The 288,358-nt window shown below is 38.9% G+C and overlaps 1 protein-coding gene across 2 annotated transcripts; it reads right to left on the reverse strand.

The window, feature by feature from the left end:
* Positions 1–12,264: 12,264 nt before the first annotated feature.
* Positions 12,265–224,111, reverse strand: LOC118235160 (CUB and sushi domain-containing protein 3-like). 2 transcript variants are annotated; one of them, XM_035432226.1, is made up of 67 exons: positions 223,988–224,111; positions 205,432–205,544; positions 200,068–200,145; positions 189,018–189,105; positions 188,190–188,314; positions 186,634–186,755; positions 172,172–172,275; positions 171,953–172,065; positions 165,872–166,054; positions 164,452–164,778; positions 162,885–163,079; positions 162,260–162,398; positions 161,465–161,652; positions 161,139–161,327; positions 148,607–148,723; positions 147,724–147,939; positions 144,727–144,915; positions 139,740–139,909; positions 139,231–139,390; positions 134,250–134,441; positions 126,509–126,635; positions 123,736–123,938; positions 122,714–122,905; positions 120,621–120,759; positions 116,612–116,799; positions 115,558–115,752; positions 114,282–114,398; positions 97,301–97,414; positions 94,832–94,927; positions 94,455–94,658; positions 93,347–93,418; positions 89,612–89,736; positions 89,306–89,402; positions 88,741–88,845; positions 88,029–88,141; positions 86,631–86,700; positions 84,660–84,776; positions 82,248–82,457; positions 81,619–81,807; positions 77,669–77,846; positions 74,249–74,394; positions 73,344–73,424; positions 71,473–71,586; positions 69,839–70,027; positions 69,235–69,393; positions 66,411–66,599; positions 65,070–65,255; positions 63,927–64,121; positions 62,929–63,102; positions 62,449–62,622; positions 60,332–60,505; positions 59,269–59,454; positions 58,425–58,598; positions 47,447–47,629; positions 43,761–43,937; positions 37,872–38,051; positions 35,369–35,542; positions 33,869–34,042; positions 32,183–32,256; positions 25,985–26,096; positions 21,568–21,747; positions 19,146–19,211; positions 18,639–18,797; positions 16,913–17,025; positions 15,977–16,064; positions 15,267–15,402; positions 12,265–14,497 (listed from the first exon to the last, which is right to left on the reverse strand). In XM_035432226.1, the coding sequence occupies exons 2-67, from the start codon at positions 205,532–205,534 to the stop codon at positions 14,338–14,340; spliced, it is 9,966 nt and encodes a 3,321-aa protein (XP_035288117.1). In that variant the 5' UTR covers positions 205,535–205,544; positions 223,988–224,111; the 3' UTR covers positions 12,265–14,337. The 2 variants fall into 2 exon arrangements, with proteins under 2 accessions (XP_035288117.1, XP_035288126.1); XM_035432235.1 differs by having other exon boundaries at positions 69,247–69,393; positions 88,029–88,147.
* Between the last annotated feature and the right edge of the window lie 64,247 nt (positions 224,112–288,358).

Genomic DNA, 288,358 nt, shown 5'->3' on the forward strand with positions numbered 1-288,358 from the left:
AATATGCACCCCTACCTGGGGCTAGAAGCTCCCGGGGGCAACTTGCTCCAATTGGCATTCAATTTTTTATAGTCTTTATCATTTATATTTATTTTATCATTTATAGTATTTTCTAATCAGCCACATCAGGTGATGTTTTTTTACAATTACAACAATACCTGTCCTGTTTCTATTTCAAATTGAGTTATTCAGTCATTCTTAATTATACTAAGCAATGGTGAATGAGAAATCACAGCAAAAGAGAAACATCTGAAATGTTTCTTTTTTTACTCATTGAATGATTAATGCTATGTAAATTGAATGCTTTGGCATAGATTCTACAAGTCTCTGGAACTGTACTGGAGGAATGGAACATCATTCTTACAAAAGGAGACAAGCATTCAGGCCTGTACCGTTCTCTTGGTGTACATTACACATGCACTTGACCACTAGTCGAGAATAGGAATCATCTGATCATCTCACTTTATATATATATATATATATATATATATATATAAATGACAAAACCCCTGCTGTACTGCATTTGTCCTAATAATTAAATTAAAATATTTCATTTTTCACACATAGTAGTGTTTGATGACATGTCAGCAATCAATCTAATGAGGTGCTAAAGTGGACCTGCTGTAACAATTTGGAGAGGTACTTTTTTTCAGGAAGCAGCGTGGGAGGAGTACATGGTCTGGGGAAATGGTGGGTTAAAGTTCAGTATCTGGCCAGTATGTTCTTGTGCATGAATATTTTAAAGATGCATAAGGGATAGTTTTGGAAATAATGGATAGTTTAGAAAAAGGATAGATGTATAATGAATAGCTTCGGAAGAAGGTAATTTTCTTTTTGTTGCCTTGGGGCGACGTCGTGCAGCAAGGGGTACCTTTCAGGGCAATATAATGCTCCATGCAGGTTATACAATTTGATGTAAAATGATAGCCTGATAGTCAGTGTTTCTTTTGGCAAAATATCAACTGCTATTCACAGAAATAGAAATGGACCAAAAAAGGAAAAAAATGGAGCCAAATCAGATTTTTTTGAACCGTTCCTTCAGATAGTGATGACAGTGAACGAGAGCAGTGGATGGCAGAAACAGGTTTTAGTGGTAGTGAAGTGTTAGAATTAAGGGCATAAAATGAGCTTTGGTTAAAAATGCCCACGTACAGCTTGCTTGAAAAAAAGAACAAAACACACACACACATGCACGCACGCACGCACACACACACACACACACTTCACAGTATTTGGTTATGACTCCACCCTTCAAGCCCTCACAAAGGAAGTAACACTGGCATCAAGTTAAGGCTAGGGGGCAGAGTCCTTGCCATTCCTCTATACGCACACTCACACACACACACACACGTACATACACACACACACACTCTCCATGCATGCACAGACCTACCTTCAATTCCACCTCATCCCAAATTGTATCTATTATATTGAGCTCTGGGGACTGTGCAGGATATTTGACCAAACTGACATGTCACTGACATGTTCAGGGAACCATCTGCAGATGATGTGTGCTTTGTGACATGGCACATTATCCTGCAGGAAGTATCCATTTGGAAAAAGGGAAGACTGTGGCCATAAATGGATGCACATGATCAGCAACAATGCTTAGGTATGCTGTGGCATGCAAATGATGCTCAGCCTGCACCATGCACGCAAGGCAGGATAAATGTCTTTGCCAAAATCTGACTCTGACCATCTGCATGTCATAGCAGAAAACGAGATTTGTCAAACTAGGTGACATTTTTACATTACAGGCATTTACAATCTTCAGTCATCCAGTTTTGGTGACCATGTGCCCGCTGTAACCTCATCTTCCTGTTCTTAACTGACAAGACTGTGACCCATCTTGGTCTTTTGCTGCTGTAGCCCGTCTGCTTCAAGGTTTGATGCATTGTGTGTTCAGAGACGCTCTGAAAATTGATGTTTTTGGAGCATTTGTGGCCTTTCTGTAAGCTTGAATGAGTCGGCTCATTCTCCTCTGACCTCTCCGTAACAAGGTGTTTTCACCCACAGAACTGCCGCTCAGATCCCATATCTTGCCCATTCTAACTTTTGGTTGAACAACAAATAAATGTCTTCACCATGTCTGTATACTTCTTATATTGTGTCATAATCACATGATTAGCTGTTTGGAGGAGAAGGCTATTTGCATTAACAAACAGGAGTACCTGATAAAATGGCCACTGAGTGTACATTCAATATATCAGGTTGAACAATAGCTGTGTCATTCTAGTTCTTGCTACACATTGCAAATATGTTTAGAATGGATAGTAATAACTCCTTATTACAACCATTTTTCACGCAATGCATGTCCAGGAAATTCATGACATTCCTTGGTGCTTTAGTACCCTAATGGTACAGCATTGCCCTGAGGCAAGAACATTTTTTGGGGAGGCGGGGGAGTGAAAGAAAAATACATTATCAGATGTCCTAAATAATCCAATAAATGGGATAGAATCAGTTTTTTAAATAATTTTTTTTTTTTAAGTAAAACCAAAATGTGTGCAGTAGAGCCCCCACCTCCCTCCCCTTCCAAAATGTAACTGCCAAGTTTCCTTCGCAATAAATCCATCGCCGCTAAGACTCTAGGTGGCAGTGCAACATTGCTGATCTCGTTACGATTTAGAAAGCCAGGAAAATGTGTAGAATACTACATCGCCGATAAAGAGACGTAGACGGACGAAATTTGATTCCAGGTAACGTTTTAACAACAATAAGGTAGATGTGCAGCATACGTGATGTTAATCTGGATTACGTAAGAGGCGAATACATCCAACACATTTCAAAATGACAGTTACTTGTGTCTCATGCAGATGGTAATGTACATCGACTTCAAATATGTCACAGATATAGACCAAAACAAAGCAGCGCTGTTGCATGTCACCAATGACAACCATTGGTCGTGCGCACCAATTTGAGAAACAAAGAAATACATGCGTCAGGGAAATGCCCAAACGGAATATAAACTTTGACAAAGGACAGATTCTTTTTGTGCTGCGTCACCAAAAAGGGAAAGTTCATATGTGGCGCGACGGCTTTCCACAGACCAGAAAGTGTTAGAACATGGGCCGTGCGCCTAGATATATCTGCACTTCAAAAGAAGGCGTTCCATGTGTAATCCGCCCCCCATCAAAGGGAAGCAGATTTATATTCAGCATTTTGAGGTGCATCTTCTGACGGCCTAGATCCAGAACTTTTAACCCAAAAAAGAAATGAAGCTGACGACTGCTTCAGACACTTCAAAGGAGCTGCGCTTAGCACTCTACGCTTCCTGTAGTACTGTGACCAAATGATTCGCAAATATTACTTGCCAAAACACAACATTTCGTTATAATCTTATGTCTCACAGGATTTTTTAAAATGACAAAATCCTTGAAAACCGAAAGTCGAAAGCCGTTGTCCAAACTGAGACTGGCACTACTAATAAACTTAATGCAGTCAAAAGTTGATCCTGCATTGTTTACATACTATCCATATTTTTTCTGGTATACGTAGACCCATTTTGATTTTCATTCCATCTCTTATTTTTTCCCTGAAGTCAGCGTTTCCTCCAGCGAAGCATGCATTTATCTGGATGTAAAGTAAGCTCTTGCCTTCAGAATGTCTAACTCAGCTGAAGCATTATAAGCGTTAAGCTTGCATATTATCCTATAACATGGTCCGACAGACATGTCAGATTTGAATTCATTTCACCTACCGCCTATTTCCCTAACCCAAACACACCAGTTTAGGTTACGAATATGAGATTTTTTTTTGTTGAAATGTGGTTGTGATATTGATAAATTGACGCGGTAGAGTTGTAAACACGTGGTTTGCTCGTTGTAACCTTGATAATTAGACGAGGAAATACGGAATTGTTCAAATAAGTGTTTTGGATGGAGATTTGTCTGACCGGCATCATTTTTATACATTGTACGCAATTTCGAGCCTCAAGCTATATAAACGCGTTGGTTTTGAATGAAACAAGTCAAGTACAACCTCATGAGAAATTCGCATTGCACTAGAAAGAATTGCATTCACAAATAAGAAACAAACCTAAACGGCGCCCCATAATATGCCCCCCTCACCTCTGCAGCGGTTAACTTATTTCACTTCAGTAGGCTACATATTTCACTTTGCAAGCTAGCTCAGTTTTGTTAGCCAAAGCAGCCTACAGACTGTTATGCCGACATTAAATTAAGAACACTTAGGCTCCATCGACATGTTTTTTTTTGGCAGAATACTGATTTCCTATCTGTTCATGAATCCTTTCAGTGGATCACGACTTGCTGAAAGCCAACACAATTTAGCCATCAACATTGATATATTCACACGTTACTTTTTCTGTAAGGGTTTTTATTTTTCAGACTGAACTGAATACAATGTAGTAAATGGCCAGCATGTTTGTTTAAGATGGAGTATTTCGCTCTGTTTATAGAGTGCAGTTTGAAATGTTCATGGTTCATAACTTCATGCATATTTTATACACAAATCCAGTTTTATAGGGAAGAAACACTGAGCGGAGTATTAGCGTTTCCCCCCCCAAAATGCATTCATATCCAGGGCATGTAATGATCATCTGCACACCACTCTGTCAGACACAGTATAAAGCTACTTTGAGTAGTATTAAACAGACAATTGTTCCTCTTCTTCCACGATCTCAGACATCAGCTTTCCTCCTATCTTGTGTCTTCCTTATTTTCTCTTCAGCTACCTTTATTGCAATGTAATGGAACTTAGAGTCAGTCTTTTCAAGAAATGATACCCCCGAGTTGTTGTCATTTCTTTCTGTTTCATGGCTTTAATATACAAGTCATTGTCACCTGTCCTCTCATTCTTTCTCATTATCTCTCACAATCCATTTGTTCATTGCATTTATGTTTTGTGTGTGCTTCTGTCCGGACAGAGTTGTGAAACTGTCTCTGTCATACCTTGCTGTTTCTTATCAATAATGCATGATGTCATGGTTCGAGTCATTTCTGAAACTGTACGTAACTGCAAGTTTCTCCCATGTACCTGTCCCACAGCTTGTTTGATCCTAAAATTTAATCTTTCATCTCTCATCTGAAGCCAGATAATGCATCAGTATTCTCCAGCCTTCTTGCTCTCAGAAATATATGCCCCTGCCTGTCTATATCTTTCTTTGTCTTGTCTGCGCAGGGAATGAATGGGCACATACCCTTCGCCCAGTTTTTCTTTTTAATTGGGAGAGTAATTCTAAAAAATGCCAAAAGACTGAATTATTCAACGGCCCGTCGGTCTTATAATTAATAGATCAGCGCAGTGCTGTCAGTCTGCTGTATTAAAGGGATGTTTCTCCCTGTTTGGTGGATGAAGTGTGTCATGACCGACGGTGACGGCTGGAACAGCTCCAGGTTTGTTCCGCGGGGCAAACGGGGATATGGCTGAGGTTCTGTGGGCCTCGCAATGAAATGGTGAGGTCAGGGCTCTTGCGGGCAAGGACAAAGTGTGGCCTTCGCTCAGCGGAGGCTGAGCCAATCGCATTTCCACGCAGCTGTGTGGTATTGCTCACCCAAGTCTATTGCCAGATCTTGACTCGCAGGTCGACTGGGTGCATTTCTACATCGCCGCTCCCCACACACAGCCAAATGTGATCCCGTTCACCTCAGAAAACCTTTTCTCTCACAGGGGCTGAATCCTGCTGTAACTGCCATTTCATTGACGTATTTACTGGAAGTGCTGTCTTTTGTATGCCATTCCACCTGTTGTAAAATTCTTTCGTTCTCATTTATATTGTGAATAATGACAAATAATTATTCTTCAAAACAGGATACACTTGGTATGCACACACAAAAGATACAAAATGCCCTAAATGCATTAAGAATTATCTGTGCAGTTGTTCAAAAGAAACTGATTTTGAAAGGCACTGTGGTCTTTCTATGAAGAGCAGTAAGTCCATTTCACGCATATAGTCAGCACCGCAGATAACACTGTACATCATCTTATGATTACACTGGAAAATGAATTCAGGGAGCTAATAAATGTCCAACTTAAATGAAGTGTGTGAATACTTTTGGAGGAGGAGATAAATGTGATATTCTAAACTGTTTGTGGAGCTCTTCAGACTGGTAATATGGTATGCACTTTATTTTGGAGGGGTATATAAACCTTGTGTGATCACTGTGGTCCATTAATTCTGTTTGAAGAAAAGACTGCTTGTAATGACAAACATTACGTTACATTCATCTAGCAGATGCCCCAGCTAGACCTCAGTGAAAGAAAATAGAGGTTCATCGACCTGTGTTACAGTATGTGAGCACCAGTGCTAGACCTGGCTTACAGCATTTCCAGACCAGCAAGTGTTAGTGCATTGTCAATAAAGCAGCAAATGCAAGGTATCTTAGACCAACGTAGAACCATTAAAACAAATAGCAATTCATACTCATGCAGCTATCATCCATATTAAACCATGCTATAACAACCCTAAAGAGAATACAAAAAGGTTTACCCACTTTACACAAGCATATTCATTAACTTTCCTAACTTTATTTTATTTAAATTTATTTGTAAGGAGACCATGTATAGTTAAACCTACATTTTTGAAAGAGTCTCTACATTAGTTAAACTATTAGACTGATTCATATAAGAACATGTAATATTAAGTAAATATTTAGGGAATTAATTCATGTAAAATACTCTTGTTTTAATGAATCACTTGATTCTTTCAGGGAACAGACATTTCCGTGTACATAGTGTGAAAAGAATGGCTTTATAGAGCTGCTGTTTAAACATTTTCATTACAACATCACACCACTGCTAATCAATCTCCATGCTTCCTTATATCCGCCACGCATTATAGTAAGCTCGAAACAAACAAAGTTTGTTTCCAGTTAACATCAGTGGCAGACCAGTGCAGAGTGCAGACTGATGCACCGTTTGTGATCACATTGAAATAGGAAAACCATTCAGATTAATCATCATTAAGCTGGCAATGTTTGACAGTAATTATGTATCCCTCTTGTTCATCAGGTTAAAACCTCTTTCACATTCAGCTGTGCTATCAGGGAAGGAATTCAGGTGGTTTAAGCAATTGTTCTGTGAAGAACATATTTTAGCTAATTTTAGCACTTGCTAATTTATCTCGGAACAAGCCCTCCAGGTCCTGTCTATTAGAAATAATTTGTGTTCCAGTAAAATATAGTAAACTTATGTCAAAGCCAACTGTATCCTTAAATACTAAATTAGATGGCGAGTATTGGATTGAATGCACCGTTTCTTCATAAGTGATTTCTAGGTTGAGAACTTGATAGCAGTCATTGCTGGGGGCCATATACTCTTGTGGTGAACTTTCGGCCCAGTTCCAATGCTAAATTAAAGGAGTTATCCTTAAAGTTGGTTGCTATAATAGAGTTGTCCTGAAGACTCCCATTTATTTATTTATTTTAAAGAAAGCTGGCAGCATGCCCTCCTTTTGTATTTAACCTTTATTCAGATAGAGGGAAAAGCAGAGAGGGTTGCAGAGAGAGATGGGATCACAGCACAGGGAGTATTATGGCCAGGAAGTGAACCCCAGGCACATTGGTGGATTCCCACATGAGTTTGAGAGCCAGATGCCCTATGCATTGCACCACAGTCTTGCCCTAAGACGTCCATTTATCTTTAGTTGCAGTTCTTCTGTCAGTATATCCCTTTTTAATTAGTGTAGCGACATTTTACCCATAAGCTTACTGTTGCCCTTAGCCTCATTAATGTTGCTCAGAAAGAAATTGGCTTTAGCTTTCCTTTTTTTGTGATCAATTGGTTTTATTATACTTTGAAAAAAAGCATTTATGCTTTAGGCTTTCCAAAATGTGTTGTCACTTTATTTTTCAATACTCTCTGAACAAATCAATCAACAGACTTAGAATATTTTCTGGACCAGATTGTAAGGATTTCTTCAAAGCAGTATTTCTTCCTCACCAAGTGCCACATTTAACCAGGCCAGGAATTTTTGTTTGTTTAATATGGCATCTGTTTAGTAAATGCACAAAATAATTTTTGAACTCTTTATTTCATAATTATTGCTGCACACCAGTTATTATCAGTTTCTTCCTGAACGCTCTTTGGAACGGGGTAAATAGTTGCATGTTTCCCCTCTGGGTATTCTGGTATCTGAATATCTGCATCCTGAGTTTTCTTGAAACCAAAGTAAGATAATAGTCAGTTAAATCTGTGTCTGTTATATAACATTGGGATCTGTGAGCATGTACAGCTATTGGACATCACCAGCAAGAAGTTTCTAGTAGCCCAATGGGAGGGATGTGCCATCTTGGGTTAAGGTGAACATGGCTGGACAGGAGAATATTGGCACAGGTTTTTACAATTTTCTTCCTGAAACGCAGGTGTTTTCATTGATTGCATGAAGTGATGTACGCACATACTGTATGTGTATGTTTGAGCAGGATATCCATTCAGCATTTGGTGCTGCTGTCTTAGCCTTTGTAAGAAAGGCTAAGACAGCAGTACCTTCCTGACTCCGAATCCACTTTGATGCCGGTAATTAGGTGTAGTAATTAAAATAATTAATTGCAACTTGTTGTTACCGGGTTTGCTAATTTGTGTATTATTGATTTTATTCTCTTACATTTTTTAATTAAACTGCTAGATGAGTAATGTGCTTTACAGCCAAACAAAACAAACATAGTTTTACATTTCTTAATCTGAAGAGGTGAATCTCTGTCTATTCCTCCTCATTTTTCAGAAAATCAAAAAATCACCCATTCTATGTCTATGAGTTTTACTTAGATTGCACAATGTTTATTTTACTAAGCTGTAAGATGTTTTTATATTCATCCAACTCATTGTGGGAACAGTGTCATGACCTATTTTCATGCATGTTTGACTAGCCTCCTTTAAAGCCTGTTACAGGGCTACCCATCAGAATAATGGCATTGGTGGTTGGTTCCCATTGGACATCCTTCAGACAGCCACATATTGACAGAGTACTAGAAGACACGAGAAGTTTGTATGCAGAGGGAGCTTTTGTAATTACAAGTAGGTAGAGTCATTGTAAACAAGCACAAATTCAGAGCCATTCATATGTCTAGTTTTTAGATTATAGCATATGAGAGAGGGAATATGCTTTAATATAGGTACCTTGCTCAGGGTCCATACATTATTGCATTGTTAGAAAATGGCTTGTTCTGTTTGACCTGACTGGCCTATGCCTGTTTCTCTCTCTCCTCTCCATAAACATCAAAGGGAATTAATTTGGCAATTAAAGGATACTCTGAGACCCTCACAGATGAACAAATAAGTTGAGTATAGTGGTTATTACCATGACCTGAAGGTTTTATCACCTTCCTGAAGAAGCAGCTGTACACAATCTATTCAGATAAGGAGGGCCCAGTTTGGCTATACAACATCACAGGATTACTATAATAAGTTGCAGTTAAAGTTGAAAAACTCCAATAAATAAATAAATAAATAAATAAATAGTCTGTGTCATTCAATAGAAAACATCAATTGAATGCCTTAAATCCTATGTAAGTTGTTGAGGTTTTCCAGTTTGGAATGAACATTTTCTAGACAAACCCAGATAAAAGCATATGACATTTAGCAGTCTTCTATTGCTTGTTCCCTTGAGCTATCTTTCAGAGAGGTAACCTGTTAAAAGGGGATAATTAACTGTAGACGCAGCTGGATTCAGCACTGCCACATCCAAGATAGTGACAAATCCTGCTTTCCTGCCAGCACATGCAAACACCCACGCACACGCATTCGTACAAAAATAGTTGAAACTACTTAAATAAAATATAAAATATGTAAATTGTCTGTTTAAGCAGCATTAGCTTTATTCTTTACTCTACAATCTTAATTATGAAGAAAACATCAAACTAACTTGAGAATTTTTCCAGATGCTTTGACATCCATCCATGCTGCTTGTCCTGTATACAAACAGAGTAACAATAATGAAAACTAGCTAGCAATTCCAAAAATTATTTACATGGAGAACACACAGTTTGCCCGTAATTACCCATAACTCTGCATAAACAAAACTGCCGCAGCTTGTGTCTTTGGCTTCCTGCCAAAGTTCAGCATTCATTTTGAAGAGAAGGAAGAAAAAGAAAAAAAAACTGAATAATGTATTTATGTCAGGTCAAATGGTCCTGAGAGTGAAATATAGTATTTCAGTCAGTTTCTCCTTTAAGTTCTGGCACACTTGTAAAATATAGATATTGTATTGATTTAGCAAACAAAAGAGGAACTCTCCAACTCTCAGTTGATCTACCTTAAGCTGAAACTGTTGATACTTGATAATGATAATGATGGATTGTATTTATATAACACTTTTCATAATCTCAAAGGAGTTTACATTGAAGGGAGAAACTCACCTCAATCAGCATTAATGCGCAGCATCCACCAGGCTGATGCACGGCAGCCATTTTGCACCAGAACATTCACCACACAAAAGCTGATGTGGAAAAGGAGGGAATTCCAGAGCAAATTCAACTGGAAGGCCAGGTTGAGAAAGCAAGTTTGGGGGCCGTCTGGGTAGTATAGAGGGTGGGAAAGCCGGTGAGGGTATGAGTCCTGATCATTAGCAACTCCTACTGGTTGGTCGGGGCGCCTGTCCAGCAGGGAGGGGATCAGGGGGAGATAGCGTGAACCTCCGCATGCGTTACGCTCTCCCAGTGAAACTCCTCGCTGTCAGGTGAAAAGAAGCGGCTGGCGACTCCACATGTATCGGAGGAGGCATGTGGTGGTCTACACCCTCCCCAGACCAACAGAAGGATAGCGCATCGGCCAGGACCGTGATACACACAGGGAATTTGTATAACGACTAAACTGGGGAGAAACTGGGAGAAAAATGGCAAAAAAAAGAAAGCAAGTTTTGGAATTTTGCCAGGACAATTTTGCTGAGAAACTGCCTACTCTTTGCTCTTTACATACCAGAGCATCTTCAATGACCACAATGATTCAGTTCCTTGTTTTAACATTTCATCTGATAGACAGTATCTCCTGCAGCACAGTTTCCCTGTCATTCCAATGGAAAGTGAAGACCACCCCTACTGGGCCACCAAAAACACTGCACCTGCATCACGCCCAGATCTGCTAGGCTTCAGTCATTACACAGAAGCTAGGCACATTGTTGTATGTCTGCAGGTCTCTCTCGTCCTCTATAGACCCCATCATGCATAGCCAGTTCTGGATGGCTCTACTAAAAACATGACAGTAACATTCACCTACTGGGCAGGGATGGTTAGAAACACTGCAAGATGTACCTTGCCAACAATATGAGATAATGCTATGATGAGAATGCATCCCCGGAAGCCTTGGATGCAACTTTTTTCCCCAAACAAGTAAAAATGTATCATTTAGTCATGGAAAAAAAAAACATAATCAATTAAATGGCATACAACATCTTAAGGCTGTTTTGAATAACCATCCACAATTCAAGTTCTTTTTCAAATGCTGGAGTAGCACAACTGAATAAAATTCAGATACTGTTTTGACAATGCTTGTCACAAAAATAACAAAACAAAACCAAAAAAAATTCAGAAGTGTACAAATTTCAAAATTTGAAATCTTTATCCTTTAATTACAGGAATTTTCAGTGCCTTAAAACTGTTAGCTGGGTGGGTTGCTACAAATAAAATGTGGCCGCATGTTTTATCTACCTACTAAGGAGCCCTTTGCAAACCTTTTATTTAAGTGGGGAACTGTGGGTAGGGAACAACTATTTTAATCAGTAGTAGGGGCTGCGGTCATTGATTCCATCATCCAGTATTTTATATCTAATTTAAAATATGATATAGAAATATGAAAACATTAGAAAGCCTCTAAATAACAACTTACAAGTTGGCTATCATCAGGAGTTTGAGCCTCCAAATTTGTGCAGATTGATATACATAATTTTAAATTTCCAACATCCTTGTCACCATGACTACTAGACTGGGACTTGGGTGAGTCAAGAATCATAGGCCAGTGTTCGAAATAAGGGAGAGCCCCCCTCCCCCGATTGAAATCTCTGGCGCTGCATCTTCGAGATTACTGATCTAAATGCCTTCAGCAAGTAAGTGCTCAACTGCATAAATAGTTGATTTGTAAAATGTAAGCTGTGTCACCTACGATAAAGGTTCTTTCATTGGAAGTAAATGTAAGCAATAATGTCCTTTCACACTCTTGCACGGCAAACACCAAAAAAGTTTTGACTTTAAACAATATGGTGTCCATGCACACCAGTTACACGCAAGGAGCCAGATGTGTACATGTGGTACCAGCAGGGGTTCTGTATGATACAGCATGTACTGTATGAAATAACGACCAGGGAAGAACAAATTACAAAAGCAATAGTTATTTCTTTTAATATTTTTTTTTAAATTTACACAACAGATTCATAATTTTACAAATGATTTTGTAGTAAAAATATATTTTTTTTTACAAAAAAGAGCTTGTTTAAATATCTTTTGTTTCGTTTATTTTCTTTCAAATGCATTCACATACGAGGAGTACCCAGCTGTACGGCAGACAATTCTAATTGTGAGTGAAAGTGTCCATGGGTGTTTGCATTTATTGCAGTCATTAACAGGAAAGCAATGCAACAAAAAAACAATGGAAAAACAGCTTTCAGGGTGAACTCAAAGAAATTGCATAACACAACTATATATTCAAACCTTTAATTCAGAAACAGAAATAAATAAATACACGGAAATGGAGGAAGTAGCAGCATTGGGTTTGGGAATTTTTTGGTAGATGTTAAAGAATTTAGACTACTTAAACACTGAAAAATTGGATAATAATTATAAATTTGCATGTGATCATATAGGCCCAATATGAAGGGTTTTCCACTTGTATAAAAAGTTCATTGATTCAGATAAATAAACAATGATTCACTGATCACACCATTTCGATGCATAACCAAATTTAAAGTCCACAACCATCAGTCTGAAATAATTTAAATACATATCCCAGTTCTGTTGTCTCTTACTGAATGAGATGCATCTGCTAAGGGTTAATGTACAAGGCACTGTAATGAATTATATTTTTTTGAATCTTCTACTAAACCCTTTCCTACTTCACCTATGAATGTTGGTGCAAACCTCATCTTTGATTCATTGAAAAAAATGAGGGATGGAATTTACTAAACTAAGTACGACTATATAGTGACTGAATCATGTATAATATATATATAATAATAATAATAATAATAATAATAATAATAATAATAAATACCACTTCCACAAGTACAGAAGAATGGTAAATAGGTACAACTTAGGCTATATGTGAATAATGAATGAACAAATACATCGACTTACAAACAAATGTGAACAATTAGTCTAGTGCAGTGATTTTAAAGGACAAACTAAATCAAAGCATCTCTGTCTTTAGACCCAACAGACAATGCTCAGCTGTAATAGGTGCCTGGTATAGTTTCCCTGTAAGCTGAATAAATAAATTATAAATAATGAAATGAGCAGTATGGACTGAATCAGTCACAGGTCACAAACACATTCAGTGTATTTCTGGTTGAGTAAATGTCAAGCTGTCATGACAAAACAATGATTATGTTAGCATATGGCATAAATAGAGACATCTCTGTAGTCCATGGTAAGATGTACTAATATCTGAAAAAAACAGCCCTACAAAACACTGCTTTGCGACTCATGTACAGCATAATATAATAATTTTAGACATGAAAAATGCAGGGTAAAATACTGAGTCAGTCCATTAGAGCTGATGGGATAATTTACTCAAAGGCAAGAGACAAAAATAGCAACTAACAAAGAAAACTATGGACAGCATATATGCAGCAATGGGAATTTAGGGTGCGACCATATTTCTTTATTCTATCTGCTCCATATTCAGGCATTCATAAGGGGTACCACAGTCTATCACCACTGTCTCATCTCTTTTTAAGAAAACTGAAGCAAGGAAGTGTATGAAACTAAGAGGCTTGTGAAGAGACTCACTGAAACAGGATTCTGCCATTTCTGTGAAGTGAAAGGCATATCTGAATCGGCGTTATCAACTCACGTCCACCCCAATGCTTTATATTTATATATATATATATATTTATGTTTTATATATAGCACAAAAATATAGGTGGTGAATGCTCCTCATATATATGCAAGTAGATTTACAGATAGGTTAAATTTAAAAAAGCACTCTCAGAGTGCATATAAGGTAAGGAAAGATAACTCCACTCGTAGTTGTGAAGATGGGTTTTCATCAGTCGATATCAATATCAGTTGATATAGGACTCCGATGTCTTTCCGATGCACATCGTTCATTGGTTCCTGAAAAGTGTGCTTTAAAATATACGTGGACGTGCATCTTCTGGACTCAGAAGCGTGACGACATTTATCTTGGCAAAGCATTAGAACAAAAAAGACGTCCACTTTGCCAACTTTGTTAAACCATTGTGCAGACAGTGTTGAGGTTGGGGTCAAATCGAACAGCTTTTCCTTCTATGGATTTTGCGTTGGTGTTGTACATGGGGTTTTCAAAGGCTGCCTGGCCGTTGTTGTTCTCATGCGGTGAACAGCCTGAATACTGCATCTTAGGTGTGGTCCTGCAAAGAATCCATACAGTTCACATTGGTGAAAGGAGGCCATTTTCAAACTTGGAAACCAAAATAAACCCAATGATGATTTTGACACATACTCTGAATGCCTGGGCAAGTGTGATGCTGCTTGGGAACAGTACAATCTACAATCTCAGGAATGTGAAGCGTATGCATATAAATATGCAAATGCCGTTTCTTATTATTTCTTGAACACCAAAAAATCCATAATAGATTACAAAATATTCTACCAAGAAGCTTCTTGCTGTAATTTTTGTAACTATATACAGTGAATATTGACAAAACAGCCAGGGTCACTTAAACCACAGACCGTGGTTGTTAGGCAGACCCAGCTTCCTTTATGAGTTTTAGAGGAAATCTACAGACTACATGCACGGACATGCCCATATGACACTTGCTGTTGAATTCATATGCAGTTCCACCTCCTTGGGAGCGGGCTTATAATCATACAGCTCCAGATCTCTCAGGTTTCATATTAGCCCCAGTATTCATATTCTGAGTGCAGGTGGAGGTGGAGGTGCGTTATATTACTGTAGGTGCATATGGAGTGCCCTTGGAGTCCATACAATCATAGATTCCATACATGTTGAATTTGTTCCTCAGAATATGTTTGAAGATCACGTTTGCATGGAATTATGAAGAAATGGCAATTTTCCCATAAATAATAGCAGAGGCACTTGCCTAAATACGACTAAATCAATCGGTAAAAAGGCACCATAACACATAGCGAGAGATACGGAAGGAGCAGCACACATACCGCTGTTTATAGAGGTAAAACCCAAAGCCTGCAGATATCAGGGCGAGAAAAGGCACGAGGATTGCTATGGCAACAGAGGCACTGCTGGTACCAGAGGGAGTACTGGAGGAGTTATCGCTCTGTGACACGTTCAGACCTGGGAGGAAAAAGCACATGCTTCAATACATATACATCATTACAGCAAAGTGGAACATGCTAATTATCACTGTTAAGAGGGCTCTGGTCAAATCAATTGTAACACACGTTCGGAATTATAAGTGTAATCATATTGTCAATAGCATAATTTTCATCATCGTCATCACACCACAGTCATTACCCTCCATCAATCAATTTGAATTAATATAGTACCATTTGCAATTTGATTGTCAAAGAGCACTTCATCATTGCCGTTAGCTGAACTGTTGATTATAGTGAGGATTTGAAAAATAATTCTGTCTCTTTCTATGCCCGGCTTTTTATCAGACTAACATTGCTTTCTGTAAGTTTTCTAGCTTACCCAAAAGAGATTACTTCAGTTCTGCTCTGACGTCTATTACCCTGCTACAAAATCCAGAAGTGCTCCCTGCGTTGTTTCTTTGCAGGCAAGAATTCATGATTTTAGAGAGAAATTTATGCAAACTTGGTGCATGGGGTTAAGCTAAGCAGTGACACAGTGGATCACAGACCGATCTTGGATAATCATGACATTTTTAAATAATGATCAGAGGTACCTATTCTCTGCAGTCCGAACTGGCCGTAGTCTTTACCCTGTATGAAGCCTTGGAACACATAGGTGGCACCATCGGGTTCTGCTGAAACCTGGATCAAAAGGAGATACAGAGTTAATCCAGCTAGCCCCGACCGCACGTGTCAAGACTGCAGGCCTCTGATATAAAAAAGCAATGGATAAGACGGGCTACCATTACAGACTGATATCAGATACCATCAGTGTTGCACAAAACATTCTCGGGTAGACTTTCACTCCAAAGAATATGGAATTCTCAGAAACAGCAAAAAAACAAAAATAATAAATAAATAAATTAGCCTATTATGTCCCCTTAAAAACAACATTATGGTTGATTATTTAATACATTGAATTACCAGCTTTAAAAGCAGATCATAGTGCATTTCAAAATTTTTCTGCATATATTTTTTAATTTTACGTTAATATGGTGACATTCAAAAGCACAGTAAAATCACTATTAACAGTACATTATTATAATTTTTATACAGTTATTTCAGATAATTGCAATCATCATAAAGTCTGCAATATAAGCCACATTTAACTGCACAATGCTTTTCTCTCTCATTTCAGTATACTTTCCACCTGCATAAGACTGGCCATGACAATTTAGAAGTAACACCATAACAACGTTTATAAATTCCTTTTATAATCACTGTTCACAGTAATGGCATACAATTCAGGGAAAATTATCATTTTGGTCAGTGGTTCAGTTCTGGCCTATTTAATAGCAGTACACACTTTTTCTTTAACAACAGTATGTGCATGCATTTCATCACAGTAAGCATCATGATTGACTTTCATGAATGCACCACCCTCCTATGGAAAAAAGGCATTTCTGCACATAGCTTAAATCGCGCAGAGCAGAAAACATTACATCGGTCAGCGGGGGACAGCGGTTACTCGCAGGTTACCGTGTACTTACAAAACCGTCCATGGACCAGGTCTGGTCTTTAATCCTGCTCAGCACCACGTGAGATGCTGCTGTCGCGTGGTACACAAAGAGCATTAGCCTCGCCTCCTGGCTTTTATAAACTCCTGCATTTCAGGGGAGAGGAACAGCACAATAAAGAAGTTATCAGCATGCAGCACAAAGACTTCCATGTCCTCTCCTGAATTTGATGGGGTCTGTCACCTATTACGGCTGTAAATTCACTGGTGCCTTTTTGAATGGGGAAAAAAAGAGATGGAATTTGAATTATTTTTGAACTGGACCACTTTTCTATATATAGCTGCGTTCTGAAGCAGAGCATTAAAAATGAGATTATTTAAAAAATTTTGAAATTGGCAGCAGTATTGTGCTCTTGCGCCACTGCTACACCACTGATTTGTTTCCATACTACAAGACACACAGTGTACTACAGGAAAACTAGCACCAATCAGAAGAGGTACGCATCTCTCACTGATGAAAACTGGTAATCTATAAGCACCCAGTAAGTATTGAGGTTTGTGGTAACCCCAGTTGAGCCAAAAGCCACTCTTTTCTGGTAAGATGAAATCAATTATGTTTTGCTAAAGCAGACTCCCAGTCAAAGCCAGCTAATGACAAAACCCTGGCTTTTATAATGAAGATGCTTGCTACATGCATGATTTAATATGATTACTCCTATAGGCTGCATGTCTACTCTCAAGAAAAGATTAATGATCTAGCCTAAAGTCCTGCATCAGCTCAGAGGACGTATTGATGGGGAACAGCGTATGAGTACAATTATGTTTTCACGCACTGATGAAATGATATGCTGTATTACATTACTTTATGCACTTTAATTATGTGGGGCTTTAATTACAGATTTTTCCTCTGTTTCTTTTTAAATAAGATTGTGTGTATTCTGTTCTTACATCATTACTGTGAAACAGTCCTGTGACACTATGTTTGTTTTCAGGTACTTACTCACCTTGCTAAAGGAACAAGAAAAATAACTAAATCACAAATTAGCACACATAAAAGGTCTGCCAAGGATCTGCCATCACAGCCTGCACATGCTTCACAGTAGTAAAACCAAGGTCTGTTCTGCAGACCTACTGGGCCATTCTCACAAAGCCAAATTATTTTAAAAGCTTTCACATTTACCCCCCTAAAAATACTCTGCTGTTTCTTGCGCACTGAAACACTAGATTGATTCAAACGCAGGTTCCCTTTTCAGCAGGAAATGGAAAGCTGGACTCTTCCTTCATATTCATAGTAATTATATACGCTCACTTTTGCATGAAACATTTCTGCCAATCTGATGGCCAGATATCCAGAATTACGTACCAGATGGCATACAATGAGGCAGAGCTGGCAATTACCAAGAATGTGCAAATGGAAAGAGGAGGAATTCTTTGAGAACCCTGAAAAAGTGTTATACAAATGCATTTCTCATTTTAACTTTGCAGGTAAACAGAAGGCTGCGATAATCTCTACCCATATTTAACTGACATTAAAGCTGGATTTCATTTCAAGCAACATTTTAAAACCATTGTTACTTTCCTCCCTCGCTCAACATTTCCTGTCAATTTCAGTTGAATCATCACACTCACAACACTGTATAAGACGACAGAATCCCTAGCAGCTAGACCACACCTAAATGCTGTTCTGTTGTAAGCACAACTGTTCCGGAAAATAAAACTGCTGTGTCTGAGGGTGGCTGAAGGCGGTGACTGACCCTTACCTGACAGCAGCAGCTCCATATGACTGTTGGTCAGTGTAACGTTGACCCTCCCCGTGGTCATATTAAAGCTTGTGACAGTCAATGTCATTGGGTGCTTCCGGCCTCTGTATTCATATGAGCCTTTCCAGATGTAGTCAGGAGTGAAGACATCATCAGGCACTGCAATAGGGAACATGGCAATTTACAGTGAAAAGGGCCCTGTTACTGTACATCCTCAAATAATAATGGCCACGCTTGCAGACTGCTTAATGGTTTAAATAATTAAATATTTATGTCATTTAAAAAATGTGTAACCACTGCAGACTTTGTTTAAAGGTTTAAATAATTGAATATTCCTGTAATTTAAAAAATTGCAATGTGACCATAGAGGTGATATAATAGAAAGGATACCAACTTGAGACTGCATGAGCCTCTGTGAAAATGACACATTTACTGATAATGCAAAACAATAAAGAACAAGGGAACAAGAGGAGGAATTAACACTTAATTAAGAGTCATGTTGCTTACCAGTTATTTTGGGACTTGGTGTTCCTGGTACAGGTTTAATTGTTTTCTCAGACAATTTTGAGCCAGCTAAAGTAAAAGAGTAAAAAAAAACCATCCTTAGCATATTCCTTCTCAGTATGTACTCTCTCACTATATCGACTCCTGAAAGTGAACTTCATTTCTCACGAGGCTGAAGATGCATACCTTCCAGGCTGTTGCTAAAACTGGGACTGGCGCTCTACAATTGACACGCATAGTGACAGAACAGCAGTGAACAGAAGAGATCAAAAAGCTTAAAACGGAGAGTGATGCAATGTTGCTACATGCTGCCAAACCTGGAATTCATATGCTAGCAAGAATACAATTATCAATGAAGAGATTCGTCAAAGCCTAATGTCAACCATGAAACAAAAGCAATGATAATAATTGTTGCATTTGTGATTCTGTTAATACTGATGTTTTAATAAAGCAAGCATTTCTTAAAAATTAATAGGTGAAGAGAGCTACAATTAGAATGCAGAAAAACGAACATTATGGAACATACTCAACAAACTATCATGCCTGATGGTTAGTTGTTGCCTTAAATCATTTGTGTAAAATCACAAACTAAATTCAAGTGGCTTTTGCAGTTACACAACTGTATTGTTAATTATTATTCAAAAATACTTTTAATAAGCTTTGCCAGTTATTTTAGGTTTTGCATGACATTATTAATCTTAAGTCATAATAGTTTGTTTAGTGTAAAATGCACATAGAATGCGGCCTGATCTATACATGCTTTACTCTGCTCACCAACTCTATGCACAGGGACAGTTACACGGATAATGGGATTTACTCAAGAAGGACATGTTCCTGGATCAACAGCCACTGTTGTTCCTGGAACAACACTCCTATTGACCAATCATTTCCCTCTGATGTCATCAGTGCTGTGCCGAACAACCCCAAACCCCTGAGCCATTTCAAAATTCCGTCCAAATTGCCCCAGTTTCCAGAGAGATAAGCACATTTTGTGCACCATAGCTCTGCATTTCTGTTTGCGAAATTTTACAAAATCACAGATTTATTGAAAATATTAGTGGCACCTTATTTCCATCATTTGTACTGTATATATGAGCACTATTAGTGGCTTGCATTTGTAGCTGAGGAAGTGCAGTGACTAACTGAGCTAAGATTACTAGCCTGTTGCTAAGTAACACCTTACAGTTCTCAAATAAGCAATAACGAATCATAACAAAAACATGATAGGCTAATAAACTTGCAAGTACTTATTAATGAAATAATTAATTACAGTACTAAATAATATTTAGATTAATTATTTGGTAACATTTTAGTCGCTAGAAAATATTGCCCATATTCAGGATTGAATTCAGGAGTGTTGATCCCGGATATACTGTATGTGCTAAGGTTGATCCAGGATCATCATCGGATCATCTATGCTGAAATAGATTTGCAGATGTTGATCCTTGATATATTTCTCAATGTTTATCGAGGATGATCATCACTGTGTTGATCCTGGACATATTTGCAAGTGTTTATCCAGGACGATCATCACCATGGTAATGCTGAATAGATTTTCTCATTCTGGATATTTGCCGACGTTGATCTAGGATGATCCCCACCATGTTGATCTCATATACTGGCAAATTATTATCTGGGGTGATCATGACAGTGTTGTTTCTACATTTTCAAATGTTGATCCTGGACAGACTTGCTAATGTTGATACAGGATTTTCATTACCATTTTCATGGATAACAATACATTTAAAAAACAAAGAAAACCAATCCACATTTTGAAAACATTATTTTCTCTAAAACAACTGAAGGTGGCCCTTATATTACTTATTGTGAATAATTTGGAATTAAAAAACAAATGTGACATGACAGAAAAGCAGGGCCATCTGGAGAATTTTGAAATGGCTCAGGGGGAGGCTGTTCAGCACAGACTGATGACATCAGAGAACAATTATTGGTTAACTGGAATGTTGTTCCAGGAAAAATAGTGTTGAACCGGGAGCATATCCCACTTGCCTAAATCACATTGTGCCAGTATACACATCTGTGTTACACCACACTTCTACCAGTTAGGGTGCACTCGGCTGCACGAGTTCTGTTGGTTAGTCATAGCGGGGAATTAGATCTAGACTTGTAGCCAGAGGGTTACAAGCTTTCATGTCTGGTGGGAAAGGCCTTGTGCTCCTCACCACGGCTTTTAACCTGAGCTAACTGCTTTAGTACATATCCAGCTGTATAGGGAGATGACATATAAAATCCTACTTCCAACAATCCAAATCCAATTCAACTGTATGTTTCCCTGGATAAGGATTACAAGCAGACAAAGTAATAACCTATGACAGGTGCTGCAGTTATCTTTTAAGAACACAAGGCCCTGTATCCACACTGACGGACCAGAACACATTAAGCACAGCGTGTTTCAGCAGCTCACCTCGGCACACTGGCATTTTCCCAGTCCACATCCCGTCGGACCTGCACACCCGATGCTCAGATCCCCCAGAAAGGAAGAAGCCATCCTGGCAGCTGTAGACAAGGGTGTACCCAAAGCCAGGCAGGTCCATTCCCACCACGTTCACATGAGAGGGGCTGTCTGGCTGCTTGCAGGAGTGGGCTGAACGGAGGGAACACAGGCTCTTATGAAACCAACACAAAGTCATTCTTTCTCCATTAAACCCCATTACAGGCAGGTTGGTCAGCACAGGCCTGCTGGTTTGCTTGTTCCATATCTTCAATGAAAGGCGCAGCTGTCTGGAATAATGCCTTAAATCGCCTGAAATCCAGCAACCAGGAGCTGGACTGGCCTCCTTCAAAATGGACAAACTTCAGAAACTTCTGTCAGTTGACAGAAAATATGCTTCTAACACTGTATCATTGAGATTTGACAGACATAAGGTGGAAAGGCTGAATAATGCTTCCAAGTGATGTACTGAATTTCTCATTTTCTGTTTGTGTGCGGTGCACATCAGATGTCTGGAAACATATCACACAAAGAACATCTGAAGGTCAACAGCTGCCCCAAGGAGGATGTAGGCACTTCACTGTATGCTCTATTCTCACATGTGTGGCTCATTCACAATGGACTGGATGAATTAAATCTAAAGAAAATAGAAAATGTGATTATTACTGTCACACCTTCAGAACATTGACTATTCATGTAAAATTACATGTCCTTGTGAGCTACCTTTGCTTTACATTCTGATGATACGAAATATCAGTGCCAGCTAATTATTAACAAGTGAATAATGTAGCAGGTTTTCAATATTTTGAACAAGAAAAGCATCATTACAACTTACAAAAATAAAGCACAAATATATACAATGAATAAGAATGGCAAAAAGTTAACAATTATTGTATTTTTTAAACACAACAATTGAACTTCTGCATAAAACATATAGCTTAGTATATAATATACAGTAACACAGAAACCTATCAGCCTTTATAAAATTATTAGTCCATGCCCACTTTTATACTAAATTATACAAACCAGATATTTTTTATGGTATTTTTAAAATAATATTTTATGATTGCTGTGCATATTGACAGACTGAGCATCAACAGTAAAAATAAAAAGGATGATAAATGAACTCATGATGCATCATCTTAACTGTAGTATCATGCCAAAAAAGAAAATGCCAAGAAAATGTTGTCATTTCCATAGCCAGCACTAGAGACAAGCTTGGCATGTAGTGGGATGAACTGGCATCCATAATTTTCCATTGGGGCCATTTCCGAAGTCTAAGAAATAAAAAAAAAGAATGCCCTTTTCATCGTGTTGATGCTGACAGACCGTGCACTCTGCACTAGGCCTTGTTCTACGCATCCGAGCGCTAGCGAGAAAATGTCATTTTAGGAAGTTAGGCATTACTGTCAAACTTGCGTAAGTGACAGCTTAATTTTTATACCTAAAAAAATTGTCATTTTAGGCTTTTTGATAACCCTCTGAAGAGGTGGCTACTGGGAGAAAAGCATTCCTCTGTCATTCCCAAAAATAAAAAAATAAATACTGAGGTCTGTGCTATAAATCAACATATTTTTTAGGTCTTTGGAAGATTCTCTAGACATAGAAATCCACGGAAATCCATGTATGAGCTCCAATACCATGCATAGTTACATCTGGATGAGTGATGTGAGTGCCCTTATAAAATTATCCATCATTATCCATCATCATTATTATCCATATAATTGTCCTTTTCATTTATATTTTCTTTTCTTTTTTTAATCAAGGAATGACGTTTTTTTTTTTTTTTTAATGTCAAATCAAACTCACTGACTTTATCATTGCTGATCATACTTTATTATATTTATGTACTATTTTTGTCAGTAGCAATAATGACGATGAAAATGAAAGACAGAAGAACAATTTTCAGACAGCTGAAAGCACAGAAGTACAAAAAAAACATACACTTGAGTATGTCAAGCATACTGGGCTCTTCACAATGGGATGCCCAGATTCGGCCTGACCTTTGCTGCACGGAGGTTTCACAAGAAAACACATACATAATGTGCTGACCTTCTCCTCAAAAAAGTGTTTTCCCCAGATTTTAGCCATAGTTGTACAAAAAGTTCCATTTAGCTCATTATACCATCAAGGAGGTAAAGAAGAATACATTTATAGGATCTGTAGAATACTTAACAGTCTAAGGCTTAAAGTATCAAAATGTGATTTTGGTGATTCAAACAATTATACACACAGCACGACACAATTATAATTGGATGAATAAATTCCAATCTGTCTTCCGAAATCAAGAGGCAGCTGTTAATGCATCATGTCAGCAAAGTTTCTCCTGATGCATTTTTCATGACTTCTTACTTTGAATGCCACAATGACAGGGAGAGTGTGTATAATCTCCATATTCCAAAAATACAGGAATGCAAGGTGACACAGGGACAAGCCATCTTAAAAGTTTTTGTTTCCCAGAACAATCCCTTTACGTTGGCAAACATTCTCAAATTTATCAGATTATCTGGATATCAGTGCACATAATTTTTAAGACAAATAAAGCACTGGAGGAACATTCTTATTCCATTTAAGTTTATCCAGTTTGGATGGGCATTTGTGTTAACTTTACCAAAGAATGTATATAGTGCCATGTAGAGATCCTCCTTATCGAAGTAAGCAACAGGAACTGGGGCAAATTATCACAACAGCCAAAAACCTGGAAAATGAGAGTTATTGTGTAGCTGTTGAACATGACTGCCTACATGCTATCAGTGCTAAGCAATGCAAAAACCTCAGATGCTACAACTTTAACTAGCAAGTTAACAACACTGTGTGCTAACTGTTCATTAGCATTCAGTTACATTATGGTTATGGGACAATCACATCTTTTTGATGAGAAGGTTTTTGATGTTACATCCAGTATATGTTATTTTCACGGTCTATATTATGTCTGGCATCATTTAAAAAGAAAAATGTTTGTGCGTGTGTGTACCTGTATGAAATAAAGCAAAAAGCTAGGAGTAAGGATATAGCGATTTTCAGTGTATGACCCTTGTTTGACAACCTATTTTGGTATTGTGACCTTTTGCCTGTGTGGATATCCAGCAGTATGCTTGCAGGCAGACCACTCTTTTACACTGCCTGCGTTGTCTGTAACAGCTATATTTTCAGACCCTCTGTGTGTCTTAGTTAGACTCTATGAAAGAGCTGGAATTTTTTCTCTTCTGTTCGTTTTCAAATTCAAGGCCTGGTGAACTCGCTGAGGGAAACACATTCACTGTTGTTCAGCGCATATATTGTGCATGTTTCCTCCCCCCCAGGGGCCTGGCTCTCACTGGGCTACAGCATGTATAACTAAAAAACCGTAGTCCTCTTCTCACCGCCATAGCCTCTTTGACTTGCCGACAGCGTACTGTATGGCTGCAAGCGTTAAGTGAGAGAGCCTACAGTAAATCACCCTGTGTGGTACCTTCTCACTGTAAGCCCTACCAATGAGCTTTGGCTTGACTGGTAAGTGTGAGAGTAGCCCATGGGTTCTGAGGACAGAAGGCAATTTTTGACAAAAGTCAAATCTTCTTATTTATAATTCTGTACATAGGGTGGTCTGTGTTTATTTATTGATTTATTATTATTATTATTACATCACAAGCCTCATGTATTATTGATATACATATATATTTAGATTGGAATACAAATTAAATGCATTTTTAAATTAATCTATAGAAAAAGAGAGAGGCTAGAAAGAAAAAGGAGAGATAGACAGTGAGCACTTTAGCTGAGGATTCACATCAGTGAAATATGGCCAACAAAATATTTTTATAATTATTTCATGATAAATATTGTTAAATTTAGAAATATGTGGTAGAAAGTGTTTGTTATTTTTGTCTGGGCATGCAGCCACTCTTCATTTGGAAGCCGGAGAGCCCTGTGGCAGAACGCTCTCCTTTCTATGCAGAGCACGGCACATCTGGGGAAATCATGCGCCATTATGGAAATCATTTTTAAAATCAAGTTTTCTTTGAGTTTTTCCTCACGACATTAATTTAGGAGCCACTTATTGCACCTGCCGGGCAGGCATTGTGAAATGAGCGCTCTCCGCTGCCACAGGTGCAACAATACACAGCCTCATATCGCCGAATTGAACAGTGCTCTGTGTGAGCCACGTCGGGTGTGATTACATGTACATTTATCAGTTCGGAGGCATGGCTATTCTGAAGGCTTTCACAGCCGCAGAGAGCGCAGCAGCAGACACTGGGCGTGGAGTTCTGCAGGACTACTGATTGCAGAAACTCGGAAAAGGTCTCGGGGCACACTCGTGCAGTAAGGCCGGGGCACAGGAAATGCAAAAACAATGAAACACACCGAGAGGTTAATAACAAAGTTACTCCGGAGAGTGCTGCGGACTCACGGATGCATTCAGGCTGGGAACCGCTCCAGGTGAAGTCGGGCTGACACAGTCGGGTGGTTGAGCCCTGTAGAAGGTAAGAGGGCTGGCACTGGAAATGTATCACACTGCCCACCTGCGATGGAGGGACAAATGCATTACTAACCACACACAATTACGCTTGATTTATTTAACCTTTAATTCACATTGAGACTGCAAGAGTGAGCTGAAAAGGTACGCTGTCGACCATGCATATTCAAAGGAACAGGTACTAGCATTATAAGACCTGGCACACACAGCAATACCTGTTCTTCTTCATCACAAAAGAACAGAAATTCTTCTTGGAATATACATTCATAGAGGCTCTATGAAGCTTTTACCTCACATTAATTTCCGCAACAAAATAACTTTATAAATCTTACAAAAGCACTTGCTCAGGAGATTTTGTTAGATGGCTGACCGTAAGTCAAGGCACATCATGACTCATACCTGAGAGTAATATTTAATATATCATACGTTATGTCATCTTTCATAAAGCACTGAATTTACTTTCCAGTAATTTAGATTTTCATGACATGTCAATACGGATGGTTTAATGCAGTATATTCTCAGGACAATATGTGACAATATTTTTCTGTCCCCCTCTTGTGAAGTCGCCTGTGCATCACAGACCTGAGTGCTGGTGAAACAGATACCTCTGTGCTTAACAATGCTTTCTGGCTTAATTATTGTGAGCCAGAAAGCATTATTAAACATGCAGTCTATGAATGCATCATTATTACAGTGGTCATTATGATAAATACTGGAGACATGGGTTATCTAAATGACAAGATGATAATATCTTCCTCACTTCATTAGAACGTCATTATAATTTGGTGAATACATTCCTGTTCTGTTCAGTGCAGGGCTAGACAAATGATTTATGACAGCAGTATGTGATATTTCAGTGTTTCTGTGAAACTTGGTCATTATGTATGGTTTGAGGTTTTACTGGAAACAAGCTTTGCAAAGTGGCTGACAAAATTATTACTGTGAGTACAACTTCCCGACGATCTGGAAAAACCTTGTTCAAAGTTATGCATGTGGCAAATCTGTTATTATCTCTCCTCAGAAAATCAAATTAAAACTGTGCCAAAGGCTGCTCTCTTGTTTCCAGGAGAGGTTTGTGTGTGAGCATAAGGACATAAATGATCATGTTCGTGTGGATCATGATAAAAGCGCTGTTTTTCTTCCCATCGAGCAGATGCACTGGGAGATGGCAGTGTGTATCTGCAGGTCCTGCTGTGATGGAAGCTCGTGCACAGGCAGCCCCAGTGAGACTCCATAAGGACACGGCCAAGGAAGCAGACAAACAAATGCCTGTCTGCCGCTCTCCTTCCCCGAGTCCTTATCTACTGTCAGTTGGCAACGCTCACTTGCTGTCGATGTGCTGATTTTCAGGCAAAAAAATAGTTATCTTGCTGTTCAGAACCTAATGAAGAACAGCCTTTCCTCCGGCCGGCTTTTCTAGAAGAGTAAAGTGTGTGAATGTGGTATATGTATGATGTATGGCACATACATGCATGCTAGGAGCGTGGACTTGTTGACTGTATGACTGATAATAAGGGTGATAATAAGAACCTCTCTTTTAACATTGGTAGGTGACATTTCTTTGGTTATTATCATCAACATACAGTACATAACATAAGTGTACATATAAAATCTAGGATAAATAATCCCTCTGTAATGTCACGTGAAAAGTTAAATGCAATTAATCACAAATGGTACAATTATCCAAAAGACAAAAAGCTGGAAAACATATTTTAATGACAGTATAATATTAATATCTGGACTAGCCATGAATCATGAACAATATTGTGCAAAACTGCATCAACATATCTACAGGTTCCTAACTGATCAAAGTTATAAAGCAGGAAATTACCTCATCACAAATCAGAAATAGCTAATCCCCCCATGTTTTTTTATCTTTACAAATGTTGCAACAGAAGTATATTGCATTCATTTACAGAGCCCCAACCACAAATTTGCCCAGGGAGCCATTGCTTCCTAAACCAAAATACACTTTTTGGGTACCAAAATGCCAAATGAGGAATAAAAGAAAACTATTATAAACGAAACCCACAACTCTCTACCGTCCCCCTTTCTACATGTAAGGCTGTTTGCTTTCTGCTTCGTCTTTCTCACTAGCCTTCAGGTTGTGAAAGTGAATATACTAGCCTTGCCTGTCTTTATGTCACTTTAAACTGAACATCCACAAAAAATAATTGGGGATGGTATTAACATGTCATGTCTTTCACCCGTTATTCAGATTCAGAACCAACCCTACTTATCAATTCACTACAACACCTACAGAATGTGCCTACAGTATGCAATTATGTTATATCTCCCAGATAACCACTGTACCACAGTCCTTTATTACTGAAATGTAATTTGCATTTTTATAAAGCAAGCTTTGATAGCTGGAAGTGAAAAATGAAAACAAACCATGGACACCATGTGTATTCACTGGATTGTTCATGTTTTGACCATCATTATCAGACGTCCACATTATTTAAGAAACAGAGAGGTGGAAAAGTACTGGTACTAGTAAAAGTACTAGTTTGGCTCTGTCCTCCAACACATTGGATTTGAAATAAAATAATGCATATGAGATTAAAGTGCTGACTGTCAGCTTTAATTTTGAGGGTATTTACATCAATATCGGGGTAATCCATGTAGGAAGTACAACCCTTTTTTACACAGTCCTTTCATTTTAGGGGAGCAAAAGTAAAGGGACAACAGGCTGCTCAACTGTTTCTTGCCAATTTGAGTGTCTTTGCATCATTAATTCATGCACAAAAAAGATAACAAAAGGACTAGAGTTTCTAGGTGTGAAATTTGAATTTAGTCTGTTGCTGTTATCTTTCAACATGAAGACCAAATTAATGCCAGTAAAGCAGGCTATAAGAAAAATCCATATAAATCGATCAGAGACATAGCCAAAACATTTGTCGGGTCCAAATGAACTGTTTGATACGTTGCTAGAAAGCAAGAACGCACTGATCGACTCAGAAGCTGCAAACAACTTGGTAGATCATGGAAGACCACTAATGTGGATGACTGAAGAATACTTTAAATTGTGAGGAAAACCCCCTTTTCAACAGTTGAACAGATCAGGAACACTTTCCAGGATGGAGGCACAGGTGTGTGAAAGACTACCATAAAGAGAAGACTACATTAGCATAACCTCAGGGGGTTTTCTGCAAGATGCACACAGAATATATTGCAAAGAATAAGCTATTTTGAGTTCCTGTCTCCACTAATGATCAACGCAAATATTTTTGGCCAAATTTGCAGCCAGTTACATTGCAATATGGAGCTCTAATTTAACTTTCTATGGTAAAGGTACATACTGTGTAATATTATTTCAATGGCAATACTATATCTCTGTGTTGATGCCCCTCTAGCATAATCAATAGTTTTTGTTTTATTACTGACTGCAAAATATTCTGGTACATTGTGACAAGGTTACCCTTGCATTAAAACCACATTTTCCTGGCAGATTGAAAACCTTTTTTAAAATACCACTGTGGGATAGTAATCACATCCTTAAGGACTTGATCCCCTTTACACTCAGTCAGCTCAAATTTTAAGAAAATGCCAAAGGGGCGAAAACATAGCTGACTGTCATAGCAAGCCATCTGCACTGCTCCAAATATATACAAATATTTAGCTTGTTTACAGGACTTAAGCATCCCTGAAGCTTTTTTCTAAGAATAAAAGACAGCTTGGACCCTGCGATGCACAGTAAGAGGTGCTTAAGCCTGCGAACTAGGAAAAGTGTTTCCATTTACACAGTGATGGGAGAATGGGGCTATGCACCCCAGAATCTGTGTGATCTACCATATGCTGTCAATCTCAAACACAGCACAGGGATTGCTCTGAAAAAGCAGAGATGACGCAACACTACGATGTGTTCCAATCGGCGAATCAGTGATAGAGTAATAGTAAGTTCTATTTTGTAAGAGTCAGTAGAATTTTAAGCATCCTCGCATGTTTTGTTTCATAACAGCACAAGAACCAAACTCCACAGTGAGAACTTGATTTAAGCAGTCAGATTTAAGTATGTGGATGATTATGCTAATAATGCAAAACACTCAAATCTGAGTCTCCATGAGAACTGAGAATGAGGATCAAATTGCATATGTAAACAGGACAAATTATAATTTATATATTTAAACCATAAGCTGTTTAAGATTCAAAGACTGTTAAAGGATATTACATTCAGAAACATACAACCAGGCAGTTTCAAGAACACTGGAGAAAAAAAAAACCCTTAAACGACCTTGAGGTTCTCGTATTCACAATTAACCAGTTTCAAGGTCTTCAAGGACATGTGGAAACACTGTATTGCACTATTTTTATGTTATATAATAATAATTATGCTATTTTTTACTTACACCTTTTTACTTTTCTAATTTTCGTGTTTTAGTTTTCATTTTATTTTTCATTATGTGGAAAGGGTGTGATTTCTTAGAATTGTCAATATTACAAGAATGGCAAGTTACAACTGAATTTTCACAACTATGTTTCACAGAAATTAAACAAGCCATGTTTCAAAGCAGAGCACTCAGCATTTTCCTACATTCATTAAAATAACTTGGTACTGTTTTTTAATCTTGCCAAGAGCGTGCAGTCTTTATGTGTGTGAACACAAGTTTTAATATTGGCCAAACTAGTAATACAGAAGCCAGCTAGTGGGCGGGCTTAGCAGCAAAGTGTCTGATAACATGGTACTATAGGATTTTCAGTTGCCAAAAGCCTTCTGCTTTTTATTCACAGACTAGTTGTATAACTACTTTGGTAGTGAGTGTCTATTCATGCAAGCTCTTGCATTACCAGTTTTTTTTATCCAGGCTTTGTGGTGTATTTGCTAGCTAGTTAGCTACTTAGTACTTACTAACTTAGTTACACGTTCTATGTTTGTTTTCCCAGGACATTACAGTCAAGACTGTGCTGGCTGCCAGACTCATTGAATCATTGAGAATGCATTTGCAATTTGTGCACAAAATGTTAAAAGAGCTCTGCATTTTACAGACTAAATTCAAATATGATTTAACATTTTGTGAATGAAATACAAAGCACTTTTTATGTCGTGCACAAAATGCAGTAAGTTGTTTCTTTATTTTGCTACATGAAAAACATCTTGTGGCACAAAATGCATGAAATTTAAAATACATTTGGCACCCAATACTGTTTAAGTTTTCTAGCTGTTTTAAGTTATACAATGCAATGCTATTTTTAAGGTCACAAGTCATACTCTATAAATGTACTGTTTACTTGATGCCTGCTGAGATTTTTTTTTTTTTTTTTGCTGTATCAGCAATACTCTATTTGTCAGGAACCTATCTTGGTTTAACTCACAGGGAAAATGGGGATAATTTAGTTATTTCAGTCTCTCCTCTGGGTTCAAATAGAACTGCATGGAAATAAATCACTCTGATAGGCCATTTAAATGGTTCAAAATGAAGCCAGTTTTGGTGAAGTAATGTTTACATAAGGAATTAATGGGCTCAATTCATTTTTAGAGGCATTTTTTTTGCATTTTGTTTTCATACTGTCAGTTCAGGAAAATGTAGACATCCCCTGTTCTCTTCCAAAATTTCATATGGAGGAGATGTTGATACAATTGTGGATTAGGCCGGGGGGGTTAATACAGTTCTGCTATATTATCATAGATGCAGCACGTCCCCCCCCGCCCCGTTTGCCCCCTCCCCAGACAGTCGACGCCTCTCTCCAGACGGATGGCACCCTTGGCAATCACATATGCTGGCTAGAACCAGCCATGGACTGGGCTTATGAAAAAGTTTGATGACCAATTTGTACAAGCCTCTGCCTGAAATTGAGAAATGAGGTGCATCAGTTACACCTGATTTATGACTGTAATGTTTCTTTTTATGCCTTTGTTTCCATTCTCACGTCAAGGTTCTCAAGGCGGGAAATAAAGCATCTATATAAAAAGTGATTCCTATTCTCATCACATCATTGTTGTCGTTGTGTGAACATTGATTATTAATGCTAGCCGACAGTCTCAAATCCCACACATAACACTGGTAATGGGGTGGACTGTTTAAAAAAAAAAAAAAAAAATTCCTTATCCTTTCTTTTAGGCCATAGTCTCTAGCACATTTAAAAATAGCATACAGAACAGAACAGAGCTGAAAGCTATTCCACATCACTCACCTTGAAGCCCGAGGTTCTGTTCAGAGAGCCGTGCCGAGGTGTTCCAGGGTTCTCACATGTAGTGCGGGTTGGTTCTAGGGAAGAAGAGAACAGAACTCAGGTCTGATATTGACACATTTCTACAATTTACAATATACAGTAAATGTCTTCAAGACTTTAGAGGTCATGCCCAGTGAAATGTCTGAACGCTCAAACCCTCTGTTGGCCTGCATGTTGATGATATAAATGCATTCAGTCTGTTTTTGCCTCCCATACAAAATTTCTGTTTTCACAGTGGGTACCTAATGGAGAGATTTGATTTCAGTTGGCCTTCATTTTCCCAATAATCCTAACAATACGGACTTTGTTCCTCAGACATTCTGACTGCTTGGGTGATCTATCAACATAAGCTCCGGGGCACTTTCATCAACTGGAATTAAATCACAAGTATTCTGCAAGACAGAAGACAGTGGCTAATCAACACTTCTCTGAATATACTGCAGAATTTGAGATGCAATGAAAAAAGACAGAGGAAACATTGGAGCAAGTGAACAGATAACAAAAGCACTTAGTAAAGCACTTTATCCAACTGGTGTCACTTAAATTGATTTATAAAACTTCTGTAAATCATGGCTGTCCTCTAGCATCCAAGAGAGTCCACCTCACAAGAGCATAGCTTTTACACTAAGGAGTGCGTTAAACAGAATGTACTTAAATACAAAGCATGTATACAACTCCCCTGGAGCAGAGGGTGGGGGTGACACAGAATAGGAAACATCCTTGTCAGCATTTTTGACTGTTGCAGTTCTACCTCAAAAACATTGTAAGTTTATACTTGCAAAGAAACACTTTTGAAGTTTCATTCAGTTTTATCCTGTCACAGCTATGACACCTGACTAATGTCATAGAATTTCAAAAGCCTTCTAGAGATTAAACCCTTTTCCCAGCAGTTTACCTAAGAGACATGTCTAATTTGAGCCTGAATCTTTAAAAAAAGGCACATGGAAAATGGCTTACCTAGCGTAATGAGAATGAGGCATCAAAAAGCACAAAATGGATGACACTATCATCTCCACTATTTGATTCAATGAGTTAAAGAGATAATATTGTTTAGTTGGAGTGCAAAGTCTTTTGATTGGTTTGTACAATTAATAAAAGGCTCAAATGTACCTGTCCCATCACTAGGTGCAGAGAACACAGATCACTTGGCCATCTCAAGGTTTTTAGGTTTTTATACCAAACATTGTAATGGGGTTTTAGAACAATACTCAATTTTTACTATTATTATTATGTCAATGAGAATGTATTTTGCGGATAGTGAAGCAAAAATGAGTTGCCCCTGGCAGTTGATATTTTCATCATGCACGGTCTTGAGTGCTGAGACTACCCACCCCCCTCTTTACAGATTAAAGCCGTGCATGGTAACAGTTCAAAATCATCACACGCTTTTATCTTATCAAAGAGCATTGTTGCGTAGGCAAGCCTACGCCGGAAAAACTCCTCTGCAAAGCATTTAAGCAGGTCTGCTGAAAAATGGCCTTTAGGCAGCAAAAAAGTACTCGAGTAAACGCAAGGACAAATCAGCTTACAATCATTCAGGGAAAAGCGTAAAGTGTCCCCACCCCTCCTCCACACGGAATCACGCTCAATCCTGTTTCCTCCCCTGGCTGTTATCTATGTAAGCGCTCCCCTGACGCGTTACGGTACCTATGCATCGCGGCTGGGCCCCGCTCCAGGTGCCGTCGGCTTGGCAGATGCGCGTTGTGGAGCCCACGGGGATGTAGGGGGCGCTGCAGCTGAAGGACACCTCCGACTGGTAGATGAAACTGCGTCCTTCCCTCGTACCCTGCACCGGAATGCCGGGGTCCCCACAGAATCTGGCTGCAAAGATGACGGTACTGAATGTTTAATGTCTGAAATGTGCCAGGATGCTGCAATGCGGCCACATGGATTATACCATGTTATATGGCACTATGTATATAAAAGGCCCTAAATCACAATAAATCCACAGGTTGTTTGATTCTTATTTGCCCCATTTCAGGTAATGACGGCTCGGGAACTTGCTTTACTTACTGTCCTCGGTGCCATTCAGGCGTGCTTTGGGTTAATATGCACCCGGATAAATAAATCAAAAGTGTTGGAATTCGGAATTACGCATACACATCAAATGTCAAGCAACTCTGAATTGCATTAGTGAGACCCACAGGAATGTGGATGCCCAGAGCTAGGAGGCACCAATTATGACAGAGATAAAAAGGAAAGGATAAAAAGGCGGCATCAGACAGAATGTGGCTTCGCTTGTTTTTCTTATGGAGTGCTAAAATATTTATGCCTAGCACTTATAATTATTATATTGAGTTTTTCTTTTTCATTTTCTGACTAGACCATAGCCTCAAATGATGTTATTACTACATGATTAGGTCAGCTGAAATCATCTGTTTAGAGTCCTGAAGCCAGCAGAGTGCTGATGAACAGATGCAATTCCACAACTGAGACTTCGGAATGGACAGAATTGTTGATCTATTCGGTGTATTATGTACCTTTGCTATTCTGAGTTTCTTTGCCATTAGCTATAAATGCTTGCGTAATTCACATACAGCTCTTCTTTTTTTGGGTGTCTAGCCAAACTTCAATTGTTATTTTTTTGCCTGCATGACTTACCAACAAGCACACTTTTCACTGCCAAAAAAAACAAAAAAAACAAAGAAACACAACGAGGATGTGACTTGAATCTAAATATGAGGAATTTAGCTAAATTTACGTTTTGCCACACACACACACACACACACACACACACACACACACACACACATACATACATACATACATACAAACACACACACACACATACATACATACAAACACATAAACACACACACACACACACACATACATACATACAACCTCTGGAGGCATAACGGAGTCAATGCTTTACACTATGAACCTGTGAATGCACTTATACTTACCGTAAAGCTGATGTGTAAAGTGTTAGAAATACCTAAGTAAGTACATAAGATATTACATATTGCAAGCAAAAACTAGGTCAGTTGAAAACACACAGTGAAACTGAAATAATTTCACAATACTGAAATAACCCCTTAAAGACAAGAAGCAGTAAGGCTGAATCACAAAATGATGGGAGGTGTAAAAGAAGAGTACAGCACAGGAACAGTAATCAATTGCAAAAAGGAAGAGGAAGTGACTCACGCAGGCACTGAGGCAGATCACCACTCCAGGAACCACTACCCACGCAGGTGAGGACTGCAGGAAAGGACAGCTCATACCCTGCTGAGCAGCTGTAACTCACACTGGAACCCCACTGAAAATCTGCACCCTCCACTAACCCATTAGAGATTGTAGGGGGTGAGTCACAGGTCACAGCTGAGGGCATAAGAGGACAGGAGGGAGAACAATTACGCTTACACCTGCCATGGAACAATGTTTGGAGCTGGAGTTGGACTTGGAGTTGAAAGAGATAAGGTGAGTTTACTGAGAATATACTTCAACAATGCAACTACTGTGCTGCTGAGCGTGTATTGTCTTTGTGGTATATGATGATGTACACAGTACAGTGAAATATAATGAAATCACTTTGATTCACCCAGTATGCATAGCTATTGAGTGAATCAAAGGTAGAGGTGCCTTGGATCATATTACTTTAGCCATTACATTTGGAGATACATCAAGAAAACCATGAAAAGTAAGCTTCGTCTCTCGAACACCTACCCTCAAATACATTTTCATAAAAGGGATTAAAAAAGTGAATTACAAGAGATTCTTCAGGTTGAGTTTTATCAGTAGAATGTGGGGACATTATCAAAAGGAGCAGTAGGAAATTAGCAAAAGGTAAATTCTCACAAAGAGAGAAGTGGCTGTGCGGTATAGCTTGCAAGGTCATGTAGTAGGCAGAAACTCGATTTTCAAGCTTTATACGGTGCTAGATACTGTTCTCGTCATTATTCCATGTTACATAAAATATTTCTTTTGAGTCAAAATGCTCTACTTAATTATTATTTATACATTTTTCCCATGGCGCGCAGGCAGGACTGCCGCCGTGGGCTATGCATGGCAAATTGTGGTCACTCACTCACGGACGTTTAGTCGGACGCATGCGCAGGTGGTGCCAGCTAAAACGTGTCTGCGGAAGTGAGTTGCGCCGTGGGTCTGGACGGTTCCGTGCTTGTTAAACAATTTCATCAAAATGATCATCCTAATCAGTACTGTCCAGCTGGGTCGGTAGGCCCGTCTCACTGCTGAGTCCTCCCTCACTCTTCACTCTGCAGGCCACTCGAGTGGGCACCACATCACAGGAGCGCCTGATTGACAGGAGGAGCCCCACAGAATGAAACCCTCCCTGGGGCTCAACACATAGCCAGTGCCTCAGTGCCCCAGTGCCTTAGCAGGAGGAGTCAGCGGGCGGCCCCCGGCACAGAATTCTCATGAACAAATAATTCAAATTCTGTTCTGACGTGGAACACAAGACTTTGAACACGGATGGACGTTTCTGACAGCTAGTGCCTTTCGTAAAATGCGTCCTTTCAGATTTCTTTGATGTTTTATGATCAAAGAAAGGGGCACCTGGCTTCTCATGAGAAAATGATGAGAAGAAGGAAATTTGACACGGGTCCTCTGTACATATAGAGGTAGAGACGGCTAGAGCTGATTGGCTCCTGAGTCAGTCTGCTGATCTCCTTGCACCTCAGAGATGGTGTGATGGAGCTGCGGGCCTCTGTTTTCAGCAGAAGGGTTTGCCAGTGCAACTGAGGTTACGGACGTCACATTGACATTTTTATTGGTGTTACCTGTCACCTGACATGAATCCCAGACTTGGTGCACCTTGACCTTATTTACCACAGAACATACATGAAAGCTAAAATACACATTTAAAACAGTGTACATGCACAGTTTGTTGACAAAGATGCCATACATTATGAGATTTGTGTATTTAGGTGATCTGAGCCACACTTACAGTTTTGGGCTATATTTCAACGATCTAAGCGCACGGTCTAAAGCGCATGGCGCAAGTGCATTTAGGGCGTGTCCAAATCCACTTTTGCTAGTTTAACAGCGGATAATCTGAGCGCAAAGTAAGGCGCATGGTTCAAAGGGGTTGTACTTAGACTCTTAATTAATCATAGGTGTGTTTTGGGCGTAACATGAAATAAACCAATCAGAGTGTCATCTCCCATTCCCTTTAAAATCCAGGTATACTTGCACCTTGGTGGATTGCTATTATAATGGCGGATTTGCCAAGTAGTAGGAAAGAACGCTTCTCTGCAGAGGAAATGGCATGTATTTTAAAAAAATATTGCACGTTGTGCACCCGCCTATATAGGCGCATATTACTATCTAAATAATGTGCCCTTAAAATAACAGTAAAATACTGCGCCATTGACTTAAGACCAGGTTTTTGTTGGTCAATCGCGCAATCGCTTTCCGCTGCCTCAAGATAGCAATGCACCAACATTGCGCCTGACCACGCCTCATTTTAAGACCAACACGCCCATGGGCGCTCAGATGGGCGCAATTTACATTTGCTATTTAAACAACGTGGGCGCTGGACGGGAAAATGACAACTGCGTCGGTCTGAAACTAGCAAAGACACTTTGCGTTGCGCTTGGCGCCGCTTTGCGCCGGGTGTAAGACTGAGCCCTCTGTGTTAATATGAAGCAGTGCGTCAGAGAATGCCCGAATGGCGAGGAGGATGTACCTGTACAGGTGGGCGTGACTCCACTCCAGGTGCCATTGAGAGTGCAGGAGCGGGTAGCAGAATCGGCAGGATCCATGATGAACCCAGGGTGGCACAGGAATGTGACATTCTGCCCGACTGAAAAGTCGTCTCCATACCTCAGACCCTTGGCTGGTGTCCCTGGGTCACCACAGGTTATCACTGCGGAAACCACACAAACGCTTCTTAACACAGAGAACAGAATGTAACCGGAACATGGTGATCACGGTCTGCTTAATATTTAAGGCTATAATTGTTTTACATTTTGAAGAAAAACATTACAACAAAAGTAAAAATATAAACAGGAAATCCTTTGGTGTAATTGTTTTTGTGAATGCAAATAATCTTAATTTTAAGGTTTTTTTATTCACTCTTTATTCAGCACTATACAGTTGGGTTTGTTCTTCATTTAATCTCTTATTTACACTATTAGGGTGACCACATATTAGATTTAAAAGAAGAGGATGGGGCTGACAGCTGTTATGAATATGATACAGTCTAAGGAATACAATATAGTCAGTTTGTTTGTTCAAATACAGTCTATGGAATGAGAAAAACATAACAGTACATTTTTAGGAATGAAAAATCTAGCCTGGATATATATTTTTGGTCCAAAAAAGAAGAAATATCAGGGCAAAAGAGGACATCATGTCACCAGTAGTGAGTGCCATATACTGTCTCTGCTGAAAGTCAATTGACACAATATTCAAATATACACCTTTACGGGGGATGTGTTTTAAAATTAAACAAGAACAAAACGTGCATACAGTGGCATTCTGGACCTTGACACCTCCTACACTGAACAGACAATTAAAACTTAAAATTTCAAGTGAGAAATAATTGTGTAAGACATCAACTTTATGCAGTTTTGGCGGAATTATTGAAACCCAATAAGAAGTTAATTAGCAGTGAACTTTGTGCTTGCTGTTACAGCAGAAATTTGGGTTTTGTTTTGCTTCCTTTATTCCTATGAGATTTGTATGACAATGCAGTTATTGATTACAACACTTCACAACTATTTCTAGTAGCATTGTTTCATACAGTGAAACTTAGTTTTGAGTCTGTGCCCCAAAATTCCTATTGCTATAATTCTGTGAGTTATATGCCGTGTTACATTTTCTCATCTGTAAGTGCATATACTTTACAATTTTTTTTAACCTTCTTTCATCATTCTTTTACTTGTATTACACGATTAGATTTCTCCATTTGGTTTATGTTCTGTGAAGCCCCTTGAGATGCATTCTTTGTTGTTATTATTATTATTAGTAGTTAGTTTATATTTCTCATTAATTCTTGTGAATTCTTACAGGTTCTTGTAAATCTTCATAGGAATGTCTACTGTATAAATCACTGTAAACATTACAGTTCAGGTACATAACAGTACTTTATGAAAGTAAAGACTAGATGTTAAAGATATAATTTTCAAAAGAGCATACGCAGTTACACAAGTGTAACCTGCTTTTTTTATCAACTCACATTCAGGTCTCAGTTTTCAAGCTTGCTGAAATGATACTTTTCTGCATCAAACTGAAAATGAGCATGTCATGGGAATTGCATATGTAAAGTCTGTTTTCAAAACAACGTTATTATTGCTCCTTTATATTCTTGTGCCAGGGTCATTGGTGTACATCTTAATCATGTAAACAAAGGTATGTAATTCAGCTTCCAGTACCCGGTTACTAAAAGGCACAACACAGCAATCAAAGGTAACTATGGTAATCACACCACCTAATATTTCTGCACATTCTGCACTGCTTCGTGTCCTACAGTACATTGGTGCCTATATGTTTGCTTCTGGGTTGCCGGTGCTGCATGTTTTTGCTTTTTTAATTTTGTTGCTGCTCTGAACTTCTCTCTAAGATCATCAGTACTGTCTCTGACGCTAAGGCAATGATAGCATCCCATGCTCTGTACATGATTATATAGCTGAAGCTAATTTTTGATGTTATATCCTTTGCACACATAAAAACATTTTTAACCCGGAAAACTATAGTATCTCTTGAAATCTTGACACTGACTCCAGAAGGAAAATGGAATATGTCTAGTGCATGAACATGGAATACGTTTATGGAATATGTTTTCAAGTTTCCTAGCATTTGTTTCCCCCGTTTTCCCTTGCTGCAGGCACAGTGTATAATCTATTCAACAAATGTACAAATTGAAAATGATCAGGTCCAAAAAAATATACTGAAATTGTACATTTCTGAAACCAAACGAGTCTTGTAATACACAAAATAAAAAGCAATGTCACTGTCAAATTATATTATGACCTTTCAAAACTGTTCCAGTGGGCAAAACAGATGACGCTGTTTATGTTGTCAGTGATACTCTCAAGAGTAAAATGCATTAAAAAAATAGTTTTTCATTTATTTGCTCAAAAATACTGCTTGGGCACTTGCATTTCTTCTGTTAAATGGTTTTTCATCTAAAACAATCAACAGTATGACTACAGTTAGAGCAAACTGTCGGCACATCACTATTTCATCCTTTCTAATTGTCTTTGTATACTCGTTATGCCAAACCTTTCATATTCATACATTTACACTCTCAATGCAGGACGAGCTGCAGCACAAAGATATCAGCAATTCATGTATTCCACATAGCTATAAAGTGACTGTAGCAGCTAACATAAACTGCAGGAATCACAAATCACATTAAAACAACCAATTTATGCAGACACAAAGATATCCCCCAGGCAGTATTCCTTTTATTCTGAATGATAGATCTCACTGTTACCGTAACATGTAAAAATCAATGTTAGAAAACCTCTTTTCCCATAAGTCTCAAAAGCTCTCACATCAATAATCAATGCTGCAGATCTTACCGATGTCTCCAGCGGCTGCACATGTCCTCATATCACAGCATATCACTCAAGCAATTTTAGATATATGAGACATTGAATAAGTAAGACTTCAAGTCATGCATCTGCTGCTCACTTTGCATATAGTGTAAAGGCTTGCAGATTGATATTTAAAAACTGATTAATTCAGTATTAGAATTTTGAACAAAATTGTCATTACATAATGCAATGAATACATTTCTTTAGATTTGAAAAACAGGACACTATCAGAAAATGTGTTTTTAAATCCATTCTTGTTAATGTGCATTTCAGTTATCTATTTAGATAGTGGAAAGATAAAACTGAGTGCATGTTTGATATAGGACTCCTTTTGATTGTAGAGCGCTCTCCTTCTCCTGACGAAACCATGCATATAATATTTTACCTTCTGAAAGGATATGCACTCTTATCTCAAATTGATCTCCTGTTCTCACCATTATCAGTACATGCATTTGGAAAGCTAAAATTCCCTCTTAATGTCTCAATTCACTCAAACCCTACTTCATTCATATTGGATAACTGCTTGATTCAGCTATCTACAGAAAATGGAAAATGTATTTTACTACCTTTCTTTACATCTAACAAATGCTGAAAGATTTTTTTCTCCCATTGGAATTAAGACACTTAGAATTAAGTTCACAGACCCATAACTTACATATATAGAGAGGTTTCAGAATTAATTTCAAGGTACCTATTGCATCCTAACTAAAACCAAGATATACAACCAATTAAAATAGTCAATAACATAATCTATTCTGAATTTTAAAATTTATTATTCTAAAATTTAAAGCTAATATAAAAATAGTATAAAATTGTCCAAGTAACCTATCCTATCTCAAAAACACAGATTTCTTGATCTTTTTCACCCTCGAAGAAATATTTTAATAAAAATAATATAATAAATGATTTGTGTGTACAAAACAACAGAGATTGAATTAAGTTGTGTAACTTCCATATATTTAACATAAAATTCAAGGGAAATGAAGAAGGTAGCTTTGGCCCAATATGACATACAGTGCCGTTGTTTCCTCTATTATTACATATTTGTCACACTGAATGGTTTCAGATCTGCATACAGAATTTAATATTAGACAATGGGAACCTGAGTAAAGACAAAAAACATCAATTAAAATAATTAAAATTATTCAATCAACCAATTAACCAAATTGTATTGATAATTAGATTCAGTTGATTGAACTCAGCCAGGCTTGATTGCAGCCAGCCTTTTAAAAGTTAAACCTCACTCACAGTGAACTTTACCATCAGAGAGTAGTCACCACAAGTTTCTACAAGCACTCTATGCCATGATCAAAGGAAATTCCAGAAGAGACAAGAAAAGAGGTTATTGAAATATATCAGTCTAGAAATGGTTACAAAGCCATTTCTAAGGCTCTGGGACTCCACTGAACCACAGTGAGAGCCATTATCTCCAAATGAAGAACACTTGGAACACTGACCAATCTTCCTGCCAAAAGTTCTCCAATGGTACAGCAACAACTCATCCAAGAAGTAAAAAAACACGACCAGGTTAAAACCTAATATATGGCTGGCCCTAACACGTGATCCGGCCGACCAGTGGTGTAACTGCATAACTTGGCCAACCAATGGTGTAACTTCATCACTCAGTCAGTCAGTACCTCACAGACATTTGCGTTTGTAGGGCTGGCCCCGCTGTTGCGGTCCAGCCAAAAAAAGATCTCAGAAAAACATCCACTGCCAGCCTCTCTAGCCTCACCTAAGGTCAGTGTTCGTGACTCCACAATAAGGAAGAGACCGAGACAAAATGGGATTCATGGGAGAATAGCAAGGTAGAAACTACTGCAAACCAAAAGAAACAATGTTCAGCTCACATTTAAAAAAAGCACCTGGATCGGAAAAAGTTTTGGAGTGGCCAAGTCACTCGAGTCATGGGTTGAACTTGGTTCAAGTCTGACTTGAACCCGATAGAGATTCTGAAATGAGCAGTTCATGTTTGAAAACCTACCAATTTGTCTGAATTAAAGAAGTTCTGCAAAGAAGGGTGGGCAAAAATTCCACCATGGCAATGTGATATTGTATTATAGGAAGTGTTTGGTCGCAGTTATTGCTAATAAAGGTGGTGCATCCAGTTATTAAATTTAAAGGGGCAATTCTTTTTTCACATAGGTGATATGGGTGTTTGGTAACTTTTTTCATTAAATAAATTAAATAATAATTTAAAAAATGTGTTTTGTGTTTACTCAGGTTCCCTTTGTCTAATATTACATTTTGTCTGAAAACCATTCAGTGTGTTTAGATGTTCAAAATATCAACTACAAACCAGTGGATCCAGTGTAATTTATTTTTCTTGTACAGCTCATGGTCTTGCATAACATACCAGGAGAACCCCACAATCCTTTGCACAGACAACAATGAGATTACCATGGCTGAAATCAAACTGTATGCCACTATTTGAACAAAAGCTCTTGCCAAGCTTTCTCTTTCAAGTTAACACCAGTTGCTGTTCATGTTTGCCACACAAAGAGGAGAGGCCAATTAAAATTATTATCCTTTTTCATTTTTTATCATGTTTAAGTCATGGTAAGGTACCCTCCTCCCCATTTTTTGCCTCTACCTCCAAAAGTGTAGATGTATGCCTTTTCTACAGAGGAAGTCAGACCTTAAGCTTTCCTCATTCAGTCTTACCCAGAGGCATCCCCAGAATGCCTTCCTCTCCAGTTCACCTTCAGATTCTGTTCCTATTCTAGGAATACCTTGAAGGGACACTTTTCATCATTCATACCTTTGATGCCTGGCTTACAGTTTAAGAAATGAGAACACTGCTGGAACACATATTTTATATGGATAAAAGAGACAAATTGACAGGATTAATTACATTAGCATTCATTACTGGAAGTTACAGAATTAATCTTTGAAGGATTAATTTGTGTTTAATCATAGCCTATGTTTACCATTCTGGCATGTCTTTATATCAACATGATGAACAATATTTCAAATGCACATTTCCTAATAAACAGTTGTCTGTAAAGTTCCTTGCTAATAATTACACTTACTGGTGCAGTTTGGTGGGTTGCCAGACCATGTGCCATTGGCCAGGCACTGCCGCACAGGTGACCCTGAAAGCAGGTACCGGTCCATGCAAGTGTAAACAATGGAGTGGGAGTAGCTAGTTCCCTCCATGTGGAACACACGGCTGTTAGCGGGGGTGCCAGGATTCCCACAGTGCACCGCTAGAGAGGGGAACAGAAAGCCAGTTAGTGACAGCCCAAAAACAAGACATAAATTTAACACTGATAATAATCCAATGATGGAATAATTGTGCTTTTGTAAACGTTTCATTAAATAAGATAATACTTGAGAATAATAATCATAACAGATCAGTGATCAGTTCTGAACTTCAACCAGTTTTTTCTATTGTCAACTAAAATAATTTCATGAGAAGTTAACAAAGGAAATGCACTCATTACATTTCAGCACTTAGCAGATGGTGGTATCCATAGTGACTAACACAGATTACATTTTTACATACAATCTGGATATACAGCTGGCTATTTTTACTGGAGCAATTCAGGTTAAGTACCTTGCTCAAGGGTCCAACAGTAGCACTCCAATTGGGAATCAAACTCACAACCTTTGTGTTAGAAGCCAAGTTCCCAAACCATTATACAACACTGCCACCCTTACATTAGCTGCTATGTAGAACAGAAATCACTTGCTAATAGGGCTGTAATATCTATTTGAAAAGGAGTGATTCTTAACCAGAAAGAATTCAGGTTATTTAAAAAGTAAAGGTTAAATTAGCTCACTAGCCTTTATTGAATTGCACATTCAAATATGCAAAGATCCTGAATGCCCTCCAACATTTGATAAACACGCAATTCTTTGATGAAGTAAGGCAATTGACCTGATTTAATTGAATACTGAAACCTTTCTGTATAAACTACAAAATATACCTCTTTGCATTTTTGCTGGATATTCTGAAAAGGGATAATGAATGTAAATACTATTCTCACACATCCATATACTATATAAAGAACACGAATAAGATGGATAATGTGAAAGACAAATACAAAAGGGAAGGACAAATATTCAAGTAATTATTTCACCCCCTGCTGAACTGCATGATTCTAAAGCAACAATTTATTTCACACTATTTTATCTCATTTTTAGACCAATCATGGCCAATATTCTCTGTTAATATTCATATGTTGTCGTTTTAATGTCGTTTTGCTGGCGCTTTATGTATTGTATTTTTGTTGTGCTTTCCCAGTCCATTTCATACTTTGTATGGTTACAACTGTGCATTATCTTTCTGAAATACTCTCTCTAACAGCTCTGTGGCCTATTTTGTTTCGCAAAACGCATAGCTTTATTCAACAGAGTGAACAGCAATTCTTGCAATACAAAGGATTTTAAAATGAGTCATAGCATACAAATCATGTGATTCCTTCTACTAATACAAACATAATGTGAGCAAACAGGTTTTATAGAATGCTACGATTACATTCAAAGATTTCCAATGAAAAGAATCAAGCTGGTGATTTACCATAAATATTTTTGTTTAACAAATACAGCATATCTCTATAATATATTAACAATAATTGAGCGACACGTTAGTTCAGACACGCCACGGCAGTCAAGCCTGGCTCTGGCTGAATCAGCTGATGGCTTAGCTGATTAGTGATGTTCACCTATCGCCGTCTATTCACATAACAGGGCAGTCTATTTAAACTCCCTTCCCCTACCCATTTAGTTGCTTCCTCCTGCATACTGCCTGTCTGAACCTGTTCCCTCCTGCATGCATGCTTGCTGCAGACAGCCTGTCTAAACCTGGTGTCTCCTGCATGCATGCATGCTTGCTGCAGATTTTCTGTCTAAACCTGCTGCCTCCTGCATGCATGCTTGCTGCAGACAGCCTGTCTAAACCTGTTCCCTCCTGTATGCATGCTTGCTGCAGACTGCCTGTCTAAACCTGCTGCCTCCTGCATGCATGCTTGCTGCAGACAGCCTGTACAAACCTGCTGCCTCCTGCATGCATGCTTGCTGCAGACAGCCTGTACAAACCTGCTGCCTCCTGCATGCATGCATGCTTGCTCCATATTTTCTGTCTAAACCTGCTGCCTCCTGCATGCATGCTTGCTGCAGACAGCCTGTCTAAACCTGTTCCCTCCTGCATGCATGCTTGCTGCAGACTGCCTGTCTGAACCTGTTCCCTCCTGTATGCATGCTTGCTGCAGACTGCCTGTACAAACCTGTTCCCTCCTGCTGTATTTACTGTATGCTTGCTGCAGACTGCTACTCTAAAAGCCCACCACCACCCCAGCCCCTCCCTCCTCCTTTATGGGTGGCACGGTGGTGCAGTGGATGGTACTGTTGCCAAAGATATGCTATCATCCTATCCTGTATAATTAAAGGTTAATAATGGTCCTCGTTGCTGCTGGATCTGTACAGTGTGTACCCCTCTAGGAGGGTTTGCTGCTTCCCTCCCTGCCTCACCCACGCTTGCTTGTGTGAATGGCCGGGAGGGCTTCCAGAACAGAGCCATATGCCACCAAACATAACTGTATTGCCTTTTAGGATTATTAATGAAGATTCTAACCTTGACGACAGTGGTCCTGACTGAAATATAGAAATTATATTATATCACTGGTGTGTATGATAAATAGGTAGTGGACGTTAGAAGCACATGACCAGGTGAAGGTTTTAAACTGAGCCATCGAAAATGAAATTGGATTTTTGGCAAGAGACGATGTGCGGTCACATTTCTTCGTACTAAAATGAGCCCAAGCTGATAGTGAGCAAGCCAAACATATTTGAAATGTATTTGCAGATAAAAATGTATTGTATAAACTGTGTGGACGATTTGGTCAAAGGAGGCCAAACGGAGAGCTAGGCAGCATCAAATGGCTGGCTCCGATTACATCGGCCAGCAGTGACATTTACAGTGTAGTGATTGGTCGACAGAGGGACAATCTAAGGAAAGCATCAGTGCTGACTTAGAAGGTGGGAATGGAACAGGGGTTTAATGCAACACAAGCGTTCAGAGCTGAAAGGGAGAGACGCTCAGCTTTCCCAGGGTGTGGGGAGTCAACCGACTGTAAATCTGTTTGGTTTCGAAGCTGTACCACAGCTGCTAAGACCGGGGCGGCGAAGTGAAACGGCACCTCACTGAAATTGATTTAAACCACGCTCTCCCGCCTGAGGACCATATCACTATAAAGACAGTGAAGGCAGCCAGTAAGACTTCTTCACCTTCCGCCGACATTTGGGACTTCCATGTGTCTTAAAAACGTCCGAGTCCATTTTCAACATTCTGAACAACTGAAAGAATCATTTTTGTGTCCTCCAAAACCAGGATGTGGTGATATTTTATTCTGATGGAATTTTGAAACATGATTCACTGTGCTGTGGCAGAGAGAGAGCTTCTGTTAAGATCAGGAGTGTATTAGCTTACAGAGGTCCTAGATTGTGAAATGCAATGTAAGCCAGAAGGAATGTGCACGTCTGTGTGTGTGTATTGAATTTTGGCCACAGATTCTGTCTTTGCGCCCTGGTTGTGGATCATTTTTATGAAATAAATTTTCTAAAAATGTATTGGGGCTGGGCTCAATATAGTTTTGCCAATCCTTGGTACAGAAAGTAGAGAAAGTGGTTGGCTGGGTAGGGAGCCGAGGGTAGACACATTGCAGGGTAGCTTAAGATAGCACGCCCAACAGTTTGACCCGAGTGTGAAACTCACGTTTACAGGTGGGCTGCTTCCCGGACCAGGTGCCATTAGGGAAGCACATCCGCTCAGCTGAACCGTACAGTGTGGAGCCCGTGGAGCAAGTGAAGCGCACTTTACCACCAACCCTAAAACTGCTCTCCTCTCTGCTTCCATGAGCAGGAGTGCCTGGGTCTCCACAAGAACCAGCAGTGTCACCTGGAGAGAGAGAGAGAGAGGTGGGAGAGAGAAAGAGAGAGAAATCAAACAACAGTATACAGGAAAAATGAAATAGGACACCCTTTACAAGTGTGAGAAAACAATCAAAACATTTAAACTGGCAAGATTAAAAAGTAAAAGGTATAATAACATTGTGGCAATTGGAAAGCACTCCCATAGCACCCCATAACAAAGTTATTTGTCATTTTATTCAATACAAAATTTAATTAAGTGTTTCATTTGTTTCTATGAAACAAGATAGCTAAGTCATTGTCTAGGGTTGAGCTTTGGAACGGTGCCATTTTAGACATGGCATAGGAAGACTGGCCAGATATCCCATTTGTATGTTTAGAAGCTATCAAAAGAAAAATGACAAAAAACCTATTTCAACACAATGGGAACCCCTTAAGTTTCCAAGAGAACATATATAACTGAGTGGGAGCAGTGTCAATATTTTTACTGCATCTGCTTTTTACGGCAGATCATAAAACCTCATACTCAAAAGACAGCTTTGCCAGGTTTGGCTGTGCTTTAGTTTGACCTGGTGTTTACATTTAAGATATGGTCTATAAAGACTTTCACTCTGAATCTACGTCTTCCAGTCCTCTAAGGGCTATTCAGTGACTCAGCTAGGAAAGGACGTGAGCTCAGGCAGGGCCCTATAGCTAAGACATCGCAGGCCCTAGCCTCAACAATATTTCCACAGTGGCAGAATACAATTAACAGTAACATTTTGCTCTTGGGAGGTTACGCAGGCATTCCAAAACAAATTACCGAGGGTTGCAGAAACAGTCATCTAAGCTATCATAAAACATTTATTCAACACAAATGACAATTGTGATATACATGCAGAGTAAAATGTCACATTACAGGATATAAAATGTTAAATGTAAAGTCCAAAACACCCATTTTCAGCGATGGGCATTTCTGAAATTACCATGAAGGTCTTGTGAATGCTTAATGCACAGTGTTAACAAGGCCTATGTAGACTCCCCTTAGGTTATGTCCCACTCAATTAAATTCAGTTATATCTGAATAGCCCTTACAAAGGGCATTGTCACAAAGCAGCTTTACAGAGATCCAGACCAGGACTTGTGTTATTAAAGGGGATGTCTAAGAATTCCATAGTTCCACAAGACTATCTAAGGTCTTATGAGTGCTTTATGTAAGGTGCAGTGAATTCTTTCAGGAGCCCCCTTATGCCAACTTTATCACTTAGGGTCTATGAAGTTGGAATCCATTTTAGCTGATGCCAGAAGTAGAATGGTTTTATACGAGCTCAGAGGTTACTGTTGCATTTGTTCCCCTTAACCAGTTCCCATACAGCTCTATTTTCATATGGCATGATGCAAGCAGTCGGATTTCGATGCATCGCAGCCCTTTGGTAATTTTGTGACTCACCCTGCGCTGAAGTGGGAGGGGAGCAGCTGCGGAGGGTTGTGCAGCGGATTGCTCATTTTGAGGCTTTCCCGTACAATGCACGTTTCGCAGCCTATTCAAAAGGCAGCGTTTGAAGATTATATATATGTCCATATATTGCATTTATTGCTCATTGTTTTTCTTTCTTTATATGTGATTTTAATTCCTGTATTTATTTCTATTTTTAATTGTTTAAGGTTGTTCTGGTTCAAAAGATAATACTGTGCATGGATCATGTTTAAACGTACAACCAATTAGGAAGGTCACGTGTTTTTTGTTGCCAAAAGCGGTACAAGAGGGATTCGATGAGTTGCAGTTTGCTCATGTTACAGTATATATACACTTATTTTATCTATGTAGTCAGTAGGGAAGAGTAAAGAAAGCTTTCTCAGCCAGTCTTGGTTTTCTGTAGGCTTTTTAATTCATTTGTTGGCCAGTTACTTTCTAATCACGTTTTTACCTCTTCTATATGTATGTCCAATTTCAATTCTATATGCAGATGTGACAGCTATGCCGCATGGAGATAGACTTGCTGTTTTGTTGCTTAGCAATGTCTATGAGTAATTATATACCACAACTTATGCAAGCCCACTCAGTTCAGTTATAATTTTTCCTTCTTTCATTTGAGAAACATCGAGTCATTTTATATTGTATGATTTTCCCTAATTTTACTTTGTCTAATAAAACTTCAAGATACTGTTGTCATTATTTCTTAGTTATAGTATAGCATATTTAAGCTATTTAACTACAGGTTTAATGGGAAATTAAATCTGGCCTATAATACATTTTTAGGAAACCTTTTAATTTTGATGGAAGAAAATTTGAACAAATGTAAAATGTCCCTTATTTAAGAGAATCTTTTGGACACAATTGTTTGAAAAAAAATGACAAAAGTATGTTTTCTGAGAAACATCTGATTATGATATCATTATCCTTGTCTTCCAAATTGACAGTATGCCCTGTGCAATGGATATGGCTCTTGAAGGGAATAAAAGACGTCATTTGATTGGCTATTAATAAATCCAGCTACGCCACACCCACTGATAATATATTCAGTGTAACCCAGCCCTGTTTCCACGTGCACCATGCCTTTTGCGCAGTGCTCTCCTCGCCTCTGGTCTATGTCTCTCCACTGATCAGTAATTGCTTTCCTGCAGTGCTATGTAGCCTGAGCAGTCTGTGAATTTCACATACTGAAATTCTCTTGTGTGATACATGCGAAGGCAAGTGAATAGCACTGGGTGATTATGAAAGCTAAATATTCCAACGTGACGCTCTGTGAAGGAGTATTGAGGCTGTTATGCTTCTGACGATCAGAGCTTTTATTCTGTGTGACCCAGGGGAACAGCTAGTTCTGTGCTCTTTGACCAGTTTACCAGAGAAGCTGAATGCTCTTAAAGACAATCAATACAAAGCACAATCTTTCATTTACAGCAGTCTGCAGTAACCACAATACTAAGGGCTCCTGTAATTTCTTGAAGCTATTGTGACTCATTTTGACTAGCTATTGTTACATACATAACATAGCAGGCTTCAAGTCCTCCAGTTGTGTCAAATCAAAAAATCATCCCACAATGTTTAACACAATTCCACAGGTAAACTACTTACACCTGGGTTTTTTCTTTGTTTAAACTGTTTTAAGTACGAGTGAGGTCACTCAGAGCATAGTTCCCTAGCGGGTCACCTGCTTGTCCTCAGGGACCTGTGGAAGACAACCACTGAACTAAATCTGCTCCACTCATCCACAAGCCTCACCGCAGGAAGTAGTGCAGTACCTTAGTACCTCATGCCTGCTGTTAGCAGAGACCGGAATGTTCTGCCCAACGGCAGAGTGTAGGCAGTGAATTACTTTGCTCCGGCCTTGCTTTCTCTCCAGTCCATAAAAGCACTTGTGCAATTCTTGTACAATAGTGCGTGCCGGGCTAGACATCTAGAATCTATAAGATTCCCTTGAGCTTTGTTGATCTTTAGGACTGAAAATGCATTTTTTTTCTTTACATTTAGTGCATCAATCAGTCCCTGATTTAGAGGAGATGCAAGAGAGCACATATCTGTGAATACATGTGTCAATATTCCACCAATGTCTTGGTGAGGAGATGCATATATTTTTTAATCATCACTGTTGTCAGAAATAAATGAAACATCGTAAAAAGGGGGCATGGGTTAAAAGGGTTATAAATCAATGATAACCCATGGCTTTAAAAATGATGGATGTGATCTCTGTACACAGTCAAACTACAGTACGAACACATAGCCCTCGGGGACAGCAAAACAAGTCTATAACAATAGGCATTATGAATTACATCTACAGAAGTAAGTCTATAAAGAAAGGTCACGTCTGGCCAATGAAAAGTATTGTCCCTAATCTGTAACTGTGAGTGCTGCATACACTACAAAACTTTATCAGCAATACTTCTGATAGGTTGGCTGAGCTCGCCATAACATTTTTAGATTGCGAAAATTATTTTTGATCTCCGGTCAGGCCCCTCAGCCATTAATTACAGACCTGACAGAATCACTCCCCCAACCTCCCCGACAATACATGTTCCTAAGAGCTGAGACTTTCACTTGTGATGCAAGTGAGACTCTGCTAACTTCAGTGCTTCCTGCTGATTTGCACTGGGTACACTGCTCTCTCCCACCCTTCCTCAGATGCACATGCAGCAGGTGGGGGAGATTCACACTTGGGGGGGGGGGGGGATTTTTCAGACAAAATGTCCCAAACTTCCACACTTCAGGCACTTCATGAATTTCTGTACACATACAATGTGCTTAAAGTTTGCATTACATCAGAGTACAAAAGTCATATACACCTGCCTGCAAAATGCAAAAAATAAAAAATAAAAAAATAAATAAAAAAACATGTTTGAGCTGCGGAAATTGACACCCAACGGGATTCATTTTTATTCTCGGCACCAATTTGCCATCTTAAAGCCTGCACCACTACACCGTGGAGAAAATTTGAAAGTAGTATTTTTCAGAGGATTCACAAGTGGGAAAAAACTTGCATGAAAAAATCCTTTGTGGTAATGCTCCTTTCAACTACTCCATTAACCATCTCAGCAGAAGAAAACCAGGAAAACAACAACCATGGAGCAAACTTAACCCCGCCTTTTCATGAGTTTCTCAAAATATGTAGCTCCTACGGGAACCATCAAAGCCACTATATGCATACATGCTCAGCCTATTAATGCTGGCTGAAGCCTTTTGATGACTATGATAAATGAAATGCACTTTAGTATAAAACCCAGTGGATGTGATGCACCATTACATTAAAAACACATTTTTTCTTAAAATTCATTGTTTTGGAAGCAAAGCATGATTTTGGAAATGGTTGGAAACATCCTGAATAACAGAACCTATTGTGCCAGAGATAACAGTTTGTTTCAAGACAATTAATACTTCCGTGCACTGTGGTGTAATTTCAAAACAGCTAGCTAGCAATTATGATGGTTTGCTAGGCTACTTGCTCTACTTAGCTCTTCGTAGACATGATCGGTTTCTGAGTGCACCACTCTATAAGTAAAGACTGCATTGCATCTCATGGTTTGTGTAATTGCAAATCTGTAGCCTTACCTTGCAAGCTAGCGAGATTTGATAGCATTAAAGAGTGAAAATGCAATAAATTGTACAGAATACTGAAACGTAAGTCTTGTTTGTTATCTTGCACATTTTATAACTGTTAATTTTGAGCCATCCTTCAATAAAATATAACTCACTGAATCACTTACTCAGAAACTCCACCCACATACTGTAAGCATACACTCTACAGAGAGAGAGAGAAGACAGAGAGAGAACAAAGTAGAGGGAGAACTAACCTGAGATAGATTTTGTTTCCTGAATTCACTCTTCACCTTCAATTTCAATTAATCAAACGTGTATCAATGCAGCATACCTGACTGCATGAATATAGAAGCTATGAGGATTTAGAGTGATATATATCATCCAAGACTCAATGATGGTCCAGACAGCATATTTTGATGATGTTCTGATGAAGACCAATGTGGTCAAAATGTTACCGGTTCTCATGGCTAAATAAGTACAATTTTTTTGGAGCATCAAACAAGTGTGTCTTTTCATTTTCGATTCTCATGTTCCTGTGACCCAGTTTTTTGGTGTGCATTTGTTTTTCTAACACCAGACAGCATATAAACTCTCAGATAAACTGCTGCATGTTTATCTGAGAAATCCATACAATATACTAATTATAACAAATAAAGAAAGCTTTACTTTTCATTAATAATCTTCAAGAATGGCTTATGATTATGCAGTTGGTAAACAAAGGGTCATATAAAATTTTAAATACAGTGCTTTCCCTTTCTGTGGAATAATGTTAACACGTTAAATTCATTAAATATAGTTATGCTAAGGAATTTTGTTCCTAATAACAGTATCAGACAGTGAAAACTCCCAGGAACTACTGAAGAAAATGAATGATCTCAGTTAAGGCTCTATTACAAGTTAGCCATGAAGGCGTCATCTGACCAACGTCAAACAAATCCCCTTCAGCATTGTGTATACGTGCACTGTATGATACAGTGATCCCCTCAGGCTCCAGGGAAGGACCCAAGGGTAGAACAAATCATGTGAAATTCAATCTACAACGCTCTTCATTGTTGCAATTTAAGCTATTTGCATTAGCTTGCTGAACAAAGTAATAAACAGTGCTAGCAGTTAACTAAATACATTTTGGCAAACGAGGAACTGTATTTCATGGCAAACTTACAGATACCAAAATATATAATTTTACATCAAAACTTAAAAAAATTAATTTGTATTTAATTTATTTGAGATATTTTCTGGAGAGGGAACCACACTTGTATCTGTCCTTTTGCTGCATTTCTGCTGTGGGTATGCACACAAGCCCAGAGACCACCACATAGCTTGTCATGGTTTATTCCGTATACTCTCAGAGTAACAGGATGAGAGCTGATTCTCATTCCCAAGAGGAACTGTGAGTGCAAAGCTGCAGGACTCTGAAGAATCAGACTATTTTCTAGAGGATAAGTCCCTTCCATCTCCGGCAAGACCCACTGGGCTTCTACATTATAATATTTATCCATCCCACTGAAGGAGCTTTACTATATAGGTACTGTTGGTCTGTCTGAATAGCAGCTTTGATTTGAGTCGTTATGGCCCACATTCTGACAATCCACTTCACTTCAGTTACACTGCAGGATGGTAAAGGGGCAACTTCAATGGCAAGAGAAGGAGGGGAAAAGGGGTGATTCCCTGACAAGCTAATTTAACAGTCAAGGTGTGGAGAAAATTAAGTCTCCTGACTGAGTATTGATAACCAGCAACAGACATGGTATCAACTGTGTAATTAAAAAGAAGGCTTGCAATGCCCATTTGCGAAAATTCAATAATGCCACTGAAATGTATAAAACATAGCAAGAACACATAACGTAGCCACACTTTCTCAGTTTCTCAATCTGGAGTCCTATTAATGTTTTATGAAGCAATCATAAGTCATTATATTGATAATCAAAGCCAGGGAAATGTCTGCACATTTTCAGCCACAGATTCACTGCTGACTCCGGAATGTTCCCGTTTCTGTATGGATGAGGCCGAGGGCAGAATTATTAACCACCAAAACAGCCTCTTGAACGGGGATGACTTTATATACGGTCGTGCTCTCGAAATCATATAAATGTACTTTGACACAAGCACACTCAGCTTTCTGTACGGCGGCACTGCTCCTGAATATATGGATTTATTGCCCTGTTTTCTGGCAATGCCCACCATCACTTTGGCAATAATCTCACGCTACACAAAAGGACAGAACATTCTCAAGGGGAAAAGCAGAACGATTCTTCAGTTTCTCTGAAACAGACGGCGCCTAATAAAGGAAGAAAAACACTAAATGCCATCCGGATTTCACTGATCAATTACTGCCACTAAACCTCCGGACTCCCACAAGGAAACACATCCGAGTGCCTGATCGCAGAGAGAATGGCATCCCTCGAAACAGGAGACAACTTCCGCAATTTACTTTCAGTCCCTGCAGGGTCAGCGTGATCTTTGATTAAAGACTGCCTGGTAACAATTTAATTCATAATGGCGTGGTATATTCTACTAATTTTGCCATTTCAATTTCTCAGTGGGGGGAAAATATTGTCTCTTGGTCGGAAATGAAAGAAAACTGCGAGAACTGTGAGAAAGGCAAATTATGGGGAAAATGGCATGAGTTCTAAGGTGTTTTAACCTTGCTGTATACATTGATGACAGGATGTGACACCAGATTCACAGATGGTAGAAAGACATCACATGAGACAATATTTGCATATTACATCCAGCGTCATGTTCTGTCAGAAATCTTGCAGTAGGTGTATTTACTTATTTTATCTGAGGTTCAGTTTTACCATGGTAACCTGAGGAATCAGAGGGGATAGGAATGCTGTGCAGCCAGGGTGAGTAGCTGTAGAGAGTGAATAGCTGTTCAAATGTAGAGAGCCAGTTTCATGAGAACTTGATCAGGGACATTCTTCACTGTGCTGGGACAACAATTTTTTTCTACTTTCGGTCCTGAGGGAAGAGCGCCCCCTTGTGACTCACCAACAACTCACCTAGCAGCAACTTCATTTTACCAGGAAGTCTCTCCTCCACATACTAACTAGTCCCACACCTGCGTAGCTTCAAGGCTTTTACACCAGAAGGGTACAGGGTGATATGGCAGCTGGCTACCACTTATTAGAGCGTTTTTCTACTTGGTTCGTTTCAGCCTCTCAAGTGGACTCAGAACGATGACTCAGCATTTTTGTGCCTATGTGAACACGCCAATGGGACACAGACCCCTCTGAAATGGACTGAACTGAGACTACCTTAGGAGGTGGTCTCAGCACGGTTCGCTTGTGGTTCTTTCTGAGGTCCACTTATTTTGTGTGCATTGGGAACACAAAGTGGCCTCAGTCGCATTTTGCTGTGTATTTTGATGTACACGAATACCTCGAGCCTTGCCATACGCTGATTCCATGCAGCTGCAGTGACTTCTGAGCGTGCGGGGCTAAAAAGAAATAGCAGAATGCCTGCTGGTGGTGTTTGGGGGATTGTGTGTTCAGAAGAAACTGTGCTCTTTTTCTACAAAATGTAGCACAGCCAAATCATAAACACATCTACAGAGGCCATCTTGAAGAAAATGACCCATAATCAGGGCTTGGCATAAGTAGTACACAAGCATTAACAGCAAAAAGATTAAAATGCACATCAATTTTAAGTCATAATGGTGCAAATGCCCACCTATTGTTAGGTATGCATTCCGTTAGGACATAAAATAGTCTTGGATTTCAATCTTTTTTTGCCATAAATGTGTACTTGTGTACCACTGATGTCAACCCCTAATCCAATGTTACAGCAATGGGGTCCAAGTTCTAAAGGAGTTATTGTCTGAAGAACTAGTCGGATATCTCATCAATGCACAGTAGTGTCCAATCTTATTCGAAAAGTGCCATCATATTTTGCTTAAAAAAGAAGTCCATTCAATCAGTAATCAATAGACCTATTTTGTTATTGACATTACTGTGATTTCTTATCTTTATTACTATGCAAAGCCAATGAACTATACGAAAATGATGCAATACAGTGGTGATCTGAATTCCATGATTTATTACCGTTAGCTACCTTTGTAAGCTTTGTAATCAAATGTTGAATATTCATTTAAAAGATTAACGGGTCAGCACATTCATTTTTGCAAGTTGTACACAATGTTCCGCAATGTGAAAATGTGATTCTGCCTCCAGAGGAATGATTAGTGATACTGGTCAGTGTTACACCAGTACAGCCTTTAATAGCAGCCAATATTACTTACCCCTAGCAGCATTTAGTACCAGCCAGTATCACTTACCTTCTGGGCAGCATTTAAAACACTTGCTATCATCTACCTTCTAAACTGCATTACCTAGTAAGAGGGTATTATCTAGCTTCAGGGAAGGAGCAGTAGCAGACAGCTACTGTTACAAATCTTGTCCTGAAGGATCATTAATATAGTGCTTCAAAAGCTACCCTGAGGAAACAAGATAACAACAACGTCCCAAATGTAGCCTTGGGAGCAGGACTGACCCTCTGTTGCAAAATGCTGTTCTGAAAATAGATGATATACACTGTAATTAAAAACTATGCTGAATACATCTCACCCCTAAAAATCAGTCAAAAGCACTTGGCCATTTTAAGGGCATATGCAATTCTCCAGTTCTTTTCTTATATTCAGTCTGCCTTATTCTTTCCAATTCAGATTTTTCATTCAATTTTACTTCATCCTCAAAGCAAAATTCTTCACATTTGTCAGTCCACATCCATTCTATTCAGCACATGTCTCGTGCCTAAGAATAAAAGATTCAACTGTATTTACACCCATACCGGGTAAACCGTGTTAATTTTATAATATAATTCTATGTGTACATTTGCCCTACCCTGTTGGATTTGTCTCTCTCTCAAATTCAAATTCAAATGAGCTTTATTGGCATGACATATATCGATGCATATTGGCAAAGCATGGGTACAACTAACATCGAAACATTGAATGCGCATGGGTGTGTGTGGTATTTGTGTATGTTATCTTGTGTAATGTCATGTCGTGCAAAATCAGGAAAACAGTGAAACAGTGAATATTTAACAATAGTTAAGAAAAGTATACAAAAAGTATCTCTCTCTCTCTCTTTCAACCTCTCCTGCTGCTCAGCACCATGGACAGCAGCCGCAACCTAGAGAGGCTCAGCAGTATATGCACTGCAGCAATTGTCAAAATCACTCAATTATTGGGAGCCAGCTTTCTAAAAACAGGCGTCTGCCCTACAGACGAAGCACAGAAACTCCAGCTCCTGTCACACTGAGACTTCATGTTTACGGACAGAAATCGAGGAGGCAAACTCCTGGCTACCCTGACCCCAAACTCCATCCTATTGGCCGTTTCCCCCACAGCTGCTGTCTTGTTTCCTACAACCCATGACTGAGTTCGGACTCTTCTCAAAACCTCCCCATGGTAGTTGTTTGTAAGTTATAAATAACATGCACGCACACCTGCGCACGCACAGGAACACACACACATTTTTTATTTATTACACTACCAGGACAGCTGGTGATCACTTTCCTCCCTGCGTGATATCTCTTTCTCACTGTGTAATATCTTCATTACACTGTGCTGCTAAGATGTAAACACTGAGATACATTCAGATTTCTACAAACACGTGGCGTGATATTGAAGACACGGTCTACAACATGTTGTTCTGGAGACACAGTTGAGACCAGTAGTCAGGCTTAGCGCATGCAAAGCTGAACCTTCACAGGGTTTAAGAGCCTCATTCTGCCTGCGCTAGCTGCAAGTGAAACCCAGTGAATCCAGGTGCGGCATTCCCATGTGTGATGGTGCCGCTCACTCTACCTGAACAGTGCGGCATGGAGGCGTTCCAGTGGCCATTGGGCTGGCAGGTGCGGGACGCAGGACCCTTCAGCTCCCGACCGTCTGAGCACGAGTAATACACAGTCGATCCGACCGTGAACTTATCCCCCGTCAGAACTCCACTGGGTGGGGAGCCCGGATGACCACAGTTGATGACTACAAAAGCACAAGAAAATGCATTAACCATGACGAGCATGCATGAGTGTCATTTCTGCTCGGGGAACAAATTCTGCTCCACTTTCCCTAGTAAAACACCAATAAAACACAAAAAGTCTTCTGACACATTTCCAGAAAATAAATCTTTCCACTTGATATGTTTTTCTCAGCTTGTTTTATTCTCAAATCTATATGTAGATAAGTTCCATGCCTCTGTCAGTTTTATAAATGACCAGAATACTAAAATTAAACTAAAACGAATGATTCTTCCCTTTAGGTTCTGCTACAGTCAGCAGTTCTCACAAAGGGGACAGAAGGGGAATGCTTCTGAAAATGTCTGCCTCTGGGCTTACCTTCAAAACCTTCACAACATCTTGAATCTCAAACACTTATACAAATACAGCAGCATTTTTAAAACAAACCTCATTCTGTTTGACTGACCCAACTACAGTATTTATCACATTAATGTCCCCTTGCTATACAATATCGCACTACATTTTTAAATGTGTCTATCAATTATTCAGTTCCGACAAATTGAAAGTAACAAAGTGAAAAGTCAGTTTCACTTGAAACAATTCAAGGTCTAGGTCAATTGATCCCCAGCAGCATGACTCAAAAGAGTGACTACAGGTCACTGAAGTCAAAATAGGCAGCAAAAACTGTTATGTACCTATGCATTCAGGTAAGGGCCTGTCCCACTGTCCAGTCGGCTGGCAGGTAAGCACGGATGAGCCAAACAGGAAATGACCCGGACTGCAGACATAGAACACCACCGTCCCGTAGGTGAAGTTCCCTTGTCCGATCTTACTCTCCCTGACAGCATTGGCTGGGACACCAGGATCTGAGCAATTCACCACTAAGTGAAAAAAAGAATAAATAAGCACTGCAAATCGTGCAAAACCACAATGTTTATATACTTCAAGGTTAAAACCTTTATTAAACATTTATATCAAACCAGGCATGACCTCAGTACTTTCACAGTTAAATGCACTTCATGTTTCAGTCCTTCTAGAGGAACACAGGTTTCTGCATAGATAATGCAATCTTAACTTATGTCAAATGATACAATTTTGTACGATTAAGTTGGCAGGGTCAATAAAGACATAAAGCTTTGTTTCTAATGAAGTATTGAGTGACGTTTCCCCTCATATTCCATTAAAAGCAGGTATGGACAGTTCCAGCCGTGGAGTATCATGGAAGCTTGTTGATATTCATTCTGCTTTTTTCAAGACTTTTTTTGAGCGTGATTAAAATTGTCATTTGGACCAGAAGTGACCTCATCTGGTACAGCAGATGGTAATCAGTGAAAAGCTAAAATGAAAACCTGCATCCATCTGCATTTGTAGATCATATCTTCATCATGTGTGATCTTGACTTGCATATGTAAGTGAATATATTGTTGCTAATTAACATATTGAATGCTGAAAATAGCCTTATGCATATCTGACTACATTCCATAAAATAACCATTAATGAAAGAATAACAATGAGAATAACAATGAAATACAGGCTGTTGACTGACTAATTTCTCTCATTCTTGGAGTTAACACAATAAACACCTTATTAAATTACATTTCTCTTAATACTGTTTTTCCTCCACCACAACTCTCAAGAGTTGCTTGCAAATTTCATGGAAACATAGCCACTGACATTCAAGACCATTCTGGCTTCCCTTCCCTGCAGCAGTTCTTGAGTTTTAGGGGTCAGCAGCTGATCAGAAGACCAATCACCCACCTCGGCAGACTGGCGGGGGCTGGCTCCACTGCCGGTTGGCTTGGCACTGAGTTCGCGACGGCCCCTCCAGGGTGTAGCCCGTGTTGCAGGAGAAGGTCACCACGTCGTTGAGGTTGAAGTCATTGCCGATGGTGCGCCCATAGATGGGGCTACCCGGGTGGCCACAGCTGATGGCTGTCAGGAAAAAAAAAAAAAGATGGAGTGCTCAATCTGCCTTGCTTCGCTTAAGAAGATAACGAGCGCGCTTTCATATTACAAGCGGAGGAGTCCACAGGGCCAGACTTAACAGGGAGAAAAGAAGCAGAAACCAACTTTTTTTGCAGCTGAAAAGTAGGTGAAAGCCCTGAGGCATGAAGAGGAGGAAAACACTGAACTCCTCCGGAAGATCTGCAGCATCCAATAAAAGAAGATTACGCCTGCAGGGACACTTCCAGGAGCTCCTCCAATCTGTGTGAGGCAGTGTGGTTTTCTTGAAGACAAATCCCCTCCCCCCCCCCCCCCAAAAAAAAAATCCAAGGGATAAAATGAGAATCCTACACAGAAAGTACAACTTCACTACAGATTAATGTTCCTAAATCAAATACCAGGTATTTCACAGAAGTTCAAAGCTTCTAACAGAGTGGTGGTGCCAAAACACAGCACTTGACTGCACAGCTCAGCATACCACATTATTGCCTACAAGACCGCCAGCAGCAGCCATGGGCACAACCAACCAGAGGGTTTCACACAATGAAATACTGCATCTTCCTGAGCGCCACCATGTCCACTGCCTGGCACAACCAGTCAGGAAAGAGTGAGGAAAAAAAACCCACTTAGGGTACATAGGCAAATATGTTTGTGCATGTTGTGTGTGTGTAAGGACTAGGACAGTCACACAATTTTTGTTGTTTGGCTCTGTACTACTCGTAAGAAAATAATGAGTATGAAGATAAAAGGTTGACTGACAGTTTTAATTTGAGGGTATTTGCATCCATATTAGGTGATCCGTGTAGGAAACAGCTCTTTTCATACACAGACTCCCCATTTCAGAGGAACAAAAATAAAACGGACACTTGGCTGCGCAGTCGTTTCTTGGTCAGCTGGTCCTTTGCATCATTTGGTCACGCACAAGAAAGATTAAACTCTAGGCCTTTGTGTGAAACTTACATTTGCTCTTAAGTATGCAATTGTGATATTGCTTGGTGTGGCAATAAAAGAGCACATACCCTCCTCCTCCCTATCATCTGGTAGGAAGGAGGATGTACATGCTGCCAAAGGGAAAACTGCCTTTCAATCCATGGTGTACATAAGCTCTCATTGACCAAAATGGGGACAGTATTGTTTGGTAGGTGGGGAGGGGCTGAGGTTCAATGGTTATGTAAATCTAAAGTGAAATGGAATAAAGTTGTTCCCATAAAGGTTGAGGGAAAGAGGGGGACTTGCCAGCCTGTACAATAAACCAATAAACCAATGTTTGTTTTCCAACAAAATCAAATTGATATTTTCCTAAAGTGCCCAGTATGAAAATTATTGTTCAAGTCGTGAATCCATAGACAAATGTGTGAAAATATTCACAAATTGCATTTATAAATAGGCTATATGACATACAGCCATTACGTTTTCAGCTAGCTTATACATTAGCATTGCAATTTTAAAGGAACCGAGAAATCTAATGGTAAATTTAGGATTTTTTAACTTATCTTGTTTATTTTCTCTGTTCGTGTTGGTGTTTGACAAAGAGAGAGGAGAGGAAAATAAATTTTGGGGACTGCTTGTTTATCTCGTTCAGGGAGAAACACTCCTGTTGCACCCTGTGAAATTAAATCTGAATGAACAATTTGCTGTCGCTTGAGCACTGGGTTTTTTAGATGGAAAAAGACAGATGATGAGTTCAGCCAACTCCCTTTACCACCGCCCTGTGTCACGACTTCACACACACGGTGAAGACTGGAAAATAGAATTTCTGCACATCGTAGTTCTATGACCAACAACAGTGACAAAACAGAGCGCCATATGTTAATAAACATAGATCATGATTTATTTTGTCCACATTACATTACATGTAACAGGACTTTGTAAGTGAAGAAGCACATCTGAAATGTAAACAGAGAAAACAGCAGAGGGAAGCGGATACTCACGCACACACGCTGGGAGCTGCCCGGACCAGCTGTGGTCCTGCTGGCAGATACGGACCGAGGAGCCAATGAGGCGGAAGCCGGGGATGCACTGGTACACCACTGTGTCCCGGTAGCCAAAATTCTCCCCTATCACCTGACCGTTCACAATTTGCTCCGGGATACCACAGTGACCCGCTTTGGGTAGAGGGAGGTGGCAAGCAAGGAAAGGGAGAGAGAAGAAGAAAGTGAGTGAGATAGACAGTTATCAGCCTGCACGCTCTCCATGCACACGCCATCTCAGCAGCATACTGTATCACCTTTTGTGGGCAGCAGCGCAAACCACCTCTGCCTGTATCCACAAGGCAGGGTTACTGGGTTAAAATAACTGAATGGAATTCTCATTTCCTATCATTTTCAAGTCTATCCACTGACCAGTTGGTCATTCCAGACAGTATCATGAACACTGAAGAATGTGCACTACTTGGTATTCGGTGTTAGTACCGAGGCACTGGGTCTCTGTCCCACTCCAAAGTCCAGAGGACAGGCACTCCCGCACGGTAGAGCCCAGCAGCACATATCCCTGCTCGCATGTGAATATAGCCGTGGCTCCGAAGGTATTCTGCGTCCCAATCTTCCTCCCGTGTGGGGGTGTGCGGAGCTCGCCGCAGGAAACAACTGGAACAAGACGACGTGTCCACAGAAAAAGCACAGTTAAAAAAGAAGAGAACAGACCACAGCGTGCTTCAACACAGAGGCTGAAGGCAGGAGCACCGCGGGACCTGTAAAGCAGAGTTTGTACTTTTCAGTCCCACTCAAACAACGCCATTAAAAGCTACTGACTCACAACCCAACTCTGTCTTCTGCTGCTGCTCGTACATTCATATTTCACAGGCAATAAAATCTATCATATCTACTCCGGACCTGGATGAGTTTCACAGCTGATTGAAAGTGAAATTCACTACTTCTCTAGTTGTCCTTGTTGTGTGATACGGTGCCATGCTTTTGTTCCTGATTTCAGTTTTTTCATTAATCTTTAAACACAGAATCTAATATTAATGGTCACTTAAAATATAGATGACTTCCTCACATCTGTGTTGCACTGACAGCACTGTACTCAGATTTCCTGAAAAAGGACAGTAGGCCATATTTGATTCAGTGGCCGTATGGTTTGAGCATCTGCCCTCTCCCTGGAACATTAGGAATACAACTCCCCAGAGAAGACATGTCAAAGAATGGTACCCACAGGCTCCCTGCTTAGCACACATTAACAGGGACTGATTGTGGGCAAATGTCCAGTCCAGGGGGTGTGCTTGCACATGAAGCCATCGTACATCACAGCGACTCCCCGCGCCTGGACATTGCTTCACAATGAGCAATAAATGTGTCAATTCATATTTAAAATATCAATATTTCATCCAGCACATCTGTGTGGCCCATATTTGGTCTGTATGACAAAGTTAGGTTTAGAAGTTGATCGCTGGGTAAGGAAGGGAGCTTACTCTGGCAGTGCGGCCTCTCGTTACGCCAGCTCCACACTCCATTGGCCAAACACTGCACGTGGGCGGGGCCCTGGCGGAAGTACCCCGGGTCACAGGTGAAGATGACCTTGGTCCTGTACTCGTAATTTGACCCGTTGACGATTCTCCACCTCCCGTGGTCCAGCGTGAAAGAGCCGATGCTGGGACAGGTCACCACTGTGGATTGCAGCATACAGAAGCGCCCTGGGTCATTTGCATAGAATCTACTGTGCCCAGCCTGGTATAAAACCCAGACAGTGTAACACAGCTACGCACCGAAGCATAAAAAGCTGGTTTTTCAATTATGCCATTTGCTGGAAATGACGGCAACAGCAGCAGCAGCAGCACCTGCATGTTGTTGAATGGGTGCATTATAGGACATAACCCAACACCGCCGTGGAACTGGCATGTAATTGTGTAATCTGTGAAAAGCTGATTGTCTGGTACATTTAATTGCGGAACGCGTGTCCCCTGACTGCAAGCTTTCAAAATGCCTTTGAAATAACAGCTCATGAAAATGATAATAAATAAAGTATTTAATGATGACATTTCTGTGTATTTTCATGATGATGGATAATATTGTCTTTACAGCCTGGAGGCAAGAGCACCTGTGTGTCTTCTTACAGCAGTTTAAGCTTCCTTTGACTCTGCTGTTGCAATCTGGGTATTGTGAGCTCTGTTATTTATGAAAATATACATTTAAATGAAATAGAAAATGAATAACAATAGTTTGAATAATATGTAGAAACAATCATACTTGTGAATCATAGTTTATCTGAATGAGCTGCTCACGATCAAACAGCGGAAGGTGATGAAATACATTTCTCTCTGACTGCCTTTTCGCCTTCTGTGCTGCACCCAGGCTGGAATGAAATAGGCAGTAACTTAATGTTTTGGGTAAAATGTTCATCTGCTCATGAATACCTCAGTGCAGCTAAATTTAAAGTCCTTCTGGTTCGTTAAGTTCGCTGACTTTGTTTCCACTGATACCTTCTGGCACTCAGCTGCTCTGGAAAGCCTCCCTATAATTTGGTTTAGCTCACCTCTCTCTCACCAACGCCTCTCTCGCACCTGTCCCAGCATCCCCCTCTCTCTCACTTGCCCCAGCACGAGTGTCTTTCTCACCTGAGCAGCGGGGGGTTTTATTGTGGTTGCTCCAGGTGCCGTCGGGCTGGCACACGGCGGTCGTTAGCTCCTTGGAGGAGAGCCTGTAGCCGTCGTGGCAAAAGTATGTGACGTGCGTGCCCACGGAGTAATCTGCACTCAGCACACCCCCGCTCGCTGGGGCTTTGGGTATTCCACAGGACACAGCTGGAAGGGAACAGGAGGACGAACACATGCTACTCAGACGGGGAAGGGAAAGCAAACACACGCCACTCACCGAGAAAGCGGAGCAGGCACCTGGAGTTCACGCAGGGCTGCTTCAGCAGGCGCAAGGAGAGTGTGGAGGAAAGCAGCAAACACCTGCTGCTCTTGTAGGTAATACACCTCATTGACTTATTCATCTCTTAATTTGGTACTGTCAGTTTCATACAGCACACGGACATATGGGTGTGCATCTATGCCTGTGGATGTGTGGGGTGTGTATGTACGCGCTTATGATAGAGAAAGAGAGCCATTGAATTTGTAAGGCTCTGTTAATTACAGAGCGATTCAACAAAAAATATTCGGCTTCTTAGTAATTAATCTGGGCATGAATAGAGAGAAATGACATTTCCATAAACAAGGATAAACACGATCATCGAATGTTTCCTTTCCAAGAATGTAAGCATTCACAGAATTAAGTGACACTAAGGCAATAATTCAACCATTTGATTAGTACAGTGTCTCAAATAAGCAGCATTACCATAGATACAGAAAGAACAAAATGGATAACTGAAACAATGTCACATGAGTGCATTGCACACATGTTCCAAGCACACACATTATGATGCAAAGAGAACATTCACATAAAACAGCACAAAAAAATGCCCAGCATATGTCCACATCAAGCCAAACAAATCAATTCAATGCTCATTGGCCCTTACTGTGACAGATTTAAGCACACATGTTTTATTTCTGTTTCTTGCACATGATGAGCTCATTGAAACTGGGGGCAGAATGTTACATTAGGAAGGGGAAACATTAACACCTCCACCCAAAAAAAACTGAGCATTCAAAGCCCTAGACAAAGAAACCTCCATTCAGATCTATACCATAGTGCTTCTGAAATTACATTATTCATTTGCACAGCAGACTTCAGAGAATTCTGCTCAGGAAGACACTGCGCTGCATCTAATTATGCAGCTAGATATTTACAGAAGCAATTTAGGTTAAGTACATAGCTCAAGGGTTCGACAGCAGAGGCCGACCCACGAATGTTTAGATACAAGTCCAATGCCCTTAATCACAATGCAATTTGCACACAAACACCCGTGCACACAAAGGAACCCGCGGCGGAAGTGGCTCTGTGACACCTGCACGCACCTTGGCAGGCCGGGACAGGCGAGTCCCAGGTGTAGTAGCCGTACGGCGTCTTCCTGCAGACGGCCGAGCTCTTGCCGATGAGCCGGTAGCCGCGGTCGCAGGCCCAGCGCACCACGCTGTTCAGATAGCCTCCCGTCTGGCTGAGGACTGACCCGTGGGGCGGTGAGTCAGGGGTGCTGCAGTACAGAGCTGCGAACAACAGTAGGCGTGAGCTCATCCTCCACTTCCTCAGAACAGGAACATCCCCATATGTCCGGCAGCACAGAAGGCAGCAGAGCGGATTGAAGTGAAACCAGGGGAGGAGGGCCGTGCGTCTGCTCCATATGCTGCAAGCTCTCAGCAACATAAAAAAAGCAGCACTCCTGCATTTGCATTCCTTCAAAACACAAATGCCGTGCCGCATATAGCCGAGATAAAAGAACTACTGCGCTAACTTAATTTATCCTGAAGGCCTCTCGTGCTTAGCTTGAATCATCCCCAGAGACGTAAGTCCTATCTCTCCTCATAAAAAAAGGTTACAATTTATATATTTAAATGATTGACTTTTTAATATAATTTTAATTTGAATGACATCAAAACCATTGTTATCAATGACATTCTATTTTTATACCGCAGATGCACAGGAAAAAATAGCATGCAGCTAGTGGTGTATGTTTCAGTAATTCAGCTTGAGATAGTCATGATCACAAAAAAAAATAAAAAAAGCCCCGGACAAAAGAAACACACAACTGGGACTGTTATATAATGTTACATACTGGCAACGGTTCTGTTGGAATTAAAGTCGGGCTCACAGAAATAATTTCACACACAGCAATTAATAGCATTTACTGAATTAACATAGGACCACAGCTGAGACTGATCCTTACACAATATGCTAAGCTGTGGCGCCACACAGCTCCAGGAAGCAGAGAGCTTTAATGGAGGAGGGCGATCAGAAAATCTCCCCAGCAGCCCACACTTCAGAGGAACTCGACCTGTATCGCAGCCAACCCGTGCAGCAGCGTGGCGCAGTGCTTCGAGAAGCTCGTCATTTAACCAGAACGTTGCAGGACTGATTCCGCAAGACCTTTTGTGCAATTGCTTCTGTACATGTCCTGTATTGATTACTTTTTATCTAAGGAGCTTGACCTTGGTAAAGGTTTCTGCTAGGACAAGCTAATAATAATATAATGACCAGACCCAATGGCGTGGCTGTTATTTGCTAAGGTTTCATCCAGTCAGGCAAGAAGATGGTTGATCGAGAGACTGCTTTAACAGCAGCTGCACTCAGACAGTAGTTTGTGAGGCAAGACTCATTTAAACTCAATGAAACTGATGACAAGATTCCAAAAAGGCATGAACAGTCTGTTATTGGGGGACACGGTAGTTTTAGGAAAGCTTGCCAGATGTTCCATTGAAGTGTTTCAGAACTGATGGGATTTGCCTCGAATCATTCGATAGTTTTCCTTAAATTTAAATTTAACTTACAATGATATTCAAGCATTTGGTCTTTTTCATCACATCACAGTTTGGTGGGTTTAGTTATCACCCAAAATTCACTAGCCAAACTGTGATCTTTAAGGAACAAAAGTTACACTTGCATTTATTTGTAAAAGGTAAAGACAAATTTTGAAAAACCTAGTGCATTACAAAACACACTGAAAATCCCGAACAAGTAGTATTATATTTCATGTTATGTTATGTACAATTCAGTGCCAACATTTTATTTCCACATGATATTATATATATAGTATGTTTCACCTTTTAACACGTATTGTATTAACGTAACTGGATTTGTGAAGTATACTCAAAGGCATCACAGGCAAGTTCAAGTCACAGATTTAATAAAAGATTAATACACTTCACAGCAATCCATTTTGCAAAGTTGTAGGTCACAGGTCAATGTGTCATTTTAAAGTTTCCAGAGGGATTTACCGTGTCACTTTAAATCTGTGACCAATGCAGCCATTGGTAAGTTGGCCAACATTCATCTTTTCAGACTGAGGCCCTCGACGCATTAATATAAAAAGGCAGGCTATGGAACACTGGCTTAGAAGAACAGGGTCAAACTTCAGCTTCAAACATTACTTTATCTGGACTGACAGAGATAAATAGCTCCCACTGGGAGTGGTGTCCTTTTTTGCAGTCTCTTTCTGTCTAAAACTGCATATATGGACACCGTGACTTTGGCTGTCCAAATATCCTCTTGTGAATTATGCAATAAAATACCCTTTAAATTATTTGAATGCCATGATGTTCAATGCTTCAACAGTTAAGACAATGCATTCAGCAAAACATTACTGTAGCTATTTAGCAGTGATAGGCATTTCTCCTCTCCACCATTTATACCTGTGATGGAGCACATACATATTGGCAGCAGAACAACATCACATTGATGAAGGCAGTATGTTGAAATATTTGGATCTTCAAGCCTAATCTATTTCCCTTATATACAAATATGTAATCTATATGCATTCCAGTATAAATGCATCATTTCTTTCATTGCAATCGATTTTCACTGAGATTTACACAGCCATTCATATTGCTGGATATTTACTGAAATAATTAATACAGCTTGCTCAAAGACACAAAGGCAGAATACCGCCTGAATGGAACTTGAAACCTGCAGCCCGCAACCATCTGTTTCTCTCCAACAACGCCACACTGCTGCACCAAAATACCCAGTCTCTCAAAAGAGCCCCATGCATGCTGTCAAAGGGAAGAAAGAGGGCTCTTTCTGGGCACAGCGCCTCAGTCATCTGCTCAAGCCATCTCCACATGCCAGCTGAAACATGCAGAGGTATAAACGTGCAGGAGAAAGGTATTGATCTAAAAGGATACATACTTTGATACTCACCGACATATCTGAGGTTGAAGCCCTTCTTGTTGGTGCCATGGTCAGAGGACCAGCGCAGGAAAAGCTGGTGGCCAGTGGTGGAGATGTTGAAGGGTGTAGGGTGGTCACCGCTTAGGGCAGCCAGACTCTGACTGTGAATGGTAGGACCTTTACACACATACACACAAACACAGATGCAAACAGACACACAGACATACACACAACACACAGGATAAAACAGGACAGCACACAAGACATGTCAAAATCCATATCCTTAAAAACAAAACAGAAATTCATTCTTTATTCTGAGGTTTAACCACTAAGTGATGTTTAAATCTGTAAAAAGTCTGTAAAAAGGTCTTTACAACTTTGAGTAACTTGGATTTTTTAAAATGAGTCTTTGCCTTTGGTATTGCCACATTATATTTACTTACATCATAAATACAGTTGGAAAGTTCAGCATTCACCAAAATTAACCGATGAAAAACTGTTTCACAATTTGTTTGTCAACTGAACGAAATACTGATTGAACCGAGGCATCAGTTTCAAACAATGGAACAGAGTCAACGTGTAAAATATAAAGGACAGATAAATGACATGTGAGATGAGCTACCATCAAAGATTTCCAAGATATCAAATTCCTTCTCAGTCTGGAACAGCTCAAAGTACAGGGTGATGTTGTAGCCCTTCTCCACACTGATGGTCCAGGAGCAGGTCTGCAGGTTGGGGTAGCTGTCTGGGTAGCCGGGGCTGAGGATTACCCCCGTCGAGTCGAAGCGCACCTCACTGGCTGGGCACTGAGCTGCAAGAACACATCGGAACGCAGGATTACGTTCCTCACCACGGCCACCACCTCGTTACACGATGCACCTGCCACGTTCAGGGACGGCGGCAAGTGGCTACATCTATGAATAATGTTTTGTACCGTTTTATGTCACTGTTCTCTTTCCACCAGTGTTGCTCGTAATATGCTTGGTACAGGTACACAGTGTACTTTGGAGCTGCCTCTACTTTAAACTGCTCGCTGTCCGAACTGCAGTAAAATGATGTAGGAGAAGGGATTAAATTGGGAATATGCATGTAATACCTTCTGAAGTACTTGCTTTATAGAGAGCAATATATCAGCTTGAAGGAGAGGAGGTTAAAACATACTTTTACAGTTTGAAGGTAAGTTTTAACCACCCCATTCGAGCTTATGAGTCACCACTGGCCAGGCATGAGCGTGCACTACAACTGACCACTCTAAAAAAGCACATTAGTTCAGGGCTGTCCAGCCCTGTTACAAGGACATCTACCATCCTGGACATTTTCATTTCAAAAACTTAATTTGGAACACCTGATTCCACTCATTTGGAGCGCAGCCAGATTTCTAGCTTTCTGAATATACGGTGTGCTCTATAATGTTTGGGGAAAAGCCCCCCATTTCAGGGCAACATAATGTTTGGGACACATAATGCTAAGTAAATTAAAGTATGTTTTGAATGTTTAGTACTTTGTCAAATATCCTTTGCATGCAAGGATCGCTTGAAGTCTGTGACCCATAGATATCACAAGATGCTGAGTATCTTCATCGGTGATGCTCTGCCAGACCTATACTGCAGCCATTTTCTCTTTAGCACATGTTCAATTGATTTCAGATCGGGTGAATGACTTAACCAGTGAAAACAAATTTCAGTTTTTGGATTTGAAAAGCTCCGTTAAGAGTATGTTTGGGATCATTAATGCAGGATGAAGTGCCATCTAATGAATTTGGAGGCATTTTGGTTGAACTTGAGGATATATATATATATTGCAGTTGAAGTCAGAAGGAAAAACATCAACATGTTAAAACATCTACATCTACTCTACATCTACTCATTTTCTTCCATCTTCGTCTTCTGGTTCAGCATTTCACACACAAAATGAGTTTAGTGTTTCCTATTGTGCATTCTTGTGCCTGAGGCACAGGCAAAATTCAGATAAAGTAAATGACTCTCAAGGGGGAAGAGGGGGAAAATGTGGCTTCATGAAAGATTAACTACAACAGATGTTCAGGCCAAAAAAAAAAAAAAAAAAAAAGGCAGGACACTGATGCATTCAAAAAAAAACCAAAATGAATAATTAAACCAAGCCAAAAAGTGGAAGAAATACAGGGAACATGGATAGAAGAAAACACCACTGCTGGGAAAGGTAATGGGTAGAAAACTCTTACTGGAGAAGCCACATGTGTGAGTGAAGCAATGATTAAATCACATGTACAAACTGAACCTTGGCATGTGGGTGGAGACCCGTCCATCTGTAGCCTCTCCCCCAGCCTGCAGGTCAAGATCTCATTTCCCACCAGCGTGAACCCAGGATGGCACTGGTACCTGATGATGTCACCTGGAGGACATTTCCAGACAGCCAACATTATGTGATTAAAACATTAAACTGATTAAGAAGGACACCGGTCTTGTAGTGGTGGGATAGAGAGGTTTATGAGCCCACAAATCAGTGAAGCATTTTACAAGACACTTTAAGCATCAGTGACTTAAAAACATTGATTTAGCATGGTATGCGCACAACACTAGAGCTAGTGATAGGAAAAGTTACAGTTAAATAATGTAAATGCCATCAGTGATTCACTGATTTTGAAGCAATCATAGTGCTTTGGTGTGGAGTGCAAATAGGTTTTATTGGTTGATTTGAGTTCATGATTCACAGGACATGGTGGCTGCACCCATTATTGTGTTCATGAATCCTCATTCTCCAGGACTAATGTCTCATACTATTTTGAAGACCTGCAGAACTGTAGGGGATATAACCTGAATGATCAACCACTGTAGAGCCATCTGGAGAAATGGCAAGAAAGAGATAGTAATGATACTTTGAATCCAGGTGGTAAATCCAGACACACTGTACTGCAATGCCGGTTCAACAATGGTTCAAGATGGAGAGGCTAAAAATGATCCTGCACCAGTTTTTAACTGAATAACAAACATGGCAATATAATACCCATTCATTAGCAGATAAATCCTTTTTTGATAGCATATAATTTTTTAGTACCATTACCACCATGCACTTCCCAAAAATGTAAGTGTTATAACTGTAAAATAAAATGTTTTATTTTTTTTATTTTAAATCATTCTTTGGTCAATTTGTTATAATCCAAATTATCAAATGTGGCCTAATACCATGGTTATATCTTAATATGAAGTTCATGAAAGCAATGTAAAGCAACAAGATTAGATAAAGTTAAGCAACTCACTTCCTACTGTACTATCATCCTTTGTTTTGATATAGAACTCACAGTAGCATTTGATTATTATCATATGGCAAGCCACACAAAGAATTATCAAGGAAGGCATACACTCTTACCTGAAGTTTTAAAGTAAAATGAATAAAATGCAATGGCCTTGTACTATAAATGCAAGTGTTGATGTATTCTTTTTTTTCTTTTTTTTACTGAAACAGTTTACAAAGTCACGGCTGCCAAAAGCGAAAAAAAACTGATGAAAAAAATGCTTGCATTGAACAAAGGACTGTATTTAACCAAATGTCAAATTTAAGGACAGCTATTGATTTCATCTAAGGCAATGCCTCATGCAGAGAGATAGAAAGCTGTTTTCCGTTAGCTGAATTAAGCCTGCACAAAGCTGTGGTGTGACTCCCTCGTACGTGCTAAACTCTGCAGGATTACACGAGGACCATGGAGACGGCACAGCTCCTCTGAGTGTCCGTACTCCTCGTGTAACCTAGTAGATTAGGTATAAAGCTCACGAAAGCACGGCATGGCAGCCGAGCATGGCAGAAAATGAACACATTGTTAATTTATGATCCCAAACACATGCAATGCATCAGACAGTTTGAAAGCACTTGCCGGTTTTCTTATATTTTGGCATATTTTACAGCTTGTGCCAGGGGAAGCGGATCACATATAATGAGACAGACTACTGCTCTGATCACGTTAAGGAGGATATTTCATCCAGTTTCAACACAGAGGGGAACAAAAACAACATTTCATAAAGAAAAATCTTTCAATTACTACACAGAGCAAAGCAGGACAGTAAATATACAAAAGGACAAAACATGTTCATAAGTTTCCAATTACGAGCTCGACAATATCAAACAAAAAACGCAGAAGGCGGAATGAATTTTACCGATTTCAAATTCATCATCGTCTGTCAGGATATCTGCATTAGCGACAGCTGAGGGAGGCTGGCAGACTCTAAGCTGGTAAGCTGAAATGAAAAATACATGTATAGATCAACCAAAGGGCCTGTGCTGGTGGCTTAAGAGTGAGGCTTTGAGAACCCCCCAAAATGGATGGTGCTTTAAACCACTCACAGATTTTAACCAACTGCTATATTTTTTGTTCTGGATCACGAAGCCATTTGATTACTTCATAGAAGTCATTTTTTGACAGTGCACGGTAGCCCCGCCCATTTTGGTTCATGCGGATCATGGAGCCTCATTTATACCACTGGTAACTAAATGCAATGTGCTGTAAATACCCATGTTCATATTAACAACTGACTACTTCATTTCTGACATATGGTTTGAGAGATGAAAGTAACTCCAATAAAACGTATAAGACATCTGTCAAATTTTAAAGTTCTCCACATTTAGAAGCATTTCAAACATGTTAATTTTGCTGTTATTTTGCAGCACCCAAAAAAGTCACCTTAAAAATGGCAGGCTATGAAAGGCCAGTGGATAAGCTTTCAAACAAAACTAATACACTATTCCCGAACTGAACAAGGTAAGACAGACTAGAGTTTATCAGGTATTGTGTCCAAACCAGAATTAAGTACTGCATATTCATTTATTTACATTTAAACATCGTGTACACAGATATGTGAATATATTGCAGTCTTCATTAAGCTTATTTATTAATTTAGTTTATTTATTCATTGCTTGATTGACACAAACTATGACAGTTGCTCTGGACAAAGGCTTTTGTTTGCCAAGTAATCAAACAACACAAATGAGTGGGAAGCGATAAATATACATGAATAAGAGACTGAACTTCCTTATCTTGCCTTTCTCTCGGCCATGCACTCACCATGGTAACGGAGGACAAAGAAGCCGCTGCCACTGAAGTCGCTGTGGAACTTGATGAGCACCTGGTTGGAGGTGCTTTGTACGGCTTCCAGCGCAGTGGTACCGCTGAACTGTCCAATCTGTGGTGAGTTCTGATCGGGTCCATCCCTGCACAGACAACGGAACCCATCAGCTGAGGTTCATCATTGCAAATGATCCCATAAAAGTGTAAACATTATTATGTTTTTAACTCACCCCAAAAACATGCTGAATATTTTCAATAACATGAAAATACAGCTAGTTAATCAGCAAATTTGAAATGAGAAAAATGCATGTAATTAAGCAGTGTGTAGATGGGAAATTAAAACAACATCTTTGCATACTTTAAACACATTATTTTTTGCTGAAGTCAAGTAAACCCAAAGTGCATTTACTTACAGACAGCTCAGAATAGCTATACTATGTTTTTAGTTTAGAAGCAACAAATTATCATATTTGTAAGTATCTTGTTAAAATGCAGTAGTAAGCAACTTTAGTGGCTAGGAAAAACTGCAAATGGGTCAACAAATAAATTCCATACACTGGTTTTATACTTTTGGGTATGTTCCCTCCAGAAGCAGTGTGAGCTATCACAATCAATGAATTAATAACACGAAGATGCGACTATTCGTTGTGTTTGACATTCACCTGAACATGCATGTCTGAATAAACTACACAGAACATTACAGTTAATGAACATAATCTAACAACCAACCCAAATATACCACTGCAGGTTTGCTGCAGGCTGAAAAACTGGAGCACATTACACATGAATATATAAAAGCACTATCTTCATGAAATATTGTTGAAGCCTGTTACACTATTTATTAGACCATTAGCTCCCATTGCTTAACTGTCTCATAATTCAAACGTGTAAGAATTCTCTAAAAACAACCTTTAAACAACAATTCCCTGTTTTTTCACAGAGGTACCAAAGGAGCTGAATGTTATCAAAACTAATTATCTCATCAAAGCAAAATGAAAAAAGAATACAACAGGGCTTGCTTCAGATTGAAATAATACAAAATATAAAAATAAGGCAGGAAATTGACTTTAAGCAAAAGCGGCTAGTTTTACAACAAAGGCTCACTCAACAAGACTAATCATGGAGAAGAGATGGACTCCATGTAAACTCGCTTTTTAGTACAGTCAAGCTGGGCTAATGAACAGCAGGCGACAGCTGATTAAACTGGGTCATCCATTACTTTCTAATAGTTGAAAGGCACACCATATGGTTGTTTTAGTACACAGAGAATGTGGAAAATTGCAGCATAGAGAGGTGACTCGGCATGTTCCTTTTCTGATGACAGTTTACCGACACCCACCCCTACCCCCACCTCCAACAGATGGTTCCAGACACTTTGGAAATGCTGAGGGACATGTGAATGGTGATGAGTTATGGGAGTTAGGGATTCCTATTGTGATGCATTGAGGTTATTGTAAAACAGAATTTTGGGCCTGTTCATTATTTTGTAATCAAGAGATAATCATCTCAGTATTTGCTCAATTATCTCAAGATCATAAGAAATAAATATTCTAATTATTCCATAGGCTTAACTCTACATGGATAAAAAAAACAGTCCTTATACAGTTCCTCTGACTGGCTATATCTGGTAGGATATTTATTCTTCAATTTCTACGGGAAAATAGCTCTAAGCACTCTGTATTACTGTGGGAGAAATATCACTAAAATACTCTCCATTGAGGAGTCATTTTGGACTAATAAAATCAAAGACTTTCAAATAGAAATGACTGTGTCCAAGGTGCACACAGAAAAATAAAATAAATCTGTACCATGCTTCACCATTGTAATATGAAGCAAAAAACATTACATGGAAAAGCATGACCAAAATGGTTGACCTTGGAAGATAATTATATTTATCATAATTTGCAGTGTAGCTAATCATACTGTTGGTGGCAACAGGCCAAAAGCCACTCATGGCAAAACTACTGATATACATAATAAACACAATAACTTACAATAAGACTCATTATATAATATTGTATTCATGAAAACTATAACAGGATTATAGCGTGATGGGTGAGAAGACATACAATGTCACAATTGAGTGCCTCCCTATGATTTGAAAGGAATGGAACTAATTATTGATTACATCTACAAAAAGAAAAACAAAGAAAACAAGGATTATCTGTCTTTTTTCTGAAGCAGACAAATATTTATCTTCCTTGACAACTGAGCGGATATCTTATCACTCCAAGATCTCTGAGTCTACAATCTAAATTAGCATTTTATGATTTGATATTTGCTGTGTGTGGGGTAGTTGCACTAGTGCATTGGCTAGTCCAATGCGTTAAATAAAAATGTGAAGTTATCCATCTATTGAGCACTTTCATTCCTCAGATCTGCTAGGTTATTCATCTTTCCTGCGCTACCATCACTCAGCCACAAGCAAATGTCTCTCTGAAGAGACTGGAATGTGTGTGCCAGTAAGAATGTTCTCATAAAGCTATTGTTTCTGATAAATGGGATATTATGAATAAAAATGATGCCATGTCAGTTCAGGATGTATTTTGTTCGTACGCAAGGCTGATAAATGAGACCCTCAGGTCTGAGATTATCAGAGATCTCCAAAGATATTCTCAAATGCTTATAGACTACGCATCACTGGTGAAAGTGATGTATATTTTAAATTCATCTAATATATTACTCCACTCCCCTTGTTTTTCCCTGTTTCTTAATGGCAGGTTTTCTCCAGATGTTAGACACTTCTACAATGCACTGAGGAGAAATGAATGATGAAAAGATAGTGAGACTGCAAACTGTGCAAATACAATAATGTAGTTTCTTTTGAAACTCATTTTTTAGACTGGAGAGGGTGGCAGGTATGCGGGCAGTGTTCATAAATAAATGCACCCAGAGGAGTTTAAAGTACAGAACAGCATGAGGGATCATAGAGTGGAACAGAACTATTCTCCTCACTCTTATAAGCACACCCCATAGTTCCACTAGTGGGGCCAAGGTGGATCAGATCCCACTTGTTTAAAAAGAGGGGTATGCTTTGAAACAAGAAACAGGAGGCAGGGGAAATCACGACTGTGGTGTCATACTTCATCATTTAAGAGTGCGTAATTCTAGGTGTTTCAAGTTCGATCAGATTATTAAAACTAACAGATGATGTCAGAACAATCTTGTACTTCTGACAATAATTCCACGGATGGGTTCTTATCTCTTAGCATGGTATCCAAGATGGATTTGCATCAGTTAGGATCAAGTCAAGGCGGCATTCCTACCACTTTGGGGTGCCATCATAGATCACACTGTCCAATCAGTAAAGATGCCATGGATAGGTTGGCATAGTCTTATGTTACAGTTTACAATAATTGCTGTGGTGTTTTTCGATTATTGTTCTAGTGGTGATGTCATAGCTAATATGATTCTTACCACACAGTGATATAGTCATAGATAGGTTCAGTGCTCAGGAGAGTGAAGTTGATGTAAATTCCATTTCCAGGTGGTACCCTGATGTTCCAAAAACAGTCCTGAAAGTTGGGGTACTCTGCAGGATGCCCAGGGGAGTAGATGGTCCCATTCACCAAAGTGATGTTACCCCCGCAGAGAGCTGTGGGACAGACACAAAAGAAATAACCATGGTTTCACATACATGTACCTATTAGAGCTTGATGCTCAGTCGCTCTTACTGACTTCTTGTATCTTTGCTCATATTGTTCGTCTTGCACAATTAATTTACTGTACCTTACCATAATTCCCATATTAGTTGCTAAGGATAAAAGTTTTAGTGCACAAATAGCTCATATGAAATTATTTTAGCTAGTAGCAACATTGAAATACCTTATATGGTGTGACCATGAAGAAAGTAGGGATCAAGTTTCAGAGTTTTGAATATCAAAGTTGGAATGAAAATAGCATACTCTTTGGTTCAGGCTAAAGAAATACTAGAAGCCACATATATGTGTTTCCCTACTGTGTGTCAAATTAATTTCAAATGAAGGTCACAATATGTATTCTGCCTTCTTCCTCCAGTGAGCAGCTAATTCAAGCTGACATCCGAAGGGTTTTTTTAATTAAGAGTGAGGGAGCGAGGTGCATGAATCCACTGTAATATTCATGCTCTTTTTGGCAAGCTGATGTTATACCCTGGGGTCAGCAGAGAGAACATGTTCTGGCAGTGGGTCAGAAATCTCCACAGAGGGCATAATATGTTTAATTTAAGGATAGGATCAAGGGAACGGATGAGTTCCACGTCGACTCATGCGTTTTATCCATAAACAAACAATTTAAACCAACCATTTAATTAAAAAAATTCAATGCTGCCATGAGTAGGAGAGAAAATAACTTCCATTACCTCAGAGATATGATCTTCAGTGTTACTGACCACCCTCAGTGAACTGTCACTGAGCCCCAAAGGGCACAAATCAAAGAGCTGTAAATGCAATCGCACCTTCTTATTATAATAAAATACACAGATTCTCTGCGTTATTATTCTCAATTCCAAAAAGAAAGGGTATAAAAGAAAGAAAAAGCAAATGTAAAAAATAAAAAAACAAAAAAGGAATAATGAAAAAAGCCTGGGAACTCTCTTTAACTGTGTGTCAGGAGCGTTTGCAATTTTTTGAGTTAAGCAAGTTTCTGAGGGAGCGGTATAACAAAAACAATGATATGCACTAGGGGTGTCCACAAATACAAATATCTTATTTGAAAATGCGCAAACAAAGACATTGTAACAAATAATACGTATGTCTGAATATTAATACAATTATTCTGTTTTTTTTTTGTTAAACAAAGGCAAAGTAATAGTGCAAGTCTGTATGTTGCTGCTGTCTTGATTACATTTTCAGAACTGCCGCATAAGTTCAGGAGGAAGTGGGAGTGGGCCAAAGTTCTTGGACGTGTGTGTCCGTGTGGGAGAAATTTTATCTGTGTGGGCTATCCATGTATGGTTGGGCTGCCACTACATCAAGTGTTTACTGTTAGTCTATATAGCCTTGTTTCTCAGATGCTTGTTATATGACTCCTGGTTAACAAGAACCAGTAAAAACAAGCAGGGTGCGTTTTCATTCAAAAACAGAAGTCATGCATTTCTTTATCAAGAGTAGAGTTGGCAAGCCAGCATCAAAGCTTCAAGCAGCCCTCCCCCAGCTACCCCTCGCCTACATGGCCTGTACTGTAGGTGACTCAGAGGCAGTGTAGGCTTGCAGATGTAGCGTTCACACACATCACCACTTTGTCCCCAAAATCTAAATGAGTAGCATGAAGCGAACCAATGGGCTTCATTCACAAAACTTTTCTTAAATTCTTACTTTTGTTCTTAAAAATGTTCCAACGAAAAACCAATAAGGGATTCATGACACATGTGCAGACCTTTGTTTTTGTGCATATCCCAGGTGTATGAGATGATGAATGCAGACTGTTTGTAAATTTTATGTGCAATCCTGTGCATGTGATTAACATAAGGAAACAGCCAAACACAGATAAGAAAAAAATGATGAATGTCGAAATGTTTGTAGAAACGTTCTTACACACAGTTTACAATCAAATGTGATTGTACACATATTTCATGAATGAGGCCCAATATGTCTATGTAATATATCTTGAAAGTCCATTATATGTCCTTCATATACTGTGCTTGTTTTCTATTGAGTAATAGCCGACTTGTTACATAATCACTATATTAACTCCTCATTAGCACATGAGCTACCCATAATTGACATAGTTCATTGCAAGAAGATATATTCAATTTATTAGTATTTGATGGATATCAATGATAGTGGATCTAAACACAGAACTATTCTGTGGGTATAAAGCCAGAATTGCATTCCTCTTTGGTGTAACTTCTGGTTTAAACTACGCCCACTTCCAGTTTCTATCCAAATACAAACCCAAATAAAAATACAGTTGAACCAATTCAGATACAGATACAAATAGTGGTACCCCTGCATACCCTACTCAAGTACAATATAAATGGTCTACACATTTATTTATTCATTTCCAGTCTTAGATGCAGTTCCCCTTCCAATGTTCCCTCACTGATTCTACATCTTCCATGGCAGGATCCATCCCTGTGAAGTCAGTATATCCAGTGTATCTAGCTCTTTTCTTGGTCAATAGCTCACAAGTTCTCTGTAATCGACACACATACATTATTTATGACATTTCCTCTTGCTGTTAGCAATGTAGATTTTTTTGAGAAAGCCAAGTGGCCAGTATTCTTACAGCTGTCGGCTGCAGACAGGTTATAATGCTGTATGTCCATATTAATTATGTCATGCTCATTCTTGAATATTGACATTTCACAGGAAATCCAGGGCCATCTGCCCAAGTGTAAATGATCTGAATCTGTGAGTTCTTAGGAGGTGAATAATGCAAGGGGAAATGTACTATAATAATTAGAGAAGGGTCACGTCCTTGCACTATTGCTAAAAAATACCACATTTGAAATAAAGAAGGGCCAGAAAAAAATCAGTTTGCAAAAGAGAATGATCCTGGGTCACCAAAGAAAAGCCAATGCAGAAAAAATGCAGTAAAGAGATTCTGCTTAACACTTGTTTGTTATAGGTTATGACAAACTTGAAACCTGGATAAATATAGTATTAATAACGGATTTAAATTAAAGTTGCTATTTTAACATCACTTTAGTTATGAACACTGCATTACACACAACCTCTAATCCTGAAGTGTTCATATATTAGAGCTTGTACTGCATTCATACATACATATATAATTCACAGATTCTGAAATCTGTTGAGTTGCAGGAGAAGAATTTCTCCTACGGACTCCTGCATATAAATATGTGTCTTACTCCTGGCCTGGATTCAGCCAATAAAATCATTCTTTTCTTGACAAACACAATATGAGTCACCAAAATTAAAAAGCACCACTAACTATTTTATTTATAAGTTAATAAGGTCACATTTTGACTAAATCCTTGTTCATTGTCCTCAGTGCCAAAATGAGTCCCAAGCCTTGCCAAGAACAGGCCATATATTCAGCATTCCCTGTAATTTAATTTTGCTCAACCACTTTGTAACAGTTGTATAACTGTAAACATCACTGTTGGCTTAAGGTTCTAAAGACCTGATGCTCTAACATAAAAAAATCTATTTTTGCACTTTTACTCTGTAGTTAATTCAATTTATGGCCTTCTCGTATCTTTGCAATTGTGTCAGGACTGTCAACATTAGTACAGAAATGGCCCATATTTTAATCATTTAATGATATTAAATGATTAAAAAAACAGACACAGGAAGCACTGATGCTGCCCTTCACTGTCAGAGTGCAGATTGACTGGACTGACAGACAGGAAGTGAAGATAACTCATCCCACCCTCACTGCATAATGATACACAGGCAGAAATGGAAGACCCCGCCCCTCACCTTCGCAGCGTGGCACAGGGTGGTTCCAGGTCCGGCTGACTCCATGGAGACAGGTGAGCGAGGCCTCTCCAATCAGGGAGTACCCAGGCAGGCACTCAAAAGATACAGTCAGGCCAACACCAAAATCATCCCCAATCACTATGCCATTGCGAAATGGCCGCGGGTCAGGACAACTCTGCAGCTCATATGCTGAACACAGAAAACAAGCAGAAAAATAAGTACAGGTATTCACTGCAAATCCTTAAATGGTTGACAAAGGCCTTTCTGAAACCAGTACCTTCACAATGTTTACTTTTATAATATTCTTGAGTCTATTCACAATATATGTTTCATTATTAGTCCCTGAGAAGGCAAAACAGTACACAAAAGAAAAGAAAACAAACACAAAAAAGAACTCATATTCATGTATATGGGATACAATTATAATGTTAAAACATGTGCTGCTATGACAATCCAACAAGATGCATGGAAATAGTCAATATGCCAATCAGAACACTTTTACCAACACGGACGTCTTATTTGTGTCCGTGACAATCCGAAACGTTTCTGGGTGACGTATTTTTAAAATCTCTGACAATCTCAGTGAGTGGCAATGAAGGCAGTGGGTCCCGAGATAAGGATGACCTTACCCTGGTAAATTATGTGGAAGCCAGGCTTGTTCTGTGAGTAGTCACTGTGAAAGAAAAAGCTGGTCTCATGGGTGGTGCTGAAGAGCGGCTCTGGAACCACAGGGCCACTGAACCTGTCAATCACAGAACCCATCTCCTGTGAACCGCTGCGGATCTCCAGGTAGTCATGGATGGCCTCGGTGGAGAAGTTCAGGAACTGAATGTGGATTCCTTAAATGGAACAGAACAACATTAAAGATTAAAAAAACATACAAAAACAGCAACAATAACATGAAACATAAGACATAACTGGATCTTATTTTTCTTATTTGAACCAGGAAGTCAATTTGAGGGAAATTTTCTTAATTTCTTTTGTCTAAATTTTGCTGCCCATTGCATAACTGCTAATCTTTCATAAATTCATCAAATTAAATCTTTCCTGCCCAAGACTGATCTATTGCAGCAAACACCTGTTCTTTTGAACTCTACTTCTAAGTGTCCAACCCATAGCCATGGGGCACTATTCATGCCAGTATACAATATTTAATATAAAATAAAATTGAAATATTAACAAACTTGAAGGCTGTTATCTTCCTTGTGTGTGGTAGCGCACTCTAACTGCGGCATTTCACAGTACGTTCTGCCAATACACGTATACTATCGCTGAAAGAAATCTATTATTACTTGAAAAACCTACAGTTGAAAAGGGATTATTTCTGTGAGTTAACTTACTTCTATTCTGAGTGATACTGAATCAGGGTTACTGTTCTACCGTAACCTACCACTTTAGTCACATATCTCGTCACATTCCCTTAGACATCCAAAGTCTCCAACAGGCACAACTGCACTGATCTCTGGAACTTACATTTCTCTAGACAGGTCTCCACACAGTAAAATGTTAAGTCAACACTTACAGAGTACACATGGTCCCTATTGGACTCATACGGACTCTGTTAACAGTAGTATTGACACTCGACATTTAACTGTGCAGAATGATCAATTTTAATTAGTGGAGGTGCTATGTTATACCTGTGTCTGCTGACATGGACAGTCTAACACCATCCTAGTCCTGATAAAATGTCCAGAATTTATGCAGTCTACAATAATTAACAGACCCAAAATGATCCCAACAATGGCATAACTCCAGTTAGTTTCATTACAGACATACACATACAAGCAACTAGTCTAACCCCTAATGCACACAATGAAAAGAGCATATTGTAAACCAGCATTTCCCAACCTTTTTCATCCCATCCACAACACACAAGTTCTCAAAAGGCAAAAACGAATAAATAAAAAAATAATTTACAGTGCAGACTGTCCCCTGGATGTGATTCCTCAGCCAGTGCTTTCAATATCAGCAGGCACTATTGCTGAATATTGTATTGTTTGTACTTTTTGACAGGACAAACTTGCTATTTCCTTTGCTGCTTGCAGAACTAACAATGAGCTCATAATGGCTTTGCACACTGGTAATATCACTGATTCAGTGATCGTGCATGAATTTTTGTCTTAGCCACAATCTCAGAAACTCAACAGCTTCAATGCTTTCTCCGTTGCAGCAATGGTTCTCAACGCTTTTTTCACCCCCTTATCATTTGCACCTGTTTATGAGTTTGGTCTCTCAAACAAATGAAGTAATTTCAGTCTTTGTTAGCTAGGGATGATTGGTAATGTGTTGAAACCTACATTTGCTTGGAACCAGGGCGTGCTTTGAGAATTTCTCCACACATGTAAGGCATAATGGAATAGGCCAATATGTATCCCAGGTGTATATAAACCCAAAGGATAGCTGTAATTGCAGAGGCTGTTGCTCACCAGCCTAGCTTTCTTCCTGCACTCGAGTAAGTGTTTACTGCTGCTGCAGAAGAGCGATGGCGAAGGAGGAGGAGGTGGGGTCCTTTGTTTCGGGAACTAATCCCTTTCCGTTTTGGAGGCTGGTCCACTTTTTCACAACTAATCCACTCACATTATAGGGACATGATCAAGAAAGACCAAAATTTAAAAATAGCCCTTGAGGGTTTTAATTAAGTGATCTAGATTTTAATGACGATAATTTGGGATTTTGTGAATAAGATTCATTACTTTTTATTATTAAATTAATTTTAACCTTTTTGTTACATGCCACACCTGATTGGCACACCACTGTTCTTTAAATTGCGGTTGAGAAACTACACTGTTGATCACAATTAAATACCACATTCTCTTGAACAGCACAGCTCATAATTTTCATTTTATCCAATATAACACTTGATTATTCATAGAAGTAAATCAGCTTGATAACATTAGGCTACTCAAGGACAGACTACGGTATACAAGCTGAAATAAAACCTGGGATACACACAGTCTATTAGCATCAGACCTGATACTGGATCAACAACACAATTTCACCTGCAGTGTCACTATGTCATACCACTAAACATTTAAACGCACCAAAACCAACGGGAAGTTCAACGGTCCAGCTGCAGTCCAGGCCACTGGGGTAATTCCCGGGAAAACCTGGACTCAGGATCACGCCAGCGAAATCAGTCCTCGATCCACCGCACTGAGCTGTAAAGATTCACCCACAGCCATGTCAACAACACATCAACTCTCATATCAGTACAGTTCACTAACACATTAACACTCACTTCAACACATTCCATGACATATCTAGGCTAAACTCAAGCATGTCACTAAAACACACACCACAAACATATAAATTTGTGTAAACACAGAAAGTCAGAGAGAAAATAAAGACAGAGATGAGGTCTGCTTTACAAAAGCATTGAGATAGCTGATTCACTCAACAATTACCTCACTGAAAGTCTCTCTAGTGAAAAGTATACAGATGAAAATATGATGCAAGTCAAGAGACTTAGAATTGATTCTATTCAAGGCTTATTAAAGTAATTGGCTAGGCCATCTACAATCTCATGAGAAAATGTTGCAATAAAGCAATCCATAAAAGCTGGAAAATTCCTGAAGACAGGACACAAATTAAATATACTACCAATAAACAAGAACGGGGTTTGTGCTGATGCAGAAAACGACAAAGCTGTAGGCAAGTTTTCTACAACTTGTGAAAAACATTGGAATTGATTATTAGGGATAAATTAAGTCTTTTTTCTCAATAAAAATACAATTGCAGGGGATATTCAACAACGATTTCAAAAGGTATCACTCGACATATAACTGCTTTTTTAAGATAGTTATAATATCTTCTGACACCAATCAAATATATAGTTGTAACATACAGTAACAGACAATTCAATGCCACATGAGTGACTAATAATAAAACAAAAATCTCTTGGAATTAAAGGAGCCAGCTCAAAGTGGACTCAATATTGACTTCAGCATAGCATACAAAGAATAAGAATAACAGACCTATTACATACATAGAAACACATTTCTAAAGTGGGAAACATGTATGATATAATATCACACACATTGATCTAGTACTAGTTTTTGTCCTCTAATTCTATAGAGCACATTTGACAGCTAGTACTCCAGTTGTGGAGCAGTACCATGAATCTACCTCTCCTTATAGACACCCCATCACCTGATTTCTCGACAGCCTGACAACTGAAATTTCAACACATTTTCATCAACTAAAAGAGACATAATCCTCTCTGCCATTAAGGCCCATGTACCTTAATGATGATCTAATGCATTTGTACAGCCACATGACGAAAAGAAAAAAGAAAGAGAACCACCCCCTGGATCTTTTCGGCACACTGGCTTGACAGAAGAGTTCTGCTCATAGTTTGAAAAATAGCAAGCATTGTTTCTCTATATAGATTCAAGTGTCTGTGAAATCTAAGGGACAAAAAAATTTCAAGGAGAATTAATGGCATTTTCCAGCTGAAATGCTATCAAGATTGAAAGTTATGGATACTTTGTTCTTCATTGCGTCTAGGAATGTGTAACAGCCAAGCAAGCTCAGTTTAACTTCAAGGAAGGTGACAAGCAGGAGATGAGTGTGACAAGGAAATGGGAGGGAGAGAATGAGCCCTAGCCTAGATACAGATAGCACTGAGCCACTCAATATGCAGTTGTGCAGAAACTTAAAAAATAAAATCAGTAAATGTGTATTCCAGTGGAAGTCCTTCAAACAAAGCAACATTTTTACCAGTGGGAAAAAGCTGAACACTCAATTTCCTTTTCTGAAAAAAAGGAGAAAAGGAAATGAAATCTTGTTCAGTCAGATACGGTCAGATGGACTTTACTGACCCACACTAATAAAGTTTCTCCTATTAAGTCTCATTACTGACTGCACATTGGTCCTGTCCCTCTCTTGAATGAAAGTGTTGGGTTAAGCTCCAGATCCCAAATAATTTAGTGGATATAGCCCTCAGTAACTTCTACCTACATCATCATTCCATACCAATTTAAATTAACAACAAACATTCTTTGAGGCCGTACCAAGACACAATGGTACCGGAAAATTCCATCTTCTGACAGGTCCAGGCATACATGTTATATATGTGTTACCCTGTGGATGGAGAAATGAACATTAAAAACTCACCTGTTCATTAGTAAACTAGTCCATACACAACTTAAATTCTTAAATTAGAATTCCATATTATATCATAGTAAGAAAATATAAAAACACTTTGGGGCCAATGGCACCAAAAAAACTATAATTATGTTCATGGTGATGGTACAAACTCTTAAACGCATTGGCTCTCATTGGGCTCAGGGTTAAACCACTTACACAGTCACTACAAGCTACACTTAAGGACAAAGAAAGCAAGCTAAGACCAATAAATGCACAATAACTTTCATATTCTGTAAGAAGATATTTATCATTTAAAGTTTATGTTACAGTAATTCCATAGTTAGTCTCACGGGTACTCTCCAATTATAAGATAAAATTTAGGTCTCACTTTTTAAAACAAAAAGATATCTGGTTCTTTCAAAAGATAAGCAATTGTTATAAATCTCTTTTCACAGACAAACAAAGAAAAAACATATCCCAATACACAAACAAGTTTTCTTGAAGATGTATCGGAGCCACATAAGGAAGCATTTTATAATAACGACACAGTGAAGAAAAATTAGTTGAAAACTTAAGATAATCTGGAAATAATTAAGGATGTGCATGAGTAGCTCTTCATGCTCTCAATGCTAGCCAAGGGCACTGTACTTTAGCTGAATCACCTCATACCTTCTTTTGATACCCTGCGCCCTGGCTCCTCTCTAAAGACTGAAGCTAAGAGGGCCAGACAGATTGGAGCACAGGGAAAAACTGGTTGCTACTAAAAGCAATGACCCAGGACAGGGAGGTTTTCCTTCTTGTGAGACAAATGTAAAAAGGCTCTGAAAGGTCCTCTGTACTGAAAGAGATGGTATCTTCAAATGAAGTGGTAGACCTAGGTCCTGACTGTGGTCAGTACTGATCCAGCAGTGCCTATGGCAAAAGGTAGAGGTTTCCCTCATTTTCATGGACGCTGCGGCCATATGCTAAATGTGTAGTTTCTTTTCTACTACATATGATAGGTGGTGACTGTGCTATTGCAGAATGGATGTGGGCAGAACCCAAGTGGGAGCTAGCCATTAGTGGAGGCTGAGATGAATCATTCCTCCTACCCACTCCCACTGCAACACTTCATATGTGAAATATGCAATACAAGTAAAATACCATATTGTTATTTTTAATAACAACAATACTACTACTACTACAACCGCTACACATACTATTGCTACTACTACTACTACTACTACTGCTGCTACTACTACTACTACTACTACTACTACTACTACTACTACTATTATTATTAATAATAATAATAATAATAATAATAATAATAATAGACCTACCTGCAGAGAGTAACCTGGGTCACACTGAAAGGAGACCACGTCGCCTACCAGAAAGCGCTCGCCCACTCTCACTCCATTGTTGGGACTCTGGGGTTCTGGGCAGGAATCCAAACCTATTGCTTGGGACAGAGAGAATTGGGGGTCTGTACAAATATGGAGACTTTGCTGATAGAGGAATAATAAGACAATTTAGAATGAGATCAGTTGAAAACATTTTCAAGCTTGGATAATTTTTCAGTGTTCGAGTAATTGGAGCGCACATATCTGATGATAACAAAACGGAGCGAAAATAAATAAAGAAATAAAAATCTTTTGCACTCATTTTCCCTGTCTATATAGTATCACATTGCAGCTTGAAAATGTTGTCAGAATACAAAGTTAAAATATTTAAACGAGGTGATCAGCAGCTCAGAATGAGCACAGGTTCAAATCCAGATTGTCCAAATCTCGCACCTGTGCACCCAGAACACCCATCGCATGGGTTTATTCCTGGCATAACCTGCTAACTGCACAATTCCTGTACAATCCAGAGGTAACTCTCCCAAAAAAACACTCATCATACAGCACCTGTGTGCTCCAGGGGGGACTCTCCCCTCTACACACCCCCTGCACAATATCTGTACTTCAGGTGGACCACGCCCACTACACACCAACCATACAGTAGTTGTGTGCCTCAGACGGACCCTGTCCACCCGCAACGCGCCCAGGGTACCTGTGTACTCCAGGTGGAATCCCGCTGCTGATACACTGATGTCCGATTGGAAGGTCAGGTACAAGTTGTTTGAAGTGCTGTTCAGAAGCTGAGGGATTGTTGTCCCTGAAATGTTTGACCAGAAGGCTGCTGTTGTTTGTATGGTATGTACAAAATATCTGAGTGATTCAGCTATACTGGTGTCCAGAAATACAGCAGTCAACAGCCTCGCAATTTCATCAATTTTTCACTTACGACAGACACTCTCTATATAAGAAAGGGCAAGCTGAGAATTGGCTTACATGACCATTGACAAAATATCTGTAGAATATGATGTCCCTGAAACACAACTGAATCGTGTAATAATTATATACAGACATACAGGCGTACTGTAACTTCTAGGGAAGTGACAACTGCTCTGCTATAAAAGCAAAACTTCCCTGTCCCTAAATGAATCATTTGTCACATTGTCAGTCCTCTTCATTAAAGTTTATGGCACAATGACAAGAAGATTTATAATTAACATTACCATTTTAACGACAGCAGGCTAACGCAGTACATCTGTGATGCAGAGATGAATGTTCACCTGAATAGCTTCCGAGTCTCGGGGCATTATGATCTGCCCCGTCATAGAAATCCAGGGAGTCCCAGTTGTGCTCCGTGCCAAAACTTACGACCTGGATCTGAAGGTTAAACAATCGTACAAAAACGTTCAAACATTTAAGAATAGATTTAGCGTATGATACATAAAACGTTCGCCTTATCAACTGCCAATCAAGGCACCAAGATTTCACTTGAGTTCAACATCACCAAAGGTTTAGTTAACAAGCACTGCCATTACTTTTGACTTTCGCTCATTTCACTGTGAATGTATTTTTTTTTTTCCCCTCACTTGGATCCCAGCTCCTTCTGGCACCGAGACCCTCCAGACGCAGTTGAGGTTGTTGTCGTACGGCTCGGGGTATCCCGGAGACAGGATGGTCCCTCTGCGGGCAGTCAGGACGCCACCGCAGGGCACTGCAAGGCAGATAGAGATCGGGAGGGGGGAGAGGGCCAATCAGAGCGCGGGCCCACAGGGTCAGGCACACACGCACACTCACACCAGCAGACCAGCGGGAGCAGCAGCGGTGATTCAGGAAAGTAAATGCCGATTAAGAAATGAGGGTAATGAAACACGACATTTCAAAAAAGCCAATACAGAGTGACTTAAAGGACGGGGACAGCATCTTTTCAACGTAAAATATGTGCTTTTCATTAAGGGTAAAATTAAATAAAAGCCATGCTTAATAATGAGGAAAAATAAATGAAATTTTCACTGGAGGACAAATCCATGCCTCAGAATCAGTATTTGCCAAATGTGTCTTACAGCATGTAATTATTCGTGCAAGGGCAAAAGAGTATGTGGAATGCTGCAGCCTGCTCAGTGGAACCATCAATTCAACATGCATCCATGGCAACCATTAAGAAACGAATAAAAAGGACGCACAGCAATTGGATGAAACATTGAACATAAGGCTGCTAAAATAGAATCAACTCATTGAAAACAAAAGCACATGGATATTGGTGTCATTGACATTTGATCAAATTAAACTTTAGAATGAGAGCAGAACTGGTATTACATGAGGAGTGCTAAGAAGTCTGGCTTGTCTGGGAAATACTGGTAGGGCACATGCCTGGGTCACCTCTTACCTTGCTGATCACCCTTATGTTCACTCTCTGCTCAGTACTGTTTCTCTACCCCAAGGCTCTGCTATGGGTCCGCTCTTGCTTTCTTTTTACTGGTAATGGATGATCTTTACTGAAAGTGGCATGCGTGTTTATCATGCAAAACAATCAAAAACAGATATTGATCCAATAAAGGGAAGTGCCTCCCCTATTGTACCTCTCTGGCCACCACACAACAAATGAACCCCACTGGACGAAACCCAACTGTACTATTGCAAAAATCAAATAAAGGAAATTAAATTGCTTGTAGTGTGTAAAACTCTCACTGGATAAACACATAGGGGGTGATTCATAAAAGTTTGTGGTAATTGGAGCTGATATCCTCTGTAGAAGAGTGTTTCCTCCCAGGGATTTTTCACTGTTAATCTGGCCACCTGTATTGCATTCATTTGTCACTGGCTAAGTGAAGGACTCCTGGCCTACTCTTCTTGCTCTTGGTAGGATGAGGACGATTGTGTCACACCACTGTGAGCTCTAAGATATAACCTCACAGTTATGAACACAGAGTCTCAGTCCTGTGACAACAGAGGTCAGGGAGCTTGTGGTGAGTGCCCTTTACTGTTTACTTTTGAGTCACTGTATTGAATTCTCATTTATGGCACATTGCACTTCCTGTGCTTCAGTTACATTACTTATACATCTCTGCCCAGCGAAATTATTTTATAAAATATATTTTATTTCCTGATGCCTGGTCAAGCCATTAGGATATTTCAAATTGTGATTTGAAATTACGTTGCTGTGGAACATGTATTTTTAAAATAGTGTGCTTTAAAAACTGTTACAAAATCAGTTTTCTCTGAGACTTCTTCATGAGTTATGTGCAGCCGGTACATCATATGCCTGTATATTAGGCCCTTCAAAACCTAAACCAGTTGCACGCCTGCCCACTCTGGTGTGGAGACAACAATTTAAAATGCATACAATATTGTTTTTTTGTTACCTGCATGCAACGCACCATCGAGAATAAGGCAGCAAAAAGCTGACATCATTTCAGTGATCAGTTGCCACATTTATGAACAGTGCACACATTTTGTGACTGAGGAGCTACCGAAAACTTTTCTGAATCACCCAGTGTGATTTTTGTGCTCAGTGGTTTGGTTAAAGGTGGGAAATAAACTTTGCATTTATATGTTCGCCTACATCAGATAGGAACATTTTGACTGCGAGTGTGCTGAATAATAGAGTGAATGAAATGACTCATTAAAACAAAAATTCAGGCTCCTATGTTTCCTATGTTTAGCGTTAAAGAAGCACGTTTCAGTTTGAATTGAGTCCAGTGCTGTCTCCATTAAGGATAACTCTCAGAATACTGGCCCAAGTCATTCACAGGTGCCCCATTATCCACCAAGAAACACCCTCTCGCTGAACCAGCCACATCCTCACATCCTCCTCAGACGCCATCAGAACAGCCAAAGAACGCAGAGAACAAATGCATGACCGCGGAGGGTAAAAATGCACCCTCTTTCATATAAATCTTGGTGACAGAGAGAGTGGGCGAAAAGAAAAAATACAGAACGAAAGACCACCATGGAATACAGCACATCTTACAATTCATCCTTCTACCTTGGAGAAGGAAAGCATAAAGGGGAAATGTATTCAAAAAGGACAAAGAGAAGGTCTTTTCTGAATTTCAATGATACTTCCTGGAGAGAAACCATGGCACACAGTCTTTTCCCCCATTGGACAGCTTAGATAAGCAATTTTCTCCTGTTTGTTAAAGGATTGCCTGCTCCTGTCCTACCCAGTCTGAACACAGTAGTGTAGAACTGTCAACAACGCAATCTCCTTTGGATAGCTAACACATCCAAGACTCTCTTCTCAGCATACACCTGATTCCATCTGTCATGAGCAAGGTGGTGATCTAGAGGTCAATGCTAATCACTGTTTAAACAGCTCCGAGGAAGCAGGGACAAAGGGAGGGGACAGATAATATAAGAGAGGGGGAAAGCTATGCATATTCACCAGAGAGAGAGAGAGAGCGCCGTCAAATGTTAAATGTTCCAGTTCACCACTTAAATTATTAAAGTGATTCAGTTCACTGCAATTTCACGCTCATCTATATTTCACAGCTGATATCTGCAGTCCTGCAAACTCCGGAGCAATAGGGACAAATGCCCTCAGCCGTTAACCCCTAAACTACACAAGCCAGCTTTGAGGAAAATGGCAGTTTTGAATAGACAGAAGATGCTGATGAACTATGACTGCTTCATCAAGCATAACTAACCAACAATAGCCAACAGGGTGTATTCCAATCAATTTAAAAGGTCTCCTTTAAAAGATCAAGGAACAAAGAAATGGTGCAGTATTTCTATACTGTGACTGGATAGCCCACTTAATAAAGGGGTAATCCAGTAAAGAGATCAAATTTGATATGTTGTAGGATATGTATAAAACATTGCCTTTATGACAGAGCACAATGCTTCAGAAGTACAGTGAGCCCTGAGCCGACCCCTCTTCCATCAGCTGATGATGTGATTCAGGCAGCTGTGAGCCTTTACCATAAGTCTACAGGAGGATGCCAAAAAGTTTAAAAAGAAAGGTTATTTTGCGACCAATATGTTTCCAGTGCAATGACGGATATTAATACACTATAACAAGGCATGTCTACATCCCATTTGATCTTGTGCACGTGCAGAGAAAAGTAAGATCTTGCTCAAACCAGTTACATCCAGCTACATCTCAGGCTGTTGGGAAGAGGGGGCTCTTGGCTAACTGTGTTATGGAAGCACCAATATCAAACATCAAGGTAATGCTTATATATAATATACTACATATCAAATTAACGAGTTTGACTGGAAAGCCCTTTTAAAGTAAGTTTTTTTTTTTTTTGTTTGGTTCACTGAGACACTGACGGGGTAGAATGCAGCAAACGTCATGTCATCCGATCGCTCGCTACACCTACCCTGAGAGGAGGAAAGCACTAACTGTGGATCAAACGGGCTCCAGTCTCCCACGGCGACATCGCCCACTTTGCCTTGCACCATGCAAACAAAAACATTCAGAAGATAATTGGTCTGCAACTCTGTGAATTTTGGGGGTTGCTAAACTAAAAACAAAGAACACTGGTCAGGCATGAAAGAGAGAGGAACATGGAACGGATGGATATGAATCCTTAGTCTTTGGATATAAAGAACAAACTACAAGGTAAAAATTGAGGCAGATTTGAAAAGCATTTTTCCAGTAAAAAAAAAATCAAGGTATATGTTTCAATTCATAGATTTAAATACCCCTTGATTCACTAATTCAGTGTATACAAATGTGCACCAAATGTGCAAGGACTGAGAAACCTACAGTAAAACACCAATAAAAGTTTTAATATTCAGAGAGTACATTACCATTTTTAAATAAAAGTGAAAATCCATTTTGTCATATCCTTACATAAAAAAGTAAAAAAAGTTTCTTTTTTTTACATTTATAATAGCCTGCACTAAAGCAAAAATATTGAGTATTTCCAGATCAATGCCGAAACCAGTTTTAATTTTGTATGGAATGTCACAAGAAAATTTATTTGCCTTGGGTTCTTACTTTTTTTTCTGAAATAAGCTGCAGCATATGAAATAGCAAATGTTAGTGAATGAGGGGGTAGAATTGTATTTTCTGTGTAAACTCAGAAAGAGATTTGTCTTAGATGACATAACCTGTAGATTACAGTCTCAAAATAGAAACACCATTTCTCATGAGTTGGTGGTGAAAGATTTCTTGAGCATATGTCGACCAGCTCATGAGAACGATAACTCCATGCTGCACACGTTAAACCCGATGACTGCACTGTCAAGGGGGAAAAATTCTACCAATGCGCTTCAAAGGATGGAATCATGATTCATATGTTTAAAAATGCAATCCATAACACATTCCGCTCCACATGCATTCTCCGGTACCCGCTTGCTCCGTTTCGCTTCGGGGGCATGTTCGCGACAGACTGCTGTTACTCAAACTAACGTTCTCTCCGAGCGCTTATCACTCCTGCCAGATTTCCCAGCACGCCTTCTGGCGCTAGTCCCGCTACTCACCGGCACAGGTGGGCAGGGAGTCGTTCCACTGGGCCAGGGCGTCAGGGATGGCCTCGCACCTGATGGCCGTGGGGCCGTGCAGAGTGTACCCCGGGGCGCACTCGAAGAGCACGGACGACCCCACCCCGAAATCGTTCCCAATGCGCTTCCCGAACCGCGGCTCAGGGACGGAGTTGCACTGGGACGCGCTGGTCCGAGGGACCGCTGGGGACAGAGACAAGCAGGATGTGAGGGACAGGTTATCATCTCAGACTAATTATCACAGGTAGGAAAAGCACCTAAAGCAGAAGCAGAAGTAAATGTGGTAAAAAGAGACTTCTTTCTGATAACTGTATAACACGTTCCAAAGACACACTCAATGCACAATGAAGGCTCACCTTGGTACACAAAGTGGAAGCCTTTCGCAGTTTGAGGTCCCACAGCTGTGAACTTGATCGTGATTTGATTACCTGAACTCAAAGGCAAGGATTCTCCTGGGATGGGAAAAAAAAAGAAAATCTCTAAACACCGTGGAACACTGTGCCTTCATTAGAGTGTTACCTCTTCATGCCGCGTGTTGCCAATGAGCAGACAGTTACTCATCACCATCTGAATGGTTTCCCATCATGCAATGTGTGAAAATAATTCTGAAAGAAGTGCCTATGCCCACTAATCCCTAGATTCAATCAAACACTCTTAGCCACTTCAAAGGCAAATGCAATTCAACTAAACTTTATACTTTTTGGACTTCAAACAAACATTATGCCCATAAGGATCTACCTTAATGTTCATAAAGACTGAAAGACCAAGAAACAGGAACAAGTATGGCCTGGGAATCGTGATGTTTGGGCTGAAGAAGGGACCTTTTTTTAAAAAGCAAGTGAACTTACCCTTTGCAAAGACTGTTTGCCTTTACAACCCCCACTGGTTTAATACAATGAATAAATTATACCATTCAAAGAAAATGTTTAAAAAGAAGTCATTAATTTATTTGGAAAATATCAGTATAGTTACTTTCTGAGAGCAATTTAGGCATACATTGTTTATTATACAATATGAAAAACAATATATACCATTTTTTCTAGTATTTGGCGCATGTGATACGTAGAAAATAATTTAAGAAATAATGCATAGGAGGGCTAAAAATAGAGATAAGAGAACTTTCAAGTTCGAGTAAAGGCTATTTCAACTGCTAACAACAGAATTGGCCATTTAAATGTTATGTGTTTGAGCATTCTCCATTATGAAATAAAATTACAGTTATTTGGTGGTAATCCATATTCTGATTTGTTAAATCTTAAATGTGCATTATGTAAAAGCTTCAAAGCCATATTTTAATTTTGAGTTTTAAACATAAGACGACAAGGTAATACTGGCGATTCATGTCGTTTGGAGGTCTAGATGATGGTAACCTCTTCTCTGCTCTTATCTTAGCAGCCCGACAGTGGAAACAGAAACCGTAACCGTTCCCACGAGTACTGAGCAGCGCGGAATGGCACGGAGTGGCCCCTGTAACGGTTCGGCCCTACAGTGGAAAAGCGGCTAATGTAGCCCAAGCCCCACCCACCCTGTTTGCTTAACCCTGTTAAGATTCAGATGGAGTGGCTGATTTAAGCCCCTGGGGCAGTCAGAGAGACCAGACTTTTTTCTTAGATCTTTTAATTTATTGAAATCTGTCAGGATGTAAATATAACCAAATTGGAACAACAGTGTTCTTACAACAAACTTACATAATGCACCTTTAATTAAGGAATGCACATTTGTATATACTGTGGCGTGTGCCTGATTTAAGCAGGTAGCTGTTGCCTTTGGCCATCACAGTGAGTGAAATCCCTCCCCCCATTAGCTGGCTAGATAAAAACAAACAAGAAAAAGATGACGATATAGACAAATGTGCGAATTTGCACCATTTTAATGATGAAAATTGTGTTAAAAGAAAATGACAATACAAAACATAGGTCTTATTTTCAGCTTCACAAGCTTCCGCTATTTTCTATTTTTGGAATGCCTTTTTAAACACAGTCATTTTAAATGAATAAGCCCCAAAAGTGGGCTGATGAGCTTGATGGGTGGCGAGCTCTGCACAATATACAACTGGGGTGTCTCCCAGAGTAAATGAGAGTCACCTGGTGTGCAAATTTCTTTGTACTAATTATCATCAGCTTAAATTAACATTGTGGAAAGGCAGCCCGCTAAGGTCTTTGCTACAAGAACTGTAATTCCACCAGCCTTGTGTTTGTTCAGGAACAATGTGTGGATTGAACAAAGTTCATTACCAAGTTGGCAACAATGTATCTCTCATTCCTCATCACTGGCATGTAATCCCACGCGTTAGCTATTATCCCAGTGTGAATTCTACTTTTTAAAAACTGAGTATGGAGAAGTATTTCCTTAAAGTGCTTTCAGTTGCCTCCTTGCTAATGTAAGTGTTGTAGGCTGGTAAAGGAGAGAGAACTGCAGAAATATCAGCAGAGAGAGAACCCATTGAAGTTCACCCTACAGAAATGACTAATAAACAACCAGGTTCTAATTATTTTTTCAAGCCATGTTCTTCCAAGGCCCAGGAAAACTGCTGACAGACCCCTGAACCCAAAAATATGTTTCTGGGTGTTAGGGATACCACATTTTCCACCACTGTTTCTGTGAATCTAAAATATACACGTAGACTTACTTTATCTATCTGTCCACCCTCTCTCTCCACCACGCCATTCAGAACTCTCCCTCTTCCACCACCTACACATCATTCCATGTGCATCATTCTGTCTCTACACTCTAGCAGTCCATCATCTTTATGCTCACAGCTTTCCCACTCACTTGTCTCATTAAGAATTGGATGTTGTACTCGTTCAGTGATGTACCAGTTTTACCTGAATGGGAGCCAGAGAGGGAGGAGAGAAGAGACGTCTCTTGTGTTGGTCCATCGTAGATCTCAACCACATCATTCAGAGAGGTCTGGAAGAACACAAACTGCCCAAAGAGTACTGGAGAAAGAGAGAGAGAGGGAGAGAGAGAGAGAGAGAGGGAGAGAGAGAGAGAGGATGGATGAATGTTTTCAGGTTGTGTATATTCTACTCAGACTAGTCAAAATATACATATTTGGCAATGGATATAACTAAAATGAAAATTAAAGGTTGAAATACCCAGTTTAAATGACACTAGACTAAATCATCCATTCTGTGCTACACCTACATACTTCAAATATGTTTGATTTATGTGATTTTATTATATTTAATAAATCCACTCATTTTAGTCACAGTTACCTATATAAATTGGATGGAAATTTGTAATGCAATTAAATTATGTTCATCAAAACAATTATTTTTTGAGGGAAGATGCACAATGTTAAATAGACGATAGCCTTTTCTAACTGATTGTTTGTGCAGTGTGCCCTGATATTGTTTTTACAGTGTTAATTAATAGGATTCTACCAGGGTATCATTATTATTCATTATATCAGCTCACAGTGCAACCCCAGGGTACAATATCTGCATGTTTATTTAAATATTTTAATTAGATAGCTCTCTGAAACGCCTCTTTGTGCACACATTCTCATTATAAATGTATATTTGTTTTATCTTAATGTATTTAAGTTTTCAGACAGGAGAACAGAAGCAGTCCTAAGAAGGATTTTTGCCTGTTTGTTAATCTACACTGTTCACATATGACAAAAAGGTAGCTTTGCAAAGAAGAAAGAAAACAACTGTATCTGCTGCACATCGAATGTCACCCAAACCCAGTTTTGTTAGAGGCATTGTTGAATTAGACTTGCATTAAGACAGGCCAATAAATTAATGATATTTACATTTTTACAAACATGGGTGTTTGCCTCAGGAGCAGTGCTTCAACCCCTGAGCATGTCCCAATTTAAATAAAATATGGCTGCAGTGTCTTACGCAACAGTCATCCATTCAGCTTTTGACCTCAGCACAACTGGGTGAATTTGACTGCGTATAAATACGAAGTTGCGTTCCATTATAGTCAACTGTTTAATTTCATTTTAGACCAGCCCTAATATTACATGTGCTTTGCAAAATCTCTATGTGATAATTGAAGCTATTACTACCAAATTGCAGTGATAGCCATTAACCATTTTAGCAATTAGCCATATTAACCTTAAGTAACAAAGAGAAGATGCCATACTTCTACATTTTGACAGGACAGCCCACTTAATAAAAGTGTAATCCAGTAAAAATATTATATTTGATTTGTTGCATTGCCTTATAGTTCATACCAAGGCTTACAATTAGTTAGCCCACAGCTGACCCCCCCTTCAAATTCTGATGCTAGGGACTAAAGAATTTGTTATCCATTTCTGTAAGTTCATAGAACAATGCCACAAATGTTCACGCAAATGAAAAATGCATTTTAAAAAAATCATAAATTACTTTAAAATAAACCATTCTGGCAACATTTCTGCTCTTTAAGTTGTGAGATACTTGGTAGAAATTATTGGTTTGGGAAACCTGATACATTCCAACAGCAGGGATGGTTAACCAAACAGAAAAGCGTTCACTGCCTTTACTCCTGCAGTTTATCCCTGAATTGTCTGAATCAATCTCAAAGTGGAATTTGGCTCTGCTGCACTAAATGGCTAAAGAGATGAGCCAGGCTGTGATTATCTCTGTCCCCCACTTCCTCTAAATTCAAAGCAATGAAACCTTCAGCAAGCTTGCCCTCCATCTCTGCCAGACAAACTGGTGCAAATCCAAGCCTGTGCCTTTACAAGAGCAGCCACACAAATTATGAGCCTCTGCTAGATCCTTTTACTTTTCAAGGCTAAACAGAAGAGAACAAAAAAACGAACGCGTGATTTCTCCCGGGCATTGCAAATCAACACGCAAATAACTACTAGCAGCCAACTAAGTGCACTTCACTAACTATGTTCCCATACTGCCACACTGCAATATGCTGAATGTGAGAGATAATGCCACAGAGTAAAAAAAGCTGCACGAGTCCACGTCAGTTTTGATTGGAATCATTTTTGAAAATCAAGTCCAGCCTCAAGCTAATGAATAAATGTGTACAAGTGAAGTGAATACTCTCATACTCCCAAAAAACATTCTGGCTTCATGAAATCAGGACTAATGACAGTACATTTCTGACAACAGAATTGGTTGTCAGGGGTGATATTTTGAATTTTTCTCACCCCTGATGCTCTGTGCCCACCCCTGTCCCTGAAGGGCACTTATGTACTGATCTTACAAATGTAGCACAATTAGCATTAGTGGATGATAATAACCCTGTGCTAATATGGAAGTTTCTGAACATGTTCATGAGTGTATTGCTTATGGCTGTCCGAAGTTGAGCTTTGATAGGAACCAGGTGTTATTGCAGGGTGAGGCAAAAATTTAGCTTTTTGGCCAGGCACACCTGTGGTGGGTTTGCCAGTTTAAAAAGGACACTTATATTGAAAAGGACTTAAACCTACAAAATATTATTTTCTTTTCTTCAGATTGTGCTTGTAACAACAGAAATGGTGTGATTCATTTCATATAGCATTCATGACATTATATTTAAAGGTGCAATTTCTAACTCTTTAACTCTGACAAATAACTTTTAAAAAAATAAGACACCCACATAGTTTGCAGAAAGATGAAGAGTAAAACCATTGCTTTTCCTCAAAAAAAAAGAAAAAAAAATTTATTTAGAATTTCAATTATCTATTTATGGTTCGAAAGCCGTGTTGTGCTTATATCCATCTGAGACATCAGATACTAGGGTTACTGCCACCAACAGCCAGTATCATGCCCATTTTTTCTCACAAATAAAATGCACTGTCGGGTGCCAGTTAGAGCTACTGTGAAGAAATGGCTCAGTTTGTTGGTAAGCGCACGGCTCCACCAGAGAGCCAGCTAAGCCCAACCAGTCGGAAAAAGATTCTCTACGCTGCAGAAACTATGAAGAATGCTAACATTAGTCTACATGAATATCGAACAAAACAGCTAGCCCACAGAAGACAAATCACATCACTAGCAATCTCTGTGGCTAATGCATTGCTATAATACATTGCAAAGTTGCCATATAAATAAATTATTCATTAATTGTGAGACTCATCATGTGACAAATAGATGTTAAAATAGCCAGTTTCCCATCACACTACGTTCAGCATTGTGCCACCACCACGTACAAAGGCACAGGTTGTGGGAGAATCTGGCCCCCACTTGTGGGGGCGGAGTTTTGATTGAGAGCAAATAGAGAGGCGGTGCCATGCTTTGAGTTGCGATGACAGTTCTCCCAGGTGGGCACTAGATGATGTTTCAAATAAGCGATTGCAAAAGGTGCAAAAGCAACACAACTATGCAAAGTTTCTCCAATTGAAAGACAATGACAGATCAGCGTAGTGGGGGGGTGAAAAATGTGTGTCATACACGAGAATACTAATGCAACCACCATTTGAGTTTCCTGACCAGAATATATCACAGTATTCCTAAAACCATATCGTGCATAAAATTAAACTGGCATTTTAGATATAAACGATATATCCCCTGCCCGTAACTGTGTGTCCCTACCCTCTTGTGGATTTCAGTAATGGTTGAGAGAGCCCAGGAGCTCCTTTGACAGATCTCTGGTAAGGCCTATAAATTTTATAATAATGGCTGCACGAGTCCCATGACTGATCATTGGCCTGGCCCAGTGATATTTTCAGATATTTAAATTATACCAAGGAGGACAACAATCAATCAAGCCCATCATTTTTTTTTTTCTTCTGTCTGATGTTAACTTACTCTCTAGTGCACTATTATGATGCAAAGCACAATTAAAGTGTTCTCACAGGGCCATGTGCTATTCAAATTTTGGGCCACAGGACCAGGAACAATAGAAGCGGGGCAACAGTCAGAAAGGTAAACAAAACCTGTTGTTTCATAGTCCAAGTGGAAACGGGAAGCTTGAATTCATGACAGGACGGCTGTGCTGGACTTAACTGCGTGCTTGTTTTTGCTTTTTTGGTTTATGCAATGTGTGAAGCCTCCTCTTGCAACTTAGCAGGACATTAGCATGACAAATAACAGACTGTGCTTTGTGAATTTGCTCAAAAACTGTGCAGTGTCACGTAGTCTGAGTACTCTGACTCTAACCCTGCTCTCCTATCTTGGCTAGTTCTGCATTATCTCATTTGCATGTGCCAAGGAATCACAGAGCACAAATAATTGCTGACTACCTAATTGGCACAGTTGTGTGCAGGATTACATGGATAGGGACACATTTGACGACCTCTTCTTATGTACAAGCCATCGATGGAAGCAGTGGGACTTGAAACAATGACGACCCAGGAGGATGAAATGCAGCAAAGATATCTGAAACCGTGCTTTAATCGTATCTTTTCCCTTGACCTTTTTGTTAGTTGTGCTTGATTAACCCTCATAATTAATTAGCTGAATAATCTGTACCAGTCAGAAACTAATTACATTTCTTCTAATTGTATCTTGTTGTTCTGTTGTTTTTGTTCATGGCAAGTAATTTTCCAGCATTTCTATAGATTGACTAATTATTTGATTGTGTAAATAGATATACTTTTCATTCTCAATTCCCACAATCAAAGCATGTTGTCAATGTAATAATCAATAAATATGCACAGATCCTGTGCAGTTTGAATGACCATGAAAATGTACAACATTTGTTCACAAGCTGTTCTTTCATGAAAACTGGCTGAATATATTTATTTTAAACACAGGATTTGCGGTAAGTTTTAATCACAGACGCTTGATGTGAAGAACAGTGGGCTACCACCTGAGAAAAGGAACTAGGTGGCACACTTGTCAATCAAAGAAAAGAAATGGAAACAGATGGATATCAATGGTTTTTCTGACTGATGCCTCATGCATTTCAGGATCATGAGGAAAGACTGACTAGGACATGGGATTCACTGAACATCCTTTCCCAGCCAATTTCTTGCTTATAAGTGAGATGCTTTCTTTCCTACCCGCAGCACACAGCTACAAATGAACCATCTGTGATGACATAGACAAATTTGAACCTAAACTTTTTGTAATGGCCCGCAATTGCCATTGTTATCACCAGCTGCCATTCTGTTGGTATCATCCAATCATTTTTACATAAACATGAGTGATGAAACTGAATAATTTGTTTGACTGTTCTGAGATGATAAATTGATGTGCATTTGCTAGTTGCAGCAGCTTTTCCTGCTCCTGTATGCTAATATGAGAGCTGGCCTTCACCAATCTGCAGAACAAACAAAAAAGGAGCGTGCCAATCAATGTACTGCCCACAACAAAATATAATATGGACAATAGCATCACATCTAAAGAGAAAGGAGGATGCTTACAGAGAAGCCTGCTTGAAAAGTAGCACAACACAGTTTGCCTGAAGCCAGAGGTATCACATTCTCACATCATACTGATACATCACACACAAAACATAAAAAATGGGCTAAAATGCAAGTGAATCACTATTTACTATACGCAGAACTGAGGGCTTCATCGCTAATGAACAATTCAGCATCCAGCTGTCATTTATATTGCAGGGATGGATATAGGGCATTCATATCAGGGTCAATATATGCGGTCATAAATCACATAATTCACAATTCAAGAATTCATATTCATGCTGTGTTACAATGCTGCTTCCAGTGCTGTAATTACCTTGCTATTCTCTTTTTTCCCCAAAGACCTGACCCCTATTACAATCAAATGAGATACTAAGACCCTTCTTGAGTGTACACAGTATCAAGAGCTTCACAGTAGATGAAAAAAACAAGTAATATTGCATATGATAAAGAAAATCCTTCCTCCCACAATAGGTTCCATTTTTTTATGTGCATATTGACTCCATATTAAAAAAAAAATTTAAAAAAACATCATGTCACTTTGATCAGCCTGTTATAGAAATGTGGTGACGCTGAAGGAAAGGGCACGGTACAGTATGTTCACCATCTCTCCTGCCCTGTACCTCTCATTCTGTTCTCCCTCTCTCTCTCTCGCTCTCCCCCTCATGTCCCAGAGTCACTCATGCTTTCCCCTGATCTATTCCTCCGGTATAATCATGGTTTTTGACTATAACCATAAATCACTGAAAAAAACATTAGATCTGGGAGCATATTTCACTCTGTGGCATGAACACTTTTTCCCTCTCTGTCCCTGGATTGTGATCTGTGAGACGTGTGCGAATGCTGAGGGTATATTTTTCCCTGGTGGTGACGGCCGAGCCGCATGTGAGCCAGCTAGGCCCGGGCTATCCCAGAAGTCCTATTAAACTTTACTGCCACACACCGGGTTCAAGGATTCAGAATTACTCATTTATTTTCGCCATAACATGGAATATATGAATGTGTATACTACAGCGAGATATTGTATTTGCCTAAGGGACAGAATGCTCTGTTTAAATTGGGGAGGAGACAAGATAAAATTTATTAAAGGGGTTCAGAGGATGGGACAGGCAGACAGGCCAGATATTCTGGCTTTGTTATAAAAGTATGACCTTATCTGCGTCTGCCAAACATTTCAGTATGACTAGGTTCCTTAGGTTAGTTCTAAGGAACAAAGTCAATTGAAATACAATATTTTAATCCTGAATAAGACACCTGGATTTTTTTGGATGAAGTTCTGCCGTAGAGTAATTACACAGCTGCTCCCTGAAGCTGTCAGACAGTTAAATTAACTTTTAAGCCAAAGACAAAAAAACTGCCTTGTGCACTCCCTGACAAATCCATTCATAAGAGAAACAGGGAATTACATGAATCACATGTACATTCACTTATAATGTTGCAGTATTACAATGAATAGCTTGTCTGTAATAGACAGTGCACCAATGAACCAATGAATGTATACAACACAACACAAATGATAGAAGTCACTTTTCGTGCAATAAAAAATATGGGGTTATAGATCTGGATGTTGAAGGTGCAATATGTTGAGGTGTATGGACCACCTATTCTTTGACCTGTGTGAAATCTCCTCTGTGGTTCAAATCTGTGTTTGTCAGCCCAGAGAGCACTCTAATAGAAATCAGGTGAACACACAGCAGGGACTTACAATAGAGCACAAAGCAAAAAAATCATACCCTGGGGCCTTTTGACCCTATAAAGCATAAACCACAGACACTTGGCAAGGACACTACATCCTTCTTTGTTTTCTCGAAGGAGCAAGTCCTTCTCTCCAAGTCCGAGTACTTTCTGTCCCCCAAAACTGATCCTGGGTAATTTCATTGAACTCTAATCCTGACCTGCAGCACTATAAGAAAAAAAAAAAAATCTGAAACAGCTTTAGAATTAGTGAACCTAACTCCCTGTCTATACATAATTTGATTTGTTGAACAAAAGTGTTCTGACCATATATTACATGAAAACAGTGATGGATAAAAAATGAAAAAAAAAAAACCCCCAAAAAACCGTACTTCAACTGAAGAACGAACAAAAAAATCAGAGACTGTCTGGAAAAGGGAACCGTAAATCGATGTGTCCGTGTTCTCCGCATGAGGAAAGCTGCGTCGTAAATCCAACTGAGGCCACATTTCTGTTCAATGAACAAGCAAAAACACAACACCAAAAAAAAAATCGATGAACAGTAAAAGCCACTCACACTTCTCTGCCATGGCATGGGGTCAAGACAACTAAATAAACACGCATTTTGTACGGTGAACACATGAACCAATGGTGACCACCACACCTCATGCCTCAACATGTGCATAAAATTTTTACATTTACGTTTTAGGCATTTAGCTGATGTTGTCATCCAGAGAGACTTACAAATAGTGCATGAAGAAAGGGCCTAGATTTGTAAATCACCGGCATTCCCAGTTACTGCTAATGAGAGAGCAATGGTGGAAATAGGTCATCTATTATCTATTGGGGGGAGGGGGGGGTGTAGGGAGTGTAGGGAAATATAGGATAGATTGGTGAAGATGTGGTAGAGGAAAATGGGAATCATGTGAAAGTCGATGGTGTAAAGGGTACAGAAAATACTGCATTTCAGTCAAAAGGAAGTGCTGAAATATGAAAAAATATATGTATCAGTTCCCTACACTGTATAAACATGTGAGCAGTACTGTACATCACAATACGTATTAAATTGGATCCATTTGACATGCTGGTGGTGACAGTACCAACTCTGACTTGAGAAGGTCATTGGTTGAATTCTCAGTTGTTTGGGCTGGTTTGTGATTGCGGGGGTACAATGACACGCAAGGGTCTTTTCAACAGGTGTGCAGAGAATGCATTTCCTGCTTCACTACAGAAATCCTTATAAGAGACTCGCCTGTGACGGCCCTGAAGCACAGATTTGTTTCTTTCTACTTCCAGAGTAAACAGCTCAGGGTAATGATATCTTTCTCTGGCTTCTTAAATAGGGGAAGTGAACCTGGATGACACTCAGCCACCCAGGAGACAGCATTTCTGTTTCCTGTGGTGAGTGAAGGAGCTGAGAGCCGCAAACGGATTGGGTCTGCACTCACAGGCAAGTGAGCAGGAGGTTACAGATGGACGGGATCAGCAGGAGGGTCTCAAACATGAATCAAATACATTCACTGCTCCTCATTCTTCTGCATGGAAAGCACACGCACCCACACACACACACGCACACACGCACGCACGCACGCACGCACACACACACACACCTAAGGAAACAGATATTGAAAAAGAATGACATGGAAACCAAGTCTAATTTAATAAAGTTAATATTTCAGATAGAATTCAGACACTGGTCTGTTGGTTTGTACTTGGTTCACTAGGCAGGGCTACCTCAAACATGCCCTGGCTTCTCCTCTTCACCTCTTCCTGCCTCCCTAATATTATCTGCTGTGATTTCTATTCCATCCTCCTCCCTGACACAGTAAAGAGACAAAAAGCACCTTTACTCTCAGCTCAGTGACTGCAGGGAAATAACCTGGAACAAAGACTGAAAAGAGACATACCAGCACACCATTACCTGCTGTAGTTACACTGTGATGCTATTGGTTTTACTATTGCTATTATTTCTTAATAATAATGACACATAACATATCCATGACCATTTATTTATTTATTGACTTTAATTTTTTGAGTGATTTGTTATCTACTGGACAGATGTGGGAGAAACCCTTTCTGGACTGGCTGCCGGGGTGCTGTAAATTCCAACTCTGTGTCTTCAGCCTGTGTGTTAATCTTTTCTTCTGACCATACTTGTGTTCTCCAAAATGAGTCTGATAACAGTTACCACAGAGAATGTGGATTGTATTAGCCTGCCAAGAAAGACGGTAAAAAAACAAAAACAATTAAGTATAACTGTAAATACTTGTGCCGTAGAAAAAAAGATGAATTGTCAAGACTACATTTTAGTCCAGAATAACGAAAGGACAGCACATTTGGATTTAAATACCTAATAAAGGCAGTAGGCTGGTTCAGTGACACAGCTAAAGACAGAGAAATTGAAACCATACCTGCAAACCACAGAAATATTCTGACTTGATGGAATGTTGCAATGAATTATCTGCATCATCTATTCAGAAAATTATATTCTATGGAGTTCATCATTAAGTTCTCAGTCTACCAAAGCCCTCAGAATTATACCAAGGTGATTATATGCCACCAAAATGCTGACGGTGCATTTTGCAAATCAGTGTCAGTTTTCTCTCCTCCCTATAACTGCACGTAGTACATACTGAATATTTCACGTACAGCCCTCTGATTATACTTTATAAACACAGTCCACTAACTGCACATTTTACACACACCACTAACTGCACATTTTACACACAGCACTCTAACTGCACATTTTACACACACCACCAACTGTACATTTTACACACATCACTCTAACTGCACATTTTACACACAGCCCACTAATTGTACATTTTACACACAGCCCACTAACTGCACATTTTACACACAGTCCACTAACTGCACATTTTACACACAGCCCTCTAAGTGCACCCTTACATACACTCATCTAACTGGAGCCTTTGCTAAATAGCCCTCTTTACAAACAGCGCTTGGCCATGTCCTTTGCACACTTGATTACGCTGCTTTGCCCATATCCCCTGTACTGCACACTTTGCATACTATAAATCCCCCCAGAATCACTGTTGTGCATAAATAGGAGTAGGACACTGTCAGAACTCACAGGAAGAACCGTCCAATTAGATCCTTCAGGTCTGCCTACTGTTACTACACAGTTCTTCCTTTTCTTCCAGTGTTCTGGCCCTCCTTTCATTCCACTCTGATGCTTCCAATAGTATTAAAGCTGCACTCTCCCTTCCCCATCAAATGCTCTGCAGATCTCCATTTCAAAGCCATGGGCATATCCCTCTGACTGACTGTAACAGCTCCATTGTGATTATCATGAATAAGACTTAACATCCCTGTCATACCCCACATACACTGAATCCAGCCGTAATGGATGGTATTCACTTGGAACAGACCTCTCTCTCCTCAGACTCGCACTGAAGCTATGGTGGAGGGAAGCTATCTGCACTTGATTCTGAGGAAAAATCATTTCTCTTCCAAACGCACTGTGAGGCCAGAGGTGCCATGAAATAGCTTTTTGACAAACTGTAAAGAAAGAGTACAAAAAACAAAACAAAAGCACCAACTCTAGGAGGTACCAGATACAGCATTTCTTTACTGATGCCAACAGCAATACAGCAATATAACAGAACAGAGAGGCAGATGACCTGCCAAGTAGTTCACTGACATTAACAATTTGATAAGAATAAGTTCAAACTATGCACATAGACTTAAGTGCAAACCATACACACACACAGAAACCCACACACATGAACACAAACGTACACCAAGATGCACACACATACACACACTCACATATGTGCGTGCCCACATCACACACACACATCACAGCTATTCCAATATTTTGTTTTATTTTATCTTTTTTATAGCCATTAAGAACAAATCAAAGCAAGAGAGATAAATCAGGGGTATCACTGCAAGATCCTTGTTTTACATCCGCCCAGCACAGAGCATTACCAAAGCACTGCAGTGGATTAAGTGGAGGCCTTGTCATTTGCATGCGGCATTGAAAAGGCAGCCGTTAGAAAAATAATCTGTCTGAACAGACAATGAGTATGCGGGAAATGGCCCAATGATTCAACCAGGACATTAACCTCAGTACAGGTAGCTGTATCCTTGTCAAATTATACTTAATGCATTTTAACTTCACATGAATAATCCTTTCTCATCTTTTGAGAAAGATGAGACGTCAGAGATTTGTCACCCCCAAAAAAAAAGAGGGTTGTGAGGGGTCGAGAAAGGGCTATAAGTCTAGTCCACAAGTATAGGGAGCTTCACCATCAATCAGGTGTGACATCAGTACGCCATATGTAATCCAACCCTCAGATTGGATATGTTTGGATTAAAAAGGCAAGTCAAGGTCATAGAATCTTGGTTTTATATCTTACTTTTGGATAGACTGACACCTATATCTATGCTGGGCCAGTTGTGGCAACTTGATGAGTTTGACTGGTACTTTGCATATGTTTGTATTTAAAAAAAAAAAATCCAAAATAAATAAGACAACACCAATATACAGGCAAGGAACTGCAACAAAGAGAATTTCTGAAAGGTACCTGTGAAAGACCAGCCAATGATTCTCATCATAATTCCATCGGCATGAGTGCAGCAAAGGACCACACTCAACAACCACAAGGTCACATGACCGGCAGTGAACTAGCAACAGGAGACTACCTCCGAAAATCCTCTATAATGACTGAATACAGCCACGCTTTGCATACACATGACAGTCCTGTCATCTGTAATGAGTCACTTCCTAATAAATGCTATGTGTTTACAAATTGTTTTTTCATTATTGTAATAAGTTAAGCTCCTCTAATTAAATGAACTCAAATGACATTTATATGAATGACATCTTCTCAAAGAGGCTCATAAGCTGTGAATGTTAATTCATTTGTGGGTGGCCCATAATAATAGCACCCTGTTGACCCCAGCTAACCTCTCATGGGTAAATATTAAGGATGAAATCAAATTTACTAACCAATATTAGGACATGAAGAGGAGGTTTTGGAAATAGAAGAATTTCAAAAACATTGAATTATACAACAAATTATATAACTCAATAATCAATTGACAATAGCTATGGCAACTGCATTGTATGTGTTCATGGATATGTCATATGGCACCAGCTGCGGCGGGGCAGAAAAGTACCACTGACTAATGGAGCATTATTATTGTACCCAGAAAAAATCACCTGCTTGGCATCTCCAAGATGTTTTACTGGTTGGCTTAGCACTTATGAATGCCTGGCAAGCTGTGGGAAATGGGAAATGTGTGGCTTTATAAAAACATAATCTGTATTCGAACACAACGTGGCCTAGTGGCCAGGGAAACTGGCCTTCAACCCAAAATTTCTGGGCTCCAAGCTTGGATTATTTATTAGTTTATTTCTGAGAAACGGAAATCAAACACTGGACTAGGGCTGTAGAGAGAACACAGGGGAGGTAGAGTGTGGACAGAAGACATTAACCCCACTCCCCAAAAAAAAAAAAAAAAAAAAATACAGATATATATATATATTATATGAATAGGTCAGTGCTTAGAAATAATAAAATATTTATACAAAACACATACTGGTATTTACAACATTGATCTTGATGTAACACTAAGATCCAAAAGCAGTGATTATTGTGTATGAGTATTTAAGCTCCTGTTTGTAAGAGTATTTGCTTCCATGTGTGCAAAAGATAGAGAGAGAGACAGAGAAGTGAGAGAGCGTACTTCCAAGTGTGTAGTGCATATTTGTGTGAATGCATGCCTGTGTGTGTGTGTGTGTGTGTGTGTATGTGTGATTTATTTGTTAGAGTATTGGGCGGTCTGGAAAATGATGCTTGGTTTACGTTTCAGTTAGAAACTGATGAGGGAAGGTGGTACATTATCAGTGTGAAGGTGAGAATTGAGAGATTGAGATATGGATACAGTAGCAAAATATGATGCTCACATTTGATATTGACATGAAAATAAAAGACAAATAGCTTCTGGGACGAGCTCAAATATAAAGCAGACCAGGCCACTTCAAACCCTTCTTATTATTTATTCTTTTAATTATTTGATATTGTGTACTAACCATAGATTTTACTCTCGATTTCAAAAGAATCGCCTTTAGGACACCACTCTCTATGCTTTAATTCCATTCTGGAGCAATGGCCATTTTCTAAAGGAGCTTATTAAAAATAGAATTAATTGATTTTGATAACTATCCACATGCACAAACTATGCACATCCCTCAGATCCTGGATGACTATCCCATGATTCCCACAATGTCCCACAAGCGTTCGTATGCATTTCAGATAACCTAAAGTTCAGTTAGGTGTAAAATTAAACCACAACTACAAAATGATGAATAGTACTAACAGAAGCCTTCATGCTCAACGTCAGTTTCCTTCTAAGATTTAAAAGCTCTGATACTGGTAGCCAGCTGCATCATAATAGCTTAATATGAAGCCATTATTTTTTATGACCCTATCAATAGCTGACCATGTTTCATAACATAGCATCTGCATAAATAACCACAGCACTTACGTCAATACAAGATTTTAGTTATTAAAATAAATATACAGATGCTTCACTAAGTAATGAGAGGAGGCTATTAAAAATTTCGGCCTGCTGACAAACAGGAAATGAGGTTTGAAAATAACTTTAAATGACTTTCATGAGAGAATAAAAATACATTCTAAAAATAAAATGGCCACTGCTAAATGTGATGACACAACAAAAATTCAGTAGATCCTATGTTTTTACTCTCACTTTTTCCATATTATGATACTATACAATAGTTATGCATAACGTCATACTCTGAGTTGAAAGCTATGTTATGCAACAGTATGTTATTCTCACCAGGTACTTATTAATAATGAGACACACACACAGGAGTCTGTCGGTAAGGAATAAGGACGGTGTATACAAAGATTATATATAAATACTTAAAAGGATTTCTTTGTAAGCCTGATTCCATTAAACATTTAACAGTAATCAAAAATAAGGAGGAGAATTAGCAAACATATAAGGGGAGATTAGCTGAGAAAAAACATGACAAAGGAGTGAAGCCAATCTATCCTGAGGCATACATCCATAGCACTACTTAAAAATCTGCAGCTTTGCTTTTGACAATTTTTCTTGATAAAAGAAAATTTCACACACTGCAAACTACTACCCTTTCTCATATGAAAATAACCGCTGCATTCAGGTTGAGATTCATCTGGAAAATTAAACCACAGAAACAGAATTGTAGCAGCCAATTAAAACAAACAAACAAACAAAAAAAACATTGCTGATGTTTTTTTTAAAGCACTTTTTAAAGTCTTCTATCACTAGATCTGTAGTGTATAAACCTGTCATTGTCTTGCAGGCTTAGGGTCAGGGTCAATGCTCCTTACACACGCCTGTGTGATACACCAAAGACTTTGAGAGGCATAAATGGTGAGTGCTCACTGTAATACTTTAGAGGTAATTATACATTTTTTTCTTAATCACCAGGGGGACCGTCAGAGAGGAAAAGGCCTCCGCGAGTGCAAATCAGACTGAACAGCGGGTCTTTGTGAGTAATTTCCCTTCCAAATGAAACCTGTCATTGTTTGAAATGCTGCTGATATCATTTTCTGTGACAGAACAATGAAGCATTGCATGAGCTTCGCAGGAGTGCGGCTTTAACAGCATTCTATTCTCATGAAAAATTCAAATTAAATTCAAATCTGACCCAGGAGAGCACCAGACTTGCGCTTCACTTCAAATGTACACAATACCAACAGCAGACAGATGGGTGAGCAGTACTAAGAGTAGGAGGAGTAACAATCTTCACACCTGGTACGCGCTGTATGACAAACAGATAAGCCATTTCGCCTGTTATATTTCAGATAAGCACAGTGCAAACCCTGCTCAGGTTGCCTGACGTCTACTGTATGTGCACGGGCTGACATAGCGGGCTCATTAAATTGAATTGTTCACCTCACCAGACAAAAGTAAGGCTGGGTGAAAAAAGCGGCACTCACAGACAGCCGGTAAGCAAGTCTACAGGAAATCAGAATGTAAACTATGAACCTCTCCTTTTCCGATGGGATAATTTGGAGATCATATCTTCACATAATGTGGGAAACCGGTTAACAGCATGCTAGCATAAAATGTTCCCAGAGCCTCTTCTGGTTTTATTTTGACCGGGGGGGGAATCAGTGCCCAGAAATCATTAACCACTGCAGGTGCTCATTCTCTGCTATGTAACACATTCTCATAGACATGACTGGCAGAACTAGTCAAGCATACAGCTGAATAGATAAGGTAGTTAAGAAGATATGACATCTTGTTTGATAAACAAAGGGAGGACATCATCTAGTACTCAATCAAAATATATGAGATCAGTCTGATATAATGGCCTGTTCTAAGTACATTTTAGCACAAAAGAAGCAATAATGAGCAGTCAGCAATCACATACATATACTGCCAGAGATTTTTTTTTTAAGATGACACTGAATACATGCAAAGAAAGGTGAAAAAAGAAATACATGACTTCAATTTCATTCTGTTCTACAAATTTTCACATTCCATTAAGAAACCTGTTTGAACAGACAGTGGTCAAGATTGCGAAACACTTGACACGTTTATGATTTTATCCTGCATTATTTTGGCCAACACTCTAGAAAGCATACTATGCATCAGAATATCTTCCCTCCATGAGTCTGACAGAAACATTTTCCACAAAATACTGTTAAAGATAATATTTTCGACATTTACCTTGAAAAGAGATCACACATACAAGACAGATCTACCAACTCTCATACTGCAGTAAGTGTACCTAATACTGTGTACGTCCACATCATTTTGACACAGTGAAAGCTTGCTGTGCTCCAATTCATGCGATAACAATACGAAAGTGAACATTTTGCAGAAGAGCTAGTCTTCAGACTAACACTGTTATACAAATGGCTCTCTAGCTCAGACTGTCCCAACAGAGTATTATGATTGGCACCACTGCCCCTTCTTAAACAATAACATGGATTACATCGCTTTCGGTACTTACATCTATATAAGATATTTTCATGTTCAAGCAACCAGCAAATAAGCACCACTGAATAAGTACTGTTGCTTCTCTTATTTGTCTCCTGATGTATTGTATCCCATGAATCTTTAGCCCCTATGTGATGTTCCCATAACAGTAATTTGACACTTGTATCATATGCTGCTATTTCGCAATGCAGCCCAGGCATGGACAGACCACAGTCCTGTGAGAGAGGCCATTACTGCCACTCAAAAGGAAAATGGATCTTCAAGTCCATAAAATGCAGACTTCAAATCAGGTTTTAGCTTCAATCGGGCTTGCCACTGAGTTGGGTGATTCATAGGAATTCTACAATTAAATACACTCTGCTTTACAGAATAATAAGCAAGATAAAGGCATCTTCTAAACAAATACATAACATAATGTGCTGGGACCTTCATATCCTGATATTAGCTTTTCTGTGTTGCTGTCTTGCATAAGCCTTCTTTAAGAAAATAACTAGTTTACAGGTTGCTTGTTGCTAGGTGACCATGCTTTCCTTCTCAAACCACTGCTCTTAAATAGTCAAACAGGGAAAAAAAATGAATATTCCTCCTGCAGCTGAGCACAGCATGGGGAGGGGCTGCCGCGAATGTAACTCAGCACAGAAAAGAAAGGGTAACATTCTGCATTCGTCCAAATCAGCGGCATCCACAGTGAGTTCTGCAGGGTTCTGGCCCCCATTCGAACTCAGGGCTTAACTGCATACTGGTTAAACTGAAGCTACTGACTGGACGAGACCCGGGATGACCCGATGTCTCACGTGGCGGTGAGCAGATGGTTGAAAAGCATCCCTAAAACCCTCAGGGCAGCGGATTATAAAGACTGGGATCAGACGCCACCAGTATAAACGCGGCGCCCTTACCGAATTCCCTCGGGACAGAGATGGCGTAGACGCAGCTGTGTCCCGCGGTGTAGTTTCGGGGAAAACTGGGTGACAGGACTGTGCCCTCTGTCCCAGTGGACCGACTTCCACAAGGAGCTGCGGGTACAAAGGCAAAGTGGCGGATTCAGCACTCACAGAAAGAGCTAATCGACAGCACTGGCACTCTCTCAGGCTGCTGTGAGAGAAGAAGCAGAAACACTCCCGCCGGAAGGCATGCAAACCTTTTATTTTGATTATAACTCAAAATGAAAGGGACAATTAGAACAGATATGCATGCTCAGTCATTCTGGGGGGGAAAAAAAAAAACAAAAACAATTTTTTAAAAAAAGGCATGAAACCATACCTGAGTCATCATTTGGAATGGCTTTGTTCTGTCAATTACCTCCATAAACATTTAACAGAAGTAAGTGCTGTCTCCTGCCAACAAACCCTTTATGAATCATTTATAAAGTATTTTGCCAGAGTTTACCATTTATTGCTCGTTCATTTGATTGTATATACATATTTACACTCCTGTCTGAGGATGCATTACTAATGAAGCAGGTGACGTGCTTTTGATGTATGATCCCCTCAGACTGCTGAGGTGGCAGGTGGGCATGATGTCAGCAAAGGGAGCCTCGTTCATCAAGAGATAGACATCGCCTGCTACTCAAGGGCAGAATCAGTCACAACAAGGCAGTAAAACTGCGCACGGGGCTGGGAGTCTTTCTGCGAGCAGAGAAAGCTCAGGGATCGTTTAACACGGACATCCTCGCAGTACTGCGCGTTATATAGCCGCGTGATGGACCTTCAGCAGCCACAAAGAAGAAAGGGCTTAAAAAGAGAGAATTCCTCAGCTTGAGGTTCATTCATCCGTTAGGCTGACATGTGTGCACACGCATGCCGACATGTATGCACATGCTGTCCATGTGAATGCCCAGTAACTGTATCCCTGTCCCTGATCTCCACCCTGACAGTCTACAAAACGTTCCTCTTCTGGGGATGTTAGGTGGCAGCTGACTGGATGGATTAAGATGCTCTTCCAACTCCATAATTATGCCCTGACCTGATTCCACTGGCCGTTCACTCCATCGATGTAAGGTACAGTATGTACGGCATAGCTTGGCGGTGCCTTTAAATCAGAGCTTATGATCATCTAGTTCAGTAAATTACAGCCTTCATTGAACAAGCTTGACAGTGTAAATGGTCTAAAGAGCAGCGGATAACCTGGGGGCCCGGAGCCCCTCCCACAACCCCAAGAGTAGCATGCCGTTACCATGGCAACTCGGCCGGGCCCTGTTCCACTGCGGCCTGCCGTCGTCCCCCATCATGCAGGTGAGGGTAGAGTAGCCCTGCAGCACGTATCCGGGCGCGCAGCGGAACGTCACTGACGATCCCAGCTTGTAGTCGGTCCCCAGTCTGGTCCCGTTCATCACCCCGCCGGGATCGAAGCAGGATTCCCGCAGCTTGGCTTCATGGGAACACAGCGGTAATTACCACACCAGCCAACGATGTCACATGCAGTGCAGTAACGGCGGAGGGAGAATGCGCCGAGGCAGAAGCTGTGGGAATGCTCAGCAGTGCCATGCTAAGACTGAATAATAACTGACGTTCCATTAACATGGGGCGCAATTGCATAATATTACTGACAACTGGAATTTGCGGCTGCTCAAAGTAAAAAAAATGTTCATAGTTGTCAGCCACTAAGCTTTTGTTGTTTATATGCCTTTCAACTCAAAAATCAATGTTTAATTATTTTTTGCTGGCTTCGATGACAATATACAATACTTAAATGTTACTTTCGATTTCTCCATTAATACAGTGATTGAAGATCCTTCTTAAATGTTTATTCAATCTCATCTTGCAGTCATCCATTATAGTAATGGCAGCATATTACTGCTGCTATATTAATGCAGTCTAAATAACCAGGAAAACCAGCCCATTATTGTATATAATTTCTCTAACTAAGCAGATTATGATATACAAATACAATGGATGGGTCATAATTGCCTGTTTCCTAAATATTTAGCATGTGTGAAGAAATGTGAGCACTGGAATGAGTGGAATACAGGTAAGTAGATAAAAGGCTCCATTCCCTCAGATATGTAATGCATGGTTATTGGAAATAAAAAAAATCCATATTAGTCATAATATTACATCATTGCACTCTCTGTGCAGACAGTACTTCTGCTTTTGTTGCAATAACCTGTAAGTAGCAGACATGTTACATTAGCCCCCCCCCCCCCAGACATACAAACAGCAGGGATTAGAGTTCCTCTTCAGAAACACCAAATGTCAAGGCAAGCAATATCAAATGACCCCTTTCCCACCTTTGTACTCCAGGTGAAATCCTGTGTAGCTCACGGAGCCATCGCTGCGGAAGGCTAAGTGCATGGTGTTGGAGGAGCTCTCGATCTTTTCGGGCAGCTTGCTGTCCTGAAAGCTACCAATCAGATGACTGCTGCTGTCTGGACCATCGTAGATGTACAGGAAGTCGTAGTTGGGCTCGATACTGAAGCTGGGAGAGAGACAACAAAGAAGTATACCGAGGTCAGGTTGTGACAATGATGTTCTGCAAGAATGTTGCAAATAATAAAGCATTGCACAGGAATCGCTGTGATGCTTTTCAGATAGTGGTGTATTCTGCATAATTCAATAATGTCTGTAAGTTGCCCAGGATATAGGCACCAACAAAACAAACATATAAATCAATAAGAAGACTTGTTAATTAGATCCAAAGACACAGCAATGTCTAGCATATCTGAGAATGTTTAAGAATCTGTCATGTTCAATATGGGCTTCCTGCCCTTCTCATGCAAACACTTGGAGGAAAAACAAATTCCAGAACAAGAGAGCAGACATGACTGAATTGTTTCTACCATACAGTACATGTTTCCAGGCAGGATTTAATGACAAAAACATATGACATTAATGTGCAATTATCTGACACTATGAATAACGATGGATTTGAGAGCTTAATACTTCCAGTTCTCTGTTGTTGGTAAGCATATACAAATAGCATATTTTTCAAAACTTGAATTCATTCAAACATGAGGAAAAAGCGGCAAGAGGCATTCATTACTTATAAACTACCTGGATATTGATAACAAAAAGGTTTTTTTCTACAAAGAGACTGATCTAATTCAATCTGATCTAATTACCTGCTACAAGACTGATTTGAATATTAGAGATATATCAGTGTAAATAAATCTTTGTGTGGGTAGATTCCTCATTAATTGACATACTATATGTTCTAGAAATAGCTAATACAAATATATTGAATTTAATGAGTGGAAGTTTTTCCAGTGCCAGCTATGGTCAAATATGTTTGCTCTGAAAATGAAATAAATGGAAAATAACACTGAAAAACAATTCTTATGTGGTAGAATTTCCCAATAACTGAATTTCTGTAGATCTGAAATGACTACAGCACATCCAACTCTGATTTAGTGGTTTTGTATCTGCAGAACCACTTCACAAAGTTTGATTGCATTGCTTGTCTCTTTAATGTTCCACCAGCAAAGCTAAAAAAAAAGAAGAAGATTGAGGTTTCACTGTTGAGGCTTTGAAACGATTGAAAACTTTTTATTACTGTGGAGGTCATTAGAAATGCCGACATACACATTTTAAATCTTTTCAAAACAAATTATTTTAGCCTTGCTGTTAATTCATTTTATTCTGTTGTGCTATTTATATTTTTTATTATTTTGTTATGTTGTCTCTTTTTAAAACGGTGTTACCTTACTTTCACCTTCATACCATGTCTTTATTTGCGCAATTCATTGTTTTTAATTGTGTCTGCTGCCCTGAGCTAGCAGGTATAATTCATATTTAGTATAGTAAATATCCTATTTACCAAAATATGCAGTGGATGGCATTTGCTTGTTTAATATGAGTTATTTTAAAATTTGTGCATATTAAACTGAGGGATATCTCACACTGAGGATGCAAAAATCTGAGAGTGGATAAATGTAAATCAAAACTACATAACCCATGAAATATTTATGCAATTGTATCACTTACACAAAAAATGTGAACACCCAACATTTCACTTCATGTGACCCGTTTTCTTTTCATGTGTCAGAATTTCATTCACATGTGTAAATGTTAAATTCGCATGTGAAATTGTGACATTCATTTGAGAAAAGGCAAATTTCACATGCAATTTTTTCAGAACAGATGACATTTATTCCTACTTAGATATTGAGTAAATCAGGTCAGCTTTTCACTGAAAGAATAGATGAAAGCAGGCATGTGAACCAAAAGGATATTTCAAACCTCGATCTGGAAAACAGCCATGCTGCAATTGATTTACTCAGCTAAATAAACGGCTGGTTGCACTAGAGTTAAGTTTGCCTGTAGCCACGTTATCAGCTTCATGCCTGACTGAAAAATGTTGAGCAGTCACATCAATAGCACAATGAATAATTTGATTTTAAAAAGTGTAGATTTTCGCTGTTTACGAAGTTTTTTCATCGTGTTCATTCGTATGTTGTTCATTTTCGCACACCAACCGAGCAAGAGAACATGCACATTTTCATCAGATGCGAAGATTATTGTGTAATCAAATCATCTCGCTCTGGAAGTGCACGCATAGGAGTGTCATAAAGCTGATTTTACATCGCTGCTCATCCACATGGCACTCAGGAGGTAGGAGTGGGAAGCTGAGCTAAAGAAAGGACCAAGCACACTCTTACTGTGATGTGCTTTCCCTTCCGCACCAACAAGCACTAGTTGAGTAGTTAGAAACAAGAATACCCTACATTATTTTGACACACAGGAAAATGTCCAGTGTTAATCCAACTCTAACAGAGTACACATAATTCCAACAGGGAGTTAATTCAACACTGAGCATTTTACTGCGCACATACCACATTACTTTATCCCTGATACGTGATGATACACTAAGTTTGGTTACATTTCAGTCACGTCACTGGCCAATGGCAGGACAATTCATCCCCGGACTCGAGGCACTTGAGGGGCATGGGTCGAATAATGAGACTATCGTAGCTGTCGGGGACATTTGCTTTGGGCGCGGTGTGTCTGCAGAGCTCTTGTGCAGCGGGCTCACAGACTCCTCTGAGCCGCATGGCAGTTTACAGATCTGGCAGCGGAGTGGCAGGCTGCGTTTCCGGCCCAGTCGGCCTTCTCAAAGCCGCGGTTTCCAAGGAGAGAAACCCGGACCTCAGATCTCTGGCGCCGCACCCCATTGCCGTCTCAAGCTCCAGGCAGACAGCGGGTCATGCATCAGGACTCTCTAGCTCCAGCGCCGTCAGCCAGCTCACACCCAGAGGAAATGTCAGCTTCTGATGGAAGGTTCAGTAGAGAGCTAATTTTTCTTCTTTTTTTGACAGTGCAGATTTGAGGTGTTGGTAACTTTAAAACTGAGAGGCCTGGCAGCACATCAAAGAGGCCACAGTAACTCAAGTCTGCCACTGCGAGCTCCTTCCTGTCTCAGCCTCTAACTGCCTGCGGAGTTCTTAGCTGTTGGTCCTCACCCTGCACTGCAAAGTTTAAATAGAAATCGAGTCCAATTAAGAGTGCTGTTATAACAGGAAACAATTTTAAAGAGTATTATTTTCTATCTTAATTGGAAGCATCACTGAACACTAAAAACTAGACATTAAAGTGACGCTTAAAACAAAAAAAGCCGGCTTTTAACTCATAGCTCATTCTGTGACCAAAGAATTGTGAGTAGCCGGATTACCTTATATTGCAATCACAAAGTTGGTTATATTCTTTTGGTTATTCTTTGGTTATCCCCTAAGCATGCATACACCCAGTTTACAATAACTAACACAATTTTATAAAAAATCACGTAGCACAAAGGTGGGAAATTCCAGTCCTGGAGGGCCAGTGTGTATGCAGGTTTTTATTTACACCATTTACCCAGGCTAAGTGAGCTAATTGGCTGCATACACCAACACTGGTTCACGAGTAGATTAGATCACAACAGACCGTTTTATATAGGTAATCAAGAACTATATTGGCTGTCATTCATGCGCTTACCAAGAAATGTAGCGAAAATATCAGATGGCATAAATGTTACGGCTAATGAAGTAATTATGGCCATAAGTTGGCATGCAAGCCAGAAACAGATATGGCCCTCATCGCCCACCTTTGATGAAGCACTATTATAAATGCTACATAAAACACATCTGAAGTGTTATCTTCAGATACATTTTAGAAACACTGAATCAACCGCTCTATACATCCACATGAACAGAGAACACTGGCAATAAACTCATCCGTTTTAGAATCACTTCGCAATGTATTCCATAGTTAGAGAAATGATTGAAGAAACAAAGAATGGAAAGAGTTAAGGACATCTTACATTACCTGATGAATGCCAGGGATATGACATAGTCAGAATTGACAGCGATAAGCCAGTCGCAGTCCTTGCTATGAGGGTAAGGGTGAGGGAAGTTTGGGGATAGGATGAACCCGGAAGAATCTGTCAGATTTCCCCCACATGGAGCTGTGGAGAGAAACACACACACACACACATAGATAACACAGCAAACACACAGTAGCTATGACTTTTACTCATACAAACAATTAAAGTCCTGGCATTATAATGCTGATGCTGAACAAAGGCTCATGCTAACATTATTTTTTTTATTTCTTCAGTTTCTTCACCCATCCATCCATTATCTAACCTGCTTATTCCTGGTCGGGTCGTGGAGAGACTGGAGCCTATCTCAACACAGAAATACTCACTAGACAGGTCGCCAATTCATCAAAGGCACATACGCCACTCGATCACGCACTCATACCTATAAGTACGGGCAAATTAGACTATCCAGTTTGCCTACATGGCTTTGGGCTGTGGGAGGAAACCAGAGTACCAGGATGAAACCCACGCGGACACAGGGAGGACATGCAAACTCCACACAGTAAGGCCCCAGCTGGGATTTGAGCCCAGGACCTTCTTGCTGTGAGGTAACAGCTATCCACTTCACCACCATCCCACCATTCAGTTTTTTTATTGTTCTTGTTATTGTTCTTCTTCTTGTTCTTCTTTTTCTTCTTCTTCTTATTATTAGGTGTAGTTATTCTCAATTATAATATAAACAATTCATATTGCCTGAACAGGACTATATAAGACAAAATATATTATTTAAAATAGATTTTTTAAATCCCTTTGAGTAATATTGCAATTGCGCCTTTTCATATAATTAAATTAAAGATCAAGATAAAGCTCTGATTTTTAAGTTGATTAGTAAATAAATACAAAGCAATTTTGTGTTCAAAAACAGCACTTTAGATTTGCTAGCATGAATGCTTTTCAAGTGCAAAGTTTGAAGGCTATTTTAAATTAAATATTAATTTATTTCTGGTTGCATAACAACATGTTATGAAACATTATCACACTTTACATTGGCAACTGTTTCTTAGACTGTCACTAAAATAAGAAACTACATTTTTTTTTTAATTACAGCTGTAAGCCAGTCTCATAACCGCTTCATCCTTCATCAAATCACAATGGCTGGAATTAGAGTGCATGCTCTCTGAAATGCATGTAAAATCCTCATGCGACATTACAGACACTTTTCAATTCATAGATAGAATTTCTATTAATTTCCTGACTGGAAATGAATTTGCCCCAACCCTGCGCTACTTATGCAGGAAGCACACGCAGACAGCGGGAGCCTGATTAGCCGCAAGTGCAGCAGCTGTGTGATGAGGCACGGAACACCCTATCAATCGAATACCTCTGTCCCCAGGTGACACCGAAGCCAACTGTGTGACATCCCACACAGGGCTGGTGCTGAATATCTGAATATGGGACCTGGACCCACAAAACGATACATTTTTAATTAGTCTTTGATGTTCAAGGTAATTCAAGTGCTGAAGAATCACGCTCCATTCAAAATCCCCATAACTATGGGCAATGGTAAGACACACAGAGTGCTAATCAATTCAATCCTACTATTCTACTGAGCTAATACTAAGATAGGCAAAGCAAATATTCAGTGCAGCTACAAACAACAGCCAGACTGGTTTCTGTACACTGGCAGCCAGAATCAGATTTTTGTACACAGAATTTCTGCTGATTCGTGCTTATTATTCATGCATGATCAGGTCTTTTGATTACAGCCAATGCTAACCATCCATTTGCCTGTCATATTTCTTATTGTTCCTTGGCAGTTACTTTACACTGTGCTGGTGGGAGGAGCAGAACCTTTGCAATGCCTTGCACCCCTGAGGAAAACAAGTCCAAAGAGGCTATTAAGAAACAAAACAATAATATATCTATTGATTGGACAGAAAGTAAAAGCTAAGCTTCGAAAACACTGTGATTACCCATTATGCAGAATTTTCTTCAAGTGACCAGATAAACAAATAAACTTCTCTGAGACATCCCATTGTCAAACAGCACAGGAATTGACTGACCGATTTACTGACCAGCTGATAACTTTAAAACTCACCAATGCAGACAGGAGGACTAGGCTGCCAGTAGTATCGATTCTCCACTTGAATGCATGCAATCTTCGCTTCTCCTTGAAGCTCATAACCCGGGTCACAGAGAAAGGTGACCGTGTCACCAGGTTCCTTCCCATCACCATAGCGACTGCCATTCATGGGCACACCAGGGTCTCTGCAGGCTGTTGCTACTGAACCTGGGATGGTATGATAAAATTAGCTACAGAAGTTCACTGTGGGTAACAATTTCATTCAAGGTTGTATATGGTGAGGACCTATTTGCCGTACTGAGGTTGCAATAAAGTACAATCTTTACCAATCCTCCTTCTAGGTGGATTTTATTTTTGGATAATGGTATACAGTAGGTATGTATAGCTGTATACAGAAAGGTAACCAGTATAGTGGTTGTTTACAATACTAATAGTTTTGTTATTTAACTTTAAGCTCATTGATTATAAATGTGTCTTCTTGGTGATATTGCACTTTAGTATTATACCCATGTTCTCCACTTCCCTAAGCTGCTGTAGATAAGAGTGTCTGCCAACTGAATGTAATATCAAGTAATGTAATAATGGCAGAAAACTTTGGCAGGAAACAGATTTTCATTTTAAATGAATCAGGAATAGCTTCAGAATTACTTAGCCTGGGCAGTGAAATGGATGTAAGGACTGGGCACAGCAGAAAACTGGCTGTAGCTTTACTCAGGAAGGGAGGGATTTCAGTTGACGCAGCATCTGTGTCATGTTCTATCATAAATTAGAACATATGTTCTTCTCAGTGTCTGTGCAAGCTTAACTGGTGGACTGCCAGATGAACAGAATCATCTGCTTTGAGTTTTAGAGGACGGCACATGCACTTTGCAGAATGTACAGAGGAGGGCTCAGCCAAAGCAAAAATGCACTCAAATCAGGAATTCCAAATGGAGAAAACAGGAGTAAAATTCAAAAAAAAAAAAAAAAAAAAAAAGGATCAGAAGAATAACGAGTAGCTGTTATTCAGTTCTTTGTATTCCGGTCGAGAGACTCACTGGAGAACTCGATGGCGAAGCCGGACTTGCTGATATAGAAGTCGGTCTCAAAGTGGATGGTGACCCGGTTGAGGGTGCTGTGGACTCTCTCCGGGAGCAGGGACCCGCTCACCTCCCGCAGGAGCATTTCATTCTCCACGGGCCCATCCCAAATCCGCAGAATGTCATGGGATGCCTCTGTATCGAATGCCAAGAACTGGAGGCTGGGTGGGAGTGAAGACATATTGAGGTGGAAATCAAGAGCACTCCAGGGACAGTGCAACAAGAAGGCTCTATCACATGGTTCAGAGTGAGCAGGGGAAAAACCATCTCCATGATTACTCGAATAAATAGGTGACTAATGACTAACAACCGAAGAAGGTAATAATTATCATTGACCACATCTGTTGCTACAATGAGCCAGGCAAGAAAGAAAGCTCCAAGGTGGATTATTGATGTACAGTGAGATGTAGCATGAAATTACCTCTTAATTGCGAACATGTGGTTGTGACTTCACTGTCTGTGTGTTTAAACTTGGCAGAAAGAAAAAGTGAATTTCAAAGAATTCCCTCACTAAAAATTAGCAGTATTTATTAGCTAACAGGAATGATATTAGCCTTGGAACTAAAGTTTACAGCTGCAATTATAGCATTTTATTGTTTTTGTTACAATACAGGGTGGGGATTAAGCCATTTACAGGGCAAGGCCAGTTTGTCCTTTGATAAATCAAAATTTAATTGGGCACAACAGCCAAAATATAGGACACCAAGGCCCAAATCAAGGATACAATAACAATGATAATTACATTGATAATTGTGTACAATACAATCAAAAATCGAGAGAGAAGATATTATGGGATTGGAAAATTGACAATGTGACCTTGGAGGCAGATTGGAGAAAAATTAAGGTACTTACTCAAGCGCAAGATAGCTTGGATGTCATTATACTGTTCACTAATGAAACAAAAAACACTACTAGCAAGCGACCTAGAACATATAGGACCGGTTTGACAGACACAAATTAAGTGTAGACTTGGACTAAAGTGAGTTTTGTATGGAAAATCTCTATTCAAAATTGAATTTAGCCTAGGACTAGACTTAATTTGTGACTTAGTCTGATTTAGTCTGTGAACCCGGCCCGTAATTTGCTAGATATATCGGATGGAAAGCTAAGCATTGAATTAACTCATTAACAAGCTATCTAACATGATGAAAATTTACTTTTTTTCTGAGAAAACCTGGTCAAAGTACAATATTTATTTTTTGATGAATGGTTTTAAATTGGGAGTTTAAGGCTTTTTAAATTGGGGAGTGTCGAACTTGGCATTGTGGGTAGTTAATCATTGATGGGCATTATGGACACAATCCAGGGCAACTACAGCATTGGACACGAAGCCACAGGATAATTCTTGTCTTGGTAGTATTTATTAGTATTTAGAAAATTGTCAAGCATTGATATACCTATGTCTAATAACTCCAATCAGCTTTACAAAAAAATATTTCATCTTAAATATCAAAGGCAGTTGTGTCTTCCATATTCTTTCAAAAGGTCTGAGACTTTGTAGACTGTCTGTCACTCAGAATAAAGGTTGATGAGAAAATGATTTTCAACTGTTTTTGTAAATAACAGAAAAGTTTTACAGTACCTTACTGATTACAGTGAAAAAGTTGGACTTAAAGTTGACTGCCAAAGCACCACCCAGTGTTTCATAATCTCCATATTGAGTGATACTCTAGCCCTAGATTGCACTGATTCCCTCTACTGGACCGATGCCTGGCACTGCTACATATGTATATAGGGCCAGGCTATGATATATTGGTGTGAGGTACTGTGAATATAAAACAAGACCATAATGAAAATCCTGCAAATGCAAGCCTGAGGCAGGAATTCTAATCTTTTTTATTATTTATTATTATTTTAAGCTGAATTTCAAGACATGTTTCCTTTGGGTGGTGAGAAAACGCTCCTGGACATGTTTCTAGGCTTCAGGACAGGAAAGTAAACCCTTGACTTCAAATCTATTTGTGATGGCTAGTCACAGAACTGGTCTGGTTGTTTGTTCTCAAGGTTATGCCGCTTCACCTCCGCACAGCAATGAAAAACAGAATACATAAAGAGGATGTCTTTAAGCTTCATATCCCCCAGGCCTCTGATGCATACGATGCGTGGAATAGAAAGAAGCTTATGCAGTGACGATGAGCAAAAGGCACCCATTGAAATTCTCCTCCTCCAATTCTTTGCTCCAATTCCACCCACTCCTTCCTCCTAACCCTCCCCTGACAGACACTGAAACTGATATTCTCTTTCATTGTTTTCTTTTTCAGAATTTGCCTCGGGTTCTACCAGAAGACAGGGGGGCCTTAAGAGAATTGTCCTGCATTTCTTGAAACCCATCCAACTTCTAAGTGCTTTATCTCCGCATTGAGCCAAAATACCTTAAGTGCTTATACCTTACATATCTACATATTTATGTTTGAACTGAAGGTTCTTGTGAGGAATGAATGTGTGACAAACCAAACGGCTGACAACTGAAGTTTTTACGTGTGCTTGCTGATCAGATATTTTCATGTGACATAAATGTTCATGTGATATACATTCTGTTCCATCATATGTCACTTTGACTGCAACCAGTCATGGAGATCATTATCAGTAACTATTAATCTAGAAAATCACCCAAGCCTACCAGATGGCCAATTAGATCAATGCCTTTTTTCAAAGCAGCAGCTATGGAAAACACTCAAATCCATGTCCCTGTGATTTAAAGGTGTTGCATATGCTCGCATGTCACCTGTACCTGACAATGTTCCCAGTCTCCACCTCGATGACCCAGGTACATCGCAGGTTGTTGTCATAGGGGAAGGGGTAGCCAGGGGATAGGATGCTTCCTGATGACTCCCCTTTGAAACTGCCTCCGCACTCCGCTGTAAGGGAATCAGAAATGACTTTAGGGACCAGCCTGGTTCAGACCTACCCCAAGAACCAGTCTTTGTAATCCTGAAGCCTTGAGAGAAATGTACTCTGGCTCTATATATGCCCTCACTCCATCAACCGTAGAAAGAAAAAATGCCAAATATTTTAACACCAAATATTAGAATAAATCGCACTGCCAGGCCCCCATGGCGAAATTGGAGCAAAAAGTCCTATAGGCTATAGAGATAAAGAAATTGACATTACTTTCAGCCTTTTATTATTATCCCACAAAGTTGTGTCTCCTTGGCAACTGCAAGCTTTGCTTTCCCTTAACAACCCAATCACAATTATTGGATCATCCAAAAAAAAAAAATAATAATAATAAATCTGACATGTTTAGAGTGCATTACTGTTTCATGTTTTAAAATTACTCCCCACTGCAAGAGAATTATAATTCCATGGCCCCTGTGTTTTTCCCAATGCGATTTTTTAAAATTATTGTCATAAATAAATATTGAAACATATTTTGTGTGTAAAAAGTCTAATGTTTTACTTCAATAATATATATATATATATATATATATATTGAAGTCATGTAAATATAAGACGACAGTATAAAAGTGACTACAAGATAAACAGTGCGCATGTATGGAGGACAATCAATGAAAAAAATTAAAATATGATTCAAAGAAATTGAGAAAGAAAATAAGTAGCATTTTTGTTTCTTTCCCCTCAATTTCTGTTTTCCTTTTCCTTTTTCATTGTGAAACACAATATTATAAAATAAATGACTCAGTTGAATAAAGTTGACACTTACAATTATTTTCTTCACAACAGCTACAGATATTCTATTAAATATATATTGAATTTAAAATATGTGTAACTATGTTACACTTGTTTTCTGTATAAATTTAAGATAATTATTAGGTTCCAGTAATAGGAATTGCAATATATTATTGTATATATGTTATATCTGAAATGTGTTATTGCTCTGTTAGCAATACATTTTCAATACAAGGTGGCCATGCCATTTCCTAATCTCATTACAATACATCTCAGAGATATGATCCTCAGGGTCACTGACCGACTGCTCAACCAAACAGAGCAAACGGACATAGCAACCACGGTTTTGCATTATAAAACTCATTGTAAAAGGCATATATTCACTTACTATCCCTGAAGCAAAAAGCAAACATTAAACACCAACAGTCACGCTTTCCACTGATAAATTACACCTCCCACTCTAAAACTGCATGGTAGTCGATCAAAATTCACCTAGCTTTTTAAGGAACCAGTATAACGGACCAGAAGAGAAGGTACTTTCTTATGCACTCGTGTTTTAATGTATGGTTTGACACATTGGTGCATTTGTTTGTGAGCAGTTTGAGTTGAGCTGGCTAGTCATAAGCCACCTGCTCGTCAGCAGGCTGGTCCTGTGGCTCTGACCCCTCACAGAAGTCTTTCATGACTCACCAAGATCTGCCTCACTTCCTTTGAAGCTATATACAGTATGCCCTGTGTTATCCTTTTATACGATGCTTTTCTTGGCCAATAGCTTTCACTTGCCCTGTAATCAAGACATGCATTCTTCCTTTATCACACTTCAAGTCTCAAAAATGTACATTTTATATTTTTATTTATTTATTGTGAACAGTCAAATACAGACAGGTTATTTTTGCACTGCATGCTAAGGTTAATCACATCCACATCAAGACAATGTATGTGTGGATTATCGGAATCTGCAAGTTGTCAGGGCTAAGCGGTCCAAGGGGAGGTGTAAAATCAAAATTTTGTGCACTTTATATACAGTGTGACAGTCGACTATTTTTTTTAAATAAAGAAGGGACAGAAGAGATCAAATGGTCCACAAAAAGACCAAAGGTAGACTATAATTTAGAGGGCCAGCATTGAAAGATTTGTATCTACAGACTTAATAAAATAAGGCTAGAGTGGAGTTCATTCTCAAGGTTCATTCTGGAGATTCCAGTGTGAAGTAATAGCTTCCACAATGGTGATGGCAATATTCAATTTAAGACCCCTGGAGAGCTAGGCTAGCCCAGGTTCACACAAGGTTCGCAGTTATTACAGTTCCTCCTGATCACTTCATTAACTCATTTAAATGGCTGTCCACAAAATATATGGGCTGGAATTGCAGCACATATTAATGAACTAAGTCACATTAGCATCCATCCTCATCTGCATATCTACTTGGCAAACAACGCACTGTTCAATTAGGCTTGAATAACAAAATTTAGAGCACATTTTATTCATCGTAACATTATGAATTTTCTGATATCAATTAGAAACACCCCATTACAATAACCACCTTCTTCCACACAATCACAGCTTAAAATATATTTCATAAATGTACAGGGAGAGAATGAAGGGTTCTAAGATATGATAAGGTACCAGGGCTAATAAATGTCCTTTATTCAGTTATTCTAAAGGCATGCTTTATGATCCATGAAAATGCTTTATTTTTTTCAACTTAGGCCATACAGAATTGATTAACAGCTTAATGGATGGCCTACTTCACTTTTCTCAAAAACAAATAAAAAATAAAAAATTAACTTGTGATATGATTCATTATTATTCATTATTTGTAAATAAACCGTGCCATGCTTTGCGTCATAATGCACTGTCCACTTCCTCTTCATTTCCTGACGCCCTGGACCAATATTCTCCTTGCGCAGCTATTTTTGGACCACTGATTGATTTAAGGACACACTTGTGGTGTGGTTATGCAAAGTCATACTGTCACAACTTACGTCACGACTTTGTTTTTTAGATGGGAATACAGCTGCTTCAAAATACTAAAAATATATAATTCTGCCTGCCACTCCAGATTCCACCTTATCTGTGCGCATATATCATTCACATGCTCACAGTCAAACCCAAAGCAGCAACTTCAAATGTTGCTGCTGCTGTTCTGGATGGCTAGAGATACTATAGCCTATTTTGTGGGCGTTCTGTATTTTGGGTTAGTTGATCGGATCTACAGTACATCAATCCATCTGTTTCCCAGCTGAATATCAGTGTTATTCGCAAGTTTTGTGAATCATTGTAGACAACTTATAACTCAAAACTGAACTGAATGTTATGATAGAGACACCTCCATTTTCAAATGCACCATGCATCTTTTAAAAACTTTTTAAAACAACCTCATTGCTTTGTCATAATGATTGTTATTTAAGGAAACATGCCTTTCATCAGCAGCATAGTACAATATCCTAAAATAAATTTTCATGGATTATAGTGGATAAACTTAAATATGTAAAAATTGTGACAACACAACATAATTATGTCACTGGTATCTAGTAAACTTACTTTGTGGCAATGCCTTTATAAGTAACAGTATTCAAATACATTTTCATTCACTCATACTTTTAATGGTGCATAATTATCACTTCAGTATGGATAGGCTGTTGTATGGCTGGCATGCAGTTCTCATGTTGCATAAATCTGACAAATCTAGCTTGACTCATTTTCCCTCTATCTAACATTTGCTTAAAAATTAACACAATAGATAGCATGGTAGATTTCCTGTTAATCATTTGAATTAAAAAAATGAAAATTCTGGGAATGCTGAACGGCTCATTTGATTAAGGCACCACACTGTGCCTATAAATGGACTGAATCCATACCATGCCAGTGCCATCTGTGGCCTTTAGCTTCTTTAACAGGCCTTTAACAGGTGTTTGCATTGCTCAGGGAATGGGATGGTACCGTTGGATAGGGTTCATTGCTATTTAGCGAACCCTGCTGGTCAGTTGGGAGCCCATATATTAGAGTAAAGCTCCTTGTGAAAGGCCTTCCTCAGATGCTGCTCTATGCGAGTTCAGCTGTAGTCAGCGGTGTGAAAAGAAGCAGCCGACTACATTCTCCCGAATCAGCAGTAGGGTCTGCATCTACGTAGCTGAAGCTGCAGATGACTAGCAATTCCAAATTATCCTGGGAATGGATACATAGTAAAATATTAGAAATATTACATTTCAGTTTAATTGTTAAAGAAATAAGATGAATAGCATATTAGCACAATAGGATTTGTGTATTTATTTATTTTTTATAAATTTGGCACCCAACATGGGACTGAGCATATCCCATCTAAAATGGACCTCAACTAACCCGTTGTCGAAAGCACTCTGTTATGTGGACTCCCATCAGCACAAGTTCAAAGAGAGAGTCTTTGCTACCAGCAAGCTAAATCTGTATTGTACAGGGAGTGGGGCAACAGTTTTATAGTAAAAAAAAAAAAAAAAAAATGTTTTCACCTCACTTTTCTGAAAATAAAATCCATTATAGTAATGAAATTTGTATGGCTTCACAACTGACTAATTTTGCTTGACAGCATTTTAACTAACTGAAATGATGAAATCAAAGGAAATAGGAACACATCACACACATTGTAGATTGAAATTCTGACCTGATATGCACTGAGAGTACAGAGGATTAAAATAGAAAAACATGTTTTGCCTTCTACACATTCATTTTGTTCAAACTACACATGTACTCTGTAGGCACACCCACCCCTCCTCACACAGAAAAAAGCATCCTGCACAGAAACATCCCAAAAACATTTTAGAAGAACAAATACAGGCAGAGGAGCATGGATTCGGCCAATGTCCACAAAGACAGAGATTGCCAGTGCATTATAAATATGACTGAGCATGGCTATTTCATAATATTTTCAAGATAAAAATCTAATTTAAAATTTGGCAATGATAAATTTCCATGCATTGAGTAGGATTCAATTAGGCAAACTATAATAGGGCCACCTAAAGGTCAAAGGTTCAATTCCCAGGTAGGACACTGCCATTGTACTCTAGAGCTACTTCAATTGCTTCAGCATATATCCAGCTGTATAAATGGAGGCAATGTAAATGCTATTTAGAAAGTTGTGTAAGTCACTCTGGATAAAGGTTTCTGCTAAATGCCTGTAATGTAATGTGATGTAATGTCTGCTAGATAGAAGTCGCAATAGCCTCTGTCAAGCCACTTCTCATTTGCACCACCTCAGTCCTCTAAATTGATGAAGTAATTGGCAATAATTAAGCACAGATGATGATTGACAGCGATGTTTACAAAAAACATTTGTGATAAATTCTGTTTGGTTACTTACTACCATGGACATGCTGCAGTGTTTTTAAATTGGAGCATGTTAGCTTTTGTTAGAAGCAGTGGGAAATGCTGGATTAAAAATGAGAGCAGTTATATAATATTTTACTTGAAAAAGTAAATAAGTAAAATTTAAAAAATGAATCATTTTAGTACAGTAATATGAAAATAGTTTGTGGCAGCTGTATTTTAAAACAAATAAGCTAAATTAAATAAAAGTAGTGATTGCCATGTACAAAGTTAAAATTAAAATTCATGATGTTTGGTGAAAATTTGTGCATAGGAAGACACACATCTTTCTGCATTGACTGAGTTTGTTACCAGAGCCAAGTATCATTTTACCTTTTATGGTCCCACAATTCACCCAGTGACATTGCAGTATTGTTTTCTTTTTTTGTAATTTGTAATTGCCCAGCTTGGTTTTCATCAAACCCGGAATTGAGGATAGTGGGATGAATGACACATCAAGTCTGCACATTTGCTTTGGATCAAAAATCGTGACAGCTTTAAAAAAATTGTGAACTGGTTGATAGAAACATGGTTTATGTTTGAGTTGATCGGAGTTGTAATACCTTGTGAGTTTCTCCTCTTTAACTTCATTAAAAGTTTGGCGCACTGGTGGTTTATTGTTTTGTTTGTGCTGTGGGTCTGCTGAAATTCATTTGTAAGCTGTTCAATTTTATTACAGGTTTTGTGGATTCTGATGACATGACTTTCATATAACTGGATCATATCAACCAGCCATTTTCTGTGAAGAACTGAATCTCAAAACCCTTATCCGTCAATAACGCCTTCAGTTCTGTCAGCACAACGGTGTTTGGTGTGATATTATACCCATTTCCACAAATCTGGGGCAAAAACAAAGGATACTTTGAATGGTACTCTGCAGCAGATTACCAGCTTGGAAGATGTTTAAAAACTTTCTGGAGACAAATTTGTTAACTTTAGGGAAATTAGTTGACCAGACACTACATGCTAGAAGCAAAATGGGGGCAATGCACAAGTTAAATGCACTGAATTTGGCAACAAGCATTACAGGATGATCTTATATAATTTTAACATACAACTTGCATTGTCAAACACAAATGCAGTCACATTTTTAAAATCAATGTTATTATCCAATAAGCACTACCTGATGCTCTCCGCAACTGAGGAGTATGTCATGAGAGTTAGGTATACTTTCACGAGCAAAATTGCAGATGGTTTGTAAATTAGGTAAATGACAGTTAACCAAGCCTATTAACCACCCCAGGACTGTGACTGGAAAATGCATTCTATTCAGGTAAATTAACTCAGGGCGGGTAAAGAAATATAATACACTCCAACCAAAATACAGTGCTTTGAGTTATGCATGTTTAATACGCTCCCATTTGGCAAAAACATTAATTGGACAGAAGCTCAGCTCACTTTTTCTTTAAAAGAACATCCTGCTTCCAGTCCCCAACACAATTGTCAGCCCATACCTTTTACCGTTTCTTGGATGTTAAATGTTAAGAGCATTAGGCAGAACATTAAGAGCACAAAAGGTTAGCTTAATTGAATCTGAAAGCAAACTGCACAGTGCTTAGTGTCTGAATGAATCTTGGGATTTATTTATTTTCCATTAACTTTCAAAAAAGTCAGAACATAAGAACAGAATATTTCAAACATAAATATGGATATAAAGTAACTGTGTTCAGGTGAAGAATAAATAATTAATTTTATGAAGAAATTATTGAAATGTACAGCAGGAATTACATTTGCTGGAAGGTAAGTGGGAGAGTGATAAATATTCAATTAAGGTTTTCTGTTTGTGCCAAATGCATGCAACACCCTGCACTGGACTAACAGTCACACAGTTATGGAAACCAGCAGGCTGGTTTAAATAAGTAATCATGCAAATTCAGCAGACATCCCTTTGTTTTGACATAAAGGCTAACTAAACATGCTATTTGTCACAATCTCCAATTGAAAGGGGAATTGAATTGTCAAGTGCTTTCAATTAAGGCCTCAGAAAGACCTTGGGAAAGAGGCAGAGTGATGCACAGCCTGCAAACCATAATAAAGGACCATGAATTAGCGCTTGGTTTTAAACTTTAAACTGAACCACATTATAACATACATAAGAAAAAATATTCCTGCATAATTATACAACTGCATAATTTTGCCGCAAAAACAGATGTTAAAGATGATGCCCCAATCTCACCTCTTATTTTAAGTCACTGACAAAATTTCACTTCTCCTGGCTGTCAGAATCCATTAGAGGAATTTTGATCAGAAATCATGTGTAGAGACATGATTTCAGTGTGAGTGCCAGCACTGAGTGCTTTCTCAAAGATAAATTTTTTAAATTAAAAAACCAAAGAGCTGTTTTCATTCACTTGCAAATGGAAAAGTTTTAAACAGAGTTCCATTACACAGAGATTGTGTGTAATTAAAACCCTTCGGATTAGCTCTGAGAATGCCTGTGGCGTACTCCTTCATGTGCAGTACTTTAATGGAATGTTGCTGTCGCTGGGAGTGTCACATACCAATGCAGGAGGGGAGGGTGTGGTCCCACGCCCGTCTCTCTCCTGTCATGCACCTCAGCACGCTGCTGCCATGCAGGGTGTAGCCCGGGTTGCACTTGTAGGCCACACTGCTGCCAGAAAAGTGGCCCTGGTCGCTGATCTTGAACCCGAACTGGGGAACCCCGGGATCTTCGCAGTGGGAGAGCTCGAAACCTGAGAGAGAGGGAATCGGCATCAAACTAATTATTTTTCCCAAAGGCATACGACTAGGCACACCAAACACACCAAAATCATGCTGTGATTGGCTCTTCACTGACCCACTGCATCATTTAGTCATTAACACACAGAAGCTGAACCCTTGGGCTTGGAGGGGGCAGTGTCTACAGGGATGCTCAACCCTCATTCTAAACAACACCAACATCTACAGGAATACATTACTCAAACCTGTTCTCGGAAGGATGCCGCGTTGACATTGATACAGTGCTCAACCCTGATCCTGGAGGGCCACAATTTCTGCAGCCTGCTCAACCCTTGTACAGGAGAGCAACACTGTCTGCAGGCTTACTCAACCCTGGCTTTGTACAGCATCAATAACTCCAGGCTTCTACTTCAGCCAGGCAATATAAATGGGATTTAACTTGACGTTGTCTCGACTAGGTACGTGATAAAAATAAATAAAAAAATCATTTTACCAAAAACCAATAACATGCTCAAAGTTTAAGAATATAAATGTTGCAAAAAGCATAACACACTATGCATTTAACATGCTTTGTGACCCCCCCCCCCCCCCCCCCCCCCCCAAAAAAAAAGAAAATTCTAAATCAGATTGAATGCCTTTAAAAAATGTCATGCCCAGAGAGAAAGAGGAGGTCCCATTTGATCATTTTATGAGACAATACAGGACAAGTAGAACAAGCAGTTTCATACAGCAGCACTGCAGCTGTGCACAGTGAAATCAAAAATATGCCCCCACACGAAACAAGGGATGAGCCCAACAAAGATAGACAGATAGCCTTGACAGATTCCTCATGCTGTCAAATAGAAATTGCAATGTAACTAATATAGCTTTCTAGCTAAAGAAAATGGTTTCATTCAAATTCTGAACATATAAAAATACATCTCAATTACCCATGAAAAGAATGTATAAATATTAACATGGTCATTTCATACATTGTATGGTTACTTTTAGTTCAAAATCAAGTTCAGATCTAACAGCCTACTTCTTTCATTAGAATTGATCCTACATGAACAGTGGTGTGATCCAATTTTATTCCAGTTGTCCTAACATGACTTTGACTCCGCATGTTGACTGAATTTAATCAAAACCTATTGTTTTAACAGCTAACCGGTGAGAAACGTCCTACTAATGACACTCAAATCTAAGCCAAACGCATATCCTTAGTCTTGACTGCGGCAGTGCTGAAGGTGCAATAGCAGAAGGGAGCTGGAAAAGTGCTGCAGGCCTACTCAAGCGCATCACGTCAGTTTGCAGTCTCCTCCTGTCATCGCTGCCCATTCCGAGCTGAATGAATTCAGTCATTACCAGTGAATATCTATCTTTAAATCAGTTTAAACTATAGGTGGCTGTAGTTGGGAATTTTCCCTTCCCGAGCAGGCAGTACAATTATAATGAAATATTATGAGCTCATTGATTAATGTGTTCAGGGTTTGAACACTAAATATGGGGGTTGGCAGTCGCGTGATCCTGACCACAGACTTGACCTTGTGTTGCATCTGTGCTCCTCTCCTGTGAGAAACATAGCATCATTTTGCAACAGAGCAGGATCACGTGAGCCCACGCAGCTGCTGTGATTTATCTAGCTCTCTCGTAACGTTTCCCTCCTCAGCGTTGAATGTTATGATAATATTACAAGCGTCACATTTGGTATAAATCACACAGCAGTTACTGCCTCCACTTAGTAAATTACCTTTGCGCTGTTCCTTCAACGTCAACGGTGCACGAGCTGAATACGTTCAGAAAAATACTGCCCCCCACCCCCAACCCTTCTTTGGGACATTCCCTGAGAAGAATACTGAATAGGTGCCCTTCAAGGTCCCACATTCAGATTAATTCATCCTGCGCAGTCAGAAGACTTGACATATTTGAAAGAGTGAAGGAAACAGCCTTGATCTTCTCAACACCCATGGCTGTTCTTTAAATTACTATCAATAATTTCCCATAAGGTTATCACAAAATACATATTACTAAATGGAGCTTGAAATCAAGCTGAAGTTTTCCTGAAATGAATAATAAAGAAAAGAGAAATCAGAATGAGCTCACCAAGAATTAGGCCTTACGCAGTTGGTTTATCAATGTTTACTACAGTGTGCACAACCATATACATTTTCTGGGATTTGGTTTGACGAAGAATATCTAAATAAATTGTAAAATCTAAAAGTACCTTTTAAGCATACATTTACCCAGTCTGGCCATTACTGAAGCTGTAGGGAAATACATTTCTTTCTTTTTTTGAGATGGAAAAAACTTCAAACCTTAAAACCTTAAAGTGCTTTTAAACAGACACATTTCCCCGGTGTAGGCATTACTGGAGCCGTCTGAGAGATACTCATCATGTTCCAGGCTCTTGACTGTGAGGTTACACACACTCATGTCTGAAGTGATTTGTGTCTGTTTCTCTTGCTCTCACAAAGCTGGTCCCTGACAGTAAATGACAGCAAGTGTGTGTGCGTGTCTGTGTGTCTGTGTGCGTGTGTGTGCGCATTTTGGGGGAGGGGAGTGCAGTTTCTCTTCAAACCTTGGCACTACAATGCTCCCCCATTTCTCTGTTTCTTTCCCTGAATTTCTGACCAGCCCTGCTTGGGAAAACCACATTTCTGTTATTTAGCATTTCTCATTATCCTTTACCAATTAAAGGGTTGTTCATCCCGGCAAACACAAACCAAATCAATGCACATTGATCTGGCACGCAGTCCCATTCTGCAAGCAAATTCATGTTGACCTAGGCTGCATCACCATTCACATCAAGTTTAGCTCTCTGGACTGCTTGTAGTGCTAGAGAAAAATCTGAGACATCTTCAGCACCATCTGTATTCGAATACGCTTCAACAGGAAGCACCTTTATCCCAGAGTAGTCTAAATGAAGGAAGGAAACTGCTATGGGGATCTGCTTGGTCATGTAAATCAGTACACAGCTGGAACGATGCATATTCACTAATCCCCATGTGCATCCATCAGCTAATATAACAATAAAGTTCAGCTGACCTGTCCAATATCTGATCTGCAATTTCTGAAATATGCAACATCTATTTAGAATGTCATCAGTTATGGGGTGTTTTGTTTATTTTGCAGAGGGAGTCAGGTAGCAGGCACTTAAATTAATGATGAAGAGTCTCAACTTATTTTGTTCCAAGCTAAGAGCTGGAACAAAGCTATTTAAGCTATTGTATTCAATGTCTTTGCCAACAACTCATGTTTATGATTGTTAATAAGCTGGATGGATTCTATCACATCAAACAAATCTATCATAAAATTATTCCATATGTGCAAAATACACACAAACACGAGAGAGAGAGAAATTGCATAAGCCTTTTCTTTATTTATTTTTTTATGTTGTACCTTGTTTTGCAGAAATTATACATATATTTTCAGGGCTTTAGAAATGAACAGATATAGATGATCTATCAATTTCAATTCTGAGATCAATATCTCAATCAATATTTATTTGAAAATGTCTGTACAAATGTAATTAATGTTTATATTGATTTTGATAACTGAATATTGATTGAACTGCAACATGCCATTTTTCTGCAGCCTAAAAGGAAAATAATTAATAATAAATTAGCACCTTTCATGCAAATTATCTGTAGCCCAAAGCACGTTAACAAAAAAAGAAGCAAAAATATGCTATATATGAGGCACAAAGATGCTAAAGTAAAAAACTTTTCCAAGAAAATATACTATAATAAACAGGTAGAATACATAAAGTTCTCAAATTGTTCAATTGCTTGGTCCTGCCAAAAAAAGTATTTTGAAATGAATGGCAATGTGATTCATTAAAAAAAAAAATCATAAATTAAAATTCAGGATGCTGACCAAGGCAGCCATTGAATCAATTGATTTTTGTGAATGAGCCCTGTTCCCTTCGTTTTTTTCCTCATTTGACAAGTGTACATCCCCAAACCTTTTGCATTCTTCGAACCACCAAATATGTGTTGTCGTGGAGGTTCATGTCTCTAATTATTGCACATGCAATTTGACAATGACACTAGAAATCTAATGGAAAAAAATAACTTCAGTTTCAACAAAATGAATATATTACTGAAATGTATTCAGCTCAAGTCTACTTTAATTTCCACAGGGTGAAATGTCAGACCTCATTTACTTTTAATATATAATTCAAGCACACCTCACTTGTTACTGCGCCATGATTTTTCATGAGATCACAAAAGGACTCACTGTACCACCAGTATCTTCACATAACCAGTCAGGGTACCACTTGATTACTGCCAACCACAGAAAATTATGGGCAATTATCTCCCAGCATGCACCAGTAAAATCCTGGCCTACAGCAAAACTGTCTCTGTTTTAAAATGCCATTTTTATTTACTCTTGCAATCCGCAGCTTCATCTAGTTGTGAAATTGCATTGTCTGTGTGAGCTGTGATTGACTCTGCTTCTCCTGGGCTCTGCTGACCTTTACTAAGACATCAAACAACTTAATCCCCCAGCTCGAATTTCACCGCGGACAGAAAAGGGATTTTGGAGATTTTAAATTAGATCCCCCCCATTCCCCCGGAATGTCTTCAGTGGTCTGACCCTCTGACTAAAACCCAGTCAAGTGATCTTAGGATGTGGACAGAACCTGGGCAGAAAGGGAGGAGGTCTTCCCATTTGTGACATTTACTTTCCTTGCAAATCACTTCTGTAAGAACAGAATCAAAGACATTGAACAGTCACCATAATGCTGTACTGCGCACTGTCCAAAACATGAGCTTTTGGAGCACTGTGCCATTCTTTGTGTTGTAGGTGAGTGTCACTTACTTGTGTATAGCAGCCTGAATCCCTGCCCGGTGGACTCCCCTGCATCAGAGAAGAACTCCAGCCAGAGGTGGTTTGAGGTGCTGATGAGCGTCAGGCCCAGCATGGCGGACCCTGTGAACATGCCCAGCACCTGCGCTGTGTTGTCTTTTCCGTCGTAGATCTGCAGAGAGCAGAGAACATCAATCAACTGAGCGCAGACTTCATGTTCAAAGCACCACCTGGCAGCCTTTATGACAATGTGTTGTGTTTAACCAAGTGGTACAAATCAGAAAAAGGACATTTATTTATGAACTCAGCAACTCCAGCTATTTCACACCATACTGGGAGCTCTGAAAACCAGAATAAAATGTGTGATAAACAAAAAAGAATCTTGATTTCAGTACTCGGTGTCAACGAGTTTCAAAGAGCCATTTAGTGACTTGAAAACTATTAGTAGAGCTAGCTGTGAAAACAGTTACGGAGAGCAATCTCCTTGTCTGTCGAGTTTGTCACCTTGTCTGTCAGGTTACCTTGAGGTAGTCTCCCTGCCCCAGATGGAATGCTCTGGCTGTAATGTTGATTCCCTTCCCAGCATGCACCTGAATGCTGTAGATACACTCATGGTTGTTGTCATAGTTCAGTGGGTAATTTGGGGACAACAGTATTCCGTCATTGTCCTGTACCGTGGAGCCGCATTCCGCTACATAAGGAAAAAAGGAAAAAAAAGCAAGATGTAGAAAGCATTGAGTGACATCAGTTCAATTGTAACATTACATGTATTTATACATACGTTAAAATCTGAAGTACACACTGAAAACCCACACTAGAAATTTTTTAGCAGTGAGTCATTATTATTATTTTTATTTTTTTTCAATTGTGTGGTAGTCTGTATCAACGTGTATGAATATTAAGCCAGTACATTCGCAGCACCTGAAAGTGCTCAATAGGGAGTGGTGAACTGAGCTCAAACAACAATACAGTTGCATGCAGCAAAGCAGCCACTTTTTCTGTCAGGCTCAACATCAGTTGAAGTGGAGAGGCAAGGAAGCATAATTTTTGTCAGGAAAAATGGGGTATGATGCGCAGACTATCATGGAACATGCCTAACGTTTTCCATGGTGTTCTTTGTTGAATGCAGAGTTGCACCCTTGGTTTAGCCCAGAATTTGAAAGAGATTACTCAACATAGTACAGGGACTGGGCTGAGAAGCCTAACCCTTACATTACCGCACCAGTTTGCCTGCATGTCATCAGGTTTTCCATCATGGTCTCCCACCTTCAAGCACCATAAGAAATCTTGCTACGGTCATACAGATGGTGGAATGAGTGTTGTACATACTATTGTATGTACTGAAATTACAAATATAGCTAATCAATATGTGCATAACACACACTGTGTCATTATAAACTATAAAGCATGCAGTACTGTGTGAACAAAATAACATTTAAAAAAAAATAAGAATGCCATGGCATTGGCATGGTAGTTGACACAAAGTGCTTTTCAAACATGGATAGTAAGCATAGCACTATATTACCACTGAATAACAGTATTTATGTATTGATTAAATAGTGCCTCTGCCTTTTTCCTAGAATCTTTAGGTTCAATTTGATGTCATTGTTATAAATCTAAGCAGTTGAACAATGGTGTAAATTCACCAGAAAAGGTGAATGGTATAAATTCAGCTAAGTAGCTTTCAGGTTGTTAAAACAGTTGCAGCAAAGCAAAGCACTGCACTGCTGGCAGGAGCTTAGTTATGAGCATTTCATGGAAATTAAAGTACTTGCAGTAGCTGGTTTTCTCTGATTTAAACCGCTGGTGTGACAAACCCTGTGTTACTGCTACTAGCCAATGTTCATTATTTTCTTGCTAGCTACCAGCTAACATTATTCAACCTGGTTTTGATACCTAGTAGTTTGTATGAGAGACATATGTTAATCGTGTACTAGTTAAGTCCACAGATTGAAGAGCTAGCTACATTGATAAACAAAGAAAAAAAAAATCAATTGCTTGAATTCTAAGAAAAAGTCTTAAATAAATGGGACTCCCGATACACCTAGTTCCTACGGTCCTGATTAAAAAAATATATATATATCAGGCTGCCAACAACGAATAACAGCCTGCCCAGTCTTTCTTTCTTAGAGACACTTGAAACACTGAGAAGCAGAATATGACAGAACTACGTCTCATCAAGGACCCACATTCCGATTTGATGAGAGAATTCCATCCAAATCCATTCATCTAGATTCCATGTCCACTCAGAAAACCTGGCATAAGCAGGATCCAATAAATGAAGGAATCTTTTGACACACCACCACTAAATAAACAGCTGTCATCAGTCTGGAGAAGCACAAGAGCAGCAGATGACAGCAGCAGTAGATTCCCTGATTCTTTAATTAATGGTGTTGCATGCACTTGTGTCAGGGGTCATTTTTACCTGTCTGAGCTGCTCACACATAGCCCTCACAATGGCCGATGATTTGTATACCGAGAAACTGGGGAGTTGTGGAAGGTGCAGTTTAAACTGAGAGTTCATAAGAACTAAGGAGGCAATGCGGAGGAAACTCATTTCAAGGAATCATTGTAAAAATGCTTCCTTCTATAATGACAAAGTGGCAAAGGCAGCAAAGAGCAGGGATCACTAAAAGATACAATGGCTAGAATGAAAGATCAGGGCCGCAGGAAAATATATGATAGCCAACATAACAGCCTCTAGCAAACCCAGAAAGCTTTATTGTCCATACAGACACTTTTTCATTGGAAGTCAAAAACAAATTATTACAGTTCGTTTTAAAAGAACAAAACTCATCCACGAAAAAGCACAGAATTCTAGCTGTGAGTTCTCAAATCACACATTCACACACAATTCACATGGGGACTAGCACAGGGACATAAGAATGTAGGTACACATTCCATGGTTCCTGGAGGATATGAATTTTATATTATATTTCTGCAGTTAATATATTCCAGCTACAGCAAATAAAACTATAACAAAAGAGAGAAATAAATGCCTTCTATCATGAATTGACAGAAAAAAGTACCACCTGCACTCTTTTTTCATACATTTTGTTTGCAAAGCTGCATGTCAACTTTTCAGCTTTTTCTGTACCATAGAAAATAATAAAAAGCTTGAGCTCACTGTCAGGACATTCTTGACATTACCGTTAAAAGAACAGACTCCTGTGACTGCACTAAACTAAATAATAATGGACCCCCTTCTTCTATTGTACCCATGTAAGCAGCTTACCTGACACAATATTTTTGCGGTTAAAGAAGACGGTATACAACCAGAGGTCCGTGGGTTCAGTTCAAAGGTGTGGTGCTGCTGTTGTACCATAAAACACAGCAGCTCACCTGAAATACTTGAGTAAACACCCAGATGGATACATGGATACTATATCCAATGCGAGCTACAGTACTGTATGAACTGCGTATGCCCTTGGATGAGGGCACTTGCTGAGAAAATCAACAATAAATACTGTTTACGTTCATGCTGAATAGAGACTTGGATGTGGAACACATGCATGTGGAAGGTTTTATTCAATAATTTAAATAAATATGTCTGAAAATAAATCTGTTTGCATCTAAAGTGAAATTACTTATTATTCTATTGTAGAAAGGGTTTAAATGAAACTCAATGCCTGACCTGTGCAATGACCTGAAATTCCTGACAATCGTGGTATGGGAGAACCACAATGAGAAGCACAGCTAATTCTCTGATAGAGAAAGAAAGAGTATTCATCCAGCAGGCTTATATCATTTGACCTGCAATGGTGATACCTTTGCTTGCTCAGTATATCAGTTTCATCACAATCGAGCTAATGAAAATACAACATTCCAAGGTAAGCTTGAAAATTTGTATCAAAATTGAAGGTTTACATGTGCAACATAAATATAAAAGTAATCCATTCATAGGTCCATGAATGGTATTCCCACCTCAGAATGTAATTATATATCATTTTAATTACTAAATGATAATGAAATGGTACTGTCTATGTTTGAAATAATTTTACTGACAAGATCACACCTTAAGGGCTTATCATTTGCTAATAAGCATGGATCTCTCTATCTCTCTGTGTCTCTCGCGTTCTCACTCTCATAAAGCATTTCAAACCTTTGAGCTAGCATTTGGAAATGCCTTTCCATTTCTTCTACAATCTCAGCACAGGCAGGGTGGGCAGCTCAAAGACTGGAATCTCATTTTAAAAACACGATGGCATTAGTGGTGAAGAACAACCTTTTCATTACAGACCACCTTCGGCAGGTAAATAATTCTCCCGGACTGAGCTCCCATGTTGAAAAACAGTCTCCAGTGAGTTATGATTCCTTCGCAATACAGTAGAAAATAGAAGCGCTTGTAACTACGAGCATAAGAGAATGGATATGCAGAAAAAAACGAATCCATCCTGGATGATGCAGAGAGGCAGATGCAATCTCCCGAGTGAAACTCCTCCTAGATGGAACAGGCCTGGAATATGACCCGCTGATCCAAATGAATCAGCCCAGACGGGGAACAGGACTCTGCACTGCAGCAGTTTTGGGTCAAAAGTCAAAAATTACCCAAGCAGATAATCAGGGAAACTGAATTCTGAAGTGCGCAAAGTATGATTAAAATTCCACACACACACACCCTTCTCTCCTTCCTTTGTGTCAAGACTTACAGGGTTGGGAGGGGTGTGGGGTGTGTGAGCGTGTGTGTGTGTGTGTGTGTGTGTGTTTGTTCAAAACAAGGGAACATGGAAATATGGAGCTCCTCTGCACACGTTCCAGCGCTCAGAAATACAAGCCCACGGTGGGCGAGACACTGAGTGATGCTTCTAGAAATGTGCCTGGAAGGAAACTCAGCAGTTTTTGCACACCTCAGTGTGAACTAAAAACAGCTAAAAAAAAAAAAAAAAAAAGAAAAGAAATGAAAATCAGCCTGATTTTTTGATATACCAAATCATTTTTCTGTGGGGGCAGGAGGCTGTACTGCTATTACCATACATTTATGTAGTCCAATAAGTCCAAATTTATGAAAAATGGGCTAATAATGATCTGGATCTGGATGACATAAATATAGTACTATTCAGGGAATAAACAGATATGACATAATATGGCTGTGTATTCATACATAATAATGCATAACCACAGAATTTAATTAAAATTATTCTTTTTTGGTGTAACAGTGTTGACTTATTTTCATATCCAAAATGTACCACAATTAGCAATCAACATTAACATGCACTGTCTATATTTATCAAATTTCTGCTATCCTGTACAGGACCTGACTTGACTAAGGGGAGTACATTTCTCTTTTTGGTGTTCTGTTGCCTCCTGTGTACCAGAGGTACGGTCACCTTTTATGTAGGCACTTTTTTGTATCGAAGAGAACTTCTCTCTTAAGATAAACTAAGCTGATGGCTAGTGTTGCTGCTACCACTGCCTCTGCACTGCACCAGTGTTGAAGGTGCCTGCCCACAGACCCTACAGAGAGACAGTGACTAATGTTGAAACGAATGAAAGCAGCTCACCACGTACCCACACACCTTGGCAGAGGTGCACTCCACATGCGCCGTCCACCCCCCAGGCACACAACCTCTGGCACCCCCTCCAGGCGGTAGCCTGCGTTGCAGGAGAACCTGAGCGCGTCTCCCACACCAAAGCTGTGGCCCATGCGCCAGCCAAACCTAGGCATTCCAGGGTCCTCGCATGGCTCCAAGTCATATTCTGGGAACAATGATATTATGATATTATACATAATACTGCAGTATATAGCAACATTGCTGAAACTACATTGATAAAGCATACTGTGTGTTTATACATTAGGAATAAGACACAGCAAGCAGTGAGATTCTCATCATGTACGCCTTGGGCAGCCATAAGAACTATACAGTTTGCAGTGCTTTTTTATGCTTATATCTCACCTACTTACCTTAGATAAATAAAAAATATAAAAATAGAAAATAATTATAAAGTTACATCAGTTTTAAGAGTTAGAATCTTTAATTGATTGGAATACAAATTTACAGTACAAGAGTCTTAATTTTAAAAGAGGATATTATAATAGCCAATAATTAAACATGCAGTAATAAGGATCTCAGTACAACACTTTTTTACATTGGCTTGCTGCACAATATGTTCCCTTTTCATGCACCCATTATCTTTGATTTCATTTATGATATCACATGTTGTTGACTCTCCCATATTGTGTGCTTGTACAATAGTACCAAGACATGTCCCTTTGTCTCATATCAGCAGTATGAATTATTTTCAGCAATTAAAAATAACTTTTGCACCTTGTGCATAGCGTCTTTTCTTTTACTCATTGGTCCATTCTAACAGTAACCCAGCAGAAGCCCTCCTCAACTTTCTAGCCAGCTAAGGTTTCATTTTTTTCACTGCCCCTGGAGGTTACTCTCAAGAGGCTTCACTTCTGACACCCATTAAACGCAGGGCACACACTCAAATATGCTAAATAATGAGGTTCCCAAATGGCTCAAAAGGGCTTGTCACAAGCACAAGCGGAGCCACACTGCATGCTAGCTGCTTTGGGACTCTCATATGTCATTAGCTACCTGTGACCAGGAGTCCAGAATGGCAGGGCGTCTAACCAGAGCCAGGGTGGGTTACATCAGCAAGCATTCCTCTGGCAACCATTGAATTGCTTTCTCCGAACGACACGCTAGGCACCCACAGGCTTGTTGTTGTGAGAGACACAATGCTTTATCAATCGACACTAGCTCTGCTACAGTGCATCGTTTGGCTGGTGGAGGGTAAAATAATCACTTCCCCACTTCCTCATTGGAAAATGTATTGGAGTAGTGCACATGCTTCAATTGCATAGCTCCTTGGGTGCAACTGGAACTGTGGTGACTCGAGTGACAAGACTGGTGATTCCAAATTGGAGAGAAAATTGGAAAATGATTTTTAGAAAATAATAAGCTAAATGGTAGCTGTAAACCACTGACATTTTCAAAAAAGACATACAGCAGATGTCCTCAGAATCTGGGGAATTTTTTTTACACAGTTATGAAAAATTATTTCTTGTCAATACATTTTTAATGACTCCCACAGGAATCACACTTCAGCAGGGAAAGGACAACAGAAGCCATTGCATTCCCTTGTGTGTTTTTCCAAATAACTGTAGGAAAGCTTTGAATGCTGAAAGTAACTATTCCAAGGTAAAACGGGGATGAGATCAGCATTTATAACCAGCAAGGTTTTCCTGTTCATTTTTATTTATTTTTTCATTTTACTGATGATTCAGGGACATACCTGGTACTTATTTTATGATCTGTACTCAATAACAGGATGAGGTCGGCAACAGTAAAGATAAATAGCTGTCATGATGAATGGACAGTGTTTCTCAACGCTCGAAGTCACACTCCAGAGGAATTATGAAAAATTGCTCTGCTGCACATCACCGATTGCAATCCTTCTTCTGTGACCTTAAAGACTGCTCTGAGTGCACGGGAACTCGGCAGAGATAAGATCTAAAGCAGGCCCCTGCTCTGACAGTGCTCCGTTCAGGACGGGCATCAATGACACGCCACACGCCAAGCGGCACGCCGTGAAGAGCATCTCGACGCGTTCCCACCTCTGCGTCCACGTGGGGAACCCAAGCCGAGAATGACTTGAGAGGGTCAACCCAGATGAACTGAGATTTCATGAACCGAGACCTGCTCGATGACGAATGACAGAGCTGTGACAGGGAACGCGTGAATCTGATCAAAGAGGCTCGCGAAAAGAAGAGGGACATCTGGTGAGTGGCAGGAGGCCAGCGGAACATTAGGCTCTGCAATCACAGCTTGAATAAAGGCCGTAGATTTGAGCGAGCCATTTGTCCTCCTTTTCAACATGAGCATTGACAGATTATAACAGTGGAGGCAAGTATCTCTCGTGGTGATTATCCAAAATAGCTCCCCTCCCTCATAATCCTCACTGATCTGCTGGGGAAAAACTGGCAGCGGCTGGGTTGACTGTTCTGGGTTAAATGGTCCTTTGTCTCCTGGTTCTCAAGAGAAGGTTGATCTCTAGCCCACTACCCTTCTTTTCTCCCACCAGGTATATAAGCCTCAAGGTCCTGTTCATCGTGCATTACTTAATGTGAAAGATGTGCAAATACGAAAATAAAATATAACTGGAGGGAGGGTTGAGTTATGAAAAACAGCAAAAAGTACCTCACAGAATTCATAATACTGCAATATATAATAAATAAAATGATGGCATGCTGATTTGATAAAAGTGCCAGCATAGGATTTGGAACCTTGTTGCATTTCTGTCCTTCACCAACACTTTGTTTTTGGGCCCCACATGGGTTCCATAGCGCTGTCAATGTGATGGCACTGTAACCTCTCATTTTCTCTCTCTGACATACAGCGTTCCTGACAGATCCCAGCACGTCTCCTTCCGGATGAAAGCCAACCTGTACAGCTTCGCTAAGTTGCACATCCTGTACCTCACAGCGAAGCCCTCCCTGATTCAGACTGCAACACAGATTAAATATATGCTGATGAAATGAAACATCTCCTTTACCTGAGAACGTGATGTTGAATCCTTCGAACGATATGGAGAAATCGGAAATGAAGCGCAGCTGAGCTTTGAAGTTCCCGTAGAGCCCGGCGTTAACCGCAGAAGGCCGTACGGAGCCTGTGAGTCGTGCCAGTGGATGAGTGAAGCTGCCATTTTCTGTGATCAATAAGTAGTCATGGTGATCTTCCAAATGGAAGCTGTGAAAGGTGAAATGAACTCCTATCGGGAGAAAAACAAACTGTTAGGCCTACACATGATCAGAATGCAATCAAGTGCACTTGAATGGCTTGCAAAGAATCCTTTTGTTTCCAAGAGCCCGATTTTCATGTTCATCAGGAACGGCGATGAAACAACATTAAACTGCAGCAGTGAAATGTGGACTGGTGATAACATCACAATGCATATATTATAAAGGAGAGGTCATTTATAACAAGGCCGGGTATTTAAATAAAACAGAATAAGCTTAAGTTTCAATACAGACTACTGTCCAAAGACATACAATGACAATCTTAGTATCCATGCACGCGGCCCTAGCAAATTAAAATTCTATCAGCCAACTTTCCCTTGAGGGATCCTAGAGATGTGCCACTATATCCATGTTCATCATGCGCTTCCTGTACTGCTGGCAGATGTGCTGACAAATTTTAATCACCAATTAGGTTTGCTTGCTTTTTCAAGTCATGGCATGCATGGCTGATTGGCTACACCGTCCGACGCCAACCCTTTCTCCCCCCAGCACACAAAGCAAGCACTGCTCCATTTCAGTACGGGACCGAGAACAGAGAACAACAATTACACAACCTGAAAACCCATCCTACTCCAGCTCTGCCCTGACAGAAGCCCGGTGTTATCTATGCCTGCAACACAGGAGGAGCATTACTGCTACCTTTTCCGTGGCTAACCTCCACCGTCCAGGTGCAGTTTAGGGAGCTGGGGTACAACTCGGGGTATCCAGGGGACAGAATGGTTCCACTGGGGCCTCTGATGTCACCGCCACAGAGAGCTGTAAGAAGACGGGTGAAAGAACAGCGGGTTTTTTTCTTGAAGCAAACGAAACATGGCTCTGACAACAGAGCATAATTGATCATGAAATTATTATTATTAGAAATTAAAGATAGGTACAGTATACTAATAAATAAACAACAATAGCTAAAATATGTTTTGTTTCGTCATCTGCAATCCATGGAAAGGGCACTATTTTTTTTAGAAGTGATTTTAATAAAAAACAAAGGTAATATCTCGCACGACCATGGAGATCATAACAAAAGCAACATAAATATGAATGGAATCAGTAACACGACCATATCACAAACTATCAAGCCAAATCCTCCTACGGCAGCCTACACCAGCACTGTCAACTGAGCAGCACTCACCCACTGCACTGTGTTGTATCACCATGTTGGTTTACATTATTTAACTTGTTTAGTCCATGCACTGACCCAGGGAGACTAGAACATATTTCATCTTTTCATCAAATCATCTATTTACACAGATAGATATTTACAGAAGCAATTCACATAACTGTAAGTGCTCTTTTTCAACAGCACAACAGCAGTGTCACATTTGGGATTTAAGGCTACAAACTCTGAGCTTCCAGGCCGGTTCTTATTGTACACTTTACAGTACTACATCATGGTGATGGTATTACGAGGTAATGGTGTTCTGTGCTTATTCATCTGCTGTTCAGCACTATGTGCATACTATTAACGCACGTAAGTATGCATTAATACCTCACTCCTAAGTATAATGGTTATACTACAAGTACTCTAAAGAAGAGCTCTTAGATTTTTGCTATTTTTCCACTTGATACGTATTTATTGTGTACCTGGTTGGTCTGCACATCTTCTTGCTATTGCAAAATAAATAAATAAATAAATAAATAAAGATTAATTTATTGCTACCCGTTGCACTTCTGTCTCATTTTTTCAGCGTCACCAATAAAAATATCGATTCATTCACTGATGCACATTTAGGATCAGTTGCCCTTCAGCAAGTCCTGTCAATGTATATCAGCTGCACAACAAACAACAGCACAATCAGGCTCTTCTTATCTTGTTAGTGTCTCACTTCTTTACAACCACTGAATGGATGGATCAGCGTATTCATGCACAATTAATGTTCATCTCTCAGGATGCTCAATTCAACTCCACAAAGCTGCTCAATCTGGTGTTACCCATCCTGACAGTGTCTTAATGCCTCCATAGCACCACTCAATAGATGGATGAAAGCAGTCATGCAAGATCAATTTTAATCTCTCGGATGTTTGCATACAGTGCTGCAGTGCTGTATACGAGTCACAGGGAATATGCAGCTGGTGTACGACCAAGGCTTGTCATGCGGGCTTTGCATTGACTGAGCTTGCAGGCTGCCAAGGTTGGTGCACGAGCAAAAGAATGATTAAGGCTGCATAGAGTTTATACTGTAATTTTGCTGAAACGGTCTATACAGTACATGGATCAGTGAGAGTAATGGTGTGTTTGGAGAGGTTAAAACTGTTTTGTCATGACTTTAAGAAGTAGATAGAATAAGGCTTTGTCTTTTTCTGCCTGCATTAAGAGACAGATATATCAGTATATATATCAGTAGATTCCGAAGCAGAGCAGCATGATGGCAGCAGCATTTATGTGCTCCTGCTAAACAAAAACATTTTTTTACATTTTTTAATCCTAAGTAGAGAAAAATGCTTATATAACACAAATCTAATATAACACAAGTTGTATACTGTAATTGAACTGCATTTCAACCAAAAAAAAAAAACTTTTGAGAGAACTACAACTTTTAAACATTTTTAAAAAGAAGCAGATTTAAGGAACAAAATCACAATAACCAAACAAAAAGGCAAAGAACAACAAGAGGACAAGGAAAAGACAAGGAAAAGAAAGGCAAAGATAGGAAAAAGAAAAGGACTGTAAACAAGAAGACAGATATATAAAACAAAAAGGAAACAACCAAAAATAATAAACAGAATATTAATAATATATGAAGGAGAAAAAAGACAAAACAAATAGGGACAAAGACACTATAAAGACGCACAAGAACAAAAGGTAGGGACAGTACATTTATGTAAAAGCTAATTTTATATAAAAGCTCATTTTAGTGCAGTCTTTATAATTAATTAATAAGTTTTGATCAACATTTTTGATCACAAATTACAATTTACAGTACAATTGACAGTTAAGTTTTCAGTTGACAATTGACTGTTGGTTTTGATTAGAATTATAAGCATTGTTACATTTGTTGCCATGGTTGCCATGGAGATCATTTACCCAGCGGAACTCAAGGGTGCCCAGGCCAGGAAGAGTTATAAACTCACTCTATTGAGTGACAATCCTGAGTGCCTGTACGCAGACATGACCAAACTTAAAGACCTAAATGTTAAAACCAACCTAATCTTCTACACACAACGTAACCATGTGTGGAAAGCAGTCCTATGTAAGACCTATCCCTTCATTAAAAGAAGAGGCATTGGTCATGGCAGCCAAATCACCATCCATGAGGATGCAGACCTTGACAGCCCTATAATGACTGTAAATATATATAACAATGGCACTGTACTCATCCAAGGGAGTGAAGCCAGCTTCCACTCCTTTGAGGAAACATTTTTACAGCTAAAAAGAAAAGTAGAGAGTGAGAAGGCCACAGCAATTGACAGTGAGGAAGAAGATAAAGAGGAAGACACTGAGCCCTCAAACCCCACAGACAGCCTACCAGTCCCTGACCCCCCCACACTCAGTCCCCACTCTCAACACATCGCAGAGAGCCTAGCCCTGCTGGAGTTGGAATTTGTTGAATTCAGAGAGCACACCCTGTCCAGGCTGTCTGAAACCAGCTCAGTCCAGCTCCTGAGAGATGATGTCACCCAGATGCGGAGTGAATGCCGCCTTGCCATTAAGGAGCTGAGTGCAGAGATGGCTGAGCTGCGGCAAGACAACCAGGCCCTGAGAGCTCAGCTGGCCAAAGTGAAGGAAGACGCGCTGCACAGGGAGAGGGCCTTCTCCAGAGAGCTGCAGGACCTGAAAGAGCACCTCCGGGGACACACTGCAACCCCCTGCCCAACCCACACCTGCTCCACAGACACAGACACACACTGCTCTCCCCCCAAAAACACAGTCCTTCCCCCTGACACTGACACACAGCTGCCGTCAGCCATACCTGAACACTCTGGCACTACCACACTACCTGTCACACAGGAGAGTCACACACACCCGACAGACAGCCCTGCTGTTCCCAACACACAACATCACCCAGAGAACCAGCCACCCTCAGACACACAACCTCCTTCCAGCAACAAGACTGAAAAGCCCCAGGCACAGGTAGTCCTGCTCATGGACTCAAATGGAAAATTCCTGGAAGCAAAGAGGCTATTCCCTGGTCAAGAAGTCCAGGCAATCCGCTGCAGCAACACAGCAAGGGCCATGGACCTGCTGAAGAAAGACAAACTGGGAAAGCCTTCCTGCATCGTGGTGCACACTGGCACCAACGACCTGCCCAACATGCACCACAAAACTGCCAGAGCAGTGTGGAAGGTGGCAGAAAGAGCAGCACAAGAGTTTCCCCACTCACGAGTTGTCATGTCCACACTGCTGCCCAGAACAGATACACCTCCACACATCCTGCAGGAGATAAACTCAGAGATCGCCCGGGGCTGTGCTACACTACCAAATGTGCACCTGGCACACCACTCCACCATCCGCTCCTGGCATCTCTATGATGGACTCCATTTAAACCAGGAGGGGGTCAAAATTTTCGCTAAAACCCTAAAAGATGCAGCCCTGGGACGCAACCCAACAGTCCTGCCTTACATCTCTGCCAACAGAGGACGCCAGAGAATGCAGCCGCACCCCCCTACCCACACACCCCAAGCTCCACAGAGACCACACTATTCTGCTCATCGTCCTTTCCCCCCACACCACCCCAGCACCCCACACCCTGAGCACCAGCCCCGCCCCACCAGCAGAGCCCCTGTACAGCAGCAGCCCCAAAGCTATGCTGCAGCCCTGTCAAAACCCCCTGTTCCACCCACCCCACCTGCCCCGTCAGAACTTGGAGAAATTAAACACCTGCTGGGGATCCTCTGCAGCAGACTGCTGAACTAACCCTGCAGTTTCAGGGTACCACCAACAGGGGGGTGCCAAAGAATGCAACTGCACCCCCCTACCCACAGACCCCGAGCTCCACAGAGACCACACTATTCTGCTCGTCCTCCTTTCCCCCCTCACCACCCCAGCACCCCACACACTGAGCACCAGGGTGCTATGCTGCAACCCTGTCATAACCCCCCCCTCCTCCACCACCCCCCCCCCCCCTCCAGACCCCCCCCCCCCCGCCCCATCAGAACTTGGAGAAATTAAACACCTGCTGGGGATCCTCTGCAGCAGACTGGGTACAACCAACCAACAGGGTAGGGAGAAAAACCTGGCACAACGGTGTTTTTCATTAATTATTATAACTAAATAAGTAAATTATCATAAGTAAATAAATACTAACTATAACTATCATAAGTAAATAAATGCAACTAATAATATGAAGAATAAAAACATTTGTGTTAGATACATTGTTATTATACTTAGGATTATATAATGTTTATTTGTTGATTTGAAAATGAGATCATTTAGAATTAGTTCATGGAATCTGCAGGGTTTGTACTCCACAGCTTTTGGATTAAAAAGTACAGATCCTGAATTTTTAAAAAACATAGACAATATTGATATTGTAATTCTGTTAGAAACTTGGTGTCGCACTGATGTGCTCACTCAGTGCCCCTCAGGATACAATCAAATCATAGTACCCTCCTGGAAGCTGAGCACTGTGCGGCATGGCAGAGACTCGGGAGGAATAATAGTGTGGTACAGAGGGGATCTCGCTAAGCACATCACAACTGTCCAACAAGGAAGGACACACATATGGTTAAAAATAAATAAATCTATTGGCATCTGTGACAAAAACATATATTTGTGTGCAGCCTACACTCCTCCATCAGAGTCTCCCTACTTCACTGAGGAGTTCTTCAACACCCTCCACACAGAAATTGTCCATTTCCAGGCCCAGGGAAATGTGATGATCTGTGGAGACTTTAATGCCCGCACAGGCACAGAAAATGACTGCATAGAGTCAAAAGGAAATAATCATGTGTTTGGACAGACCCCTCTGCACCTCACACCCACACAAATAAAAAGAAACAACTCAGACAAAATAGTGAACAAGAATGGAAGAGAGTTAGTGCATCTCTGTCAAGCCTTAGGTCTGTATATCCTTAATGGCAGGATCAGAGGGGACTCCTTAGGGCGGTTCACGTATTCTTCAGCTCTTGGGAGTAGTGTAGTTGATTATGCAATCACTGACATGGACCCCTCCTCTATCAGTGCATTTACTGTCAGGCAGCAAACTCCCCTCTCAGACCACAATCAAATAAATGTGTTCCTGAAAAAAACTGTACATATGAAAAAATCTGAAAAACAGCCCAGTAAGCTCTACAATCTCACCCAATCATACAGATGGGCACAAGACAGCAAAGATAAATATATCAAAGCAATCAGTTCAAATGAATTAACTAACACTATTAACATTTTTAACAACACACATTACCAGAATAATAATGAAGGAATTAATCTGGCAGTTAATGACATTAATTGTATTTTTTACAAAGCAGCAATTGATGCCAGCCTTCTAAAAACAAAGCATAAAAATGTGAAACAAAAACCTACTGAAAAATGGTTTGATTCAGAATGCAAAGATATAAGAAAAAAACTGAGACAAATATCAAACCAAAAACATAAACAGCAGGATAACCAAGATTTACGCCTCAAGTATTGTGAAATACTTAAACAATACAAACAAACCCTAAAAATAAAGAAACAAAGCTACATCAATAAACAACTAATCGAAATTGAAGAATCAATCAATCAAAATCAGTTCTGGGATATGTGGAATAACTTGAGCACAACAGCACCACAAGAATTGGCTGTACAAGATGGAACCATTTGGAAAGACTATTTTGAGAATCTATACAAAGATATCCCGCAAAAAGACTTAAAATATAATCAGAATATAATTAAAGACAAACTAAACCACCTTGAATCAACAATTAAAAACAATCAAAATCCATTAGATAACCCAATCTCATTGCTAGAACTGACTGAAAAACTCCAGTCTTTAAAACCAAAAAAAGCTTGTGGTCCTGACAGCATCAGAAATGAGATGCTAAAACACAGCACTACTGAGCTGCAGAAGGCTGTGCTGAAGTTATTCAACCTGGTACTGAGCTCTGGCTGCTTTCCTGACATCTGGAACCAGGGGCTTATATCCCCGATTCACAAAAGTGGAGACAAATTGGACCCTAATAATTACCGAGGCATTTGTGTAAGCAGTAATCTGGGGAAGTTATTTTGCAGCATTCTTAATACAAGACTTTTAAACTTCCTTAACGAGCACAATGTCTTGAGTAAGAGTCAGATTGGCTTTCTACCAAACCACCGTACAACTGATCATATTTACACCCTACACACCCTAATAAATAAACATGTACACCAAACAAAAAATGGAAAAATTTTTGGATGTTTCATTGACTTCAAAAAAGCCTTTGATTCTATTTGGCACCATGGCCTATTCTATAAAATTATTCAAAGTGGTGTAGGGGGTAAAGTTTATGACATATTTAAATCTATGTATACAGGAAACAAGTGTGCGGTACGAATTGGCAATAAAAGAACAGAGTTCTTCACGCAAGGACGTGGTGTGAGACAGGGCTGTAACCTCAGTCCAGCATTGTTCAATATATACATTAATGAGTTAGCGGTGTTGTTGGAACAGTCTGCAGCTCCTGGTCTCACACTGTGTGACAAAGAAATCAAATGTTTGCTTTATGCAGATGATCTGGTCCTGCTGTCACCCACAGAAAAAGGGTTACAGCAACACCTAGATCTTCTTCAGCAATACTGCCAGAACTGGGCCCAGGCAGTAAATTTTAAAAAGACAAAAATCATGATTTTTCAAAAGAAGCCCAGATGTCAGGAAAACAGATACAAATTAACTCTAGGTAACACCGCCCTAGAGCACACTATGAATTATACCTACCTTGGTCTGACTATCACTGCATCAGGAAGTTTCCGCATGGCAGTAAATGCATTAAAAGAAAAAGCTCGAAGAGCAACATATGCAATAAAAAGACAACTTTTCAAACTAAATATCCCAATTAGAATCTGGTCCAAATTATTTGACAGTGTAATTCAGCCTATTGCGCTTTATGGAAGTGAGGTCTGGGGTCCACTCAGTCAGCAAGACTACACTGCATGGGACAAGAATCCAATTGAATCCCTACATACTGAATTCTGCAGAAATATCTTGCAAATACAAAGGAAAACACCTAACAACGCATGTAGGGCAGAATTAGGCCGATTCCCATTGGTAATAAATATACAAAAAAGAGCTCTAAAATTCTGGATACATCTCAAATCAAGTCCCAATAACACGCTACAATTTAAAGCGCTAAAATCCCAAGAACTGAACCCAGAAAAGAGTCCCCTCAGTCAGCTGGTACTGAAGCTTACTAATTCTATAACCCAAACTAACCTGCATCACGCTCAGACCAGCACTGCTTACCAGCCGCAAATCAGAATAACCCAAATTATGCAACAAACAAAAAATTTGTATTTGGAACATTGGGATAAAGAAACCAAAACACAAAGTCGACTAAATTGCTATCGAACCCTGAAAAAAGATTATACTCCAGCAGAGTATCTCTTCTCTGTCAGAGATACAAAGCAGAGACGGATCCTGACCAAATACAGACTCAGTGACCACACCCTTGAAATTGAAAAAGGCAGACACAGAAATTCATGGTTACCAAAAGAAAAACGAATATGTGGTCACTGTAAGACAGGAGAGGTTGAGACAGAGATGCACTTCCTCCTAAATTGTACAAAATATACAAATATTAGAAAAATATATTACCAAAAATTTTCAGAAATTATACATAACTTCCATTCTTTATCAAAGAACGAAAAGTGTGCAGTCCTATTAGGACAAGGACCAACAGCCCCAATTGCGGCTCAATATGTCGCAGCTTGCCATAACCTGAGGGACACTGAGTGACCATTGTACATAATTATAATTATCTATTTATTTATTTTATTTTATTTTATTAATAACAATAATAATAATAAAAATAATAATAATAAAATATATATATATATATATATATATATATATTTTTTTTTTTTTTTTTTTTTTTTTTTTTTTTTTTTTTTTTTTTAATTTAATTTATTTTAATAGAATGTTCATTATTAGTATTCCACTGTAAATATGTATTTTGAAATGATTTATGATGCTTTGGCAATATGTACCTATGTATTTCCTGCCAATAAAGCAATTTGAATTTGAATTTGAATATATCAGTAGTACTGTACACAGCGGAAAAAAAAAAAAACTGAGTAAGCTGTTCAAAAATGAAATAAAATCAATTTTCGTTTCATATTCATTTTCTGCTCTAACAGCATTTCACAAAGCAGGTTTCTGGTTTATTTGACCCAAGGATTAAGCACAATTCCCAAAGTTAAATTAGATGTTCAGTGGATTTGGACATCCAGGTTAACAGGGGTCATGACATTAAGAGGGGAATATAATCTTACAGTATCTATTTCTTCAGATAGTTCACAGGTTTCAGATTTATCTATTTCCATTTTTTTTTCAATTGTGATTTCTTTTGATTACATTTTTTCTTTTGGTATTTTTAAGAGCACAAGGCCCCACAGAAAGTCTAGAGTGATAAAATTAGAATGAATAGTTGATGTACGTATACTGCACTTTGTTGTCATGTGAAATAATCACTGCTTACAACACAAATCAAAATTCCATATATACTGTATGTACAGTGATGATTTACTATATGTACATTTTTCATTCATCATGCGTGTGTTTCAACCATCTAATGTGCTGCTTCACAAATTAGCCTTGAGTTCATATATCTGTTAGGTGAGCATTCCCCTTTTGTCTGCTGAAATATTTAAAAATTTTCTGATGCGCATGTACGTGTGTGAGTGTGAGTGTGCGTGCGCATGTGTGTGTCTATGCGTGTGTGTGCATGTGTGTGTGTGGGCCAACAACAACAAAACAAAAAAAACCTAAGAGTGTATTTTACTTTCATGTTGTCAGTTCAGTAAACACAGTGTCATTTGTGAAAATAAAGAATGCAATTCAAAAGGTTAATCGGTGAGATGTTTTTCTCAGTGTCATCGTGCCTGCTAAAAATCATCAGAGCTCGCAATTCATTGCCTCTATTTATCAACAGGTACCACACACACTACTGCCTCATGATGACTGCAAAGTTCTTAATAATTCACCAAGTATAGACAATGGACTTCATATCTATTCAAATGGAACTCTAATTACACACTGTTTACGTTGTAGATCATACTTTTTGAAAGAAGTCATTTGCCACTCAAGACAGGAAACATTGTATCCTAACCAAATAGAACTAAGGGAGAATTCGATCAAAGTTTTTACATGTATAAAAATGGAATGTAAATATATGAGGAAATTACTTACAAGTTTTTGCACTGATAGTAGGATTTTTTATTTCTTTACACAGATAGTTGTCAATGAAGACCGCCTAGACTTATCTTAACATTATGAAAAATTACAAGCCTAAATGGACTGAATGGCCTGTTTTGGTCATCTCACTGAAATTTCTTAAATAAAATTTGTCTAAAATTGCTATTAAACTAAAGCAACATCTGAAGTAAGAGATGATTGATTAATTATCTCAAATAGTGGTAAAATTGATCATAACCATAATTGTTTAAGAACCATATTCATTAAGAATAGCCAGGGAATCAGAGAGGGATGTATCTGACAAAAAAACAAAAAAACAATTAAACTTGCGTATGTTTTTTAAAAATCCACAAATGCATGGCCTTCCCATATAAGGTTAAATACTCAGGGTATTTATATTAGGGTAGATCACACTTTCCCGATGTCCAGTTTTTATGCACATCATTTTGAATAAGTGGCTAATAAGAGGTTGTCAATATCATCGCACTTACAGACCTGCAGCTAAATGAGGACAGGAGCAACAAAATGGGGAGTGAATAACAGGAATAGGAATTCTTGGTAGTTTTCAGTGGTTGGACAGCACAGGCCAAGTATAGCAGAGTAGACATACAGAACAGAAAGCATATCCTCCCACCACATGGTCAGTTTTGAAAAAGTAACATCTAATTATTGAACACTGCTGAATGGCTCGGTGAGAAAGTTGCCCATGGAGTTTCCCACTACCGGCACTGAAAATAGGTACAACCGCCCACTTGCGCATATGAGGTTTGATGAGCTTTTATAGGTATCTGTCATTTGCTGTTAATGGTCTTTAAAATCTTGGTATATTTTAGAAAGAAATTTTTAATAAATAAATCAGTAATACTACCAATTACTATGCTAATGAAATAAGGTACACTAGTTGTTCAGTGAACTGTTTCTGGATCTAGAAATAATTAACTGAACAGGAACTGGACATTTTAAATTGGGACAGCAGGGACAGGGATGAATACTAACACAAACTTTTTTGACTTGGGGGGTTGCGAGTTTCCCTTGATGGGGAAATGCCATTATACCTTCATCAAGCCTCTTGATATAAACAGATCAGCAAATGTATAGTTTACTGAAAGGGTCTGAAATAAAAACTATTCTAGCCACCCTGGTGAAGCAAGCAAATAATCTAATTCATCTGAATTGGACATAGGGTCCAATGCAGCTATGAGGCTCACTGCAAAGCCAGGCTCAGAAAAACTAATTGAGCTGTCTTTTCCACATCTATCTTGCCTTGGTAACAAAGAAAGTCCTTAATTTGCTTAATACCCATAATATCCTAATATCCAGTTAAACAGTTTTCTATTTATATACACAATTTTCTGTCTATATACATTCAGACAACCATCGAATGCAACTATTCGGGACAAAGCACAAAGCATGAAGGCCATTTCTCAGATGTTCATTTGCTCAATTACTTTTCCATCCATCTATTATCTACACTCGCTTATCCTGGTCAGTGACGTGGGGGGTGCTGGAGCCTATCCCAGCATGCATTGGGCAAGAGGCAGGAATACACCCTAGACAGGTCACAAATCTATCGCAGGGCACACACACCATTCACTCACACACTCATACCAATGGGCAATTTAGAGTCTCCAATTAGCCTACCTGCATGTCTTTGGACCTCCTATCTTACTCCAATACACCTGTTATCCAATACTCAGGCATAGGCCTATATTATCTACAAGAACGTAACCGAAAATTTGTTTCATTTTAATTTCTATTTATTTTAACTAATAAATAATTTCAATTCAATATTTTGTTGTCAAATTATAGATCAATTTCATTCATAAGGTAGTTAGCAGTGCAGTAAGTGGCATGTATATATACTGTACTGCTTTATTTTAAATATGCAATTTGGTTGGTGACTTGTGCAAACACACAATATTTCATATTTAATACTTTCTATTTGAGACTTGAAACAGCCTTCAGTGCAATAACACAAAGTTGTCTGTGTATTAAACTTCGCCATCTCCACTCCTATTCATTGCCAAAGATATGTCCAGATAGAAGAAGGAGATTTATTATCACATTACTGTATCGTCATAATTTGCTGCTTTTCTTTCTTTTTTGTAAGGGTACTTGATAATATCTGATCATATCGCTGGAAATAAGAACTAATGCTCAAAGTACATTTGAGTTCATAGATGTCCTTAGATAGAACTGAAAACAATAAAAATAAAGTGATAATTATAATACTATATATATATATATATATATATATATATATATATATATATATATATATACACACAACAAAAAAAGGGGTTTTGGAAAAGATCCAGAACTGAAGAACATACACTCACAGCCAGATACCAAGGTAAGTTAAAGGTCCTTTAAAGTGTTCCCAGAGCACTGTTCCTTATTTCCATCAACCATATGCCAGAAATATGAGGGCAGCAAGAACATAAACCCAGAATAATTAAAGTAAGCTGTAAATTTAAATTTGCATATCTGCAAAATTGGTAATTTACCGTAAATTGGGGGCACACAAAGTGAGAATAATATCAATCATTACCACATTTATACATAATATTGCACACGTTAATAATAGAGAGTTTTTAAGAGTTTTTAACTTGTCACTGACTATCTTCATTTAAACTATGCTCTACAGAGAGAATATACCACAGTAGTATGAGTTAATGACAATAGGGCAACGAAGTAAAACTCCAACATTAATGTGAGAATTCGGTCATTTTTGTAGCGATCTTAAAGAGCTGACTTTCTGCCTCGGAACTTTTTCTAACTCCCTGCACACCAGTTTTAGAAAACAAACACAAAACTACTTTCCTTTGGGTGTTAGAAATTTCTGGGTATAACATAACTGCATGACTTACCTTCACAAGCAGGCAGTGGGTGATTCCACCAGCGGTTCTTCTCACAGACAAGCGGGTCATCGTGACTCAGCGTGTAGCCTGGGTCACAACCAAAGGAAACCGAAGACCCAATGGACAGATCCTGACCGTAACGCTGCCCATTGACTGGGACCCCCGGGTCCAGACAGGAGTAGCTGTCAACAGTTACACCTGTGGAACAGAGAGCACCTGCAGGTCAGCATTCAGCCAACAGACATACGCTGACACACATAAATGCACACATGCATATATGCACACAAAGAAACATTATGCATGCCAAAATTATGATCTAGGCCAAACAGTCTTACTTTCATAGTAGATCTTGAAGCCACTGTTGGAGCGGCTATTGTCTGTGGTGAAGAGCAGGTACAGCTGATTACCACTAGAGAACAGAAACTGGGGAACCTGGGTCCCATTGAAGGAGCCGATGACCGGGGACAGCAAATTGGGCCCATCGTGAAGTTCCAAAAAGTCATAATTGAGTTCTGTCTGAAATCTGCCAGAAACATCAGTTAGGGTGAGATGGTACAACTGAATATGTCACATCAGCATGAAGGTACAAGCCTCACACGCATATCACACGCAGTCCAGCTGAAGTGCATGTTTACCCTTGTTGCATTACTAGCATCAAATTGTAATAGGTTAGCTTTTCTCATCTATTTGTCCATTACAGAGAATTATAAAGTGTTCTTCGCCCTGTGAGATGTCTTTAACAAGGGTACTAAAGCTAACAGTGTAACAGTGCGATACAACACTGCCCCCAGTTCCCACTTGTTGATGGAAATTCCGCAATGGCAGCAATTGCCATCCTAATAATGTTGCTTTATTTAAGAAAAGTTTCTCTCCAGTTCCCATCTTTTCCATGTTACTCAGACTTCAACCTTTTGACTTTTTTACACAAACAAACCATTTTCTGTCTTTTCCCCCAACTTCCATAAAAATGCCCCTTTAGACACCATGAAGGTTATTTCCATTAGTGTCATCTTCTTTTCCCCTGTCTTTGTTCCACTGCTTTTTTCCTCCACTCTTTTGCTCCCCCATCAGTAAAGTAGGCATTAAAGAGGCAAAATATTAAAGAAAAACACAAGGAACGCCAAAGATACCTGTCAAATGTGATTTTAATGGAGCGCCCTGGCTCGGCCTCGATCACCCACTCGCAGCTGAGAGAGTCCTTGTAGTACCCTGGCCACCCGGGAGACAGGATCACCCCCCTGGGGGCGGTGAAGTGACCTCCACAAGGTGCTGGAGGGCAGAGCATGCAGTTAACAGACACATTCTCACAGCGTGAAACACACGGGGAATTTACAGCATTGGTTACAGCAGATGTGCCAAGAGTCCCTGCAAAACTGACTTATACAGAATACTCATATGTGCTATTGTATTATACTACAGTACTTTCAGTTTCTATACTTATTACTTTAAATATTTTAACATTGAAAACATGTCATATGTGTCCTAATGATACTGTTCTCGCTGCAGCTGGTGCTCTGTTTTCTGATCAGCATAAAATAAAACGTCTAGATTAGTGAAATGACAGCGCTTCCATATATTCTGCAATCACACTGAAAAGTAACAAGGATACACTTTATTAATTCAAAAATATTATAGAATGTTAAGTGAAATAAGCAAGAGAAGATTGACTGGCAGGTGGTTGAATAAGTTTGAATAAGTTCGGGTGCCAAGTAAATATTATGCATAACAGGTACAGTAGTATATTAAAAAGCATACCTTCACATTTTGGAATGGGTCCACTCCACATCACCTGCCCATTGCTTAACTCACAGGTGATAGTCTCTGCTCCCTGTGTCTTTATAAAGCCTTCCTCACAGACCACGGAGATGGAGCTGCCCAGCTGGAAACTGTCCCCGAAGCGTCGGGCATTTAGGGGCATCCCAGGGTCTGGGCACTCATTGTGTCCAAAAGCTGACGGCGTTAAAGAAAGAGAAACACCATGCTCTTCTGTCACCCTTTATCTTTGAGATTTAGTTCAGAAACAGTAGTCAGACAAAGATTCACAGACAGAAAGATATGCTACATGCATATCATTATAGACTTTGTACTATTTTTACCTTTCTTCATTTATGAGAAAGTGTTTTGGAAAGATATATTCTCTTAATGTGCAAATAAAGCTAGACTGCATTGCAATTTCAGACATCCATGTAAAGGAATCCGGGAGATGGCACAATCACCAAAGGTAAATCAGTTATTCTGGAAAGGGAATCTGAGCTAAAGCATATGATTGTACCAAAGGGATATGTATGACAAGTCCTGGCGTCTGCCTTGAGTTGACTATGCCAGTAAATTCTTACTTTCCCGGAACAAGATTCAAAGATTAAAGAGATTGCAAAGAAGACATCATCCAAAATTGTCTCTAGACAGAGTACTACAGGATATCAGCCAATTATTGCTTAATTGGCATGAAATGAATATTCCATCAATAGTTTTGTTCATGGCCAACGTCCATGCTCAGCATTAATATTTGAAGGTATTTTGATTTGCCTCCTATAGTATACGTTTCAAAAGGTGTGATTAATGCAGAAACTCAGCTTGCTCTATACTGCAATTGCAATATACCACACGACGGCTTTAGTTTGTAATTGAAGCAGGGGGAGCTAGTGTCTCAAATAATTGGGGCATCTCCAGGGTGTGATTGTGCAATGGTATTGCGCAATGGCAGATTTTTTATTCATGGTTATTTCAAGTCATAGATCATAAATAATCAAAGTTTTATATCCACTCATACTCTCATGAGAAATTTAAAAATGTAAAAATTGACTTATTGAACTCATTAAACTTAATAAGTTAATAGCACACTGTACATTGCAGAATACGGTTTGATGTTTGGTGAGGAACCTACTGCTCTGCAATACCTTTGTTGTTCCCACAGTATTAAATCATTATTGGAGCTCTGGTCTGGAGTACTCACTGCTGTAGGTCATGATTGGAGCTCTGGTCTGGAGTACTCACTGCTGTAGGTCATTATTGGAGCTCTGGTCTGGAGTACTCACTGCTGTAGGTCATTATTGGAGCTCTGGTCTGGAGTACTCACTGCTGTAGGTCATTATTGGAGCTCTGGTCTGGGGTACTCACTGCTGTAGGTCATTATTGGAGCTCTGGTCTGGAGTACTCACTGCTGTAGGTCATTATTGGAGCTCTGGTCTGGAGTACTCACTGCTGTAGGTCATTATTGGAGCTCTGGTCTGGAGTACTCACTGCTGTAGGTCATTATTGGAGCTCTGGTCTGGAGTACTCACTGCTGTAGGTCATTATTGGAGCTCTGGTCTGGAGTACTCACTGCTGTAGGTGATGTTGAACCCACGGCCAGACATGGAGTGGTCGGCCTGGAACTCGAGCCGTAGCACGTTGGTGTTGCTGGTGAGGTGAGAGGGCACCTCTGCCCCAGAGAAGCGCCCCAGGACCGCCGACTCCGGAAGCTCGCCGTCCTTAACGGCCAGGAAGTCGTACGGCGCTTCCAGGTCAAAGTCGTTGAAGGCTAGGTGTATCCTGCTGCCAGGTTCCGAGAGGATGAGCCACACACAGTTGAGGTTGTTCCCATAGCCTTCTGGGTAATCGGGTGACAGGACAGATCCCACAGGTGCCGTAAAGTTTGACAAGCAGGGGACTGCAGAGAGACGGAGAAATGGAAAATGAATAAAAAGAATTCTATAACAGTAACTCAGCAGACAGTTACCCCCTGTGTTTACTTTTATTACATTTTGATCTTCTATTGGAAAAAGGGTTACTCTCTCTATGAATGGACCTTCATAATGTTATAGCTGTTTACTACTGAAAAGCCACACATATATAATGAATCAGTCATGCCTGTCTCTTGGGATGCTTCTTCTGAACTCAGACAAAATGCTATGTTCATTTCTGGTATAGTCCTAATCTTTACATTCTTATGACTGCAAGCTGTTACAAATATGGTTATGGAGAATTGCCATAGAGGAAGAAAATAAAAATTTTACCCTGTATATAGTTCATTTTATTTGCAATATAGCCAACTGCCCATGTTGTCTATGTTTTATTGCCATTCTATAAAATATCTACAGTCTGCATTGAGACTGTGGCTGTTTTTATCCTGTTACTGCAGTTTCCACAGAAACACAGGGCTAATGTGCACACTAAATTAAGTGTATACATAATTATTTGAATACAGAAGACCTCAACTTCATATCCTTTTAATGCCACACTCATGATAAAAAAATAAAAAAAATTACTCTATGTAGTCTCTCAACAACAGTTTGGGCTGCTGTGTCTTCTACTTTAGTGTTTCACTGCACAAATACTTCCAGATGGTGAAAATTATTTAAATAAAATACATTGCAATGATTCATTTTATAATGCAACTTATTTGACATAAAATTGAATTAATTCAATAAAGTATAAATTCTGTAAGAGAATTGTTGTGAGTAGTAGAATATTGTTTTTTTCAGTGCAGTTTTCCTTGTAGGATATCATAAATGAACAACAGATGCATTAAATATCAAAACCCACTTAATGTCCAACTTAATGAGATACCTGTGGAATACAACAGCAGGGATGGGAGATATAGACCTTCAATGACTTTTTCATTAACCACTCTGCATAGGGGTTTATATCCATTGGCTATTATAACATGGTTTCCCTTCCAGTTCCTGCATGTTTTAATGACAGTCTTGAGAGACTTCAATGCAGTTGCTCTGCCAAGCTGTACGAGGAGGACGCAAACTCACATATGCAAATAGGTATATTAGCAGACCACTGGTTGTTGTTCTGGCAGGAGATAGTCCTCTCTCCGATGAGCTCAAACCCAAACTGACACTCAAACCGCAGCACATCCCCATTGGAGAAGCCTCCTCCATCTCGGATCCCATACAGGGGTGTCCCAGGATCCCCACAGCTTTCTTTGTCTATTTCTGCAGAAAGAAAGAGGGAGGCCACACAAGATGTGTGTGTGTGTCTGAGCCACAGCTTTACAGGAATATAAATCTTGCACAATCCCTGCACATACACAAAAGCTGATTCCTGCATCAATTCTATATTTTTGTCAAAAGTGCAAAAAAGCCAAGTGAAGAGGTGCATAAATCTTCCCTGCTCAGCAGCAGAATAAAGGGCTGAGAGGAGCAATGGAACAGAACACAATTAATATTCCTTTTGCATGGGGACAGGCTGTGCTCATGTCACAGCTGCATGTCCCTCATTTCCAAAATGGGCACCCAGAAGCCCATGGATGACCAAAATACCACAAACATTGTGTTCTTTTCTGTGTCTTCTAGGGCTTCCCACCTCACGACTGACCTACATATTCCTTTGTTGACATTTTTCATGGTGAAAATCTCCACACAACTTGTTGGTACAATTCAGCATTAATGTCACAACCTGTGTTGAATGTCCTATCCTTAGGAGCATGGGGGGGAGGTAATTACTGTAGCTGAAAGGTTATCTGAGCGCACAGAACATCTGCAGCTGTTGTCATTTACACAAAATGATGAGTGAATGGCTTCATTGTGCGCATTTTGGAAAATAAATCCATCAGCATAAATTCTTACTCAAGTCTGGGGATGTTAATTATGGCAGTTATGTGGAGAGCATATTGGATGTTTCCTTATAAAGATCAACACAAAAAAGAGCCCTTACATTTATTGCACCCTTTTTAACAAGAGTAAACATGTCAGATATGGGGCTTCACACCACAGAGGCCAACAATCCAATGTTGGATTGTTGCCTGTCTAGCTGTACTGTTTTTTAAATATCATGCTATTTCAGTACTTCAGATTATCAGTATAGATAACTATATCATTTCATAATTCACATGTTATGATTATCATTGCACCATGATACTACCTGTCCTGTGCATTTATCTCTCATCTAGCCCATTGAAACATTAGAGTTGAAGATATGGCCCTGAACTGCAGATGTGGAGGGAAAGATATGATTTCCATTTTATGTTGTACTACTTTGTAATGTATCAAAACTGCTTGTTTACTAACCAACAAGATATGCTGCCACACAAAAAGTGCATAACAAAAAACCAAAGTGATGCTGCCCACAGACTGAAGGGGTCAAAGAAGCATCAAGTGGATTCTCACCATTGATTTGCATTGGATACACTGACAGTAAAGCTTGCCAAAATTCATCATATATGTATCACAAGTTGAACACACAGTATATATTCAAATAATAATATGTGTTACAATATGCAATATCCAGCAACTGCCTGAATACAATTATAGCTTTATACTAATTAACTGGAAACCAGAATGTTGAACACTTTCTAGTCCAAGCTACAGGTGATGCATGATGAAGGGGTTCAGAGGAAATGCTTCTCAGTGAACTGTCATAATAATATAGTTTGAGAAATGATCTTTGACTGATGTGGGGAGCTGAACAGAAACAGTGAACAGATGTAGCATCATTTCAGACTAACCATTATTTTGTGCAACCGAAAATCGTGCACGCATGAACAGAACCTTTCACCACATCAACAGACAAAATATTTCAATATTGTTGTCTTATAATGCACACTCAAGCTTTAGATCAGTTTTAATGGAGCAAAAATCCTGGATCATGGATCTTTTTTTTTATTCAGTGAGCTGAATCTGAATAGTCCATCTCCAGCTTCTAAATGACAAAGGGGTTACAGCCCATTACAATACTGGCTAGGTTAGTAGAATACCACCTGCAGTTCATGAAAAGGATTGCATTTTTCATGCTTTTGAAATTGAGTAATGGCCAAACATTAGCAACTGGATCTGAAATTCTATCAACACCTTGAAGTCTAATAAATAACAACACAATTTGGTGTTACAGTATTATATAAAACCAGAGTATGCGAGCAGGGCGGGAGTGGGGGTGCGAGAGACCGTAATTTGACTGGAGCGTCTCCATAAGTGGTCGCTTCCATATCGCTCCAGTACCGCTGAAGTGACACAGTCAGCTCTGGAATAATCGGGCACATTCTGGGTATTACATAAACGTCAAAGAGAGTTAGCTAATGAGGTGATGTTCCACTCATGTCTTTTCAAAAGGCTTGAACAGCGTATGATTGGAGTGGCACCACTGAGAGTAAAGTATCACGTCATCCCGTAAAATCTTTGGTTGACTGTGGGAAACAAAGATGGAGTATGCACAAACAACAGCCATACTCTGATTACTTCCAACTTTTTCAAAGTATTTTTGTCAATTATTTTTATCACTGATGAATTTATCCACGATATGTGATACATTGTAAACTGTAATCACCATTAGCTCATTTCTATTATACTTTCTGTCAGATGACAGCTCAATAGACTATTTCCGGTGAGCTAGAATAAATTATGACTTGGGTGAGAACTGCATTATGTCGTTTATCAGAGAGCCTTTATTTAGACAGTACAGCAAGCCTACAAGCAAGCCTTGGATTATTAGCTTTATTGCTGGTGTAGGCCTACAAAAAAATCATAATTTAATCCATCATATAAGAAAAAAGGAGTGAATTTGGAGCAGCGCCCAATTTTGCTTGGAGCGATGAACGACTTTTGAGCAGAGCGTGGAAGAGGATGGGGACTGGTGCAGTGGAGTGGGCACACACCCTTTTGAGTGAGAAGTGGGATTTTGTATCACACAACTCCACTCACATACTCTGTATAAAACATATCAAATGACAAAGGCAGCAATCATTGCTATACCCATATTCCGAGCAACAAAGAACCCAGACAATTTGTTCTCTTTATCTTTCAAGTCCTTTTAAATTTTTGCTGATCCCTTAGGTACTTTACGTTTCAATGCTGCAAGCTTACAGTGTTAAAGCGCACAGAGTAGCAGTGGGTAGATCTAGTCTTCAGCAGCAGTAGAAGTTACTGGTTTCTCTTCTGAAATGTGTCTCTAAAACCTGCTGGAGCTCTTGCTTCCAGAACATAAATTATCCATCCCTTACTAGCAGGTTGAAGATACAATGTCCATGCCAGAGGTATGCATATTCTATTCAAAACCAAATCGACTGAATCATTATCTCACACATAGACGTTGAGCTTCCTCTGTATGTGTTCTGCCATTTCATGGTTATATAAATGGATATTGCAAAGAGGACTCTCTAAAATGAGAATGCATGGGGCTCCTGGGGGTTATTTATATTTTTAAATGTTATGGTGGACCGTTGTTTGAATTGAATTCAGACTTTTTTTCTTTTATCCCCCTTTTCTCAAAACAATAGAGGTTGAGAATTTGAAATGCATTGATTTTTCTGCCTTCTGTTTTTTCTTCAATTTCCAGGTAGAAACACATCCATCATTTAGAAATACATTTATCCAAGAACCTTGACCGAGAAGGAAATAATGAAATATTTACGAAAAGAAAACCTGTTTGAAAGACAGAAATATTGTCCATTATCAAATCAGAAGTGAACCTGCTTAATACACAAATAATTGATTTGTGTAATTACTTTCAGCAAGTTATTTCCCTCATGGAAAGAAGATAAAAAGCAACATTGTCTTGACTTTTATTTTGACCAAGGCCTGGATGCAATTAACATTTGTTCTTAACTACAATTTGTCCTCAATATGTTAACAAAATTGTGTTACAATTGCCTTTCATGATCTCTGAACTTCTTGTGACATATATTGAAATATAAAACTAAACAGAAAACTAAAAAAATAATAATTAAAAATAAAAATAAAATAAAATAAAAATAATAATAATAATAATAATTAAATGCAAGGCAGTTAGATTTAATCATGAGTCAAAGTTGAAAACAAATGGTCATTTAATCCAGGCATGAACAAAGGTTCTGCAATGTTGCATACACAATCATGCATACCTAAAATGTGTTGTGCCAAGAAAGAAAAAATGTCTGGCCCGAATAACAAGTAAACCTTTGAGCAAACAAACAAAGATTTTTATTATTGACCGACAAACTGCTTCAGTACCAACAGAATGTTACAAAAACCTATAATGCCATTGAATTGGGACTTTAATGCCTTGGCTTGAAAAATAATGGACCAGCTTCTCTTTGAACCAACAAATGGGAATATTTACATCCCTCAGGAAAACACAAGCCCGCACACTGGCATACATGTGCACACGCATAAACATGTTTCTCCTTTCATTTTACATTCCAAGTGGTTTTAGTTTGATGTACAGCCCAGAGCCAGTTGCTGAGTGAGAAGGAAAAAAAATGAAAAGACAATATCATTTATCCTTGGGTGATGGGCTGAGAATTCCAAACACAGGTAAATGTGCTATTGAGAATATTCTTGTGGAATCTGGCCAATGTCTAAAAAACCCTCAACTTCAGGAAAAAGAATAAAGGCGTTATTAAATAAGCAATATACCTTTATGGCCATGATTACAACACATTTAAAAGAGTATCAACATTTTGGTTGGATTTACTGCATAAACAGTGCTAATAAAATGAAACTTTGTCAAGGTACATTTTCATTCAATATTAGCAATTTAGTTATATAACTAGTCAACTACAAATAATAGTTATCAGTAGTCAAGTTTATTTTTAGCACTATGTGACATACTCATGTAGCAAGGAGGATTAGACTTCCAGTGGAAATAAAAGTGAGTATCTATGCCTTCAATAACAGTCAGATTTTATACTGTTTGGAGATGGTGGCAGCTGTTGGCAGAATCAATTCTGTTTGAAATATAGTGCCATTTTATTTTGAGGTATTTTTGGCTTTACAGTGTTTGAGTGACAGTGAGGTAATTATCTGACCGACTGTTTGCGATTGCTTTGAGACGCCGACTAAGATAAGGTTTTCTGGACTGGCATTGCTTTGTTTTAAGATTTGGACGCTTTATAGCTCAATTTCTCCCTTGTTTTATTTTTGGCCCATGTCTCTTTTTTGCGCATGACATCTTTGGTGTACATTTTCCCAACAAACCTAAACAATAGGTTTCAGACTGGAAGGCAAGAGCAGAATCCATCAAAGTGGCTGGAGGCACATAGGCAGCTGGCCTGGCTGGGGTCAGAAACCAAAGGGTTCCTCCATTGTTTGCTTTCTTTCTGACCCATTTGTGTGACTGACTCCTTGAAAGTGGTAGTTTAGCACTCACCTCTTTTTCAGTTGATGATTAGATTGCCATCCTTTAGTAGTAGTTGTAAAAGCTGGGCTTCTGCTACTGAACCACATTAATAATATAATCTGTCACCCAGAAAACCCTAACACTACAAAAGACCCTAAAAGTACAATGGTTCCCTTATTGGTACATAGCAAGGCAGTAATTTGATTTTAGAGAGACTTTATGAGTGTCCTAGGAGAAACTGCCTGCTTAATACTTTTTGATATTTCTTTTCATACAAACTCCAGAGTGGCTCATTTGATAAAGGCACTCACCACATGCTCAGTCTCAGCTATATAGACCACAAATCAAGGTTCCTTTCTGGTTAATGTCACTAGAGAACAGTGATGGGGTGGATATGAATCAACCAGTGTTCTTCAGGTTCTTCCCAAACGTGTGCATTCGCTACTTGTTGTTGTGAGTGAGACCTATGACTGCCCTCTGTTCCTGCCAGCTCTCCTCTAATGTGTAGCCTGAACTTTATTGTGGATAACTTTCATTGGCTCATGGGGGAGTTCACCAGAGGAACGTTGATTCAGGAATTCTGGTGCGCCTTGCACAGCTGTGTGTGGTTAGCTAGCAACTTGAGAAGGACAACTGCCATTTTCAAATTGGGACAAAAAAAAAAAAACAAACAAACACCAATGACTTAAAAATATTTTAAAATACATAGTTGTACAGAGGTGCCTGAAGGTATAACATCTGTCCAGTCAAAATTAGGCTCTGGAGCACCCACCCCAAGACCCTAAGAAAAATGATTAATCTACCTTTGTAGTTGATCTTGAATCCTATTGATCCCACGCTCTCATCAGACTGCAAGTGGAGCCACATCTGGTGACTCATGCTGACAATGAGGTCAGGAACAAAACTGCCTGTCAACCTGCAGACACAGAAAAGAGCAGATTTAGAGGCAGATCAACCTCAAAACATCTATAATTCTAGATACAATTTTAAAAACAGTTCACTGATTTTATATTAACACTTACACTTGGAGCACTGCTCTAGGGTCTCCGACCTCTCCTCCATCTCCAATGGTTAACGTGTCATATCCAATCTCCAAGTCAAATTCTTCAAAGTTAATCTGAATTACCTGCGATGGAAAAATGAAAAATTGGTTAACGGCCTGTTAAACTCCCCGATTTTGCATTGATAGTTTATTCTTGCTGTTACGACAACTTGAAAATGAATGCAGCCAGCCAGAGAAATTGTTTTCGTTCTTCTAAAATTAAATCCTGTATTCCACATGCAAAGCATTATCTTTACAACCCTTATTAAATGTTTCCTTATGGTATGAAAACAAATGCTTTAAAATGCAAGCTCTGTGCCTGTCCCAATCTAGCAGGACAACCAGTTAAATCACGTCTACCTGCTTTAGTGTCAATGAGAGTTTTACTGTATTACAAAGTACAATTTTCATTAACACAATAAAATGACATTGATGATAAGGATTTATGGAAAAGCAAAGAAAAAAAATCCTAAAGATTTCTCATATTCAGAAGATCAAAGCCAAAGAACATATTAAATTCCAATTTTTTATACCCCCTAATCACAAATGATAAAACAGCCGAGAGCAGCAATTAACAGGAGCCTAGAGGGCAAACACAGTCCACAGCTGGCATGAAATCTAATTATACAATGCAGCAGGCTCAAGACTAAAGAAACATCAGGGAAAATCCACACAAATAAGAGCTGTAATTGGACTGACCATGGGGGCAATGCTCTTTTGTTAACTTGTCTTCCACACTGTTGATATTGTGCCCTAGCACAAGCTGTGTTCATCAAATTTCATGAGGTTAGAAAAAAAAAAAAAAAAAAAAAAAACTATATCCATGGTTATCATTGCTTTTTTTGCTTTTTTTCCCCCCACAAACACCCTTGTACAGAGAAACTTATAAATCTTTAAATAGCATCAATTTCATACAGCTGGATATCAAAATAATTATTCTGGTTAAAAGCCTTGTTTAGAGGTACAACGGCAAAAGCATACAATGTATTCAACTTGAAATCCTAAGGTCACCATTCATGTACACTACCCACTCTGACACACTGCCAACCTTAATAAATCTTGTTTATTTCAATAAATACAATTTAATTGTACACAGATGTCAGCCCTCAAGCCCCACAACACTATATTATGACATTTTACCTACTATGTTACTTACTATGCTGAAATATGTATAAAATACTCTCTTTTATTAAAGATTTTGTGCTTTCTATAAATGGTGCAATATACGGCCGTCATGGTATGTGGCCTTTGTCTGATTTGAATTTTAACATGGGCTTGCAATGTGTAAGCTGAATGGAAACAGAATGGAAGAGATCACTTAATTCCCTGTTTTTCACTTCTTGAAGTGTCATTTATTATTATTTACTTATTTAAGCCCCACCCCCCTTCTTCCCCTCCACAAACACACACGCACACACACACACAATGAAAGTATGTAGCTGCATTAGATCTAATGTTCCTAGCTCCTAGATTCCAAGTTAATAGAACCATAAAATTTCCAGTCCACATCCATGTAGCACACTAATGGGGATGTTTCAAGTTGTATTTCAATTAGAAGAGTTTTACATGGCCTTCCCTAGACACATGACCTCCCTGGGTTTGTAAATTGGAAGATTCTCTTTTATGGCAACACGTCCAGTGCTCATGATCTAGCTCAAGGATCCGCCCAGATATTGCTTGTGTAATTCTGGTATAGTATACAGTATATACTTCACGTGATGACCTGGGCTGTCCAAAACACACTGCCTCAGGCACATACTGAGGGCTGCATACTAGGGCACACATGGTTTGATGTCTGCTCAGTTTGATGCCGCTCCAGGGAACTTTACAATTTAAAAACATAGAGCACACAAGGAGGAGAGCAGACTATTCAGTCCTTCCTGATCTCTTCATTAGCCTGATATCTCAGTAACTCCGTCAATGTGTTGAGTTTGCTCTTGAAGGACCCCAAAGCCTCTGCCTCCATCATAAATCCTGACAAGTTAATCCATGACTGAATAGCTGTGTAAGGAAATATTTTCCCGCTTGATAGTATGAGATTTACTTTGAACTAATTTCCAACTGTGCCCTCTGGTTCTGCTCACAGAACTAGGTTGTTGGAGCCTAAAGAGTTCCGTTTCCCCCACAGTGCATTTGGGCACCGGGGACACCAATATGCATTAGTAGACCTGTTGCTTCAGGCAGATTGGACCATCCTGGTGGTCCTGTTTCCACCTTACTTGATAAAGCTTTGTTCTAAAACTGTATAATTTTGTAACAGGGCCCCATAGGAGCATGATCGCACATCACTGGTCTAAGACAGGCAAGCAGCATGCTGACAAAACAAGTCAGGGCTTTTCCACAATGCTCTGGCACTTCTGTCAGATGTTCCCTTGTGCACCCAGACACAATATGGGTGTTTCTCTTCTGTACCATTTCCAAGGCAGTGAAAACTTGAGCACAACAGCGTGCCAGACTGTAATTAGCTGTTAACGCAGAAGGATGCTACAGTGACCGTCCTTTACTGTGATTTTACTGTACAAGAGCACAACTGAGGAATAATCCATTCAGACTCCGCAGAAGGTAGTTAATGAGGACAGTTTGCTGTTATGTGATGAACTATTGCTAGATAAATTCATTTTTGTTTAAAATCCATGTCAAACACATCCATTTATTTTAGGAATATTAAATTTAAAATGTGACTTGATAAATGTGAGTTTTTAATGAGGGAGAAGGGGTGAATTCTACAAGATTTTAATGTTTTTTTTTTCTTTTCAGAAAGACTCGAGAGAATCTTGCATGAAAGCGAAAAATATTTAAGCTTGATAAACCACATCCCAACACTGAAAATCCAGACAGATTTTTTTTTATCTCTCTGATGACTGTGGGAACTATAAAATCCTGGCACACGGTAAAACAGACTGATGAGAATCAGTGGGAATAGATGGAGCGGTAAATAGAGTTTACATTGTGATTAACCAATTAAGAAACACACAGGAATATGTTGCTATGGAGACAGGCTCAAAGGTAGACCTGAATCTATCTTTGCAATAGGCAGCTAATGATAGTCGGAACAAAAAGTATGGCATAACATGGGGAAATACAGGATCAAAAAATATGTTGTTCATTAACATAGCCTACTGGATACTGCTTTTGTGCGTCTGTCGGTCCGTCCACCCAGATCAAAGGAATCCAACAAGCTTTTACCTCTAGATGCTGCATCAAACAGGCCAGGTTTGCATTCCAGTCTTGCACATGTTACAGGGCTGATGCTCCATAGGTAGGAGACATGCTATTGTTCTTATTTCTTTATTATTGGCCGACCAGGCTCTTTGTGATTTCTGGGCTCACTAGTTCACTTCTTAATTACGTTCCAAAAGTTGATTTTGGTAAGCTTAACATTTGGCCCATGTCTCTGACTGTTTTTTTTTCTCATTTCTCAGCCTCATAATGGCTTCCTTGACTTTCACTGACACAACTCTGGTCCTCACATTGACAAACACCAATAATAGACTCCAAAGACAATGAGACGGCTTGAATCATAACTAGATACTGAAAGTTCTTTATACCAGCACTAAGGAAGCAACTGAACATACCTGACTAATCCGAAACACTTGTGACGCCATTTGTCCCAAACATTCTGATGCCCTGAAATGGGGGGACTATTCATAAAAAGTGCTCTAATTTCTACAAAAACAGAAGAAAAAAATGTATTAAAATGCCCTTAAATAAGAGCTGTGAATTGTTTGATTACAAATCTAAAGTTGTGGAGTGCAGAGCCAAATAATTTTTTAAAAAAGTCTTTGTCCCACACATTACGGTGTGCAGTGTACATACAGTACCTGGTGGGTTTATGTAGGGCTATGGGAGTAGTTCACATAACCTAACATTATTATATTCAGCAGCATGGTGGCACAATAAGTTGTTAAATCCCAGGTGAGCCATTACAGTTGTATTCTGCTGCATCAGCAAATTTCCAGCTGTATAAATGTATAGCGTAAAAAAAAATTTAGACCCCCTTGTGAGCAGCATGTGGATGCCCTCACATACTGTGTACCACTGACTATCGGGGATGCAATGTGCTGATTTTTAGTTTTCCCTTTCATTTAGTGCCCCTCCCCCCAGAGAGTTGGTGCCCTTTTCACCTACTCTGTGCACAGATCTGGCCCTGGACCATACATACTGTACTACACTGTATGACAAATTGCATATTAGTGCAAATGATGTCATGAAGTCATGTGATTATTTTAAAATGTCATCTCAGGTTAATTGGGTACCAAATATACTATATTATTCTTACATCTAATTAAATGTCATATGTTTAATTCCATGCCACAGGACCCATTATTATTTGATCAGGCGAGCCTTCCAGGGTTGCTCTGATCTGGTACAAAAGCCAATAATGCCAAATGAGACAGTGGATTGTATTCAATCAACAGCTGTCCTTACTGTAACTTTTTCACAGAAAGAGCTACTTTATTTTGTTTGCCTATATGCCACAATGCTATGCTAAAAGATATAGTTTATTTATGCAGGCAAAACAATGTGTGTCCTTTTATGCAAGCCAAACAACTGAAACACCATTAGAAATGTCATTACATTACCAAAAATGCTTCTTGGTCGTCACTATAATAGCATGCTATTGGCTGGCAGTGTGCCAGGCAAGAGTTATACTGTCCATCTTGAGTCGTTGCAGGTCTCATTGACTATACGGAGGGACGGCTAGCCCAGTACTGATCAGAGAAGCTCACAGGTGGGCTTGTTTTGTTCCAGGGAATATATACATATTGGAGATAACAACATTCTTTTGTACACAATATTTTTGGCATGTATGCAACTGTGAAATGAACAACAATGAAAATTCCTCTGGAGAATTTCTAAGCAAACAATGGACATTCTGTCGAGGTTTCTCCAGGATAGCACATTTTTGGGAGTAAAAATGACTATGGATTTTGTTTGTTGGATTTGTGTCGTTACAAGCATACCGATTATATCATGATGTGTGTTATCTGTAGATTTCCAAAATGTAAAGAAGGTAAGTTCCCCCCAAGCCACCCCATGTTACAAAATAAGGAACCGTTGTCACTAAAACATTGGCATCGTAAAATAGTTTATAAACATAGAACTGTGATTTTAGAACTTTAAAATGGTGTATCGTGTGACTATTTTGATTGAAAATTTCAGTGTAAAAAAAAAAAAACTAGAAATACCGCGGTTGTATGCCTCCGCCAACCAGTAGGCAGTGCATAAATGTGAAATATGGTCACAACCTCCCCTTCTGTTCCAGAGTTATGGTGTTGAATAATGGCCAGAAAAGTGTTTTTGCAGAACATCATGATGTCACAGTGAAGTTGACCTTTGACCGTTTGGATATAAAATGTCATCACTTCATCATTTTATCCTATTAGACATTCGTTTGAAACTTTGTCATAATTAGCTTATAAATTCTTGAGTTTAGTGGCCAAAAAACTTGTTTTGTGAGGTCACAGTGACCTTGACCTTTGACCACCGAAATCTAATCAGTTCATCCTTGATTCCAAGTGGTCGTTTGTGCCAAATGTGAAGAAATTCCCTCAAGGCGTTCCTGAGATATCGCGTTCAGGAGAGAATGGGACGGACGTGAGGTCACAGTGACCTTGATCTATGACCACCAAAATCTAATCAGTTCATCCTTTAGTCCAAGTGGACGTTTGTGCAAAATCTGAAGACATTCACTCAAGGCGTTCCTGAGATATCGAGTTTCACGAGAATGGGACGAATGGGACGGACGGACGGACGGACAGACGGACGGACAACCCGAAAACATAATGTATCCGGCCACGGCTGTGCCATCGCGGAGGCATAAAAAGAATGAATGCAAATAAACCCAATCTGGCCTGTGTTACTTAAAGAGTTGAACTGTATATTTTCATGGAAATCCTATTCCCCCTATTTTGTGACTGTCATTCAGTGTTTCACATCCATTAGTTCATTATTTCATATCCATTAAAAACTGTACATCTATGCATATGAATTTCATATTCCAGCTGTCACTGATGTAATTAAGCCCTTGAGGTAAAAATAAAGTGATTTAATTGCACAGCTTTCCAGGCACCGTTAGTTTTGCATCTTGTAGTTGCTGTCAATCACATGCACTGCCTAGCAACAGTAGCTACATTTGGGACATCTTCACTGGCTAAAGACAGAAATAATTACTGTACATCAGTTCCTAGTACAGTTGTGGATCGAATGTCGGCATCTATATTATTAAAATATCAAAAGACATCTAAGGTCCAAACTTCAAGTTAATATTTGATAAATTATAGAACACATAAATCCTTGAATTATTTATTTTATATTTTTATCCAGGGCAATCTGATAGCATGCATTTTTTGTTATAACAATTTTTACAACAGGGAATTTAATGAAGCAATTCAGGTGGAGAATTTACTCTAGGATGTAAATAAGTAGGATTTGAACCTGCAACCTGTCCTGGTTACACCTTCATGCATGTACCAAATTCTGATGGCCAACAATTATGAATTTAACCCTTTTATGGTTACTACGTTTGTTTAAAAAATATATATAAAAGCAAAAGCAACACCTAAAGACTTAATAGTTACAGACATTAATTATTTTATTTTTTGACATCTCAACACAGAGTTGTAACCACAAATAGAGCAGGCAGGAAATCACACTGCTCTTACAATCGGACCCTGGGGCATTTAAAATCAATTAGAGTGAGCTGCAGTGGTGCATTAATGGCTCCAAATTAAATTAAGGCTGACAGTCTCCGTTTTCTCATACCAAGGTTAAAAAAGCTGCACAATCAAATGAGGGGCTCAGAAACTTTAGCGGTCTGAAATAAATGAAGCAAAAATATGGAACACAATGAGTGGCCATTTCACACTTCTCACCTTCTAGCAAGGCCGAAATTTAGTAGTATTTTAAGTTTCACAGGAGAAATAGTCTTTTTTAATTAGATACATAAATGGTGCATTGTGCAAAATCCCAGTGATTGATAAGAGATACATAGATAACAATATACTAGAAGTCTGCTCTTTATGTGACACCGTGGCACCCTGTATTCCTCTCCCCTCTGTATGCATACTTCCCTAGCTTTTTTAGGCAGCAGAAACTAAGATCACTCATTTAGTAAAATATGAAATAATGTCGCACATATTAATGAACAAACTTATTTCAGCATATCAGTGGTAAGCTGAAAATGCGATTTAAATATAGATAGACACACAAACATGCAGTTTATATTATATTCAGAACTGAAACTGCTGCAAATGTTTTGGTTTAAGGAAGTCAAAAACCTATTCGTGTAGGGCAAGGCATGCTATGCAGGATTTTTAATTTGAAAATATTATAAAATAACCATGCTAAGGCACATCTCTGATGCACTGGCAAACTCAGTCTTTAAGGACTTCTGCAGAATTTCTGCACCTTTACCTGTATATGTTATTCTTAGTGTTTGGGACTTTTCTGGCCATGGCGCTCTTTTCTGTGTGGGGAGGGATGGATGTGGCTACAGAGAATGTTCAATGGAGTGTTCGTTGCTATAGCAATATATTATATATTACAGCTAGCCCAGATACAGCAGAGCAAAAAGACAAGCCGACAGGGCTTGTTCAAGAACTGCGGTTACTGTAACCTTGGAATTGGTTTTCCTTGGTGGCATCAGCTGAGATTTGCTAAGGGGATAAAAAGCTATGCAGAGCCGGCTTGTTTTCTGTTAGACCTGTAAGTAACGTTACCTTTAGTTATGCAGCTAGGGTTGCCAGACATCTGGTTTTTTACTGGAATGTCCGGTTTTCAAATTATTTGTACATGTCCTGTTTGTGGTCCCGACTAGACAATGTAGCCTAATGTCCTGTCCTAGTAACTGATGGAAGAAATTTACTGGTAGCTCCTAATGAATTTGTGTGTCTGTGACACAGTCGGGTACTTGAGGGTGAGTGAAGACAGAGCAGGAGACATACTGTATTTGATTGTAAACACAGGCTGGAAAATCCTGCATAGTATGTCTTTAGCTTGCAATTTAACTGAAAAAAAATTGAGCTGAAACTGCTCAATTAATCTGGTTAAACTCCATTTAGGTTTAACATTGTGCTGGAATTGCAAAATGTATGATGATGATGATGATGTCGATGATGAATCATACGATAGAAAAGCTCCTACGAAGCCTTGTCATTTCTCTTAGTCTTCCAATCTAACTACAACGTGCTGTGTTCTTTATTTTGAGTAATGAGTAATATATTTTCCCCCGTTCCTCCTATCACAAGTTGCAGTCCCTAAAATGAATGAAAAACAATGTGAAAAATGAACCCAACAGTATTATAAGATATTATAATGAAATGTAATAAGTTAAATTCCATTCGAAATGCTAAAGAACAAAAATTCAGATTGAATGCTCCCTCAATCAGAGATGCTGCTGCTCGTACGCTCCTTGAAGCAGCTGCATTGTTACGACAGGCATAAAGCTTTCATGCAGACATCTGAACAATGGGACCGGGAAAGGTCAAGGGAAAAACATTGTCTGGATGCAGAAATTTGTCGGCTCCTCTAATTGATGGCCACACTTTGTCATTTTCTTTGCACAAAGCCCGCTTGCCGAACGAGGCCTCAGTTTGTTAATGCTCAGACTGCGTCGTTTGGGGCACAATCGTTCTGATTCATTTCGTCCACTGCGCCAGGCAGACTTGAGGATGTTGGCGGGGGACCTCGTTTTTATGAGTCATTACACTGTAGCTGTAATCAGGTTGGATTTATATGTACAGACAGTCAATAGCACTGTGATACAGGAATGGCAGTGCGGTTCAGGGACTGGCCTTATAGCCAGCAGGTTGCAGGTTTGGGATTTTCATGCATGAACCTGTGATTCATGCATTGCTGTACTCTTATGTTTTAATATAGTGTGGTTGATTCTGTACTAGCATATCTGGTTACTTTTATACACTTGTACAGTTTCTTTGGTGAATGCTAAAGTGTCTCTGTGCTATATTTTATTATGTGCAATTCATTTTAAAAGATAAAAATGACAACAAAAAAAACCCTGATCTACACCAACAATATTAACTCCACTCTACTCCACAAGGCAGATTCATGTTGCAACTTCGTATCACCCATCCAATAACATACTGTTAAATATGATCCCCCTCTTGAGCAGAGAGAGAAATTTTCTCTTGGAAGGACACTAAAGGGAAATCTGAAAGTATCTCTCTATATTACATCATTTAAGTTCATAAATATAAATGTCTTAAGTATACTGATGCACGAAGAACAGTGGCTAAGGGAATGCTGGCATGGAAGTCATCAACTAGGGGCAACTGATCCATAGTGCATACTCCCAGACCGTGATGGCTGTGCATTGGTTCAAGGTGAAAGGCAAAACAAGCAAATAACTCTGCATCAGTTGACTGAAAATATCAATCTAGGGTGAGCAGGCAATCTCACTGAGAACAGTTTGTCGATAACTTCACACAGAGGGACTCTATGGTTGGGTTGCTGTGCATAAACCCATTATTACGTCTAGAAATGCACATTTGTGAGTACAGCGATGCAAAGAGCACAAGTAGTGTGGTCTACCAAGTAGAGGAAAAAAGTCATATTGTCAGATGAGTCGTCCTTTACTTTGTTCAAAAAAAAAAAAACGGACATGCGCATGCGTGGGACATGCCAAAATGAATCTAGAGGCCAGAGTATTTGTTTCCAGAGCGAAGGGTTCTGGCAGCTGTGTTATGGTGTGGAGTGCATTTCTGTGGCTTATTTTAACCTCGTGAGTCAAAATGGCTTGTACTGGAGTGGGTTTATTTGTATTCATTCTGTTTTCATACGATTAAATTTTAAATTGATCTGGCCACACAATATGCCGTTAGAAAGCATCAAAATTCACGGCTCCATCTCTATAAACAATTTTATGGTGCCAATGTTTTAGCGATAACAGCTCCTTATTTTGTAACATGTTGGGACGTAAACCAGGGTTGGGGTTCTCACCTTTTATGCATTTCGAAAATCCGCATATGAGACACCAATCATGGTAAAGTCAGTATGCTTATCACAGGAAGGGTTCAGCAAACAGAATCCGTAGTCGTAAAATGTGCTAACTCGAAGAAACTTTGATAGAAAGTCAATTGTTTACTTAGCAGTTCTCCAGAAGAATTATCGTTTTTGTCAATTTCACCACTGCATACACGCCAAGAGTACTGTGTAAATAAGAATTGTTATTATATCCAGTTTATACCTGCCAAGCACAAGTAATGACTCCAATTGGGTAGGATAATTTCTCCTCTATGCATAGCCAGTGAATGGTGAGCTATTGTAGTGACGACTGAGAATTATTTTAGCCAAAGAATTATGTTTCTAATGGTGTATAGGTTGTTGGGCTTGCATAAAATGGCATTGTTTCTCCTGCGAGCACAATAAACAAAGAAAGATTCTGAAAACTGAAAAGTTTGCCAGCTGAGACCAGCGGCAAGCAGAAAAGCTGTCACTGGGTTTAACTTTCTTTTGTCTTTGTACTTTTAGTTTGTTGTTTTAGTTTATTGTTTTTACCCAGAACACGTGAGGGGGATGGGTGAAGGTGGTTGCTTATGTTTTCGCGTTGGTGTGGCTGTGCTCTCTCTCTCTCCATGCGGCCCACTCCTGGAACTGCCAATTCTCACTCCCAGGGGTGTCGCACTGGTGTGTGACACAACCATTTGATGAAAATTTATTTTCATTGGCAAGAACCACTTACTTCTCATTTCCATGTCTCATTACAGCCAGAAAAGTCAATCTTATTGAGATTTGATTCCAGATTTGGAGGGCTTTAGTGACTTGCATATGCCATTAAACAGTGCGTTTTTGATTAAACCAGGCTCTTGCTATTGCCATTTAACTTGCTTTCTATCTTTGATTGCTTATCTAGGCAGCTAGCTATCTGTGGACTTAAACAGGTCTGTCACAGCAACTGTTCAAATCAAAGAATACCAGATATGAAACAGTTCCATATCTTTCATTAAAGCACCCAGCTTACTTGCTAACAATATCTAAACAATGGCTCAGCTTGCCAGTTGGAAATACAAGCTAACAGCAATACAGAATTTACTAACTATTTTGCAGATAGCTAGCTACAACAACCCATGGAACCTAATGAAACTATGTTGCCATGAGACATAAGATTAGGTAGCTAATGCTCAAGATAGAATTCAAATAGTTACTTAACTAACACGTCCTTTGCTTTTACAGCACAGCAACATTTGAATTGTCATATATACACAGATTTTGGTATGGTAATTAAAACCCAGCCACAATTTGAGGCCACCATTTTTAATTACAAAACTCATTTAGAAACTAGTCATTTGGATGAATCAATGTCACCCCACTTTTACTGACCTTTTTTACGGCAGGATTTGTAACACTCATTGGAATTAGTGGAAATGAGAAGTGATGATAAATAGAACATGAGGAGAACATGCAAACTCTTCTCAGAAAGGCCCTCGGCTGGGATTCTAACTCGGAAGCTTCTACCCAGCTATTTTAGCCGTCCATTGAGCATGATTAAATGTTCGTATGCTAGTGAAATTCCATGCAGTTTTTTTGGTGTATTCATATGGATTTTAAAGCTTTGAAATGTGGGCAGCTGACTTAAAAGGTTGACAAAAATAAATAAATAAAGAAAATATCCATACCTAATTAAGGTTTACTTGCACAGTAACTGCAAAAGTGTTAGCTAATGAACATTACAGTATTCTGCTAATTTGTGGTTTGCTAGCAAATTCTAATTTGCTAATTTAACAAGAACTTTATGAACCATTTAAAATTAGGGTTTACTGTCTATTTCTTGCACAGTTTGGGTGAAGTCACACATCATCCGACAAGATCACCAGTCATCACTTTCACCTCCCACAATTGGTTGCTTGAGTACGTGTTTTCTATTTTTGACACTACAGTATGTTCTTAAATGTAATTCAATCATATATTGGAAATCTCAATACAGCGATCATTGATGAGTCCTCTTTGAAAGAACTATGGAATGGGGAAATAGAATTTGAAATGGGGGACAATTTATACATAAGATATTTTTTAGCTGATTGGTTATCGTGCCATGTTCCTTATCACTTCTGGCCACTTTGCCAACTTGCCTTGAGTTGTCAGCTATTCCAACATGAATAGCCTCTCTTTGAAAACTGAATTGCCTGTGAAATTCACTTCTCATTGGAGGATCTGTGGCTTCACGCTGTGGGTTCATTCCAGTCGCTTATTTTATCTTTCTCGCATGACCCATACATTGATCAATGTCCCGTATCTTTAGGAACGTTGCAATTTGTTAAATGGCCTTTTGAGGAGCAAGGATCGAGGAGCGAGGATGCTCCCCGAGGATGTTCCCGCAAGGATGCAGGAGTGCAGCCTTTGTAAAAGTAGTTTTCTGCAACACGTGACGTATAAATGATCCACCTCTCCACACCTGTCACTGTAATTGACATCACTTAAAACTGATGCTTGGCTGAGCAAGGACATTCCATTTGCCTAATACTCGTTGCGTTGATAAATAACGTATTACTTCAGCCTATAATTTATTATTATAATTTATTATATACCATTCTATATTTCCACCTTCATCAGTGGTTTGATTACTTCCTGTGAAAATGACAGATTCTGACCGGTCTGCTGCCAATGCAAAATGTTTATTTTTTTGGCGTATCCACCACTCCACTATCAATAGAGTCACTGCATGAGGTGTTGCATTTCCACTCCATTACGCAGATCCTCCATTGACTTGACTAATTTGGTTTGTACTTTAATGCTGGTCACGCAATTCATTAATAATTGGATTGTCTAGAAAATAATTCAAATAATCCCCCAAACATTTGTTCAAATCCTTGTTTGTTACTTCCTTCAATATGGTGAAGGAAAGTTTGCATCCCACTGAAAATGAATGGCTTTGAAATTAAAATCCCGAGCGATCCTTACAAGCAGTACTAAATCCAGGCAAGCACTTTCCCTAGTTTTTTTTACGGCCTCACAAGCCTATCCTGGTTGGCAATTAATAAGCAACTGGAACTCACCCAATTTCCAGGAAACTCAGCAACACAAATAACTAAATTGCGTTGTCAGAATCTTTCATAATGCCCAAGGCAAAAAGGAGATCATCAGGTTGACGATTATGAAGCTAAAGGACATTTCAAAGCTAGCGTATGATTGGTGCTGAAAGTGCAGGGAGCTATTGAGAGATGTGTGAGTAAGAAGCAGATGCACCCGGCTGTGCCTCAGTGACAGGGGCCCAGAGAGAAACAAACAGAGGACGTCTTTAGAATGCTAATGATTGCCTGCTCCAAGCATCACGCACTTGGGCCCTCGGAGAGGAGCTGGCCTTCCATGACTGTTCAGATGACAGACTAAGGAGCTGAGCCCTGTTGTTTCCCCAGGACCCACACCTGAGCAGAATAATAAAGCTCCTACAACTAATGGGAGATCAGAGAGGTCATGGCATGTCATCTCTTAACCGCAGTTTTCCCTGGTTTATTTAAACAACGTCAACAGAGAGCAAAAAATGAAAAATGAAAAATAAAAAAATATGCCTGTTTGTGCATTAACAAAGCCAGGGAGAGTTGATTAACACAAAGAAAGAGGAAGAGAAAACACAACTGATCAAAAATTGGTACTGTATCTATGAAAGAGAATCAGTAAAGTGTGGGAATACAGTATGGATTCTGTGAGTGAGGGAAAATAATTCTAGCGCTTTCTTTCAGTATATGACAAACTGTTTGTCTATAATGTAAAATAAACAAATAAATGGGTAACACGTGATATTGCATTGTAAGACAGGAAAGCAGCAAGACATGTTTCCATTCCCCTGGGTTGAGTGCAGTGGTGTAGATGAGTAGTTCCAAAGAGGATGACTCTGCATGTAAATGCCCTTAATTATGATACAAATGAGTACTGTGCCGAAGTCTTACAGTACATATAATTAGCCTCATTACTAGCAGTATGTCAGACCTGCCTCATTCAACCAATCTTCTACATGTCAAGTGACAACAGAGCACTTAAGTGAAATAGCTATAAATGGACCACCCCCAATCATAAGCAAGAATATTTCTCAATTACCCGTTATATAGCAAGAAAAGCTATTGCAAGCTGAATCCTCTGGATTTTGATTTCATCGGCATGTGAGCAGTACCATATGTATTCTCAAGGCCAACATACAGTTGGTCAGCTTGGCAAATTTATGCGAGTTTAGCAATGCACTGCATTCAAAATTAAAGCACAGCAAAGAATTATGGGAGGATGAGGCTTCAATAATTTTACTGGTGATACTAAAACATTTGTAATGCACTTGCTTGAATTAATCATAGTGTTTAGCTATGGAAATTAAAAACAATTTGGTTATTTTGGTTAATAAAGTTGTTTTTCACAGTATGGGATTTTTGAAGCCTCAGTTTGCTACCCCGTCTACATGGAAGCTCTGTCCACGTGCCAAGTGACAGGTTGACCCACCTTATTGGGGTTGCTTGCGGTAATTATCCATACACATTGGGAGTTGCTCTCATACTGAATGGGGAAGTTTGGAGAGGTGAAAGTACCAGAGGGCCCATGGAGGTTTGATCCACATGTTTTCACTGCAAGAAGAAAAGAAGAAAAACATTCTAAGCTAGAGCAGCCAGTCTAGGGGAAAACCTACTGTCTACAGAAACCACCCTTTATAAGTATGTGAGATGGAACGTTTAATGCAGAAAACCTACTGTCTACAGAAACCACCCTTTATAAGTATGTGAGATGGAACGTTTAATGCAGAAAACCTACTGTCTACAGAAACCACCCTTTATAAGTATGTGAGATGGAACGTTTAATGCAGAAAACCTACTGTCTACAGAAACCACCCTTTATAAGTATGTGAGATGGAACGTTTAATTCAGAAAACCTACTGTCTACAGAAACCACCCTTTATAAGTATGTGAGATGGAACGTTTAATGCACGCTAAATGGTTAATATGGCCTGTATTAGACAGGAAAGATATCCAGCTAACCTGTCTCAGAATTTAATGTCGTTCAATAGTATCATTTTATGTTTGCTGAGTGCAAAGATGGGCAATTTGGCACCTATTGTTCATGCTTATAATCACACTTACAGGTACAATAAAACTGAATTAGTCATCATGCAGATATGACGAGATCCATTATACATTTTTTTTTAAATTTTTTGTCAAATATTTATGTGTGGTCAGTGTTTCCAAAATGTCACCAATTACCACAGGGGTATTTTCAAATGGGTAATTCACTTACTGTAGCTTAAAATTTTTATAATTTATTAAAATGAGGATATTTATAATGTCCCCCCACTCTGCAATAAATGCACTTTGCATCTGATACATCTTTTCATGGGTTCAAAGGAAAGCAATCAGAGAATGCTTAATTCATATGAAGATAACCTCAGAGGAAACCTCCAGGTCTCCCTGCATAACTTACCAAGGAAATAAATTTGCCCAAAAGACCTCCATTGCCCTCACAAGTCACAATATTATTTAAGGATACTTAAGGATATAGATGTGTGATTGAAAAACAGATGCTTTTATTGCAGTTGTTCGCATTAATATTCTAACAACATCAGGAAACCTGCAGTTTGTGGGCAGCTACATTCAAACAAGAAAACATTATAAAAATTGCATATCCTACAGAAATGAATGTGGGATTGGCAATTACAGTCATACACCTCATCAATAGAGTGGTATATTGCACTTGCTATACACTCTAAAATTCACTCCCAGCCCTGAAAATCAATGCTTCTTTGCATAACACAATCAACCCAAACAAAAAACAGTTTTGGACTGGTTACAGGAAAAAAAAACGGGAAGGTTATATAACAATGCAAGTTGTGAGTCAATGACATCAGCGTGTGTGCACCGGTGTGTGTGACCTGCAAGATTTGGAAAAAATAAGCAGCTAGTAGCGACACAATGCTACCCACAGCAACATGGTTAACCTTGGTGCACGCACATTCACAGGCCATCCCCTCGGCCTGCTGCCCACCAGGGGTGGCCGGGGCAGGCTCTCACCTTTACAGGCAGGTCGATGGTCGCTCCAGGCCGCAAACACTTCAGCCACCCTCTGACAGGTGATGGTTTTGGAGCCTTGAAGGACGTGGTCCTCGTCGCAAGTGAACAGAGCCGTGGCACCAATGCTTTGGTAGCCGAGAGAGAGGAAGCAGAGCACACAGCACTGAGCATCGGGACTTAAACGTCCAGCAGACGAAAATGCGCCTGGCCCACCTCATTCATCAAGCACAGGGACTCGGAATTTTTCTGCTTTGCAATCATGGACATCATTTACTAGCGCTGCTGTCACATTTTCTACGTTTCCCTGAGGCGCATGGCGTCAAAACCTTCCCCATATGAGAGGCAAAATTTATCTTAAACTTATGAAAAGTATATTATTGTCATGACTTATTATTGTGGGACTGAGGCTGAAGCACAGAAAAAAAGAACTGCTCCATTGTAATTGAGATTGTAAAAATACATGAATCATTTTTCACCATTCCCTTTGTGAGTGTAATTTCTTTTGTAATTATGTATTTATTAAATATTGATAAAGTGTGATTTGTTTAAAATGTAATATTCACAAAGGAAAATGACCCGAGCCATATTTAATGGGATCTCTAATCAAGACATTATTACTTACCTCCTTCAATACTTAACTTGGCTCTCTGGAGTTAACAATGTAATATTATGGTGCCAGTAGTAGTTAGGAGTGGGTGGAATCATGAACTGTTAATCATGAACATGCGGGACATTTACTGTATTAAAATCTTAACTTCCCTCATTTGAACTGTCTCCTGGTTACTTGTAGTCCATTTGAAGAACATACAGCTCTCTGAAGTGGTTTACCTGAAGTTTGTCCCTATGCGCTTTCCATTCTCTGGTTCCCCAGGGTCAGGGCAGGAATTTGATGCTTGTTTTATGCCTCCATCATTCACTGCAAACACAGAGGAAAACATTCTTTCATTTCATCTGGCCAAATGCCTTTTTTAAATGTCATATTCCAACATCCATCCATTACCTATACCCGCTTATCCTGAGCAGGGTCGCGGGGGGTGCTGGAGCCTAACCCAGCGTACATTGGGCAAGAGGCAGGAATACACCCTGGACAGGCCGCCAATCTATCATAGAGCACACACACCATTCACTCACACACTCATACCTATGGACAATTTAGAGTCTCCAATTAACCTACCTGCATGTCTTTGGACTGTGGGAGGAAACCGGAGTACCCGGAGGAAACCCACGCAGACACGGGGAGAACATGAAAACTCCACACAGAAAGGCCCAAAGCCGAAATTCGAACCCACAACCTTCTTGCTGTGAGGCGACAGTGCTACCCACTGCACCACCGTGCAGCCCATATTCCAACATTAAAGCAATTATTCAATCTTCGGTATAACTTCAGGGGTGCCTATTGTTCCCGTTCAACAATATTAAAAATACATTATTATTTTAGCTTTTTATCTTTGGTGGTGTCAGTTTTTATTACCCTTATCATAATTTCATATCATTAACTCTTATTGGAGTCCATTCCTACTACAGGCACTACAGTGAATGAAATGCGATTTGATAAAAATCACCAGAGATCATTCATTCTCTGCTCTTAATCCAATGCAGAGGATGCATGTCAGTTTTTATTTTCTTTGTGAATGAACCCATTCAAATTACTGATATTAGCATTCCCTGTGAGGGCTGCAGTGGGAATATGTTCAGCAAAATGCTAATTAAAGCGTATAGCTTTGACCAGGAATCATTTATACATTCAGGCTAGGGTGGCGTTTTGCATAAATGAGAAGCATCAACTCTACTGGGATGAATACATGCGCACTCATACACGCACACAAATGCACACATTCGCACGCATTAATCCACAGTGATGTCATGATGGGGCGGGCATGAAGGCAACAGCTGGGCATGTGAAACCCCATCGTAGCCATCCGTGCTGCCCTTGCAGTGTATAACAGCGAGGCACAATGCCCCAGGAACTGACAAACAGAGAATTTTGGTTTTAAATCCCCCTTGTGATGTTCCTTTTGTACTCCTGAGCAGGGACATTAACCTGGACACTGGTTTTCTGCCTGGAACAGTGGTCAGCGCCTGATTCATAACCAATCAGCGAGAGAACCCGCAAATATATATATATATATATATATAGTTTGCAGACATGGTGAAGAGGTTTAGTGATTGTTTGACCAAACATCAGAACGGGCAAGACACATGATCCAAGTGACTCTGACCATGGTATGATTGTTGGTGTCAGACATGGTGGTTCCAGCATCTCAGAAACAGCTGCCCTCCAAGAATTTTCACACACTACAGCCTACAGTTTACAGAGAACGATGTGATAAACAAAAAACACTGAGCGGCAGTTCTGTGGGTAAAAACACCTTGATAATGAGAGAGGTCAGAGGAGAATGGGCAGACTCATTTAAGCTAAAGGAAAGGCAACAAATATTCAAATAACGGCTGTTTACATCAGTGGTGTGCAAAAGGGCATCTCTGAGTGCACAACCCATCAAGCCTTAAAGCAGATGGCTACCGCAGCAGAAGAACACACCGTGTGTAGGAACATGGAAGAGGAATATGAGGCTACAGTAGGCACATGATCACCAAAACTGTACGATTGAAAATACAAAAATTTCACCTGCACTGACAAATCTCGATTTCTGCTGTGGCATACAGATGGTAGGGTCAGAATTTTGCGTCAACAGCAAGAAACCGCAGATCAATGATCCAACCTTATGTCAATGGTTCAGGCTGCTGGTGCCGGTGTAATGTCGTGAGCATTAGGCCCCTTATTACCAATAGAGCATCATTTGAATGCCACAGTATACCTACAGCAAGCATTGTTGCTGACATCCTTTATGGCCAGTCTACCATTTTTCAAATGCATACTTCCAGCAGGATAATGCACCAGATGACAAAGCATACATCATCTCAAGCTGGTTCCACAAACATAACAGTGACTTCAGTCGACCCCAATGGCCTGCAAAGACCCCAGATCTCAATCCACTAGAGCACCTTTCGGAAGAAGTGGAATGGGAGGTTCGCAGTATGAACATGCGGCCAAACAATCTGCAGGAACTGCATGATGCTATTGCATCGACATGGACAAAAACCCCCAAGGGGGTTGAATCCATGAATCCATGCTGTGACGAATTCAAGCTGCTCTGCAGGCAAAGGGGGGTCCTACTCAGTGGACCTATCTAATGAAGTGGCCGCTGAGTGTGTAATTTGGTGTAGAAATAGTGTTCTTGTGATTTGGTGAGGTTGCAAAAATGTGCCTTTGCAGAAAATAAATGGTGTTCAGCTACTTATAATGTAGCCAGAATGTTCTGGATCGTGGGGGGTAAAGAAAAATGTTGTAACTGCAGCCAAGGCACTCACCATAACCTTTAATTCAATGAAGGTTTTAATACATTTTTGCTAAACGGGCTCACCTCAAACAATGCATTGCATAACTACTATGTCTCAAAGAATTTCTCTGGATCAGTGTAATGGCAATCTAGTTATGTGAATTCACAAGACTGGACTGCACATGTTCAAGAACATTAGTCCAAAAGGCTTGAAGGTTCAAGGGGAAAGTTTATGCTGCTAAAGCCACCACACATAATGCAATACAATGGCTCAAAAACTGGATTTCTCTATGATCCTCACACGTGCAATGCCAGGGCTTTCTTTTGCATGAAACATTCTCCATTCCTGTTTTTTTTAATATTTTGATTTCTTTGAAACCTTCTCATCAAATGTTAATAAGCAAAACTAGATAACATATCTGCAAAATTGAGAGAGCAAATAAACATCCGCCCTGCAGCAGCAGCATCAAGCACCATGACAGATCACAGAGGAATTTGTTTTTCCAAGAATTCATGAATATTTTTATTCCAACAGCTATATCACAGATGGTGCCCATTACTTTTTAATGGATTGGGAAAGCACTATCGCCATCACATTGCATGACAGACAGATGCGTGCACACATGCACGTGCAAGCATGCAAACACAAACGCGCAAACAGATGGACATGCACATCTCCCATGCACATGCACGCATTTACAAACACAGGGACATGCATACATATTGTGCACGTGTGCAAGCGCATACACACACACACACACACACACACTCATACATGCACGCATGCACGCACACATGCAAGCATGCATGAGCGCACACACACACACATACACACAAAGGATATGTCCATTATTGTTTTTTGGATTTTTTTTTCCTGCCAGGGCAGCAGGTCACAATACAGCTCTCTGCATTATTCACGAAACAAAGCAGCTGATGCTGTTAAATGCAAGGCTGTAAAGATTATATACAACTATCATAAACTATTTAGGCCACAGCCTTAAAACACGGAGCAAAAGCAAACTACCATGCCGTTTACCCCATGGGAGCTGAGATACTCACTCTGCTGGTAGAGTGAAAACAGAGCAGGTCTGTTTTCACACCTCCACAATGTGTGACGGCCTACAGAACACATGCAGGTCATTCATGGCAGACTGCCCCAAGTGGTCGGATAAGGACACAATTTTGCCTGACCGACTGTCTCAGCGCCAGTGTGGTATAATCAGCCAGCCTGGTTCTCGCTCTACTGTAGAAACGAGGTGTAAGGAGCCATCTGGTCCTGGCTTTGCAGGGGGATAGTCATGGAATATGCCAGGCTGGGTCCAGCCCTAAAGCAGGGGTGGAATATGCAAGGCTGGTCTAGCCGTACAGCAGAAAAAGTGGCAATGTAGCAATGTGGTAACAAAGGTTGTTTGGGGAGAGAGGTTCATGTCTACATATATATATATATATATATATATATATATATATATATATATATATATATGTCCTGGGTCCATGAGATTGCTCCAGCCCTGTCCCTTGCTTCGTGGTCAGCCCCGTTCCTCTGCTCGCTTCAGCCCTGTTCCTCTGCTCATGCCTTGACGAAGCCTGGAGCTCCAGATTTATCACCTGGCCTCTCTAAACTGCACTATAATGAACTATACAATTTGAGCTTATATTATTCCTGTTAGCTAATACCTCAACTGTAACCTGTTTAACCCGTTTTATTTGCTGCGATAGATCCCTTACAGCATTTCTGCTAAATTCTTTTCTACCACTATTTTACACCAGCCTGGTCAGAGGAGGATGGGCTCCCCCTCTATAGCTGGGTGTCTCCTCATGCCCTTGCCATTTGGGGGTTCAGGCCTGGTGTTTGCACCGTTGCTATTTTTTCTGTTTCTTGCCTTGCTACTCCGTAAGGCATCTTTGTGACAGTTCTCTATAAAAAGCTCTATAGAATTAAAATTGAATTGAATTGAATAAGGCATTAGACTCTCAACACAGGATTAAAATTTTGGAATTTTGAAGCTAGGATGCTCAATATTAGCTTGAGAACCCCAGACTTATACAGTATTTTATTAACCAACTGTAATGGTATGTTGGTGTGCATATTTAAACACATCAGCAGCAGCATCATCTGTCCAAATGCACAGCTGTTTTAGCCAAGCCATCTCATTTCAGCTATTCATTATAAACACCGCACAGACTGATAATCACTCTGCTAAATCTCACAAAATCAGAGCACAAAAGTGAAGCAAGCACAATAGACTTCTGTTCACAGTAGCCAAGACTCCTGTACAAGTGAATGTGCTTTTGTCAACACATTATTTGTGGTGCTATAGGAACGAACTGAAACATAATAATAAACACCACAGCCGAGAATGCAACTGTCACATCTGCCAATTGCAACGTACAAGGATCTTATCAATAACAGCCAAACCCTGTTTCCGCCAGCAGGAGAAAAATAATTATGAGGGTGTCAGGAGAGGGATTGTTGATGCTCCACCTCGCTGATGAGCAAACAGGTTTTTTTGCTAGGCTCCAGACCACCATTGTGCAACAGAAGAGGTAGGCAATGAGACATCTGTTCACTAAACATTTTACACCCTTACGTACAAACATATTGCACACTCCTGTGGAGCGATGTCCCTGAGTGTAGGCACCATCCTTTGAATGCCCAGTAAATGGCATGTTAATTAGCGATTTGAATAATCCCATTTGTGGGTGGTAGGTTGGTGGTAGCTCCAAAAATGATCAAACTGTTTTATTCAGATTCAGTGTGTACAAACTTGCTAATATGAGCATGTGATTCATTTCTGACTGCAAGAACTAATGCTCCCCAGTGGGCAGAGCTGCCAGCGGAGGGCTTGGAGAGACACACTAGCTCTACCTCTCTTTGTTTGTGTATGAACCAGCTCTCAGAAGGACAGCATTATGGAATTTTGCAGAATGGTTGAATACAATGCCCCTTCCCCCCAAAGGAATTCATAATATTATAGCGCCAAAAAAATGATTTTGTCGCTCACTAAACAGTGAGTGCTGTTTTGGTGCTCAATAAAAAGCATTAAAAGATAGCTGTCACTAATACTGCTTATCCTGGGCAGGGTCGCAGGGGGTGCTGGAGCCTATCACAGTGTGCATTGGGCAAGAGGCAGGAATATACCCTGAACAGGTCGCTAATCTATCGTAGGGCACACACACCATTCACTCACACACTCATACCTGTGGACAATTTAGCATCTCCAATTAGCCTTCCTGCATGTCTTTGTACTGTTGGAGGAAACCGGACTACACAGAGGAAACCAACACGGGCACGGGGAAACATGTAAACTCCACACAGAAAGGCCCAGGCCAGATTTGAACCAAGTATCTTCTTGCTGTGAGGCGACAGTGCTACCCACTGCACCCCTACTAATTGTGCCAATTCCCAGTTCAGCCAAATAACGTAGTGCATTGTGTGTCTACTTCCAGATTTATGAAAAATCATGATTGACGTTCAACTTCTTGGAAGCACTGACCCTTCCTAGCTTCAGCCTCATTAATAGGTTGCATCTCATCAGCCTTGTTTCAGTGTTATGATAAATAATATAAAACAAACAAATCGAGTCCTCAAAACACTGCAAAGAGTTGTTCTGTGACAAACTCAACGTAAATGTCAACGAAGCAAACAGGCGGGAAACAGATGCCCCTTTAGCCTTTGGGCGACTGATTCGCCTTGCCCTGGACCATGTCTCTATCGGAGGTGTTTGCCAACTGTCTGACAGCAGAAAAATGAGCCAGCATGGCAGCACAGCTGCAGGCCACAGCAAAGACACTGAGCTCACAACAGCTCTCAGAAAGTATGACGCAAACCTAGCAGGAGATGAACACAAACTTGTCACATTTTCCCCAAGCACTTTACTGTGAGTGAATGGCATCTGACACACTTTAACAAGCCAAAATTCTGTCCTCCTGTAGAGTCAATCAAGCGTGCTCAGGAAATAAGAAATCCGGGTGTTGGTAAATGTGTCAGCATTAGAGGTGCTCAACTCACCTAATTTAGATTTAGAATTTCAGTTTTCTGGCAGAAGGCAGCCCGGCTTGTGAAGACTACAAAGAAGATTTCTGACCTACTATATATTTTTAGGACTGAAATAATCATGGTTCACTAATCCTCACACAGAGCAGAAGCCACTAGGGAACAGTTTTAGTGTGATCTCACAAATATACAGTCTAAATAAATTTCACAGAATACAATGTGAGTTGCATCAGTGCCAAAGGTGTGTAGTGTGAATTGTAGCATAAGTAGCACAGGTAAACCTTTCCAATTGAACTAAGGCAATCTATCTTATTTATGTGAAGAGCAATGAAATGCGCAATTCCAAGCAGAATCTGAAATTTGTTTATATACTTGTGACACACACTGGGTGACGCCCCTGGGAGGCACAGAAGAGCTGGACACATGGAGATGATAATTTCTAGTGTCCATTGGCATTTATTAATAGAGCGAGTTTGAATAACTAAACAATGATAAGCGTTAATGATAAGCTTCTCCTTTCCCCTCAGGGGCTCCACGTAAAAATAATAAACTAAAATAAGAAAGAGAACATAAAACACAACAGAAACTTTTCAGCCACATTATTTCACTTTCCCTCTTGCTCACAGGTCAGGGATTCTCAGACACCTACTGTAGAAAGTTTAAAGTCCAGGGATGCAATCAGTAATGCACCCCTGGTGTGTGCCTACCTAACCAGTTGGCATGGCCCTCAGATTGCTCACATTGTCTCTCTCTCAGACTGAGCCTTGCCACAAATAGGTATTCAAAAAAAAACCATGTGGGGTGAATATCTCTGAAGAACAGTAATATGGTATAAACAGAGGAGCTAAAAAAAACTGTATCTAGGCTACATGCATATTAAAGGGAGAGCTGGATAGCCTATGGATGAAAAGCCCCTAATTCAATATGTGACAGACAGCAAAAATGTGAGACAGTCAAAGCTATTATAAACGTAACTCAGAAACCTAACTGCATGTACGAAATAAAACAAAGTGCTACTAAAAATAAACACCAGCTTTTCAAACAGAACGTCCTGTTTTCAAATTATTTGTACAGGTCTGGTTTGTGGTCTTAATTGGAAAATATAATGTCTGGTCTGAGTAATTGATTGGAAAAAAGTACCATTATTTTGTGATAAATTTGAACCCCGCAGACCGGCTAGTGAACCCCCGGTCTGCGAAAGTTTCAGTTAATGTGCATCAGTATTGTACTTTCCATCACAATGTTTTTTATTGGATGTGTGAATGACAGTGTCAGTGTTAGCAGTGTCATTCACAATGTCGTTAGTGTGAAATAGCAGTTTGCAATTCAATCTGCAGAGTACGTTTATAAGCCAATAGAAATTAGATACAGGTATAACCAAATGTAAACAATGCTATTACCAAGAGAAAACCACTTTAAAAAAAAAAAAATAATAAACTTTTAAAATATTTTTTTCCTCTAAGCCTGTGCACTGCTGTGGCATCTTCTGTCTCTTGTGCAGTCAGCCCCTGCTCCTTTTCACTCTGCACTCCACCAGCTGAGCCGCACAGTCATTGCAGACTGCAGGTGTCTGATTAACCAAGGTGACTGCTCTTGTGTGAGCACACAGTACCACCGCACACCAAGCACTGTTTCTTGGAAAATTTGAACCTTAACACACCCCGTGTATGTACATACTGTACAATATGCAGGAGTCGGGCAGAAATTAACCTAAACTTTGTGAGGAGTCCTGCATACACAGGGTATTTCTAGGATTTTACACTCCCAATTAAGCCTTTAATCCCATGTGCGAAAACTGTTGGGTGTGTAAAAGCTGTGTATACCTGAGCTGTAAGGTACACACGACCTTCAAGGGCTATTCACTCCTTCAGTCTATTCCACAGTATCAGAATCCAGTCCTAGAGGGCTGCATTGTCTGCATATTTTAATGCATTTCAGCACCAGTGATTAGTTAATGTTGTTGATTGGCTAAATAATCTACTGTACACACCTTGTTCTAAAGGTGTTAAATGGCAGCTGATCTGAAAGGAATTTGAGTTTGACACCCCTGGTCTCTTCATTGCTAAAGAAATGTGTTGTGGGCAATACCATGGATTTCTCTGCTGCCAGTATCATTGTACTGTAATATTTAGCAGATTTTGAATACACAATATGACCTGACACAAGCTTGAAATGCACTACATGGCCAAAGGTATGTGGATACTAATTAGAGTTTTGGCAACTTCAGCCACACTTATTGCTAACACGTGGATTAAATCAAGCATGCATCCATTCAATCTCCATAGACAAACATTGACAGTAGAATGGGTGAGCTCAGTGACTTTCCACGTTGCACTGTCATAGGATGCCACCTTTCCAAGTCAGTTAGTCAAATATCTGCCCTGCTAGAGCTGCCCTGGTCAACTGTAAGTCCTGCTATTGTGAAGTGGAAATACCTAAGAGCAACAACAGCTCAGCCACGAAGCAGTAAGACACACAAGCTCACAGAACAAGACCGCCGAGTGCTGAAGTGTGTAAAAATCATCTGTCCTCAGTTGCATCACTCAATACCAAGTTCCAGACTGCCTCTGGAAGCAACATCAGCACAAGAACTGTACTTTGGGAGCTTCATTTCCATGGCTAAGCAGCCACACACAAGCCTAAGATCACTATGCAGAATGCCAAGCATCAGCTGGAATAGTGTGAAGCACACCACCCCAACATTGGACTCTGGAACAGTGGGAACACGTTCTCTGGAATGATTAGTCACGCTTAACTATCTGGCAGTCTGACGGACGAATCTGGGTTTGGTGAATGCCAGGGAAACCCTACCTGCCTGAATGTATAGTGCCAACTGTAAAGTTTGGTGGGGGAGGAATAAAGATCTGGGGCTGTTTTTCATGGTTTGGACTGGGACCTGTAGTTCCAGTGAAGGGAAATCTTAATGCTACAGCATACAGTGGCAACAGTTTGGGGAAGGCCCTTTCATGTTTCCGACTGCAATCCAGGCCTTATCGTCCAATATCAGTGCCCACCCTCACTAATGCTCTTGTGGCTGAATGGAAGCAAATCCCCGCAGCCATGTTCCAAAATCTAGTGGAAAGCCTTCCCAGAAGACTGGAGGCTGTTATAGCAGCAAAGGGGGATCCAGCTCCATATCAATGCCCATGGTTTTAGAATGAGATGTTCAACAAGCACATACGGGTGTGATGTTTGGGTGTCCACACACTTTTGGTCATGTAATGTATTTTCTTTTTAAAGCAAGTATTTGCCTTTTAAGATTTATATATATGTATATATATATATATATATATATATATATATATAGCTTAAGACATGGATGGTGCTTGTCGTGGGGCAGCGTGCCTGCAGCGAACAACTATTGGATGAAAGGGCTGCCTTTTTCACTGCAAACCCCTTTCCTTCATCTCTCCTAAATAGTCCACATCCACAAATTACTTTTCTTTGGAACAAATAAAAGGACAAATAGGGTTGTTTCCTCATGCAGGTGAAGCAGCAAGGAACACGGAAAGCTTTTTTTTTCCTTCTGAGCTCAGCCAATTTCCCTAAAGAACTAAGCAGAGCAAAGATACTGGAGGAATGTTAAGGCCCCTTCCGGTTTGTCTACCCGGAAAAGTGAGATGTCACCTGCCACATATAGAATGTCTCTTGCAAAGAGGACAAACAACAGACAAAATCTTTTTGCAAGGGGAGTAATGTAAGCAACATCAATGCGAGTTCAACCCAAATTAATATTATGTAGTTTTAGTAAAAAAAATAACTAAACTACCAAGACACACTACTGCAACAAATTATAAAATCTTGTTATGGCTTTTGTAGATAGTTGAAAGAATAGCATCAAATAGAAAGGCATCTTATGTAGCATCAAATAAGAATTTGAATTAGCTTAGTATTTTGAGTAGCAAAGTAATGACCCCTTGTGCCCAACAACGTTTCCGGGGATTTTTTAAACAGGTAGGCTAGCATTTTCAGACACATGCACAAACATTCTGTGCATGAACATTTTGAGAATTGCTGTGAATGCTTAATTTATGGGAAAATGTTCTAGAATCTTTGACTCATACCAAACTGAACTTAACCTTTCCTAACTGATTGACACTATGGCCAATGACACAACAACATGCAGGATCTTTAGCCACAACTGACACTGGTACTGCTGGGATTTAACACCCGACATGACATGTCACTGCCTTGAGAATGACTGTTTTAGCTGCATGCACCACCTCATTTAACTTCCTCATTAACTAACACCCAGTCGTATACGACTGTTTACAATTGAAAGGAGTTTCTACCTTTTAAACATCTGATAATAGGGCACTTGATCCCTATCTGACTCATATAAACTCGGTGAAAACTGAATCATGCTGAGTATTTTATTGTAGCATTTGGAAAGCAAGGCATGATTATGCAAACAACACTTCCAGACAATGATGTCCAAACAAAATGTCAGAACTCATCATAAATATCAGTGAACCATGCAAATGAGAGAAATGGTGCATCAGATGACACATCTTTCAGAAATAGTGACAGAGGGCATACTCACAGATGGGGAATTTGTTGTTGTTGTCTTTGCCTGGAAATAACTTCACTCCTCTGGATTTAAAATCTACAGACTTTTTCACTGGATTAAAAAAAAAAACAAAAACAAAAAACACATGAAACAGAATTCTGAAATTAGGTGGTGTAAATTTTAATTTCAGTATGTCCACTATATCTAAAAGCCAATGTTGATGAAAAAACTAAATAAATATGAACAACTGTAAGAACAATCAGGATTATCACAGTCATCACTTCCAAACTGACAATGATCATTATCATCGTCATCATCACCATCAGCGTCATTATCAAAATTAAGAAGCATAAACACCTTAGTGTCTGAGGATGCCGTGGTACTGCCAAAATTAAAGCAAATTAAATATATAAAGACTTGGTCTAAGTCCACCAGATGCAAAGTGTATTAGTCTGAACCAGTGCTGAGAAACTCATCTTGCTGCACTGTGGCTCTCCAGGGTGACAGTGGCGACACATTCAGCTCCATTTTGAGTGACGCACCGAGATGAAAAACACACAGGTCGCCATTTCTGTGCCATGGCACAGAAAGAAAAAAAACAGTCTCAGCTGTGATACAGAAGGACTGCCAAATGACTGACAACCATAATAATAGTATCAACTGTTGGAAAAAAAGAATCCCTGCTGGTGTGTGTTGTCCCATAAAAAAATGTCTATAAAAATAAACAATTGTGAAATATCAAGCTAGAAAACAGCTCAGTTCATTTCTGCTGTCATCATTTCATAAATACTTTGTTATATTATAAGACATCAAAGAGATCACTATCTGATATAAGGATACAGATAATTTATTGACACCATGCACAACCAAGTCTGGTCAATAATGTTTTTCCTGAGAAACCCTGTGTGCAATCAGCATTTGTCTTTAACTCTGAATAACAAGTACAAATGTTACCATAGTATCTTCCTTCAGAAACATGATCACCAACATTAACAAAAAAGGGCCCTCAACCTAGCCTTAAAAAAGAAATTCAAGTATTTATTGGCAAGACAGTATATTGAATTAACCCACTTTGAGTCCTTTAATATTAGTAGTTTGCATCAATGTGCAGGGAGCGGTGTGCTGTGCATCTGTGCGCTGTGAAAATAATGTCACGCAGGGAAGATGCTAATGAAATCAACCTGTTCATTAAGACGCCTGGCTCCACAGCAGGTAAGCCTCCAGACTTGTTTGAGATAGCTGTTGAATGGCATAAGGCTAAAACAATCAGCTGCACCTCCTCTTTGGTGCATTCATGCAGCTGCAGAGCATAGCATGATACACAAACACCATTCCTCCATTTTGTGATCATTAAGTATAAGCATCCTCTTTTTCACAGCCAATAGCATCAAGCAAACCATCAAAACATTAGATTTTTGCCTGTCACTCTCCTTCTCTCTCTATCGCTGTCCCATCCCAGCACCTATATTTAAAGTCTTCAAGCCCTCACATTTCTTTTAGCTGCAGCCTCAGGCTATTCCTATATTTCCCCAAACTATCTTGAAGTTATCTGTCCCCCATACACTGCACTCGCCACCCACTCCCCACACCTCTGCTAAAACCATCTGGGAGTTAAATAGACTGTAATAATATATCACATATTATGCAAGAAAAGACTGCATTCGATTATTTCCCAGTTCCACTTAATATGAGAAAGTGAATTTTTTATTTAGTTCTGAAATACAAAAAAAAAAAAAAAAAAAAATTAAAAATGAAATGACTCACATTAATAAATAATAAATGACCAAAATGTTAATAAGGGATTCAGTAGGCAGAATGTTCACTGCGAACATTCATAGTATCGGACAAAATGTCAGGACGGCAAGAAAACTATGTTCACAATGATCAAAAACAGTTTCACAATAATCACAAAAATTAACTTAAACTGTTTCTAAGGGGGGTAAAAAAAGGGAAAACATAGCACTTGAGCAGAAAAGTTAAGGATCAATCTGATTTAATCCAGGTCATTGCCAGGCCTAGCATTCCTATGTGAACCAAGTTTTGACTGACTAGGGCAATTTCTCTGTTCATTTGGCCTCTCTCAGATTACTGAGGACTGAAGAGTCCACCAGAGTCCGGAGCATGTTGGTCTGGACTTTGCAAGTTTTCCTAAACAGTAATATTTTGTAAACTAAATTGCCAAGGTAAGCAATATTTGCTTATTATATTCTACTGACACAAGGGAAATATGCTTCTGGACTCCCTCCTGCAGAATTTGGGTTATTTATCTGCAGAAGTCTATTGATTTTCTGAATATGTAATGGATTGTTTCTGCATGTACTCCAGAGGACAGAAACCATATTTTTCTCTCTGTTTAGTGTTTTTTGAAAAGTGTGATATGTTAAAAGTCAGGAGAATCGCATATACTGATACTAGTTTAATTATCAAAATCATTTATTTATGTATCATTTACAATTTTACCCCAACAAAGGCTTTGCCAAAAAAACATCTGCTTATGACTCCTTTTGTATACTAATGAAGCCACCTAATATTGTGTTTGTTTTGTCGAGAATTGAGAATTACCTGCCCTTATAAAGCTCTGTGATATAAAGTAATTAATATGGAGGCATAAATTGTGCAATAGCATTGTGACTTGTAACATTGTAACATGTTAAATGTTAATGGAAATAACATATGGACCCTTAAGCACTATTGCAACATATGTGAGATCACAATTAATTTCTTTATCAGCACCTGCTGGGAAATTGTGTTTAGTTCACAATTTGTAGCTCAGTATGAACTTTGGATACCAAGAAAATATTCTCACATCAAAATGTACTCAAACCTTTAGTTACAGCTGGAGGGCTCACGCTTTCAACTTATAACAGTGGACAAACAACGTCACTATTTCATTTAAACCTTCCAGGCATTACAGCTTGGTTCACAAAAAAGAACAGAAAAGGTAAAATGGTGTCAGTGGTAAATGTGCTTCACTGTGACTTCAAAAACAACACAGCAGCGATGGGTTTGAAAGAGCTGAACAATATCAAAATTTAAAATGAAAAGTTACAGTATTTCATATGTGAGAAAACATTTTAGTATTAATGACTTGAAAATACATGAAATAGCTGGTAAATAGAAGCACATTCCCCTGGAGTGTCTGACACGACAAATCAGGGTTTGACATGGCGCCAGATACATTCTAGACAAAATGAAAAATAATGAGCTTAGATGGGCTAAAAATGGTCTGTTTTTGTCATCAGCTGTCTTATGCTTCGAATGAAAAATAAATAATGAAAGAGAGCTCACCAAAAAAATGCGTAATTTGAAATATTATTCTTTTATATTAAAATAGTTACTACTCTGATGCGATGTTTCAAATTAAAACGCTCTTCAAAGTATCTATGTCACAGTGCTCTGTGCTAACAGAAATACAGCTTTGGAACTTTGAAGAACAAATGCCTGCTTCTCAATAATTTCTCAATGTTTTTCTACCAGATTATGAATCACCAATTGTACCTCTCTACAGCGCCACCTGCAGCTGCACAAGGAGTACTGCAGCTGAAGTGCATGTGTCATCAGGAGAGACTAAGGCAGTGTCATCCTGTGAAACCCTGACTGTATTAAACCCACCCTTGCAGTGCCCATTTTAGAACACCTTCAGACGTTTGCCGAAGCCGTATCATCATTAGCCGAACCAGCCTCATTCAGAGTCGTCAGGCTCAGTTTGGCTAGTGTCAGCCGAAGTTCAGCCAGCCCACCCAGCCTCATTCAGGGTTTGTGTCAGTATCATAAGGACATATTCACCATTGGTATCATAGTCAGACAAACATGAGTCAGTCAGAGTTAGGATTGCTCTGGCAGGAGCTAAACAAATATTGTGAATTTATTTATTATTTTATTTAGTTTAGTTTAGTTTTTTTTCTTCATTTCATTACAGGAACATTGCACATTAATCAAAATTACTTTAAATCCAATAGTGTTAGCCAATGGAAAAATATAATTTTGGAAGAGATCTCATTTCCAGAAAGCATTAGTATTGGTTAACATAATGTGGAAAATAATATCTAGGTAGCAAATGGGCAAAGGCACACCTGCTTGCATGCAAAAACTATAAAAGCTGATGCAACTTCAGCGTATGCATGCTGGATGGGATCAGGCAAACTGTTCCCCACCACCAGTCGCCTATAAACTAAAAAAGTTAGAGTTCAGTACAAGAAAATGGCATTCATCCCATCTAGGCTCATAATTTTGCCCACTGTCTATAGGGTAATCAACTTCATGCCACACCTTGTCTTGAAGGGATAATTCACCTTCTTGGGTTTCTGATGAATTGCCAGATTTACAATGGCAGGTATAGGGCCATTGGGGGTTGATGGCCTAAAATACTTCCAAAGCAGCTTGCACAGTGACGTTTCCAGAGGCTGTACATATGAACAGATTACTTTAATTGTATTTTTTTATTTCTTTATGTTTTTAAAAAATATTGCTATATAATGTATTCACAATTATAAGCAGAAAAGTAAGTTCATTTGAAATTTTGATGGATTGCCTCTTTAAATGTACAGGTAAGCAACACAACTAGGGTCTCAAATATTAAATGAATAAACATGGAAAAATGATATCCGCTGAGCCTGGAATGCTACAAAATGTAAACTCCATTGTCCAGCAAAACTGATTTCCCCTTTATACCTTTTACTGTACCTCTCAGTTATAAAAAAAAGTATAATATCTGTTTGCCACATTATCACGCCGTTAATCTTTTGATCGATATATAATAATACATGGTGATTTGAGAACTACAGCACCTAATCTTTAAAGCTTATGACAAACATTTTGATTCATTGAGGTTTGAAAATGTTACCCAATTTTTGAATGGGCCGTGTGATGGAAAATATAACATTTATTCACAGTTTTTAATTGATAACATAACCACATATTACTTTACATAAAATCTGATTAAAGAAATTGTCCTTCGTATAGTTCACTGTGATTTTTTTTATGGTGAAAGTCAGCATTAAGGCAGGGAGATTAATATGCCTGATAAATTACTCCAGCGCAGGTTTGATGGGTAGAGAACTTTTTGATATAGATATGAACCATACTCATTCTTAACGAGCTTTATGACACCGTACTAGATTGACCTTTAAGATTATACAGTAAAGATATCCAACCAATGACTTAATACACTTTCCTGCAGACAGCACCCGGGAAAGAAGAAGCAAGCAAACACTGACAACCTTTCAACGGATTTGTTTCAGTGAAAGTCTTCTACATCATTTCTACTTCATTAGCAATCTGGCAGAGAGCTCTCCTTTAATGCACAAAAATGATTCTATTGATATTTAAATGACCTTTCCCACAGTAAATGTTATTTTCATGTATTTTGCGCATGTCATATAATTTGAACACGGGTACCTTGATATTGTGCGCTGAAGCCTCTAAACCGATGATTGCTGTCAGTTACAAAGTGTAACCTTAGCCAGTTCTTGTTGCTGACAACAGGCGGAGGTATATTCATCCCAGACAACCTGCAATTGAAGAGGGAGATATATTGAAAGAGAAATACACCATGTTAAAAGTCTGCTAAATCTGCTGTGCCATAATGATTTGACATTGACTGCAATTGTTTACGGAGGAACGATGCTGAAAACCTAAAAAAGAAAGAAAAAAAGCTATGGCTCACAAAAAGCAAAGAAAAAAAAAGCATTTTCTTTCAATTGTGAATCACAGGACAAATATTGATTGATTCCAGGTCTGTGGCACTGCCAGCACAGTGTGCAGGGGTGTAACTGGATAAGGTATAAAGAGCAATGTTCAGAGTTGAGATCAGGAAAATAAATTAGCTGTTATTTACAGTGCCGTGGTGTTGAAAAATAGAATAAAATAAAAGGAACAATAATAAAGAAAATTAAACACTAAACATGTAAACTTAATCAAAATAACTTTTATCAGTTAATAAGGTCATACTACTATTGACAAAATAACATCACCACTCTTTCCCCAGTTCTGCAAAAAAAGTATTCTATGGGTTATGTATACCCATCCTCATTAGTGATTATCCAATCACCACAAAATGCACACAATAAACAGATACAAAGTTCTTCTCTTAGGTTTGATAACAGGACATATAGTATGCTGTATAACTACATATTTACATCCCCCATGTAAATGGACAATGCAAATTGGTATAAATGTTTGTTTGTGAATGTGAATGCTGCTAGATAAATTTTCCCATGGGGATGATATAGTATTCTATCTATCTATTTATCTATGTAACCACAGTATCTATTTTATAGGCAATTCTTATTGTCATTTGCTAATATACAAAAACTTGACAACAAAGTATAAACTTATCCTTTCTGGAGTGTAATGTTTCATCAGCTGTTTAACACTTTGAATGACCACATTCTCTTCAGATGGTAATATGAAAAAGTGGGCCAAGTTACGTGAAATAATTCAGGAAACATTGGATAGCATTGCTTTGGAATAGAGCTTGTTTAATTTATGTGAGCTAAAATAGCCACTAGTGTTTGTTTTAACTTGGCCTCATTTTGATATTAATACTTTTAAAGGCAGGCCTAGATATTGCATGTTTTAATTTATGACTTACTGTATAGACAGTGCTTTGTATGCATTAGTAACTTGGTATTTTTATACGTTGAAAATGTTTCTATTTTTACCATCTGTGTTATGAGTGACTGATAATGATAATGAAAAATAATGTATGAACCATAAAATAATTACATCTAGAGCGACATGCATACCCATATAGTACATTCAAGTCATATACATTCTATCTCAAAGAAAGACATAGGCTTTGATTAATTTTTCTTGTACGATGAATTACAAATATATGAAAGAGTTAGTCGACCTTTACACAATGTGATTAGTTAGTATGCTAATGCTACGAATGCACAGTACCTGTTGGTACCAACCAAACCCTACATTTGACTAACAATAACAGAAACTCAATAATCAAGATAGACCTAGCATGAACATACAACCAGAAAGAACTTTTACTGGACCTTGTGACTAGCTTGCTAAAATGATATCTAAGCGTCCATTTCTACATTGCTAGCTAGCTTACCAAATAGCTAGCTAGCCAGCTGGGAATCCCACATTTGAAAGAGCAAGTCAGTTCTATGCTAGGCTTGCTGTCACACTCACATAACTTAGTATTAAAATTGTATTTGATCTTGGGGCAAAATATTCTCACAGTATGTTTTCTTGATTGTAAGCCAGCCATCTACTCCGCGGCGAAGCTATTTTTAGCACTTCAACGTAATTCCAGTGACACTCAATAACCGGAAGTCAGACAACAAAGCAGTCGCATTAGTACACACGTCTATGGAGAAGGCGCCAGAATCGGTAACGTTACAAGCTCTCAGTAAGAAATTTTATAAGAAATCATGTTTATATTAAACATTACTGTTATGTGACATGCAATAGCGACAGTCAGTACACAGACCGACCATTTAGGGTTGGTGTAGGATTTATAAACTTCCCTAAACCCAAGACGCAACTGGAGAAGTGGCTTGCAGCCATCCAAAAGTGCAACTGAGTGTGGAAAAGGTGAATAAAAGCACGTTCATTTGCACAAAACATTTTGTTGGAGGCAGTGGACCGATGATCACCCTGATCCCATCCCTGCAAGATATTAAATCGAACAGGCACAATCTGAAATATATAGCCTAACCACTATGGGAACGGCAAGAAGAGCTGATTTAATTTGACTGATTTATGAAAGCGTGAGATGTTTATTTGACTAATGCCCACCTGGAATAATTATGTGAAACAACACCGAAAGTCATTGATGCTGTTTAGCACTAAAACCGAAATATTGAAAGTTGTCAGTCACTCTCCCTCAATCAGCGGCAACTGGTGAGCTGAAAATTGGTGGGGCGCAAAACTTTCCTTTAAACTAATCATTGATCTCAACCTGTTTTTATTCATTTTCCTTTATTATCAAGGTTGTCAACGATCGGACTAATCAAATGGAAAACACACAGTGTCTTCATACATGTAAGGGGTATTAAATCAAATTCAATTTATCTGTTAAAAATCCGTTTTAATCACTAAGTAGTCTACACTTAACAAACAAGATAAACCAGTCTGTTATTTACCGTGTTTGCTTTCAGAATAACCAGCAAAAACAAAACCTGCACTTCAAGATTGTTTACAATCTACGCATTGCAGATATTTGCCATGAATACGAGTGCGGAGAAAGAAGTGCATGTATCCGCAACTAATGTTGATTAAAAATGTGCACAATTTCGTACTGCAAATGAAAATAAATGTAGGCTATAAGGCCTAGGCTACTCGCTAAAACTGCCTATTTGGGGAGAGCTGGCTATATATGAGAGTATTGAGAAGCCTATTTTGTGGATTCATTTTATTGATACTCAAGGAAAATCAGGGGAAATTTCCACCACTGTTTAGTGATTAAAATTGATTTTTCTAAATCGCATTTATCATTTAATCTCCCTAACACAATGCAAAGAAGCAGTGTGTCACTTTCAAATTGATTAGTCAGATTGTTTGCATGCTTGTTAATCAGTGACAATTAATGAAAAGTTTGAGATCAATGATTAGTTTAAAGGAAAGTTTTGCGCCCCACCAATTTTCAGCTCACCAGTCGCCGTTGCAACTAACCCGTTGATTAACTCATCTATCTTTCCATGGCACTTTAACCATCGTTTCAGGTGCACTACACTGTGAAACTCAACCTCAGAAGTAAATTGTGCCCCTGGAACCTCATCAGGTGTTAAAATCACTGGATTTATATTAGCATTTAGGTTAGAAGTTGGTAGTACAACCATTATGACAATAGGCGCTAAGCCAAAATGTGCATTTTCGCGTCTGACTTCCGTTCTGCTAGTAGAAATATGACGTCACCAGTGACGTTGCCGCCGCGGAGCGCTGTTGAGTGCCTATGTGGTGAAATGAGAACCAACATAGCAATAACATACTATGTGGACAAGGCAGGACACTAATTACAATTATGACTATATATGCAGCTACATGGCAGCTACATCTGAATAAAATGCAAGTTCAATTGGATTCAGAATAAGTGAATGACTCAACCAGTGAAGAATTTTTCCTGTTTTTGGTTTTGGAAAACTCCTTTGTTGATTGCAGTATGTTTGAGATCATAGTCTTGCTGTAGGAAGAAGAGCCATCCAATGAGTTTGGAGGCATTTGGTTTAACCTGAGCACATAAAATCCTTCTGTACACTTCAGAATTCAGCAGTTAGATCATCAATGAAGACAAGTGATCCTGTACCTGTGGCAGCCATATATGCTCGAACCATAACACCCCCACCTCTCCCTGCTTTGAGAGGGGGTCTGCTTTGAATCTTGGTCAGTTCCTTTTAGCATCCTCACTTTGCTCTTAGCATCACTCTGATTCAAGTGAATCTTGGTGTCATCTGTCCACAAGACATTTTTCCAGAACTCTGCAGGCTCTTTTAGATGCAAGCTGTAACTTAGCTATCTTGTTTTTGCAGCCAACTAGTTGTCTGCATCTTGCAGTGTAGCCTCTGTATTTCTGTTTCTGAAGTATTATGTGGACAGTGCCCCTGACACATCCACCCCTGCCTCCCGAAGAGTGTTTCTGATCTGTTTGGGGTTTTTTCTTCATTATAGTGAGTCATCAACAATAAAGGTCTTCCCTGGCTTACCAGGCTCTTTGTGATTTCTGATCTCAACAATGCTCTCTTTCTTCATAATGATGTTCTAAACAGTTGATTTTGGTCAGTGCAAGGTTTGGCCTATGTACTATATCATGTACAGAATTAAAACATTAAAACATTATCATGCCTATTTTTTTTAAAAGTGCTGTAATCTCTACATGGTGAAATCAAAATGTATAGAAATACCCTTAAATAAAAGCTGAGACTGTGCACTAACCGCACGTGAATTGTTTGATTACACATATAAAATTGTGGAGTACACAGCCAAATAAAGAAAAAATATGTTTTTGCCCCAAACATTATGGAGCTCACTGAATATATAGACCTTGTCAGAGATACTTCAGTGACACTAACCAAGAGAAAGAGAAATAGCAGCAAGTAAATCTACCCTGCTAGATTATTGGGACATATTGCTCACAATTGTCACAAGGCCATTGACTCATGTTATTCAGCAAAGCAGTCAAGGTATGTGTCACAAAGGGTTGAGCAATTCCTTTAGTGTCTTGGCCAAATTCCAATCCTGGCACTGAATCTTTCCAGCTAATCATCATTGAGTTTTATTGATATAAAACACCACCCACACACTCCTCCTCCTCCCAGAGTCAAGAGCCAGTATATGTAACTTCACTGGCCTCGGTTGAACCTGAAGTCTCTGCAGCAGCATCTAAAGTATAAATACATGAATACATTAGAATTAAGTGTATGTTGTGTTCTCTGATCTCCACCCAAAAGATAAAGGCCTTGAAGGTAGAATGGGAAACAGTGAAGAGCCTCTTCACAAAGAAGTGTTCACAAAGACAGCTGTCTGGGATCATTTCTAAGTGAGCACGGCTTTAACTTATTTTTCCTCACAAAAACATTCTTGTACATATGGTACTGAATTGTTAATTTGCTAAAGAGACATCCTCATTATGAGAAGCAGCTCACATCATTTATTCTAACATTTATAGTACAGTGAATTTCCTGAAACCTTTACATTTAAGCACCTTGCACAAGGGCAAATAAAAAGAGCAGTACCTGAGATCTGAACTGGCAACTATTTGGCTATAATCTGAATTTATTCCGCACTACATCCAGCTACAACTGCCTAGGCACTGGTAGTTCACCTGCATTTATTTCAAACGGGGGAACTGAATTTGATACAGCATGAATGCTATCTAGTAGTAGTAGTAGTAGTAATTTATTTCAGTCCTTATTATTACAATTTTCCAAAAAGAATGCACATAGAAATAAATAAATAACAATAAGGCATTAAATTAAATTAAATTAAATTAAAAGGAAAACAAAAAATATTGACCGAAAAGGTGTAGGCTGAAGCTTTAGCTTATTATACCTACCCTTTTTACATAACATATTCTAATAGGCAACCCTTTCACTACTAGGTTTAGGCTATACAAAAACAAAACGGAACAGAAACAAAAACAAAAGTTCCAAATGTTTCATACACAATAATGACCATAACTCTGTTTTATATTTGTTTACCACATTATTTTTAAACATTTTTTAAATTTGCAAAGTGAACTACACATTCTTAATTCCTTGTCACAACTATTCCACAAATTAACCCCTTTGACAGATATACATCTAATCTTTATATTTGTCCTTACCCTTGATTTTTTAAACATACCTATTCCCCTAATTTCATACTGGCTCTCTCTAATTTCAAACAACCTCTGAATACAGTTAGGAAGCAAATTATTTTGTGTTTTGTACATTATCTGTGCAGTTTTAAGATGAACTAGATCACAAAATTTTAAAGCGTGTAAGTTAGTAAATAGTGCGTTGGTTGGTTCGTAATAATCCGTTCGATTTACAATTCTTATAGCTCTCTTCTGTAGGATGAAAATTGGATCTAACTACGTGTTGCCAACTTCACTAACAAAGCTAACAAAGTTGCAAACAAAGACTCTCATCCTCATCAGGGTTCACTGATTATAAAACACAGCATAACTTGAAATATTGAAATATTTAAAGAATTTATTTCTAACTCTATACCTCAGGAATATAACAACGTAATATTACATTACATTTTATTTAGTAGTGGCTTTATCCGAAGCGACACACAAAAACTGCATACTGAAGGATGTTGGAACAACTACAGAACACAGGTCAGATAAGGTAGCTACAATTTGCATAAAATACCAGTTATCCGTAGCCATGAGCATATACATATCATGGTGTATGTGAGAAAATCAAGAGGCTAATATTTGAATAGGTTATGGATAACTTTTACATACAATTACATACCTATGGCCTGCTAATGTTACTTATTCCACACGATTCCGTGTTTACATCCCAGTTGTAACTAAATGTCAAGAATAGCAAAATACCGAACAAGGAAACACACAAAACAGCTGCGATACGGAGTGCCATACGATGTTCTCACACATTAAGGGGTGCACTCTGTGTAAAAGATCGTTATAGCGCTGCCTAATTACTGTTACCATCTACATGGAATCATTCATGTTACTAAAAATGTGATTTTAAATATCTCTGACCACCTCACCTCTTCGCTTGACATTTTGCTTGGAAAGCTAGACTGTGTGTCCTCAATGTAGATGTGAGTGGGGTTGAGGATGGAGGAGGAGACACAGAGTCTAGAAGGGCCACAAAAAAACCTACATAGTATACCTTTAAAAATATTGACCAGAAAATATTTAAAATTATTAACACTTCTTTATGAAATGCCCTTACCAAGTGTAACTTAGATTGAACAGCTTTACCTGAAGTAATGAAGATTAAGTTAATTGTTAAGTAATATAATAGCAGTGTGCCCTCTCAGGGTTGAAACCTGCAGAGTGGTTGAACCTGAATGCCAAAACAACTACTTCATACTGCTACCCTGATTGTCAGTTGATTGACAGCTAAGGGACCTAATATCTCAAAGGATAGAGGGGGTAATCGATTTCTTACCCCAGTTGTATTGGTTGGCCTTTCAGGCTGGTTACCATTTGCTGAGATGTAAATGACGCAAGCATGGAAGGCATACAAAAAAGCCTTTAGTCACTCATCAAATCATAATACATTTCCTGCCTTCCTGCATTCTGAAAGTGCTTCAAGGTCTCAGCTATAACTCGAATGAATTGAATCGCAAGTGAATTGATGGCGACAATAAGAAGCAACGGTGGAAAGGCTTCAGAGGGCTGTGTCGCAGCAACACTGCCAATTCATCAGCAGGCTATTCAACCATCTTCCACGCAATTCTAATATTGAACTTCAGCAAGCCTGAAGGAGAGGAAGGAAATCTAGTGATGAAAGAGCCCAACAAAAGGAAGTTGCCAATTCACATTTAATCCAAAATATCCCAACTTAATGTTTTCATGTTATTCAACTACCGTATGCATGTAAAATTATAAAGGTGCATTATTAAAGGAATACAGTGTGGGGTGAGTTGCTCCTACACACAGTTAAAGTGAAAACCTGAACTTAGGGCCTTTTGTTTTGGAAAAGTTTCCATTTTTGTCATTATGGCGAGTTATCTTCTCCAGCCACACTTGACAGGGCGTGCATGCTCTTTGCAACTGGTGAGTCACTTAGTTTCCTGTACATAGTGTGATGCAGGGCTGGGGATCGCCACTCACTATGTGGTGAATGGACAGGAAAAACAACAAAAACTTTTGGCTCTCGTTCATTGCCAATGAAAAGTCAACATAACCAAGCTCTTCGCCAAAGAAGTAAAAAGGCCAATCTGGCAACCAAATCAGGCATACATTCCATCATCACAATGAGATTTATAAAATGCATGGGTCAACCAAAAGAAGGATTTTCTTCTGAATGGTGGGTGCAGTGAATAGAGGCAGTGAAAATATTCAGATCTGAGGAAGATACTCTACATGTCAGAGGATGACATTCTAGCTACAATAAAAAGGAAGGACAGAAACAGAGCCTTAAATGTAATCGACATTTCACCTTAACTTTCACTCACTTGTAATTACCATAAAGCTTCAATTTACAACCCGGACTTTTAACTGCTTATGTTAAATGTTCACTATAGGTTTATAGGTTCACTAACATGCAGATATTTTAAACTGGTTTAACAATATGATAAACGACAAGGTGAACTAAAAAAATGTTTTTTTTAAAGTACATTGTTAGCCTATAGGCAACATATTTATCGACATATACCAGTAATATCACTGTGAAGTAGCAATGAACTTCTGCATCTTCATTTCAGTTGTTTGAGCTGTGGAAAATTTATACTTTTTCTTTTCCCCCCTTCGATTCGTACACTCGCTTGGGGTCCATTCCAACATCCCTAGCTGCTGCTCCACTCTTGTTTTCCAAATAAGATGTTATGTGATAGCATCTTGTTTAAATTTATTAGCAAATTGTCTCTGGTGCCAAATGGTAACATCTCTCAGCTTGCTGGCTACAACATTTTAACTGCACTGCAATGAGATATTGACAGACTGCTTCCTGGATTATTCCCTGGCTATTATTGGGGACCAGCATTTATTTGCATTTTTATGTTTTTGTTCCAGGCTGTTAAGGGACCAGGTTTGTTACAGACGCAGTGTCTAATGGAAGGTCCACAGTAGATTGTTAATGGTTCTCTTCACAAACATGGTTTTGTGAGTTTAGAAATCACAAAAATGAACTTAATACACCTTTAACACTTGCCTTTGTTTGCAAAACAAAATTGAGGACAATTACTGCTTGAAACTCAGCCAAAGATGCATTTTAATAAGCTTTGCACAGAGAATATGCAGAGTCAGTTCGGTCAGGAAACTCTTGCTACAGTTGACCATTGGTTGGCCTCAGCAACTTCATTTTCTCATACTCAGTCAATCACATACACACATCACTGCATGGTCTCATACTCGGCCAATCACAGGCACATATCATTCATGTTCTCATACTCAACCAATCACATGCACACATTACTAATGCAGCAGCTTTTTTCTACTGACAGACCTCTCCAGTGTTGCTCATTGCTAGTGCTACTCTTTGCATGCTTTGCTTGCTACTGTTCACCAAATTGCTCTCACCTTCCATCACCCCGGCCTCCACCTGCTGTTTAGATCTGCTTTTATGTACTAGGTTTTTTTTTTTTTTCTTCATATTTCTCCCATTAAGTAAGAGAGATGTATTGTGCTCCCTGTTTCATAGGTTAGTGCATGTTGGTGCATGCATGGAAGTACCTAAAGTACCAAACCAAAATAATTACATTGCATATTCATTGATATATTTAATATGTGAGTTACCTGACTGAAAATATATTATGAGGGGTAAGACTGCCAAGAGAAAAGAACAGCACTTGTATCCCCTAATAGGCATTGCTCTTTATGAGGTTAGACAATAATGAGGCTAGACAACATGTGGGAATATATAAAAGCAATGCGATCAAATAGAAGTACATTTCCACTACAACTTTTCAGAATGATTTTAATGAATACATAAATGAGCAGGAAGTTACATGATGAATGAGATATCTTGGGTCAGATAAGGCACAGAAAAACTATAAAGATCATGGGGTCTAAAGTAAGAGAAATGACTTGTCAAAACATTGTAGATGTAGACTTATGTTCCATTTGATGAAAGCATTGGTCTTGCTCTTAGTAAACACATTTATTTTACCTGATAGCACACAATGTGCAATTAAGCTTGAGGCAACCTTAGCTAGTACCTTTGGAATGTGTAATCATCACCAATTGATACCACAACATAAAATCCAGCTCTGGTCACCATAGGTCACCATAATTCTTTGAAGAATCAGGGTTACTCCACCAAATATTCATTTCTGAACTCTTCCAAAGTGAGGACATTCTTATTTGTATTATTTATTTATAGGTATAGATTTTTAGTTCGCATTATTCAATGTATAACTATACTATCTGTTTTTAGTATTTTGGCCAGTTTTTTTTATTTTGGCCAGTTTTTTGCAAATAAATGTATTTGTTATTAAAAAAAAACAAATGTGGTCAATAATTCATGAAAGAATATCAAAATATTTTACAGTCACATTCCCATTGACTGTGAAACTGAAAATTTAATGTTTCAATGTTTTTTTCTTTCAAAAGCTGTATATTGTTTTTAGGCCTGAGAAAGGGCTGAACCCCTCATTTTACCAAAGGTATCCACTGTCCTGGCAGGCAGGTGAAGCCCAAAGATAGTAGTCTCTATAAATGCAGTAGTTCCAGCTATAATCACCTACATCCTGTCAATAGCAATACAATCCCATCAGGCCAAAAAAGCAATGAGCAGTGTCATACTGTGCATTACAGCCTATTTTAAAGTCAGCATTTTTTACAAGCACAAAAATGGGTTCAGAAGAGGCTGTAGTCAAGCATCTTTGTGTGTATTGATAAGAAAACTACATGAGCTCGGTACCATATTTCAGTGTGATAGATCCTTTCCAGATCAGGGAAACAGCAGACTTAGTCTAAGTCACTGTCAGCCAGGGAAGTCGTATAACATTTTATTCAAGACCAATTTGTCTAACTGAAGACCTCATTAGACCTGGGGATGGCATTTGGCAGAATCCAGAGCCGTTCAAGTACAATATTTGATGCAAATTATCAGTATTTTAGAATAAATTGTCATGCAATTCACATCTCATAGTTTCAACCTTTGTTTTCTAAGGTAAAAAAAAAAAAAAAAATGCATGTAATGGGCATATCAGTTGATTGCCCATCCTACTCACTTAGTATCATTATGAGTATCGGCTTTGGAAAACTCATATTGAGGAACCTCTAATTGGTAGTTTGTAGATGTACCTATAGCCACAGAAACAAGAGATTTTTTTTCATATTTTTACTGAAGACTTTTTAAATCAGACAGGAATGCCAACATTTGAAGGTTTTCTCTGCAGGGTGTCCATATTTAAAAAGATGTGTTAAAAAAGTGCTTCATCAAAAAAAAAAAACAAAAAAAAAAAACACCTAAATTTCCCATGTGGATTCCTTGCCAGCTGTTACGGAATGTGCAATCAGCTCTGATGTACTTTAGTGTTGTGTTGCTGACCTAACAGCAACTATCATGGCTGAAGTTGGAGAATTGAAAAAGTGGGCACAAACCAAGGACAGGAGAGAAGTTGAAGGTTATGCTTGAAAAATGTCACAAAAAAAGCAGACAAAGCAGAAACCAAGATCCAAGGTCCCAGGGCACAAGACAGGAAGTTCTGAGGAATCACAAATATAGCATCACAAGACTAGAAAATATTTTTTGATTTAAAGGTCTGTTTTACATGTATTATTTATCTGGGTGCAATACAGGAGAAAGTAATAGTCTGACTTTTGGCTATCTTATGCAAAGTTAGATAATAATCTTCATACTGATTGCATCCCTGTGCGTCAAACACAAAATTATATTAGACAATATTTATGGGCTGAATGCTAACTGCAACCTCTATGTCTGGCTGCAGTTGGAAGCAACACTAGCTTAGTTAGCCAAAAAGGGAATTTCACAAAAAGTCAAAACTATTCCTTTCATTGAAAATACATTTATAAGGAAAAAGAACAGTGGTACAGACAGAGCATCCTTCTAATACTGACGGAACTGTAAACGGCATAAACACAAATGAATGCTGTCAAAAAAAGCAATGTTTGGGTTAGATAATCAAGGACAGAAATGAAAGTCTGTCAGTCAAGCAGGTGTTTCCAAAAGAATGGTGTAAACAACTGAATGATGTGCTTCTCAAAATTAGTGTCACTCGTGGTAGAATGCTCAGTCCATAAACTGGCACAGATAAAAGCTTCAAAGCCTTCATGAAGAAGCCTGGCAGGCTATTTCTCCTCACCATGCCAGCTATGCAATCAGCAATTATGTGATTTTTAATAGTAAAGATTATGCATAAAGGTATATGCAACGATGTTCACATTGCAGTGAGTGCATCTCTCATGGTCTATACAGCGTGTATTTAAGCCCCTTATGGATCTCATTAATGGCACCTGTAAGCCTCCAATCAACAAATGACAAAGAACATATTGCTAATTTGTTCTAGTCAGGAAAAATTTAAAAAAGTAAGTAGTTATTCCGTAGCTTTGCAAAAATCAGTCAGGAATGGAGAAAAAAAAAAACAACAAAGCAGGAATGAAAATGGTAGAAAGTTACAGGAATATACATGGAGTGAAATCTTATTTGCACAATTGCACATATTTTCAGCACAATTATTTAAAAAAAAAACAAACAAAAAAAACGCACACTTGGCTAAATTTGCTCAACCACTGAAGTGGACAAATAGCCTGTGACATAAAGGCACAGTATTCTTGATGCCTGTCCTTCTCAGGGGTCAGTGCTGACCACATGACTCATCACTACTGAACCATCTGGGGGACCCATCAACATTAAAATGTGATTTTGTCAAAATGAATAAGCTGGTGGCACAGATGAGCTCAGGAACTTGATGTACTCTCTTTTAATATGCAACTTTTTAATATTCAGTTTTTGTTTTGACTGCATTTGGATGACTCTCAAAAATACCTGAATCAAAAAACACTGAATTAAAATTAATCTGCAAATTATTTTTAGGGCGTGAGTCAAGGTTGGACAGACGGAGCATGCTGACGCTTCATGAATGGCCCTGTGCCTATGCTTTCTGCACATAACTTGAGTGAACTTTTTTTTTTTTCTCTAGTTCCAGAACGTCTTGTCAAGCAATCAAAGAAATAAATGTAATACATTTTACAGAAGCTCTTATCCAGAGCAATCTACGCAGATCACATTCTTTACATACATTCTATTTGTAAAGCTGGGTATTTTCCTGAAACGATGCAGGATAATATAACTTTATATTTAACCTATAACCTTAGATTTACAATCCTATTTCCCTTACCATTACACTACACTGCATGCCCAATTCTTGCAAAGAAATATAAATAAATAAACAAATAACAGGAAACTAGAAGTAACACCATGTGAATGGTGTGAGATTATCGATCATGATGAATCTGTACCTTAGGATGGCAGGTGTATTCCATCCACCAAGTTGATGGCTGGTGGGTAATATTTAACATACATATGTGCCACAGCAAAGCAAGCCCATCGCTGTAGTCTGGCATTGGCTATTCCCGCACTGGCTTACTATTGGGGCTCTCACATGATAATGGAAAACAATGTGCCGATGTTTTTTCAATGGAAGGGTCAATTGTGCTTACCTGCATGGCAGTGGTGGGCTGCATGCACTATTTCTGCACTCAAAGCTCAAATAATATGACCTTTAACCTCATCCAGCCGCTGTTCCCTGGGCAAAAACCAATACATTTATAATGTGCAATTTGCTGCATTGTTCCTTGAAAAACAGAGGAGAAACTGATATTACGTGTCACTGAACTCCTGGAGCTCTACAAAAGGAGTCTCAAGGAATACAGACACTATAGCCGCGTTTCCACCGCAGGAACTATACCCCGGAACTAGGAACCTTTTGAGGAACTCAGTGCGTTTCCACCGCAGGAACTAGGGTCTAAATTTAGTTCTGGGGGCTTTGTTTTACCCCCCAAAAAGTTCCTGCTCGGGGGGTAGTACTTTCCGAAAGTACAGGAACCTTTTGGGTGGAGCTTGCAGCGCTGAACATTTCTGATTGGTCGAGTACTCGTAGCATTTGTGTTGTATTTATTTTCCGCCATTACCCGCCATGTTTGAAAATATGCAGCGGCAAACCAATTTATTTTCATAATAACTTCAAATCAAACTTGTATGTTATGCGGCGCAGTAGCCTACTTTTGGTTATAACCTGTCAACGTCTTGGAATTATAACGTGTGCTCTTCTGTTCTTTTCTTGCTTTAGTATTCGTTTTATAAAATGCTAAGCATTCGTGCTGGGACAGCATATTACGTAGGCTACCAAAACATTCAAACGGATTAATTCGGTTGCTGAATATTTTCTTCCGGATTTTCTTTGTTAGCCCGTTGTAATTGACTCAAAACGTTTGATACAGTTATGTGAGGTATGCGGTAGTTCTGCATAATTAACATTGGTGATACAGTACAAGCAAACTGGAAATCACCTTCCGCACTTTTTATCCGGGTAAAATAACAGGTTAATTCTAGTAATCTTCGCTTTAGCTTTTTCAGACTGCCGTAATTTTACTGCCATTTTTCAATTCCACGAAAAGACCAGGAAGACTATGGACTCATTTATGGTGCATGGTTCGCATCTGGAGGGCACACTTCGCTGCTCGGCTAGCAGTAACTTCGAAGGAAAGCAAACGGTGGCTGTACCACTACTAATTTACATTTTCACGCAAGTCCGAGTTTTCGTTCTATTCGTTCTATTTGTCATTTTGCGATTAGCCTATATGGAATTGACAACGAGAAAGTAATAAAACAGCAAATTGTTTACAACGTGTGCATGTTTTCTGCTTTTAATGAATGTGTTTGAGAGGATATATGAAAATCAATAAATACAAAAGTAACCATATATAGTCATTGTTGGTAACCCGTTGTATATAAGTGGAATAAACCCCTCCGGGCTGTCCCGGTTATTAGAAAATAATGTAGGCTACTTCGGTGGTAGTATGGGGTTACAGAAGAAATCATATGACAGATGGACCGACGACAACGTCAGTGGGCTAATTTGCCTAATCTTCGCGGTACTTTAGACCCCGGTGGAAACGCAGACAACCATTGGCTGAAGGAACCTTTTAGATCCTGGTAAAGTAGTTCCTGGGACTGAAAGTTCCGGGTAATTTTGGTGGAAACGCGGCTAATGTAAAGAAATCATTTTTAAATGATCTAATGTCAGTGGTTTAATGGAGCAGGCTTGTTGTGACTTTAGCAGTAAATTGTACTGAATTAACAATCATTGATTTGTGCAGTTAACTAGCATCTAGTCAGGTTCTATTAGTAAGCTGGCTAGTTGTACTGTAGGTAGTGAGAACAGGCAAATAATAAACTATATTCAACTGTGGGAAACAAATCCTGTTATAGTCCTCAAACATACCTAGTTAACAAAAAAAACAACAACATGTATTTCTTATTTAATGAAACCTTTTGATAAATAATTACAGCGAATTTATTACAAATTGTAGTAGATTGTTAAATTTAACTATGGACTATGAGTTAATATGATGGTTATGCTTGTGTGATTTGTTTTGCAATTTCTGCAACAGTCAGGTGAACTGAATTGACCCACGGTTATTAATATGCCCACAAAAGTTCCTCTTCCTTACTGCTGATGTCACTCTGTTATTTATTTATTTATTTATTTGTTTGTTCATTCATTTCCATTTTCTTGTTCTCACATATAAACAACATTGCTCTACCCTGGATGGCAAGTGAAGAGCCTTTCCATTATAATGTGAAAGCTGCTTAACTCCTCATTGGGCTTTTCCAGATGGCCTCCAATTCGAGCACTAATTAAGTCCAGCCCCTCAGCCCCCCCTCAGGTGTTGTGAACAAAAATATTGCCGGGTAATAAAGCTGCTGGCAATACAAAGGCATTAATACTGTTAGCTCTTAAAAGGGTTAATGTTTATAAGCTTATTTTTATTATATGCCACATTTTGGAAAAGACAGCATGTTGATAAATGCATCTGCCCCGGAAAGCAATTAAACTTGAACCCGTAGCACAGAGTATCTTTTAAATTGTGTGCATTTGTTTACTTTCCAAAACAGTAGTCATTATAGCTTCACAGCCCATTAGCTAACTTATATGCTAAGGACCTGTCATTTATTCAAAACTCTAACGCCTCAATAGAGCCACATTAAAATGGCAACATTTACATATTTTTATTGAGCTCAGCTTATTCCATGCAGTATCTACATACAATAGCAATAATACTTATCAAATTCAAATGCAGTGACTCAATTAGACAATCACACACCGTGTAATTTCCCAATAATGGAAGTTGAAATGAGAAACGGGTTCATGCGTTTCTCTTATGGGGAAAAATAGCCAGCATGACAACACTAACGTGCTCAAAACAATCGCCCTATGACTTGATGGGATGACAGAACACTTCTCAATAATATGCATACTATTCAATTCAAATTACATTGATACATTCTAGCAGAAATATTTTGGTGGAAATGCTTATATTAGTAAATAATATAGTATCAAAGAAATCAACCGCATCAACATTCTGTTTTTTTCTTTCTTTTTTAATGTGCAGAGTGACATTCCCATTCTTCTCTATTTATGAGATTAATGATGAAGCATACCATGTTAATGATGTGGATGTCTTTCTAATTCATCTTACAATGCATTTTTCAATTACAAAAACTAACCACGGTTTAGCTATTACAATATTACACTAGTTAATTTTTTTACAGAAACAAAGTTATTGTAATGTTATTCATTTAAAAAGCAACCGTAAGTGTGGGGTTGTGAAATTGGTATATTAACCTAAATTATTTTTAATGTTGGTCATACCATTGTTTGTACACTGCTATACACAATGGTTAAATGGTACATTTTTACTCATAGTCCATATTATTTTAACAATGTGTATTTGACTGCTTAGATTCTCTTCTTCCTACATAATTCCTGAATTCCTATACCACAATATCAGTTACTGTATATGTGCGTTTATAGCCTTATTTCTGGGTTCTCTGTTTCTCTGGGTTCGTAGGCTGCCGAAGATAAAGACTAACCGATACAAAAATGATTTCCTTCCTTCAGCCATCAGTTTATTAATCAAATTGTAAAGACCCTGGTAGGCACTTAGCTATGTATATGAGGTATGGGCGTGTGTTTTTCTGTGTGTTTTATATTGTCAGTTGATTCTTTTATGTTTTTGTATTGTATTTGATCTTAATGCTGCACATCAATCACCCTCTGGGATTATAATAAAGTCTGAGTCTGAGTCTGAGTCATTCTCATTGAATTTATAACCTAGAATATTTCCAACCACCCTTAATACTTTGTAGATCATATGTGGGAAAATGTGCATTTCCCCATGGGGTATCAGCATATTCAATTATGTTCAATACAATGTCTGTTCAAGGTCAGCCTGTCAACAGAACCTAGAGCTGCCAGAAAACTGTTGGATGAAGCATAAACTAGTGCAAACTGCAGAACATATTTTATAGGTAATTGTCTTGCTTGATGAATTAAACATGGGGGAAAGGATGCATTAATTCCAAGATCTAGCTCCAAATGAATTTTGTTTAAAAAGACAAAATACCTTAATAAATTATAAATACCTCATTACCTTAAAACCATCAGAAAGGTACCATGAAAGAGAGTGTTGTCCCTTGGTTGTCATCTACATTTTTTAGGTGTTTATATGATTATGAAAAATGAAAATCTATTAACAGACAAATCTATTAACAAAAATGAAAATCTATTTTTTGTGAAAAACACAGTCAACCAGGCTGAATCTGATATAGCATCTCAGAACATTTAGTACTGTAAAAGCTTTTAATAGTGATATTAAGCAACTGTACTACATTTACTGATCATTTAATTGTTATTAAATCATGCTGACAAATGTTGTGCAAAAGTCACCCATGATAACTATTAATAAGTGATATAAATATGCCAGCCGTACTGCAGTACTAACTGTTTTTATTGACAGAACTCCAATGTGTTGTTGTTTGACCTACGCTGACGTAAACGCCTGCAATCCTCCAAAACTGGCCAATGTGAGAGGGAAACCACCTGGAGGTCACATGTTCCTAATGAGGGGATATATGCAGAAAGTTTTAAAGTTCTGAAAATATTTTTTTATTTATTTCTCATATCTGAAACTCTGTAGCGCCACCATGTGTTTTGTCTGGACCAGTGCTTTAGGAATAGAGTTAAGCTTCATCGCTTCATCTTAAACTAAACACTGGCATTGACACTGCCTTCAGGAAGCTCAGCACCATGGAGATATAGGAAGGGCTACTTGTGTGCCCAATGGCAGCTGGGCTGAGTAGCAGTAGTTCAGGGTTAACACACCACCCTGAAGGCAAGTCCAGAGTCGGTGGTAGCTGGGAATAGGTAGGGAAATGCAGAGGTAGCTGTGAGACATGGGTGAGTGACCATTTTTGCAGACAATTTTTGCAGCCTTGATTGGATTATCCCAGTTTCCTCCCTTCTAGAGGTTTTGATACAGCTCCTGGCAAAAGCAGCTCAGCAATAGTATTTTCTTCACATTCTGCATTTCTTTCATAATTGGAAGGGGCACAATGACACTGGGGGAATTAGAAGAGGCAGTGAGAGGCAGGAGCCACAGAAAAAGACAAGCGGTTATGTGTGTGAGAGGGGATTTTAAGTGTCTTCAAACGGTTCACACAAAATTCAGGTCATCTGGTGAAGTCAGTGTATGTAAGGGGGGGGGGGGGGGGGGGGGGTCATTAAATTACTGAAAATATGTGATAATGAATATGATCTGCAAAATGGTTTCCCAACTCACAATATTGTAGGAGGCTCAGAGCCCTCGACTTCCAGGTAGTCATACTTGTCCTCTGTCTGAAAGTCGGTGAAGATGATGGAGATGGTGTCACCTGGGTCAGCAAGGATGGTCCATGTGCAGTCTGCACTGTTGTGATATTCACCCGGGAAATTTGGGCTGGAAATGATTCCGCTTGTGCCTCTCAGTGTCCCACCACAAGTGTCTTCAGCTGTTAAATCAAACACAGACAGACCTCAGTTCAATTTTTAAACTCACAGTAGAGAAGATGACACTATTTTAATGTGTAGCAGATTACCTTATTGAGGGTGTCTGACATTGTTTGCATTTTGTTTATTTGCTCAAGAAAACAATGACTGAAGGGATTTAGTACTGTACAATATGAACTGCTGACTCCATGTCAGGCTGCCTAACTAATGGCTCTGTGCTTTTTAAAAGAAACAAACATCTGCATTTATTTCCAGGGCTAGGTTAAGAAAATATGATGTTTTTGTTCATGTTTCCATATGTACATCCACACACAGGGATATTTTAAATTCAGTATAACATAGGAAATGTATCATATTGTCCATATGGAGGAGGAGGAGGAGGAAGAGGAAGAGGAAGAAGAAGTAGAAGAAGAAGAGGAAGAAGAGGAAGAAGAGGAAGAAGAAGAAGAAGAAATCTGTAGTCTTTTAAGAATTCTGGAATTATACCTTTGATCTCTGTATTCTGTGTAAATGGATTCCACCAACAGAAGGTTTTTCTGAATAAAAATTCACCAGCTGTATATCCCAGCAGAGTAAATCTCTTCCCCATGTTTTCACCAAGCTAAATTTAATTTTAACAACCTTGGATTTATATTCTCAAGCTCCACTCTCAGATGTGGATGCAAATACAGTAGGCCTGCTACATTTATACAGATAAAGAAATCCAGACAGGTCTGTGTACACAGTTTTTCTTGTATTCATATGCTATTTATGTATTTACCATACTTTCTATAAATACAGTACAGTGGATAGGCATCACCAATGCAGTAGTGATGTACACGCATACAGTACACATATTAATGAACCTATTCACATTCCCACATGCATACCTGCATAGCCACACACACACACACACACGTGTACACACACATAGACACACATACACACACGCATGCAGGCACACAAACACACGCAATAAATTTACAATTTAGTTCACATTCCTAATCCCATTTTGGATTTCCTGTTAACTATTTACATCAACTACTGGAAAAAAGCAAGATTGTTGTAGCATTAAAAGTTTATTGCCTCTTATTTAAAATGTGTCTTTTATATTCTTGGAATCACATACCCCATCATTATTCATTCTAAACAGCGAATAATATAACCATTTGAGTTATATATTCATGTTTATTTATCTTTCTCAACAAGAAAATTAAAAAGATATCAGCTGATTCATTTTCCCGTAAAATAAAAATGGGTTAGATGAAGAGACAATCTTTTAAATAGTTATTTTTGTTTTGTTTTACTGACTGAAGGAATATACAGTCTGATCCAGTATTGGAACATAAAGATGATCCAAAAAGGCTGTATACAATAACCGACACAGCTCATTAGCAATAATAAACACTTTTTGGTTACCTTTATCAAGGGTGCAAACAAGTCTAGTGTTGAATTGTGTTATGAAACTTTCCCCTCCCTGTGTCATTTCAGCATAATTTCCAAACGCTTGAAAGCTCTATTTTCTAAGTCTAAATGCATGTTTCATTTAAGACAGTTAAGTTCAAAAAGAAAAATCGGACACTCATTGAGGAGTCACAAAGGTGCCCATAGAAGACTCCACATCTGACTCTGCCTCTAACAACACCCCTGACTCACACAGATCTTCCAGTGATCCTGTGCCCAGAAGCCAATATCCCATGTTTCTCACACCTCTTTAGATGGACGTGCCAAGTTCAGAAGCACCGGGATGTGTGCGCACTGTGGGCAGAGAGCCTGTCGAAGCTGTAGGGCCAGGTGCACAGAGCCCGTGGGGTGAAGGCCACTGCCACACTGACCCCCCGTCAACCACCGGATTCCCCATCAACCACTCAATAATGGCATCAGATGATAAACACGGCAAGGGGGAAATTGTGTATCACTGTGACACACACAAAAGAAAGATACTAAAGATAATAATGAAATATTATGAAAACATAACGTGACTGAAGGAATAAAGTAGACTGGTGCTCAGTAAGGGCTGAACCAATCTCAGAAAGTAGCTCAGTTTGGGAAGAACATACACACTTGATGCATATGTGCTCTGAAATGCTCAAATATTATATTTATGTTTCTGTCACAAGCCAGTCCTTCATGTGTTTTAATGTTATTTTTTGTTATTGAAGCTGAAATTTACATAATATCAAGAAACAATAGATGCTGATAATAAATGCATGCACAAATTAATATCTATCAACCAAACGGAGAGACCGCATAACAGTGAAGTGACTTGTTTAGATGCCAGGTTCCTGGGGTCACACGCTGACTGTGTTCAGAGAACCGCCAAGAGTCCTGATCTCTCCCACACTCTGGCCTTCCCAATCTGTACTTGTCTGGACACGACTGTGTGGGCGTCTGTGTAAGTGCCCATTTCTTTTTTTTCCATTTTCTTTTTTTGGAAAATGCATGCAGCCTACAAAAATTACTTCAAAAACTGATCTCTGATAAATGAGTCTAATCTAAGAAATGCTGTCACGAATTTGACAAAAATGACAAATGTTATCTACATGAAAAAATGCTTAGAGGTTGTTGCCATAACAGATGTCTTATCTGTCATTTAATGAGTGCTAGGAAATAGAAGCATTCTTCCCCTCACAAATGAATGTTGACTTTTTCAGAACCAGATCATTGCTCTGACTGCAGTAAGAAGTAAAATCATTTATCACCATGGCTACGGACACCCGAGTGTTCAATGGACTTTACTTGGACTGATCCTGGCTTGGACTCCAAATTGCCTCCAGCTCACACTAACCACACCATGCAAATGTCTCTGCGCTCAGGTTATTCGTTATATCATTATAACCCCATTCAGAGGGGGTTTTAATGTATCTACTATGTTTGAATTAATTCAGCTATTTCATTCATAGAGCAGCATGAGTGTAAACATATGCATATGAAAGAGAATTTTATCCTCAAGTGAAGAAATCTAACATGCAAATGGTATTGCAGCAGCAAACCTTTGTATCAACATGAAAGTGTACAGTAGCTTAATTAGCTTTCTTAAACATCATTCCTACTGATTTTAAAGCAGTCAACCTATGTCACCTGTTCTGTAGTATCAATGTATTTTTTTTTTCCCAATTCACTCATGCTATATCTGGTATAATGCTCATACTGTATGATGAATGATGTGATGAATTCCTTGGCATTACTGTGCATCTGAACCATTAAATGTGGTCGGCAAAATGGAACCATATATCCATTTACAGAAAAATCTAAGCATATTTTCTTTTCTACAGTATGCAGTATGCTATATAGTATGCAGATGGGAAAGGAAATATAGTCATAGTGGTACTTTAAAGTTCATTAATATATGCTTTTAATTGAAGATTAAGATTCTATATGAACTGACATTAGAGGCGTTTTAATATATACAGGCTGTGATTCAGTGCTTAAGAATTCATGCTGACACAAGCTGATATTCTTGGGCTGTAATTTTCCTGCAAAATAGCAGAGGGATGGACAATGCAGGGGATTCATTTTTATAGAAACAGGGCCTTTCATGATTTTATGCATCACATTTCATGCAACATATGTTCGATTACAGGTTGAAATATATATTGTTTGACATTCTTTGAACATTATTATTATTATTATTATTACCTGCACATTCCTGAAGTGAAAATGTATCATGCATGTGATATATATCAGGTAATCACATAATGACATGCCATAAGTGATTGATTGATTTTTTTTTTTTTTTGTTGTCTTTCATTCCCAAAGGTTTTAACCCTGCAGGCTGCAGATGGAATCTTAGATTGACTGAAAGCACAGAAATACAATTGTGTGGATGTCCCTGAGGTGAGCACTGGTGAAGGAACCAAACCAATATGTGCCATATGAGAGAGAGTGAGAGAGAGAGAGAGAGAGAGAGAGAGAGAGAGTTGTCATGTTGAGTGTCCCTTGGGGCTAAGGGATAGAGACAGTGAGGATGACAACCATGCTCTGATATCTGGAGACTGCAGGGGCTGTCAAGTGCTTTCGGGCCATGCAATAGCTCTCCAAACACCACTGTATCGCTCTGACATGAGCTCAGAAGACAACACACAACGTTGCACCCCTGTGATATAAACAAAGTGCTGGTGCAGATTAGCTGTACTGTTGGGCCAACAGTAGTCACATGCATGAATGAAAGATCAAATGACAGTCCTCTCAAATTAAAAGATATTTAACAGACATGTACAGACAATCTCTATCGCTATTGCCAAGACTGGCTAAATCGATTTCCTCTACAGTTAGGTATGTCACAGGGTCACCCTTTCATCCTTTCAGCTGTTTTCTGCTTCTCTGAACATCACCCCTTTTCATTCACCTTTCCCTTTCTTTTGTCCACAATGTCCAAAAGGGGTTCAAACATCCCTGCACAGCCAAAAACAACCTTGGCCCTGAACTCCCAAGTTCAGGCTCAAGTTCAAAGCATGTTGTTGATTTTCATCAACAAAACCTTATCCTTAAAAATGCTATACTGCACAAAAATATATTCAGATATGTGGGCTTATTAGCTTCATATAAATGCTCATGAGAAATAACTGAATTGTAAGATGGAGTTCAACAGTTGAGCACATGATACAATGATCAGTTGTATGAAGATTAACAATAAATATTTCACTAGAGAGTACAGGCAATGGGCCTCATTCACTAAACATGCGTAAGATCAGATTTTATTAACGCCAAGTGCGTTTACGAACATTTCCACGAACATAATTTTTTTTCTTATTCTTTGGTACATTCAAAATTTAGGCGTGTTTATCTTGACATTGTTACTTGAGAGATGGTGACTGAAGATGGTTGGCTATTTGGCACAAAATTAAACAACATGAAATATTAAAACTGTGTTCTGAAGGTTTTCACTAATGAGACCTGTTAACATTTAAAGGTGACAGTGCCTATCCATTGCATCCATGGATCCTGTCCAAGACCCGCCTTCACCAGAGATGGAGCGGTACATCAATGTTGCTCTCCTGCCATGCAAGAAGCATCTTAAATACTGACAGTGGATTTAAATGAACTTGCTAGTAAATACCCCGCTAAATTTAAGACATGCAGCAACACAGAATTTTGTGGCAGTGACAGTAATTTGCAGCATGCTTAGTAAATATGGCCCCAACATAAAAACATAAACATAAAAAATTTAAATAAACCAGTATAGGTTACTATGTTACACACTTCAACATAGAGAGCATCTAAGATAGGCAGAGACCTATGCTTATCTAGTTTTGGCTGAAATGATTTGAGTCATAGTGTCTTTGGATACTCCTATGTCTCTCTGCAGCTCTCTGATGCACATACATCGCATCCATGCAGCAACCCCAAATATGAAATGCTGGTTATACACAATGATCATTTCCTTTTGAGTTGTATTTACATGTCATTTGTCACAATCTCTTCCCACTTTGGGTTCAGTGGTGACACCATAGCACACATAGTGGCTTCACATTTCCCTGTGGTCATTGCATCTGTCCCAGTTGCCCCCCCCACCCCCCCCACCCACCAAAAAAGATACATTTTTGGATTTGGGAGGGGAGGGGTCCAGGGCTATTCATGCAGACGTTGCTAGCCCTACAGGGAATTCCCTCACCATTCAAGGTGGTGATAGCACATGTAACAGGGAAATGCCTTGTTAGTATTTCAATGGCTGCCTGGAATTATCTGGACTCAGCACAAGTAGGCTTATTTTACAGACCTTCCCATTTCTTATGGTTATTGTATACAGCATATCCCCGTCTCGATATCTATACCCATGCATCGTTACGCATATCTTTCATATCTTTCCACAAGTGCATCAGTGAAACATAATTGAAGTTGTAAATGTGCTTTGTGTATTGCGTTCCTAATATAGTCCTGTGAATTCAAAAACTGCTACACATTTTAACAAAAAATAATAAAAGACAGATATTAAATCAATACTTAAGGTTTATAGCTAAGATGAACCTATAAAAACCATCCCAGTTTTGCTCCCTACCTTCATGACATCATTTATCGAAGGAGGCTTTTTTCAGTTGCCATAAAGGAGTCTGCATTTCCCAGACAAGTTTTTCAGACATAACCGAATATGCCAGTCTGATGTGGTCTTGATGTAATGATATTAAAAGGAAAGAAAGCAGCCAATCTGAATGGCCATAATGAAAATACACTGCCACCGCTCTCACAGGTAAATTTTTTCCCCTTAAACCAAACTTTTACAACTACACTGCAGGCGCACTACAGTCTCCAGTCACAAACATACCACAATTGAGTGTAAAACACCTTAATTTGCTAGTACCATGGATTACCACTATAGTTTGACAGTTGGGCCAGGAATGTGAGAGCAGAGTTCAGTGGACACTGATTTCACTGATATAGAAGTTTGCTGTCAAAAGTAAATGTGCACATGGTATCAGTATTATAGCTAATAAAAATGTATTTCATATGTTCAGCTCTAAATGCAGAGAATGGTACATTTAGAATTTATGTAATTTGGTTTTTGTTTACAAACTCATTGGAGCAATACACTTTGATATTGTCAGCTCTTTGGCTAACTGTTTGCCATATCCAGGGGTTTGGCTGTACTTATGGTAAAGAACCCATCCCATGCAGCTAAAGGGTATACAAATAAAACTGGATCAGTTGATGACAGCCATTTGTAAAACTGCTGAAGGCACATTCCTTCTCATTCTCAGTATCATCATCAGTCTTTATGTATCCTGCATACTTGCTTGCAGGGAACATTTCTCTTACTTTGAGTACCGCACATAATGGGATCATTTGGAGAATAGTCTATCCTAAATGCCAATGCACACACAAGCAAACTGCCTTTAAGCAGCACAGCAAAATGACTTAAGGAATAAAAGCTGAGGTTACCATGGGTAACAATCTATATTTAATTTAGAAAAAGGAAGAAAGTCGCACACTCTATGCTCATATTGAACACTATTTCTTTGGAGAAGAAACATTTGAACTATAATCTCTTTCACAAGGGTGATGTTTGCAACTACTTTAATATCTCACTGAATTTGTGAAAACTCAATGAGAAATACAATTAACAGTGGTGCAAATATTTATTGGAGACGTGTGCCTGTGTTAAAGATCGGCATCCTGCCTGCCATGTACGGACACAAGAGCCATCCACACCATGCCCATGCCGAGAAAGACATGTGCAAAGTTCAGTTCTGCTTTGCTTGGAGATCCAATACATAGCCAAGCTACCCCAGTCCCTGTTAAAAAACATTTAGCATGTTTTGGAAATCCAAGTTAACTAGCCTATTTTTAAAGTTTAAAAAATGTCCAATCTCACCCAAATTTTTGTCCAATTCGCAAACTATGACAAGCGTGCTCACATATGCCCCCTGCTGCCGATTCAGAGAGTGATGACAACTTCTCCTCCGAAACATGCAGTGCCAGGTGCTTCTTTTCACACTACAGCCACAAGCTGGGCACATGCAGAGCCGGGGCGGAGGAGACCCAATCATATGCATGTGCAGAGAGCAAGCCACGGGCGACCAGACAGTCAACAGGGGTCGCTTGAGCAATGAGCACTGCTATCCCAGCTGATTAAATCCCTCCTACACATTCCTTGGATAATGTGGAGCCAATTCTGAGTTGCCCATGCAGGGCTGCCAGCCACTGTTGGCACTGGTACAGGTCAAATTCAATCCAAGATTGCGGTTTCCACTCATGCACCACAAGTGACCCTTCTATTGGGTGAGCTACCCACCAGCCCAAAGTTAGCTAGCCTATTTGTCTTTAAATCGTCTCTGTATTGACCAAAACTGAATGTAATACATTAATGCAAATCAATGTCCATTTTAACCAGAAATAACCACTATCCCTTAATACTGCAAGCAGCCAGCTATCCTAAAGCTCATTGCTGCATTGACTGTGTGCTTGTGTGTGTGTTTGTGTGTGCGCGCGTGTGTGTGTGTTTGAAGCGTATATTTTTAACCCTTTGAAGAGTAGATTTTTTTATTTTTGTTTTCTTCTAAATTCTAAATCAATGTTCTAGAACCTCATTGATTTCAGTTACCAGAAGTGATTGTTACATCAGCATTAGAATGTCCAGTAAAGAACATTCTAATCACTTATTTGTAATATTGTACCTTAAAGGGTTGAAATATGCATAAGGAAAAAGTATGAATTGTTCAAATCAAATATTCTTAATGTCGAAGTTCCCTTTAAGTCAACCAGTAAATTCTGTTAAAGTGATCTCTACTCCGTTATGCTGTTGCTAAAATGGGAAAGAGCATTATGAAAATAGATTATGATTATGAATAGGTTTTTGCCTTTACTGTTCTATGGCAATCACATTCCAAATTTAACATGTGCAAAAAGAACCCCACTTGAGTTCTTTCAAAAAAATTTTTGAATAATGCATCATTGAATAATAATGTGAAAAAATTACATCACCAATAAGAACATACATAAAATGTATCTAATCCAAAACGATTTCATATTCTACACATTTAAATTACAGATTTTCAAGACCTAACTATTTTAATAAAAGATTATTCTGTGGTTCTGTGGTTGCTGGTATTATCTAAATAGCATTTGTCTTGGCTGCTGGGTCTCACATTTTGTTAAAGCACTTATCCAGTATGTTCGATGGGGGCCCATGGTCTGGCATCAAATCTGAACTGCACCAGTGCCAATGGTGGCATTTCAGATTGAGAGAATTTAGCGGTTGCTTTGATGTGCTCCCAGAGTTGCAGAGTTGTACAACTGGAACAACCATGGCACTGGAATTGATTAATATGTTCTCACAATAGCACTGCAAATATTTTCCTGGGTAAAAATTATTTATTTTCTTTTTTATTTTTAGTGGGGGGGCGGTGGGTTGTAAATATTTGCTGGATCTTTATTTATATGCTTCCATCAAGAGCCAATTGAGATCTGATCACAAGAGATTTAAAACAAGTCTTCGCTGCTCCCTCCTGGTTCATTTTGCAGAAAAATAAAGTATAGAGCATAATAGTATTGCTCACTGTAACAGAAAACAAACATTCAATCCAGCAAAAACTTGTGCACCACTTCCTAATTACATTGAATCTTGAGACATAATGGCAATGACCCCAATTAGCAAAAGAGACCTGTCATCTTAAAATCATATTTTCATAAAATTATTATTTTTTTTATCTTCCCTTATCAGAAGTTAACTTAAGCGAAAAATGCAACACCACAGAATGAATTGATGCCATGTGGAAGCACTTAAACTCTGTCACACTGCCATCTTCTGTGTCTCTGCCAGTCTATACAGACTAATCACTCAACAAAACCAAACATTCTGAATCACTGAACAAACTTACAAGATTGGCCAGCCATGTGATGTTGGATTGCAAAGCAAAGGCCACATGGCAACATAAATGTGTACATAAACATATATAAACAAATAAAACATTTAGAGAGAACAGTGCAGCGCACAAATTCAAACAGACAAAGAAAAACTAACTGATCTTGGTCACATACTATATTACCTTTCAAATGTACGGGAACAGGAGAGTGAGATTTGATTTTTTTGTTTTATTTGCTATAGTCTATACTTAGGCCATTTGGATTTGAGATCAAACAATGAACATGTGACAAATGTACAGAAAATCAGCTTTTGTTTCATGGTATTTGCATGTGCATGTTTTACCATTCTCCTTGACAGAATCTTGGAACCTTTCTGAATGATCATATTGAAGTGAATCATTGCAGATTGCATATCTACTGTCACTACAAATAGCTCAGAATGTTCTGCATAAAGGCTTTGACACAGAACAGAGCTACCTGGGACTTATGAGAGGGCCTGCCTAATTCCATCAGAAGGACAAGGACCACCCTGAACTATATGAATGCTTTCATACTCATAAACCTGCAGATAGCACAGAACCCCACGTACAGGTGTCTGTCAACTCCTGTTACTAATCCTAGACTTCACCCCCTACAGAATGCTTCAAGCTGACACAAACCTCATGAAAATTCTGTGATTCTAAGTTATTAATCTGAGTGACATGGTGGACTTTGTTAGGACTTTATTCTTTCACAAACCAGCAGAGTGAAAGGTAGAAAGACAAAGATGACTTAATCTGAGTAAAACAGTGATTGAGGTTTTTTCTTTTTTTTTCTTTTTAGAAATACATTTATAATGGCAGAATCCTATATATAAAAGTTACCTGAGGTGGATCATAATTTCAAAACCAATGACACCCAGGTACCCACATATTAATTTTGCCTTCAAAGCATACAATTAATTTAAATTAGAGGGTAATGATATGGTAATGAAATTATTACTGATAACTGGTTATGAGAAATACTTTTAGATGTTTTAGTGGATTAAAATATATGACTATAATCTTTATTTTTTCATTGATGCCATTTCATCAGCTTTTTTCTTGAACGCAAAGTTAAGATACATTTTATGTAGTGTGAGGCTAAAATCTTATATATATATATATTAAATAATAAAAATAAACAAACATTAAAATTCTTCATTTCAACAAGGGTTCCCTCTGTTCCTCCCTGGACTTGATACTTCACCATGGCAACAAGGTTTCTCTGTCTTCTTTACTGGATATGTAATACATATAATACACAACCAGCTCCACACCACAATTACCCAGATGGCTTGTTACTTCCTTAGCTATAGAACACCCATGCAATTTTTTTTAGCTAAATCTGTCTTGTGTCAAAGTTCTTTTAGAAAAGAACCATAATATATTAAATTGAGTGCTATAGCAACAGCAGCACATATTAAACTGGCCTCATACAAATGATGCTGAAATATAAGTCTTCATTAAGAGTCATAATTTATGTGTGGCGACAAGAATGTTCACTATGCACCACTGCTGACCACCACACAGTAAATTACACACCATACGGGCCTCATGTTACTGCCTGGTAGTCACATGCATGAATTACACATCGGTCGTATTTGAAGCTAACAGAAAGAAAACTAGATTTAGATTTCTGTCAAACATGTCCACAATTAATTTAAGAAAATTATGAGCTGAAAAAGGGAATCTTACAAGAATATGATACAAACTGAGTGCTGTTCAAATAAGAGTATCTCCCAATTGTGACAGAGACCTTAGTTTTGCAAATAAATCTCTCAATCCACAATGAGTACTACTCTGACATTTGGTATACCAACCATACAATCTGGTTTCAGTGATCCATCTTACCATAACAATAAGGCAGAAAATGTAAGATTTTTTTGGAAACAGAAATGTGAATACTGTGATGTATCTGTAAATTGAAAAACAAACAAAACAGGTATGCCAACTGGTAAGCTCTTGCACAGCAAAGTGTTCAGTGTTAAATGAACTCTTACAGAGTACAATACAGTCTATGTACAGACTCATATGTACTCGGTTAGCGTTGCATTAACACTGGACATGTCACATATCCCATCTATGATTTGGCTGAAATGCAATTTATTAAGCAATATAATAAGATTAATTATTATTAAACAACATTCAATTATGTTTCTAATTAACTAACATAATTATTCATATTTTAAATGCATGAATGGAACTGATTTCTCAAGTGACTTCTCCATATGCATGAAGATACACTTGATAGCAATTAAAAGCACCTATGTAGCAAATTCCATAATGCTAGGCATATATTTTTATTGTTTAAATGTGCTGTGATATTCCACTGAGAACAGAAACAGATAACCCTCATAATTCCTAAAAAAATATCCAGCCAGAAGATAGATGCATACTGGGAAATGTATGCTGATTTTGTTTATTATATATAGCTACCTAACCTAATTATTAATATTGTTGTGCCATAGGATGTCAACAACTCCAAACCAAATCCAGATTAAAACATATTGTTGGACCCCATACAAGCAGGATCATATTCCTTTCAACATATCTAACAAGATTTAAATGGTTAACAATTGTATTTTATGGTAACTTATGAATATTTGTAGGAAAATTGGAAATTGTAGGAAAGAAAACTCATTTATACTGCTACATTTATTCTACTGCATTGTAGGACCACAGTCCTGTCTAAGCATTGAGATCACAATTTGATGTTCAAAAAGTGATGTATTTTATTCTCAAATAAATGTACTACCACTAGGCCCTCATTTCAGTTATTCTATTTAATTTTTAGCATTCACCCTGTGTAAGAGCCCTCTTGTTATCTCTTTGTTTCCACCCTTCTTTTTTTGGTTATATTTCTGCAAATGTGAGATATAGTGCAGTTCCTTAACAATTATGATGCACCCACCGCCCATGTACAGAGAATTATCACGCTCCCACCCCAAGTACACAAAACATTTGATGCTCATTTACTGGCATTTATTTAAGGCACACTGCATAAACACAGTCAGTGCTCTTTATGTTATGTGGATGAGTCAGTCTAATCATCTCTCTCTAATATGAGACCATCCAGATTATATAGAAATGGATCTGTCTGCTCTGAACTGATGCCCAAGAACACGCAGGCTTGTGATTCTTTTGGTCAATGCTTCACAGATCCAGAACAAATTCACTGATCTTTTCAGTGGGTGGATTTGCTGATGTACTATAGCAGGCACAGTGAATGGATTGAGCTATTGAGAATATTCAAAGATCAGTGAATCTACATTGAAACTGTGGCATGGACCAAATAATAATAGATATAATAGAATAATAATAAGAAATAATAGATAGCTCACAACTCTCTCCACCCTCCCCTGTTGACAAATATGACTTCAGCACATTTTGACCATAGTGAGGTAGAAAACACCCTCCCCTCTCCTTATAACACAGATCAAAATGACCGTGATATATATTAGTTACTTTTATCACTTTTAATCAGATGAAATTGAAATTTTCTTCTGTGGCCCTTTGAACATACTGTTTTTGCATTGTCAAGCAAAACTGGCTGATAGTTCTATTTGGACTGTTAGGCAAAAACCTCATGCAAAATTGTCTGGGTGTAAGGTGCAGAGTGCAGAGTGAAAACTGGCATAATCCATCATGCACACATGCAAATAAACATACACAAAGACACACAGACACACACACAGACATAGAGACACACACAGGCAGGCAGACAGACAGACAGACAGACACACACACACACACACACACACAGACATAGAGACACACACAGACAGACAGAGACACACACATACACAGACACACGCATACACACACACACGCATTTCCCTCAGGAAAAGCTCCATATGAAGTAATCTCCTGTGATCAGGTTGTAGATGATGCTAAATAAGTCAAATTTGACTGATGGAGCTCATATCGAGTCTCACCTCTGCAGATGGGGATGGGGAAGTCCCACACAGCAGCATTGCCTGCGTTGGTGACACAAGTCAGCTGTGGGTGCCCGTCCAGGACATAACCCGTCACACAGCTGTATCGGATCTTGTCTCCCACCTGGAAACTCGTCCCATAGAGGATACCTTTAGGTGGAACACCTGGATTTCCACAAGAGCTGCTCTGCAACTCTGTAGCAGGAAAGACAAGACAGACAGTCAGAACAGGCTTGACTGAATTCTTGAACTGAATCACAAATATCATTTACTTTCCTCTGCAGGTAGGACCTTGATTTAGCACTAGAAAATGGCATGTTCACATCGAGGCTAGCACATTGCTTACATATAAAGTTTATAATAATAATAATATTTTTGTTGTTGTTATTATGTCATGATTCAACTGTACTGCTGTCAATGTTCTACCTGATGAGAGAGAGGAGAGAAGGTTCTGAGTAAAGCTGTGTAAGTATGTGTTTGTGGTGAGGAAAAATATTCATGATATTTTTCCATCCATTTGGAAAATTCCTCGAACTGGTTTTAAAAAGATTTGTCACTAGCACCTCCAGCAAAAAATAAATAAACAAATCATTCATTCTAGGACTGTAAAATAGATAAATCTAGCAAGAGAAGTTGCAAGTTGACAATACTGGTCATGCATTGGTACTGTGAAGAAGCACTGGAAGTCATGTGGCATGTAAGCAACCATGACTGCCATTATCCTTGTGTTTACAGGGGGGCATCACAAAAAAAATAAAAAATGCCATTCTGAGGTCCTCTAATCTTTAAAAAAAATGAGATCAGATAGAGATGCTCGATGGAAATTGGAGTTCTGAACATATTCATCCACAATGCATTGCAGCTTTGCCAAGTGACAGGATGAAACATATGCAAATGTCTGCAGGTACAAGCTTGCCATCTTTCTGATGTTCACTTTTCTTAATTACCACACTGCTAAGCTTGTAAAATAGCCTGAATTAAAACACAGTAATTAAAGTGCTATCCTGCATGCTTCTCCTTTAATGATACTAGAATTATCACTCCTTTATGGATCTATGGAAGTGGGTGTGTAATTTGATGTGTGAATATTGCTTCCCAGAGGGTTTTTTTATTTTTTTTAAATGGGTGTGCATGATTTCTTTACATTAGTAAACTAGGTTGAAGTGTCAGGTATTCTGAGCTGTGTGCATTCACCAGACTGCAACGCATGTGTGAAGAGAAGCACGTCCCTCAAAAAGAGACTGAAACTGTATTTGGATAATTTATCAAGTATAGACAAACGTTCTGTTCAGAACAGCCTTTTAACATTAAACAATTTAAAATATTAATAAAACATAAGTAACATATTCTTTTACAATATATATGAATATTAATATCTGCAAATATTCTGATCCGTGATCACCATAAAATGAGGTAGGCCATACGTGCTGCAAACTGGGGGGGGGGGTCTATGGAAGTCTCACAGTAATGGCTGAAATTCACGCTGAAATTCACTTAGCTCTGTTAGACTGAAAGCTTCTTGATGTAATGGGATTAATGTTTTTGAACCTCGGCAGACCATGAGTTGCGCACTCTGCACCTGACTGGTCTACCTCTTTCTGTTAGTACGGGAGAAATAAGAGAGCACGACATGCTGAAAAACAGCATTCTCCCTCGGTTCCTCCAGGCAAGGCAGCAAACTGCACAAAGATCTGGTCTGATCTGATGCGCTCCAATTCGTTACGGGCAGAATTGCACAAAGACAGGAGCTGGATTTTGCTGTCAGATAGGAGCTGGATTGTACCCTCTCTGCCACCTGCTTATCTGTGAAATGCCACCTTCACACACTATTCATCTCTCTACCTGCCAAGGACTTTTTCATCACACCCTGTATTATTTTGGTGACATAATATTTGTTACTTCTCCTTGTATAACTTTAATCAATGTGTACTATATAAATGTACTTTCATGCTTAATACAATTAACATCCCATCTAAATTTTAATATAAATATTTTTTGTCATTATTTAAACAATAGGTCCTTAGAGTATTAAACTGACATAAGGAGACCAGAAAATCCTTTTGAGATTTCCAGAATAAATGCAAATGACATCTTTCGTAATTGGGGACATGATCACAGCCATATGCCTGCCCCATTGCTGAAATGTCCTCCTTCGATTTCACCCCTCAGCTCTCATGGGTGCTTGTCCGTCTTTTCACTCCGTAGTCCACCAGTAAGGCTGCTTCAGGTACTATTCTGAAGGATGGTATGGCTGAAGCAACGGATGCAGACAGAACACAGGTCCCCGCTCAGTCACGACAACACCATTATGTGTCATTCCGCTGGACTACTGGGTGCATACCTGGACAGAAAGGCACATTGCTGGACTCACAAAATGTTTGCAATGAGATTGGGAACTCAGGAAGCCCTGGGACATTATGTTTCTGAGGGATCCTGCCTGAACTTCTATCCCAGCATGCACCGAGAGCCCCCATAGAGCATATAGCTCACCATAGAGTATAAAACATAAAATACAGCTATTATTATTTATTAGATTTTTTTCCATCTATCGCAACACATATTTAGCATAAGAGATTGCAATACAAGACAATAATGATTTAAGAGAACTTGAAATTACTAAACCTTTTTTATTGTTGTAGCCTTAAGAACCCAGTGAAATTTCAGCTGTTTGAAATGGGTTCAGATTACAGTGCCCTGGACATGGGTGACTATAAAGAGCTAGTACTTCCCTCATTGGCTGATCCCACCCTCCAGACTTTGATGCAGAGTTATGTTGGCAGCTGCCTCATGTCTGAAGCCCACCTTAGGTAGGATTAGCATCTACATTTCTTCAAAAACAATTTTACTGGAATCTGCTATCCACAAAGTTACATGCCCCATGCCACTTTCACCATTTACAGCATTAACCTGATCAATAATTCATCAATAACATCAATAATTTGTCACCCAGACTGATTTTTAGGAATGGTGTTTTTTTTTTTTTTTTTTTACAGACGTATAAAGAATACATGCTTTACATGTGCAAGCAACAGCTTTTTTTCAGTGAGAACATTATGTTCAGATGTAAATAAGCATTGCTCCCTTAAGCTTGGCTATTCCATTATTTTACGCACTCAATTGATAAATATATGCCTAGTCTAATGGTTGTGTTGGTGAAGCACATAAGAACAAACAGAATTTCATTAAAAACCACATATCACTCTTGTCATGTTTCGAGCTAAGCATGTTAGTGAGAGACCCAGGGGGCCGTCTCTTTAACCCGTGACAGAATCATTGATCTTCTACAGATCAGTGAACTTTGTGTTTGGTTACGGATCTATAAGCCACGCCTGGGCATAAAGCTCCAGCTATGTCTTTGAAGAGAGCATTTCAGCAGTCAGACTACTTAGAGGGCCAAACAATGGGAGCCAGAGAACGAGAAAGATGGCATTAAATGAACCCATCACCTCAGTCTGGTTATTATAGAGACGACATGCTGCATTTCAAGGAAGAAAACATGACTGATGCTTGCTATATACCTCTGCCAATCTCCACGAATGAAAGCATAGACAAAACACATTAAATTATGATTGATTGCTATAAAAGTAAATGCAGGAAATGAGACCAAATATGGAAATTCCCCATTTGTGAATACTGAATGCAGTACACTGCATTAAACTTCATAAGTGCCATTAGTGCCACTTAGAAAGCACTCAGACTGAATGTAACTTAGCACGTGTGTTATACCCAAGTCCTATTGGGATGTCAGGTACTCCATTCGACTAGTTGCAGGCTGGTGGAGCATGCCCCATACCAACACAGCACTGAGAGTATGTCACTTTTCAGGGGCTTCCCACAGGAATTTCCATAATGGCCACAGACAATCAGCCAATAAACATTAACTTCCATGCCCTCTGACCTCATGTAAATACACAGAATTCAGTTCAGGTACAATTTAACATCAGCTAAACCCCAGCCTTGGGACACTTTGTGTTTCTTCCTTATCCACATGAGCCCTGTTTCATTCTTTTTCACAAAAGCATATGTGGCTAGGTGCAGTGCCGTAAAAAAAAAAAAAGTACTTGCCTCCTTCCTGATTTCCTCTAATACTGCATATTTGTCATACTAAATGGTTTCACAAAAAATGAGAACCTGAGTAAACACAAAACAATTTTTAAAATTATTTCATTCATTTAATGAAAAGAGTTATCAAACACCCATATCTCCCGTGTGAAAAAAGTAATTGCCTCCTGAAACCTAACTGACTGCACCATCTTTAGAAGCAATAATGACAACCAAATGCTTCCTATAATTTAATATCAGTCTTTCACTTTGCTGAGGAGGAATTTTAGCCCTCTCTTCTTTGCAGACAAATTGGCAGGTTTTTGAGAATGAACATTTCAAGTCTTTCCACAGCATCTCTATTGGATTCAAGTCAGGACTTTGACTAGGGAACTCCAAAACTTTAATTTAGTTTCTTCTCAGCCATTCGGATTTGAACTTGCTATTTGTGTTTTGGATTATTGTCTTGCTTCATAACCCAATTATGCTTCAGATTCTGCTCACGGATATTCGGACATTCTCCTTAAGCATTTTCTGGTACAGATCAGAATTCATGGTTCCTTCAATAGCCGCGTTTCCACCAAAAGTACGGAACTTTTAGTCCCAGGAACTACTTTTCAAGGAACTAAAAGGTTCCTTCAGCCCATGGTTGTCTGCGTTTCCACCGCGGTCTAAAGTCCCGCGAAGATTAGGCAAATTAGCCCACTGACGTATGAAAAAGCGACGTTGTCGTCGGTCCATCTGTCCTATGATTTCTTCTGTAACCCCATACTACCACCGAAGTAGCCTACATTATTTTCTAAAAACCGGGACAGCCCGGAGGGGTTTATTCTACTTATATACAACGGGTTACCAACAATGATTATATATGGTTACTTTTGTATTTATTGATTTTTATCGATTTAATCACATGGAATTGAAATATTTTTATGCAGCCGTTTGGGCATATTTTACCGTTGTCAAGCAAAACTGTCGTTAGTAGTTGAACTTGGACCGTTGTTATGCAACAAATAGAATATAACAGGCCAATAGTCAGATTGTAACTGTTTTATATATCCTCTCAAACACATTCATTATGTTTTTATACGAACATTCGCTTTCATGTCTTGACATCCGAAGCGACAGAATGCATTCACATTTCCAATATAACTGGCAACAACAGCAGAAAACATGCACACGTTGTAAACAATTTGCTGTTTGATTACTTTCTCATCGTCAATTCCATATAGGCTAATCGCAAAATTACAAGAATAGAACGAAAACTCGGACTTGCGTGAAAATTTAAATTAGTAGTGGTACAGCCACCGTTTGCTTTCCTTCCAAGTTACTGCTAGCCGAGCAGCGAAGTGTGCCCTCCAGATGCGAACCATGCACCATAAATTAGTCCATAGTCTTCCTGTTCTTTTTGTGGAATTGAAGAATGGCAGAGTAAAATTACGGCAGTCTGAAAAAGCTAAAGGGACGATTACTAGAATTAACCTGTTATTTTACCCTGACAAAAAGTGCGGAAGGTGATTTCCAGTTTGCTTTTACCGTATCACCAATGTGAATTACGCAGAACTACCGCATACCTCACATAACTGTATCAAACGTTTTGAGTCAATTACAACGGGCTAACAAAGAAAATCCGGAAGAAAATATTCAGCAACCGAATTAATCCGTTTGAATGTTTTGGTATGTAATATGCTGTCCCAGCACGAATGCTTAGCATTTTATAAAACGAATACTAAAGCAAGAAAAGAACAGAAGAGCGCACGTTATAATTCCAAGATGTTGGCAGGCTATAACCAAAACTAGGCTACTGCGCCGCATAACATACAAGTTTGATCTGAAGTTATTATGGAAATAAATCGTTTTGCGGCTGCATATTTTTAAACATGGCGGCTGAAAATAAACACAAAAAAATTCTGCGGAGTACTCGACCAATCAGAAATGTTCAGCGCTGCAAGCTCCACCTAAAAGGTTCCTGTACTTTCGGAAAGGACTACCCCCCGAGCAGGAACGTTTTTGGGGGTAAAATAAAGCCCCCGGAACTAAATTTAGACCCTAGTTCCTGCGGTGGAAACGTACTGAGTTCCTCAAAAGGTTCCTAGTTCCGGGGTGGAAAAGCGGCTAATAATGGCATGTCATCCAGCTCCAGAGGCAGCAAAGCATCCCCGCAACATCACACTACTGCCGCCATGTTTGTCTGTTCGTATGATATTTTTATGTGAAATGCTGTATTTGCTTTACAGCAGACATAAATGGACTCATGTCATCCAAAAAGTTCCACTTTTGACTCATCTGTCCATAAAACCTTATCCTAAAAGGCTTGTGGATCAACCAAGGTTTTTGCAAATGTGAGATGAGCACTGGTGTTTCTCTTGGTTAGCAGTGGTTTATGCCTTGCTACTCTCCCATGAATCCCATTTTTGCTCTCTTATTGTGGAGTCATGAACACTGACCTTAGCTAAAGCCACAGAGGCCTGCAGTTCTTTGGAAGTTCTCCTGGGATTAGTTGTCGCTGCAGCATTGCCAAAATTTTACCAGACTGGCCACTGCTGGAAAGCTTCCCCACTGTTCCAATTATTCTCCATTTGGAGATAATGGATCTCACTGTGGTTTAATGGAGTCCCACTGCCTTAAACATGGCTTTGTAACCCTTTCCAGACTTGATACATTTCAACAACTTATTTTCTCTCCTCTGCTGGAATTTCCTTTGATCGTGGCATCGCGTGCTTGAAGAGTAGCTTTGTTATGACTACTTCACTGTGATGGTAAGGATCAATATGAGTGAGATTTAGATTCAACAGGGCTGGCTGCAATCAAGCCAGGCAGTGTTCAATCAGCGGAATCTAATTATCAATTAAATTTGGTTAATTGACTGATTGAGTAACTTGAAATTACTTTTTTCACATGGTGATATGGGTGTTTGATTTTTTGCATTAAATTAAATAATAATTAAAGTATGTTTTGTGTTTACTCAGTTTCCTGTTGTCTAATATTACATTTTTTCTAAAGATCTGAAGCCATTCAGTGTGACAAATATGCAATAACGGAGGAAATGAGGAATGAGCAAATACTTTTTTCAAGGCACTGTAGCCAACCAGCTCTATGAATGAAAAATGGCAAAAGAAGCTTTCTTGGGTAAAACAATTAAGTGGGTGAAAAATTGCAATTTGACTGGTGTGAATGGTGTCCTATCCCATGTCTTCAAACTATCATTAGACCAATTAGCACTTTTACTTACATTGTTGTTACGTTACTATTATCATTGTTCATTCATGTTTAAGGAAACCATTGTATGACCACTGGAAAAAATGAAGGTGATTTAAGTGATTACCACCCAGTGGTCAGAAATAATGAAATGCCTTGAAAAGCTGATTGTGTCTTATTAAATGTTAGCTACATCCCAGACACTCTCAAATCCATATGAATTTACATACTAATCTTAATCAGTCTGTTGATTTCATTATTTCCTTGGCCATTTACACTACTTTAGAACATTTAGATAAATTAAACACTTATGTTAGAATGTAATTTATTGATTACAGTTCTGCTTTCAGCAATAATATCCCAACAAAGTTGTCATAAAACTCCAAAGTCTGGGTCTGTGCCATTGTATTTGCAACTTGACATTAGATAGTTTATGAAGGACACAGGTTGTACAAATTGGCAACCACACTGCTACATTGGTTCTTACTAATGATGCCCCGAGGGCTACGTGCTTAGCCCACTGATTCTTTCTTTTCACCCATGACTATGTAGATAAATACAGCAACAACTGTATTATTAAGTTTGGAGATTACGCACAATCGTGATTGGCTTACTACAAAACTATGATGAGAATGCATACAGCAAGGGGGTGAGTAGCTTGTTGGAGAAGAGTGCTGACAGACACCTCACTCTTAATGTAAGTGAAAATAAAAGAATCATCTTTCTATTTAAGAACCCCAGAGTCAGCCATGATCCTATTAGTATTGATGGAGTAGCTGTCGAGATTGTAAACTGTTTTACATTTTGGGAGGGGAGGTTTACATCATAAACCAATTTTAGTCACATAACACTTAGGCTCCTCTAATGGATTTAAAGATGTGCTTACACAGTTGTTGCTCAAACAGTTAGCTCTTCCAAAACACTATATATGGTTGTGCAGTATATTTGCATAGTATACAAAAGCTGATTCCATGATCTGGTTGAGGTGAACTCAGTTCTGAGAGTAGCTTACTGTGGCAACAGTCTGTGTGTGGTTCTACAGTGCAACTGAGGTGTTAGCACTGTTGGTATAAGCCACCTCACTGGCTTCCTGATGGCACCATTGACACCATTTGCATACTTGCCGGGTGACTGTTGTGACTGTTGGACAGGAGGTGTTCTTTAAACCACTCTACAGTACTCATTGTTCCCTCACTATGTGATATGGTAATTGAACTACAGAGGGCCATAAGGACAATCGAAAGATTGTTGGGGTGGCTCAGAAGAAAATTTGCACAGACAGTCACAGTTGTCAGTTGAATGTATTTATTCAAGTTGGACCCAAGTAAGGTCCTTAAAGACCCCAGGCACCCTGTTTTTGAGTTCTTCAGTCAGGCTGACAGTACTGTAGCCTTAAACCCCATGACAGCAGACAGGAACAATGTTCATCCAAATACTGTGCCCCTTTTTGAATGCATCACTGCACATTTAGTTATTTATAATTCTTATCATTTCTATTTTTGGCTTAAAGGGCAAGTTAACATTCTAGGGTTTCTTTTGTGTTATTATTTCAGTATTAGTGTATGTTTTTGATTGGCTCAGATCTTTGTTGCGTGATGAAGGATATTGTAGACACATAGATAAGTTTCTGAGGACAAGCAGGTTCATGGGGCCTAGTACATCACCATTCTGGGGTTTGTGGTCAAAAATTTTTTAAAAAGTACACTTCAAATCAGGCATCCCCCCGAACCACCAAACATGCATATTTTCTCGCACTGACCGTTTCATTTGAGACACTCATTAAAAACCAATATATTACCCTCCTCAATATATTATATAATATAATCCTCAATATTTTGTATTGAGGAGAGAAAAAGTTATGGCTGTAGCAGTACTTGCTACCTAGCTAGTTCGCAGGTAACCGCTAAACCAATCGTGCTTCTTTCTTGTGCTTTTTTTGGTCTGATGTACTGTATAGACCTAAGCAAGCTGTCGGCCTAGCTGGTTCTCTTGTTTGTCTCGGTGACCGTTTGTTAACGTTTCCCCCAGCCTGCAGCCGAGCACTGCGTGGGCTGAGCCCTGTTCATGATTCTGATGTCTACTTTGACCTACGTTCTCAATTTTCCAAGTAGTGAAACCCAGCATATTGTCTACTGTATACATCTAGGCCTAATAGTACAGTGAGTGCACGTGTTGGCGTGTGTCAGAGGGTGAGACAGGGCCCGTAAAAACATTTTCACAGGGGCCCGTCATAACTAGCTTCCGCCACTGCTGCAAGCCTTCTTTTTTACCATGCACAGTAACTTGTTTTTGATGTTCCAGATTTTTAATTGGTCACAGTACAATGATGACACGCACAGAAAACAAACCAAATGTATTATCTGAAAAACACTAGCTAGACAGCGTGACATGTTCTTTTCCACTTTCCATTCAAATTAAGCACTTTCTCTTTGAATCACACAATGTCACCAACGGCTGTCTAAACATTATGATCAAAAAACAACATAAATGTCAAACCAATAAGTGCATTTACAGAGTGCAGTGTATTTTTTTTCCCCTATGTTCTGGCTCTTCTTATCTGTGTAAAAAATTCTGAATCATATGCAACCACTGAGTCTGATATTAACCTCTCGACCACGAGCAAATAATTAGGCATGTGCATAAAATTAAATTGAAAATATTAAGTCAATGATTTTGAGTTTTAAAAAAGTCACTAAGCAATGCAAGGTTATAAACTATATGGCATATTCTGTTCCTTGAAAAAAATCCCCCCCCCCCAAGCATCTTGCACAGGTAGGTCATATTTTCAGATGGATTTCATATGATTAGACCACTCTGTAGCATTCATTCACAATTAAAACCATAAATATAAGTTATTAAATTGGGAGGGCATTTCTTTCCCTGAGGTCTCAGCTCGGCCGCAGCTTGCATGTCCCACAGGAAATTATTATTTTTTAAATAATTAGAGTAATATACACACATACAATCTCTGCCCCTATGCCAGCCAAAACATGAACTAAAACAGAAATAATATTTTTAGTTGTAGTCTGGTTTTAGTTAAATGAAATGTTATCTCCTCCGCTTCATTCAGACTATGGACCTGTTTCCCAGTTCTATGTGCAACAGTATGTACCCTTCACATGATCACAGCCCCAAAATCCATCAGGCAAGCGTGCATTACTATAGGATAAGTGTCACCGTAGCATAGCATAGCCAGGCACGAAAGATTCCTCCAGCAATGAGGATTTAACAAACCCTGCCGCCCGACAAATTAGCATCACAATCTCATTTTTATAAAGCAGTGCTCCGAGGAAAGAGGGAAAAGCAATATCGTAACGTGCAGCAAGCTCAACTTAAATGTCCCGCATGTGAATTATTCTCCTGTTGGCATGCAGCAGAGAAATTACAGCACACTGCCACTGTCTGGGGAACAATAACATCAGGAAACACATTTCCATAATCGAATATCCGTGTCCTGTGTCACATACGCATGCACTTGTGAGTGTGTGTGTGTGTGGAGGGTAGAGAGGGGTGCGGGGGGGGGGGGGGGGGGATTCAGGGAGAATGAGGGAAAGAGAGTGAGTGTGTGTTTGTGTGTGTTTGTGTGCATGCATGCATAAGCAGGGGAGGAAATCTCTTTGTATCCTCGCCGCACTGGCACTCGTCCGCAGCTGGAATCTTTGAGTACACTGGCAGAGACAGCGTTGCAGGATTGTTTCAAATTCGTGGAGCAGTTTTGTCCGTCAGTCTGTGTTTGTATTTGACCCCAGATGAGCAATCACCAGCACAGCTTTTCATCAGGCGAGGGACAGCGAGAAAAAAACAAGATATAATGGAAAACGGAAAAGAAATCTTTCAGACACACTCTCAATCACACTGTATTGTTGAGACGGACAAAACGGAGAAATGATAAAAAGCGGCAGATGGGGAAAGCAAAGGAGAAACTTAAAGTTTGAAATAAGTCATACAGGTAGGCAAGGAGCACACTGTGTAATTGTTATTTCAGAGAATGAGCTGTGTGAAGGGAAAAGACAATTTATACCTGCACCAAAACCAGTAAAGGTTCTCCCAAAAACACAATAGGATCAACCCTTTTGACCAAGAGGCTCCAGAAAGCCTTCCCTCTAATATTGACTTCCATTATCATTTTCATGTACAGCTTTGAATCAAATCAGAACAGTTAGGTCAAAGTCTGCCTGGGCCCTGACAATGTTTATCTGGAAGGGGGCACAGCAAAGATGTATTTTAATATATGAATGCTCATTTATTCAGACTCCATCTAGGTTTATAAAGGGAAAAGGAAAGAAAAGGTGGTACATGGAGATTGTTTTTATAGGGCAGAATTGCATCGTAATGTCTCTGCTGTAAGTATGTTACATTAATTTATTCTCATGAATTATGAAATGTTCTTTGGAAATTAATGTTAGTCTAAAAGTGAGTCTCAGTTCATCAGCGTATAATACAGAAACATTGCCATACACTTTTAATGCACGTGTAGTGGTTGGTGGAAGGAGAGGCGTAGTACAAAATTCTGGGCCCGGTGCAAATACAGCTTCTGTAGGCCCCTTTCCCAAATCAGACTTTGTGATCTAGACTTTGTGGGCCACCGCCCCTTGGCTCCCTGGGTCATTAGTTCCACTACTCCTCCCACTATAATGGCCCTGAGTGGAAGTATACTTTTCACAAGATGGTGGCTACTATAATGATTGTACCTTTTTTTAAACAATGCAATTGCATACATTTTAAAACAGTTTATTTTCTAATGCTGCATGTCAGGCTCTAATATCCTCAGCAATAGATAAACTTCACCTCTGTATTGATTTCACCTGCAATGACCCATTAAGTTTTAATATGGGATTCAAGCCTGGGGTACAGGCTCAGTGTATGAGCATGCAATAGCCTAAGTAATATTGGACCAAACCAAAAATCTACTTCACTGCACACCTTCACACCTCTTACCAGACCGAAAATCAACACACTTTGCACTAATCACGCCAAGCACAAATGCCAAAAATTAAAACGCTGTCGATTAATCACCCCTCCATTCCACACCGATCTCAAAACACAATATGCAGTAAAAGCTTCACTCCGCATAGAAGCAGCACAAACAGCAGCAGGCGCAGATTCAAGACAAAGAAGAGCAATCCTACTCTACACAGGCCTACAATCAACACATGGCTCTTCATGCATCTTCAAACCCATATCAGACCAACATTCAAAGCGCTGCATACTAATCACACGCCACACTACACCATAAATCAGCGCGCTGAACATTAATCACCTTCTGTGTCATAAGTAAAACCAACAGATCTTGTCCTCTTCGTTTTTAAAAAGGCTTCAAAGCTTTTGATGTGAGTAGAAGAGATGAATTGCATTTGTTAGTCTAATTTCATATGAATTTTTTAAAATACTAATGTTCACATGTTAATTTCATTATGATAATGCAACATCAAAATGTTTATTAAAATGTATATTTCTTAAAAAAAAAAAAAACATATTTTATATATCAATATAATTTTTCTCCATTAACACTAATGTTGTAAAACTGTAGGCAAATCCTATGATGTTCACACCATAATAAAAAAGTTATATATTTTATTTTTATATATAAAAACAGAAAAGCACAGTAGCTTGCTTTTACAATGTAATAGGACAATCTAGAATGGCCAAATTCTGAGTTTGATGAAGGCATACATTGAAACCCCACAGGGACAAAACCCCTGCATCCGAAACTGCTCACGTCACGACCATAGAATTTAATCATTCTTTCGTTGTCCCAAAATCAATCATTTATTTTTCAAGTTTCACTCAATCTACCCATAACCTCTTTAGTCATACTGTTCAGTGGAGACAGAAAGACAAGAGGGATCATATAAGCTCCTTTCCACCGAACACTGTCAGAGGTCAGAAAATGTATTAAAATACATTAAATTAACTTTCCACGGGGAAGATAGCACTGCTTAGCTGTGAGCCGACAAATCTCAGTGACATATGAGCAAAACGAAAAAATATAGCGAAAAACTGTGGAGCATGAAAGAATAAAAATACACACTGGGTGGAAAAATTACAACCTAAAGCTACAGCAAAAAATACAGCACTCAATGCTGTCCGATGAAAACTTAATTAAATACCAACTATAATACTGCAAGTGTCTTCACTTATGCATGGCCTAAGCATTTATAAATTAGCTTCTAAGGGCTATTGACTGTGTTAAATAACAGCAAGTAATAATAAAAATAATAATAAAAATGATGATAATTATTGTTGTTATTATTATTATTATTATTATTATTATTATTATATTTTAACACTACTCATGGAAAAACAACATCAGATGAAACATGTTGCTCATCACTTTGCTCATTTCACATTGACACTCCTCCAATAAATATTTCAATTTCTATTACCCAAATAATAACATAACTTTTCTTATTTAGAGTTGTTTGTAACATATCATGTTCAGAGGGAATAAGGAAGGGGATTTCAGCTCAAGGTCATTGTCAGCACAAAAGTTGCACAGGAATACTCAGATTTTTGGCAAGTTAATCAAAATACGGCTAACGAGTTCATAAGACCGACCCAATAAATGATTCAATCAATCAGTCAATAAATGATGCTGAATCATGTCATAAATAAATTCAGTGATGGCTTAACAAGGGGGAAAAACATTATGCTGGTATCAATATTATTATGGATGCTGTACAGTAATTACATCAAAATAGTCACAGCAGTTTTTCCCCCTGATTGTTCTTAGTTGTACAACAATCAATCCTGCAGAAAAATAAACTGACACAAACATTTTACAGACAGAAAAATGCAAGCAGAGAGTAAACAAGAGGGTCCTTGGGCATCCAAAATCAATGGAAAACCAGAGGGACTAAAAGAGCAAAGGCCATAATATTTAGCAGCAGGAGACACCCAAAGGGACATGCATCCATATCCACCTTGTTTTCCTTTGTAAAGCCACAATGTTTTACTCCCACTTCAACTGGAGCTACTCACAGGTTCAATGCAGAAAAAGTAAAACATTTTTTGATTTATTGACATGTCTAGCAAAACATGATATTGGGCATTCCTTTAACACTACTAGACTGAAAAAATTGTATTCTTACACACCCTTGTAGTTTTAACAACATAGCACAGGCCACAAAGACAAGACACATATAACATTATGCATATTTTAAAGAGGCTTGGAATTGATTGTCTTTCATCATTGTTTGAAGATGTGTGAAAAGTTTACCATAATCCGAGTATCATATTTTTAGTAATGAAAACAAGGGGATCTGCCAAATATGGCCTTAGATGTAAAGGGTTTAGTTGGCAAAATGTGGTGCTAAAAAAAAAGAAAAAAAAAAAAGAAAAAGAAAAACACGACTGCATAATACATAAACTTAAAAAAAAAAAGTATCACATTCATCAAAGGTTGAGCTTTCAGTGCTTTCAAGAGCTTTTACAATTCTTTCACATGCAAAGACCTGACATGCTTTTAACAAAATGATCCTTCCCTTTGTAAGTCATGCAAATGGTATTTTTAATTACTTTAATTAATACTAATGAAGGGCAATGTGCAAATAATATGATCCTGTCTTTTATTATTTTATTATTTTTTACTTGTGTTAGTGGGACATTCCTATCCAAGATGGCACATTCAGTTCCTTATAGTTATCATCAGTTATATACTGAAAGGAAACAGGAAACAGTGAATAAAATATAATACAATAACAAATGTTATTTATTTGTTTGTTTGTTTCATTATTTAAGGCTGGGCGTGGAAGAAAGCATTTTGCAAGAATATTCAAAAATGAATCATACATTTCCACCAATGGAGTTGTGGTATCATTTCCTATAGCATACACAGAAAAAAATACATTGATACATTGATGTGAAATAGTTGCAGGAAAAGTGGCCAAATTGCACTTCCAGATTAATGCACAAGCCTCTTCAATGTTGAATCTCCATTGAGTTTCCCTGTTTGAAACTGAAAATAATGGCAAAAAAGCAGCAACCATGCAGGGCTAAAATACTGTTTCCTTGTATCTGAGTAATTTTAGTAATGTTTACACGGAAGGAACTTGATTTCAGGCAAGAAATATTATCAAACAGACTAAATAATGAGAACTTCTTTTAAAAGTTATTTGTGGTTATTAACAATATAAAGAATTTATTGTAAGATGTCATGTTCTAACTACAACACCATGCATGACTGGATGGCTGTATAAACATATTAAGTAGATGTCTGAGTCAAATGTAGCATTAAAGTATAATAGCATCAACTGCTGGTGAAGCATATTTACCTTTCAGGAAGTGAGGACATCTTACCTCAATAGCATTGCCATAAAATACCAATGCAGTCAGGCAATACAAATGTGTGTTTAAACACAAATTTTAAATTGATACAATTTCGGGACATTACATCTCTTTACCATGGATTTGTTGCACGCCCAATGATCAATGGGGTTAACAAGAAAATTGAGTAATTGCTACTCTAAAAGAGAGAAGCATAAGCCACATTTAAATGATTTTATGCTAGACTCCATCTCCTATTTATCACTGTACACCTTCAGAACAAAACAATGTTAGACAATTTCTAATTGTTCACTGTAAATCTTTCCAAACAGCCAAAGTTATGAAGAGCTCACACAACAGAAGCACTCAATGTGGCAGAAATAAACAAGCAATATGATATGACAAAGCACAGGCAATATCATTCCTGAGCTAAATTGACTGTTGCATCTATTTGGCATGACTCATTACACCTTACCAGCAGGAGACTGCAATTTATGCATAATAATGCTGGAATAATTTGTTATTTCCTACAGGCAATGGTTTGTATTTTCAGAAAAAAAGAATAAATAAAAAATCAATATCATAAAAAAAAAATTCATTGTGACTTGATAGTTTTATGGTTTATGGGTTGTCATCTTGACAAGCTGCCACTAAATCCCACCATGGCATACACTCCAAAAATATCTGATTGCTTACTGCATACCTTTCCTTACTATCTTTACACTAGCTCTGAGAGTGCGAGAGAGAGAGAAAGAGAGAGAGAGAGAGAGAGAGAAAGAGAGAGAGAGAATATAGAGCATAATGCATTTCACAAGTATTCATTCACACAAGTGTACTGGTGGCTTAATGCCTGCTGTTACACGCAGCACACTGCCTGCCCTCGATTGTTACTCGGCACACACTCATTGAAGCTGGACTCCATTTTGCAAGGTTTTGGCTGGATCAAGCAACAGCTGTAGAGATTCACTGCTGCGTCCACGAGGGAATCAAATTAGCATCGGTCAATAAATGGAATTAAAAACATGAGAAGTTTCTACTTCGTCTGCACTTGAAGGAGAGGGATTCATTTTGAGCATCCTGTGGAGCACTCCATCACCTGTCAAAGCTTGAAAGACAGTAATAAAATGACTTCCCTACTAGAACCCTCAGAGAAAATGGAATCATGTATTTATTACCAAGTTCTCTGAAGCTTTTTTTTGGCAACACATCTCCCCCTTGATTGATAGCCCATGGCAAAGTCTTAGTTTAATCAGAATCAGTAACCTGATGAGGGTGTTCCCTTGTCTTAACTTCCTTTCCTCCTGCAATGCATTAGTGGCCTCTGAAGTAACTAATCATGTAAATGGAAGGGAACTGTGGCCATAAGATAACCACACGATATAAAACTACTCCAGCTTTCTCTTGTCCAGGACAGCTGTGTCAGTCAGACAGGGGTAAATCTGTGTGTGGAAGTCCTTGTGCAATTGTTATAAATAAATAAACATAATTACTGCACAATTGTTTACTTGTACAAGGCTGAGTATGCTTGTAAAGATAATTTATGTTGTATAAACAGATTGCTCTGGCAATGCAATAGCTTAACTTCCTTCCCCTTTTGATTGTATGAAATCTTTGTAGCACAAACATTGTATCTAGCTAAAGCCATAAATATCCCAGAGTAAATAAAAGTCCAACATAGTGGCAAAAGCCTCAGAAGATAGATTATTATTCAGATTATCTTGGTAGAACATGAGGAAATTCAATTGAGCATATGCAGCTTGGGGAAGGTGGCGGAAACTTGCATGTACAGTATAAACGCAGCAATAGTTATTTACTAATTGTGACAGCACGGCTAGTTATCGTTACTTACCTTTTAGACCTGTTTTCTGTTTGCTGCATCGCCGAGATGATGCAATTAGTGAGAACTTGGATCAAAATATTAAGTTACATATACAGCACAACTAATTAATTGACATAGTTTTTTTTTAGTACTGAAATGAACTGGAGAAGCTAGAGAGAGAATTATGACCCAAAATTCCATAAAAATAGAATATACTGATATATGTATATTTCTGGGTTGGAGGAATCTTCCAAATAAGGTGACTGTATAACTAATTAATCATAGGAATACCTTATGTCTTATACAGGTTATTCATAACGGAAGCTGGCAGTTATCAGCTTAAGGTGTTTAGGCCTACGGGACTCATATTGCAGTCAGAAAATGTAAATATTTGGGTTAACATTAGAATAGTTGTGTATGTGTAAAGGTTGCCATTGTCACAATGACACTTATAAGGGAAGCCAGGCCTGATTGGTACTTTACAACATTGTTGTTTAAATAGGCTTATATTATTGTTTATATTGTTGTTTAAATATTTTTTTAAAATTATTATTTAAATGTTTTTCAAGTTTGACTGTTTTTAATAGATTTCAAATTGAATCATAAAAAGTGCTAAGAGAATATTTGAATTTATTTTCTGAAGGAATGTCTAAAGTTTATTACATAGTACATTAACAATAACAGACAATTTTTTTACAGCAAATGCAGAAATGCAGTAGAAAATTATGGAAGCTGTACTTGGTTGTACAGGTTAGATATTAAATTCGTTTTTTTTTAATTTATTTATTAACTTTACTCCCTTGCACTGTGTGATATTTAGCTTCTGTAAGTAAAGAAAATTCCTTCCAGGAAAATCCTACTTTTTGTAATTAAAATCTGATTGCATGCATCTTAGAATGAATGACAAATACATTGATAAATATAAATTAATGATGGATAATATGCAAAATATGGAAAGGTTATCTATACATAAGTATTAAATATGAAAATGTAAGAACAAATTGTCTATTTTAAACACTAATATGTTTTTGTTTGACTTGCATTTTATATGGCTGTCTGTGATGATTCATATCATCCTGGCAGATGGTCAGGCAGGCAGACAGACAGACAAAGTTGATCTTTTTTTTACTATCAATAAAAAATAAATATAATAATAATAATAATAATAATAATAATAATAATATTATTATTGTTATTATTATTATTCTTCTTCTTATTATTATTATTATTATTATTATTATAACAAACAGGGAGACTTGTGATTACAACTGACTATCATCATTTTATCATGGCCAATGTGCAGCTCTTGATTCATGGATTCACCTTCCTCTGAGGACAGATATTGTATCATATAAAACAAGACTGTAATCGACATCCCCTGACCTCACCTTGAATCAAGGATAAAACCATTCCTCAAGACTACGGTTCCAAAGTGCTTATAGCAGTTTCACTGAATGGCCCCCTCTGTGCCTTGTATTCCATCACATTCATTTGAGCCGGATCAATCACGCACCTCACAGTGTTAACATATTGTCCTTTGGAATGCCTCCCCCTCAGACAGTCAAGGTTGCCAAGGTTAAAAAAAAAAAAAAAAAAACCTATTTGGGAACTTCACAGATCAAGGCACAACCCGTGTTATGTGGTCTCGGTGACACTATTATCTCTTAATGCATCAGTTATGTCACCTCGCATCAGTTTTGCTGTCCTTATGTCAGGTGATTACAGTAAGAACAACAGGTTCTGTGGTGTGGACTGTGCAGATCACCCAGAAGGCACAAATTGATTAAACCTTGCACCACATCTTACTGCTAACCACAGATGTACTTTGCAAAATGTTGGACTCACTGTACCGCAACATTTTATAAGTGTTGGAGTCAGCTCAAAACTTCAGCGGCACAGCACAAATAGTGATAGATAACCACTATAGTTTTGCCCTTGAGTAACACACATTTAAATTAGGCTACATAATGCAGATTTCTTCATAGAACATTTGTTAAAACTTCCAGTTTTTGTAGTGTACTGTCATGCTAAACTACAAAAAACATCACTGTCCAAATACTTATAGACTGCACTGTATCTGTGGAGCCAAATGACCCCAGCGAATTTAGTGGTAAATGGTAAATGGTAAATGGACTGCATTTATATAGCGCTTTTATCCAAAGCGCTTTACAATTGATGCCTCTCATCAGCCAGAGCAGTTAGGAGTTAGGGGTTAGGTGTCTTGCTCAAGGACACTTTGACATGCCCAGGGCGGGGTTTGAACCGGCAACCCTCCGACTGCCAGACAATCGGTCTTATCTCCTGAGCTATGTCGCCCCATAGTGAATTGACTATGCCTGCTTGCCTGCCATCAATGCCTAAGAATTTCCTGAAAAATTAATTAGGATAAGCCTGAGATACTTGGCTTCAAATGAAAAACAGATCTTTATTAGGCATACACAACTTCTTACTAGGCTTCTGACCGAGATCTAAGTTTAAACCTCATATGGGAACAGTGACCAAGACTGGGACTGCTACAAAGACAGGGACACTGTGCTGTAGGAGATGTCGTCTTTCGGATGAGAGTTTAAACCGAGGTCCTGACTCCCTGTGGTCATTAAAGATCCCATGACACTTATCGCAAAGAGTAGGGGGTTCCCCGGTGCCCTGGCTAGCCCCAGATCTGGCTCTCGCAAAAACTTGCCACCTAATCATCCCCCGATTTAACTGGCTAAAAAAAATGTTCTCTCCCTCCAGTGGAGTTGCTCAGTGGCCAACAATAGTGGTTGTACTGGGCAGCTCCCAGGTGTGAATGTGTATGAGCGTGAAGCAGGGCGTTGCTGCAAAAACAACCTTTTTTTTTTTACCTACCCTGGGTAAATAAAGGTTAAATAAATAAAATTAACAAAAAGAAATATAGCTAATGTTAGCTACAGGATATAGCTAATAGCTAAATATAGCTAATGTGAGACCCCGATCTCCTATCCTTGAATGTCCCAGCTCAAGTTTTTAGATCCTCCACAAGTCTCCTCAAGGTGCCAAAGATAACATGCAAAAAGAGTGGAGAAACTGCCTCCTGTTTTTATGCAAAACAGCTGTGGAACACTCTTCCAAATGTATATATCTTTTTAGAAGTAAAGCTATGAGCCAGTTTTAGTTTCACTGACACAGATAAGCTTAGTCCAGGACTAAATTACATTTTGAATGGTGAAGCTTAATTAACGAAGCTTAATTTGTGTCTGTGAAACCGGCCCTATATGTATTGCTCTTGATAAACCAAATCCAAGTAAATAAATAATATATGTGATAATGTGACTCATCACATTATAGCCCTTACATCTGACCTCGGACTCCAGCCTGATGAGACAAACTGACCCCTGCCCTTGGCTCTCTGTCTGCCAGGCAATTACGTGGAGATGAAAGTAAAGGAATAAATGCTAAAGTCCATCCTCATTAACACAGGGACACAAAACGGAGAAACGAATCACCACACTGCCATGGGGAGTGTATGAAAAAGAGGGAAGCGGTCATCAAGGAAAAACTGAAAGTACCGCAGGTTACTGTTGAATCATATATGAATCAATCTAAACATATTAGCATTCATGGCTGTCATTTATGCTGCAGGAATAGACATTAGATATTCACAGAAGATCATTTGTAGGTAAATGGGTTCCATTAAAATGTGTGCTCCATTTCATTTCTGCCCCTTTGAAATACCTGGTGTGGTGATCACATTGTTAGAGACTGATAAATTATTACAATCGAGTGTATGAATTAGTAACTATAGCACAGCCAGCGATATGTGTTGCTTAAAAAATACGAATTTTAAGTTCATAACTACAACAGGATTAAAAGATATTTCAGTCCCAATATCTTTGAAACCCCTATCTATCTCAGTAAGGTTTCTGCCATCCCAACAAAAATAAACTCAAAGAAGTAGTGTAAAAAAGAATAAAAGCAATGTTCAAAAAACAATCCTCACATTCATGTCTACAGTTTATTCTTAAATTGGATATCATTAAATTTTCAAATGGGTCACTAAAATATGTTAAATCTGGTCACTGGCTCAACTGAAGAATGAGTAGCACTAATGAAGCTGAAAGTCAGCTAATTACTTCATTTTAGTTGATGTGGTCTCATTTTAAGGACTTAAACAGCGCATATCAAAAAATAATCTCAATTATCTTATTCCACATGCAACGTTCTTAAAGACCCGATATTGTATTTGTTTGTTTGCTTTTTCAGTATATGGTGTAGCTAGAGCGGTTCGTTGGATAAATTGAGAGAACAGGGACATTTTCATTTTTTTACTTGGGGGTACATAAATAAGATTAGAAAGTAAACAGCTTTCTTAAAAGAGAGAATTTTTATTGTGCCAGATTAAATTTACAGTAGGTTGAAAAGATATTGCTTCTTGCAATGGCCAATCGGGAGAACTGGGATGATTCCTAATGGGCTGCTGTTGTTGGGTCGCCGACGACAGCGTCGGGAAACGCAAACATTTTATAAACGGATCATTGTGTAGGCTATACTTGCTGCAGTGTGGGCTGCTGCCTTCATGTCTCTCACCCAGCTTGCTCTCTGAACCTCACAAAGACATTGCTATGGACAGCAGCCACGTCAAAAACTTGAAATGGGGTGATAAGAAAACTGACAGGGATGATAAGAGAAACCCCCTCCTAAAATTCCAAATTGGTTAAGCCTAGATTTGTTTTAGATTATGATTGAATGAATGAAACCTAACAATGTAATGACAAGTTTGCGCCAGACAGACTGAGAAGGAAAGTGCAAAGAAGATTGAGAATAAAAAGAGAAAAGGGAGAGCAAAAAAGCTGGGATTTAAAAAAAGAAATTCATTAGAAGGTGAAGTGGCCAAATGTGCCCAACATTGATATACTTTTAGTTAAAGAAAGCTCGCAGCTGGTGACTCAAGGCCTGGAGAATATAACGATAGCTAACGAGGGTGATCTGTGCCGTAGCAACAAAAGGACCCCAAGGTCCAGGCCTCTGTAATTGTTTCCTGTGGAACTGAAAATTTCAATAGCCATAACCACACTAACAAAATATTTTTCTGTAATGCCACCTTGCTGTCTTGAACTGTGCGCTAGTCTGATGGCTGCTTTAACTGGAGTGCTCCCCTCTTGTCAAAGAAGCTGCATATACTGTAGGAAAAAAAAGGTTGCGACCGTTGTAGGCTACCACACTCGTTCTTTGCAGTGAAAGAGGTCTTCACTTGCAGGTCTCAGAAATGAACAGGAAATAAATATTAAGCATTTTTTTGGATATAAAAAGAAGTAAAAGAGAAAGATGATGATATCAGTAAATTGGCTGAAAAGGACGCAACTGTTTAATGTACTAATTTAGTTCATAATGACCACTGCTAGCTAGCAATTCACGGACAGGTAGTTGAGCATAGCTGTCACTCTGGAAAAGACCCAGATAGATAGCTAATGTGTACTATTCTTGCAAATCATTTAAAGGTATCCTGTTGCTTCTATAAATAAATATATTACCATGCAAACTGGTTTTTATTATTATTTATATCTGAATCTGCATGCAGCCATGCATAATATGCTGCTTTGAAAAGGACTCCCCATTTAGCCTATACTTTTAAGTTAATTGAAAGGAATTGAATAAGTATGCCATTTTTTTTCTATAGTTCAGATGAGTATGAAGCATGGAAATATATTGGGAAAAAAATTTAGTATAAATAAATAAATAAATAAATAAATAAATAAATAAATAAATAAATAAATAAATAAATAAATAAATAAATAAATAAATAAATAAATAAATCGGTTGATCTGAGGCATGAAATGCCTGGCCTGAAAATGAGTCACACTCTGGCCCTGGCTCCTTGGCACGATGGCTGTTCAAACCACTTGTTGAAGGTAACACCAGAGTCAAATGTTCCCGCCCACATTTTGTGCAGACAGTGGCCTCGTTGCTTACACACAACATCAACTCTTATTTCTATGTTCTTGGTGGAGAGCTGGTACAGCACCTCCCTATAGTGGGTTAAAATGCATTACATTTTAGATTTACACTGTAGGCATTTACAGTGGTTGACGTGCTTATCCAGAGCTACATACAATTAGTGCAACAAAAAAAAAAAAAAAAAAAGGGGGCTGAATTCACAAATCACCACCATCCCGAGCACCAATTAATGAGAAGTGCAACTGTCGGGCCATAACACTCTGGTAATAGGCAATCCTCTGTCACTAGAACTACCATGTGGAAGGAAAGGTGGATGCATCTGACCCTTAACAGAGGCAATTCAGCCATTAATGTTTAAAAATGAATTAATTTACATTTATTGAATTGTCATAAACACACTGCATGCAACTCTGCTATGTGCTCAGTTGTACAGAGACATGACAGGGCTGCACTGCAACTTCTCTCACACACTGGGATACAAACACACAACTCACACATACTTTGTATGTTGACACACTCTCACAAGCACACTCACAGACACAAAAACATACGTGCCAATGTACACACAGACAGAAACAAACATGAACATATAATGTGCAAATGCATACAAATAAATAACTAATCTGTATGAGGTGCAGGTGAATACAATTTCTATAAAGTGAGACATTTAATTACAACTGTTCTGTTCTTATGCAGCCCCCTGATTTCTCCACTCCTCAAAGATACATTCCTTTAGAAAGTTAAACCCTCACCAGTCACTTACTTGTCACATTGTGAGAACCAGCGCATTCAAACCATGACATTGATGGAACGTTCTGTCAGAAGCATGTCTACCGCTATGTCTCTGTACCTTTTCGCAATACATTGAGAGCCCTTGCATCTCTTCTCCTTGTTCGTTTAAACAGCTTTATTTAAACAGCAATAGTTGAAGGTTTTAAATGAACGAAGGGTTCAAATTACACAGAGGCCATTGATGTAGATGCCCTGCATTTTGGCCTTAATGGCCTTTTAAACATAACTACCTGCATGGCCATTTGTGCCTTGCCTTATAATCCTTGGCTGTGGTGTTCTCTGGAGGAGAAAAAATGTTTCCCATTCCTGCTCTTCAAAATAATTTACTAGAGCATTGTTCACAGCACATGAAAGTGGTGTTGGTTCCCATGGCCAGAGACATGAGAAGTAGGGGTGCTGAGAATGCTGCAGCAATGCTTTCTGGTTGGTAACTTACTGTAATAATGGGAGCTGCAATATCGAAAATAAAATGTCGGCCACTGAGTCACACTCAGAAATAGAAAACTAAATGTGACCCAAACAATTATATAGCAGGACAGTCTTGAAATTACTTGTAATTGTTTATATTTTAAGACAGGGGTTTTCAAGTTGGGGTTGTGCCATTGGTGCACAGACTATTGATCTCGAAGCCAAACACAAGCTGAATACTCAATGTTAGCCTGAGTTTTACAATGTATCATTGCAAATAACCATAAAAAGCACGAATACAACAAAATAAAAGTAAGAAAATGTCATGAGTTGTGATTTTAAATTATAACATTAATTTATTTTACTTAAAATTTTTTCCTGTCACCAGTAACCAGTCTGTTTGCAAGGAAATGCCAGACGGCAGCACTTCAGTTGTCAGCTCTCTCGCGAGCTAGCCATCATATTGGTAACATTAGCTATCTGGAGTAGAGATCAGATCACCAGGATGCAAAAGTTTTTGAACCAAAATATGTCAACCCCCTCAAGAAGCCATGCCAGTATCAAAATACCAACAGTGGTTTTTAGATTTGGGGTTTACTTACATTGGGTCAGAGGAACAGTCCCAACCTCAATCTCGTAAGTGATAGTATGAAGCCTTGTCACCTCGAAACGAAACACCATGCACTGAAGGACAAACCCTGAGACTACTTTGACGGGAAATGGTCACAATTAAGAAGTCAGTCTAGTTTACTGTCAGAAAGCACTTTTATGCCATACTTTCAAGTCCACTGAAGTGCTTCCCATGCTGTTGCAAACCAGATGCAAAATATGAAATACAGATAAACTGAAACTTGTACATTCTTCATTTACTGTTATGCCTTTATCGTGGCCAAAGGTGTCCTATTGTCATGCACTCAACTCAGCAATGGGCCCATGTGTTCAGTTAAATCAGTAGACTGGCCTGCACATGCAGTTAGATGATCAGTATGGGGAACCACTGTTTTAAAAAACTGTGCTGTGTGAATGAATTCCTCCCATTCAAAGAACTGGCAATCTAGAATTCTGAGAAACTGCCACATTAACAAGCAGTTGTGGCAGCAAACAAAGTTTGCAACACCAAATTTCAGAAGCAGCCTAAGGGTGGTGGGCAGTAGTCACTACAAATCCTGCCACATTGCACATTTTTTTGACTTGATTGGAGGAAATTGGTGCTATGATTTGTAGGGAGAGGGCTGTTTTTAAAAAGAATGCATCAATACCAAAAACATTTCCAATCATCCACATTGTTTCATAGTGAGCATAATGTCCATTAGCAAGCAAGCGATCACCAGTGAACAAACAGTTAGCAAAATGACTCAAAAAAAGAATATTAGACTTTGTTTTCTAATACAAATTCTAACAAATTTTGTAGTGACATATAGTATATAACAATGACAACAATAATGACATCTGAAACACTCAAGCTGCAATACATTTAGCAACCCCGCAGTAGAGTGCAGCAGGGCTAGCAGTAGCTTGGCAGACTCTGAAGGTGATAGTTGAGAAGAACCAGCAAGCTGCCACCACATCTGAAACTGTTACCACCACTGCTGGTTTTGAGCAGCCCTCTCAATCGAATATGAAGTTCCCTGGGAGAAGATTTAGGACTAAGAAGTTTGATCCATCGTCCCAACAAGGTTGGATTATGAAATGACAGTGGCTACATTGCATTAGTGAAATTGAGCACAATCTTCTGCTTCATTTGCAGGGAATCAGTCAAAAAGGTGTACACAACTGTCCATTTGTAAGGGGGTTGCTGGTGAAAAGCGACTGCAAAGTTTAATCAACAAGAGGTGCTGAATATGCACCCTAATTCAATACTAGTATTAGTTACACTCAGTAAAACACAAACTGGTGCTCTGCTGTCTATCTATCTGTTCAAAGGAGTGGACAAGTAAGCTGATCTCCACTACCTGACCATCTTATGTCGCTTCAACTAAGAGTTTCATTTTTTCTACCCATTGTCAGCTAAAAACCTGGCTACGGAATTTTATGACTCAAAGAAGATGAACACATCTGGCTGTCTTACATGTGTATAGACATTCTGGACAGATTGAACATTAAACCCCTCATTAGAAGTATAAGCAGTATGACAGAGCAGGTAAGGCCACATTTAGGGCCTTCTAAGTGTAGGTAAGACATTTGGTTATTATTCATTACATTGCTGCTGTGCAGAATCAGTTTGATTGACAATGTTTTGTGATGCTACTGTGTGATGTGCTATAAAAACATACATATTTATTGAGCGGCAGATGTCACCAATGACAGTAACCCAGACAGTGTGTGAATATCTGTGCGTGGTAATCACTTGAGAGGCAACAGATGTGATGAGTGTATTGTGTAGCCTAACTGGCCATCAAATTCAGGTGTAGCGGTATGTATACAAACAAAATTATTGTGGCAGCATAATTTAGCATAAGCAAGATACAGCCAACTGTGAGCACGCTTTAAAGCTATCTTCATAGTTTCTTTATATCAAGCTAGCTATTAAGTTATACCAGTAATGTTAGATGACAGATCCATGAATCTTGGAAAGGCTTAAAAAGAAGAAGTTGTAGGTTTTAGTGCTGTGAATCCATATGTTAAAAAAAGATGCCATGTTTTTGTATCGGTCAGTGTCATAAATCACTCTGTGGACCCAGCCTGTTTTTAATCTGCAAGCAAGGTGCAGGTATATGCATGAACATTTTGTTAATTTTGTATTTTTAAGGAGTGTTATGTATTGCATTTGTGCAAACTTAATATAGTATGAATCTGTGTTTTACATAGTGATGTGATCATGTGTATGAAGTTAACACATAATGGAAAACTATGTAGTACCAAGCCCCTCCATGCTAGTTCAACAAATAGAAGGAAAGTAACTCATATTTAAATAGTGACTTCACGTCACGATTTAGCATTTTCGTTGGCAGTACACCCTTTGTAACAGGCTTGTCCTGTCTATCACTCTTTTATGTCACACTCTCAAGCATTCATATAACTGCTGTGTATAGCAGCGTTGACCTAACATGAGTGTCCATGAAAGAAATGAAAGCTTTGTAAATCCTGTCGTTAAATTCTTTTTCTGTTTTATCTGTTTTAATTAGTAAGCTACATTACAGGGCCAAAAGTATGTGGACACCTGACATCCAAAATCTCATTCAAAATTATGGTCATCAGAATAGAGTTAGTCAGCCCTTTGCTGTTATAACAGCCTCCACTCTTCCAGGAAGGCTTTATATTAGATGTTGGAGCATTGCTGCAGGGATTTGCTTCCATTCAGCCAGAAGAGCATTAGTGAGGTCAAGCACTGATTGTGTGATTAGACCTTGGCTTTCCAATTGATCCCAAAGGTGTTGGATGGGGCTGAGGTCAGGGCTCTGTGCAGGCCAGTAAAGTTCTTCCACTCTGTTCTTGACAAAACCAACTCTATATGGACATTGCTGTGTGCCCGGGGCATTGGCATGCTGAAACAGGAAAAAGCTTGGACAAGTCAGCAAGCACAGGGCGGTACTATACAGTGAGATCCATAAGGCTTGGGACAAAGGCTTATTTTGTCCCTTACAACATTTTAAATGTGTAATCAAACATTGATTTGTAGAGTTTAGTTTCACCACGTAGACATTACAGCACTTTTTATGCATAGCTCCTATTGCAGAGAACTATAATGTTTGGGACATACTCATGTTATGTAAATTACATTTTATTTAATGTTTTTCATGTTTCATGTTTGTTAGTAGTAGTAGTTTGTCACCTATCCTGTACTACAGCTGTCTTCAGCTCCTGCTTGTTTTGGGGGCTAGTTGCCTTATGATTTTTATTCAGCATATGAAAATAATTTTCAGTTCGATTCAGATTGGGTGAATGACTTGGCCACTTAAGAATTTTCGAGTTTTTGGCTTTGAAAAACTCATTTGTTGCTATAGTATTATGTTTGGGACCATTTACTTTCTGTAGGATGAAGTGCTGTCCAATGAGTTAGGAGGCATATGCTTGAAGTTGAGCAGATAAGATGCTTCTGTACACTTCAGAATTCAACCTGCTGTTGCTATCAGCTGTCACATAATCAATGAAGACAACTGAGCCAGTACCTGTGGCAGCTAAACATGCTCAAACCATAACATCCCCACCATGTTTATCAGGGGGGTACTTTGGATCTCGGGCAGGTCCTTTTGGCCTCCACACTTTGCTTTGCTCTTGCCATCGCTCTGATACAAGTCATTCTTTTACTCATCTGTTCACAAGACCTTTTTTCCAGAAATCAGCAGGCTTTTTAAGGTACTTCTTCAAACCGTAACCTAGCTGTAACAGACTTCAATCAGTCATTGGATGCGGATGATATGCAACCAAGTACTAAACATGACTACTTTCATTTACATAATATTAATATGACCCAAACATCATGATGCTCTGAAATGGGGCGACTATGTATAAAAAGTGTTGTAATTTCTACATGGTGAAACCAAAATGTATAAAAATAATTGAGAAGTACAGATCCACTTCAAGAAAAAATATTTCTTTGACCCAAACATTATGGAATTATGGAGCTCACATACTGCATATACTGTACGTGCGTGTCTGTGTGTGTGGACTACAAACCCTCACTATCTGACAATTTAATATCCGCGAATCAACATAAATATTGTCATTAAATTTTTAATCTCAATTTATCTTTATCTTTGATTAAAAATGTATGTGACATGCCAAATTTTTGTGAGTAAATCACATAAAAGGCTCCAACCACATTAACAGTGAGGCGTGCACTGACGTTTATGTGGCAAGTAACAATGCAGAAAAGTTCTATTGCAATTCAAATCGCAACCATACACTAAAATAGCTTAGTATCACAAACAGTGGTGAAGTGACACCAATGGTGAATCTTTGGTTTAATGGTATAGATAAACAGTTTTGGCTTAAATCTTCAACCAGAGCGCTTTCCAGTGTACGCCCTTTTTGGGGGGGCATATGCAATTTTTGCCTGCTAACTTCTTCCTTTCCGTAAGGGGTTGTTTGCGACACTGCTCACTGCTCACCCTGCAGTCTGCTTCCCTGTAGGAAATTCAATCAAAGAAATGCATGGTGGAGGGATGCTTTTTCACAGTCACAGGCATTTGGACATATCTGGTAGCCGCAGACTTTCCCTTTCATCGTCTGCTGCCTTGTGCGCTATCGGCAGTGCCTATCCTCATATAACTGTGAAGGGCACCACCGGTGTAGCGTAATTGGGGTATGGTGCCAAGAGATATGATTAGCTCACCAAGATAAAGACAACATCCCTAGCTGAGGGAACCAATCACACTCTTTGTTTCCTGAAGTCCTCTACAGTTGAATTTCCATCACCCTTCACAAAGCTATAATAACCGGCCAGCACTACCATTGCCTTATTTTATTGCATCTCCGGGTTGTCAAGCACACAGTGGAAATGTGTAGCAAAGAACATGAGACAAGAAAGGATGACATACAGGTCTGTTGAGTTTCAGAATGTGCCTACAAATTATCTGCATTTCAGTGTTTGAACAGACCTGTCCTCTTCTGCTTGGGCACCTCACCGCATACACAATTCCACTTGAGTGGACATAGAGAGGCAAGTCCTAAAGCCGGCCTTTCCTATTACCTACAGTACCTGCAGAATCTCATTCCTAATGAGGTCTCAGTCTCTCAAAAAGCAATTGTTACAAATAGCTTGGAGGAAATCAGTGAAGAAAATTTTGCCATTTTGTAACAAATGGTAAAAGAAAACATTTCTCATGAGGAAGTCACTATATTCTCCTCAGGGCTCAACAGCACCAGCTGGACACATGCCTGGCTTAATGCTACACTTGACATATAGCAGAGTGTAAAATTAGAGCCAGATGTAGATTTTATCCCTCTTGTACCACCTGGGTGTGTAGTGTTATGCCTGGATGTGAATCACGCTGTATGCACAGCAACATTGAGACTTAGCATGTGAAATAACACACTGTCCTCCACGCTGATGAAAATCTAAATCCCAGATCACAAATGCAAAATATCTATAATTGCATAACAATTAAAAATAACATGGTTGTTGTGTGTGTTGTGAAGCTTTATATTTCACAACAAGCGGTCAAACAGCCAGCAAGTAAAATAATCAATAGGCTCTCAAACAACTTGTTAGCTGTTTGAACTGTTGCATCCAGAACAACAAAATGGTCAATTTATTAATTGAGTTTCACCTCTGGGAGGTTAACTAAATGACTGGTGAGAAACAGTGCATGTTACACCCCTTTCAGATGTAACAAAATGATATGCAAATTGAATAAACTATTGTAGCCTGCTGTGGGGACACAGCTAATGTTTATAAATTCATGGCATGACCTGCCACCCTCTGCATATCAGCTCTTATGTTTGGTCATTAATGTGTTGCACTAGTTTAGCAGCTAGCTATAAAGCAGTTCTGTTATAAAGATGTCTACCATTTTGAATCTGTTAAGTTAACAGCCTTATTTGTGTGAAGCTATTAGTATTCTGAAACATAAAAATAGAGAGTAGGTGCAGCTTGGCAACTCACATTTTTAAAAATAGCTTCACCCAACATGGGGCTGAACATGTCCAATTCCTGTCCTAAATAGGAATGGCCAGCTATTTGCAACTGTAGCTGCGTTCATTCCTGAACTGCACTGCCGAATCTGGAGACTGTAGACATCAACAGTTCTCCTCTGTGGTGTGGTGTCGCCAACCAACTTCTTTCCACGCTGCAGTCCACAGTCAAGCAGCCAAGATCGACCAATGGGGGCTGCTAGAGCATTATGCAACCTAACCAACTGATCCCACCCATGCAAAAAGACTGATGTGATTGTTAATTGTGTGTTGCCGGACAGAGGTGCTTGCCAGTCAGCACTGGCATGGTCCAGATCCAAGACCGTGGGGCTCATCCTTGCACCATTCACCACAGTATGGTGCTGTAACTGAATGAGCCAACCAGCAGCCTGTATCGAGATATTTTGTGTATTTACATGACCAAATATTGTAATATACAATATACAAGTGCCAGACATGCAGCGAGGCTTATTTTGGTTGGTGCAACATAAAATCCATTCACAAACATTTGATTTAGCATTATGCTTGGTATCAGCTGGTGCTCTAAAGCAGCCAAGGGACTTGTACCCTAAACAGCAGGATAATTAAATGACTCCATTTGGCCTCAGCCTAGTATAACACATTTTAAAGTTTTAGTTTTCAAAAAATACATCAAATTAACACCACATTATTCATTTATTTCAGCTCTAGAGAAAAAAAAAAGCCTTTGACAATGCAGCCTACAGAAGATAATCCAATGGATTTACCCTTGGAAAAAATGGATATTTCAAACGACTTGTCAAAGACCTCTAATTGAATGTATTGATGAATTCATAAATAGGGGTAAAGGGCATGACGTAACCTCTCAATGTAGTTTGCTGGTTTTTAAGGGGCTATTTAATTCAACCCAGAGGCCAGGACAGAGGTTGCTATGGAAAGCTGTTCCTTTCAACCGAAAAGGATTAATCAAGTTTCACTTTAACAAGCTGAGTAAAAGTACAAACACTGCTTGCTATATAAAAGGACAGAATCAAATTAAAGCATAGCAGAACAAAGTGGATTGTAAAACAAGACTACTTGCCTTCCACTAATGAAACCGCAACGAAGACCACTCAGGCATGCTCGTGACCATTTGGGTGAAAGTGAGTATGTGGATTTGCGTGTGCGTGCGTGCGTGTATGTCTGCGTATTCTAAAAACATTTTCTGCAAATGTGTTTAGGACAAGGTCCTCTTTCATCTTTGGACTTCTTTTTGTTGTTTTTCCTCCTCTGATAACAGCTTCCTCAAATAACTACAGTAATGCAGTACATATTCTTTTGCACTTTACTTTGTCTACTACACTTGAAATACATAATTATTGTGTCCTTGCCATTACACTGATATTTGTTGATTCCTTGGCAACAATATACCAGTGTACCTGTTTGATGTCATGAGGACTTGGCTGCAACTAATATTCATTAGTCTGAAACTAATAAATGTACAGTGCGACTGTAATGCACAGTGGATATATTCATGGACTTGTGGCAGCTTAGGGCATTCAATCTGAAATCCAGACATCAAATAAACAGAGCTGGAAATGAACAGACAAGTCTTACCTTCATAGTAAATTTTAAATCCATGAGCGCTTACAGCAAAGTCGCTGGTAAGACGTAGAGAAAAAACTGACCCTGTGCTGGTGACAGGGGGCGGGATCTGGAATCCTGTCAATCTGTTGAGAGATAAAAAATACAAAATTAAAAACTTGCTAGTTAAACAATCTGGTTCCATTGATCATATCTGGTATTGAACATTGTGTCTGGTCTTTGGTCTGAACCATCTATATATTATACGACTATAATATGGTAATTTTAATATGTTTGCTTATATTGTGGAACACTTTAATGTAATTACTGTTTAAAAGACAAATGGATATATCATCTGCCTAAATTTCAACAGAAAGGAGTCATCAAACACAGAAACTCATATCGCTCCTGAAGAAGATCATAGGCTTGCTTTGATAAGTACCACGGGAAAATATAGGATGAAAAACATAAGAACACGCATGGCTTTTTCAAGAGATCCACAGCTGGGAGGCAAATAGAGAACCATTTTGGTTGAAATAGAAAAAAAGAAGTAGAATATTAGAAGTATGCAAGCTGGCAAAATATTTTACTTGTAAAAGCATCCTTCAACTTGCTAATGCACATCACTGTTTTCTCTAAATAAATCAACTGGAGAGGATTGCTTTGAATAATATTAATTTATAGCAGATTTAAATTTTTAAGATATTTTAAATGAATCCTCATTTGAAAACTTTACTTATCACCTCCTACCAGTTGTACAGTGGCTAAGAAGTGCAGAACATTGCATTACACAACACAAATGAACTAAACAGAAAACACAATGACATTTCACAAAACACAACAACAAAGAGCCTAGACAGGGTAAGTATTGTCATTGCTGATTGGATGTCTATGGTGTTACTCTGGAATTAAATAAGTGAGGCTGGCTTTGTTAAAGTCATTGCACTTTCAAGTTGCATTGGCAATTTCCCAGGGGCAATCATCTGCTCATAATTATGTACAATTCTCTAACTAATTGTAAAATTAATTATTACCTTTATTCAAGACGCCAAGGCACATTCCGTGCACCAGCAAAATGACCAATAACTTCTAATCACACAAACCAAACCAAAGGTGACAGTGGCAAGGAAAATCTCAGTCTGCCCTTGTCTCTTCTTGTTGAACCTCTCCTTGTCTCAGTTTGCTGCACTCCCCCATCTCTTTCTACACAGGTTTGAGTGGTGAACAAGAATTTATATTCAAGGTCAAAAGTCTCTGCCCTTGTCACAACAAGGCAATCTCAATGCCAAATTCCAGGCAACTTCAATAGGAAATGATTTTCAGTTTTTAGATATCCATATAGATAAATTATAGTAAACCTGTGATGTGGGGCATTAAATTAGTCATTCTAGTGCAACAATAGTAATGTTACTGGTTTTCAACCTTTTTGCACAATGTAGTCCATTTGGAGGACTGGGCATTGAATCTTAAGCCAGGTTATGATGTGAATCAAATTGAAGACATTTCCCACAATTCATTGACAATTGTATAATATAATGTTTACATATTTATTCATGTAACAATGTACACTAACTATACACAGGGACATTTGGGGCCCCTTGCTTCCTGATCACGGGACTGACCCTCTGTTGAGTTACGTTCATCATTAACTTTTCTGGTCAATCAAGGCATAAGGACGTGTCTGTCCTCTTCCTCCTGTGACCCTGAAATAAACTCACTCCTTGATCAATTACACATCAGCTTGGGGCAGGAACACCCCTTTTAGCAGGAAATGGGGAGCCTGATTTAATATGCTCGCTTAAGCATTAAAGCAGTAATCAATAGTTTATCTATCCATGTTTTATTGACCGCTCCAATACCAGAAGCCAATCACATGTTGGTGCACTCAAAATAATAAAATAATACACCAATCACGTTACAGTGATCATGTCACGCCAGTGACTTTTTGAATATCTAACAAATTTGCTCTGAGGGTAAGACGTTGTCTAACCGACCAGACGCATCATCTTAAGGAGACTGCCAGACTTCGCTGCGCGCACGAGACCTGCCTGAGTTGGCCTGCCATCGTCCGCGAAATAAAACGAGCTGGTTTAATTCCCATCGACAGATGTTTTGAGGAACAAGTATCTACAGACGTTTCCTCCGTATCTCCCTTGTGGCCGGACCCAAGCGGAATATGTGCACATCCCAAGTCGCGACCACGACATCAAGGAAGAAGTTTCCCAAGTCTCTGCGCACCTGCCACAGACCCTGGGACCAACTGATGAGCTGACGCATCGGAATTAATGATTGGCCTCCCTTTTTATTGTAGTTAAGTATTTTTAATATAATAAGTGAATTTTATTGAACACTGACATCAAACCGTAGCGTTAAACTCGTAATACCTGATTAGGTCATTTTACTGCTCTTTGTTGTTTTGTTTTGCTATGAATGGCAAATTCCAGTGTTGTTTTACATTGTTAAAACTTCATTTTATGAGACTGATTAAATGAAATAATTAAAAGTAACGAATTAACCTTCATTCAATGGTAGTACAGTTAACCACTTTGAACTATTATTTTGTCTGATTAGAAACGTATAATATTATTCCTCATATTATGCAAATGATTGTTTTCAATTAGCTTAGTCACATATTTATTATCATAGCCAATAAATATATCCTTTATTTCCAAACCATTGTCTGACTATGTTATTTCACTAAGTTGGGGTCTACAGATGTACATAATTATGATTGGTTGTTGAACTCCATTGTTTTGAATAAACCTGAATCAAACCTCACTACATTCTTAAGGTGAATATTTGTGACACACAACGTTTGAATGCGCACATTCTCTTTGGATGATAAGATGAAAAAACAGGCCAAGTTACTATAAATAATTTAGGAAACATTTTTTTCATTTTTTTGTACTGTGTTTGTTATGAGTAAGTGATAATAGTAATGCATACAAATGTAGGCTATGAGAGAGATGCATACACATAATTACATATGTTTTCATGCAATTATGCATACACATAATTGCATGAAAACACATATATTCTAGATGAAAGAAACACATAGGCATGGATTCAGTAATTTCTCCTAGACTATGAATGATAAATTAAAGTGTTCGTAATATTTTCAAATGGAAGTGTTTTAAAGGGGTTAGGCCTACTGTTTACAAAACAGACCTTGTTTGCATGTCGGCAGATGAGCTATAGGGTTAACTAACATTAATTTAGAAACATGGTGCCATTACAATGTATTGCACTCAATACAATCCATTTTAGCAAGGATTATATTTTCACTAAAATCAAATGATCCCAATATTGTCCCTAGTATTACACAAAAGCCCACTGTCTGGGAATGTAAAAAAAAAAAATAAAAAAAAAATAAAAAAATAAAAAAAACACCCCTGTGTATGGCAAGTCTTCTCTTTACCTTTTCTTTTAATCGTGGACATTCTCTCATTCTGACCTCTCCCTCTGTGTGTGTGTCATAATGTTGTGTCTCCGTCTACAGCCATATGTATTACTGTGGGCAATAGAAATAATCCATAGACAGTGCTTTCCTTGCGTTTCCTTTATTTTTTCCTGTCTCTCCAATTAACAGCATGCAGTCTGTTCAACACATGTCAATTAGTGACAGTGTCCTTTATGGATTGCCTCATTACTCTTTGCTCAATTGCATGGTGTTATGTGACAATGCAACGATAAATCCATTAGCTCTGTGTCAAGAATTATTGTCTTGGTTGAAGGAAGTGGTGGAGATCACACGTAAACAAGCTCTTAGAATAGAAAAAACAGTCCACTGGATAAGCGCAGCAGGTAATCAAACAGACTGCAGGCGAGGAGAACTAAAGACTAAAGAAAATCCAGTCAAACAGTGGCTTGGCAAAATATAGTCCTGTCAACTTAATAATAATGAGATGAGGAACACAAAATTTCAGTATATGAAAATAACTCAGTTGTAGCTGCTGTCATTGTACCCTGGCTTCAGGCTACTGCAAAGACCACAACACCCACACACAAAAAAGGATATGATTTTAATTATTATAATTGCAAACATTGAATAGAAAACAGTTAACACTGCTCATAGAGATGTGGATTCACTCATAATGTTTTGGTTCCATGTTACTGTATATGCCAAATTGCTTAATCGGCAGCATGGGGTCATAACACATCAAAATTTTCGTACAAATGCAGCCTGACTTTCCAAGCAGAAAAGGCCTTGTATTTTCATGTCAATGGAGATAAAAAATAATAAATTAGATGCCAGTGCACCAGACAACATCAGGGTTCTTGCATTGTCAGGAAAAAACAATAGGGCTTTATTAATCTGTAAATTAGCCGGCTTGGTTATGCAAATTTGCCCCTACAATAGACTGTTTCTGCAGTGGGTAGCACAGTAAATGTGCCAGGTGAGGGCCCTTTGCTACAGTATTACAGAGCCATCCAATGCAGATTGAAAATATTTTCTGATGTGGTCAGACATCAGACAATACAGCTCCAGTTCATTTCCACAGTAAGACTCAGAAATACGAGGGACTCTTTTATCTGGTATGTATCCACCATTTTGGATTAACAAAAGAAGAAGACTCGCAATATGATTTAGATTCCAGAGCAGCAATCCCTAATTTTCACATAGATGGCAGGTTTTACTGTTTCATTCTTATGGCAGACAATCAAGAAAGAAAGGAAAAAAAACCTGCTCTTTTTAAGCAGCAGCCAGTTGGTGGGCACGGTTGAGGGTGTAGTGCAATTTGGGCCGCAGAGAATGCCAAGACAGATTATTGTGAATCTAGAGCAGTTTGCTGTATCCATTATCAGCTAATGAGGAGCTACCCGTAGCAATGGAAATTGTAGGGTCTCTTGTTTGTCTGATGTTGTCCTTGTAATATAATATAATATTTGTCAAATGCTAATTTCACATGGGTGCTAATTGCATTTTGTAGTTGAAACAGGCTGCAAAAGTAAAACAATTCTATGACTTTGTTCAACATAGTGGATAAATTCTGAAAGAACCTCAAATGTTGTAATCTGTCTTACTGAAAAGTAGATTCAGTCAAACACATTTAGCCTATTTACAGACATATGCTAGATGTCCTTTTGGTAGGCTATGTGGAAAGTGCATGGTAAATACAATGATATTGTTATATTTTAGTTATATTTTAGTTATGAGAAATGTTACAGTATGTGTTACAGTAACACAAAAAATGTTAGCTGGGAAGGCAGATATTACAGTATGGAGATTGCTTTATTTTTGCATAAACTGATATGACATAGCATTCCATGCTGAATTCAATGTGTCCTTTCAGGGTCTTGCTCATCTCAGGAATACTGTTCCAGTGCCCCACCAGCCAAAGAGGCAGGCACTGTGGAGGGCCCAATCCATCACAAGATCATACTTTTTATGAAGGTATGATTTGGAAATGGATTATTTGAGCAGTGTCCATTTAAGAAGAGGTCCCGTCTCCATGCTGATGTCCCTCTTTCCAGGCCACACTCACGCCCTTGAACTGGCTAACAGCATTTGACTGAATTTTGGGGTATGTCTGCGGAACTTGTGAAAGGACAGACCACACTACTGCCTGCACAGTGTAGGTGGTACTAAGAAGAATTTACCAACTTGTCTTCAGATAAAGGAGAAAACATGAGAGAGGGGAGATGGGAAAATCAACTATCTGGCAATGGGAAATGTCATCTCTCATGTTCTGCAAATAAGAGAAAAATGATCCCATTACTCAATCCATGTGTGGGAAAGGCTCCTGAAGGCACACAAGAATGAGAAACATGGATACGATCAGAGAAAAGCAGCAACACTTCCAGCCAGGCCAGAAAAAGTGCTATTAGTTTTTGCCATCTTCTGACCAAGGGGCACACTAAACTGAGTATGACATTGTATTGCGATGTAACGTGTACACTAAAATGCAGAATTTCTTCCATTATACAAGCCATGGGTCCAGCCTCTGGGTTCCCACTTACACGATTATCCGGCATTCTGCATCAGATTTATAATATAACAATAATGTGGCTGATAAGTTCCTTATTATGATAATATATTGGCACCAGAATGTGTAAACAATTAGCCAACTTTCAATTTTTATGAGGCCAGTTTGTATCTGTGGCATTGTGACATATCATTTGTCACTAGTGATACTATGCTATGCTTGTACTTTCCCTGAAGCAAAACCATTTTGCCACACAATAAAGATTTAAATGTCACATTATTAAATATCAATTGTTAAAATGTTGAATATTTATCATTTAAAACAAACAAACATTATTCAGTGTAACAGTCATTAAAAACAAATGAAGCTTTAAAGAATGGAAATTATTCAGGATCCTTAAACTCATTCTTGGCAAAACAATGAATCACGCCTCTTTCCAGCACAAATGCTGTTTATGTGGAAACTGCCCTGCTCCCTTCTCCTCCTGAACTAGACCTTGTTGTGATTACAACACATGGCCTTGATTCAATCAACATTTGTCCTTAATTCTGATTCTGGTTTTTTATAGAACAATCGCCAAAGTGTACTAATCAAACAGTGTTTATGACTCTCGCACGCATCTGTAAATTGAAGGGCCCATTTTGATTGTTTGATGTTGCAGTGGAGTGAGAGCAGTGCTAATAGACCCATGCTGAGTGAAGAAGAGGTGGCCCCTGCAGGAGCACCCCTAAATCCTTTAATAGCATTAGACATAAACTTGATCCCAGTTACCCTGATGAAAAGTCATGCTGTTTAATCTCAGTCTCATGATTCCTTGAGGGTATCTTACCTTAGGGTAAAACTTGGAGACCAGGGTCATGCATAAAACGGTCATGCGCACAGATTTGATCGTAAATTATGTGTATGCCGAAATCCTTGCCAAAGTTAAAATTTATAAACCTTGAAATTGTCCTGAAAATCTGCATATTTCTATGCAAGCTCCAAACCATACATACATACAAACTCCTTGAGGCTGTTCAGTTGTCTTGCAGACAAGACATGTTTTCCCAATCTCTCAACAGCCATGCTATTCGAAGAGCATAGTGTGTACAAATGGGACAGTGTAAATGCATCAGCTTAGTTATTTAAAAGTGACAGCTATTTGTAAGTAATATTGTCAAAATTACGACAGAAATGCCATTAATACCTACATAATACTCTCTTCTGTAAAAACCAATAGAAGAGGAGCAAAATGTGAATAGCTACACTGCACTGCAAAGTAAGCAATGTTCTTGAAATCAATTGTATGAGATAGCATAGCAACTAGAAGAAACAATATGCAAATTGATTTACAGTTATGAAAGATTAACTCATTATACACATGACTAAAAAACGTATGTTTGAGCTATTCACATTCAAGGGACCATATGGCTGTGCTACTGTGGGAAGACCTTGCGAAAGAAGCGATGCACCATGGACCGGGCAGATTTCCCTGCACACGAGGATGAATGTGTCTCATGAGTCGATACCATTTACCCAGAGCCATCCTGTCACAGCTTGCCAAGCAACATATTTAGTTTTGCTGGATACAGTTCTGCTGATGGGACCAAACAATATGATCTTGTCTGCACCTCCATCAACAGCACAACTCCTATTCAGAGAATTCTTCTTTTTTACTTGCTTTTCTCCCAGTATTTTTCCTTGTATTTAACTAAAATTACAATTGCGTTATTTAGCAGCTTTGTACTGCCATTTCCAAGTGATTTAAATAGTGAAATAAGATGTACAATGCCAATCATAGAAGGAGAGCTGGGGGCGTTCACTGAGTCGTAGAGCTCATTCAGGAGCGCATACATTTCGGGATATTTGCGATTTATAAATAAAAATGAAAATGCATATGTGCGATTTTCGAAACGTTTTTCATTTGTGCACACATTTTATGAATCCTGTGTATGCATGATTTTGTAAAAGGCTGTACAATAAGATTTAGGACAAAATCCATGCAAATTCTATGCATGAGGCCCCAGCGCTGAATTGCGAGCTTACTCGCTTGGCTTGCCTGCTTGTTTGCTTTGAAATTGGATGGAAAACCGAAAGTGTTTCACTGAAGAGCCCCATTTGTGCCTCACTATTGTTGGGAGAACTGGAACTGTGGAGGAGGCCTCTGTCCCACCCTTTAGTCTAAACAAGCTACATTGCAGTCCCAATTTAGCAAGCCATACAATGTTGACACTGACTCCAATCTGGGAATATTTTGTTTTCCATTTGTTTCCTTTATGAATTGGCAGTGTTTGCAAATTAAATAAAAGTAAATTGGATTGATTGTTTTGCATTTTACTCTGGCTGTGTTGTGTTATCACACACTTGCCTGCCACCTGCCTTCCCCAAGTCCTCCTACAAAATATTTTTATCTGACTGAATATAGTTTATGACTTGTCATAGTAAAAGGCAGAACCTTGCTTGAATATTTGTTTTTGCTTTTTTTGTTCCACTGAACAGCAATAACAATAAGGAGAGTGAAAGAGTAATGAATTCTTCATTTTGCTTTTTTCTGCCAAAATATGGTTAGAGATTCTGTCCACAAATAATTTATTGTCTCCCTACTCCCCGCCCCCCTCCCCCGCATTTAGAATTTTAAACACAGAAATAATTGCCAACTTAAATGCACAAATATTTGTCTAATAATGAAGACTAGACAGCTGGTAGGGTCAGCCAATATCAACAGAAGTCAATGACTGACCATACGTAAAAAGCCCCGGATAAATCAGAGATTGCTGCTAAAATGTAAGGTTTGCTGTCACCATGGCGAACCTGCTGTGTTTTCTTTTGACAATCCTACTTCTGTGTTGATAGATGCACTCGGGGACCAATTATTACCAGTGCAGAACAAACTGAGGGAACACAGAAAGGTTTGCCTCATAGCATGTGGAGCCTTGCTTTGACTTCCTGTCATTCCTTTTATTGTACATCCACAAAAGAAAACCTGTACCATCACGAGAGAGAGCCAAGGAGGCCTGCTAATGAGATCCAATTTCCCCTTGAGTCACTTGTAAATTATGACATTGTGTACGATACATCCGATTCCCTGCTCTCCGATGTGGTGGCGGTGCACATCGATCTTCAGATCAGCCGCACAAATCGCAGCCCTGAGACCACATTACTCCCTGGTGTGTTACACTGTGCAGCCACCCAAAATGAATCAAAGATCCATAGCATAAAGTAAGAAACATGAATGGATTTAACACGTCCCCAGAATTTGTTGTCAACTTTCACTCACAATTAAATGTTTGGCTCAAAAAATTGTTATAGCAATAATGACTTGGGAGCAGTTGTGTGAGCAGCAGCAAGCACAAGAGCAACATCTGACTAGGTTTAAAAAGGGGCTCCATTACTGATGCATGCATGTGATTTGAGTAGGAGAACATGCAGTGATGTGTGTATGTGATTGAGTATGAGAACATGCAGTGATGTGTGTATGTGATTGAGTATGAGAACATGCAGTGATGTGTGTATGTGACTGAGTATGCGAACATGCAGTGATGTGTGTATGTGACTGAGTATGCGAACATGCAGTGATGTGTGTATGTGATTGAGCATGAGAACATGCAGTGATGTGTGTATGTGACTGAGTATGCGAACATGCAGTGATGTGTGTATGTGATTGTTTGAGTATGAGAACATGCAGTGATGTGTGTATGTGATTGAGTATGAGAACATGCAGTGATGTGTGTATGTGACTGAGTATGCGAACATGCAGTGATGTGTGTATGTGATTGAGCATGAGAACATGCAGTGATGTGTGTATGTGACTGAGTATGCGAACATGCAGTGATGTGTGTATGTGATTGTTTGAGCATGAGAACATGCAGTGATGTGTGTATGTGATTGTTTGAGTATGAGAACATGCAGTGATGTGTGTATGTGATTGTTTGAGTATGAGAACATGCAGTGATGTGTGTATGTGATTGTTTGAGTAGGAGAACATGCAGTGATGTGTGTATGTGATTGTTTGAGTAGGAGAACATGCAGTGATGTGTGTATGTGATTGTTTGAGTAGGAGAACATGCAGTGATGTGTGTATGTGATTGTTTGAGTAGGAGAACATGCAGTGATGTGTGTATGTGATTGTTTGAGTAGGAGAACATGCAGTGATGTGTGTATGTGATTGTTTGAGTATGAGAACATACAGTGATGTGTGTATGTGATTGTTTGAGTAGGAGAACATTGCTGAGCAGTTGCTGAGCTCGACTAAGACTGGAACATACTTGATTTAAATTACACGAACGTGTACGCAAAATGGTTGTCATGCGTATCCTGGGGTCACTGAGAGAGCTCTTTGTGCACATAATCAAAAATTAATGTTACACATCTACAAGGTGCAATACCTGTGTTTATGTGTGGGCAGTATAAATTTTATGCAAAGTGACGTGACTGGCAGGAAGGATGGCGGAATCATTTGAAGAGGAGCCGTGATCTTTTAAACTTCCATATCATCAAAAATTAAGCAGACGAGCATGTGAACAATGTCGCCCGGAAAGCAACCACTTCACCTGCACGTTGCACAAGAACATTCTAGTATGTTTCCAGCCTAATGGTTGGCTACAGCAAGAGTTTCCTGACTGAACATGAGCTGCCCATTTCATGGATGCTCATTGTTGAGAATTTTCATTATTAAATTCAAAAGAAAAGAAACCCCCAACCACAGTATCAAGCTTTACAATTAGCGTTTTCCTCGTTGTTTTGACACTGTATGTCGCCAAGAGTGATCGACTGGCTAAAACACACAGCAGAATAAGCAAAAGGATAAATGTTCATCATGAAAACCAAACTAACATCTATATTCCAAACATACCCATCACTTTTCCCACCATTGACATTTTCCACTTGCATCAGCTGCCACCATAAACCATAAGAAATTTGACACATGAATTATCCATCATTTCTATAGCACATGATTTATAAACAGACAAATATTTCAACAGTTAATGTACTTATTTCTTTTAGACATAATTATAGATTTTTAAGGCTGCAACAAGTCATTTTAATGGCCTTTTTCCAGCACAACAATAATGACTGCAAAATATTTTACAGGGAAATACTTCCAAACTGAGTGCAGTCATAATGAGGCAGCATTCCATGACATTCATATTAATAATTTTCATAATTAAGTTTTTGCATTAAGTTAAGGTAAGGGGGTGTAAGCTGAAGAATTCTATTAGCCAGCCCCCCATCCCCCTCAATGGGATGTCTTGCGGGTTATATCCACTGCTGTTCATTAAAGAATAAATCTTCTGAAATTCCGCTTCCTTAATGAATGCTATTGAGATCACCCATTTGCATTTTTTTTTTTTGCATTTAGAACATTTAGGCATGTATGATTTGATAGAAATGTGCATCTTCATTTTTAGAGTCAGGATGAAATGGATTTCCAATATTTGCCTATTTCTCCTTTTTTGTGGCTGACCCCTTTTTGACAGAAATGTGTTTGTGTCATTCTCATATCTGTCTGCACACTGGCTCTGATGAATGACACCCTGTGTGAAAAGCATTGTTATTTATTTCCATTTTCCATCATACCCTGCTCCTGTCTATATAAGGTTATGGGTATACTACTGCAGGACCTGGAGACTGAGTGACAAGTAGAATCCGTGTGTTCACTGACAGGTTTAATTTACCCAGTGAGTTTGTGACAGGTAAGGTCTGCTACATTCTTTTGACACTGAGGCAACTAATCAGCAAAAAGACATCTTGATCTTATTTCATGTTCTGTAAATCTGTAATCATGTGTACCCCTCAGATAGTAATATTCACTGTAATTTATCTTATTCTGTGTCACAATAAATTAAAGCCAATGATATCTGAATCCCAAAACGAGACAATGGTGCTCTTAAGCTAATCATAAATCTTACATTCTTACACAAACTGGAATTTATGCAGATTGAACATACTAGCTTATAATGCATCATTAACGTTATATAATAATAACTTTTCATGTATGTTCATGCTCAACAAAGTGGACATTGGAATTCAGTTTTCACATGATGACAGTTTTGTTTAAAAAAAATACATCAAGACTCATCACAGGATTTATGCTTATTTATGTTGACACTAGGCCTACTTTATTTCTGTTCTACAGGGGTCAGGGCAGTTTAGAATGTAGCACTGCATGTTTACTTTGCACCTGCAATGCTCTATGGGTATTTTAAACACAGAAATAACTAAAAATGCCTCTGATCAGTTTTTCTTCAGGAAAGGACTTACCAAATTTTTTGTATGCTGCCGCAGCCATGAAAAGGCACTTGACTCTGATGGTAAATTCAAATCCCTTCAGTAGAAGTCCTCTTCATAGCCAAATACATAACATTACCCAAAGGGTACATTCAATCTCATCACCTTACAACAATAAAGTGCATTTACATCACATAACATTTACATGTTTTTTGTTTTTTTTGTAAAACTATGTGAGAGAGAGCAGACCACTGTAAAAACACAACTTTGTGGGGACTTTACCCCACTTGTATTGGATTGGGTAGGCTCGGGAAGTATTCAATGTGCTGTACAATGCTGTTCAATCATTATGTACAATGTACTGTGGTATGATTGTGTGAAGGCCAAATACATGATTCACTATGAGAGTAACAGAGACTTCTACATGATGAGTGTAGGTGCAGACTAGAGGGCAAATTTCAAGTGATTGCCATCATGGGTGTACACGTGAATGACATTAAGGCTTTAACATGATAAAACATAATTGCCAGGTTTAGTTTGTTATGAAGTCGCGAAAAAATTTGCCTAGCAAAAAAAACAGTATAGTAGTTCTGCCAAATATGCGCTGTTATCATTTGCAAGAAAATGTTAATGCAGCTATAACTATTGACATCTATAGCTAATAGCTATTTAAAGGCAAGCCTATAAGCTTGCATACTGTGACTCATTTAGCACATTTAAAAATCAATGTTTGATGTTATTCAGGGTGCAATTGATAAGAGGGCAGTATTTGTAGCTTTACGATAGTTTTCTCCAGTGACTAATGATGGAGGTACATTAGCCACCCTATGCAATGGTCTTGGTGAAATGTTTGTTGGTGCCAGAAGGGGGCTTGGGTCAGATTTTTAGTTACAAGTAATCTGTAAATTACTATGGAGTATCCTAATAAAGCCATTCAACAACTTCATCTGGGGAAGATCATGGTTTTATTGGTCAAAAAAATGTTTATTTTTTTCCTGCTGGTTCTGAGAGAGGTGTTACACGAGTAAATGGTCAGGGCAGATGTATAAAAAGATTCCTTAAAATGGGGAGAGAAGCTAGTTAAATCAAGCAATGATTACTTGAACCATGTGATGGTGTACATGCTTCTCAGCTCTATAAAGTGATTAATTGTGACTTATAAATAATTCCTTCATAAAGCAGTTACCTTGTTTCCTTTAGTGCTTCATGAATCAGGTGCCTTACATCCGTTTGTGCTTCACGAAGCAGTTAGCTTATTATCCTTCTGTGCTTCATTAATCAGTTACCTCATTATCCTTTCCAGTTTCATGAAACAGAAACCATATATTCATATTCTTTGGTTCTTCCTAAAGCCCCATTATGCCTAAAAAGTATTATGTCAATGCCCCTATTAGTCGTTACACAAAATGTGTAACATTTATGTATCTTACAATTAATGTATACTGTGTGGTTTACTTTTCTGCCAAGTATCACGCAACTGCTCAATTGCTTCACTACATCCCTGTAATCTATACATTGTTATGAATGTATCGATAAGTGAACCATAAGATACAATATACAATATGTAAGCTATGAAGGTTACATTTAGCACATAGCCTACCTCATCTATATGGATTGTTGTTCTCTGAAGTTACTTACAGTAAAACATACACACCAACATAACTAATTATATTGTTAGAACTCCTCTATAAGGAGTCAGATGTTTTGATTGATTTATGCTCCAAATTCCTCTAATCATTTTGGCAAATAGATCAATACTGTATTTTTAATCCTCACTCAGACAACGTGACATAATATTCCATTCTGAGCTTCTCAGTCACAGAATAACAGTAATAATGGTCATAACTGCATAGTTTCTCGAGATCCTGCTGGGTGAAATCTCTTTTAATGGATCTCAAATTGTAGGAGCGTGGCAGCCACACACTGTGCTTGCAACTTTGAGGAGACTAATTGGTGAAACCCGCTGAATGCATGTGCAGGCTTTGACCCCTTCCCTGTGACAAATACCTCAGAAAATTACATGGCCAAGGAAAATTAAGACTCGTTCAAATTGTCAGACACTATGAATGCTTTTGAGGGTCAAGCTATTTTTCTGCTGTAATTATTGCCACTCAAAAACCAAGCGAATGGCAGTAAAATCTCTCTGACGACATCCATGCTCAGTGTTCTTCCTGGCTTGATACAGCTTACCACTCCCTCACCCTCTTGCTCTCTCCCTCTCTCTTGACATTGCGCATGTTTTAAACATAACATATTGCACAGCTTTAGCCTCCATAAAGTAATTATTAATCAGTTGAAAACAACCATAATTTCATAGCCAGTGAAAGTACATCTTTAAGCCCCAGTTCACTTTATGCTCCCAATAAAATGTATAGAAAGGAATAGGGAAACGGCCTGGTAGCCACATACATACTGGTTAAGTTTCAAGGAAAAGTACTGCAGTCATGCTGTCCAGTGGTATAGGATAAGGTAAATCAGCTTCGGTAAAGGAGGAACTACCAATCGAAGAAATTATATTTCTAGAGTTTTGGGTTTCATCATGACGGACTCAGGTGAACATCATACCAGCAGACTCATACTGGTGCGTGATGGATGTAGAGAGGAGTACAGGGTCTACACCTGGAGGCCAGGGGCAGAGTGATGAAGGGAGGGTCTTTGCTTTAGGTTTAAAATCATCCATCATGTCTGTCCTGTTCCTGATGTGGGACAGAAATGAACCATCCCTCACACCAGCCTCCCCAGGCGGCAGCAGCAGCAGCTGGAGCACAGAAGCAGCTGGTCCACAACATGCTCCCAATCCTGGAATTTACACAAGGCCTCGCTTCAGTGATGCTGCTATATTAAAAACCTATATCGGCTCAGCAGCCCTCATCAGGAGAACAAACCCTATCTGCGACCTCAGCAATTAACAGAGGAAAATAAACAAACATAATAGACCAGCCAATTTGCTTTAGATGGTATAACTCTGTTATCAGTTTTTGACATTGATATTGCAAGCACTTGCAGAAGATCTGGTGAGAGATACAAGTTATGTCTTCGTTTTTCCAAGGCTATAACGAAAACCCCATGGTATTGGTAAGAGGAATCGATGGCTGTTACTATTGTGTGATTTTATACTGCTGTCTATACCCTAAACGACTCATACTTTGGTCTCAGAAAGCTGAATGAATGTGGACTAACATGTCTGTGTCCAAAGACATCGTTAGTCACATACCCCTTTTGAAATTTCATTCACATCGGTTCTACTGCCTGTTCTAAAAAAAGAACAGGAAATGAAGCCATGACTAATACAGAAAAAAACAACACCATGCAGAGGTGAAATTGCATTGCAATATCATTCATCAATAAATAATACAATAATATAATAAGTTCTAAGATGCTCTGAATATGCTCTGAATGGATATGGTGATGCTGTTAAACTCTGAAATGCAGCTTCATGAACCCACTTCATTTTTATAATCTATTACTTTGTTGCAAAGATGCAGCTACCAAATCTGAATACCAAACATACAGACATTCCAAGCTGGACAGAATAATTTGAGGTTACAGCATGATTGACCTTGTTTCATGAGTACTTAATGAGTATCTGCCTACTGGTGAATTCAATAAGAGAAATAGCCTGCTGTAGCTGCCAGGATCGAGAGCTTCCTGAAACCCTGGTGCTTCAGCATTGATAAGGGTTCTTGAGTGTAGGAAAGCAGGAATTCCAGACTAAAGCAAGCAATAAAATCCTACACACATTTCAGTTCCAGTCACCCAATTCCTTTTGGGTTATTTTATAAATAGTTTTATTCTCAGTTTTCTTTTTTTCAATCAAAGTGCAATCGCCAGCCCATGCATTCAAAAAAACCTAAATAGTTTTTTTTTGTTTTTTTTTTGCTTATGTATACATGTGTGCATGCTTGAGCATGTTTGAGTATAGTAAATTGTTTTCCTTTTTTCATTACCTCCAACAATAGAGTTGACAGCGGTTATGTTTTTGCCCCAGTCCATGTTTGTTTGTCTGCCTTTTAGTAGCATATCTCCAATAGTTATGAACGGATTTGCGTGAAACTTTACGGAAAGCTTTGTCATGGGCCAAAGAAGAACCAATTAAATTTTGCTGAAGGAGGGCGTGGTAGCAGGGATGGGTTTTCACAAAAAGGCATATAACTTCCAAATGGAATCCTGCAACACCGCAAGACTTCGAGGAAAGTTTGGTCATGGGGAAAGGAAGAACTGATTGACTTTTCCCAAAGGGGATGTGGCAGAGGGCATGGCTTCTCACAAAAAGGCAAGTAACTTCTGAACAGATTCACGTAGCACCATGAAACTTTATGTGCCTATCAGCAAGGGGGTGCTGGAGAACTCATTTCCAGTCACTAAACAAATATAATGCTGATTGGTCATGTGTTGTTGCATTAACCAACTAAAATGCTGTTGATTGATTGGCTAGAATTAAAATATTTCATATCCTATGCCCCATTTTTTGATCCAGTCATCAAAATGCATGTATATCCTAATTTTAATGTCATGGAAGACATTATTAACTTTTGTGAATGCCCAACATATAGAACTTTTATATCTTGACAATTTTATAGTGCTGACGGAGGTATGCACAACTGATTGTTGTCTTCTAGTTTTTTTTTGTTTGTTTTTTTGTGGTAGACAATATATGAACATTGTAAAACATGGTATTCAGTAACTAAGCAAAACATGGCAGCTCATTTGATAATGTGCTGTGCACCAATGTAAGAAACACAGTATGCAATATGTGGGGCTTCATGTGTCACTTTAAGATTTAAAATAAATTCTAAATGTTTATTATAGTCTTTGTATTTAAACCCTTAACAGTACATGTTTTATTTAAAGAAAAGTCAAACATACTTTGTAATTTAGGACAGTACAGAAGCTCCTAAGTCCCCCGACATTGTCTTTTTATCAGATTTGTGAGCATTCAGTATTCTGAACAGCACTGAATATTCACCAGAGCCACTGGTACTAGAAGCCAGATGCAATGACTCAAAACACAGCCATCACAAATAATAAACAAAGCAAATGAGAAAAGGGAGGTGTAATGCTTGATTATCGTTACTTTGTGTAAAGCACAGTCAAATGACATGCCCTGAGCAAGATGCATGCATGTGTGCACACACGCACACACACAGGGATTGCGTGAATAATTGTTCTCAGGGTAATTCTGAGAGAGGGAAACTAAACAGGACATGATTAATGAATTCATTTATAAAGGCAACGAACACACTATAGTGGGTGTAATAAATTTCCATTATTTTATTTTTTAATAGGCATTTCTAATTTCATCTTTGTATTACCTTTCTTAAAGTAATAAACTGCCTGCCTTTGCCATAGCAAAGTCTCACGTCACCTGTAACCAGTAAACCTCTTGACAGCAGCATAATGCATTGCCCAATTCCGACATCTATTAAATGGCACTCATTTTGACAGCCTGACATCCCAGTGATTTATATCCCTTCCCATTATCACAAACATTATGTTTTCCAATTTATGCTCCTTTTTAATAAAAAAAAAACAATGCATTATTCCCAGGTTAACCAGAGAGAAGAGCATTATAGTATAGTGATGAAAATCTGCACAATTACAGGTTTGATTACCAAAAAGCAAATTAAATGAATATCATGGAAATGTAAATTAGAAAGTAAATAACCCCTGATAAAGGTTTGTGGTAATTAAATAAATGCTAATAAGATCATGACCAGTGCAAACTGAAGAAATGCCAAACTGGTATTTATACAACATTGGTGAAAAGTGTGTGTGTATTTTGAAGAAAGGCAATAGGTTTAATGATCAGTACATTGTCCCATCACTTAAAATACTTGCATCAGAGAACAAGAATGCAATGAAAGGCAAGATATCCACTTCATTACCACACTAATTGTTGCTATCTCGTTTTTTTAAATAATGTTCCTCAGACCAAGTGGCAGGATTAAAGGTAGCTGAGTGTAAATGATGGTGGACTGATAGTCTTTAGAGAACAGGTCTTCTCGCTGATGTGGAGCAATTTGTCTTCCAAGGCTTGGAATTAATGGCCTGCTTGTACTCTCTGGCCCAGCTGATATGACTAGCTCTGATCCGTTTGCCTGCCAAAATGTTTGGACTTACAGCCCAGGCAGTTCCAAGCTCTGAGCCATGCTGTTGCCATACATTGTGCATTATATTTTATAATCTTATAAGTTCTGCTCTGGTTAGGATTCAGGATGCTACCATATACTTACCATTCTTAGC

Source organism: Anguilla anguilla, chromosome 1 (assembly GCF_013347855.1).
Source record: "Anguilla anguilla isolate fAngAng1 chromosome 1, fAngAng1.pri, whole genome shotgun sequence".
Classification (NCBI taxonomy): Eukaryota; Metazoa; Chordata; class Actinopteri; order Anguilliformes; family Anguillidae; genus Anguilla; species Anguilla anguilla.

Coding starts and splice junctions, on each gene's coding strand:
- LOC118235160 (XM_035432226.1), bottom strand. CDS start 205,534: ATGAATATACCTCCGCCTGTTGTCAGCAACAAGAACTGGCTAAGGTTA. Junction 82,458..84,659: donor TGAACTTCCCGTTGGTTTTG/GTGCGTTTAAAT, acceptor GTTCCATTTAAG/GAATCCACATTCAGTTCCTG. Junction 35,543..37,871: donor AGTCACGCCCACCTGTACAG/GTACATCCTCCT, acceptor TTATGCCCTCAG/CTGTGACCTGTGACTCACCC.